Below are 229,342 nucleotides of genomic sequence, written 5' to 3'. Positions count from 1 at the left end.
CTCTTTATGAAAAGTTTCACCTGTGGCCATGACATGACACTTAATGCTTCTTCCCAAACCAGTGTGCCATTTCAAAGGTTCAAAAGGGGAGAAATTAAAGAATGACCAAGTAGATGAAGCTGTGGTTTCTTTTCCTAGAAGACAGACTTTTGAATTAATTCCTCTGTGTAAAGTATTTCACCACTATTTTGAAGAAAAGATGCTCTTTAGCTTCAGAAACTGATCTGTTTTGAGCAAATTCTTTCCAGAATTTCCAAGTGATAATTTTCCTAACAGTTGTTTTGATACGTTTGACATTTGTGGCATGAACATGTGATTTGCCAACCACAAATTATGAAACCATTCTAATGCTTCGACCTAGTAGTTAACAGATGAGGCAGGTTTGCTTTATTATGGCTTTTGATACTCTCCCTTCCTTTATAATGTTCTTTTATAAGTAAACTAAGACTCTTAAAGCAGGTGGAGGTAAAACTGCATGCAGAGTTTTAAGGGCCCTCCTAAACTGGAAAAAAAATTTGACTCAGACTCCTGCACCTGTCCTTCCTGCTTCTGCTGCTTCTCAAGTTTTCCATCAGTTTTCATCACATCGACTTAGAAGCACCCCTAAAAATAAACTAGAGAGCAGGGTCCATGTCCAAAGTGAAGCTGATAAAGAGAAGGGCTGTCTGACCTGAGCGATGCAAAAGTCAATGGGTTATGAAGTGTTGCGCATAGAAGGAAGAAATCAAATGCATTGAAATACTTGTGTATGGGGCTGGGTGGGATTTGGGCTGGCCTGAGTGAGTTGCTCTTCCTCCATGCTCCTGCAGAGGATGGAGGATTTCTGGGGGAGAACTGGCTTGGCAAAGCCAGGAAGGAAATGGATGTTTTGTCGTGCAAACCAGGCACCTTCCTTCCTGTGATCCTGGGGGCTGCTGCTTCCTTGCAGAAGCACTGAGCAGGCTCCAGTCTGTGGCACTTATGTGACTGGAGTTACCCATGTGGGGTAGAGCTGTGCTGCTTTTGGAATTCTACATTTCGGAACAAAGGAAGCCGTTTTAGTTGCAGATGTGGATCTACTGTACAATGAGTTGCTAACACCAATAGGAGAGATTAGGGATTTAGGCTGATGGTACCCAGGGAACAGTTGTGTTGCCTGTCGCTGCAATAAAGTGACTTAATTTAATAGCACAGACTTGTCATATGATGGACCATACTACAAGTACTAGAGGATGAAAATACACTGCAAAATGGCTGGTATGGTCTAGGAGCCAGCTAAATGGGAGCATGTTGGTCCCCTTGGGTGCATATGACCTTGGCAGAGTGACAGGAACGTGATGGGATATTTTATGGCTGTTGCTCTGTTGTTAAGGGATGTTAAGAGTGTGGCCACCTCCTCTGGAAACTGTGGCCCAGGACCTTGCTGCCCAAATGCTGGACCCTACCCTGGGGACCTGGGAACAGTGACGTGGCTGCCTCTTCCCCTTCGCAGGTTCAACCAGTGGCGAAGCTGCACACGTGTCCCAGAGACACACACATAGACGCGGACAGGCACAGGACACTGACACGGCCAGTCCCACACACCGTTCCCACCCCAGTGGCTAGGGGTTAAAGACCCCCACCCGCTCCAGTAGCTGGTGCTGAGACCCTACTTGTGCCAGTAGCCGGCACCAGCTTTCACTCGCACAGATCTCACCGGTAGCCAGCACGCAGTCCTTGCGGCACACGTACACATGGGATAGAGAGTGCGATCACGCAGACAACACCCTGGACCCTCAGGTTTGCATCCCTGTCAGTTGCAAAGTCCCAGTTTGCCTGCTAGCCCATCAGATACTGTGACTGACCAGCTTTGTTTCTGGTTATTGCGTTTGTTTACGCCAACTGTTCAGGTTTCAGGGCTCTGTGTGTTTGTCTCCCTCCCTTTCCTTATCCTCCTGACTGATAAAATAAGCATTCCCACACTCTACACATCCTTACCAATTAGTGCAACTAACCAGGTTTGTTCTCGTCCTGACCTCCCCCATCACGTGTCGCTCAGGTTTGTCTTCGTTCTTGTTTATGGCTCCTTTGACAAGATACTCTCAAAGGAGCGGACACTCTCCTTCCGCATACCCTTGCAAGTATGGTCAGACACGATTTATTACCTGGCTGTGCGGCTGAGGAATTAGTTGTATGGTGCCCTATCTGGAGATGATCACTGAGGTGTGGAGAAGTGGACATCCAAATGTCAGTATTGATGGCAAGCATGTGAAGAAGCAGATTTATACCCAGCAGGCTGAAAAGTTCTCTTTGAGAGCAGTTTCACAGTGCTGTTCTGTGTCTGACAAGGACTGGGTAGGCAGCTGGAAAATCCATAGAGAGGCACAGAGGTGTCCAGCCAACTGGATGTGTGTTTGGGGAGGGTATGGCCCGTAGGCAGTACTCTGATGAGTCGGCTCCCAAGACCAAGCTCCTTCCTGCCAAGGTGAAAGCTATGAGGACAGGCTGCAGGACCTCCAACCGTAGCTGAGGGTAGGCCCACACTGGCAGGATGTGTCTGAGGTCTGACAGACTTTGAGCTTTTTCCAAATGTCTCCACCTGGAGGTGTAGTAGACTAGGTTTTCTGTATTGGGAGTGGGCTATACTGGCAATTCACACAGGGATACTGGATACTGGCTTTTCTAGATGCCATGATGTGTGTAAATGAAGCTGTGGCCTGCAGCTTCATGAAGAAGTCAAGAGTGTGTGTAGTCCCTTTATCTGTAGTCAGGGCCAATCAACATCGTAAGAATTTCTTGATTAGGCAATGCTAGCAGAGAAAAGGATGTGAGGACCACAGACCAAACAATTTAGCAATGATGAGCAGTTACAAAAGGAGCAAGTATCCTTCCAGGGGAGTTTCACTGGCATGCAGAGGCAGAAAGTCCCTTTTAACCTGATAATGAATAAAGCCTTGGCTGGAGTGCTCCTCAGTGTTCCCTAAGACACAGGCATCCTCCCTGGAGAAAGTACAAAAGGAACCACATCTCTGGCAGTCTTAGAACACGGAGATGAAGGAGAGGTTGAGAAGAGTGGGAATGTCTGATGCAGAAAAGCTGGATGAAAACACCATGGTAAATCTCTCAATCTGTAAAACATTGGGGTAAAAAAGGAAATGACCAGTTGTCCACAGTTATCCAAAGCAGGTCGAGAAGAAATAGTGTCCTTACAGCAGAGGTACTTGACACCCCACCCCACCCCTCCCACTTTCTAACTTTAGATACAGTTAAGCACCAGAATGCCCAGTCTAGGCAGATCATGAATTTTGGTCAATAAGTGTTTTTTAAAATCTTGTTAGCCATCTCTTGGTGATAATCTGATGATACTTGATCTACTCTCAGTCAAGCAGCTGCCCAAAACGATTTCTTGAGTTATCTCAGCTTATTTGTTATTCCTGCAATGCTCTATTCATTATTAGCTTCTCTAAAAATGAATTTCTAGTAAGTAGAATAGACTCTGCAATGGTGCCCTGTCCATCATGTTCTAACCAAGGTGCCTTGAGACCTCTGAACTTACTATAGACAATACCCTTGAAATCTTTATCAGTTGCTATGAGTGAAGACACTGAAGCTTTTCAAGCTGCTTGCTTTTCCAGTGTGGACCTGCACTGGCTCAACAGCATCTTTTCTTTTTCAATAACAGCTTCCTTAACCAGATGCCAACTCCTCTGCATAGACAGCTCTCCCTGACCCCATCGGGGCTTGTGATCATTTAGGATAAAGACAGGCTGTCGTTCTGAGCTGCAAGAGTCCTCTAGCACCTTCCTGCAGCTCCAGCCAGAGCCATGTGTCCGCTGGGGGAATGCCACAGCTCTGGCTGAGCATGGTGTGGTGGGACGAGTTGGTGTCCTCTGCCCCAGGTGAGCCTAGCACCCCACAGCACCCCAGCGCAGCGGTGTTTGTGGTTCATGGCCTTACAGCGAGGCTGCTCACAGCTACATTAGATTGAGGCGGGTGCTGACCCTCTGTTGCCAGTGCTCAGTTTAATACAGTGGTGTGGATACGTCTGTCGGCCTGAGGAGAGAAACTAAATGGTGGAGCAATGAAGCAGCAAATGACAGTCCTTCAGGCAGCTCTGGAAGCAAGCTGTGAGTTCAGCCGTTGCATTTTCCTTTTTCAAGGACCAGGTCTGCACTAAAATGCTGGTGAAAGCCATGCAGAGGGGTTTCTCCTCCGCCTGCCCCGTGCCCTGGCTGGGCTGCGGTGCTGCTCTCTCAGAGCAGGGAAGACCCGTACACTGGATTGATAAAGTGACTCCTTCCTCACCCCCTGCCCGAAAGCTGTTGGTGGCTGTTTGTCAATGGGATCATTTCCTTCCTCTGGTTTATTAGGTGGTTGCACAACCAATTGCCCTGGCCCAGTAAGATGGAGACAGGAGAGCAAGCAGCGCTACGCCAGCCCTGCTCTTGAGTCCTTCTTATCATTCATTTTTAGTAGTGTCCTGAGACTGCAAATACCTGCCAAAATGCCTGCTCTCCTCCCGGAGGCAGGGGCCGTGTGCTGGTCACGGCTGTTTCTTTTATGGCTGCCGGGGGGAAGCCCTGCTGAGCTGGGAGCGTGCTTCCTGTCAGCAAAGAACAACCTCGTGGACAGCCGCCGCTTTGGCCGCTGGAGAACGGGATGCATGGAGGCTGGAGTCTGGCTGGTGGGGGGGAAGTGGTGGGAGCACGTGGCCGCATGCGGGGAAGGGTGAGGGGACAAGGATCTGTCATCCCTAGCAGACGGATACTCCCAGTGCTCCCCGAGAGGCAGGGAGGCCATGGACAAAGGATGCCATCAGGTAAAGCGGGTGGTGCTGGGGGAGCCCCTGCAACACAGGGCTCCCTGGGTGCCTCCAGCATTTTGAAACTGCCTCGTTTTGCTGTTTCCAATGCATTTTTTTTTCTTCTTAGTAGCTTGTGGAAGCCTTTCATCTTGATGTTGTTTGCAGACTCAATGTTTGCATCCTAGCTGGCTCCTTTGCTGGAATAACCCGGCATTGTCAGGCTAGGGGGCTGGAAGTCCAGCTTCCAGGCTTTTACTGTCAGATCAAAAATGCCACAGCCCCATGGCATGGATAAATAAATGTTGTGTAGACACATTTTACCAATTCAAACTTGCTCAAATGATTACGGTGGTGGGTAAAGTAGGTGTTATCAAGCTCAATGTAAGGTTAGTTATCGTCTGTCCTGGAGCTGGGATGAAGCTGACCCAAATTTTGTATTGTGGGCCTTGGCTACTTCAGTGGCAATGCCATAATGTGTCCAGGTAATTTGTCTTTCTCGTTTCTTATGCACAAATCCAAGTTGTTTGTTGTGACAATGGCAACTATTTTGAATGGCAGTAGTCTATTTAACCTTTTTTGCATGCTATCAGAAGACAAATATTATGTATTATATGTGTCAGGGGAGGAGAGCCCCTGGGAGTAAGAAATGTGTTTGCTATAAAGTTCTTCATAAAAGCAGGCAAGTACAACTCCAGGTGACAATTGTCTTCGCTCCAAGTGAAATCACTTTTGGCTTCATTCCCTAGGTTTGCCCCTCAGGCTCGGTTCAACAAATAGAACTGCCTGCATGCTGCAGGATGTCAATACCATTTTGATGTTTGCTTCCAAGATGGTCTTGCTTGGTCCCAGACATTGTGCAGTGGTGTTAAGATACCCATGCATAGGCATGACCAGGGGAGGAGAAGCCTGTGGGAGATTTTCAAGCTTCCTCTGTGGTTAAGGCACAGGACCGGGAGTCAGGAGATTGGAGTTCCTGCATTGTACAGAAAAGCTGTTTCAACACATAAGATGCATTGATAAAAGTGATCTCGTAGGAGTGCTACACACATTTCTTTCATGGGGTCAAGGCTTCGTTCTTGCCAGGCAGTGCACTGCAGAGAATTGGCTCATCCCACCGAGAAAAGGCTGCCATCCTGAAAAGGGGAGCAAGGACAAACAGCACAGATGCTCACCGGTCCGGTAAAACGTACGTTGCCATGCCCATGAAAGTAGCCTCCAAGTGGTGAGCGCTGAGTGGGAAGAGGAAAGAGAAGGCAAAAGGTGACTGTGCTTACTTGTGTCACACTGTGTCACAAGAGCTGGGAAGGATGTGGTCAGCATAACCACGGCCAAGAAATGCAAGTCAGATTGCCCTTACATGTTTATAAACAAATTAGTGTTGATCTAGGCATTGTTTTCCAAAGATGTAAGAGTTAGAGAATGTAGAGATGATTAATAGAAAACAGTTTGAGCAAACATTTGTTTACAGTAGGTGGCCACAGAAATGGCTCACACACTCAAAGTGGGTTTTTGGGATATCCATTTATGCAAGGCTTTGAAGGCAGAAGTGGGGAGACAAAATCCCTAGCTAGAACTTGCTTACAGGCTGTTTAGTCTGAAAGATAGCTGTACAAGCTGTTTCCCTCCATTTGGGAGTGGTACAAACTGTCTTATCACCTTCTCGTCTCTTACAGAGTGGTGACAATTGCTGCTAAGGCCTTACGGGACATGGTAAAACAACTGCCCTGTGGCACCTCTGGGAGATTCAGGTTACTTTGTGGTCTCAAAACTACTCTGAGACAGTAGTGTTTGCAGGAGTAGTCAGTGCCCCCTCTACCCAACAAAGCCTAGATCGAGCTTTCCTGCTGCTTTTAGGAAAGAGGTGAATTGCATCTACTGAGCGCTCATTTACTGATGTAGCTGGTCTTGGAGTAATTTCATGAGTTTTCAGTAACTTGTCTATTGCCTGAAGAAGACAGTAGCTCCTAATAATAACATCTTAACCATGCTACTCCTGTGTTGGGAGGGGTTGCAACGCAGAGATCTCTGATGAGATCCACCCTTCAGAGACGAGCATTTGTATGTAAGTAAGTCAGAAATGCAAGGTTGGCTGTGGTCCCTGAAGGATGCCCCTGGCGATGGGCCAGAGCTGGTTTTCTTTCGGAATGGCTTTTGGTCTGATGAAGTTACATTGGTGAATAGAGTTTTTACTAAATTTTTAATCAGTCATTATAACCCTGCAGTTTTCAGTTATAGGATACTGGACCCTTAAAGAAGTGAAAGACCCAGGTCACCCATGATGAGTTACCTCTTGAAGAGTCCTGACAAAGTCTGCGGCCAGCACAAAAAACCAATATAGCAGATAGAAGAGGAGAAGCCAAAAAAAGACAGTGGGCATTACTGGGTCTGGACCTTTTAACAGCCTTGTTGATGTTAATGTGAGACATCTCTGCCATTCCCAAAGACATGAACGCTGCTTTCCCATGGAGAGTAAAAAATCAGGAAGAAAAACTGTGAAGTGAGATGAAACAGTGTCTTGTGAAATACACCTCTCCTCCGTTCAAGTCCGATGTGGAGACAAAGGTTTATGGTAAGACGTACTTATAGGTGAGCTTACAGAAGCCAGCTATGCTTTAAAGAGCCTGGAAAGAAAATTCTTTTCACCAGTTTGGCAAATGTTGTGTTAAACCCTGCAGAGGTGGAGATTTTTCTTCTCAACCAGACTAACAGGATGGATTCTGTGAAACAGGGCTGGGACATACTAGGTAATGTGTGATAATGTTATAACTTTCCTAGCAGAATTGTAAAAAATGTATGTGTGTATTATTAATTCTCATTATGTATTATTATTAATTATACGCATTAATGGCAAAAAAATGGGAGAGGAATATGTAACTTGATGGGAAGAAAAAAACCTTGTAAACCAATATTAAACTTTACTGAAAAATCATAGCAGTCAAATACTTTCTTTTATGAAAATTCAGAAAACTTCCCAGTTTAAACAAACTACTTTCACGTCTGCTAGAGACATATTCTCTGCTCTGCCTGACACACAGAAATAAAGGCTTCATAACCTTATTTAAGACTGAGGTTTGCCTCTGCATAGACACCAGCATAACTATCCTGGAGTAATCATTTTTCTCGCTCCACTCCAGACCAGTGCAGGGTGGGGAAGAGGAGAGGGGGCATACGTGGTTACTCTGGAGTAGATGTGGAGGCTGGCATAGGTGCAGAGAGATGTAGAATTTGGAGCTACTCAGTATTTGTTTCTCTATGTAGATGAGAGATCCACACAGATAAAGATTTATCTTTATAATTGCCTCAGCTGAGTTATGATTAACCCTAAGGATATGGGATGACTTTTGAACATGAAGCTTCTCTTGTGCAATGAGTACTGTCTCATGCTTGTGTTGACGTATGTGCTCATGCATAAAAGGGTGTTCGCTCTTGTAATTGCATCTTCTTATACAGAGAGTCACGTAATGGTCCTAGTAGTCCTCTGTGTATCATTTGGATGCTGCTCTCCTGTCCTTGGGCCCCTGAAGGAGGGTATACATATCCAGCAGCTCCCTGACCTGAGAAGACAGGCAGTGTTTGGCGTGCAGGGCAGCTGCAATGGCTGGGGACTACAGTTGGGAGAAGCAGCAGTGTCGGGCAGGCAGTGAATGCCACCTTTCAGGGCCCAGTGCTGAAAGGGTACCATTGTTATCTGCATCCCTCCCCGACCGCATCCCATGACCTGTTGCATGGAGCCTTTCACAGTGGATCCAGGCACAGACAACAGGGCTGGGATGCACACCCGCCTCCTTGCCAGCAGCGTTCTGTGAGCAAGGATCGAAAGTTCATGGGAGCTCTGCTCTTCCTTGTGGGCCCCCCTGCTGCTGGTGAGGCACGCTCGGTGCTGGGCTGACCAGTGTGACGAATACTGTATCTTGATATGAAGCACTCGGAGACCTCCAACACTAGAGTCCATATAGAGTGGGGGATAGGTTTGTTTAATATCACCGGGGCCCGAATGACAGGACCACCAGTACAGTCTTAGCCTCACCCTGAAAGAAAAAGATCACAGGGCTGGCTGCCAGAGATGGATTTCCTCTGGTTTTCCTTGCTGCAGCCCCGCCTGGAGCGACTGCTTGCTCCCGTGTGCTCCAGAAGGTGAATCTTTCATTTAAGTTTGCAGGTTAATTGAGTTTGTTTTCTTCAGCTCTGGCATATATCAGCACAGGCTTCGTGGATAGTCAGTTCAAGATGGCAAATCAACATCCAACTATTAACTTGCCACTGAGTGGGCAGTGTTGCTGGAAAACTCTACTGTTCCTGATCGGTAACTGCAGAGGAAGCCAGCCAGTTGTCACACTCACCCTCTGTTTTCACCAGTTCTGCTCGCTTCCACTCTTCTCACCATCCTTCTCACCTCCAGATCTCCTCTCTATTGCAGACAGGCCCTCACAGGTGTAGGAAATAAGAGGAAGAGCCAGGAGCATACAAGTAGAAAAATGGTAACTGGAGGAGAAAGGAACAGACAAGGCAGGTCAGGAAAGAGCCCGGGCACAGCTGGACTCGGGCTTGTCTGAGCCTGGCGTGCATTTGCTTAGTGCAGCCCCAGGGAGCGCAGGGAAGCAAGGATGTAGCTACAGGGTGGTGAATGTGGACACCTGCCTTAGGGGATCAAATAATTCCCTGCTAGAAAGACCCCTTGCAAAGGCATCTCCCTCTTCCCATTCATTGTGCGGGAGACAGACATCTCGCTCCGGGGAACCACTAAACTGTATCACCTAAGGCTTCATCCCTCCTAAATCTAGGTGTCTAAGGTGAAGGCGTCCACACGTCAACTCATAGAATCATAGAATCATTTAGGTTGGATGTGCCTATTCTCCCCATTTTGGGATGTGGAGGCTTAATCAATACAGTCAATAAAGTCTGGAGAGTTTTTAATCTCATCCTGCAGTGGACACCTGACTGTGGTTGGGGTGTCCCTTTCTCACTGTGCTGACTGCATTGACTCTACATCTCCAGGGACTACAAGCGGAAGTTTAGATGTGTGGCTTTCGTGTAGACACCTCAAGCTTGCCATCACGGACCCCTCCCTACTTCAGGCTGGGATGATTTGTCCATTAGAGGTGTCTGTATCCTTCTTTGAAGCATAGGAGACCAGTTCAGCTAGACACCCAGCTTCCACACAGCGAAGGCAGTGCAGCGGGAGTGCAGAGGAGCCGCCCCTTCCACGGGTGGAGGGCACCACCGGTGGAATTCCCCACCACCCCCCTCTGCCCCCAGCCCCCGGGGTTGGGCAGGCAGGGCTCTCCCGCCTGGAAAGTTGGTCAGGAATGTGAAAGCCCTTCTCTGTTGGTCTGAGCTACATGAGTTTCACACAATGGCCGGCCTGTTTGCAGGCACATTATTCCCTGCTGAGAAATAAATCCTCCACCTCTACAGAGGGGACATGTTTAGAATACATGGGCTATGATCGTATTTATTTATCTCTATGTTTATTTATCTTAACTTCAAAACCAGAAGTACATGATGATTTTCTCCATAAAAACCTTCATAGGGGGTGTTGGAAACCCTATTTTTGCTCTGAAAAGACAGATGATGAAACCAGAACCAAGCCTGGCTTGCCACCCAGCTCTGGTCAGTTTTAATCTGTGGAAACCGAGAAGTTGCAAAACTCAGTATTGGAAAAATGATCGATTTGAGCCCAGACCCCAGTTAGCTCCTGTTTCACTGTACAGGTTTATGGATGTGAAATCCTAAATCCAACTGAGCAACACGAAAACTTTCTCTTTGCAGTCTTTTCTAGATGTGATTTCATAATTTACTAGTATATTTTGCGTATCTTTTTGTTTCCATTGCAGATTCTTCAGCAAGTGCAAGATACGATGTTCCACGTAGTACCTCAGTGGCATGTTGAATGCATTATTTTCAGAGACTTGAAGCATATGCTAAGCACTACTTTCTCTAGTGCAAATATATGACGTTACTTTGCTTTTTTCATAAATTTACTAACAGAATTACAGAAGCAAAATAATTTTTACTAGCAATATAAGCAAATCCAACAACATTGCATCCCCAGCGTTCACACTTCCTATGCGTATTCCTGGAATGAATGAGAACATCACAAATCCGCATACGAGCGTAGCAAAAGCCACAGCGTTTCACGTGCTGATAACCTGCCATTAATTTGGAGCGTTTTTGCAAACTCCATTGTCCACATGTGTGCTGGAGTGTAGTCTTCAGTGCCCTGTTCTCTCCTGACAGCCTGAGCCTCCTCCAGGCTTTCAGTGTTCATCTGGATCTTTTTGTTGACACCCTCTCGCTCTCTGCTTTCCAGTGTGAATTTGTAAGCCTGTCTGCCCCAGCTCTCCACTGGTTGTATTCTCCCCTCTGCCTCTTCCCGCAGCCATACTTTGATTGCCTTGCTAGGAGCAGACTTTTTAAACAACTGACTGGATTCACTGTACTGATTCAGCCTTTATACTCCAGCCTCTGTGTTGATACCTGCATCTCTATAACCCATAAAGCCATTCCCATACTTTGTGTTTCTGTTGTGCTACAGCTTTGGTCAAGAGCTGGTTGCTGGCTCAACAGCTCTGGGAGGTGAGCCCTGCCTGTTTTGTGCACTTTTGCTGCAGTTCCTATTGCTTTTGCTTCATGGATCTAGGAGAATAATAATAAACCCTAGATGCATTTTCCTCCCATTTCTCATCTCACTCAGACATCAGCCTCAGTTTCTCAGGAAACTCAGGGTACTGAAGTGCATCTGGTGTCTTCTCTTTCTGAACCACTGAGTCTTTCAGGTCTGCTCAGCTGCTGTTTGCACAGGATCTGCAGCTAACCTACTTCTGAAACCCCTTTCTACCATAAGGTGCTCATCTGATTCCCATTTTTGTTTTGTCCCATGCATCCTGAGTGTCTTGAGTTCGCCTTTATCTGTTTTCCCCAAGGATACCTTAGCTCCTAGTTTTGATTTTGAGAAACTTTCTTCTGCTGCTGCAGACTGGTGAGAATCAGTTATCTCTTCAGTACACTCACCTGGGTAGACTTGACTCTTCCAGGCTTTTTATAACCTGGGAGGGAAATACTGCAGCTCCTTCCAACCCACTGGTTCAGAAAGCCTGGAAGAGCACAGCGAGGCCATGACATCAGCAAGAACTTGTGGCTTCTGTGTGCACAGTGGCCTCCAAATTATCACAAATTCATATGCAGATTTTAGGTTATTTCTACATTTACTGGGAAATGCTCTCACTTCTATGGCTAAAGGTTTATAGGAAACAGATGCAAAAGCATGACTTTAATTCCCATTTCACTAGAGTGCATGAATTTGCTTATTTAACATCTAAACTTCACAGGAAACATTTCTTTTGAGTTCTCGGGATTTCTGCCTAGCCTTCCCAGTGATGTAGCACAAATCTTAATGGCAGTGTAGGTTAAATGAGGACATGGATGTTTGATGAACTCTTATGGCAAACAGAATAGCCTGCATCCCTTTGATGTGTTCCCCCTTGAAATACTACAATTACTATGCAGATCAGTGATGTCTTACTTGCTCCTTATCCTGTTTGCTGTCTTCTGTGTTGTACATCATCTGTCTAGAGGGAAACTTCACCTTTTTCTGTGTTTTCACAGCATCTCCTGCTTTGGGGTCCTCAGCCATGGCTGAATCATCTAAGCAATAGAAACACAAATAAATTATTATAAAGTTGGAGGTGAATAATTTATCTTAATAAAGGGATTCCTTTTTGTGTCAGAATAATCTTTGCAAGGAGAACTGGATTCACTTGTCTCCATAAAATTGGATGGGAGGGCATCTGTATGTTTATAATCTAACAGTAAATTAATATTTTCATGGAAATTATGTTTTCTGCTATTAAAAAGGCCTGTCTCATGCTGGCAGGTCTATTGTCACACGAGAGCAGTCAGGGGGTAGCTGTCCTGTGGTACTGGGGTTAGGTATAAATAGATTTGCATTCACAAAACATAACCAGACACTTCTTGAGTTACAGAGGTGTAAATAACTTCCTAGAGCCTAAGCTATTGTCACCTTGGTGTTTGCAGACAATCAGATTAAACTGGAACCTATTTTACAATAAAAGAACATCCATTACATGTGCTCTACAACCTTAAAAAAACCTGCAAACCAACATTGAAAAACACACTTTTGGACAATTAAGTACAGCAGCAGCACAAACAGAACATTTTAATATAAACTGCACGATGGTCGCCCTTACTGCATTTCCTCACCAGACTCGTGTACTAAGCACCTCTCCACAGCAGCAAGAGAGAAGAGGCAGGCCATGGATGTACATCCATGATGCACGTCAAATGAGAACATTGGAGATAACTATTGCTGACCTTATGCATAATCCTGAGGGAGCTGAAAGTGTTCATCTCTGCCTTGAATCTTAGAAGATCAGAAATACTTGCTCATCTTCCAAGAATAATTGCTTCTTTAGGAAGGTTCAGCTAGTAAAAACTATCACTACTACTTAATAACATGCAGTTCTTGAAGGTACAATGTCAATAGCATAATTCTCTTTGTGAATAATTACTTTTATATTATTTTTGTTTGTGTTATTCTTCTAGTAGCTATCATATTAATGTAGCATCTGTTTCTCCAGTTGGCATATACTATATAGGAACTTTAGATTATATTATCTTTATCAGTTTCTGTCTGATACAGGCAAAAAGAGTTTGGCTGGTGTGGTGCTTAATTAACATTGCATTGAGTCCTGCAGTGTAATTTTTTACACTTTTTTTTTTTTTGACAAAGCGTAAATCTTTGAAATTCCAGTATAAAGAATGAGAATTTGTCAGGATAATCTTTTTAGTACTTTCTGATGGCAGAGAAAATGAATTTATTTTTTTCCCCCCTTTCAAATACGATCAGTTTTTCATAGTGAGAACTGTTAAATCTGCTCTTTTATAACTTCCGTGGCAGTTTAACAATGGTACTTTTGCTCTGTTCTCTTCCTGCCCAAACTCATAGCAGTGTGTGAAGTGCCTGCTCAGTGAAGCTAATCGTGATCTATGTGTTCTTTCTCTCTTTGCCACTTGTTACAACCATCTCAGGCTTTGGAAGAGCTGTGTTTGGGCTGAGAGTAACGGCTGCTGGGAGTAAGTCGAGTGCTAGTTCCTCACTGAAATCACATGATGGCAAATCTGGGAATTCCTGCTTCATTTATGAGTGTGCACAGGATGCAATGTCACTCTCTCCTCATCCAGAGATGCTTACTACAAAGAACTGAGCTGAATTCCACAGCAAGAAAGTAATTTACCCAAATAAACTCTCTATTCCGAAAACACCAGGCATCTTGCAACTCCCTCAGCTGAACCAAGTCTTTTATTTTTAACATCTGTGCACCTTTTTTTTTTTCATTTTGGAGGTTTTTATTTTCAAACAAAAGAACCGCTTCAAGAATTCTTCAAAAAAGCAGGTAAAATGATATCTTTCTACAAGAAATGTTTTCTAGAATAGTTTAATGCAGTTCTGTTATTTTGAGAGGAGGACTTTTAATATGTGCCATAAAATAATATGTGTTAAAAGTTAGTCAAACTTTGCAAATAGTGCAGGATCTCTGGACAACATTTATATGCACCTGAGCATTCAGCATTTTAAAACATCAGTGAGACACATCGAGTATATGTTATCATATTCAATGGTTACTTTAGTTACATTTCCTTTTACCTTTACATCTCCTCAAACATTAACCTTTCCCAGAATATTAACTATTTGAAAGATTGTTTTAACTTACTTTAGATTGTAGATTCTTTAGGGACTCAAGCTTACCGTGATTTTTAATGTCTACTTTTTTGTCCCTCCTATTGTATTTATGTACAAGGGAAGCAGTTCAGGCTTACTTTTTGTGCTAGATGTTCTGCAAAACATGAATCTTTATGTTTAAAAGGTATGTTTAGGTCTGCATCTTGAGATAACATTGACGTTGCAGAGTGAATACATCTCTAAAGTAAAACGAGTTAACAAAAAAATGAACGAAGCAGGTATATACTCCCATTACTTTTCTGAAGCATTCCTTTTCATGGATTTTACTCATGTTAGCTGTATTTGTAACAAGCTGTTGTGATTTTTCCAGTCATCTTGCTGGAGTAGTCTGGCAACAAGAGAGCGGTCCGCAGACCAACAATGGGCTGGTCTGTTCTGCTCAGCACTGCTTTTGCTGCAGGAGGAAGAGGGTGAAACTGTCTCACTTCCCGAGAGCTTGGGATTTTACAAATTAGCAGTGAATATTTGGTTTTCAATGAAACTTAAGGCAAGAGGTCAGGGGGTTAGTCACATAAATGTAGCTATGTATTTTTTATGGGGAATATTAATATAATTTTTTTTTTGAGAATAAAATCTATTACTCATATAAAACAAGTGTTGAAGAGCTGCAACTTGCAAGAAATGTTGTCCAGCTGATGTGTAGGAATCTTTTTGTATTTCTTAATATGGTCATAGATGGAAAACAGACACTGACTTGCTACCTGAACTCTCACAAAAGCTGTTGGTCTTCTCACATGCTACCATCAGAATTGCTGGTAGCTTCATGAGGGCAGCTCCTGAATTGCTGCCGAAAGCTTAGCTTTCAATGCAGACTTTGATCTATTGGTAGGAAGCTGATTTGGACCTCATCAGTTCTCTCTTGAAGTGTCCATATGCTTTCTTCTGAGTTAAGCAGGTCAGCATGAGTTAGGCTTAAACATCACTGGAACAAAGAAGGGAATCCACGTATGCCAGAATTGCTGAAATTTAGGGCTGAACAGATGCTGGTGAGTTAATGAGAAGAATTGTCTGGGTTACAGGCTTTTCCTACAGCTAAAACTAGGAGGAGAAATGGTTCCTCACCGCAAGCCTTTGGGAATACTGTTTGAGTAGAAACAGAAGAAATATTTAGGCTTGTGGACATGTGAAACTGCTGTCAAGGGACAAAAAGGGAAGAGCGGCGTATTAGTCTAAAGGATTTGCCTATGATTTTCCCTTCAGAAGGTATGTTAAATAAAGCTAAAGCCTACTAGGAGTACCAAGAAATTTAAACTTTTGTCCTCTTTTTCATCAGTAGAGAAATAAATTACAAAAGGGATAAAATGTATCACTAAGAAGAGCCTTATTAGTCTGAGACAATGCAACAATGATTTCTATAATGTTTCCCAATAACAATAGCTGCAGAAAGACTGAGGAAAAAACCCACAGTCTAATGATTTTTATTTTTTTTTCTGTGACTGGGTGCTTTTGCCAGCTCACATTTTCCCCTGAGGATTAACTTTGAACTGCCAATTAAAAGTTATTGCTAAATCCTGTTACAGCAGAAAGCCTTCAGGTTCTTACTGTTAAGATTTGGCCATTGTCTCTCTCACAGAATAGATTAAACTGTGGGGGTGTTGGCAAATTACTTTTGCAGAATAGCCACACAGCCAGTATGTTTTTTAGGGGAAGGGTAGTGACTGTATTCAGTTCAGGTTATTTCAATCAATTAAAAACAACGGCAAAAAAAAATCTGAAATTGAGAGGAGAGCAAGTATTACCACATTGTGTTAACAGTGCAACAAAGTTTGCCTATGATACAGTGATGACTTGGTTTCTTCTTCAAGAGCTTTACAAAACCCTGTCAGCCTGTCTTACTTGCAAAAGAAAATTACTGAAATCTGAGTACCAAAGGTTGGATAACCTGTCCTACAATTTTTGGGCAAAGGAGCTAGAATACTGCAATAATCCTACTATTTTCCGCCAGGCACACGCTGTGTGTGCCACTGCTCTGAGCAGGGACAAATGGAGCATTATCTCAGAAACCGCCATGTGGTAAGGGTTGGCAGATGTTTGCTTTTTTAATGTGGTCACTGTAGGATCATCATCTGCTCTAAAATCTGTGTGTCCAGCTAGGAACAGATCAAACAGGAAAGAGGAATGAACCCACTGATATTTTAATTTGCCTGAGAGAAGAAAGAAAACATTCTGCGTTCATTAGAAGAGCTACATAGTGCTGCCAAACCCATCCATTCACTCTAAGATGTGTGGAACATAAACACAGTATTCAGCCATAAATCAACATTTGAACTTTCATGTTCCTCACATTTCCATGCTTTAGCCCTGATCCTAGACCTGTGATCTTGTTGGAAATATTGAAATTCTCTGTCTCTGCAGGGATATAACTGCATCCAGCACTTTCCTATCAAAAAGAGCAGAAAAAGGGGTGTCTCTTTAGAGAAAATAAGATAGCCTAGAATGAAATAAAAATTGCATTCCTATTCAGCAAATGAATGGATGAACCTGCTTCTATGCAGGGTACAACATCTTCTGGTTGATTGATGACTTTTTCTTGCATGCGTTACCTTGTTTTGAGGCCGTCTTCATGACACCTATTGAGAGGAGACAGGCTCGCAGAAATCCTTCTGCAGCATTCAATGGGTTTAGGTACCAGGTCTGCAGTATTTCAGGAGCCTATAAAAAAGAGTAGCCTATAAAAAGAGTAAAAGAAGTACCAAAGAGGGCACTTTGATAATTGGTAGCATCAGCCACAGTGGGGATTTCTGGGGCTCTGGACTTCTCTCTCAGAGAAGCTGGCTTTTAAGATGGAGCCTCAGTAAGTGCAAAAGATCCAGGGGCTGTTGAAGTCTCATAAAAGACTCTCATTAGCTACATGGCACAGGACAAGGGTGTGGAGGCATCTGTCCTCCACAGGTTTTTTAGTCTGCTTGCCATTTGCCAGCCTCCCCCCACATCGACAGCAGATACCCTTATCTTCTTCCACGGTCATATGTCATGCCAGAGGCTTGCAGTGTCAGCTGGCTCAACCCTGTACAGGTCTCATTTGGTGCTCATTGCCTTTTACTAGTTTGGATAAACACGACTTCTTTTACTCTCTAGGGAGGGCTAATTATTGTTGCATTTATTTGATCTATGAAACTACCAGCACACCCTGTGGATGCTACGCTTCAGGTCTCCTCTACCCATTTCTCTTCTCTGACACGAACAGCTTGTAGCAGAGAACGTCACCTCTTTTACATGTATCATTACGATTATTAGTTTAATTTAACGTAGAAAATCGATCTGCTACATTTCTGTTTTAATTAAATAAAACATCTTGTCATGATGAGACTTTTAACTTGTAGTTTCAAAATTGACAACAGCATCGATTATTCTTTTTCAGTAGACTGGGCTATGATCTCTCTGGTTGCTTCACACAAAGGGACAGCAGGGTTTTTTCATTTGTTACTTTTTTTTTCCACTACTTCCCAGCTATTGAATTCTGCTCAGCCCCAGCAAAACTCTTTTCTGCTAATATTGCTGCGGTGTTGCAGCTTGCAGCCACCAGAGGTTTGGATTTGGGGAATGAGGTAGTGCCTCATTCAGCTACTGCCACAGGTGGGCTGCAGTTCTTAGCAGCATCCCAGAGATTGCCTACACGGAGCTCTTCTCCAGCAGGATTAGAGTTGGTGCCATCGCTTTTCCGTGACTGAAATAGTGACCCTTGAGAGATGTTTAGTCAAATATAATGGAGAGAGACTGGCTCATGCCGGGGTGCTCCCGACCTGCCCCAAAGCCAAAGGCTTGCTCTGGTCTTGGGCCTTGCATTGGACTGTGTAGTATTTTCTTTTCCATTGTTCACGCGATCATTTGTTAAAATCTATTTTTTTTACCTGTCATCAGACCAGGAGGACTGATATACATAAATTTTCCTCCCAGTCTAGTGACAGAAAGCCAATATGGTTACATGACTTCTTTCGGATTTGTGGATTTGTGATTAGCATGGATTTGTTAATTGCAGCACAGGGAAGCGGCTGTCCCACGAGGCACAAGGCACAGCTGGGGTGTATTTTGTGCTCTGCGAGGAGCAGCACAAAGTGGCACTTCCAGCTGCCCGGTGCGGGAGCTGCTTCACTGGGGGTGCTGGGAAGTTTGCTGGAAGGGAGTTTGTTTGAAACTAAATCAAAGCAGAAGTGTAAGTGTGACATTTGGCACCAGTCCCTGTTCCTTGAACACCCCCAAAGGGTGTTTATGGGTGATTTTCCCTCTGAAAGAGGTTCTCTTTCAGACAATTAATGAAACACAGCACGTACTTAGTAATTGCTTGTCATAGAAATACATCTTTGTTACAGCTTTGTAGGTTTACAAGTTTGTTGTTTGTTTTTTGAGCAGAACGACTGGGTTGGTTAAAATGCTTTGTGAAAACTATATTTAAGTCATAGCACAAGCACCATAAATAAATAAGATTTTTTCCATTATCTTGGGAACAGGGCAGTGTTCAAGGTGAAAAATGCCAAAAGATACACTAACTACAAATTGCATAAATGTTGCAACTCTTCAGGATCTAGCACTACAAACTACTCTCCAACTACTACTGCTCTTAAACTACAGTCCCTCCTATGTCAGACATTAATCATAACATATAGACATATGCATAGTTGAGGCAGTATCTCTTCATCTGTAGAGACATCATCCAATAATTGTATGATTATGATGGAGCCATTTCAGTGTTTGCGCATCTATCCCTAGTGATTGATCTTTACAAAGTGTCTGTTAATTTTGGTTGTTGTGGCTCTTTGCAAGGACACTTAATTTTAGTTCCTACTAGAATTCATGCTATAGAAGCCACTGCAAATTTCACAACACTGTGGAGATCTCATAATAGATGGGTAATTTAGAAATTTGTGTTAATCAAGCTAACCAGAGTTTTCTAGGCAGAAATACTTGTCAAAGCCATATCATTTGTCATCAGTAATGTTCATACCATGAGGCACTTCTGAATATTTGCCATTTGTATTTAGGATGTATGCAGGAAGATTTCTGGTTAAGGGGGCTGTTTAAAGCAAGAATATTTTCTACCTGTTTGGTAGCTCTGCCAATATGTTTTCTTTTACCTTTTCAAAGACACAATGCAACTTCATAAATCTCTGTTAATTATCTTCTAATTTCCTGATTCGGTAATTAAACTTTCTTGCTCTGTCTCACCAGTAGCAGGGAGAATTTTACCTGGCAGTTGTGAAGGGCAGTGAGCTAATTACAGGGCCTTGAATACAAATATTGCTGGAAAAATTGGAAAAAACCCCAAAGTAAGCCTTGGGATGTATGTGGATGAGACAGCTGTGCGCCTCAAAGCTAAAGCTCCTGAAAATTGGAGGAGGGAGAGGAAAAGACACTTCAGCAGCACTTCTGTAGGAAATGAGGCAGTTGAATGCACTCACTGACTAATAGGCAGAAGAAAACCTATCAGGAGAGCCTTAAATACCTCAAACATGGCTCAAGCTTCAGTCAAGGACCTGACTTTTTCAACAGTAAACTCAATCTGTTACAATCAGTTGAAAGCAAGAACACCTTAGTTTTTTGTGATGGTGTTTTATGCTTGCTTTTATAACTGCTAATACATTTTTTCAAAATTGACAGTCTTGTGCTTGTATGCCCTTGCTTGATTTACTTTAAAATTTCATAGAGCATCAGATGGGGCTAATTTAATTTATAAACTGGCATTTCACCCTGCAGATACAATTTCCTATTGAAATTATTTTACCTGGTGCATGACACTGAGAAGCTCAGAATCACAGGAGAAAAAGTGCTTGACTATGGCCGGTAGTGGACAGCTATCTTTCATCTGAGCTGGAGCTCGACAAACTTGCTGCCCATGGATGACCCTTCCTGCGACAGCTCAAGGGAGGCTGTGGCAGAGCAGGGAATCAGGGTGGGTTGCTGTAAGCGTGCAGGGAAATGTAGGCTCTGTTCATAAATCCCTGCCTCCTCCCGCAGTGGGTTTCGTGTCCAGCTGCTCCTCAGACTATCTGTGTCTAACCGGGAATGCCTCACCGCCGTCTGAGGAATTTTACATAATGGTCAGGCTGGTCAGCTGAGAGGCGAGCGTCAGCCAAACGCTCTCGCTGCTGTCATGTGCGCCGGGGTCTGGCCCTCGTCTGGTACGGGTTGCTCCTGGCGTCACCGACTTGTTTGAAGCAAAAATCCTTCTGAGCGGGCTGGGGCCCAGCCTGTGGTGTAGTTTCAGGTGGTGGTTTGTGGGGATGGGGTGGAGGATGAACTTTTCAGAAATGCCTTGGTAAAATAAGTATCTATATTAGCTTTGAAAGCTGACCTTATGGTTTGATAGGAAGATACCCAGTTCTGCCTAAACACTTCCAGACAGGTAATTAGGCTTCTGTTCCTCAGAAACTATGACACTTCAAAACATTTACCATTGGTGTTTAGATGAAATAAAGAATTTGGGAATAAAAGGCAGATGAAGAGTCCCCACAGGACAGCCCAGTGGATGTGCTGACGAGCTTGGCTGTGGGAGACACGAACTCTATGCTTGTGTCTCCCAGGAGCCATAAGTACCGGCTACTGGGAGCCCATTCCCTTCTTACATTGGGTTCACGTACTCAGGGAGTGCCTGGCCCAAACGCTGGGCTGCTTTGGGTACCCCAACTGCTAGTACCTTGGTCTATTATCTGCCTTACCTAGCTTTGAAGCCAGGCCTGGTTTGAGCAGGAGCTGGACTAGGCGATCTCCAGAGGTCCCTCCCAACCTTGACTGTTCTTGATTCTGTGTGCCTTTTTGCAGTGGGTCTTTGGGTGGCTTCAGATCTTCCAGAGAAGAAAGAAACGTCAAGCTTCGTCTTACCCACAGGAAATGAATGCCCTGACCACAGGCTGCCAAGTCTCCTTTTCCCTGACCCAAGAGTTATGCAGAAACTGGTATAGTCGACCAGTTTGAGAAACTGATATAGCTCCAACAGCTTGTACTAGTAGATATCAGCAGCAGAATACCCAAAGTCAGGTCAAATGCTGGGCTGGTGAGACATTCAGATGCAAATCTAGTTTTGGACCAGAGGTTACAATCCAGCTCCCCTGTATTCCAAATGAGCCCTTGGTTTTTTTGATGCTTTAGAGTCTCTCTTTCAGTCTGGTTTTAACCAGAATGTCTGCAGTTGTCCAGGAAAAACCTTCTTCTAATAAAATATCACTTGCAATGCAGTATCACAGGCCAGGAGCTCCTTGCAACAGGAATTTGTGAATACTTGACATTTTCATGGGTTCAAAAGGTGGCTGGACAAGTTCATGCCATGGAAGTCCAGCAAGGGTTGTGGAGAACAAAGCTGCCATCACCTGCTCAGGAGCTGCAAATCCTTGGAGACTGGGGAAGGCAGGACATGGGACTCAGGGTGAGGGAGTGTAGCTCTGAGCTACCCTGGGATGGCTGGCCTGTAAGCACAGCCTTGGCTGTCTACGAACAGATTCACTGAGCTGTGCCTTAACCTTAACCTTGCTGCATTTCAGCAGCAGCACTTAGGTTCTTCCTCCACAGACCACATCCTAACATGATCATGTATCCTAATGACAGTCTTACAACCTAATGTACATGTTTTGCAGAAGAAATGTTTTTGCAAACACTTCTTCTATGTCCCTGACTTCAACCGAGGATGGGAATGAAAGGAGAGTTTCTTGTGTCATTGTGTATTTACTGTTCTCTTAGGCTGCAGACTTTTAATTTCCTGTGTAAGTTTGGGCAGCAGCTAGTGCACTGTGCTTGTGCCTGCCTCTGAGCAATTTTCCTAGCTGAGTAAAACTGAAAATCAGGAAACGAAAGGAGTTTCAAACAAGGAAATGTGCATTTAGGCTGAAAGAAGCATCTTCTTTGAAAAGCAGATATAACAGGCACACACACACATAACCACTTACAATTAGAACTTTTATTTGCTTTAAGAATTTAAGGGCTGTTGCTCCATGTTTGTATCCTCGGTGTCCCCTGATGCGTTAGCCTTTCATAGAGAGGGACTGTCAGGCTTGTTAGGGAACATTCCTTCCCTCCTGAGCATTGTACAATGCTGTAACATTTTTCTTCTGAAGAGGGAAGCTGAGTAATTTCAGTGAACAATATGGTCTTTGATATCAATGAATAAACTAATGGAGGTTTTTTTTTTAGGCACCATGTGGCAATTCTTTTTCTCCTTGACATTTTCTGTGCATCATCCTTGTTAGCTCCCAAGACCCACTAAGCAGTGAACTTTTTCACGCCATCCATGACAGTTTTATCTGGATCTGCCCTGGTGGAGAGGATGCCTTGCCTCAGTCCATCCTTGAAGACAGTTGTTCAGGTGGTCTTAAGAAATGGTGGTTACAGCTGTAAGTTTGTCTTTGTGGTTTTTCTCTTTGGGATGTGGGTGCTAATTTTTGCACACATTTTCCTTTCCTCCATTTTATGTAACTACCTGTAGATGCCCGTTCCAGTCTTACTGGGGGGATCTTAATGTGGATCAGAAGTGCATGTCTGAACCGCATCTCCCCACCACCTCCCTGTGCTGTGTGGTTCATGTGGTGGAGTAGTCTCAGAGTGCACAAACTGGATTACTTTCGGATGAAATTAAACCAAGAGATGCGCTCTCACCGCTTATGGGCATTCAGTCTGCAGGACCAGACTGGGGCTAGTCCACACTAAAACTTCCCGGGAAGTGTACAGTGTGGACTTTAGGTCCTCAGCACCAAACCTTTGCCCTACAGATTGATTCCTATTGTGCCACACTACTTACTAACACAGATGTAGCCACAGACAGCTTGGGGAGTACTTTTGTCTTCTTTTATTACTACTTGGGACAATAGAGTCAGTGTAGGGTGATATATGAGATATCGTAATGTGCCTCTGTTCCTGCCTTCTCCTGGCATTTTTCCAGCCCAGGACAAATGTTGTACTTCTCTCTTTATTAGGTCAGTTCTCTAATATCTCTCTCTGGCCATGTTGAAAGCTGCTTTTGCTTCCCTTGTAGACTGGCTGTGTGTGATGCACTCAAATGCAGTTGATGCTTCAACTCCTAATAGAGAAACAAGGTCTCTGAAACTCCTCACCAGGCAAACTATGCTTTGCAGGAGCACTGGATGCTTTAGCTAGAGGACAGAAAATCTCTTTCTCAATAATCTAAATTGTAACTGGCCATCAAAAAACTAGAGTAGCTTTACAAATAATCACAGCTAACTTGGTCTGGGGTTGAGCAGGGACCTGATGTATCAGGAGACACTCCACATACACTTCTTTTTCTGTTTTCAAGGAATTTCTCAGCAGGCAATTACTAATTCATGCAGTGTGTCACTTGTCACTTGTCTTTGGCCAGCATGGGACATCTTTGATGTTGTGTCTACACGCTCTAGCACCCATATGTGCCAAATATATGAAGGTTATAAATTCAGAGTGAGTATCTTTACAAAGACTGTGTGGTCATAATGTCTCCAGAATACCACTTTCTGCTAAAATTTTCTGTGCATTAGATTTCATTACATGCCCCTTTTCTTGTCTTGGACATACAGGCTGTTCGAGTGCTAGAGCCCAGTGTATTTCGGTAAGGAAGGAAATCATCCTAGGCAGCATGTCCAAGATCCTGATGAAACTCCTTCATGTACTGAAGATTTTATGACTGAGGATGTCAGCAGTAACTGTCTTTTGTCCATTCCCTCTTACTGTTCCTCATAGCACTTTTTTGCACCTCCCTCTTATCTTATTGTTTATGGCTTAAGTCCCAACTCTGTCACAACATACATGCTTCAGCTTCACTAACTTAAATGCTCCAAATTAAATAATAGTAAACCAGTTCATTTGCACGCATATAGGAACCACAATGAAGCTGTCATTGCAACCTGGCTGAACCTATGAAGCCACAGACAGCTTCATTTTGATTTCAAAAGTGTATATTTTCTGTTTTGCCAGAGGTACAAAGAAGGAAATATTCGCCACTGACTTCAAAAAGGACAAATTTCTTCTCATTTCAAGGAAACCAAGGTTTCATCCAAAGCATTTTTATAAAGCAGCTTTAGGATATGAATATCCAAAGTAGTTATCGGAGGAAGAGCTACCATGTGACGCTGAATGTGTCTGGTGCTTGGCAGTAGGTGCCACCTCCAGGTCTGACACAGAGGTCCCAGTGAGGATGGTCAGAGGGGTAGCGCTGGGGGCTTCGCCAGCGAACTGTGACCACTGTCCCAGCTTTTCAGTGATAACTGCCTTGTATGTTCCCATCTGAAGACTGTCATCACACAGCTCGAGATTTCTCTTTTGCTAGCTTCAGATGCTAGTTGGTCAGGAGGCAGCCTTTACCTGGGTAGCTGGTGTGATGGTGGTGATTTTGTGCTCCAATTCTTAGGCAAAATTTTCTGGAGATGCTTCATTTCTCATGGATAACAGCACAGGGAGTCTGATATTGCCACCAGTAAGCCATTTTCCTGTAGCTTTCTGATCAGCTGCAAAAAAAGATCTGAGTCCTACAAAACCTTCTGATAGCACGAAGCCGTTTACCGTGTACAAAATACCTTGGGCTTAGAGCTGGCAGGAACAGGGCTGCTGCTGGACTTGCAGTCCAGTTTCTCTGCCTTACATGCTTGGTGCAAACATGAGTAAGCGTTCTTGGGATGCCTTATCCATTTACAACAGGATATTTTTTTCTTTTCCTGGCTGACTGCAGACAGCATTGCTACTGATGGACTTGCAATACTGCTGCATCTGAAGACCATTTTAGTCTCAAATGACTGCAAATTTCAAATATCTGATGCGATAAAGTTTATTGATGCAATGTTTAGACGTAGGAAATCTGAGACAGAGATTTTAAAAGGTTTTCTTGGGGCTGCCCAAGATGTTAGTGGCACTGACCAGAGCTGGTAGGGCTCCATTTTAACCACCTGCCCTTGCATCCATCATGCATAACCATCTGCATCCTCAGGCTGCAGATGCCAGTCGACGCTCACTTCTCACACAGGTATCAGGGATACGAAATGTGTAATGTGCAGCCTTTGAGTTTATGGTCTCTGTCTCTCCCAAGAGAGCCTGGCAAAGAGAAAGCTTTGAGGGGATCTTATTGTTGTCTTCAACAATCAAAGGCAGTTATAGAGGAGACGGAGCAGGGCTCTTCTCAGAGGTGCATGGTAAAAGGCAAGAGGTGACAGACGCAAGCTACAATAAGAAAAATGCTGCTTGATTGTGGGGAATTTTTTCTCATGCTGAGAATGGGTTAGCACTGCAACAGGCAGAGGGAGGCTGAGGAATGTCCATCCTGGGAAATATTCAAGACCTGCCTGGACAAGACCCTGAGCAACCTGGATTCAGTTTGGCATTAGCCTTGATTTGGGCAGGGTTGGGACTAGAAGATGTCCACAGGTCCCTTACGACATGAATTATTCTACGGTACATATCAGATAGTAATGTGAGAAAGCAGTCTGCTCTGAGCTTTTTACCTGTATTCTGAGTTCATTTTCCAGAATTCCTTATTATGCCACGCAGTGAATTAAAACAACAGCATCATCCACAAGGCTGTTGGACAGTCCCTGCTTGTGCTGCAGGAGAGCATGTGTGCATGCACGGGCGCTGAGGGACAGGACCCCGCCTGGACAAGCGAGGCTGCCTTCCCGGCGCTGCAGCTGCCCACGGCTAGTGGCTGTGGGTCCCACTGACCCCACTGAGCATCCCTTGGGTGCAAGGGTCCATTTTAGCAGCTTCCCAAGGAGAAGAAGCAGGGGCCAAGGTATTTCAGGTTTGAAACAAGAGTGGGGCTGACGAGAGGAGCACTTAACTAAGCACCTCTCTGGCATGGCCTATTGGAAGGCATTTCTGCAGCTTCAGCAGCTCAGGTCTGGGAAGGCACCAGCACCCGTCGTTGGCAGCTTCCTCCTCTACAGGGTGGGTGAGAGAGCTGCTCCACTGGGGCTGGAGTCACAAGGAGCAAAGACCTGGAGATGTCCCGTTGGCTAAAGAGACTCACAGGGAAAGAGCAGAGTCACTCCTTCTCTTCCCTCGGAGGGTTCGTTTGAGAGTCTTCTGCTCTTATTGCTGGAAAATCCAATTAAAATACAATGTCTGGCTAAACTTGTTATCTTCACCGCAAAAGCGTAATGAGCTCTTTGCATTTTGTGTGTCTCTCAGCTAATGAGTTCTCCCCTTTTATAAGGAAGCTCTGAAGACAGATTTTTATTATCTTTTTTATTATTATTAAGAAAGGAAAAGAAGATAGTCTGAATACAGTACCTCTCAGACATCCTGCCCATGTCAAGGGCTGCCAAAGCATGTAGAGTGTGATTATGGCTTCCTATTTCATTGCTGAAGTGGCTCTATAAATAACAATGTTCAAAGAAAATTGCTGGCAGAAGCATTGATTTTTAAGCATGAAAATGTACCAAAAAATCTCAATAACTAGATGTGGTTTTTTTCCCTAAGCCTCCTAAAGGTTTTATAGGTCCAAAAGGAGCAGATTACTCTAAGGATTTTTGAAACCACTTTTTCTACTGTGATAACCATTTCCATTTCCCCTGGTTGTTATCAAAGATCTGCAAAGCCAAGGTCTAAAAACCAGCTTTCAGTTGATACTGACACTGATTTATTTCCTGAGCTGGAAAATTAACCCTAAATGGTTTTGAGATCATGGACTGAAAGGAAATTTTTACAGCCAGACTTTCATAGCATTTGGGGCTTGAGGGGGACTCTCGACTCCAATTCTCACACTTCTATCACACGTTTGCACATCTCAGCCAGTTTTGCAAGTGTTGGACTGAGTGGTGTGCCTTGTCTAAGCAGATGTCCCAGTGATAACTCTAGTGGAGAAGACATTGCCAGGCTGCTGTCCTCAGTAGTTTGTTTCAGTGACTGCTTAAAAAAAAAAGTCATAAAAATTGTGCTATATTTCCTGTTTGATTTTATCTGGCTTCAGCTTCCAGCCATCACTTTGTGTCATGCATTGTCTACGAGGTTGAAGAGCCTTTTAGTATCAGCTATTTTCTCTTTGTGAAAGTGGCTGAGTAACTGAGTCATTGCTCCATCTTTGTTTTTGAAAAATGGGACAGATCGAATACCTGTGGTCTCTCTTGTGGCAAGGCATTTCTCCAGCCCTTGAATTATTTTAATTGACTTTTTTTTCTGTACTGCCTCGCTTCTTCGAAATTTCTTTCCAAAAGGGGAACCCCAGCACCGTACCCAGGACTTGGTGGGTAACAAATTCTTACACAGAAGGAAAACAATCTCAATTCCTACACACTATTTGGCCTTACACCTTCAAGGATTACATTTGTCCTTTTTTGCTATATGGTGCAGGAGACTGTAGGCTTTCTTTGTCTGTTAAATGCTGGAGCATTTTGCAGGGCCACTGCTCCTTGCTATGTAGCTTCATTTTCTGTAAATAGGCTGCATTCCTGGTTCCTAGACCTGTTATTTGAATAGGTCTGTATGCAGAGATTCTTGCTCTGAATGGGCCCAGATGACTGCCTTAAAAACAGTTCATAATTGTAAAAAATTAGAATGGCAATGCCGTCCATTAAGCAAAGGGTGTCTCATTAATTTTGGAGCCTATAACCCTGAGCTAAAGATGTCTGTATTTTCAAAGGGAAACTTCTCATACCAGTTCCAGCCAATGCAACACTTGGGCTAAGCAGCTCTTACTGTTTTTCCTTACATTTTCAAAGGAACAAACTTATGCATTCTTTTACAAATGCTTTAAACATGTTTATCAGTCATTCACAGATTATAGACACCTTTTCCCCCCTTTGTGTGAATTTGCTTTCTCTAGCCGCTTATTCTCTGCTCTAGAAATCAACCCGGAGGTCCAATTTTTTGGCTTTAATGAAACAGAGGAGAAACTAATTTTTTTTTTGGCAAAAAGGTTATTCTGCATCTACCCACAGACTGCTTTAAAGTCCCATAAATCAGAAAATGTGTTTAACATATTGACTGCAACACATTTCATGAACACTTTCAAAAAAGTTGAATGGAATAAATGTAACCCTTTTTGGACTTTACTAAGCAATAAATCAGTTGAGCTACAACTCTGAGCACCAGAGAGACTTGATTTACTTTCAAATAACTGATATCTAGATTTAAAATACAGACTAAATGGATGTCAGAGAAAGTTAATAATTTAGAATTTTTTGTTGCTCTGTTAACTTAGAACTATTTCTACTGTGAGGTAACTTTTGTGAACTTTGATAAATGAAGACTATTATATCTAACAATTATCCATAATCTAGCAATTATCTTGTATGAAGCAAAAGAAACAAATGTCTGCAGTTTGATGTGAAATTCATACATATCTTTGAATAATATGTCTCCTGAAGTACGATCCATGATTAAAATGAAGACTCTGGGATGCACGGAATTATCTAGTCATTGTCTTCCACTTTCTTATGACTGCTAGAGTGAGATTTCCAAATTGTATTGGGGTAAAGAAAATTCTGTATTCCAGCGAAATTGCTGCGAAGTTTAGATAGGTCAGATATTCTCTTTGAAGATAATAGTCCTTATTCCCACCAACCCTAACATTAATTTACACTGCTTTGACTGGGAAAAAAGGATTTAGAGTAAGTGTGAATGTATCTTGCTCTAGCTTTATGGTAGGGAGAAGAGTCCTTAGTGTGAATGTCAGGCCCAATAGTTTTGTCTCCTTTCCCCTTCCTATTTGTACCTGTGTCCCACAGTGGGAATAGGGTGTCATGTCCGAAATTTAAGGATAGGGACCAAGAGCATAGTGGAGCCAATTGTCACACAACAAGGTGATAGTTTCTTCCAGCCCTCTGTTCAGATCTACGACCTGCAAATTATATTTTTCAGGGGCTATTTTTCAATAGGGATTTTTAAAGGGATAGTATGATGATGGAGGGCTAGAGCTAGAGGTGAAACAAACTCATTCAAACTTTTCAAAAGCTCAGAGCTGGCTGTGCCCATGAGTCTGCCTGACAGAAGGTGGTCACGGTGCTCACGCATGCTCAGGGCAACTCGCTGGCAGCCAGCATGCTGCCCTGCACGACAGCCAGAGTCACTGTGGGACGTTTTCACTTCCATCTGAGCTGTGAGAGTCTAAAAAACTTTGAAGGAGAATAAAGAAAGAAAGGGAAAGGTGGGTGCCTGTCTCCCTCCCCACTCTGTTTAACCGTCACGATGTCACATTGCTCTGTTGGTCAATGGTGAGTTTTTGATTGTATAAGGCTGTCATGTCACATTGGACTTAGCGTTTGAAAGCCAAAAATACTCGAAGGACTGGAGGATCATGTGGCTATTCTTCCAGCCAAGTTTTCCTCAGATCTTTAAGCGGCTGCTTCAGAAATGCATTCTTGCTGCAGACCTTCTGGAGACTTGGAGGGATTCACAGAAGGACTCGCTAATGGCTTGTCTGTGCAGTGAACTTTCTGCCCAGGAACGCACTGTCTTCCCTGAGTGCCAACAAATGCAATCACTTGTTGGGGGCAGTTTGCTTAAGATAATCTGAACAGAGAGGCCACCCCTGTTCCCCCTTCAGGGAAACACACTCAGGTGTACTCTCACACATAGGCCAAACATTTTGATGAGCAGAGGCAGTTACTGTTACTACTATAAGGTACTTCCTCAAAATATCAAAATAATTTACAGCTTTGCTGAATGAAACCTACTGGACAAATGTTATTTAGCAGACAAGGCACACCTTAGCCCTGAGACAAGCTTAAACGCATAGTAAAGCAGGGAACAGAAAATCCCCTCGCTTGTCTTTAGTTCTGTGGCAGCTGCTAGGCTGTGGCTTCACCCTCTCCTCTTAAATGCCTAAAGCAGTCCCCGGTTGCCGGAACATTTAAATTGCCTGATCACTTCAGAGATTTTCTTGTTCTTCCTTTTTATTGTGGTAGGAAAGCTCTGTTTCTGTGCTATATGTGAAATATCTTCTTCCCAGGCATATCTAAATAAAATCATTCATAACCACATTCCCACCAACATGAAAAGAGTGTCTGCCATGGGTGAGGGAGAAGGAAACACTGTAGTCTGCAGGGAGCAGTGCCAGAAATGGAAACACACAAGCCGCAGCATTGCTATTCATAGACCTCCTCTTCTGTTGTGCATCAGGGCTGGCCGGGTATCCTTCCCTTCCTACCTTTTCTCTGCCCATGCCCATGTGGTCGACTTGCCAACACGATGGGTGCAGTCTCTGTGTGATTTTGACCTTCTGGCCCTGAGGTTGCATAGTTCAGCCTTCCCCTTGGAGTCACGGATTTGGACAACTTCTATTTGTAACCAAATATCTCACACAAGCTAAGCATTTCAAGCCTGTTTTACATCTTTGAAGGGTTTGATCTAAAGCCGAGTGAAGACAGTGGAAGGGCTCTCACTAGCCTCTGTGCATTTTGGATAAAGCCCCGAGACGAGACTCACATTCCATACATTTTAGCTTGGATTTGGATTTTCATAAGCTTTAACACTCCAGAAAGCTGCCAGTTTCACAGGTCTACCTCCCATAGCGTGTGCTTTCAGCCTCTTGGTTTTGTAAGAATGCTTTAAAGCTGAGAGAGAAGTTAATGAATTTGTCAGGACTATAACATGAACCAGTGCCATCAACAGCAGGGAAACACCAGTTTTCATTGAAGATGCTGTGTTTCCTTCTCGTGCATGATTGTTTGCATCTAAAAAATATGAATGTATGATGTGAAAGCAGGCTCATTTGCAACATGAGGCAGCTAAAAAGCTAGGTACAGCAGTAGGGTGCTAAAGGAGTGCCCAAATCCAGAAAAGAAAGTTCTAAATATGTCTGTTTTAATTTTCACCCTTGCTTACTCAGTATAGGCTCTCTCAATTTTTAATTCATACCAGAGCATGTTATTAGCATAGCACTGAAATTTCTAATCCAAGCTGAGACTTATTAGCTCAATCAGGTCTGGCCCTGTCCCAGCTAAAATCAAAGCAAAACTTTGATAGGAACAGAACCAAGTGCCTTCGGCTGTCTGGAAAGATGAAGTACTAACAATGCCTGAAATCAGTACAGCTACGTCCATTTACAGGGTCACTGTCCGGCTCTTGGAATGCTTTGCTGTTTGCCATGACTGTCTCAGAAGAGTACTATTTTAGCATTCATTGCTTTGTAAAACAGGAAATAGTCTTTTCCTGTGTTGATGATTAATTTTTGAATATAGCCATGAAAATATTTAGTATAGGAAGCAAACATTTTTTTAAATAAATAAAAATAATTTTTAAAAAGTAAACAAAACCTCCAACTTTTTTGAGCATTGAGTATGGAAATGGATCTATACAAAATACTTAATTAGCTCCCTTAATGTCTCCTCTTTGGTTTAATTGTCTTGAAAGTATTGTGGCCAGTGTCAACAAATCACGTAGCTGTTATTTTTACCTGCAGTGAAGTAAAAACTCCAGCAGTATTAGCAGTCTATGAAAAATTTACATTCTTTTTTAAAAGTATAATCATATGTAGTATGCTGCTTTGTTTGCCGGTTGAAATAATTGCTGCACCAAAGGGCATTTCACAAACCAAGCTCCACTCTGATAATACTAGGACAAAGAGACCAGCTAAAAACTGTTAAGCCTATCTCACTGCTACGTCCATTTGCACTTGGGTTCTGTAGGAAAAAGATGTGTTATATTCTGCTTTGCTGCATGTTTGGAATAAAGGAGAAACCAGCAATACCATGAACTCTGCTTTTCTGCACCTGTTGGTATTATCTTTTTCCATGGTACAGCTGCCAAGGCAAATGGAGGCTCTAATTTCTTTGTGCAAAGAGACTCCTTATCATCATCTTTTCTATGAAGCAAATTCAGGCTAACAGTGGACAGGAGAAATGTGACATGAACACTTATTGCGTATCAGTATTCTAGCTGCTGCAGCAATTTCAAGCACCTGCAGTTTATCAAGTCAGACATAAGAACGATTGACACTGTGGGAATAACAATAATCTAGACAAGTCATTTGGGGGGCAAAACCACATTTCTTCTGCACTTTGTTTTAGGGGGCTTGGTGTTCAGCTTGAAAGTCTGTAGAATAATTTGTTAAGATCTTGTAACATTTATTAGTAGACTATGGGCATAAAACTAATAAAAAACCAACCTCTGACATCGGTGTTCCTTTTCCACTTGGCAGCCTGAATCTTCTTTTTTTCTGAAGCAGAGCTGAAAATAGCCAGGCTTATTTTGATGATTTCAAAATGTAATGTCAATTAATCAACCCCTTCCCACTGTCTTGCTTGTTACTAAAAAAGGAAGATATAAAGATCTTCATACGCACCGAGTAACAGAATAGACCAGTGCTATATACTTAGCCTGATGTGTCTGAAGGATGAAGAACCCAAAGTAAAAATAACAACACCAGCAATCTGTAATAATCAATAAAAACTCATTGGAAGACATGTAAGATTTCAGAATACTCTTTCCTAACAGCCTTTCCTGCCTGGGTTGCTGTCACCCTGTGCTGCCTTTGCTTGCAGCAGCTGGGAACACCCAAGGCAGGACCGGGCGTTTCTTGCCCGTCTCTACCTCGAGACCTCAGCAGTTACTCAAAGAAGCTCTTCAACATGATCTGAGAACGTGAAATCTCATTGTTTTCCCGTGACCATGTGATGATGGGTTTTGAAAGTGCAGAAGAGAAGTACCAAGCTCTCAAAGGTCCTCTAGCAAGGAAATAGTGCTGGAGTTTTACTCATCAGTGTGAACCATTTCACGTTCTTGTAGAGAGGTGCAATGAAAGGCCTTGGGCATCTCAGAAGGCTATTTAGCTTTCTTGAGAAACGGTGTTTGCTGTTGATCTCATTTTTAAGAGTGTGCAGAAACATTAACTTTATGGCACAAAAAGCAACTTGCATAGCTTAAGGAGAGAAGAAAACCTCTCTGGTTTCCACTTGGGTGATGACAGGAAGGAGACTGTTTTTCTTTTCAAACCTGCCTGGTTTCTCAGCATCTCTTAATCAGAGCAAGCTGCATGTGCTGAATGGCCTCCAGCTATATTTTGCAAGTCTCTTCTAGGGTCTCCTTATTTTTTTCCTGAAGTAAGACCTAAATCCAAAAAAGTCTATTTCAACGTTACACCTTTTTCCTTGTGATACAGCCTACTTCTAACACAGCCTCCTGAATCTCTGAGCTCATAAACGTAGATAGTATTTAGCCGCTTAGTACTTAGCTGCTTTTCTCTCCCATTCATCTAAGATGTGGGCACCATTTTGGTTCCAGCGAGGGTGCCTTGCTGGCCCTGTGCACCGACGATCCAACTGTCATGCTTGAGTATGTTGGCTGAAGAAGTTGTTCAGTGGCTTGTTGTGTTAATATTGATGTTCACCCGCCCTTCCCCTTTACTTGTGAAGCTTACCAGCAAGAAATCTACTTCAGTGTATGCACTGGTTCAGTGATGTGACAGTATTAAGTCAGTCTTCAAATGGCCAAGCCCCAGAGTTGGTCCCAGTAACTGTACAGCATTACTTGGTGCTACAGGTTTCATGTTCACTGTGACTCCAGTCCCAGACGCAAAGCTACTGACATTTGCTGGAAATTAGCTCACTGAAGCTGAGATGTCTTTACAACATACACCTCCCTCAGCCCCAGGTCCCTTGGTAGTCAGGGGGAGGTACGGGCACTTCCAGAGCATGGTGCATTGACCCTGTCTCAGGCATCCGCTGTAGCATGAGCTGGGTGGGGGCCTGGCAGTCAGTGTCTGTCTCTCTCCATGGGCTCTGCGAGGACCTAGGATGTAAAAGGGGTGTGTGTGTGTGTGTGTGTGCTAACCTTATAATGTATTGCAGCTTAGTTATCTGTATCTGATATTAGACACTTTAAAAGTCTGCCTATTCATTTGAATGGGGTTTGGATTGACCTCTTTGACAGAAGCAATAAGAAAGGAAAAAAGAAATTACAGTTTTATCTGGATTTTTTTTTTTTTTCTGGTAGCTGGCCTGTTTGATTATCATTATGCCTGCAGTGCTCCCTGCTCCTAACGGCTGATTGATAGCTCTTCACTTACATTCTTGCTTCAGCAAAGGCTCCTTCTAAAAGGCTCCCCAAACTAACTCTTTAGGCTAAACTGAGCAAGAGCAGGGCATTGGCACGCAGACAGTCAGGGGCAGAGTGTTTTCTTTAACAAAAAGTCCTTATTTATGGGGATCTTTTGTATAGGGTAATGCTTACAGCAGGACCTGAATCTCTCAAATAGGGTGATCACTTACTGCCTGGATAGTGATGGAACTCTTTTGTCAATGACATCTTCGGTTGAACCAGACGAGACTCCCTAAACTGTTTCTGGTAAATTCTTAAAATCCAGCTGGCCTGACTGCTGTAGCGTGTGCATGACCCACTGCTATTGATGACCTTAAGATACATACAAACCACCTCCTACCGCAACTGCTCACGGAGGACTGCCCTATCAGACCATTCCCGCGTCCGCAGAAACAGTTTCTGCTGACCGGTTACAGATATTTTATCCACATACAGTTAGGTGAACGCTGCAGCAGGAACTGCCGGGGAAGACCCGGCGATGGGCAGCTCCTCCTCCCCGCAGCTCACCGGCGCGCCTGGACCGCAGAGTGCAGGCCCTTGGGCTGTGCGCGGCTGGGGCGGCCTGGGGTCGCGGACCCGCCCGTGACACCCAGCCTTAAAAACGGGCTCTCCTCTGCGGGCTTTTTTCCGGGGAAAACCCGTTTCTGGCCGGCGGTCGGGCTGCCAGCAGGGGTCAGCCTGTGCCCGCGTATGCGCCGGGCTGCCGCGGCGGCGGGGGCCGGGGCCGGGGCCGGGGCCGGGGCCGGGGCCGGGGCCGGGGCCGGGGTTGGGGCCGGGGCCGGGGCCGGGGCCGGGGCCGATGAGCAGAGGCTGCGGCCGTTTTGAGTGAACGCCCGAGGCTGACGGCGGCACTGAAACTCTTCCGCTGATGTTCAGCGCTGCCCCGAAGGCGTCCCCGGGAAGGCGGAGTGCTGCTGTCACAGCTCTGCGCCCCTGAGCATCACGCGTGAAGCCTCTCCTGCCGGACACAGGCACTGAGACGCGACGCAGGCAAGACACGCTCTTCCTTCCATGTTTTGCTGGCAGGACGGTTTTCTTTCTGTTACATCTGCTCCGGCATGCTTATTTGCCATGCTCACTTTTCAGCTCCTTTTCTTTCTCAGTGCAGCCTGATGGTTTTGTGCTCTCTTGGGATGCAGTTAAAGAGTACTTTTTCTTTCCGCAAGGAGGTCCCACCTCGGCCACTTGCTTTTGCTCCTGTGCTATGGTTTGCTGCCCAGAGAGTTGCATTGATGCAACTGTCTGTGGGGCTGCACTTTAAAAAGGAAAATAACACAAAGGGTTTTTTTCTTTTGTCCACTGGCCTGCAAGTGGTTTCTCCACAACGTTACTTTTCTTTTGCCTTGTGGCCCTCAAATGGTCTCCCCTCTTCAGCTGTTTAAATCATGCCTGTACAATAAGCCTGTCCCCATGGCAGCCCTCTCCATCATAACAGGAGAGATGGGAGGATTTCTGAGATGTAGTGCTGAAGCCCTGCTCCGTTTCTCCAGGCCACAGGCTAAGAATAACGACTATCTTCCCTGCTGATGAGACCATTTTAAGGTGTCTTTGCCACAGGAGGCCAGTACAGCATCACCTGTCTGACTTGTGGGGAAGCTGTCGGGAGATGCATAGCTGGAGGGAGATGCATATGTGGAAAGGTGCCTTGGTGGCACATCTGCCTTGGCATACTCTGTCAGTGCGAGGCTGCGGGAGGTTCCTCGCAGCAGCTCGTACCCGTGGCCTCTGCAGTGCTCCTGGCATGGGGGCACACTGATAGAGGAGCCGGAACAGGAGACAAGTTTATTTAGTCTCAGATGCTATAGAGATACTTCCCAGGCAGGCGAGATTTGGCTTGGAATTTCCTTTGGAGAGAGGCTCCCTGGCAGATGCAAGCTCTGGGGGCTGAGTGAGTGCTGCTTCAAAAGCCATGTTCTTCTTCCCTCAGCAGCACCTCACCCTCCCTCTTCACCTAGTTATTTTTTACAATTTGGGTTTCTGCCTGATCACAGGAAGGTGACTTAGTGCAGAGGTAATGTTTTTTCCAGTCTTGGTGGGAGAAAGGCTTTGATGGATAATAAGATGCACAAGACAGGAAACGTTATTTATGTGTACTACCTGGAGCAGATGTGATATTTTGTAGCCTCATGGCCTCTAAGATTAAATTCTGCTTCATTTTTGATTGCAAAAATTGTATGCTGTGCTTATTGATACTCAGGAAAATAATGTTTTAAATGATGATGTATTACCAGCTACATCATTTGCCTCCAGCATTTTGTTTTGCAATCAAAAAGCAAGCTACACAAAACCTTTTAAATAAAATAGCTTAGTCTGTTGATCTTATTAGCACCTGAAAAGTTGAAGAAAAAATGAATTCTGTACTAGTACTTTAAAAGTGGATGTTCAACTGCTTGGACTGGGATTGAAAGGGATGAAAAGGGATAACAAACATGGCTTAAATACTGTATTAGCTCTTTTATAGTCAAACTCCAGATGGGTGGTTGCTGGATCAATTTCTATCTGTAGCTAAAAAACCCTTGCTGGTGCATGGCACCAGAGAAATGAACCCAAAATGAACTTTCCTTGGCTAAAATCTCTCCTCACCTTCACATGATAACATCTCACCTATGTCTCATTGCTGATGAAGGCATTGCAAGATAAGAAAAAGGAATAAGAAATAAAAGCAAAGAGAAGTTCTGTAACTACAGAGAAATTTGATCTTTTGAGAATTTTTTCAATGGGAAATGCACCGATGTCTTAGAAGCTTAGATACCATGGTGATAGTTGCCTTAGCGATGTTTTAGCTACGTAGGTAATCGCAATCAAACCTGTCTCTTGTGGCAAAATGATGCTGTATTATTTTACTTTTTTGCAAAGCTTTTGTGAATGTGCAATAATATCGTTGATGGTTTTGTATCTAGGCATCAGGTTTTCTCTCAAGCTTCTTGTCCTTGGCATTCTTTTATTTTTTCACTGACGTTTATTCTGAAAATAAATGTCTTTCATGCTAAGGCTTTGTACATATGAAAGTCTGACTATTTAGTCCTTGCTCACCTCAAGATAAAAAATTCCCACTTCTGGGGTGAGACAGGGTCAATTTTAGAGGTCATGTTCAGGTTCTCATCTTTTAAAAACTAGTACAGCCTGAGTTGCTGTAGGTTTACTGCTCATGTTTCCACAGCCTGACATAATTTAAAAATCTCTGTATTTTCACAGCAGGCGCTCAGACAAACCAAATGTTATGAAAAATGGAGTAAGTTAGCAGATATCTCAATTATGATTTACAGAGTGTCTTACTAAAACCAATGTGTAAACATATAAAATGAGATTGAAGACGAGCAATTATCTTTTCCATTTGGAGTTGGAAGTATTTGCATTTCAAAGTTATCTATTAGGAGGGAAGGCAGGTTGGGATTTTAGCACAGGCAACACTGGCTGCCTGGTAGGGCAGCAGGCTATCAGAGGTGACAAGAAGGTGTTGGTGGGGCAGTGGTGGCCCTGGCGTGGTGTGTGTTGGCCCACCCAACACCTCCAGCCTCAGAACCCATGGTGCAGGAGCGGCAAGCCTGGCTTTCAGGACTGTCACTCAGGATTTTGTCTTGGATCACCAAAATTCAGGGCTTTCCAGGCTATGGAGAAGCCCTGGACCAGTTCAGTGACAGTGTGTTCGGTATTACATCAGCCATGCTTATGCTCCTTACACCGCGTGACAACAGGGCTTGTCCCTTTAGGAAAATATCTGGGGAAGAAGTATTATCCATTGCAAACTGAAGTATCTTCACTGTTTCTTGATGTATGCCAGCCATGTTCAAAAATGGGAGCCCTGTGAAGCCACAGCTGCCAACTTCTTTGAGTAATTCACCACGCTCTCCCTACCTTACTTTTCTTTTTTCTCCCTTTCAAGAAAACCAGGAAAGAACATGTAAACAAAGGCTTATTTATGCTGATGTTTTCCAGGCTGCTAATCATAGACCCATAGAGCAGCTCAGGTTGGAAGGGACCTCGAAAGACCATCTGGTCTAACCTTTCATGGGAAAGGGAGACTAAATGAGATTATCTATCACCCTGTTCAGTCACGTCTTGAAAACCTCCAGTGATGGGCACTCTACCACGTTCCTGAGGAGGTTGTTCCAGTGAATAATTCTTCTCACTGTAAAAAATTCCTTTCTTACATCGAGATGAAACCTATCCTGGTGCAACTTGTACCCATTGCCCCTTGTCTTCTCCATGTGGCTCCCTGTGAAAAGAGAGGCTCCATCCTCTTTGTAGGCCCCCTTTAAGTACTGGGATACTGTGATGAGGTCATCCCTGAGCCTTCTCTTTTCCAGGGAGAAAAGACCTAACTCCTTCAGTCTTTTCTCAGAGGGCAGGTTCTCCAGCCCTTTGATCATCTTCGTGGTCCTCCTTTGGACTCCCTCCAGTCTGTCCGCATCTCTTTTGAATTGTGGGGACCAGGACCAGACACAGTACTCCAACTACTGTGTAATGATGGGAAGAGTCAAATTAGTCATTCTACTTGTAAGGACAGGTGAAGATGATGAGGATATGAGAACTAATGGCACTGGGAATAGAAAGAAAAATAAATGCAGGACTGGAGAAGAAAATGCCACCTGGGGAAATTCTGATTTAGATTTGTCTAACAAGCCTGCATTTGCTTGGAGCCAAGATCTGCATTTGTGGTGACTTGTATGTTCAGTCTTTTCTTTCAGGAGCCTCCGTTCCCTTCTAGCCTGCAAGGCCACGAGAGCTCAAAGCTGCACAAAATCATCATTAGCTTTTTGTTATTTCTGTTTCTAGTGATTTCTCCTGCTGGGACCGAAGCAGAGCCTATTTCCTATTACTGTGCTATTTTTGCCCCACAGCCCTGCAGGTCTACCAGCATGTCTTGTGCTGCGGTCTCTGCAGGGAGGAGCAGGTATGTGCTCCAAAAAGGCAGCTCTCTGCTGCGGGGATGTCGGAGGCTGACAGGCCCTTTTCCCGAGCTTGTGCTGTCCTCTGCAGTGGCTTCGGCACTTTACGCTGAAATATTCCCTTGATTAGACTCCACAGTGCGTTTAAGACAGGCTAATCTTCACCTCAGTCTTCGTGTCTGATTTGTGCACTTTGTGGGATTCTGAAGTGTTTTTTTATAACTTTTCATGCTGAATTTTAATGATGAGAGTATAATAAAAGCTTTTTGACTGTTATGCACTGATTTTTATTCTAATCACCATTAATAATCATATAATAGAACCTAATTTTCATCAAGGTTTGATTCACATCTCATAAATGCTGCTGGCAACTTCTGAAATGGCACATTGTCTTCATAAAACTCAAGTACCTGTTCTGCTTAATGAGGGGCCATCAGCTGTTGGAGAGCTTTGGGGCGACCGCAGCTTTCCAAGGGAGCCCAGGGGCTGGGAGGAGAGCGGTGGCTTTGGTGGGGCTGCTGCCACCACAGCCGCTAGAGAAAAGCCATGTCATGGTGGTGAAACAGTGCTGTTAAAAGCCGGGAAGGTGTTCTGCACCAATGGTTCTTGTGCCTCCGATCCGGAGATGATTTTGGCTTATTCTGTGGGACAGGTCAGTGCAAGTTTCTGGGAGATTTATGGGAGAAAATCATGGTAGACGTGGAAAAAGTACAAAAGCCATCTCTTTATGTATTTCAGTGGTTTTTATAATGGTTAATTTTGAAGTTGCAGAGAGGTTTAAAACATTGGAATTATTCCTAGTGGAAATAAACCAACAAGAGAAATATCCAAAGGCACACAAAAAATCTTCTGCTTGGCATTTTTAAGACTCTTGTACCAAAGTAAACATTGAGTCAATTCAATTTAGTCCTAATATATTTGTTTTCACTTTCTTTAGGAGAACACCCCCCAGGGACAGATGTACTTGGATAACAAAGATGACAGTACAATTTCTAGACAAGAGATGGAGCTGAATCAGACATCTTTACATCAAACCAGTTTATCTGCAAAGGTGACAGCCAGACCGGTGACCAGAAATTGCAATGAGCTGCGGCCAGTAAAAGAGTATCATGGCATGGTAGCGAGTCTTGGAGAGCCACAGACCCCGTGTGAAAAACCAGCAATAGGGGAGGATGGCTGCGTGGCTCTTGGGAAGGATTTCACTTCTGTCCCCATGCAGGGAAGGTAAAGAATAAAGATAAACAGAATATTATTTCTCCTAATCCAAATTAGTTTTTATTTCCTTGCAGAGCAGATACATATGTTCATTAAGTGAATGCTGTTTCTCCCACATAGAGAACAGGAAGCTTAATGGGACATCAGAGCAGCCTTAATTGTTATGGGGGGTCGTGGATCACCAGAACTCTGAACTACTCTCAGCTTTAATAGCAGCCATGGGCCAATTTTGCTGTGCTTTCAAGATCAGGCACATGGCTTTTCTTCCCTACTCGGTGTCACAAAACACACAGAGATAAAGCAGTTTTCATGTCCCATCCCTCACGTCTTTCAGAAAAATGCATCGTAAGGCTGTAAACTGAATCACTACGGCTAAGACTGCGAACACTAAAATGGCACTAATAACGCAACTATGACAGTTGACACACCACATATCAAGTGTACAAGGAGTGTGTGCTCCTTGTGTATCCTCTCCTGCATCAGGAAAGGTCCAGGTTTGGGGGTAGAGGTGCTAGTCTTTCCTGTGGCGACAGATACAGCATCTGCAATTCTATTTGTAAGTGTTTAGAAATATTTTATAGACCCCAAAATATTGCAGGTGGCTTTTTAAGCCTTTCTTGCTCACACTTGCACTTTATTAAGCCCCTTTGGTAACAGGATGGAGCAAGGTTTGCACCAGCAGCAACCACAGTGCATGGAAGGCAGCCAGGGTGGACTGTCAACCTTTTTGGGTAGTTTTGAGAATTTGTAGAGGTGACTTGACAGAGCCTAAAGTGAGAGCAACACTGTACCTAATCCGAGCTCCTGCAGAGCAGAGGCCTTGAAATGCTGCCTGGGGGTGTGCATCAAGCAAGATGGCTTACATGGCAGTGGTGAAGTAGAGTGCCAGCACAATTTCCAGAACCTGATGGGGGAGACCCTTGTTGCCTGGCTACAAATCAGGAAAAAACAGGGCAGGTTTCAAAGCAGTTTAATGTTTAAATCAGATATTTCTTAACTAATTAAAATTAAATAAACATAAAAGTGCAATTTATTTAATTATGTACTTGAAGTGGATCAGAAGTGTAATGCACATCAGAATCCTGGGTCTTACCTGTAGTCAGCTAGACTTTTCATTCAAAGAACACAATTTTCTTTTTATTTCTCTCTTTCCTTCCCTCCCTCCTCATCATGTGGTTCTCCGCAGCTGTTCATGTCAGGTGGGAGGTGTAGTCCTGGGGGTTCCCCACAGTTCTGGGCATGCTGGTCACATCCCTGCATTGCTGAGCAGGGCTGAAGTCTGCCCTGTGCCTCTGCATCTCAGTTAGAAGGAAATCTGCGTATACTGGGAGGAAAGGAAGTTTGGGTCATTTTGGTAAGTTCCTTGATCTGGGCAAGGGGGAGCCAGGCTAGCTGGATGAGCTTTGCTGCGCCCCTTACTTACCTACAGTGTAAGTGTGTCCTATAAGTCTACAGAAAACAAAGTGAAGATTTTACATGCATCTGAAAGTGTTTCCATCAGAGTGAGAATTGGAAATCATTATAGCTATGATTTCCAAATATTAAAAAAATAATCAAATTGACAACTTGACCACAAAAGCCATCTAAATCCTTTAGAAATGATTGCTGGAGTATTTGAGGATTTTTTGTGTTGACTAAAAGTTTTACCAACAGAATCAAATCTTGTAAAAGTCCTTCAGTTCAGCATGTGGCAGGGGTGAATTAATGTCATCTTGTTTTGAAAGAGCACAGTAAGTACAACGTATATGTGAGGATGGGAAGCAGGTAGGAGAAGGGAAGGGCTGAGTGCATCTGGAGAAAAGGTTTTTCTTTTGCGAATTCACATATATGTCTTGCTACAGGTGTGGTTACCAGTGCTGTTTACCGTCCTGTTAACTATCTTGGTATGGAAACAAAAAACATGATTGTGTTCTTATGGAGCAGCTCTCACCCTTCTGACTAAACATCTTCTTGTTATTTTCCAGTGGGTGATAGGAATTTGTGTACTGGCGATACACAACTTACTGTGAACTTACGAACGACAGTTTGGAAATCATGGTCACGGGTGCCAGAGATGAAAAATACTTACTAAATCATGGGGGAGCCCTCCTTCCTGCAAGTGCAGTCAGTAGCTCCAGGTCTTTTGATAACACTGTTTTCCGGTTGACTAAAGTGTAGCTACTGTGCGTGATTTAGGAATAGATGTACAGTTAAAGAGTCAACCCCATGCTCCCTTACAGACAAATATATATCTAATCTCCTGGAATTTCTCCTTGTTGATCTTTACCTCTCTTGCTCCTCCAGTATTGATTTTTTTTTTTTGCATGGAGATAAATCTTACCTGGCCCTTCTTAGCATGATTTTTAGCCAACGTATATTAGGTGCAGTAAAAATACTGATGTGATCTGTGTGACCCCTCTAGTACGAGTAACTACCCTTAAATCATTGGGACTACTCATCAGAATGCAACTGAAAACATGGATAAACCTTTGCAGACTCACAAGTTGTTTGATTAGTTTCATTAGAATGAGAATTAGCTTTTAATGTAAATTGTTCTTTTGCTTGCAAAGAAAAATACCAATGATTAAAAAAGAGGAGACCAAATCCTTTTTTTCTGTAAAGAGGTTCACTAAATTGGCATGTCTGTATGGTTTGTTTTAATGCATCTACTTAACTTAAATTGCTGAAATGTCTTTCAGGGATAAGATTCCCCAGTTCTTTAAATTGTTCAAATGTACACTGAGACAAGACTTTCCAAATAATCTATTTAACAGAACAATTTAACAGAACAGAGGATTCATCTCGGTCGCTAAAATTACCTTTAAGAAAATGTTCTTGAGTTAAGCGGGGCCCTTTCCTCAGGGAGACAGGTATCTACCCCGTCCTGGACTGAACATTTCCATCTGACTGCAGTGCAATCCTGCAGGTATTTTGTGGTTGGCGTGGGTATTGTCTCAGGCTGCCTGCCTGTCAAAATGCCTTCTCATTTACCTCGTGTATTGAAGAACAGTACCTTCTGACTCCAGCTTTTACTGCATTGCCTTAGGCTCCCTGGGCTCTGTGTGAGGAGGTCTGGACCTTCCACAGTGGTCACTCCAATGACTTTGTCTTCCCAGAGCATCCTTCCCCCTGAAATAAGCCTGCCAGCCTTCTCGTGAGCAACATACTTCCTTCAGTCCTGCTTGCTGTGGGAAATACAGACGTGTGTCTCTGAAGTGGACTATGAATGAGCTCCAGTGGCATTTAGTGGGAGTGGACCTGGTCTAGGTGAATGTTTACACTGAACTGTGGTGTAGTTTGGTCTATTGGAAATACAGGTTTTAAAGTAGTGCAAAACGGCAATGAAGTCTGGATTTTTATTTTGCACTTCTCTTGTTCTCTTCAGCCTTTAAACAATGGATTGATCAGGCTCTTTTTCATTACAGTTACATGAAAGTGGCTTTTGTGGTTGATAGACATTGGTCCAAGCCACCTTCCCGAGCCCCTTACCTTGCAGGAAGATTTCACGCTGCTCTGTGGCTGCATGGGCAAGGCTCCTCAGGTCAGCCCTGACTTCTCCAAAAGCACAGGCTACTTCCTTCCATCATGTCTCTGCATGTTCAAGATGTGGTGACAAAGAAGGCTGCTTGGTTGCCTTGGCCTCATCAGCACCAGTGCTACTTCCATGGGAAAAGCCTAACGTCATGGCTTTATATCAACCAGCTCAGAAATCCTCCATTGTGATCCACAGGAAGGGGGTGAAGTCAGCTGTTTTTGGCTTAGGAGTTAGTGAGCCTCAAAGGCCATCTATAGAAATGCGATGAATAGTAATTCTTAATCCCATGTAACCAATATTTAAAACTATGTTACTGAAAAAAGAAAGGCATTCATTGGAATATAAAAGTGGTGGAAGGTGGTGGAAGAGGGTGGTAATAGGGTAAGTAGACCCTGTGGCACTCATTTCACATTGCCCTTTTGGTCCCTTTCTTTATTTGATGTAATAGCTGGCTGTATCTCCTTTCGGTGGTCAGATAATAACGTTATCTTCTTAGGAAAAAAAAAAAAAAAGGTTGGCAGTTGTGCATTCATTATGTCGTGAGCTTTTCATGAGAAATTAGACTGTGAAAGGAAGGTGATGAAACCAAGCCCTCCCGTTACTCCACTGAAGTTATATTTGGAGGAGTTTGGTCCTGGAATTTGCTGGTCATTTAATATCATAGTCCATGAAAGTTTTTCTTTAATCTTCATGCCTCGTTAAGAAGATTCATCTCTGGGATGACAAAAAATAATCTCTTTTTTGGAATCTGCTTGAATTTGTGTTTCATCAGGCAAAACTATTTCTCTCAGCATTTCTCCTGTCTCTCAGTTTCACTTACGTAATGCCCACTTATGTAAGAAAAAGTAAAAACAATCAACCAAATCCAACTCTTCCTTTTCCCTGAATCTGTGGTGCCAGGACCAGTAGGGAGATTGGTTTGCAACGAGAAGGTCAGTGAGTTTAAAATGTCTATTGATTTTTCAGTTTGCAGCAATACAACGGAAAGATTGCAATTGTATTTCCTGTTAGTTGGAGAAGCTGGGAGAGGATAAGCTATTGTATAGTGAAAAGTCAATATGAAAGTGAAGGTATGCCTTTAGCAGTGAGGGATTATAAATCTCAATTCTGATTTTTAATTATGTTGATGTATTGCTACTTTTAAAGGACATTTATGAGACTTAGAATCAGATGGCAAGAAGACATGGTTACTGTCTAAATAAGCAAAATTTATGTGACAATTTAAAAGCTTCTTCCAACAAGGGAAAAAGACTGAGGAAAAAATAGCTCAAAAACATTCAAAACACATCTTTTGTGTGTCCTAAGACTAATTTTGATCTTTGGCTATTAGAATAAAATGGGATGATCTTCTGTTCAACAGTCAAACAGGGAAAGCAGTCATTTTCACATCATAATTGCATGTTTGTGTAGGAACCATTCTGATTTTTCATGTCAATCACACAAACATTAGAGAAGAGTCCAGGACAGATAGATGACTTCACAGCAAACTGCCACATTCATCATTCTCGTGTGGCTTCTGGTGATCTTGCTTGCTGCCTGAATGGTGACACTTCTGGCTTTCTTTCCATTTCTTATCTGTAGTGAATGTTTCTGAATTTTGATTACCCATGAGGATCTTTAAATGCTATGACACTGCAGTGAACAAATAATATTAAAAAAGTTTTAAAGTCATGACTTTACTAACTGATTTGATTTTGTTAATTTGGTTTTGAATATACTCTCTTAAGCATTTGCTGCTGACGTGGAGGCATGTGGCCACAGCTTGTCATGAGCAAACTGTGTAGGGGTATGGGACTGCTGAGACTCTCTTAGCTCAGATTACAGCTCCCTGCTGTTGCCCCCACCACATCACAAAATACCATTCAAAACCTGAAAAACTCAAAAGAAGCAATAAGCAGCTCTAGCAAACCTTTAGCTTGAATGGTAGGGGGTATAACAGAAAGACAACATTATGCACAGTAGGCGAATAACTAAGTTACTGGGAAGTTCTGCTGCCCCCTTCTAACTCGCTGTTCCCCCATTTCCTGGAAAAAAGCATCTTGGAGTGGTAACGAAAGGAAAACAGAAATATGGTTGTGGGGCGTAACTTAAGGAGAGTGTTTGGCTTCATTTGAGCAAAAGATGTGTGTTCAGCAGAAGACTGATTTTAACTTAGTTTTTGCTGTTAAACATACAGACACAGACCTCAGCCATGATAAGTTTCCCTGTGTTCACAGTTACTTAATTTCTCTGTTGCTGTGTACTACTCATCATCTCAGTGCTTATTTCTTATAATTATTCACAATATCTCAGATTGGTTATGTACTCCGATTTCTGTTCTGTCGTCAGCAGAATAAAACCATAGCACTCCCATGTAGCCCCTCAAATGCTTTTTGATTCTTGCAGGACATTTTGGTAAACAAAAATCCACCACTATTAATTTTTCTTTCTGAAACTGCTCTGTTGAAAGAATTAAGGGGTACTAATTAACTGCTTCACACTTTTCCCACTGTCAGGCTAAAAATTGAACTCAGCACTCAGTGGAAAATTTGCAGTGTACCAACCTCCAAAGATCAAATGTTTCAACTGAGTCACTGTGACATTGCACAAAACTGTTGAATTTTGCAAGCAGCTGCTCTCTTCCTAATGGTTAATAGTATGGTTATGTGGGGTTCGTCTTTGTTAGACCTCTTAGGCCACTTGTGGAAAGATGCCAGTAACATACAAGCTCCAATCCTCTTTGGGGTTGGACAGCTGTTTCCTCATGTAAACCTCTGTTTAAACGAGGGAAGGCTTTTAATGTCAGCAATGATTTTTTACATTATAAGGTTGAAGGGTTAAGCCAACCAGACAGCCAGACTTTGAAAAGAAATGTGTTGCACAGAGGCAGTCACAGTTGAGCAGGAGGGCATGCATGGGGCTTAAACAGCTGACCTGAGGAGTAGCTATCAATGTAAGATGAAGCAAATAACTCAGTCACTCAGTATCCCTCAGTGAAGGTTTTTCTTTGAAAAACTGTTCTGTGTGCTTCGCTCCTGGCCGATGTGCCTATGTGCGGGTTGCAGCTCTGACATGCTAAACCATTTGTGGGAATCAGAACTTTGCACTAGCAGGTGGTCAAGTATTAATTAATATGAATTCAGAGAAGGATGAATGGAAACCCTTCCATGCAGCTCCAGGGGGACACTGGGTGAAACTGAAATACAGCGTGAAATACAGACTGAGAGCAAGGTGTAGTGAGCTATGGAGTGGATTAGATAAAAGCAAGTTAATGACATGGTTGTAAGCCAGACTCTGATACAATCAGTCCTCAGTTATGATAAAAAATCCTAACTCCACCCAAAGCTGCAGTTAACAAAAGACTATGAAACTGTCAGTCCCAAACCTTGAAGCGAGCCAGCTGAGTTAGTGGCACTCCTTGCTTACCCTGAACGCCTTGCACTAGTGAGTACTTACAGCTTGATCTTCCAAACAAAAATAAAACATGTTAATGAGATAAAAACATAGAAGGCCATGATCCCTCAAAAAACAAAACAATCCCATCCTGCAAGTGGTACAAAAAGAAACCTTTCCTTCCTTTTTTTGGTTTTTTTTCATAGCTTACTGTTAGGAGCAGATGTTTTAGAGCGTATTTCTGCTTGGTGATAGAGATGTGTTTCAGTCTGCCCAACACTTTAAATGTCTCTCCCATTAGAATTAATTAACATCAGGGTGGTTTGTCCTCTTGTGTTAGAAGCAATGGAAATCATTCCTCAGTCACAGCAAAAATTTCCGGGATAGTGGTGGTCATACATTTAAGAACTGAAGTTCATGTTAAATTGAATGTAGTCGATGGAAAAATAGATTAATGCAGATGGAAGAAATTAGCCAGTGAATTAAAAAAAAAATAGGGTCACACTCTGTAGTCTGGCAAATCGTATGGCTTTTTTAAAAACCTGCTATTCCTAAGTAGCTCAAGTGATTTACTCTCTGAAATACAGCAAAAGCTGATAAATGAGTCACCAAAATGCTTACAGACAGTGACCAAGCAAGCAATTCTCCGCTTGATAGGTACTAATGGGACTGCAGGGGCAACCTGCAATAATTGTGCTAATGGACCAGCAGAAGTCAGAGACCACGCAGAGCTCTGTCCACAGTAGGTCGGAGCTGAATCAAGGACAGCACAGTGAGTTGGAGCCAGGTCTGTCAGAACTGGGTAGGTTCAGAATGAATGCACTTGGCTTTCTTTTTTTTTTCTTATTTTCCTTTGCACATGTGTTATGTGATTACTTTTGGGCAGGGTGAGACAGAAAACAGACTGGCAGTTACAGCAACTCACAGTTTTCAGAAGTGCAGCAGAAGATACTAACTCAGTACTGTCTGTGAATTACTGTCATTCAGAAGCAGCTGTGAAAGGCTGAAGGTTTTGCTCACACTTTCAGAAGTACTCCCTTTTCCATGCTCGTTGGTAAGGACAGTAGAGACAGTCCATCTGCCGTTCACTCCCTGGTATCCTTGAGCAGAGTTTTCGTAAGGACTCCCTTGCCTGAAGTGAGCTCTGGCAATGGCGGAGTATGAAAGCATTTCTCTCGGATGGCCATGCTGGCAGTTATATTGAACTCATACGTCTGGCAGGGCATTGCACTTGCTGTTTGAGGAGGAAGCACTATGCTGTTGATGAATTTATTGTAATAAGTCTAATCCTGGATTAATATAATACCTCCTTGAATAGGGTAGGTAAATATTTCGCAGTGACTTCTCCACCCACTCTTGTGGTCTTATGTAATTTATTTTCTCTGCTGCTTAGAAAATACAAAAGCAAAAGCAGCTTCAAATATTCTTTTGTTTCTAATGTTTCTATGAGTGATAGGGGCAAGTCTACCTCCTCAGCCACATCAATGACGTGTGAGCTGCAGTCCTCTTTAAGAGTCTATTGACAGCTGGTTCATCATGTAAACCTCTTAGACTGAAAAGCATGAACCTGCATTTAGTGAATCTGTCTGATAAAAGGAATGGTAAACCCAGAATGGAGGGTAACAAGGAAGGCACTTCTATATTCTTTGATGTGTCTTTAATTGTGTAAGCTACAACAGCAGGGCTATGTCATAGTATTATATAAATACAGCGTTTTGTTGCATCCATTGGCAGCACGTGGCTTCTTTGCCCAAGACACTGTGTACTGTATGGAGTGCCTCCCAGTGCTTCCCAGTGCAGAGCAACAAGAGCAAATGCTCTACACAGGAGTAGCACAATGGAATTTGTGCATTTTATACAATGTTTTTGGCTCACATCTACTTGGTCTACTGTAGTCTGTACGGTAAGGAGTAGTGATGTTTCAGGGTAAAAATTTTGAATATCAGCATGTGGAAAACTGTTGTTTTGAACCACAAATAAAATGGCAACAAGCACTCATTACAACTCTGTTCATAGTTGTGTAACAGTATTGAAGAAGATTATATGGCCAGAAATATTCCTACTAGCCTATTTTGACAGAAGACAGACTATCTTTGGCAAAAAAAAGAATGATAGACTGTTATAAGGATTTGTATGTACGGGTATTGTGCCAATCACAATTTTGAACCTATAGGTCTGTCAACAAAAGTTGAAAGAGCTCCATTGTTGTCATCAGACCTGTAATGCTTTCCTTCAGCTGCGAATCTGATGTTTGTGAGGCAGGACACACAGGAACTCCACTTCAAAAGCAGTTAACAAATGTACCAATTTATTTACAATTTAGAATACGACTGATCATTTAATTTTCTTGGTATGTCAATCCAACAAATGTTTTAGGCTCAAGCAGATAGGGTGGAGAAAAGAGAATTCCGGCTTTTCGTACTTATTAAACACTATGAATCTGGGGAGATTTAGGACATACATATAATGCTTTGAGATCATCAAAATTAAGTATTGACACCAGCTTCCTTATATGTAATGGAATTCAATTACTTGTATGCAGGATTAATCTTCAGGACCCTACCCGTGCTGCATATGTATCTCTTCAGGGATGAGGTCTTCACGGTATCATGGTCTACATTGCATTTAGTTTTCCTTAACAAGAAAGTTGCAAGTAGGAGCATACCTTGTCCTACTGAGGTTACAGCGTTTGGTTATTGACCAAAATAAATTAATATATAAACTGCAATAACACTGCAGAGCTGGGACTCTAACCATATCTCTTGCAATGAAGAACAAATATTGATGGAGTCTATCCTTCATTTCTAAATCAATGTCCTTTTAAAAATGTAATATGTCTATATGCGTTTGTCTTAAGTTAAAATCTGTTCTTTTAGCTCTGCCATGTGTCATGATATTTTTTCTCTCCAGCCTACACTTTTTCCTAATGCTTCTGGAGGAGATAATTCCTGTAGCTTTAGTTTTTCCACTATTCTGGTTAACTTTCACATTGCATAACCTTACAAAGGTACAACATTATTTTTTTCTCTGTGACAATGTGCTATGGACTTACGCTTCTCATAGACATTTTGTTTGTTTGTTTTTAAAACATTTCTGTGCAATTGTAACCTACTTTTAAGTGCCATGACTCAAATGTGATTCCATTTTTTGGGCTTTAAAGATACTATCTTTGTGTAGAGGAACAACCATTACTCTGTGTTGATCCTTGAGGTGCAGAAGAGCTACCTATACATTAACTTTTAAGAACAATGTCTGGTTATGGTCATTTTAGTGTCTCTCTCTCTTTTTTTCTCTTTTTTCTTACTTGGTTTGTTGCTCCACTGCCTAGAGTATCGACTTACCATTCTTTTTCCTTTGTGTTTCCATATTGTCAGGGTATCCTTCAGTTTTTCTGCTGTGTCAAACCCTACTGATAATTTCTTTTTGCAAACTGCCTGTGCAGACTGTATTAAAAAGACATTTGTTAATGCAGTGGCTGTTTATCTTGGCAACAGTTTCTGGAGTTGTTTTATTCAAAAGATATATGTGAGAAGCTGTGTTTTGTTAGTACTATACTTTATCCAGCTTTCAGGCATCTGATGTGTGTTTCAGGTTTCTTTTATTTGGAGGTGCTGTTGATTCAAGAGCATTAAACCTTTTTGATCCTTTTGAGTTTATAATCAAATAGCTGCGTAACTGTCTGGTCCAACACATAGCAAAGGACAAGCTTTGCTTTTTTTTGATGAAAAGCCTGTTTTTTCCTACTTTTTAAAAGGCTAACTAGTGTTTCTGATTGAAAATTAATAGATTATTCAGGCACTATATCTGCCTGAAGAAAAAAAAAACACTTGTAAACTTTCTTCTGTCTTTAACTATCTAAATTAGCTGTGCTCCACAGTACCTCTGCCAGGGTGGGACCAGTAACAGAGAACCCTCGTGTCAATTCTTCTGCTTTTGGAGACAATCATATCTGTCTTGCTTCTTTAATGGGGCTCATTTGTAAGAACCTGCTGGGTTTTTTTTTCATCTGTCTCTTTGTCTGTTAGCTTGGAGCCTTCTGGCTTAATGAGGGGAAGAAGACAGAAAGAAGCTGATGACAATGGGCAGCTATGTCAGTAGGGGGTTTTCCCTTTTCTGCAGATAAAGTCTTGCTGAAGAATGTTTTTTTTTGAAGTCAGCAGCACTGACACTTTTCCTTTTCTCTTTTCTTTTGCTTTGGGAACACAGAATGAGGTTTTATTTATGTAACCTCATGTCTGGATGGCCAGGAATTTTCATGTGTATGCGAAGACTTATTATCCATATGGCTACTGCACAGAATCCTATCTTTTTTTTTGGTGATCAATGTCCAGGATTTAGCTTTGGAACGCCACTGATTTTTAGAACATGCATAGCAAATGTTATGGCATTTCTCACCAAGAACATGTTATGACAGGAACAAGACAGAAGGAAATCACCTCTGTGAGACTATGGAGTAACCAAAGTGTCACTATTTATAGGGCCAAAGAGAATGCAGTGTCTGAGAGAAGAGAGTCTGGCATCTCTGTGACTCATAGGGAAGATGTGCATCATTGCTATCAAGAAATATGATGTATCGTTAAAGGGAGTTGCTGGAACAAAACCATCTGCCATGTAGGAAAAGGAATTTCCCTCTGAACCCTGAGAGGCATGATTTTGTTTTGTTGACTTTTCAGTGCACAGGAGTATGTTCTTACCTGGAGAAGGATTACAGCTTATATCAGGAGGAAGGGAAGCTCAATTGGCATCATTATTCTTTGCTTTTGTGATTAATTTCCCCACTTTCGGGGAGACTTGCTGAATATAATTTGCATGCTACTCTGCATGAGACAAAGAAATCCTCAGTTTCTTTGGAATGCATTATTTATAATCTTTGGGATTTTTTTTTTTCTTCCTTTTTTTTTCTTTGAGAATCTAAGTTGAATGTGTTTATGGACTCAGATCTTGTGTTTCAAATTCATCTCTCATTGGCACTGAATCAAAAATCTGTGTTTTAAAGCTGCTTGTTAACATAAATTAGATATAGCTCCTTCTCTGACATTGTAGCCTTGAGGTACCTATAGATATCCAAGGCCCTTCAAGGCAGAAAAAAGATGTCTAGTAGCAAAACCAAACCCAACACTGTGGAATGAGTTTCCTGAGGCTTGGAAACTGCATGTATTAACATGTTACAGTGATCTTAGCGAAGGGTTGTTGCAGGGAAGAGCATCATCTTTGTGAGATAATACTACATTTATTCTTGAATGGTTTAACTGAATATTCTCCAAGTGTTGAGAGTAAATAATGCATTATTATCAAATACCTTTTTATTATGTTTGGGTTTTTTAATTTGTTCCTCTGGGATTTTCAGTGCTTTAAAAAATTTTTGTCTCTGATATAAGTCGAGGCAGAATGCAATGACCAGTGATGTGGATTTACTCTGTATTGGAAGTTACGTGTTAGGAAGTTATGAGGAAATCATGTTTGGAAGGACTTGTTCATAGTTCTTCGTGTTCCTTATCAACACTGAATAACTTTTTTGGTGAAAAATCTTCTGTACCAAAATGAGATTTCATCTAAGAGCAAATAAAAAGTACATGAAAAAAGTATTTTTTGGTACTCTGTAATATAGACATTGTTTGTGTGAGGCTTGAACATTATTTAGCAAAGAAGTCTTTCTGTTATCTCAAAGTTAATTCTCCATGTTCCTTGTATAGTCAATATGGGAGATGGGGAGGATGAAAATAATTTGAAGAGGTCTCTCCCCTGCCAGTGACTGTAACTATCCTAGAACAGACTTTTAGATGGTGAAAATTACATGAATAACTTCAGTGTCTTATGCTCAGCCAGAAGCTGAAAAGGAAATTGTAGTACCTCCATTATAACTAAAATAATGAAAAAATTAAATATAATGGAAGGACTTCTATTATAGTGAAAAAATACCCATTATTTTATCAACTTAATAGTGTTAATTCATGATAGCTATATCCCCCCTACAAATTATTTTTTAATCTTAAAATTTTACTGCTGTTTCTTCTCTGCCTACTCTGAGCACTGTGTCTTACGCCCTAGCCTTGGGGTGAATTTTAGCATTTTTGCTGGGTCCAGTCCACTGAGAGCAGGACCTATATTGTAATACCCTATGAGAACCCAACTGTTTACCAGATATGAGGATTCTTGAACTTGCTTTGTTTCATTTTATTGTGATGAAAGGACGAAATACAAGACCCAGCAAGCATACAATAGTTGGGATCCATCATGTGTTTTTTTAAGACAAAGCTTAATTTGATAACAACTTGAATTTTTTAAGCTGTGCAGTGGCCTGCTGCTTGCCTTCACCTCCTCTCTCTAACACACACCTCTCCAGACACAGAAGTCAGTCACATTTTTTCATGTTGTTAACAAGCTTTTTTGTACATCTTGTTGGCTTTTTTTTTTAAACTCTAAGCAATGGAGACACTTTGTTTTTAGTGACAAAGTTACTTTTTTTCTCTAAAAGTTGCAGGTATGAATAATGTTATTTCCAAATTCTTGGAATGAAACATCTGGAGCTATAATTTTTAAACAAATGTTTAAAAAAGAAGAAAAATAGCTTCTTCATGATTTCATCTTTAAGTATAGCTCTCTAATTCCTCTTTTCAATCTCCAAAACTGGGGTGAGTGGCATAAGAGTATATTATAAGACTATACAAGGCCAGAAGCATAATTACGTGTGACAGCTTGTCAGTACATCACTTGGATTAAGGAAAATTGTATCGAAATAATCCTGTCTCACCATTTTGTAGGAAAGTGTTCCCTTATCTGGGAAGTGGTCAATGGTCTTTTAATAGTGCTTCCTTTTCTTGTATCATCTTTAAATTCAGCTAGTCTGAAAGTGAATCTTCATACTTCAACATATATTCCCCCAAATCTTTGTGACTACAACATCATATCACTGCAATGCTTGAAGAATAACCTTCTCTAGAGGTGGTCACATCATCCATATGTTTCTCAGACCCATCCTTCTGTTTGTGTTTCCATTATCCAAATGCCCCATATTGCATCTTTAAGAGAGTCTGGTCAGATATAAAGTTAAAACATTAAGTTGTGACGACTTCCTTAACTTTTGAGATTCTTGGAATTGCCTCACAGACTACAAAAAAAGTGTGAACCCCGCTTTATTTGTCATAAATTCAGTTAGCATCAGAGCTGGTTAAGCTAAAAGGCCATCATGAATGCCAAAGAGAAATGCTGGCATTTAAAAGCCACGCTTGCAGAATATGCTAAAGTATTACAAGTGCAGCCATGCTTAAAGTGTTGCTGATAAATTTCTTCCCTGTAGCAGATTCATTTTTCAGTATGCCCCGCAGCATTCGAGAATAATACCTCTTAACAAGTTATCTGTGTAATCCATAGAGAAATGGGAGTTTTGGAATTTGGACCACTACCAATACCGGCTACGGCTGCCTATTTCAAATTTGCAACTTGCTGGCAGTCGCCAACAGCTAAACTGTTTTGGCAGCACCTGCTCCTAAAATGTATTTTCTTCTTCAGACTGTCTGCAGTTTTTGCATGCTCTCTCCTGTAGCTTTCCAATTTTCTTTGCTGAAGCAGAAAATAGAGAGGAGGAAAGAGCAGCCATGCTTTTGTAGTGCAACTTCTCAGTCCTTCAAAGGGTAGGCTTTTTGGACCTGCCCCATCACTGTGGGCCTGCTGGGTAGTCATGAAGCTCTGGGCTGGCCTGGGTCCCCGTCCCCATCCTGTCCCTGCTCCCTTGCTGGATGCTGTGGAATGGGCCCTGGTTGGGGAGGGCACAGCCCTTGCAGACCTACAGCCACCCTCTGCTCCTGGCTCCCTGCCTCAAATGGCAGCCAGCTCTTTTCGCGCTCTGACACGGGAGTGGAAGATGTGTGAACAGCTTAGTCCTCTTAGGGAGAGTCAGAGGAGCATCAGGGCAGCTTAAGGATTAAGTACTTTCCTTTAGGTTTACCCACTGCAATGAGGTCCTGGTATCTCTAAGTTATTAACCACATCCCGATGTCTTCTGGATGGAGACTTCCCCTGACAGAGGCAGGCAAAGACCCTTGAGGAAAAGGAGCTACCAAGTCCTGGAGGTATCTGAAAATTCCATTTTTCAGGGAAGTACAATAACCCTACAAAGCCTGATTTGATTTTAAAAAAGGAAATACAGGAAACGCTCTATTTTCCAAGCTATTTCTTAACTTAAAATTGCCCTACTTCTTAAAATAGCAGAATATTGCACAAATGAAGGAGGAGAGACCTCTACCACATGCTCTTGCAGAACATGTTCACTCTCTAAATCCAGCAGAAGTGAATGAAACAAGCACATTGTGTATGTCCTTCTAAGGAACCATTTCCATCTTGGAAAAGCTTGGCACACATTTCACTACGTCTTTCTTAAGCATGTTTTTTAGTTGCCTGGGGTCTTGGCATGGCAGACACTTCTCAATATGAGACCTGCCAGTTGGCTGTGCCTCTTGCAGTGTCTTGCTGTCAGGTGGTGCCAGTGCCACAGTCCTCCAGGGAATCCTGTACTGCCCTGTCTAATAGAAAATTAGGAAAGTCAAAGAGAAAATGAGTCTGTATTAAGTAATGCTTTCATTCCTAAATTTTTCTGACATCTTAATGGTGCATGCTTTTAAAGGGTCTAGAGGTTATTTGATTTAGTTGAAGCTACATAAAGCAGTCATCAGAAAATGTCTGGAGCCTGTTTAGAGATGTGAGCTCTGGAGTCTTTGATCCTTCCCTTGACTCTTATTGTATCAGTTGACCATACTTCATTTGCTATGGGTAGTCATAACAGTTCCCCCATGACTTGCTACCACCATGGAGAAAATATGATGGCGGGTTGTGTCTCTGTGTCGGCACATACATATCATGATGTTGACAGATGTGTGTATACAGCTGCTTGGTACACAGTAAATATTTAAAAGCTGAATGCTATGATGTTGGTCAGCACAGTTTGTGCCATGTAACTGTTGTCCAAACGTGGACTTTATCAGAACTGACAAATACCAAATCTGGTGTAGGAATGTGTTTCAAGTGTGGTCAAAATCTGGTGTGGGGTTTTTCCCCAAACCTCTCTGTTTTTCAGTTTATTTCTGCACTGTGCTTGTTTACAGTTATGATAAGAATAAGTAGTTTGGTACATATGATTTGTATAAATGTTCTCTATTCAGGGAAGATGGTGCTTCTGAAATTAGGCTTTAGCATGTGAGAATGTAGAAATGATAAATTAAAGTCTTACAGTTGTTACTAGTCTCCGGCATGATTAATTACCTCTCATATTCTTACTCAGGCCTTCTTCTCCACTAGGAAAATTTGCTTAAATGTTTATTGTATTTGTTATAATCTCTTGGCTCAGTAGTATTCCTGGACTTTTGTTTAAGAGGCAACCTCACACTTATAAAGGTTTTAGTGATTACTAATTCAGGGAAGCATGCTAACTTTTCTTTTTCCTGAAGCGATTCTGCTTTGAACGTTTTACATAGTGAAATTTACAGTAAGTTATGTTGAAAACTGCTGATGTTCTTGCACAGTACCTATGCTTCCATATTCACCTCTTCTTCAATTTTGACAAAATCTTTTCCATAGAAGTGAGAATTATTGCTTTCTGTTGTCATAGAAATACCTCTCTTACTGATAGTTGCGTGCACGACTTCGCATATGGCAGATGAAGCATTATATTAGCTGATGTTTAAAATGTATGCTTTTTATTATAGGGAGTGAAAACATAATGTGTTGTATGGCATGATCAATCTTTTCAATATAAGGCTAAATAATAGGTTCCAGCCAAACCTAGTGATTATTTTAAGTGTTTGCCAGCTAACCAGGATGAGTATGGACTTTTTCTTCCCCAGGTTCCTGTAGGATGCTTGTTTCTTTTGGTGTCCTCTGCTGTAGTGTATTTGGAATTGAAAGGTTGCTTATTGCTGAACAGCAGTTCCTACCACAAAGTCTTGCTTTTCCTTTTGTTTAAAGTGGCATGTGTAAACACATTAGGAAATGCCTGAAAATGTGAGCAGGGGGCAGGTCTAGTGCTCAACGGCAGGAATTGAGTTCTCTCTTTGGACTTCATCCAAAGTCCCCTGAAGACTTTGGAAGTTATCACCTGCAGGTAATGGAAGATAGGGTTGTGTTGTAGGTGGAACCTGCAGCAGTCTTCAGCCACTGACTCCGAATAACATCTGAGGAGTCACCAGCCCATCAGTGGGGAGCAACTAGAGTCTCCCACATCTCTTCCTTTCCTCTTCTGCTCTCCCTGTACCTCTCCACATGGCCAGGAGGGAAGGAGAAGCCTGATTCTCCTTAAACTCAAATGAGTGTAGGAGATTGAAGGTCATACCTCTGCTGCACAGCTGTAGAGAAGTACAAATCACCACCAAAAGAGTGTGAACCTTGCTCATGCGTGGGAGCAGTGGCACAGCTACAGATTGTGGGGGCTTCTGCAATAGATGCCCAGGGCTTGCATTTGGACCCTTGTGTTTTTTAATGCTGTGGGTGAGATCCTTCTCCAGCTGCTGTCAGGCAGCTGGAGCTTCATCTATGGACACCTCCATGACTTGGCAGAACCTGCTGTATCATCTGGGGTGTGGACAGCCCTCCTGCAATTCTGATTCCTCTTCTGGGTTACTATGGAGAAATTGTAATTGCTTGAAATATTAGTGATGGGAAAGTATGACTTTGTCTGCCAGTACCCAGCTCAGAAAACACATCTTTCCTCAGAACAAACCTATACTCCTGTAGAGAGCACTAAAAACTGTATATAAGACTGTCACAGCAGTAGCTAAGTGGTTAAGAACGCAATCTTCTGTTTGAAAGATTTCTCTTCATTAAAAAAACCATGCCCAGTTGTAGCAAATATGAGAATGAATGTGGCCACAGCTGTGGTTGTACAGGAGGCAGGACATGCTCTTCTTTTTCTGATATCAGTTCTACATGGATCTTTCCATATGAGTGATGCTTTGTAAGTCTTTGAAGAAGTCCTTGTCAAATACTTCTTTCCATAGCTTTTGGGTTTAATTTTTCCCATCACTTTTGAATGAAAGGGAAATGAGAATGTTAATTTCTTGTGTGAAGATCTATGTGCATATCTACGTATAAATGTATGCATATGTAAAGGTAGTTATTTCATGTCTTTTCTCATACTTCATGTATACAATGGTAATGATTTTTGAATCTGAATCATGAGAGAACACTGGGTACAACTGGTGTCTGGCTTACCAGCTCCTCAGGTAGTATAAATTCAGACCAGTTTTTCTGATCCTATGAATGGGTCTATCCACAATGGGCTAATGAGATGACCTGGTGATTAGCTCCTTGGTAATGTTGCTGAATTTCTCATCAGAGATAGATTGCACTCCATTCTAGCATGTAGATATAACCAAAGTTTCTAGCTCTTTTGATTGTGAAGAAACATTCAAAGTGTAAAGTGATCCTAGGTTTTGAAATGTGTCACACTGATATCTTTCCCTTATTTATATGGTGTCATAATTGCCAGCCACTCGCAGGGCTGAGGAGCACCAAGAATGCTGCTGAGAGGGGTTTTGAGCACTGCAGACTTGCTCCTCTAATAGCAGGGAGTCTTTGGGCCTTCCTAGGTTTTGCTTGCAGATGATCTCTGTTATCTTTTGATGAAGTAGATGACCAAATTGCACCAATAGTGTCTTTGCAGAAATATGAGAGGCACAGAGGGGCTTGCATTAGGCTCTCCATTCAGGGATGCCTTTCATTTTTACAGCTATTTTTTCATGATGTTTTTTCAACTTTTCTTTCTAGTGCTTTCAGACTTCAAGATTCTTTTATGCCCTAATTAGCTTTATTGTTTATATTACTCTCATTCTCTAATTAGGGTAATCACATCATGGGGGAGTTGAGGCTCTTCTGCTTTTTCTCTAATTATTTTTGTTTTGTCAAGCCTGGCTGTTTCCTGCTGCTTATTCTTGTCCATGTGTTTTTACTCGCTGCAAATTGATGTTGTCATGTATTAATTGTTTTCACTTTATCTGAAGACCTTTTCCATTTTTACTGTCTCAGTCATTCTTGGCAATCTGCGAAGCTCTGCAACTCCATTTAAAAGTGGCAAGACCTATACCAGCAAGCGAGGATAACAAATGTTCAAAAAGAAAGTGAAGTTGATGTCTTTAACTAGCCATCTGGATCCTTCACCTCAGATTCTGTCATTTAAACCACCTTCCACCAAACCTTTATCGTCTTTTTCTGGTTGCCATTGCTGCAGTTGCTTTGCCCTTCAGCACTCTTTGCATACTGGCCACTCACTTACAGTAGTGGTGAAGACCTGCTGAGGTGCGGATTGTCAGCAGATATATGTATGCCTGTGTAACACACAGCAGTGTTGGTATCAACCTCTAAAAATTAGAAGAAAATGGTAGTTTTTGTAGAAAGCTTTCTGGTTACTAATCTCAGATTTTGCACGTCGTAGGAGGAAAAGAAGAAAAGTAAGTGTGGAAAGATTAAGGGTGTGTGCAATATGAGGTTAGATCAGAACAGTATATAGTATATATTATTTGGAGCCTTTTTTTTGTGGAACAAGTGGCATCATTTTGTTTAACAGCAGAAACAGCTAATCAGTCTTTGCATGAGTTAAATTTCTGAATGTACAAGTTCAAGGTCCACCATCAAAATTTATATTAAAATTGCCACCTTTGGATGCAAATGAATGCAGTGGGATGCTGGGATTAGCCAGGAGCATATCAGTGATGCTCGGTGAGCACACATTTAAAATCCTGATAGTGTTTTTGCTATTCTTACGGATTCCATTTTGTAAAAGCTCTAGGTTATCTTTTACATCTAAGGCTATGATAAGATTAGAAAAGCACTTGCTTCAAAATATCGGAATTTCTCCACTTAAACTGTTTGTGTGAATGATATTCTCCTATTTAAAAAAGGAAGCACTTCAATACCTTCAGAGTGTGCAATCATCTCTTCACAGATGAAGTGTCACTGCAATGCAGCACCTGAATTTTAATCTGCCCAGCATTTGACCCAAGGTACAGGATAATTCAGTCTCTCTGACTCATTAATTCTCTTCTGTTGAGACTGCAAATACAATGCTTACAGCAGAGTTTGAATGAGCATTGTGCCCAGTCAAAGCTGAAATAACCATATCCCGTTGGTCCACACCTAACATGGCTTCTGAATGATAACACTGCTAAACAAACAAGTTGAAGAATTAACTGGAGGTTTTAATTTTACGAAATCTGAGTTCATGCATACCTCTACAAATTCCAAGAAATTCCACTATCTTACATTGTATTATAAAGTCAAACACACAGATGCTTCTTTTTGAACTGGCCTTATATGTAGAAGATTGAATTACCAGTCACCTTTGAATACTTATTTGTTTGTCTATGATTTTGTAATTTCTTTCCCCTCACAGTCCAGCAATAGCAGAAGATATTTTAGGTTTCCTTTGAGTGTCTCTGGGGGTAATGAGATCTGCATATGGACTGTATGTCTAGCAGATTTCTTCAGGACTTTCTGGTAGTGGTTGGCTGCAATTTTGAATGGAATAAATCTGAGTGTGTCTGAATAATGGTGGTTTTGATGGAAAATGTCTCTGGAAGAACGAGGTCTTGGAGAGTGCTCTAAAATGGCTTAATTATTTAATCTCTCCCAGAAGCCTGCCCCAAAGCTAGACCCCTGTGATTGTACTTGATTCTCTTCATCTGTTTCTTAAATTTTGGGATTTATATTTTAGCAAAAGGCTTCTTAAAGATGCTAAGCTGCAATATGGCAAGAAGTAGCTTACTCTCTGTCAATGATCTGCCGCACCAGGACTAAGACTTGACAGAAACTCTTTGGAAGGGATTGTGCTGCAGGGATGAAGTACTTGTACTTCAGATAGAGCTTTCTTCCCTAATACGAAGGGCGCTGAGGTTGTTGTAGAGATTAATAGATTTCTGGTGATCCATGTCTCAAATAACATTTGTGGGACAGAAATTATCCCATTAGTTTATGTTTTGTGAAGTATATTAATATGAACTTACATGAATATATGTAATTATTTACCTTAAGAATTTTGCCTCACTAATATTACAGTGCAGTTGTTCCACTGTAAATTTAGGTGCCTAAAATATAAGCATGTGAGTGTGAGTTAGTTGTCTATTGCTCTTCTGGCATTCAGGGGGAATTTAATTGACTATTTTAGATGCCGGTTTTAGGATAAGGTTAATTTCTCCTATTTTATGCAGTAAAGTCTTCCATGACTATAAGGAGATAACTACCATGACTAGTTCAAACTTAATGAAAACCTTAGTTTAGGTGAACACCATTCTTCAAGAATATTTAACTAGTTAGATGCATTTGTAGCAAAATATTCTGTAGAACTGTAGTGAATCACTGTACTACAGACTTACTGTTCTGTGTTTTTTTTTTCTCTCCAAAGATATCACTTCAATTTTTCCAAATTATTCAGCTCAAGGTCAAAAAACACTGGCTTTACAGAGAAGACACCACTACTGAAGGTTTTCTCAGAGGAAAATGGGTGAGTTTTACTTTCATCTTACTCAAAATATTTTTTTTCTAAGCTCTCTTCTATTTAATCGTGCATGGTTCTTTCTTATATCCTGACACCAAACCTCCTGGGAAATAAAGTGAATGGCAGGGGTTGTGAGCAGAGAATTACTCTGGAGGACCTTGAGTGGAAAGAAGGGGCTGTAAATGGGGAAGGGAAGCATGTAAGTTCTGAGGTCAGGGTGATTAGAGAGCCCTAGGGATAGGCAACTGCAGGTCGTGTGCTCTTACTTCCTCCAAGTGGAAAACACAGCAGAGCTATAGAAAGGGTCGGTATAGGAGGTTTACATGCCAAATCCTGAGGTACACCTGCCTGGTGCATCAGAGATCTGTTTCTCCCAGGTGCACCTAAACATCATGGGATCATTGCTCCTCAGTCTACCCAGTTGTGTCACCAAGGGAAGCTCAGTCTGTACTGAATAAATCTCTTTCTATGAATTTTTCCATTAAAACCTCTCCTAATGAACCTAAAGATATGCAAGGTCAGTTGCATCTACTACCTATTGAAATAAACCCCTGTTTTGTTTTATTGTGCTTACCGACATATCTGTGACAGGTTGCAGTGCATGGCTCTTCATAATCCAGATTTTACCACAGATGATGATTCATGGGACAACAGCTCTGCAGAATTTGAGCAAAGGTTTCAACTGGGAAGTGAAATGACAAGTTTGTCTAGATCTGCTTCTTCTGAGAAATATGAAATCTTGGACAACCTTCATGTCAAGTTCAATTTATCAAAGATGAGGTCTGAATTCAAACGTTCATTTATTTCTTTTTCCATTCTTTCTTTTTTTTTATTTCTGCAGGGATTAGTTTTTAAGTATAGTTGTCTGGAAAATGATTTATTTTCTGCAAAAGAATAAAATAAAACTCCATATTTAGGCCCTATCTTGCCATTGGTAGTTTATAAATAAATCCTGGTGAAATTGATTACAGCCTCTACCTAATGATCCATAGCCCCTTGTTCTTACAAGCATCAATCATAGCACCTCTTCTAAATTTGTAATTCAATACCTTCTATATTGTTTTTAATATTTCTTTGAAACCATTTCATAAAAGCCCCTTGGTTGATTCCACAGCTTTATTCTTCAGTGTTTTGTTGCTTTTATGAAATACTTCCCTTTAATTAAAATATGTATCTAACACAGTCTTTCTATAGTCATTGTAGTAGCTTTTCACATATACACAATGCAAAATCTAACTGAGCATTTTTCTATCTTTAAGTACATTAATGTATTTCACTCTTTACATCAAAGTAGTCTTTTACCTCATTTAGGCACGGGGGAAATTGAATCTGTTAATATATTAAAATATACCAACATGATAAGAGCTTAGGTTCACATTTTCTCAGGGTATTTTTGCCTGGGATTTAGCTAGCAAACACTTTAATCTTGGATACTAATTCTCTCTGCCCCTTCCAGAGTTTCAACACTTTTTACTAGTTTGGTTTGGCCCCTGCAAATAGCTCTGGATTTGCATGTCTGCATCTCCGTGTTGATCTGCGGTGCCTTTCCAATGAGATGTCCGTGCATCTTTTCCCAATCTGTACATTGTCTTAACTCATCACTTTACAGCTGTTTTCCTCCTTTCATTGTGCATACGGTATTGTGTGGAGTGCCACTCTCCTGCACTGCTGCTGAACAAAGGGAGCAGGAGAATTTCAATAGCTGCAATTAGTGCAATATGAGCAGATGTGAAGAAGTTTGGCAGGCGTCTTTCTTCGCGCTTGTGGTAACTTTCCCTGATATTTAACGGAACAAAGGCATCGAGCGGACTGTAGAACCCATTGTTTCCAGTACAGCATAGGTTTATAATCTAGGGAGTAGCACATTTCTCTGGCAGAACTTCCCGTGAAATATTTTCGTTGCTATAGTGCTGGTTGTATATATGGGGACAGCTCCTTGGCTGTCGTAAATCAGCATAACTCCGCTGAGATAATAAATGGAGCTAAAATGCCTAACACCACATGCAGATCAGACTAAAAATCATTTGGTTTAGAACAGGGGATGAAATCCTTCATAGATTTATATTTCATGCATTTCCAACTGAAGTCAAATAGGATTGTGCCAGAGGCATATATCAGCGCAGGATTTTGCACAGGGTTTGTACTTGCATCGCTGTGCCAGATTAGTGCTGTAGGAAGAAACAGATTGCAAACCACGGGCGAGTCAAACGCTGATCACTTCTCAACTGTAAGCTGTTAAAAGCACTGCTTCCCTAATACAAAATGCCATAAAACCAAACAGACGGGAGAAAAAGAGCCTTCTAAATTCTATATTTAATAAAATAATTATTTCCAAAACCTTTTTTATTATATCTTGCCAGCTCCTTTAGATGAGTTTCTGTTATTTACAGACAAGTGGTTATGAATTTATGAAGGCTTAATTAATGCTTTTTGATTTATCTTATGTCTTAAAATCAAGTTATTGCTGTTTCTTGTTTCAATAATAATTTGAATTATTATTAAAAATGATAATTTGGAAGTGCAAACAGAAAATATCAAGTACATTAAAACTAAACCAATCTGGACTGGGCTTTAGTAATTCATAACATAATAAATTCTCAAAAAGACTAAAACAGAACTGTAATGTAGAAATGGGGAGAATAGACAAGCAGGGTAGAGGATGCATGAGTAAGCTGGCACTAGGTATTTTCCATAAATCACAGAAAACCAAAAGAAGTTACCGGTCATGAGGTGCTGATAATGGCTTTTGTTGTCATTCCTCTCTTTTCAAGCCTTTATTGTCCTCTTTCCCCTCTCTGCCAACAGAGAGTAAGAAGCCACCTAACTGGCTTCTCCTCTTCCTCTGCCTTCTCTAGATTTTTATACTGTGCAAAGTTTGCGTAAAGTCACTACCACATGTATTTCATTGGGTATTGTAGCCCCTTTGTACCAGTTTGTCTGTGGCAACACATTTTTATTTGCTGCTGGTTTTTTTCATGCCTGGTTGGAGAATTCTAAAGAGGAAGGGATCTTTAGAAATTTTATCTTTTAGATCTTTTTTATGTTTTTCAAAAATGGGTCTCCAGTCACTCCTGTTGCTTTCAGTCAATGAACTTGATTTAGGAACTTACTTGCACTGTGATTAAAAATTATTTCTGACTCTCTTCAGACTCCTGTCCTTTAATATTTTGTTCTATAGATCTGTCAATGCAGCTATTTATTGCACTTTTCCCCTCTCAACTAATTATCCTAGTAATTTGAAATGTTTTCCTTCTTGCTTGCCATCAGACTTAAATCAAACCTTACATTTGTCATTCTGTCGGAAAAGCAATGTTTGAATATTTACTTTTGAAATAATGGGATGAGAACATCAATGCCTTCAATTAATGAAAAGATGTAATAAGGGCAAATCACCAAAAAGAGTTCTGTAAATTAAGACAACTGTGTAACATACTGATGGGCAGCAAGAAAATAATTAGTTAAGAGTTGTGTTTTATGGTAAGATAAAAAAAATTGTAATCTGAAAGTGCTAAATCTTAAGATTTCTTACTCGAGAGCATGCATTTTCAACATCCATATTTTAATTTAGAGTTATTCTTGCTTAACCTACTCAGTAGTAAGCTCTGACACGTCAGAAAATTTGATGGCATCAAATCTCCAGAACTGGGCATTCCTTCAAAGGGCACAGATGTGCTATGGAAAAAATATCTAGTTTTGCTAGTTGGTTTATCTAGAGATGCTCATGAAGTGTATTTGGTTTAAAGCGATTATATTAAAACCAGGAGATTCTTAAAGCTTGTTCTCGTCTTAGAATCATAGATCGTAGGATCGTTTAGGTTGGAAAAGACCGTTAAGATCATCAAACTGTCTTTTCCCAACACCTTTCAGGATGCATATGGGAAGTCTAGTTTTGAGGAAGTCCTTCGTGACACCACCCCTCTACGCAACAAGCTGTTCTTTCTGCTCAGCCACGCCACCTCCCTATGGTGGCAATGCTCCTTTGCCTCCCTGGGAGAGGCCAGGGCAAGCTGATGGGGCTCTGGGTCTGTCTGGGGCCGGCAATAACAGCAGAGAAGTGGCTCCAGGTACCAGCACCAGCTCATGCTGCAGCCTGAGGTGTAAAACCTCCTTCCTGTGCAATGAGACCCGGCTTGGAGCAGACATGGGGCAGGAGGCCCTTATAGTCACCGAGGCTTCCCAAGCCCCTGCTGACCCCGCAGGGTGTTATACTCTGAAGTAGTGTGTTATCACCCGTAAGTGCTTACCATGATGCTTCTGAAATGTCAGAGCTATTAAGAGAACAGAAAACATTTGTTTTAAACTAGCCATATAGTAAATACATGTTTCTTACGTTTCAGATGCTGTCTAAAATTCCTAAAAATTTCAGGACTTTTTATCTTTGTAGTTGTCTGCTCTGTAAGTATTGAATTTGCAACATTTCCCTCCCCCCCACCCCCACCCCCCCAAATTCCTTAGAGTTAGGTCAAAATGAGGTGTGATACTTGGTCTTAGCTAATAAATAAATGTCTCAAGGGTGGGGGCAAGATGGCAAAAAATGAAAATACTGTTCAGGACCTTGTGCCTAATCAGACCACTGTTTGGAGCACCAGCCACCAACCTGGAAAATGTGGTATGGTAGGCAGCTGAGTTTGAGGAGGCAGCTTAAACTCAAATTTTTATGTCCTTTACGGTTGCTTGTTGAATTTAGGATGAGTCTTTAGGTACTGGCTAACACATGATTAACGTTCATAGGAAAAACCGTGCTGGGGAGGGTGCACCAGTAATCGCAGCGTTCCATGGTGTGAAAGGCAGAAGGCCATGGGGAGGTAGGCAGCTTCCTACCAGGGCTGCCCAAGTGCTGCCCTCCCCTACCAATATCTTCGACTGCAAGACTTGAGAAACATTTCAAAAAGTTGGAGTTTATGCTTTTAGCTGTTGTGAGGAACCCTTTTTTTTGGCTAGCAGGGCTTCTGTATCAGGGACAAAATAGATGACACTCTATTTCCGTAGATGTAGGTGTTGCTTTCCAGATAGATCCTTAAGATTACAACTTTGTCATAAAAGACACTTGGACAAAATAGATCGAATATGTGACTTTGGCAGTAAGTTTATGGAAGGAATATTACTCGTCCCTGTTAAGTATCCAAGGGCTGCTTTTCAGCTGTGGTGGAAACATACCTGAAAATACTGAAAGCAATCTTACAATTTAATTTACAGTTTGAAAGAGCTTTATTTAAGTATTTGAGATAGGCTTAGCAGGTATTTTTCAGTTTTTGTGTTATTAACACATGTTTGGTTTTTATCCTTGCCCTAGATTTTATTTGGCATTTATCCAGATCAAGGTGTGTCCTGGCAGATGTTGGCTGTATCACCTCTGGAAAGCTTCTGTATCCTTCTTTCATTGAAAAAAACCTGAAACCGAAGTTTCATTGATAAACTGATTGAATGGGTTCGTGTTTTCTGTCTTATACCCTGAGAGGATTGTGTGTCCTCAGAGTCTGGGCTGCATGCAGACGTGTCCTTTGATGCAGGCCACAGTCATGCTCCCTAGCCAAGTCATACTGAATGGCACCTGTCTGGGGCGCTTTCTGGTGTCCATCCAGTCCTTGTGTCCGGTATCTGCACGAAGCCGAGTGTGGAAGTGCGTTGCAGAGCCAGTGGGATCAAGGCCCAGTGAATAACTGGGATCATGGCTACAACATGCACCTAGATGTAGCAACTGCACCCCAGGCCAGTTGTATACTGTCGTCTATAACATATCTGTAGTGTATACTTGGACCATGATGCTACTCAATGAACTCCTTCAAAAGCAGGAAATGACATGATTCACAGATATGTTTCCAGAACAGCTTAGCCCAGCCATATATATGGATTCGTTCAGAAGAAGCCATAGAATAACCCAAAATAAAAATGATTCATTGCAGGTGAATGCAGACCTGAATGTGAAAAGTCTTTGAGGGATGAGCATTCAGTTAGTAAACAAACAAAAACTTTTGCAAATAAATTACATTTCTTGTTCCCACTATATTTCTAGTTTAATCAGTCTTGTCTGCAATCTGCTTGGCTCTTGTTTCACTAGTGTTAGAAGATGATTCACATACAGACATATTTCACAAGGTCCTGGGAGGTGTCTTCTTTGGAAAAGGTGCGGTAGGATTTAATTTTTGACATGCTGTTTTTTTCTATTTAACTGGGCAGTTCTATGGTTTTGAGCAAGGAGAGCCCATTTTAAATAGATTTGACTACTACCATTCTCACTTGCCAATAACGACACCATACAACGCAATAATTAGTAGAGCAAATGAGGAAGAAAAGGTTAGTGCTTCAGGGCCATTTATAATTAAAAGTTGAGATGGCTTTTTGGAGGAAAGCAAGTGAACATTTAGTAGGACCAGCAACAATTTCAACTGTAAACTCCCATCAGTATCCTGTTCACATCAGTATTTTTGTCCTCCTTGAAACTGTTGTTGAAAGCTCCTATATATGTGTGGTGTTGAACAGCACCAGGGCTTTCATGGCCCAGTCTGCCAAAGGAGGGTGTATTGCCACCCTCCTGCCAAAGCAGGTCTTTGAGTTCAAGTTTTAGTCAACTGTCATAACATAACTTGAGGATTTGCTCTCTCTCTACAAATTTTGGGTGGGAACAATAGCTGTTGCATTGTACACATTGACTCTGCAACCAGTTATTCCTTTTGCTTGTTTCAGGGAAGTGCTGGTGGGATTGGGATTTGACTACAAACAAGTGTTCCCATATTTCACATTTTACCTATCATGTCAGGATGCTTTGAGGCAAATAGCTGTCAGAATATAGCATTCCCCTTTCTTACTTGACAAATCTGGAGCTGAAGCTTCTTAGTTTGTGTCACATGTGTTGAAAACTGGACGTTCTGTCCCTCCGTTCCTACCTGAGGTCACTGAGCTGGGGAAAAATACGTGAGAGGCAAGCAATCCTGCAAAGCCATGATTCATTTTCAAGGTGACGTGGTAATTCAGGCAGAAGGGTCAAGGAGAAAGACTGCATTTCTAAATGAGGTTTGGAAAAGGCACAAACAATTCTGAATGTCATCTCACTGTTGCTGCCGGTCTTCATTTGCACAGAAGTAAGCTCACATGGTTGTCCTCCACTTGGTTAAATAGTGAAGAAAGTATTCACCTATTGGGCTAGAAATGGATAATGTGAACCATTGACACGGCAGTGTTGAAGATGTGATTTATGCTGACTGGCAGACTGTGGCATTCCCAGTGGATATTAGCCTCTACTCTGAATGTCTACAAGAATTTCATGGTAGGCTGGCAGGTGTGCTGCAGTAGTCCTTGTCACAAAACCCTTAGAGGTTATTATATGAGACTGCTTTGGGTTGAAAATAAGTCTTTTAGCTCATCTGATGCCAAATTATGCAAATGAACACTCTTTACCTCTTGCTTATGCCTCAAAAGCTGTTAAGAAGTGTTGAATGGGTACTAACCACTATAGACCTTTTTTTTTTTTTTAATTTCTTCCTCTAATTTCTATTTCTTTCCAGAAATGCCCATGCACATGGATATGTGCGTTATGGATGTGTGCTCATGCATACAATGTGTCTGCATACACTAGAAAAATCAAAACAAAGTTTGAAATATTTTTAAAAACCAAATTGAGTGATCCCCTTTGGACTTCATATCCTTCGTCATCCTGGTGTCACTTAGACATTTGTGTTTTTTCTGTCATGCCATTGGAACTCAGGCTTGCTCAGAGGCAGGACTTTCTGTCTTGCTGTTGGGAGAGACCTGCATCTCCTGGCGTGGGGGTGACCTGCTTTTCGTATGACATCTCTTTAGCACTTTTCCACTTGCTTTAGTTCCTGTTTGTTTACATTTCTATACCTTTATCTCTCACCTGGATTTGCTCTAGCTGTTTTTCTTCCCATTAATTTCTTTTTTATTAGCCCACTTGTATCTCCCTTTGCTTTGCCCATCCCCATGGATACAAACCTGGCATGTAGCACTGAGATGTGTTGGCTGCAGTTTCTGAAAAAACATCTTGCCTCTTGTGAATTAATAGAACCTTTCCGATCTGTAAGGTGGTTTTTTTTTTTAAGTACTGATTTCCCTATTGGCACCAGATACAAATTCAGTGTATTTAGTATAGTTTTTCAAAATAGTGGTAATATTGTTCCTTTTTGACAGCATTTGGGATTTATTGGCTTATAAATTCTAATAGTCAGCTCTCTAATACCAGAAAGAGGTAAGCTTATACTGAAGCCTGGCTAGAGGACCCTTTTCTGCAGGAAGCAAGATTCAGTACCGCTGTTGATGTAAATGTGTGAAGCATTTTCAGATCTTTTGCTCAAAGGCTGTATGTTAAGTGGGAAACATCAATAATTAATAAGAAGATGTGCCTTTGGAAAGCGGGTTATAAAAATAGAAGAGATATAAAGTCTAAATACATTCCAGTATTTCTTAGTTTAGTTACATGTACCTATTCTAAGACATGAACATTTTTATTTTCTGTAACTGTTTGGCCATTCAAACCTTCAGGTAGCTTCTCTCCATTAACTGGTTGACCAAAGAGTGAATGAGAAATATTCTTGTTCTTTTCCACAGCCTACATATGTTTTCAGACTTGAAGAATCTTCTGAAATGTTAAGTATACTCCGTGTTCATTCCTTTGTTTCTAATAACTTCTGTCCTGATCTAAGCAAAATTTAAAATTTTTCTCCAGCAATGGGGAACAGACAGCTGGAGCAGAACTGTGCACTAACTTTTTGAATTGAACTAGGCTTTATGCAATTAAGAAGTAATGGGGATTTGTGGATGCTGTTAAGGAATTACGCAATCAAACTGTATGCTACCTCACTGTCATTTAAAGAAGTGTCTGTCTCCCTGATACAGTGACTCCTTTTCTTTCACTGTACCTGGTACAATTATTGCTATTTCTACACTTCTTAATAGTAGAAATATTTTCTTTTTACAAGAAAAGGTAAATCTTCTTCCAGCCAATTTCTGTGCAATGGGTCTCACACCTACCTTGTTGAGCTGTGAATTTCCATCTTTACTCTGTCCCTGACAAGTGTTTCAGTAATAATCTTGTTTGCTTCCTTCTCAACCTCTGTACTTGTGCCTGTTTCTGTTATAGCTGAGAGAAAGTTAGATCAGCCTAGGTGAAGCAATTTCATTTTCCTTTTTCAGGCTGATTGTCAGAACTTCCTTCTCTTGGACCTGAAACCTGATAATAACTGGGCAGTGGATTATGAATTCTTTCTCAGTCTGGCCAAGGATCTTTCATTTTTATAAATATATTTTGAAGATTTTCAGTCCTGATCTGATTGTTTGCTTTAAATGTTAGCTGTCTCCTCAGTAAAATTCTTGGAGCAAGGGCTGACATTTTGCAAGGTATATATTTGCACAGCACCCAGGTGAAGGGTCCCTTACTCACTTGCTCTTTACATACAAAACAAAACTGAATGAAAATATATCATCTCAAGTCATGGCTGAACGGGTCTTCAGTCAGTCCAAACCAGACAAAACCAGAGATATCAAATTCACTAGTCAGTGACCATTTTCATTGACTTACCTCCCTCCTCAGTAGCTCTGAGACATTTCATCACATCCAGTCCAGGATTAAGATCTCAAATTCAGAAAGCAGAAGATGAGATACATCTGAGCAGACATAAAATGGGTAAATGTGCTGACCTTATTATCAAATTCCTTGCTGAAGTTGCATGAGTTTGAATGATTGGTGCAACTGTGTTAATCATGGAGCAAGAAAAGGTCACTAGGAAAACTTGTAATCATGCTGTGACCATTAGTGACACTGCAAATCATCTTTCCCACTCCGTGAACCAGAGTTATGTATAGAAAGAAAGATTGTGAGGCAAAGAATATAGTCAGATTTTAGCAGACTTTTCAGCTTCCTTGGAGGTCCTAAAAATGGGTTCTTCTCCCAGGGAGCATAAATTAACTTAATGAATGAAGCAACCTCTCTAATACCTTTAGTTCTTTTTCCCCTTTGAATTTTTTTTTTATTTTATAACTCTAGTTCTCTACTGTCAGACACTCCTCTGCCATTTTTTCTTGCAGAACACATTCAAAAATCATTTATGTTTGTTGATGCTGTTGGAAACATACTAAGCATTTTGGTTTGCAGGCAATGTTCAAGCTGCTAAGTAGATGGATGAAGACCAGGAGCACATGCAGAGGCAGGTAAAGAGACAGAATCTCAAGTCATCACTGAGAAAATGCTGTAGAAAAGAGAGTTTATTAAGGACTTGCAAAACTTCTAGAACTGATGGAGCACAGAGAGAAAAGATGGATCCAATGTAGACAGAAATGGAAGCAGATAGCTGACACTCCAAAAGTTATGGAGCATTCTTCAGATGGGGAAATCAATAGGTATAGGAAAGCATGTGGCTCAACTTGGTATATTGTGAAGGGATGATGTAAAAACGCTCTCATAAGCTACAAAGAGGGATAGGACATCAAAAGAGAAAACTGGAGAGAGTGATGCAGAAATAACCCCAGTTAATGACAACATGTAAAAATAGATGCTAAGACCCAGGCAAAATGCCTTCTTTAGAATGGTAATTTCCTAGAGAAACTAGCATGAGTGATCTGGTCGTAAATCAGGATCAATAGTATATAAGCACCTCAGAAACTTGGTGAAAAAAAATCAATAGACATAGTATTCTCAAGGTCTGTTTTACAGTAGGGAGAGCAGGTGATACAAGTAGATGTTAAAGAAAGCATAAAGTCAGACATCTGCATGCAAACATAACAATCTCTGTCAATCATGGCTTTTCAGCTGGCTGAATTAACAGCATGATGGAGGATAGAGTAGGGACTCAGTATTCAGGGAGTGACTCATCTCAGTTACACCTGAGTTAGTCATCTTAGGCTCTCTTTATAGTTAACAGGGAGAAATGATGCTTCTCATGAGCGATTCCTTCATCTTTGTGTGGTGGTCTAAAATGAAGCAATGAATTCCATCTCAAAAGCACCCTCTTTTCACTGATTTTAAGGGAGTAACCAACTCAGATGCAGATGTCCACAGTACAGAAGTATAAACTGTGGTGTATGAATACCAACTTAAACGTTTAGCCACTGCATCCCATTCCATCATGTTGTCTACATAAGCTACAAAAAAGTAAAGTGTCATGAGGTGACTCTCGCACACCCTTTAATACCTTCCAGGAGCGGCTAGTCAGAAAACCGAGATCAGAAAAAACAGGTCTTGGTTTAGCTCTGAGCAGTGGACCCAGTCTGGTGGCAGATGTAAATACAGACAGCCACTGTGTAATGGTGCACAAAGCATACACAAACCCAAGTCCCTTGACAGGATAATTCACAGCGGTAATATAATTTCAATGGAACTACATAAAAATGAGGCAGCTTAGCTGAAGTGAAATAAAAAATAACAGCTCTGGCTGTAAATCTTGTTAGGGAGACTTTTTTCTTTAAAGCCACACACTGGAGGCTACCTTACAAAAAACGTTCAGAAAAGACAAAAAGTCACAGCCTGGTTAACTTGCAGAATAAAAGGTGATTTTAGAAGTAAAAAGATAGTTTTTCCAAAAGTTAGTCACATCTGAATGAGTAAAATATAGAGGAAATCACATTCTGGCAATTTAAGGGAAATATAAAACCAAGATAAGGCAGAACAAAAATATTCTTAAGAGCAGCTTGATAAAAAAAAATGCATTTTGATTCATATAAGCGTGGCCAAAGCTTTCTCCTGGTTTATTTTGATTCCACCTTTCATAAAGGCTGTGATCTGCTGCAGTCTAACAATGGAATTATGACAGTCTCTAAATATTGTTTGGAGAAAGATAACTCTGATGGGATTTCAGAACCTCAATGCAGACTGTTGAATGATGTTCAGTTCCACTTGCAATCAAAGGAGAACCTGTTTTGCTAGGGCTATTTCTGATGGTTTTATAAATGCACAGAAAGGAATGGAAAAACTTCTTAAGTATCCTCATCTTTAAAGGAAAAGAAGGAAGGAACCACTGTTCTTGAAAATAAGGTTTAATTTTTCCCCCCTTTAATTTTAAGCATGCTTTATAATAGCTCCTGAATGTGTCATCTAGGTAATTACAGGATTTATTTTAACAGTATTGCTTAAAAGGAAGCTGCCATAATTATATGCACCTGAAGCTTTTCAAGACATAAATTACTGGCTACACTCCTAATAAAAGGCAGACTGTCAAGAGGTGTCCCAAATCACCCGGTTAATGACTTCAGGTCAGCAGGCCTTTTAGAAGGTATAATTAATGTCTCTAGTTAAAGGTATAGCTGTAGTTCTAGTTGGGACTAATATTACTTATTAATTAGGACACAGAAAATCTGTGATGCCAAATCACACTTAAAGCCTTCAGAACCAGACGAGAACTGTTATAATTTGTATTTACGCTTGCTAAGGGCTGTGTGTGTAAATTCTCCTGGCTTGAGTTGGTCTCATGGTTTGTGGCATCTGAGGTTATGTTTTTATCCTTTCCTGTGTGATTCCTTTAAGCAAATAGATGCTTGGGAGGTTGATTCTTAATGAATAGCATGTGAGTGACACTGGTGGTGATTGCTCTGCTTGCTGTGCTAAGCAGGGTGACATTTAAATTGCTTTGCAGTGCATTGGCTGCTCGACTGCCACTAGATCTGCTAGGGTCCTTTTTGGGTTAGCGTGAGAGACATCTCTTTTCTAGATCCAGTTGTCCTGTTGTGAATGTGGACAGATGCAATAACTCTTTTAACAATGAAGGACCCCTGCATACTATCACAAAGCTTTCCCCACTAGAGACACGTCTACCATGGATGACCTTACTGGCCCTCACTGGGAAGCAGGGCACAGCACTACCCTGGGTCCCCGCTAACTGTACTGTGTTTTTTCTTCTCCTGTTAAAATCTCTGAGTTCTGTGGGCCACAAAACATCTTTCTGGGAAAATCCGTCTGGTAGGTATATGACCTTGTACATTTTTTTGCAACAGATTCACTCGTTGTAGTATGCTCAATTAAATGTCAGCTGTTAAAACCGTTAAGATACTCAAGCATGTGATTTAAGTCGCATGATTTCAGCAGAACATATATGTGTAAAATCAAGTATCTTTTTTTCCCTTTTTAGGATTTTTTTTTTTTTTGTGGTGATGTCTTAGCTTTCTATCTGGTTACAGGTAGGAGCAAAACAATTACAATATTGCTCTATTATAGTAACAAATGGACTGTGAAGGGTTTAAAATCTCAGGCTTTCCCTCTTCCCCAAACCCACAGGGATGTTTCTTTCTCAACCATGCCAGAAGTGGACTATCACAATACCAAATTTAAATAGTCCTAGATGTATTGGGACTAATAGAGCCACACTTCCAATGGATTTGTGGATCGTGGTTGGCTGATTTCTGAATTATATTAGACTAGGAATGTAGTTTGACCACACTTCATGCTACGTATCCAAGAGAGAAAGAAAGAAAAAGTAGATGAGGGAGCTGGAGGAGAAAGAATCTGTGAGTATTCCAACTGAGAGGAGCTTGAAAATATGTCTTTCAGATGTTTGAAAAATTGTGAATAAAATTTTGACCAAAAAGCAAATCCTCTGGCATGAATAGGACATTGATTCTAGTTTAGTTTTCCTCATGGTTGGAGCTTCCACAGTGTTTTCCCCAGTACAAATTCTGTGATGTTTAAATTGCTGAGCTAATGATGTAGCCTTTTCTCTAGTGCAAGCACTTGAAGAGCCTTACTTCTCTGTCTCTCTGTGTATTTCCGTATGCTATTTTGGAGCTTTGGTACACGTACAGTGTCAGTTGAAAGCACTGGTGATCTCAAAAGTCATGAGGAAAGAACAGATGAATTTGTTCTGAACCCGTAACTCCTGTTTCCTTAGGAAACCTGGCCAAAACAGTGCTACTTGGTGAGGAAGTAGACATCTATTTTGTTCTTTTCATAGTTTCTTAAGAATTTTAGCTGAAGAATGTGTTTTTCAGTATTAGTTGACTAATCTATATTTTTTTCATGGAATTTGTATGGCCTATACTATTTTTCACTGGAAATTTACACCTTAACGTCTTTATTAACAGCTATGAATCTGACCGATTTTCGTGATTCTGCTCTGTTGAAGTTAGACATAGGAGGCCCATTTGTAGCAGATGTAGTTGATCAGCAAACAGAGGAATACATTGTAGTACAAATCAGCCAGACTGAAGATGCTGGATCAAGGAGGAGACGCCAGCAGCAGGTGATGGTCTTAAAATTTTCTTTCATTTTTTCTGAGATATGTTTTATCATTTATATTTCCATCACCATTGTGTAGATTAAGTTGTCGTGGTTTTCCCTGCTGTTAAGTGTGTCAACATCAGCATTAGAAAACTTATTCTAATAAGAGTAAAGTCACATTTTCTTTTGTCATTATAAGACTTCCTTTAGCTTCCTATATTAAAATTTTGTAAAACTTATGCCCCTTGACTGACACTTAGAATGGAAGTTCTTGTATTTAAAATTGGCAACGTTTCAAAAGTTGTCTTAGAAGGAAGAAACAAGTGCAAAGTGCCTTTTTGCACTCACTGAAATACATTTTCACATTTTGATGCAAACTATTTTCTCAAAGATGTGTCACATTTATTGGCTTTATTTCTTTTAAGGCTTTCTCATTGGTGATGTTGTTTGTAACAAGTTCCTGCTGCTCTCTCCCAGAGAACTCAGTGAAGGAGGATCTTTTACAGCCTGTCACTGTATATCACTGAAAAATAAAATTAAGCTTCATCATTTAATAAATAGCATTGACATACAAACAACTGCCTCTCATTCTGTATAAGTGACAGGATGGTCTGCCAGTGACAGGACAGCTGAACAATGCCGTCAACATTCCTGCTTCCACCCAGTCTCACAGTCTACAGCAAAAGATTAATCCCACTATCTCAGCATGGTGAACAATACCATAATGGCAATTACTCTCTGAAACCACCCACCCCCATGATGAGGAGGTTGCTGTAACCTGTGCCTGTTGCTGTAACCAGTGATCCCCAAGCAGCCTTCGCACTGCTGTGGGGCAGCCAGTGCACAGTTGGCTGCATCAGCCCACCTCTGCTGGCATACCAGTGGTGGTCCTGACATGACCAAAGGAGTAGGTAGCCAAAATAACCTTCCCTGCCTGCCTGCTCCTCAGGCATTTCTCTGTGTCAGATGTTCCAAGCTGGCTCATTAAGCTGTTTTTTTCCCTGCACTTTGTAGCATACAGGGTCAGGACAGGCTTAGGATTTAAGCTACAACTAACCAAATTTGAAGTTTTTTTAAGTTCCTCTGCTTTAAAAAAGAGAATATCTGTATCTACATTTAAAGAGCATATTTGGCTAAACTTGCATGAATATCAGTGTATAGTAACGGGCAAAGTTTCAGAAGGTGTTTATTTTCTGAAGATTTTTTTGTTTCTTTTTGCTAGAAGATCAGCAAACAGGAATTTTGTTTACTGAAATTCTACATGTCCTCTTCATAATGTCTGGGGGTGTGATGTTGCACCTGGGCCTTTCATCACCTGAACCTCATGTATGCTTGTTTTCTTGCCAGGCAGTCTTTGGGAGTGAACCACATTGTCTCTGAGCCTAGCTGCCCTAGATGCTCCTTATAGTCAATATGAAGTGTGATTTGGCATTCCCTCTCTGGAGCACCTCCTGGAAGTGTGTCTCGCTTCATTGATTGTGTGAGGGAATGAGGATGAGTTTGCTCCAACCTGAGCACCTGTAACATATCTAATCAGGTGGAATTAATTTAGGCTGGTGTGTGTTATGCCCTGTCCACAAAAGAGTCTCCTAAATGGACAGGAGAGAGAACAAAGAGGAATAAAACCCTAGATCAGAGGCGTATCACTTTCACTGACTTTTATTAATATTGCCAAATGCGACTGTCTTGCAGGTGGTATACAACTGGTCTCTACCCTTAAGTTCAAGAAGAAATGAGCAAATCATCACAACTAGAACCTTTCAGATACCAAACAGGTTGGCTAAAAGACTGAGAATGATCCATTGAAGTAGTAGTTTACATAGACTTGACTATGAAGGAATAGATAATGTTTTAAAAATAGTCTATCACTGCCTGTTTCAGAGGGGCAGGAAAGGATGACTTCGTGTTGTTTTTTAAATGCATTTACAAGGCTGGTTTGTACTTGAGTTACTTTCCGAACAATGCTATTTAGAGGGATAGAGTGAAAACGTTTGAAAAGTTGCTTGCAATTGTAAAGATATCACACATGTACATATATTTATAGGTACTCAATATAAAATTAATGTATATATAAAACTAATGGTATTTCGTTCCAGAAATAAACAAAACTTCTCTTTCTTTCACCAGAGGCACCATCTTCATAAACATTCAAGCTTTCCTACAGGAGCTTGGAAGTGTTCCTCTCTCCATGAAGCATCAATACCTTCATGCAAATATAGAGGCACAAGTAACAATTGCATCCATCATCTTAGTAGGTGTCTACGTGCTGATCATACTGGAAGTAAGCCAGTCTTGTACTTTGATATTATTTTTCCACCACGTTCTAAATGGAGCACAAGGAAGGGTTTAATTCTTGGGCTTTAATATACTTTTAAAATGTGTATATGAATCCTTGCTGTACCATCAGTGTTGCTAATGGCATGAATAAGATATGTATGAGGAAATTGTTCTGAATTGTAATTGATTTTGGCAAGTTATATTATGGTTACAGTGATCTTGTGTATTTTTCTATTAGGACCTGTTCGTGTTTTAATATTTTAACATGATAATAGTTTGGCTGTGAGAGTGAAAGTAAGTCTGGGTTATGAAAGGTACAGAAAATCTGTTTTTAAGTTAATTATTTTTTAAAATAAGGTAAAAGAAAAAAAAGCTTTGGTTAGTCCCTTCTCTAAGGCACCTCAAACTATGAATTTAGTGTACTTTTAAAAGGTTAAACTGAGGACATATTTAATGAGTGACATTTAGAACTTATTTTACTGTATTATTTAAAGAGGAAATGGAGTCTGAGTTAACATGAAGTCAAGGGACAGGGAACTTTAAACATATATTGTAACATCATTCCAAAGTCTTGAGGTACTAAACCCAATGAAAATGCATTGCATCAGCACTAGGGATGGAAAACATGTCGGAAACAGTACAGGGCTCCAACTGACTTCTTTGAACTGAGAACAATTACTGTTTGATTGTCTTGAAATAAAGAACAGATACGGGGGGGAACTTTTTTTTATTATTATTCATGTGAACATCCACCCTGTCAATGAATTCTCCAAGTTGAATCACACCTGATTTACACTAGTATGAAACAGAGAAGTGAATCAAATTGGGTCTACAAGGTGCTCCGTAGTAAATATGTCCAGCATGATCATTTTTCTTCCACATCCCTTGCGTATTTTAAGCTTTTCATTCTGTTACCCGTTGAAATGGTAAGATACTTGAACACCTTCTAATCAACTATCAATAATGGGTGTGCACAACATGACAGATGATTTAGACATCTAGATTATGTCTTTCAGCAATGGTGATTTATTTATGAAGCTAAAAATGCCTCTATGTACTTGACAAATGAGCAAAGAGGTATAATATTAAGTGTGAAGGGGGATTGGACATATTTTACTATAAATATATGTAGGCATGCAGCACAGCACCAAAATAATCTTAATACTTCTAAATGCAGCTTTTATTTTCAAAAACCTCCAACTATGCAACCCTTTAACAATTGCAAAAACATCAGGTTTTTAATGTATGTAAAGAATGTTTTGTGTTTGCATCCTAGAAAGCTGCTTTGGAACAATTCATGTATAAAAGGAAATAAAGGCTTGAAACTGAAAAGCAAAGCCAAGGAAAGCATGCATTTTCCTGTTGTTTCTAAGAAAAAGCTTTAGAACAACTCATTAGCTTATTGTTTCTGTGAAAAGATCAAGGAAAAATTTCTGTTGTTGGCAGAAAAGTTATTTCAGCAAATTCAAAGGTAGAAATAGATACATATAAGTAAACTTTTTTGAATTTTAAAATGTGGAAAGTCACCTATTGCATCATGATTTTAGCTGTTTTCTCTATAACATTTGTAGGAATGACAAATGCTACAACCAGAGTAAATTTATAACTATAAATATATAAGCTGGAAATAACGATCATAGAAACAAAACTTAACTGTTGTTTGGTTCCCTCATGGATCTCTTGCAAAAGATGGATGTTAATATCGTTAGAATACGTAATAGCGGCTTACCTTATACTCAGTATTTATGACTTTAGTGCCTGAAGTCCTGCTTTCTCAACACATTGCACTCTCTATTCCATTAGCAGTTATCACTGTTACAGAAATCAATGGGTGTTGCTGCAGGAGCGATCTCTCATGGATTTTAATTTTCAGTGTTGCCGCTCCCCATCTTTTATCAGTCTTCATTAGTTTCCCGTGTTTTATTCATTATCATTGTCAATACAGGTTGAACTTCAGACAGTGTGGATACCCAAACAAGTTTTAGAGCTATATTTTCACATATTTTCTTACAACAATGAAGAAAGAGGAAGCATTTTATCTGTTACAACTCACAAGAGCCACTTGAAGGGGTGTCTCTTGCTCCTCTTGCACAGCCCTTTCCCCCAAACATGAACTGTAGATCTTGTGCCCACAACCTCCTCAGTCCCACTGTCCTCATTTTAATCCTTCCTTCCCCTTCTCCCCTTGCTTTTTGCTACCTTAGTCACCAGGGAGTGTGCAGGAGAACAGGCTCCAAGAGCTTCTGCCTCCTGTAGATACAGATGATGGGAAAAGCTGGTGAAGTAAGAGGTTCCAGTTGGAAAATGAAGTGCATTTGCTGTAAAGTGTCATCTTCTCCAAACTTGCACCACCGTAAAGACACGGGATAAATTCTACTTTGAAGCAGCTGTTTGCCTTTATGTTGGCATCAAATTTCTAGGAGGTCAATGTATGTCAAGTACCAGTCCTTGTCAGTGGAGAAGTCTTACTGTCTCAGGATGTGCTGTTATTCAGAAAACAAGTTAAGCTGTTGAACTTTGTTTCTTCAGGCATTTATTTTAAGTGTTGTTTCTTTTGAAACTGATTACGTGTTACGTGTTCATAAAATACAAATATGTTTCTGGTAAAAGCAGATGCATCTTTTTCCTTTTTAATTTCTAATGATTTCTTTTTTATGCTTACCACAAATATGAATATTTTCTTACTTCACAATCCTACTCTGCCCCTTGATGTTTTGGTATATTGCTTTTAACTTTCTTTAGATGGACATCTTTGAGTTACATTTTCTGTTTGAAATCTGTGGATTTTTTTCTTTTTTTCCCCCTATGTAATCACCCTTTCCTTCAGTAACTAGACATTCATTCTCTTGGAATTGATTTTTCTTCATATATCGTTCAGTTCCCTCTTCGCATTTCAGTCTTCTGTTCCCTCCCCCTCTCCCAGAGAAGAAAGGAGAAAAAAAGTCCTGCTTCTTGTGGTATTTTTAAATTAATCTGATCTATACTATTTTATAGACTTGTTGAAAACAATGAAGTGTTTAATTTTGTTCTTGGAAGCCTACACTGCACAGGAAGTTAAAATGAGTGTATGTTTAAAAAAAAAAAGAAAAAAACAAGAGTGTGTTAGGTTTACCTTTGTTAATCTTTGTTAATCAGCTCTACCATCTGACCCCTCAGGATTACTGAGGAACATAGGTAAGATGGGCTACAAGTATGATTTCATGTTGGTCTACAGGAACATCTGGTGTAAAGTGCAGATGTCCAGAGTTCTATGCTGATGTTGTTGTGCTAAATTAGTTCACAATGTATTTCAAGATAGACTCTTTCTAGTTTTAGATCCTCAAAATGTGTAGCCTGTTTTGATTGAGAACTTGAAAAAAAAATCAGGCAAAAAGAATTTTAGGAAATTTAATTTTTACACTTTTCCGCTCCAAACACCTTTGTTCTTTCAGCTAAGACTGCTTTTTGTCTTTTGCCTTCTTTGATTTCCATTCTTTTTCCAGCAAAACCTTTTTCTGCTTATGTAACTGAAATGACTATTTACACCCCATTCACTCAGATTCCATAAGCAGCGGTGTATGGTTGTTTCTGGTGGTACAGCATAGTCAAGTAAAAGTAGTGTGGATAAAATCTCATTGTTTCCTCTTTGTGATACAGTAAGATATCTTTGATTTCTCCCCTTTTGGTCATATTTGTATACAGAGAGAATGGGGTAATACACTGGTTACCCTGAAAAGAGATCCGTCTGCCTATCTATATCTTAAAATATCTGTTAATATTATAAAGTTTTATTGGTATTTAGAAAACTTTATTGAATTGATAAAGCTCTTATTAGTAATTATTAACTGCATATTTGCAGCTATGTTGGAGCTGCATTAATTAGAAATATGTAAGGAGGAATGTTAAACATTTATTATTAAAGGACAGAGCTCATTAATTTGAACAAATTATTGTGTGCACTTGTCCAATATTTTCCTTTAATAATATATGTTTTGTGTTGTGGGTTAAAATGGAGTGTTAGCTGTTTATGATACTTAAATGAGCCACCAGAAACAAATATGAAGGTAATGGCTTTTTTAAAGATACTTTATAAAACATTTAATTTAGTCAGGAGAAAAGACAGAATAACATTCATTTTATTAAATTAAAAAAAAAAAAGGAGGAAGAGATACCAATAGCACATTAAATGGCAGAAAAGTGGTACCAGAAAATATCAGAAATTCTGTGAGAGCCTCCATAAGACTTGTTTTTTCATAGAAGCTGTCATTTGGTTTCATATCCTGTCTTGCAGGTAGCCTTAAGAAAGATTTTGCCAGGATCTTTCAAAAGGCATTTTAATTATCTGACATCTTGAGTAACACTTACATGTCTGTATTTCTCCTTAAAACACAAATACTTGAAAGTGCAAGATCTGGCCTTAAAATCTCTAGCTTCTTACTAGCATGAAGCATGGGCTTGTAATCACAATTTTTATTACTTTAATGGAAACGGAGAGCATCAATTTCTCTCCATATTACTTTTCTATTATTAACTAGCTTAAATTATGAATAAACATCCCTTAAGATTAATTTCTTTAACTCAAAGAAGGGTGATTTTTAATAGCATCTAACCAGCAGAATTGAGCTGCAGACAGCAAAACTTTTATGTGGTTCACTCTGACCATTTTTCTAGCATTGTGGGCTGGTTGCAGCAGTGTTTCCTCCCAGGAAGCATTTTTACAAATTAAATAAGATGTTTGTTATTACTACTGTCTATGCTCACACAGTCCAGTTTTTGCTTATTTCCCGTAATAAGGCTATTTATTTGCACATGGAAAATTATGCTTCAGAGAGGGAATAGGAAAACAGAAGAAATATTCACTGGTACATGAAACATAATACTAATTGATGGGAATTAACTAATCTTAAGGGAGAATTTTTCCAATGAGGAAAGTCACAGAAACCTGTGATCAGCTTACTCAGCACGGTTTCTCACGTCCCATCCATTCTTGTATTGATCTGTCTTTAAATACAGACAGAGAAGAGTGTGGATTAGAGTGTTCCCACCTCCACATATATACTACCAAAAGATCGGTACCAAAGGGACAGAAGAAAATCCATAGCCTTTATTGGAAATGATGGTGTAAAAAAAGAAATTGTAGCTGCTGCTCTACCCGGTGTTTGTGGGAGAAAATATATTCCTGCTGATATTATTTCCAGTCATGCAAAGATGGAAAAATTGTGAAGAGAAATTAAAACTCTACTGTAGGAGTTGGGAGAAAATTAGGGTCAGATTATCAGAACAAACCATCTATCCTCTTTGCTGAAGAGTCCAAGCCATATGTCATGGGGCAAGAATAAAAGTTTGCCTTCATTTGCCCTCCTGTCTGGGGGTGGGAGGGAGCAAAAGAGCTCAAGACCGGGGCAGAGTGGGAAAGCTGGTGCCCCTGGGTGTGCTGGCCAGCTTACAACAGAGCAAGGATGCTCTCTTACGCACTTTTCCTTCCCTGAGAGACTACTGGTCATGACTGGGGGAGAGAGAAGGCTGCCTTGATACTGTCTTGATTATCTGCAGTGTTTTACAGTGAGGTAGAAATGGAACCAAGAGGTAGGGCCTGGAGAGCAAACTTCCCAGCCCGAGACAGAAATCATAAATGTTGTGACACTGGGAGTTGCACAGAACCTGAATCCAGCATAGTGAAACATAAGCCATAAAATCCAGTAGAAAAACTTAGCTTGAAGAAAAATCTAGCTCCCTCTGAGGCAGGGTAGCTGCATTCTTCTTGGGTGGCATGTGGTTGTGAGTCTGGCTTGGAGTCCCCATAACCCTAAAGCACCATTATCATTCAGAAGTCTACTCTTTTTTTCTCTTCTTTTTTATTTCCCAGCTGAAAATGTGCAATATAATGAGGGCAATCTGCAGTCCTCATGAATAATTCTTTTAGGACATTAACTGAGAGTGTGCATCGGGAATGATATCAAGGCATATGGAGCAGATGGAGGCAGCAAAGTCTGCTGAGATAGGTGCTGGAGGACTGGATTGAACAAGGGGATCAAGACATGGGGTGGATCCATCCATCCTGTCCCCCAGAGTGAAATATTCACCAAACAGTACCCTAAATGTTGTCCCAGAGAGAATGACCTGTGACTGAGCTAACAGTTCATCAGTATGGACTATCAAGGCTTATGGTCATTCCCTGCCTTTCTCTGTTTTAGGAGGAGGGTGTGACCTCTGTGCATTTTGAGAGGCTCAAAATTATTTTAAAGCAGCTGTGCAGGAGCTTTAAAGGTTGTTTCTTATGAGGAGCAGTGGATCAGTACCCCAGAGGTGCCAGGATTTCTAGTGCTTGGGTAGAGCAGAGCCACTGCCACCAATAAGGAGGCTCCAACAGGTCAGAGCTAGTACCAGTTAGATAAACTACAGTCGTTTTTACCTGCTATACCTACAATAAAGGAAGTGTAAAGGAAGCAGAGTGCTCTAAGACAAGGACAGGATAAGTTTAAATTAAAACAAAAATACAGTATAAGAGCTAGCAAAATCCTCAGCTGGATCCCAGCTTGACATGTTATAACAATGGTTTTGTATTATTAATCCAATATGAATATTGATTTTACACCAACTATTGCCTGTCTAATTGTTAGATCTATCTTGGTAGAAGTCTGGCTATGCTCTGTATATGTGTGTTTTAAGGAAAAATATCTTCTTCTGGGTGCTATGGTACTTCAGTGGTATGTAAATTGGCCTTAATTAAGAACTTAATAGGAAAAAATTGCCACTGGATGGTGCTGCTTGCTATTCTAAGGACTCGATAGGATTGTCTGCTTTAAAAGATGCTGTCACCCAGGCTCCACTTTTTGCAGAACGCTATTTTTTGAAATAACAGGAGTCATATTTTCAACACTAAGTGTAAAAACTAATTTCCAAATGTCCATTTTCTATTTTGTATTGCCTTTAAAAACTAATTTTGAACTGTATTTTGTTCAATTTGTGAAAGACTGTCAAGCACAAATGTGTTGCCCTGCCTTGCATACAATGTATGTTACGAGTTGATTTTTTTTTCCCTTTCTGTTTGAGACAGGCGCTAGAACATTAAATTAGCTTAATTGAATGCTACTGTTCAGCTTCTACCCTGCCTATGGCAACCAGCGGGGTAGAGAGCCATGAAGTCTTAAAATTTTAACAAGGTGTTAGAACACACATACACTTCTAATGCACACAAACAGGGATGAGAATCGCTCAGCTTCTTTTGGAGTCTCAAATGATGTCTTCCTTCAGCAAGGAATGAACAAACATGAGAGAGTGTAGGGGGCAGGCTTGGAGGAAGATGTGATGGCATGATCTAAAGAAGAAAAGAAATCCAGAGAAAAAACTAGAGTGAGAAAGAGAGGAGATGTCAGGAGTGAAAGACTCTCCAGAGGATCTGCTGGCTAGAGCAGATAGCTCCCTGTGAAGGTAATGTGAGTGTTGCAGTTTGCCGTACTGTTGTTCATAGAGCATGGCTGTAATTCTGTATGGTCATATTACCCTACTGTTAAAAGAAGGCTGACAAAGATTCACACAGGGAAAGTAAAATAGGTTTGCCCCTCACTTTTGTGATTTGCTCCATGTAATTTCTTTACTAGAAATTCACAGCCTCATTAGTCTTGAGGATGCTGAGATAACTGGGGAAATACAGATGGTGGCATCTTCTTCAGTTTCAGAAAACATTCTGAAACTGCAAATATAATGGGGGGGGGGTGGTGGTGGTGGTGGTGTCCTGCAGTCCTCACGAACAATGCTTTTAGGACATAAAAATCAGGGTGTGCACTGAGAATGGTTTTAAGGCACATGGAGTGGATGGAGTCAGCAAAGCCTGCTGTGTTAGGTGCTGGAGGACTGGACTGACCCTTGCAAAAGGGTTTTGCAAGACTGAAAGCTTGCGGCCAGGCCAGCCTGTTGATAATACAATGGCTTTGGTCATGTCAGCCCACAGTAGCGATTTGGTTTATCATCTAGGCAGCAACATTAGTCCTTTATTGGCTCGTGATCAGCTCTCTCTACTTTATTCATACAGCAAATGTTTTTTGTAGCTAAAATATTACAGGACTGAGATGCCCTGGCACAGAAAAATGACCACCATCCTGTCTTTCCACAGGGCTCCACTTTCTATTAATTTGACCTGACTCAAGGCCCTGATTTACAGCACATCATAGAATCACTGAGGTTGGAAAAGACCTGTAAGATCATCAAGTCCAACCACCAACCCAACTCCACCATGCTCACTAAACCATGTCCTGTAATGCCACTTCCACATGTTCCTTGAAAGCCTCCATGAGCCATCAGCTCATTTATCTCCATGTGCCTCTGTCCAATTTCATGTTAAGACAAAAACCCCAAACTCATAGCAAATAAAAAGAATCACTTTTAAAACTTTACTCTGAGGAGCTCTCAAACTGTCAGATGTTACTGGTTTTTCCCTTTCCGGTGTTTTCTGGAGGTGTATAAAAGTAATTTTCTTACATCAGAGCCATCCCAACAGGTAGGGGCTGGAAAACATCCACCTATGGCTTTAATGACATAGATATGACAGACTCCTCTTTTTTGTATGAATCCGATAAAAATATTTACTAGGTATGATGCAATACCTTTTTATCTCTAGTTCTCATTAGCAATATTCTGAGCTGGAAGGTTATTACAAAACCAGACTCAACTTAGAAGTCAAGCAGTTATTTCAACCCTCATCATATAGGAATAAACCCTTTTCTGGATCCCCTGGCCAACACCTGTACAAATGCTGTTTCCCTCCTTCCTTCCCGACTCTACTCTTTTCTCCAGTTTTGCTTTTCCCCTGAGCTTCTGAGGCACGAAAATACAAGGGTTTCAGTAGTCTTGCTCATCTCACACAGTAAGGATATATTTATCCTTGCATCATTCAAGGGCTACTTTGAACCAGTTAATGCAAAGTCACATATCAGCACGAAGCTTTAGCCCATTCAGTTTTCTCTACAAACAGCAAGCAATGATGTCACTCAGGAAGAAAGCTCATAGACAGTGAAAAGATTGCAAATTATGCACACTGTTCATTCTTTGATAGAGCTATGGAGTAACAAATACTTTTGCAGAATCTAGAATCAGCTTACAGATTTTCTATACAGAACAGGGGAATGAATTAATCAGATAATTTATTCACAGAAAATAATTTGATCTCCTTAAGTATCTCTCTCTCTCCTTTTATGCATTGTGTTTTACATATAGAAAGGATTGATGTCAGCTGGTGAAAATTGATGTAGTTACTTAATGATAGAATTTCAGGGCTGTCTTTCCTAGAAAAAACTCCCAAGATATCCCTACCTTTTATTTCTTAGCCTGTTCAGTCAACATACCACAGGAGTAAAAGTGAACTAACACAGGCGTTAACTTGTCTTGGATACCATATAGTATTACTTTTAATCACCTTCTATTTAAGACAATCATTTTGTGTACTGTCATCTTATATTTTGAGACATTGCATTAGGAAGTGGGAAATTGCTGCCTTCTATGCCTTTCCCTAAGGCAGGGTTGTTTATAGCATGACTTTCTCCACTGACATTGAATCAGAACAAGTAATTTGGCACACTATGTGAGTGAAAATGGGTATTATAGCAGAATGTCATAGATGGGTGCTTTCATACCTTGGGGTTGTGTAGATGTTCTTCAGGAGTTACGCAGTTTGCTATAGAATCTAATGTTTCTATTTTAAAAAAACAAGTCCTCAAGGGTTGGGAATTTGTCAGTAAAAAGAGCTTGTTGAATGTATATTGTAGATGTTATTTTCACAGAGTTACAGGGATCAGCCGTTTATTGTGTGATTAATAAGAATGCATGTTAATACTAAAATATGCAGTCTGTGTTCTTAACTGATCTTGGGCACATATTTAATGCATATTGTAGTACTATTACACTGAATCACCACTGAATTGTAAAAATGAGTAAGCTGTTGGTCCAGGGTTTTTGGTTTTTTTCCAAGCATACTTATGTACAGTGATGCGGTTTTGACATGTTTTGACTTACAAAAATGAGCTTAGTAATAAGATTTTACAGAAATTTAACCTAAAGTCTTATTTTATTATTTGCATGGCTGCATGTATAGAATACATATAGACAGTGTTCTAATCTGTAGACAAAGATATAAATAGCTGTTCTTGCTTTCACTGATTTTTGTGATGCTTGTAGTTACTTCGGGATCATCTTTCAGCAGCTGTACCCTACGTGCTTGCCTGAAGAGTTACTTTAGTCTCTCCCTGAATACTGCATCAGTATAAGGCATACTTTCTAAACTATGTCAAGCAACTCCCTTTTGCTTCATTAAAATCCCTACAGAATTTACTTGCTATTGCTTAAGTAAGTAATTCTAAGGCAATTAATTTTCCGTTATTATTAATTTTGCACTAGCTGTGGAGACACATCCCCTGTAAGGGGCTCCCATGTGCTGGGAAGAGTGCCCTGCAGCTGAAGAAGCTGCAGAACTGCTTCTGCAGAGCTCACGTAGGGAGCAAACCAAGGGGAGGAAGGCGAGGAGGTAAAGCATTAGCATCACCAGATGAAGGGGGGGTACGCCTTCACTAACTGGTACTGGTTAGATGGTCCCTTTAATACAGGCGAGCATGAAGAAAATCGAGTAAATATGGCTGGCTCCATTGACCGTCCTTTTCTGCTGCTCTGATCTCGTCTGTGTGTGACTGTATCCTGTATTTCTAGTCTATTGGTTTATATTCTGTGCAGATTATGCATTTTGCCAGAAGTAAAGTAAATTCTCATGAACTGAGCATTTGATGCCATTCATCTTTGAAGTGGATCTACTACAGGGCAGAATTCAAAGTATTGCAAGGCTTTTTTTGACCCTTGTTGTTTTATAACATAAGCCCAAATTTTCATTTCTGTTGCTTAACAGAGTTAGGAAAAATTACGTAAATTAGTTAGCTAAGTTACCACTGTTTTTCTGCAAATTTCGGTTTTGATTTCAGCTTCTGATGCCAGTTTCAGGCTTTGGTGTTAATTTTCCAAAGCATAAGTGGATCATATATGTGTAACGTGAAAGACTGAAGTTTTCTCTGTATCCTGCTAAAACAGCTGGAATAGTCCAGGGCAATGCAGACCACCAAAATTTATAAAGTACATGACAGCAAATGATAAGATAATCTCCATTAAGGGATCTGACTGAGAAACACATTTCCAGAGGCAGTCAGGCTAATACTGTCTTGATTATCTTTAGGAAAAACAAACTCTTTGTCTTTGAAAAAAAGCCTCTTCCACTGCTGAGGATATCTTCTTTTAACCCAATAAACCCTTATTAAAACATAAAAAGGAATAGATATAAAACATAAAGTCAGAAAAAAAGCTACCCTAGAGCAAATTTTACTCCCCTTCTCTCCTTCCCTGTCCCCTGAGAATAAAGAATTGAACTAGAGACTTTATAGAATCTAAGAGGGATTTAGCTGTTGATTTTATAGGGAAGGTCTCAGCTACTCTGGAGGCAGGTGGAAAATGCATAAAACCCATATGTGGATATAGGCTTGGGAATAACTGCCTCCTGTTGAAAAGCAGCAATGCTGCCACTCTATCAAATGAAAATTAATTTCTCAGTAAAAGAAGTAGTTTAACGCAACAGGCTTCACTGGAGAAAGAATGGGTAAGAAATGAATTGAGGCTGCATTTGAAGCTTTACATTAAAGTCACCGACACTCATCTTTCAACTGCCATTTATCACTTATAAAGAAGGACTTGTGGAAATAAAATATTTGGTATGATGTATCATTTATCAAGTATCTTCAGAAGCACATTTTGGAAATATGCATGCCCTGGATTTGAGCTGGGAAATGTATGCTCTGAAATAGCATACAGGTCACCATTCAATTGGCTTCTAAATAATTTCCTTTTACTGGACAAGATAAAGTGTTTGGAATTTTGAATAATTTTTATAAGGATGCTGTTGCAGTCTACCAAAAGATTTGATGAACTCTGTGCAAACACTCCAAAGCATTTTCAAATAGATAAAGAAATTTAAATCTGGAGAAGACCTAGGTTGTCTAAATCCAGTTTGCATTATAGCTCTGGAAATGTATGTTTTTAATTAATATCAAGCACAAAGACCTGTGGGGTAAATTATTTGGGTTGCTTTCATTTCTTGCCTTAATTTTAACAACTCAATTAAGAGTATGGAAACTATCAGAACCAGCATTCAGCACATTGTGTTTAACACACAGCAGGGAATCATGAGGAGCTTTCTACAGATAATTATGAAACAAAATTGCTGTAGAAGTTTTTCCTAATCTTTGCCCCTTCTCAATTGACACTACAGGGACTCAGGAAAAAAAGGAGAGTTTATCACCTTTGGAAGAAGGGGCAGGCAACTGAAGAAGAGTACAAGGATCTCGTTAGGTCATGCAGAGGGGGAATTAGAAAGGCAAAAGCCCAGCTAGAGCTCAGTCTGACCAGGGTCATAAGGGATAACAAAAAATGCTTCTAGAAATACATTAACAACAAAAAGAGAGCCAAGGAGAATCTCCATCCTTTACTGGATGCAGGAGGGAACATTGTCACCAAGGATGAGGAAAAGGCTGAGGTACTTAAGGCCTTTGTTTTAGCCAGACCAAGTATCCTCAGGCTATTCAGCTCCCTGAGCTGGAAGACAAGGATGGAGTGCAAAATAAACTCCCCGTGATCCAGGAGGAAGCAGTTAACGACCTGCTATGCCTCCTGGACACTCACAAGTCTATGGGGCCTGATGGCATCCACCCAAGGGTACTGAGGGAGCTGGCGGAGAAGCTTGCCAAGCCACTCGCCATCATGTATCAACAGTCCTGGTTAACAGGGGAGGACCCGGACGACTGGAGGCTTGCCGACATGACGCCCATCTACAAAAAGTTCCGGAAGGAGGATCCGGGGAACTGTCCTGTCAGCCCGACCTCGGTGCAGGGAAAGATTATGGAGAGGCTCATCTTGAGGGCGCTCACGGGGCACGTGCAGGATAACCAAGGGATCAGGCCCAGCCAGCACGGGTTCATGAAGGGCAGGTCCTGCTTGACCAACCTGATCTCCTTCTATGACCAGGTGACCCACCTAGTAGATGAGGGGAAGGCTGTTGACACTGTCTACCTGGACTTCAGTAAAGCTTTTGACACTGTCCTCCACAGTATTCTCCTGGAGAAGCTGGTGACTCGTGGCTTAGACAGGTGCACTCTTCTCTGGGTTAAAAACTGGCTGGACGGCCGAGCCCAGAGGGTCGTGATGAATGGAGCGAAATCCAGTTGGCGGCCGGTCACAAGTGGTGTCCCCCAGGGCTCAGTTTTGGGACCGGTCTTGTTTAATATATTTTATCGATGATCTGGATGAGGGGATTGAGTGCACCCTCAGCAAGTTTGCAGATGACGCTAAGTTGGGCGGGAGTGTTGATCTGCTCAAGGGTAGGAAGGCTCTGCAGAGGGATCTGGACAGGCTGGATCGATGGGCCCAGGCCAATTTTATGTGGTTCAACAAGGCCAAGTGCCGGGTCCTGCACTTGGGTCACAACAACCCCAGGCAACCCCAGGCAACAGGCTTCGGGATGAGTGTCTGGAAGGCTGCCCGTCGGAAAAGGACCTGGGGGTGTTGATCGACAGCCGGCTGAATATGAGCCAGCAGTGTGCCCAGGTGGCCAAGAAGGCCAACGGCATCCTGGCTTGTATCAGACACAGTGTGGCCAGCAGGAGTAGGGAGGTGATTGTGCCCCTGTACTCGGTGCCCCTGCACCTCGAATACTATGTTCAGCTTGGGGTCCATCACTACAAGAAGGACATTGAGGTGCTGGGGCATGACCAGAGAAAGGCGATGAAGCTGGTGAGGAGTCTGGAGCACAAGTCTTATGAGGAGTGGCTGAGGGAACTGGTGTTGTTCAGTCTGAAGAAGAGGAGGCTGAGGGAGACCTCATCGCTCTCTACAATTACCTTGAAGAGGTGGGTGTCGGTCTCTTCTCCCAAGTGACGAGTGACAGGACAAGAGGAAATGGCCTCAAGTTGTGCCAGGGGAGGTTTAGACTGGATATTAGGAGAGATTTCTTTACTGAGAGAGTGGTGAAGCATTGGAACAGGCTGTCCAGGGAAGTGGTGGAGTCACCCTCCCTGGAGGTGTTCAAGGAAAGTGTAGATGAGGCATTGTGGGACATGGTTTAATGGGCATGGTGGTGTTGGGTTGATGGACTTGATGATTTTACAGGTCTTTTCCAACCTTAGTGATTCTGTGATTCAGCATGATGCTGTGATGTTGCTATCACCACACCTACACTATTGATGTTGTTTTTAATATCCTCCATTGTTGCAGCTTTGGGTGTTTTCATTACTTATATAAAATTCTGTAAATATCCATTCCCTTTTTTGAAATCTTTTCAGCTCTCAGCCTAGTGATACTCAGTATCAGTGAGCTCTATTACAGAGTCGTGCATTGTAAAGAGTGAAATCTGGGCTGCATTATTTTCAGTAGCAGTTTGTATTGAGATAACTGTCCCTTTGTAAAAGGCAAGCACCATCCTTTGCTGTTTCATTAAGTCAGCACTGCTAGGCATTCTTCAGACAAAAATAAAGATGATGTTGATAGTGAAGATGCCCCTTTTGTGAAGAGATTATAAGGGTTGTAGTTGGGTTGGGAGGCAGGGAGTTCTAGCATGCAAACTGATAGACTAAAACCTTTATATGTTCCTCATCTGTTCTGCCTTTTTTGTCTCAATGGCCATCGCTTGTTTTTTTTAAGGAATCTTTCCAGGAAATGAGGCAAGGAACTTTTATAATAAGTGTATCTTGCAGAGTGTGCTAAAACTGACTGAATCATTCAAATGTGGGGATCCAATTGTGGGATGGAAGAAATGAGTGAAAAGAAAATAAGAGGTCACTTTGGCATGTGGCTTTGACAGAATGAGAAGGGCCAGAGAGGATGGGAGCTTGTGAGGAGGTATTTATGTACAAGAGAGTGGAAATGGAAATAAATCTCTGAGTTGCTTCAGGAGGCCATAACCAGGTATCTCTGACACCAGAAGTCTACTTACAGTGGCTGGATTGACCAGCGCTTAGGACTGTAGCCTTGGACTTACTACCTGAGTTTGGTCACCCATGCTACTGAAGTAACATTTGGCCCATCATTTCCCTCTGCTTCCATTCCTAGCTTGTAAAATGAAAACTCTACCCAGTCAGGCTAATACAGCCAACCCAAATTTATGATCTCATAGGCAATTCATATTTGAAAGAGAAACTCGTTATTAATTGGAGTTCTTTCGTTGTAATCGTCTTTGCTTACTAGAGAATGCACAAAGGTATGCACCTTCTCGAGCACAAGAAGGATCAGATGAGTACACATAATTTCTCACTTCATCTTTCATAATGTCTTTAGAGTCAAAAGTCCACCAAATCTCTCAGCTTTCCTGGGGTTTAATCTCTGTGTTAATTTATTTCTGAGCTCTTTTCATACTGTACCCGAGCTTTTGTTTATGGATGCACTCTGAGATTCATCCTGAAACGATTTTCATCCACCTTCCAGACTGTGAAAGGTTTTGGATCAGGTCTGTACTATTTTCCCAAAGAATAATAACAGAATTTTAGTTAATATAATGCTCTCCAAATGTGCATTAGATGGAACTGTGGTTCAAAGAGTGTCACAGCTTATAACCTGTATCTCTCTATTTCTCCATTTGTAAGTTTTTGAAAATGCCTTTACAAATATATTATTTGTTTGGGGTTTGCTTTATGTGAAAAGAAAATTAGAGTAATCCATTCTTTCCTAAACCTCCCCAAAGCTCAACTTTTGAATATTTACATGATTTGGAGTTTACATAAGTGTGCTTTCTAGGCTTTATGTTACTGTATAACTTCCATTTGTTAGTTTGCTGGACTGAAGAGTTGTACATTTGACAAGTTTTTTGTAATAGAGCGTTGCACCTGAATAGTCTCTGTTCCTTCTTCAGGATATACTTTTGTATATCCTTCTCGAAAAATCACCAAGATGAAGGAACTGACAGATGACTCAATTCGTATAGCAATTTTTCCCATCTTTCTGCAGAATTTAAAGTAAATTTCACCCATAGGTGACAGCAAACTCCCGGAAAATGAAAATGCAGTCAACCCAATGTATGCAATTAAATATACAATGGTGACAGCAAAAATGTTTATGTGGATATATGCAAAAAATATAAAGCCAATCAAATCTCAAAAAACCCATGATATCTTTCTGAAAACTGCAAAAGAGCTGTCTAACGTGGGTGGTGATTAGATGAGGACAAAGCCTCCAGCCTGAGGATGGCTGAGGATTCCCCAGTAGCTTACCCTTGAACTTACTTTGCCCTAGTAAGAAGCTGATCTCCTTCCCTAACTGACATCTCTGCTTCATGTCTTTTATTGGAGAGAACTGTAAGGTCTAATTGCTGCACCCCGTTGCCAGCCGCAAGAACTCTTGAATGTTATCGAATGCTCCCACCTTTGCAGAATCAGAAGGGCCATATACATGTGTGCTCATATCGATGCTTTGAAACTGGAAATCAAAGATGAGACATTGACTCATCACACACATTTCTGTGGGAGCTGGTGGGAGCTGTAATCTGTGCTATGTACTTTTAGGGCATTAGGACATACAGAATCACAGAATCACAGAATCAGTACGGTTGGAAAAGACCTGTAAGATCATCGAGTCCAACCTGGGGGGGGGGGGGGGGGGAAAACCTTGGTCTGATCTCCTGCTTATCACTATCAATAGGTTATTCTCCAGTGCATTTTGAAGAAAAATATAGGAGAATGAGACAGATTTTTCTTTTGACCCCTAAATTAGTCTTTTATATATTTATTTTTCTAGTAATTTGGTAAATAACTTAGTTGTTTACCATTACTGTTAAAAAATTATGTTCAAGGAGAAAAAACAAAGCCAAATCTTTCCTTTTTTCTTTTCCTTTACAAGCAGGCCAGAGGGCTTTAAGATGTCCACATCCTATTGTTTCTTATCAGCAAAATATTTCTTATGAAATTAGCAGCAAATGAAATATTTCTAGACTGCCTTATTTCTTTCTCAGAAATAATTCTGACTTGTGTCTGAATAATATTTAAACACATTAATTAGTAAATGCTGTTAATTAGATTTGGTCTTTTGTAGTGTGATTTTCATTAATTACATTCTCACTTTTACTGAGTTATTTTACATAATCTGTGATCTTCCAGACATGGTGGATTAAATAACTACAAACGAGCACTTGGAGGAAAAAGCACATTTTCAGGGCATGCTTGCTTTTTTACTTTCTCTTTAAGAATTTTAAGTGCAATTTATTCATTAGATACATAGATGTGGACAAATGTCCATGTAGTATATAAATTGTTGTGGTATTAAATGTATGTCTGTGTTGTGGTCAGAGGTTTGGATGCTATTTTCAGATGAGTTTCTTGTATGCTAGAGAAACATTAGAGATAGAGGAGAAGCACCGTTCAAGGTTAAGTTAGGTATATACATTGGTGAAAGCAGCTTTTGAGGAACTGAGAAGACTGTGGCAGAGGTGTCCAGCAGATTTTAGCTGAAGCGTATGGCTTTTTTTTAAGCCAAAACACTTTGTAGAAAAAATGCTGATGTAAAAAACCACTTTATGAAGGAAGAAAACTCTGTGTGTGTGAGACAGAAAGCAGGTGCACAGGCTTGACAGATCTGTCTGTGTCCCAGACCATAAACTGGACCTGGAAACTCGAAGTCTAGTATGTCTATGTATGTGTAGGATGCATCTGCCCCAGGTCTGAGCTATTTGCTTGGGAATTGCTTTGTAGACATTGGAGATGAACAAGCACCTACAAAGAATGAGGTGGATCACCTCCTGGGCATGCATCTTCTTCCCATGGGCTGTGAAGGCAAGCCAACAGGACTAGGCTTTTTGATCCTTAAGTTAGGGAAGATTAATTGTTTTTCTTCTTGGGTCACCCGTTGGCAAATATAAGAAACTGGTGCTGAAGTCCCTTCTCTGCCTTGAGATCAGAGCTGAGACTTCCTAGCAGGGTTTCACAGAGGCATGCCTTTTTTTTTTTTTTTTTTTAAATGACATCCTATAGTCAGGCAATGTAATCAGCTATTCTCTAGTCAGGTCTTTCTGAAGGGGGATGGGGAAAAAAAAAAACCCAGACAAACCAAGAAAAGTATTAACTACAAGAATTCTTACCCTTTCGCCTTCTCCTCTTTAATAGTAAGGAGATGTTTAGAGGAGTTTCTGGTCAATTCTTCCCCTTTGTTGCAGATTGTTCACAGGACCCTTGCAGCCATGCTGGGCTCTTTGGCAGCTTTAGCTGCCTTAGCTACTGTTGGGGAGGTAAGTTATCATACTATAAGTGCTCACTTTGTTTCTGGGTATGATATCATAAATTTCCGTGTTTGCCCTGTTCTGACTGGGCACATGGCAGAGTGGTGATTTTTAAGAGAGAGATATGGTAGGGCAGATATTGGGACGTGGAAGCATCTTGGGGAAAACAAGTCAGCCTATGGGATAGACAAGAAGGGTAGAAAAAAGTCAGTTGATGCTATTTTGTTCTGATATTAGGAAGCTGAGTACAACCATTTTCAGCTTAATTCAGAGTTACTTTAACACTGTTATTTTCAGTAATGTTAGGTTACCAAGCAAATCTAAATGGAAATACATTGCTTTGTACTACCCTAAATAATGACACCTCATGCTTACATCTTCCAATCCTTTTGTTTCCCCCCTGCTTAGTCTTAGTTGATATTTAGTTAAAACTCTGATTGATTTTCTCTGTTTTTCTTGTAACTGGTCACCACATCATTGCTATGTTCCCTTAAAATCCCTCCAGTTTGTTCACAGGTGAAGTGGTATGCTTTTGTTCTCTTGCCAAAAAGGAAACTGGGGTGTAACATATAATTTGGTTATGTTTTATTTCTATAGCGTTACATAAGGAAAAACTAGATAAACCAATAGCCTAATGTAGGCTTTTGACAATGACCCATTTAGGATGCCAGCAGTACTTTGAATTAGTAATAGTAGTAGTAGTAATAGTGGTAATAATAAAGAGTCCTTTTTGTGTACCTTGTAGGAACACTTACTGATTTCCATCATAGCATATTTAAATGGTTCATCAATTAAATGGAGTTTATATTTCATAGCTAATCACAAGTTAGGTGTTTCATGGCATTCACTGGTAATTGTATTTTTTGATTGCAGAGGCCAAGTATGGTCAAAGTGGTGGAATGGATTGATTATGAGACACTGGCACTGCTGTTTGGAATGGTAACTAAAAAGTATCTTTTGCTCTAAATGTGCTGAAACAACCACATTCAATATAGAGATGTTTCCTGTTTAAACATTTTGTTGTACTTTACTGAGGCATGTTATGATGAAAATTTGGGCTGTAAGGGATTTATCAAAAAGGAGGATGATCAGACCTCTGAAGCAGCCTTTTGAAAACATTGATTCTTTTCCATTTTTTTTTTAAATCTGTAAAATCATGTTGATAAGATACTAAAATCATCCTTGAGATCTATAAACGGAAAGACCTGTTTAAGTGCCAATTATTGCCACTCTCATTTATCTTATTAATTTTGTTTACTCAAAACCTGCCTCAAAACACTCTGCTGGAAAAGTGGTTTTCTTTGTCTTAGTACTATGTTTGGAGGCAAAAAAGCAAACCAGAAATGGAGGAGAAATATGTGATTAGATTATAATCATATATTATTTTAATCACTTTTCCCAGAGATATTTATGGTAAAAAGTGCTATTAAGATCTAACACAAAATATACAATATACAGAGACAAAATTACAATTATCTGTTGCTGTTCCGAGCTTTTCTTGTTTCCTGACACTGCTTCCTGCTCCCCGCCTTCCCCACAGAGAAAGAAAGCAAAAAAAAATCTGTTGGGAACAAAGATGGAAGGACAGGAAACCTCCCAGAAATGTGCAAAAATGCAAGTAATTTTTGGAGCCTCTATCTTCTGCACTCTGTAGAGCATTACTACAGAAAGCAAACACACTTACTGGCTTTTCTTGATTAATGACATAAGGGAGATACATTGGGTACTTAATGTATGATGCCCACTTAGTCACTACAAATAAAATTCAACCAGACTAGTATGACATTTACAGACTGACTATGTTGAGAACTAAATTTCACCATATGATGCATTAACAAGAGTTATCTGGCAGCTGTAGTGGATATCCTAATATGAAGGTGATCAGATTCTCAGAGCTGTGTCAGATAGGAAGGACTTCTGTCATGATCACAAACTACATTGCTTTGTTTTTGTGTAATAATTCAGTTGTAAGCTGTTCTCTTTTTCGTATTATTTTGGTAGATGGTTTTGGTGGCCATATTTTCGGAGACTGGATTCTTTGACTACTGTGCAGTAAAGGTAGGCTTGTTTCGGTAGTTTTAATTATTCCTGGATTAATCAAGTTAGTATTTAATCAGATCTGTTACACCAAGCACTATCTTTGAAGAACATTTCTTAGGACAGTGTATGCTTACCACATTAGAAATGACAGTGGTCCACTAGTAATTTTGAAAAATCTCTTTGGGATGAAAGGAAGCCCTTAAAGCAATTCTGTTTCTACAAGACAAACGTAAAGGCCCCCAGTAGGGTACACAAGCATATGGACAATATAAAGCTGAGTTATTCCAGTGACTTCCCCAGGACTGCAGTTCTGTTGTAACTGAAATCTTTATTTATGCCTGACAGTAGGAGAGAGGAAATATGGGAACTACCATTAGCTTTACAATCACACGTGAAGAATGGCCACAGACCTTTGCACAGCAGCAGAACCAAAGATTACATGAAAAGAGTAATTTTGATGGATTGGTTGTAAAGCAAGTATTACGCATGGTGAGGGAGTCCTTCAGCTGCTGCAAGCTTAATTTTCTTGAGAAGGGTGCAAAGAAAGAAAACCAAAGTGGCAAGGAGGACCGTGTGGAGCACAGAACCCCTAAACAAAACATGCGTGGATGCAACCCCTGCCTACACAGATGCCCAGATTGTGTAGCCCCAGCAGTGTTGCTCTGAGGATGGGGAAGGTGTCCCACCGTGTGGAGGGGGTGGGAGGTCTGAACCGCATTAGTCCACCCAGGCATGCGGGCAGAAGATGGGGGCTCAGCCCTGCTCCTGCCACAGACCCCTTTCATGCCTGATGGCGCATGGTGTCTTCAGACTTGTTTCTTTCTCTGCATGATGGAAATGTTTGCCCACTTGGAGACGTTTTCTTGCTAAATTAATTAATATTGGAGAGGGTGCTGTTGGAGGTGCACGGAGTAGTAAATGCTCTGAGCTCACTGTTGCCTCATCTTTGGTGAAGTTGTTTTAACTATCATTTTTTGAAAACTAAGCTGGAGTGATCTAGCCCCTTAATTTTGTTTCTATTTATTTGTTTTTATTAGGCTTATCGATTCTCTAGAGGCAAGGTGTGGGCCATGATTACGCTTCTTTGCCTCATTGCTGCAATTCTGTCTGCATTTTTGGACAACGTTACCACTATGCTGCTCTTTACTCCAGTAACCATAAGGTACTTTATTGTTATGGTTTTGGACTCGGTCTTTTATAGCCAGCAATCAGTAGTAGACGTGTGCAAAATGCTCGTTTGGACTTTCTTTGATCATCTAAATGGAAATCAAAACTTCAAATACTAGGGTAAAGAGCTAACATTTTCAAAGGGATTGGTTGCCTTTTCCCTTTGTGTTAATAGTGAGCACATATCTGAAGCCTGTTATACTGCCTTGGCAGCAAACTATTCTGGTTTGTGTCCATATCTGAACTGCAATAGCGTATTGCACCAAATGCTCCCTAGTAGATGAATTTTTTTTCCTGTAAGCACGGAGAATTTTTTAATTAAAGCTGCCTTGTCCTATACTATCTAATATCTATATGTGATTTTAAATAGTAATTTATGTTTTAGTGAAGTTGTTATCCATTCTAATACTAGTGACAAATAAATTAAAAAAGTCTCCAGATTTCAACTAAAATTTTTGTTTCAGAATATGAGACTCTGAATTTTCTTCCTGCTGGCGATCATGACATTTGTACAGCCACTTGTTAATTCCACAATTTGAGATTAGATACTTGGAACTTTTAATAGAGAACAGTTAATTTAATTACTTCAGATTTCTGTAAATTAATAACACGTGATTTGCAACTACATTTAATCTATGTGTGGTTATAAATTACTGTTTAACCTGAATTTTACCTGTGTCTGGCCAGGCAAATCTGGTTAATCCAGTTCAGTTTTGGAAAGATCTAGTGTGTTTTTAAAATGATCCTGAGTGATGTAATGCTTGCAGTCATTATCACATTAAAGTACACAAAATGCTATTAATATATGCTCCCACTTTAAAATGTAGTGTAAAGCAGTAAAAACCAATTTTCCAAGTGGAATTTATTCTAGATTGGGAAACAGCTGGTGAGTGAAAGCTCCATTTGTCTTCTGTCTGATTATACTTTAAAGAGATCACTTTGCCTTACTCCAATCAATAATTTCACCTCTAGCAGTAAGCAACACTGGAACTATTAAACAGCAAGTTTCCTTTAGCTGTGTTGCAGAATATTTTGAATTAACTATAACTTGGAATAGATTGAAACCCAGACATCGATGCATCATGAACTACTGTTCACAGACAGAGCTACTGTAGCATTTATTCCGTTTTCAAAGAATCATAGAATAGCCCAGGTTGGAAGGGACCGTGAAAGACCATCTGGTCTAACATTTCATGGGAAAGAGTGACTAGATGAGATTATCTAGCACCCTGTTCAGTCACAACTTGAGAACCCCCAGTGATGAGGACTCTACCACATCTCTGGGGAGGTTGTTCCAGTAGTTAATTGTTCTCATTTTTCTTACACAAAATGTCTCCCAGTGCAACTTGTACTCATTGCCCCTTGTCTTCTCCATGTGACTCCTTGTGAAGAGAGAGCATCTGCCTTTGTAGCCACCCTTTAAGTACTAGAGTTTTATACTAAATGTATACTAAATACTTTAGTTTTATACTAAATGAGTTTGTAAGACTGAAGAAGGGGAAACTCAGTATGCAGGAAACATTTGTATTTGAATCACTATCAAAGCTAAAATAAAATTTTATCTCACCTAGTAAAATCAAATTGCCTATTTCAAAAAGCTTCATGCTGGGGGTCATTTTTTGTTTTTATCTTACTGCCATTGTCTTCAGCCCTTGTCTATGCCTTCACTATGTTCCACTGCGCTGTCATTTCCATGGAGATAAAACTTGCAGAAAGTCTCCTACTGACTCTATGAATATAAGGATTTATATTTCAATTAATAAGGCATAAACCATACTTATTTCTCTCTGCATTTTGTAGTAAGCTGATAAAAAAATTAGTAACTACCCCTTTTTAGCTATAGTTTATTTTCAAGATACTTTGTTACTGAGAACTGGAAAAGGCTAACGGTTGTTCACATGGGAAATTATATAACTAGGGTAAGTAAACTGAAGAAGTTTGATCCTACCGTATAGCTAACACATTCTGATAGTTTTATACTTTGGGCTTGGCCTTTCTTGGTGTACATCAGAGGTTCTTTCTTCAAGCTATGAGTAGGCCCATCAAAAAGAAAGCATCACTAAAGAAAATTTAAGTTTGTATTTTGAAACATTTGGAAATCAAGGAGTGATGAAGTTAAAATTACAAGTACAGTTGTGGTCTTGTACCACAATTGGTACAACTGGGCCAGATGAACTACAAAGTACCCTTTAACTGCATAATTTTATGCTGTTGGGGAAATAGCGTATTTTTGCACAGTTCTTTTGTTCTGGAGTTTTTATATGCTGACATATGTGTCATCTGACTGTTTTTTCTGAGTTTTAAATTGACGCTCTTGGTGACAGTGTAAGTCTATAAAGTTAGGCTTTTGTGCAATACACTCTTTTCTCTTTGAAATATAGGTTTTAATAATACAGACTTAGACTCAACAGTAAAGCTCAACTCTTCCTTCAGGGAAACGTGTGATAGCACTACACTAAAAGCAATCCTGAGAAAGCATTCTTGCTGCCCACTCTTCCCCACATCCTGTATTAGGTAGAGGGGGCAATGATTTAAGTGCGGACTCCATCTTTACACACTGGAGCCATGAACAGAAAAGCAGTTGTTCCTTATTCCAAAGTGCTTAGGTGTGACCTTAACTTTCAGCCTTTAATACCGCAGCCCAAGTTTAAAGTCAAATGTGTGCTTCAGAAATGAGCAGATTGTGCAGATCTGTGCGTAAATGTAATTTGTGCAAGTTGTAGTAATCTGTGTGAAGATTACTGTGTGTAAGTGGGCTCTGAGTTGAAATGGATCATGAGGTTATTGAGTCAATCCCACTATCTGCCAGAGCACTTTAAGATGCTTCTTATTAAAGAAGCATTTTACTTTTTCTTATTAAAGAAGCATTTTACTAAAGAAGCATTAAATATTTTTGAACTGCTAAAAATGTTTTGAGATTCATTTAATAATAAGCAATGTGTATTTTCTGCTCTTGTTGCATTACAAATAGAAATACTCATGATCAAGCTTTAGAGGAGGGGAAAAATAGGAGTAGAATAAACTGGATAAACCTAGGCTGAAAGCTGAGGTCTCTAATAGATGATTCATGGCTAATAGGTTGCCTGTGCAATCCTCTACCACTGCTTCCCGCAAGAAAGTTAATAACTGATGCTAAGTGCAGAGCCTGTGGCTGCCCAGAATAGTTTTCCATAGGCCAGTATAGCCTGGGGACCATGGTTTAAAAAATTTTATGATGCCAAAAATTTGAAATGCTATTTTCTGTATAGTCCAACTTCTGTAACAGTTAAACTGCATCATCAACTGCATCAACTTTGTTACCATTAACTATTAACTACCATTAACTATTGCATTATAAATGTAAAAAAAATCTTTTTTGCATGTGTATTGCTATAATTACTGTAGCATATATAAAATTAAAACTTCAACAATACACATACAAATATTATGTTTAAAATCCTACAATCTTTCAGTGGAATGACTGTATTTTGTAAATTTTACAAATTTTAAGATTTAAGGTAATTCAGTCATAGGGTAAGAGGTTAATTTAATTCTCTTTATATCACAGGCTCTGTGAAGTACTTAATCTCGATCCTAGGCACGTCCTGATTGCAGAAGTAATCTTCACAAATATTGGGGGGGCTGCCACAGCTGTTGGGGATCCTCCAAATGTGATTATTGTTTCAAAGCAGGAGCTGAGGAAGAAGGTATGTATTGCAAGCTGGCTACTAAAATTAAGTACTGATGTTGACTTACTCAGTGTTGAACTTTCTTTTCCCCCAGACAGCCATATAAACAGAACAGAATCTGCTCTTTGTGCCATGCTATTTCTTTCTTAGTAGGATGATCAGACAGAACAGAGTGATCTTTTGGGGACAAAATGGTGATGAAGAATAGACTTTTTGATATGGACTGAAAATATCGGTTTCCTTTTTTTTTTTTGGTGTGAGGGGGTGGGTTTCCTTGTCGATGGCAAAGTGAAGAAGGAAGCAAAACAATGGAGGGCTGTAAAGAGAGGGCAGCAAGTTGAGAAAAAAAAATAATGTGAAACTGAAGATGAAAAACTAAACCTTTTTTTCATAATAGGCTTTCTCTCAAAAGTTAAATATACTGAGATAATCCGATTCCTTTTCAGAAATTTCAAACCAGAAATAATTGTCCATACGCAAAAAAGGCTGCATTGTGCCCATAGACCCGCATCATAGATGACTCCACTGCAGGCAGAGACTTTGTCCTTCAGCCACCGGCCAAGGGGATGTGGGGGGTGAGAGGAGAGCGGGGGCTTCTCCCATGCAGCATGGGCCGCAGCTGGCTCCCACCTCCTGCCAACATTTTGGTATCCCCAGGCAGCAATGATGGATTTTAACTTCCAGTACTGCGCTCTTCTGTTTATGGGTAAAACGGTCTCATTTTGCTGGGTGACTGGTGCCAAAGGGAAGGCTATGGTGGCTGGTGCTGGGTGGGACTGCAGGACTCCAGACACCTGCCAGTGGGACCATCCTGGCCCCACCATCTCCTCCCACCCACATGGCACCCTCTGCCCTGTGGATGGGCAGAGCCACTGCTGGCAGGTGTTCATGTCTGCAGCCTTCAGCTTCTGCATGGAGCTGGCGTTTCCATGAGTTTTCCATGCTTTCCTTGCCACCCCTGAACAGGAAGGCACCAAGTCCCACTTCTGCCTCTGGCACTGCGGTCCCTGGTATCCCTTGGTGCGTCACCCGTCTCTGGTGTTCTGAGGGCAGCAGGGAGGCAATCTGCTCACGATGCAAGGGGCAGCCCCTCCCAGGACAGGGCAGCTCTGCTCTCCTTTTGCCCCTGCACCACCACCACCAAGCAGCATGGTGGAAGGAGCAGTAACGTAACAGGCAAGTCTGTAGGGACATCAGGCATGTTTCTTCTGTTTTGGCCAGGTGTCACAAATCCCCAAAAGAAATACATTTAAAGGAATTCAATGTAGTGTATGGGCTAGTGTGAAAGTGCCTGTGCAAGTGGGATGAGGGAATTGTAGTATAAAATCCTAGATTTTTTTATTTGGAGTCAATTAGGAGTCAGTTTGGAAAAGATAGAACGACAGGAAATGGCCTCAAGTTGCGCCAGGGGAGGTTTAGACTGGATATTAGGAAAACTTTCTTTACTGAAGGAGTGGTCAAACATTGGAACAGGCTGCCCAGGGAAGTGGTGGAGTCACCATCACTGGAGGTGTTCAAAAAACATGTAGATGTGTCACTGCGGGACATGGTTTAATGGGCATGGCAGTGTTGGGTTGATGGTTGAACTTGACGGTCTTAAAGGTCTTTTCCAACCGTAATGATTCTGTGATTATGTTTCTATTGCTATACCAAAAAAGGATGTCTTCTAATTAACTGAACACACTCAAATTAATTAAGTACTGTCCAGGTTGGAAAATGTCTTTGGAAGTTCATAGTACTTAATAAATTGAATATGTATCTTTAAAATATTTGAAATGTTCTTCAATTAGTTTGTTTGGATGATGACTTTGGAGACCCTGTAATATTCCTGGCTGAGAATTTGATAGCTAAATTTTACATTTTTACATATGAAATCTGCACAACTATTTAAACCTTCTTTTCTAAAAAAGAATAATTAGTACCTGCCATGCAGGTCACTTTCCTAAATACTCAGAAACTCATCATCTCTGTAGAACCTTTAGAACTGGCTGTAAACATGGGAAGCAATTAAGCAGTCACATTGAAAGGAAACAATTTTACATTTCTCTTGAATGAGATATTTTCAGGAGGACACAGATGTATAAATACCATAGGAAATGTAACATTACATGTTTCAAATCATTCTGTCTGAAACAAGCACAAAAACTTTCCAAATGTTTTCACTCTTGGTTGTTTTGAGTTCTTTTGTTGCATTGCAGAAATAAGGACATAATAAAATAAATCAGATTCAACACAGGACCATGGGACTTGTGCTGCTTCTCTCCTGTGCTGTCATCTGTTATATATCTATATATATATATAAATAAAAGAGGGTCAAAGACCTATCCTTGGCTCTGAGGCTGAGTGGAATGGACTGGCTTATGTCCTCACTGCTTAGGGCTCACCCCGTCTAACGGAGATTTGCCTTGGAGAATGCTGCCAGGAGTAACTGGATAAAGCCAAGTGGTGAGGGCAAGGAGGGATCTGGACCATCTGGCCTCTTACAGTCTGCGTTGTTGAACTAATAGCATGATTCTTCATTTTGCCTGCCTGCTCCAACATACTCCCTTTTATTCAGAAGAAGAAAAATAGACCTTGTTGTCTTGTTTCTGAAATTACTTCTAGGAAAGGCTGCTGCGAGGAAGGATTATATGATCAACCCCAAGGATTATATGATCAACCCCAAATCTGCCTTTAAAATGCATGGGATGCCTGCTATATTTGTACTATGTAAAATTTATTATTTTCTTTTTTTACCTCTTCAAGAGGTAAAAGGTCTTGAATGCAATAATGGCATTTTGGAAACAGGACTTCTTGTAGTATTTTTATAGTGTCTGTTATGATGTTTTCTACTGAAAATATCTGGGCTTTACTTCTTTTTAGTACTATGGCCATGTTTTTGCCATTCTAGGAAATTTTTCTCATTGATATTGTCATTGAAATTCCCCTTTTCATCCTCTTGCACTTCTTTTTCAGTGTTATTTTTGCATAGTAAGTACAGGAGTACTTGGACAAATGCCCCTGTAGGAGGCTGAATAGTGTATTGCACTATGTAGATGATTGCATTATGTAGAGGATTGTTTTTTCTATTTTATTAGGTGCCATCAGGAGGAGAATTTTACCAGTCTTCCTAAACTTTCGCTGTTGTACATCAACATCTAAAATCAGCCTAGTGAGATATTATGCAAGTTTACACTTTCTTAGGAAACCTTGGATTTTAAATCATTACAAAATGAAGTGCAGCCTTTGGGTGCTGTTATTGGGTTATAGCATTAGAAAAGTTTTACTCTCTGTTTACTGTAGTGCTGGAGACATTTTTCTCCCTAGGTTCTGGGAAAACTCATGTCATATTAAGAATATTTTATTTAAAGTATGTTCGAATAAATAAGCTTTTTGTTACAGTTTTCTCATTAAAATGTAGGGATAAGTCTCTTTATTTGTCTTGAGATGCAAATGGATAACAAAAGGATTTTTTCTTTGTAGCAGTGGTTAATTTATAATACTGACATTTTCCCTACCATCATGCCTGGAATCAGTGGAACATTTGCATAATAGAGGAGGAAGATTTCTTGTACTCTTGCTTGTTCTTAGTTGGAGTTGGAAGAAATCTCACAAAATAGCATTTCTGTTGTGATATTAGGCAAAGAAAATAAGAGTTTTCATTTAGAGCAATGGAAAACTCATTCAGTGAATACAAAATCTTTTTTTAATCTTTTATTACCTTCAGAGTACTGCTACTGAGTGGCCATTGTTAGCAAAATTATATTTTTATGAGATATGTGCTTCGGACATCGGGAACTCAATTTTTATATGCACAATAGGGCATGAACCAGTTCGAAATGGTCATTGCTTTCAGAAATGTTGAACGTTAAGTCCTCTATATTTGGGAACTTCACAAGTATCCACAGTCACGCCTCTGAAATCAGAAGTTGCTTGTGATTACAAGATCTTTAGAGAACGGATGGTGACTAGGTCTCCAGAGCAAAATGATGGCGTGAACATAGTGTGCATAAGTGTATCTAGCTTTAATCTGTCTAAAAGAGGTAATGATAAAAGCAAAGGCAGTTTTAGCATGTGCTAGCCACTGGATTATATACTCTTATTTACTGTCTTTGTTAGTATGTGATAAAGCTTGTACCGTTAATCTGATGTTTGCTGAGGATTTTGGGTTTTCAGCATCCCATTCAGAGTTATTCCTGCCATTTAAAAGAAATCCCCTGGAAAATGGACAGCCATCAGGTTCTCCTGTTCTGTCTTTCAGAGACTTTCAGCCTTCATGCTGAAATTTAGCATGATGTGATATTAGCTGGTTATATTTCACGAAAAAAATGTGTTATCAAAAATTTATGAATAGAAGTAGATAATTCTGAAAAATGGAAGAGAGAAAATCCTATATACGAATCCATAAAGGTAATTCAAGCACTGGCAGATTGTGAAATGGATTCCCGTTGTTTACTGGGCTATTTTTGTTGAGTTTGCTGGATACAAGCTTGTTAAAACTTTTAATCAGTTTGTAAAACTCCTACTCTTTCCATCGATGTTTTATTGATTCCTTTTCTCAAGAAAACGTGAAATGCTAGGTAAGGTATATGAGAAAAAATTATGGGTTTATGGCTGATTTCAGATTTTTTACCATCTCTGCATGTAATAATCATTAAAGAGTATAGTGCAAGACAAAAAAGGAGGTTCATCAGTGTCTCAGATAAGCATTATCTTCATGTAACTGTGTTAGACCTTCAGTGACTTCTGGCTCAGCAAGGTCATTAGTAGTTCCTCCTGAGACAACATAGATCTCAGTCACTCAGCTGGAAGGGATGTTTAAACCAGTGTAGAAATAGTAAATTACTCTTGCTCTTCCTCATTTTATTAGTTTTAAAATATTAAGTAAAGGGCATTCTGGCTAGAAGCACAGTATTTGCGGCTCCCTGAATTGCTGCACCTAGCTGTAATTTTTGCTTTCTTTTGCTCTAAAATAGCAGATTTCTTCTGGAAGGGTCTGAATTACTATAAGTTACACCTCCAAAAGCAATTAAAAAATAATAATCAGGATGATAGAAATTTAGTATGTCAGGAAAACAGTATGATACTTCCTCCTAACATAAAATTGATAGATTTTACTTTGCATTTAAAACTATAAACCAAGGAAAGATACCCACTCTGTTTCAGCTCTGAATCTGTAGGCAGTGGAACCTTTAGACTGTTGTCTTGCTAAAACAAAATCATAGATTTTCTGTTGACTGGGGATGGGAGAAATTTAACACAATCAGCATAGCCTCAAGTAAAGGATATTTGAAGCATGTATTGTATTTATCTGATGGATTGAAATCTCCTGGAAGAAAAGTATTTTTTGCCTATTGTTCATGTCAATTCTATTTCAGTCTATCATGCAGGAAAAAAAAATCTTTATGAAAATGAAATTTTGTTGTATGCAGCAGGCATGTGGAGCACTTGAATGTGTTTTTACAATGCTGAATCCTGGCCCCAGCAGTGCAGAGGACTCAGGAGGTATAAAATGTGTTATCCACAGCCACACAGGGTATGGATATAGGCTTTGTGGAGTTGTTGCCTGCCCTCTTTCTAGGGTGTGGGAAAGGGAGCAGGAGCACCTGATGAAGTAACTGTGCCACCACCTTGGTATCCTCTGCATCGTTCGTATCTGTGGTATAATGTAAACCCTTTACTCTCTTAAAGTTCTCCAGAGGCTGCAAGTTGACTACTAGCTACCTGAAAATGTCTGGTGTGAAATCTGCCTTCTCCCCTGAAAGCGTATTCTGTGTGCTGCCGAGAGGCTGGTGCTAAGCAGCCAGCCCAAAGCATCAGAGTGGGCAGTGGTCTGTTTTTCATCATGAGCCCTTCTGATACCAGCCATACAAAGGAGTGCACTTGGTAGTCCTCAGCTTCCTCATGGCTGCAGGGTTCAGGTTGTCCTAGGCTAGTAGTGACTGGCAGGATTCTGTTTCACTCACTGGCTGTTGTGGATCAATGCAAGGAGCAAATGGGGAGGAGAGCCAGGAGCAAGGGATGGGAAGAGAATTGACTCCAGCCTTGCACTATCACAAGCAATACCATCATGCACGCTGTTACCTGAAATAAGCATGCTCCATGCTAGAAAATGATTTCTTTCAGCTGAATTGGAAAGCTGTTCTGCAGTCTCAGCAAAGCAGCATGTTTTCTTTTTCCCCAGCGATCTCAGAGATAAGAAAGATCAATGGGGTGATATTATGAAGTTTAACAAAATCCTGAATCTCAGCCCAGCTACTCACTTTGAAAATTTTGGGTAAACTCCTGGATAGGATGCTAAAGAATCTAGTAGAAAATTTTTTTCTCTTGTGATGGAGTCTCCAAATCACTTTTAAGGCTTATCTGTGTCAGCTCTTATGTCATGAAGCTGTGTTAATCCTGATTTTTTTTTAAGAGTTTTGTGATCTCCATCTCATTTAAATTCCTTTCAACTATCAGTCAGACCTGAGACCTCGTCTTAACTTCAGCATTCTAATTTGCCTTCTAGGTTGATGTGGTTTTTCTTTTCATAGAGAAATTACTTCTGTGGGTTTCAAGTGGCACATTTCTTGTGATGTTTTTTTTTTGTTTGAGAAGCTTCTGCATTGTGGCATTTCAGCACAATGTTTTGCTCTGAAATTAGTGTGATATTCACTAGAAGTCGCTAAAAGCAAGTGACTTTGTGAATCTTTGCCCTTGTTTGCAATAAGCCACTTCCTTAAATTCAAATTCCATTAACGTATGATGGAGACATCTCATATTTAAAGTTGAGAGTTTCCAAGGATTCTTCGGGTTCCTGTTTCTCTTCATTTCCTGCATTAGCTTTATGCCTGAGTATCCCTGCAGAGAATTTCTGCTGGTATACTCTTCCTGGTAGCTGGCATCCTTCTTCATGATGTGGGCACATTGCTGCCAGCGTAAGAAATGCCTCATGTCCACTGCTCTTTTTAAGACTAGGTTGAATGCAAAAGTAATTTTCCTGGTTCTGGTAATTCGGGGTTGAGTATGTTCTGACCACCTCTAATTACTTTATTGCTCATCAACTAGCTGTTTCCCAGTAATTTCATTTTTCAGAGGATAAAATTTTCTCCAGTCAGATTTAGGCATTGCTATTTTAGCTGGTGTAGCTTCAGTGTTTTTACAGCTTGATTTCTTTCAGCTTCCTACCTCTCCTTAGGACATTTTAGAGCCCATACAAAACTGAATACTTATTTTCCAGACTTCCCGAACTGTTTAATGGCACATTGTCAATACTTGAGCAATTTCCAAACCAAGGCCAGTTCACAGTGCTTTTAAGGATTCTGATTTTTCTGGCCAAAATTTTCTGATTTTTCTTTTTGGTTGTAATCTCAGAGGCAACCCATATATAAATTAGGTTTATTGTCAATTTTAAATGGAGAGAAATATACATGGAGGATATGGACTTTATATACTTTGGGGGCAGGTCTTACAAACATTGAGCCTTTGCAGAATTGAAATTATTTTTTTTTCCTCATTGCTATTTGTAAATTTCCTAGACTTATGAATGTTGATTTCATCATTGTAGAAATGTTTCCTGTGGCTCTGAATCTTGACTTGATGCCCAGAGGCCAATCTTTCTGAGTATTCCTAAAAATTGACTTGTAAAGTCTGTCTTGCAGAGATGTCAGACATTTGACTGGCTGACCTATTATGTAGGCAAACTGAATGAAAGTATATTATTTTCCTTTGTGGTATAATGTTTTTCTGTTTGATTCCTAAAATAATCTTATTCCAATTCCTGAAGAGTCTTTTTTCTACTTTCATAAAAGAAATGGCAGTAGCTGATTTAGAATGAAAGGCCAGCGAATGAACAGGTATACACTTTCACGTTTTAGTGGCTGGAGAGTAGAAGAGGTAAGGAATCTACTATTAAATAGCAACTAAGGATGATTTTCTTTAGCTCATGAAGCTGAAACCTGTATTTTTCATAGGATCAAATTCTAATCCCTGGTCTGCATACTTACGTTTGAGATTTATTTAACTGTCTGCAAACTATGGATTTTTTGCAAAAAAGCACTAATCTCTATTTGGCTATGGAAGTTCTTTATGACTTTAATCAGTTTCTTGTGTCGTGTATTTTTTATTATTCCCTGTTGTGCAATGGAAAAACATTTTTTTTCTTTTTTGAACCAGAGGCATTTCATCTGGGACATTTCCACAAGAATTCTTTCAGTAGGAGGCAATATAGCTGTTTTTAATTTGTCTTGGCATTACAGAAGAGTTTATAGGTAGCACACAGTTATTTGGTAAAAGGCAAGTCACTATCATCCCTGTAGAGACGTAGAGATGTGGCACAGGGAGATCCCATGACTTTCTAGAGTCTCTGGGAAATCAAGGGATGCTCTAAAAAGTCAGTTGGGGCAACCTGAGCTACCTAGGGCTTGGACCATGCTTTTTTTCTAAGTGTCATGGAGCTGTTCTGCTGGGATGACCAGTTCAGACAACCTCTGCTCTGTTAATATAAGACAGTTCCTTGCTACCAGAGTACTTGGATATGATCCCCCTTGGAGCCTCAAGGACAACTTCTTTTGGACAGGCTAGTCATGACTACTTCAGAAAATCCCACCCAAAGGCTAATCCTGATCCACTACAGCGTGTGTAATATGGAATCATGGATTAATTCAGTTGAAAGGGACCCTGGAGGTCATCTAGTCCAATGTCCTACTCAAAGCATGTCTAACTTCAAAGTTTTAGGGCAGGTTGTCACTATTCATTCTTATTGCTCAAAACAGTAGCTTTTTAATATATTCTGCCTAACCTTTTTGAGAACCTCTTCATTAAAGGGTTGCATTATGCAAAATGTAAAGAAATGTGTCCATTTATTAAGCAGGTAAAAAAATAAACAGAATATTGACATGTAGTATTTTTATTGTAGAAGAATATTTGTGAATTTAGATGAAATCTGGTTCAGATAGAATTATTGTAGAAATCCATGTTGTTATCAGTTTAAACAAAAGCTGGTCATTAAAATTTAACTATTTCTGAGATTCAGTGTGATTTAAAATGAATTTTACAGTGATTCAAGTGATGAAAGTGAAAGTTAATGATTCAGTTTGGTTTTTTTTTCTGTTTGTGTCAGAAACACTAAATATATTTCAGAATAACTTGTAATGCTATTTTTTAGTTCTCTGAATTAAATTGGAATGTGGCTCATCTCCTTGAAGCAGAGGAAGTACAGCATATTCTGTACTTGGAACTTACTTTATTGCTTTATATTTATTATTGATTGGTAAAGTACATATAGTTGAATACTTTTCCCTGTAGGTAATACAGGAAAATAACTGATTTTTAATTTAGGTTTTAATTTTTCTTTCTAGGGATTGGATTTTGCAGCCTTCACAGGCCATATGTTTGTTGGCATCTGCCTTGTTGTTCTGGTCTCCTTTCCTTTTCTCAGACTTCTTTACTGGAACAAAAAGCTTTACAATAAGGAGCCAAGTGAAATTGTTGGTAAGTGTGAGCATGAAAACATTTTTATTATCACGACATTGAATACGTGCTAAATAGAAACTGAATAATGCCTACTACAATGTTGTCCTCAGACGGAAGTGCCCACTCTCCTTCAGTCTCTGAACATTAATTTTTTAACTAACAATTTAGATTTTATTTTTAGTCATGATATTTTCTGTATTTTAGAAATGGATGTTTTCTGATGCTAAGGTTGAGGTGTTGACATGAATTATTAAATATCTTTCAAAATTTATAGGGATATTTTCCATCATTTATAGACATAGGCTTGAATCCAGGGTGTTCTGTATTGCAACAGATAACATCTGCTCAAGGTGCTGAATTCACAACCTATTTTCAGAATTATCCCAGGTTTCCGTTAGGACAGGCATAGTGCACTGATGCATTCCCTCACTGCTGGTTTTCTTCCACTGGATTTTTTCAGCAATCTTTTCCTGGTCTGTGGTCGGTGAAGGACATTTCATCAAGAGTAGAAGAACTTTCCAAGTTCTTTCCAGCTTGCCTCTGTGACACTTCCAACCCTATATTTCCCTGGTGTATAATTTCTATAATTCCATAGGACTAAATCAGTGTCTTTTTTAGGTTGCTCATCTCAGTATTCTCCAGAAGTCTTGGTAAAGCCATTTCAATGGCTGTTGAGTATGTCAGTCCCTTTTTGTCGTCATACTTTTATGCCGTTCTATTCAGTCATTTTGAAGTTTTCATCATTGTTCTCAGGCTTCTGTATGAGTGGTGAAACTTAATAATATCCCCCAAATGTTCACAATTTCTTTAGGAGGTAAGAAATAATTCACTCAGTATAACTTCTTAGAAAGCTTTGTGCAAAGATAGTTGAATATAACAGTTTCTTCCCTGGAACTGATGTTTTTTTTCACTTTTGGCTGCAGAAGACTTAGGATCCAGGCTCACGTCAGTTTACACTATGTCAGCTTCCATTCAAATAGCTAGAATTTTATTTTGGGTGCGAGGAATGCCTTTAGAGAAGGTAAGTCACTGAAAATAGGCAGTGCTAACATGCAGAAAGGGATGGTCTCCTAGCCATAGATGTGTATTAAATTTGACAATTTTAAATAATTAATGTTGAGTTTTGTCTTGTGGAAAGGCATCACTACTTAAAATAAATATCCATAAAAAACTTAATAATAAGCATTGTGAACTGTGTATCATGAGTGAGTAATCTTCCTACTTGTCTGGTCAAAGTTAGTACTTTGAAGAGAGGCAAAAAAGCTATGAGATAACTCCCGAGTTGTCCCCAATAGACTACTGAAATGCATAATCTGAACAGGTGGGGAGTTGGGTCATGTTCCTGTTGCTCCTTCTCTTTGTATGAGTGTATGAAAGATGGACATGAGCCAGCAATGTGCGCTCACAGCCCAGAATGCCAACTGTATCTTGGGCTGCATCAGAAACATGGCCAGCAGGTCGGGGGAGGTGATTCTCCTCCTCTACCCGACTCTGGTGAGACCCCACCTGGAGTACTGCGTCCAGCTCTGGAGTCCTCAGCACAGGAAAGACATGGACCTGTTGGAGTGGGTCCAGAGGAGGGCCATGAAAATGATCAGAGGGCTGGAACACCTCCCCTGTGAGGACAGGCTGAGAGAGTTGGGGTTGTTCAGCCTGGAGAAGAGAAGGCTCTGGGGAGACCTTATTGCGGCCTCTCAGTACTTAAAGGGGAGGGGCGGACAAAATTTTTAGCAGAGCCTGTTGTGATAGGGCAAGGGGTAATGATTTTAAACTAAAAGAAGGTAGATTTAGACTAGTTATAAGGAAGAATCTTTTTAAGATAAGGGTGGTGAAACACTGGAACAGGTTGCCCAGAGAGGTGGTAGATGTCCCATCCCTGGAAACATTCAAGGTCAGGTTGGACAGAGCTCTGATCAATCTGATCCAGTTGAAGATGTCCCTGGTCATTGCAGGGGATTGGACTAGATGATCTTTAAAGGTCCCTTCCAACCCAAACCATTCTATGATACTATGATTCTGTATCAAAATGCTAAATATAGAGCAAGTTCCTACCTGTTCTACACAGGGCTCAAGAATGAGAATCCTTTGTGGAAGAGATCATCTGTGGGAAAGCAATTACCTTTTTGTTGGGGAGGAAAGGAACCCTTGCAACCTCCCAGATAAAACACTTTGTAATTATGCATCATTATAAAAAATTCTTACTTTTCTTTGTTGCCTGGAAATATATTATTAAATCTTCGGTATTCAGCATTTTTTTTTAACTTCCTAACTTTCTTATTTAAAAAGAATTAATTTGCTTTTATTAATTTCTTATTTTGTAATAAAAGTCATAGCTTCATGGACATTTCCATGAATAATTAGAGTTATTATATACTTAAATTATCTTTAAAAGTGCCAGCTTGCAAGGTGTCTTGAGATAAGTAATATCTAAACAGAAAATACATTCTGCCAGCTGTGAGCAATTTTGATCTTGACATAGTAGCATTATTTTGTGAATATACATTTTAGAAAATAGAATTGTTATTTTTTTCTTTCACCTATAAACTTTTAAAGCATATGTTTTGGATTTTTAAGAAATCAAGTATGCATAACAATTCTTTGATTAATTTGAATAGTACACTTTATTCACTGACATAATATTTTTGCTATTGAAATACTGTACACTTTTAAGAGGCTAGCATATTTCCTTTAATTAATCTCTCAGTAATCTTTGTTACTTGCAGCTTAGTATGTTCAGATATAGCAGTCTCCCAATCAGTATACCATGTGTTCTTATAATCAGCTATTCCTCCATTGCTCTGAAGCTAATCAGTAGCTGTTCAATTAGAGCAAATGCTGAAGAGCTACTTTTTCTATTGAAATTTTCTGTGAAAGGGGAAGAGAAAGCGACAAACACAGCTCCATTAGGAGGCAGCCCTTGTGATCTGGATTTGCAGAATGTGTTCGAAAGTGCTTTCTGGGGTCCCTCCATCTCAGGTTGCAATGATTCTGTGATAACTTCAAACAGCTTGTTTGAAGCAACTGTTTTAATCAACTAAATACCAGCCTTCCCTCAGCCTGCCCACAATTAGCAATTAAACAAGATATGTGAGACTTAATTGGTATATTATTCTCCCCAGAATTTTTTCACTGTGTGCCATGTGCTTTAAGCTTTTTTCTATTACTTTGGGCTACACAGATTATTGAGAATTGATAAGCACTAATTTTAAGAACAGACAATGCTGTTATTCTGCTGATACATTGGCAGATTAATTCCAATGCTGTGTGTTACCAGTGTCTTTAAATTGTCGGCTTTCTGACTGAGCTGTAGCACCTGTGAAGCAGAAAAGCCACATATTCCTTCCCCAGGAGCCACTATCTACCTGCAGTAGCTTGAAGTGGGGCATATTATGAAAGAAAAAAGAATATGAAGAACTCAGCTGTGAAAGAGAAAATCAAATTCTTTTTAAGAACGAGGGGATATTTTGAGGACTTTTTTCAGTGCAACTTTCAGCTGATAAACTTGTGCCTTGCTCTGTGTGATGCAGAAAAAGATGGTAGGATTAGGGTAGTAAGCTGAGAAGGTTTAAGAAGTGTGTATATATACTTTCCAAAAAGAATATGTAAGGGGAAATAATAATATATCTGTTTTAGAGGAATTAAACTTACAGTTCTTCCCCCCCACCCCGAAACTTGAAACAGAAGTTTTTACTTTCCTTAAGGGTTAACAATACATTATTTAGTCCCTGGAAAGAATGACAATATACTGTTATGTCTCAGCTGTCAAGCTGTGGAGATGTGGACCTCAGTGTTTGGGAAGATTGCTACCCCCAGGACAGTGGGTGGCATGTGGTGACAAGTATTATTATTGCCATTTTTGCCAAAGAGGAAGAGCTTTCTCTTAGCATGACAACTGATTTGGCACCAGCTCCCCACTTTTCCTGTGTTGCTTGCTCCAGTTTCTGATTGTTTCACTGGCGGAGAAACCCACTGTTGAAGCACAAGTGGTGATGCCAGGAGAGGAGGGAGCACGTTATTCCCTCTGGTGTAGCTCAATGTCTGCAGCATCTGGGAAAATACTGCTATGGTAGTATGATAGTCAGTATTGTAAAGCCTCCAGCTGAAGGAATTTTCTGATTAATCATAGTCATGTGTAAAGTGCTTAATGTGTGAAAAACACGGTGCTGTTTCCCACAACGTGAAATGTGGTAACCAGATGAGTGAGCAAATCTGTTTCTTTCTTCCATGTGGAGCTTTACAGCTGCTTCTCTAAGAGAAAAAGTGGGAGAGGAGGAGGGGAAAAAGAGGTACAAAACTGGCAGTGAAAAGACAGAAAGTCTAGAAGAGGAAACAAGTAGGGGAGCCATAACTGAGGGTTGTCAAACATGTGCAACAGATAGGACTGTGCTGGTTGCAGACCCAAGATGTCCAGGCATTGATCCTGGACTTACAGTATGTATTGCTCACATCAGGCCTCATTTTGCGTGAAAATGTCCAAAGGATGACACAGATAAGTGAAGGTCAAGAGAGAAAACAAGGTAAAACTGAAAAACTTGTTTAGCACTTAATGTGTGGTGAGTTTCCCCCTCTGTGTCCCATAGTGACTACAAATGTCTGCTATAGTACTTTGTGCTGCACGCAGTCGACCAAGCACAGGCATCGCCAACTGTAATTGTAGCTGAACACAAGGTATAGCTCAGTGCTGTCGTTATTGTTTTGTCTCTGAGACGCCTGCCTGGGGGAATGCTCCCTGGTGCAGGTGGCCCTGGTTAAAGGGTTAACAGCTTTGTTGTTTTCTCAGGGCATGGGATGTCCAGGGGGCCTCTGCATCCTCGAACAGTGGTGCGTGCCCTCACGCCATGCCCTGCAGTGTGACGTACAACCTTTCGGTTTAATACTGGGGAAGAACCACTGTGACGGCTTGCAAGACAAGCCCAATGCTGCTTCAGACACTTTGAATTGAAAAAAGCCCACATAAAATAATAATAATAATGTCCAGGGCCACAAGGACACCTCAGGGGCGCAGGGGGGACGGCGGGTAAGGTGTTATGTAGCATCAGCACAGCTACGTGTGCTGCTTGGGGTCAGAGAACAGTCTTTAGTCCTATTTTAGTTAGTAACATATTTGTAACCATAGGAACCATTTCTTGCTAGAATCAGTGAGAGGTACATCAAGTACCTAGCTGGATCAAGTACATCGATAAATCTCAGTCCTGAGGTGTGTCTATATGTAGGTACTTCATGAACTGCCAGTAAAGCACTATTGGCATTTTAATGTAACTGTTGAAAGTAGTGGGCTGTCCTCATTTGAAAATTGGTTCCAGTGAGAAAACCAGCAGGCAGATTATGCAGAGAATAATGTCCAAAGGAAGGGATATTTCAAGATATTTTCAAGCATTCAACTCCAAGCTCAATCTGGATGGCAGTTTTGCAATATGCATTGCACTCTACTGTCGTCACCCAAGATGCTGAATTAAAGGGAGTATATGGGAAGCATTTTTAAATCCTGAAGAACAGTGTGGAACAGGAAAACATTTTTGGGGTTTTTTGGTTTTTTTTTTTTTTTTTTTCTCTGCAATCCAGTTGTATATTTTAACAATGAATAGTGAACATTTTAACTCTCCTACTGTGGACGATAGCATGCTAAACTAAAAGATGCAGCTTTCTTACGAATCATCTTGGGATCTAAGATCGTATCTTTCTGGTACATAGTGTGTCTTTTATTTTGAAGAACTGTAAGACTTTCAGTCTCAAAGGAACTAGGTAGTCTTGTGGTCCCTGCAGACTTTGTGTATACTCCTTTTTGGATAATATATCAGGATCCACGAGGGTCACGCTTTTATGTTTGAAAATATAAAAAAAATCTGTCTTTTATTATTTGCGCCTTCAATAGCTCTTCTAATGATCAGGGATGAAAATAAGTGTACTTATTTACTTTACACAGATTCAAGATTTTTATGTTCTTTAAAATTTTAGATAATTTTATGTTTAAAATCCTGTATATGTACTTTGTACTGCTTTAGAGTTGATGGAGTATTCCCCTTGGAAAGAGGAAAATGTTGATCTGTCTTTTCTTGTTTTCAGATGATAAAAATTATATTCTGACATTGCAGAATAAGGGAAATATGACAATCTCATATTATTTGCTTAGTGCATTGATAACGTAGCCATCACAAGAAGGCAGCTGTAATATTACTTTACCTGCCTTATGCAGAAAGAAAGTATATTACGGTGGCATTTTGAATCAAATAGAGCAGCACTTCACAGTTTTATTATACACATTTTTCATGGAAGGAATCAGTACAAAAAATCACTGATGGGAGGTAAAAACTTAGGAAGTGATACCTCCTGTTTCTTTTGCAGCACTTGTCCCCCTGGATTTTTGGATGCATACCACAACTGTGGAATGATTACACACATATACATTGGTTGGCAAAACCTGGCCTCATCATTAACAGTGTTTTCGTGAAGCTATGACAAAATTTTTCACTTTACTCTGATGGCTCTGGAGCTTGTAGGATCTTCCTGATGTACAGAGCTTAAAGGAACAATTTAGGTTAATTTAACACGTGCTCAGTATCTGATTGCTGCAGAGAGCTTTCACTGTGGTGATGTTTCAAATAAAAGTGCAACCTTGACAGATTTTTAAATTATTCCTGCCATTTTTATTTATCAAAATGAGCCAAAATTATTAGTTACCATTTTTACATTTAAAACAGTTGCTAAAAGATATGGGGAGTCTGAAGTGTGCTTCATTATTTTGCCCTTCATTTTGCCCTATTAAAAGCATTAGATGAGGCACTATCTTTTAGATTATGGGAGTTGTCCTCTTGAGGCTGTATCTTTTCATGATTTTTTTTTCCTTAATAGGACTTTGGGAATACCATCTTTAAGTGGCTGCTTTTTGCCTTTTTCCCTCCTCCCCACCCCCAGTATTGAAAGGACGTCAGCAGTAGTTATATTTGGTGCAAAATGTTTTATGACTGGAATGTATCTATTCACTTTTGAGCAGAGGATAGTGAACTCAACAGAGAATTTTTTAATTGAGAGACTTGTACTTTAATGGAAAACATTGGCTAAATTGGTTTTCATTGGTAAGTCTGGCAATCTGAGTCAAAACTTTTTAATAGTGAGTAAACCAGAACAATTTTTCTAGATTTCAAACCTGATGAAAATTTTCTGAAACAAACTACCCTAGAATTTTAGGTAAATGAATGCTCAAAATACTTGACTCTCTAATTCCCATGGCCCTGTGCCATTCTCAGTGTTACAGAACAGAGTATTGTGATCACATTAGGCAAGCGCTAATGAGCGCACGTGAAACCTAACTATACTCAGATTTCTGCTTTTAAAAGATGGGGAACTGCAGTAGAGGAAACTAAAGGGCAAAACCACAAGGACTGAAATAACTTTGTGGCTCTAAGTCTGACTTACCCAGAGATGAGAACAGAGCCCATATCACCTGAGAGAGATCCCATCCCTTGTTCAGGGACAAACCAACTGGAGAGTAATGTATGTCTTTATCAACCATTCTGAAATGTTATGAAAGGTCTAACCCTCTTTAATATCTGCAGATTACTCCAAGTGTTATGTGACCATCACAGCGGTATTACATTGACTATTTCCTTATAAAATGCAGGGGTAGTCTTGCAGTGTTGTAGATTCTTTCAGCAGCTAAAATTACAGGGGGAAACCCAAGGCACAGTGAGGAAAAATTCCAGTTACCTTTTGAAGGAGAAGAAAACTTACTGTTTTGCAGCTTTCTGAACAGCCTAAGTCCTGGGGCTTCTGCAGCCCGCCCCAGCTTGCCCAGAAGAAAACTCCTGGGAGGTGACCTACGTGTGTAGCACCATCTGCGCTTTGCAGTTTTCTGCCCAGGCTCCAGCTGCTTTGCTGCAGGAATGATGATGTCCTGTAAGTCCTGTGCCCTGGATGCAATCCCATGCTGGGCATCCGAGCTGGCATTAGGTGACCAAATGGGGCCCCAGCTGTCGAACTTTGAGTTGAAAAGCTTATATAAATGGTCCTTATTGCTTTATGTAGCATTGTGCAGATTTCTTGCACTCCTTGGCAAGTATTTAGCTGAATAAGGTGTAGTGTGTTTTGTTGCAGTTTTGAAGACCCTGCAACATTTATGCCCCTGCTTACCTTTAGCTATGACTGATAAACTGGAGTACTCAAAGAAATAAAGACAAGGACATTTCAGGCATTTTTTTTCAGAATTAGAGACTTATGCTTGTCTCCTAGGAGAGAGGCATAAGTTGATGAGCTGGAATATCGCTCGAGGTGAATTCTCTCTACTCTTGGGTTTCACCTTTCTGACTTACTTTCTGTGCTTTTTAAATAGAGATGACACTTACTTACTGCCTAATAATGCTTAGAGGATTAATTATATAATATCAGGGATTAAAAAAATTACTAAAAGTTACAGCTATTGCTATTACTAGATTAAGCTATAATTCATGGTACTTAATTTGCTTTTCAGTGAACATTTAAACAGAATTATTCTTGTTCTGAGAAGTTAGCTAAGAAAAATAATTGCTTTACTGCAAAAAGTTAAGCTACAATAGCATGTGGAGAAAGAAAAAAACATCTTCAGAGGACCGTGCTTTGCATGTCATTAGTCACAGCCCAGCAGTGCAAGCTTGTGTCGCTTGCAAAAAGGTAGTTAATGCATTTAGTGCACTTGCAAGTTGAAAATTGCCATTTTATGATAATTCTTATCATCTCATCAAGGTTGGTCATGCTCTTCTGAGTATCTTCAATTAACAAGACTGGCTTATTCAAATTCTGAGGCTGGGACTTAATTACACTCAGTTTTTGAGGATGTCTTCTTTGTTATTGGCAGTTGGGTGGGAGGGAATGTATGATTACTCTAAGTGAAAAATCAGTCTAACTATTAATTGTCAGATTGCAGAAAGAATATGCATTTTTAAATGAAACTTAATGTTTTCTAAAATGCAGAAAATGTTTTCTAAAATGTCACAGCTCAGGTCAGTAGCTGAAACTCCATTAAATTCAATAAGTCCAGGACATCTTATCTGTGGTCTCCGTGGTAAAAATATGATAAGTGACAAAACCAGAGCAGATTAGCAGCATAGGATTTACATGTTTGCTGATCCTTTATTTTATCCTAGAACTAAGCCAAAAATTGTTCTTTTCTTGTTGGAAATGGACTTTCTCAGAAAAATAAAGAAAGGAAGAGAAAAAGAGAAAATTTTTGTGAAATAATAATGCTAGTTATATTGCTGTCGTTCCTTGTGGGCTTTATGAATCTACCATGTTCACAAAGATTTTAGTATCATAATGGGCTGAATTCCCTGACTGAGCTGCAGCTCTCCTGTCTTCTTTTGCTCCAGATCACTGCATACTAAACTTTGCCTTGCTTATATCACTTCAACTACTGCTACTACGCTTGCAGTTAAATTTTAATTTACCTGCTTTAATGATAAACTTCCATGAAAGGTACATGCCACACACACCATTTCATTTATTAGCAACAGACCTAGCAATGGTAGGATAAATCGGTTAGTAGGCTGATCCACCATAAAGCTAACTCTGCAGAAACCCTGCAGATCGGGTTTTGTTAGATGAGTGAGTGCAGTGAGCTTGCCCTGGTGTAACATAACCATTAGATCCCCTCTGAGGAGGCGACAGGAACTTATGGACACAGGGAAACGGGGTGTAAGACCTTCCTATTCAGGGGCAACCAAATGCTGTGTTTATGCTGCCTTAGCCATAATCTCAAAGTGATTGGTGAGACCCCGCAGGTACATTAAGCCCTTGTCCATAATTTGTAACATTGTCATAAAATACCAGATGTTTCCAAACTCTAGGGATTGCTGCCTAAATGGGTTTGCAGACCTGAAATGGGAGAAGAGTAGAAAGGCCCCAAAGGTTTCTGACCGGGTTCAGTGTTTTCACTGACCTCAAGGGTCCTGCATTATATTTCCTTCAAAACAAAAAGTACTGCTAATACATATGTGTCACCTGATGCCATAATGGGCTATTACAATAAGCATGTGCATGAAAGAGAAATAGGAGAAACATTCTGTGGGATGACCTAGAAAACCTCTTCACAAATTATTACTGCAACAGGAGTCACAGTATAAAAGATGTATCGACTGCTCTAATTTTCAAAGGACATTTTTCTCCGAAGTAAATTCCACAGCAGGTTGAATGTTAACATCACTGGGTTGTTTAGAAAATTAACGACTGAACAGTCAAGCATGCGCTTGCTGTATGTAAAGGCAAGATCAAAACCATGTGAAAACACATGTATATTTTTTAACATAGAACAGAAAGCACCTTGCTGAACCTGGAGATTAGCCCCACAGCACTTCAGACGTGGAACAGGAATGTGCAACACAAATCGTAGTGTCCTCTGCTCTGTGGGTTTGTTTGTGGCACAGATACAGTGATGCTAGTGGCCCCTTTCTGAAGGGGAGAAGATAAAGATTCTTTGTATAAAAATATCTGCTGGGGATCTGCATCTCAGTTGGTTGATGAATGATTCAACTTTCGTCCATCAGTAAAACCCCTGGTGAAATTTCACTTGGAAAGAAGGAGGGGAAATGCTATGGCAGGATGAACAGGCATGATCAGAAAAGGTGTTGCAGCAAAGACAAGCTATCAGAAATCAGGATGATGAACTGGATAATCATGTTTCATGAGCGTTTGCCAGAGAAAAAGACAAAACCATGCTCTTTTCCTTGGACTTATTGTGAGAGACAGTTTCAAAGACACAGTCCTGTAGTCTGACTTGAAAAAGCAGTACAGAGAGGACCGTTCACCTACTGAGGGGATTATCACCCTTCACCAGCTTATATTAAATACAAAAGTTTCTACCTCATTCAGGCTAGGGCAGCATGTAGGATCATAGAAATATTTCTTTCACCCCAAAAGGCTCAGGAAACCCTTTCAAAGAAAAAAATTTTGCCTGGGAAGTTGCACAGGAGAGTGTGCAAGAAAGCCGTGTTCCAAATTTTCTCCATCTAGTCTTGGTCATCTTTATGGGAAGGAACAACTTCCCAGCTCACAATTTCAGACCAGTTTCAAGGTAGATGTTATGAGGTGGAAGTTGCCAACTGGAATAGCTTGTTGCCCCACTGACCAGCAACTGTGGAGCTGAAGCAGACCCCAAACATATGGTCACTAGCTTCTTTCAGAAATTACTATTTACAGTGCTTACAAATTCAGAGACTTAAAATTTAATCTTGCTATCTTATTAAAGAAAAAATGCACAGCTCCCATCCACTCTAATCCTCAAAAAGAATGGTATTTTTTTCTGTTGTGAGCAGAAGATCAGCTGAGGCCTAAAGCTCTGTCACTTTCTTCTTTGTGTTCTGGAAGAGCATGGAAAAATCACTGCTGATACAGTTATGAGTGTCACAAATGTTGATGAAAAAGTAAATGACGGCCAGGACAGGGTCCCCACACAAAGTTACATGAAGTTTTTGATAATCAGGACCTATCCGTGTTTTAATACAATTTAGTGTTAAATTTTGCTCCTGGCAAGAATGACCAAATATATTACAAAGAAAAATGTTAGATTCTGCACCTCTTTGATATCTGTGGTTCAGGTATGAATCCCTTCCTGGAAGAAAAGCTTTAGCTGAGCACTAGTTGTTTAATAACCTGGGATAGTCCTTGGGCTTTAGATAGTGTGAATTTACATTTCTGGTCTTGCATTGTAAAGCTCAGGCAAAGATTACCATTTTGATGGATGTGTGCTCATCTATAGACATGAACCATACAAAATATGAGTCCATTGCTGTTCAGACCACTTTTTTTATGTCAGCTCTGCAGGCTCTGGACATGTTTACTTTTGCTCTTAAATGTTTGAGTTCTGTCAAGTCTAATTCCCTCTTATGGTCAATCTTCACGATTCACTCTGATTATCATTATAAATACTTGGTCACAGAGGAACGGGGGGAATTAAACACGTTTAGTGCTCTTTTTGATAGTAGATACTATGAACCACCAGGGATTTGCAGCAGCAAATGTTAATATCACTGCCTACATCCAAATGTGTTTAAATATTTCTTATGTTATTACATCACATATTTTTTTATAAATAATGCATATAGTTTGTATACACAGTGCAAGGACTTCCACACCCATTTCTTAGGGTAAGAACAATTTGCTGATTGAACAGGGATCTTAAGATATAAAGCTGTGAATTCTTGACACATTGTCTTCAATGACATGAAATTTGAGGGGAACAGAAATGGAGGGTGAGGAAACATCCCGTTCCTTCATCAGGAAGCATTTGTGCAGATAGTTTCTGAATGAATATTCTGCTTTTATTTCTGTAGTGATTTCCTGGAAAATCCAGGCCTTTTTTTTGCATGCCCAGTCTAAGGTCCTTCCTGAACAGGAACACATGCTTTTTGGTCATTCTCCAAGGCCTTGACAATACTGGGGAAAAAAAAAATCAAAACGTGTAGAAAATCCTGATAAGATTTTGGAGACTGATTTCAAATGTTAATCAGTCTGTCTGAACTTACACAGGATCAGATATCATTCAGGTCTGCAAGCAGGTGATGGTAGCTATATTTATGGATATTTTCAGTGCCTAGGACTTATGTCCCCTTAGGAAACCTTCAAAATGTTGTTAAACACTTTTCCATAAGACGATGCTAAATTTCAGGTTTGCCTTACATTGATAACATTGCTTGTATGAACACAGAGTGAATGGAAACATGTTGTCCATTCTGAATATAGTGAAGGAGAATTTGCTTTAATTCCTAACTACAAAGTGACTAGTATCTTGTTAGCAGTATAATAATATATATTGGCAGTTTATTTTCTGATGAAAAATGAATATCATACGATTTTAGCACTAAAGCTTGTGAAAGGCATTTGCAAGTGATTGAAGACAGTACTTATTTTTCTTTGGAAAAGGACTTTGAGATTAATTTATTTAAAATTTTGAAATGTTTCTATATATTTTTTATTCCCTTCAGCTCTGCAAAATGAATGGTAAAAGCAACTTCCTAAGTGGAAGAATATTGGGAAACAATTCCCATCATTTTAACAGCTTTGAGTCCAGGGCACGTTACACATATTTTGTGCATCTCTGCTTTCATATGCATTGTACCTGCTAAGCGTTTTTTCTTCTTTTTAGAGCTGAAACATGAGATCTATGTTTGGAGACTGACTGCACAACGCATTAACCCAGCCAGCAGAGAGGAGACTGCTGTGAAATGCCTCTTGATGCAGAAGGTGCTGACTCTGGAGATGCTCCTGAGGAAGAAGCTGAGGACGTTTCACAGGTGAGTGGGGACCAGTGTGTCCCACCTCTGCTGCTCCGACCCACAGTGGGGACAAGCTGGAGTTTGTTGGACTGACAGGGAGCTCCTGCTCATCTCAGTTCACAGCCAGGTATGACAGTGTTGCTTTGTTAACGTCAGGGGTAGTATTTTGGTTTCGTCAACGAGCCAAGGGCTCACCTCTAGTAATTTTAGGTGGAGCTGAAAGTGAAGGTTTTCAGGGATCTTCTCTGGGATAAGACCTACATTCTTAGTTGTCTCTTGATCAGATGGATGTTGGGGCAGACATGAAGAGCCACCCTCAGCCTCAGTAAAACACAAAGTATTTTAAGACAAAAACGAAGTGTAAAGCCTGGAAAATATATGTCAATATGACCCAAATGTAAAGGCCTAGAAATTTCAGGTAGTTTTTGGTTTAAAAAGATCACAAGTATGCCATTAGACTTTTCCTTGCAATAGTGGCTTCAGCATAGTAAAATGCTGTAATTTCTTTTTTTACTGAAAAATTCAAGTGTTCTTCAATGAACTGTTGAGTTTGAAAAATATAACACCAGTGAATTGCTATATTTTAAAATCATTTCATAATCAAATCTTCCATGTGAACCTGACTGTAGGCATAATTAACTGTTTAAATATAGAAAAGGAGAAGTTTTTATAAACTAGAACTAACAAAAATGCTAACCTTATTTTGTTTATGTTGCGGCAAAAACAACTGTTATGCTATGGAATTTGATGACTGAGAATAGCAGTGATAAATACTCTGAAAGTGAATTGACTAAACTAAAGTGAAACTGAAATAATTATTTTTTATTAATAAACATGTTAAATAGGCAATATGGACAAGGACATGTAAATATATGATTTCTTAAACTATTCTAGTAATAAGATGATTTTTGTTTATATAATTTTTGCTGACATTGTGCACTTTGAATGGAGTGACGGTATTACTACTTAAAGACAAAAAAGGCCATTAAAATCACCTCCTTTCTAAAAGATTATAGTAGACTATTAGACTTTAAGACACTTTAAAGGAGACACTTCTGAAGTATAAATAAAAATTGTATATTTAATCTTAAAAATCAGGATTCCTCCAGCACAGTACATTTACAGCAATGTAAAAAATCATTAACATTAAAACCAGTGCTCCTGAACTGCAAACCCCAAGGCTTTTTGCTGAAGGGCTGACTATGCTGATAACATGATGAAGTTATTCGGATCTTAAAAACTTCATTATAAAATGCAAATGTTAAATACATGTGTTCTGACTTGCTGATGTTAGCACAGAACCCTCGTTTTATCACAGCAGGGCATACATCAACTCCTGAAACTGTTAAGGGGACTACATATTGCATATAGCCAGCTCCTGGGCTTCATACTCTGGAGGCTAGCTCCTTCCAAGCCTGTGGCATGCTTCATGAACGAAAGGGTTTGTGTATTAGTGGAGCGTGTTACAAAAGTGGAGTCTTAAGTGAACGCTCATGGGAATTTCACTGCTGGCCATAAGAAGGTCATGACTCCTTTGTGGTATGAGTTACTCTGTATGGGGGAAAGGGTGATCTATTTGTGATGAGGGGCATTTATTCCAACACTCTTTGCAGAGCTCTAATTTCACTCTGGAAAAAAGCAGGTGTCATTTTCTTTCAGGCAAATTTCACAAGAAGATAAAAACTGGGAAACAAACATTCAGGAACTCCAGAAAAAAGTAAGTAGACGGCAGTTTTTCTCAGTATCCGTGTGAGCGGACCTACACCTTTGTATGGAGAGAGTGCTTTGAATCTAATGCAAATTTAATAACTCTCATGATAGCAGAAAAGCTGGCAGGCATGCAGGCTGGCTGGCTTCTCAGTAGGATGGGGTTACTGAACCACGTTGTGAGTTTTTGTTAGGTTTTACACTTTTGTTCCTTAGAAAAATACCGTTTAAAGGATCAATAAATGATTCAGCAGAGTTTTCTTAAATTTTTAATCCATGGCCAGAAAGACTCAGAAGGTGTCAGTAGGTTGTTTATAACTGTGATGGATGACAATAGAGTACACTCCTGCTGATGTACCGAATACTGGCTCTAATTTACTACACTGTCTGTGACATGCCTGCTTTATTATTCAAGTAGGGATAAACCACTTGGACAAATCCTGTTCTCTTCGCTATGCACACATTAACACCATCTAAGTCTTTATGCTGAAGCTGGGTCTGATGAGACGTAAACTCTGTAGTGGGATTAATTTCACCTAAATTTAATTGTCTAAATGTCATATCCTCTCCACCTCACTGGCATCACTAATGAATCCAGGCCTGTGTTTGGGAGCTCAAGTCCTTGACTGAGACTGACGTCACTGTCCTATGTGTCACACTGAGACAGAACAAAACCAACAGGATTTCTTATTAGGTTTTATACACTTTTTGAGGCATTGCATAAAGGCAATCTTTTTAAAGAACAGACACTTACTTGTACTTTTGTAGGGTTTTAAACTATGTGAAATGAGAGAGGGACTCGGGCTGGGAGCAGGTGATTCCCTCAGTTGGTGGCGAAAGTGAGATCAGAGAAGAGAAGCAGAGTCACGACAGAAAGCACTGGGCCTGAGGGTGAGAGCATGAGGAGATCGGCACAGGGATGCAGGAGCTGGACACGGGGGTGTAGAAGCTGCACAGGCATTATGGGCTTGGAACGTCCCTGAGAACTGTACAGGAGGCATGAAAGATCTGACCTCTAGGCTAAGTTATAGGTTTTCAAAGCACACATGTGACAAAGGGTGATTTTGTCCAGAGTCATGAAATCACAGAGTGCCTGGAGTGCCATCTGTAGTAGGAATTGCATTTCAACCTTGCTTGTCCTACTGAAATGAAGTTGTGATGGGGGTAGCTGAACAGAGCTGAACGTATGCAGCAGGTGCTAGCTATTGTATCTCTTAGATCACATTGGGCCACATATTCATGATTTTTATAGGTATGCATGAAATGCTTCAATTTATATATTTCTGCCTTTTATGCTGAAGATGAATATACAATACAGGAACAGAAGCTTGCGCTTCCCACATCCTTTTGTGAACTCTATGCATAATAGATAGCTCCTTCTATAATACAGCTATTAATTTTTTTCTCCTTGTCTACAGCACAGAATAACAGACAAAATTCTTCTCATCAAGTGCCTGACTGTGCTGGGATGTGTTATTCTTATGTTTTTTCTCAACTCATTTGTTCCAGGCATCTACCTAGATCTTGGTAAGTTTCATAGTTTTGTTCTATCTAAGTAAATAAACACCCCTCCTCAGAAAACCCCGTAATATTTTTCAGAGTCTGGATCTTTTCAGAAAGCTCTTTCCCATATGTCTGTGACCTCACAATTCCACCAGATTAATCAGAACAGCAGTTTCTCAGAACAGGTTTTCAAAATGCAGTCACGTCCCAGTCACCCCAGGAGGAATAGCAGAGTGCCCATGACTTCATTTTTCTGACTTCCCAATACTAATGAGCTGGCTAAACATTACAGAATGAACAAATTTGACCTTGGCATCATTGCACTGTAGGTTTGAGTGAATGACCAAGATGCATTATAGAGATCAGAAAATAATCACTCCATGGAAGCACAAAGAAGTAGTCTGGCATTATTTCTCAAGTATAGATAACTCTTTGTATAACTTGCAGTCTCCATTACTTTATCACCAGAATAAATAATTTCCCAAAATAAAATCAGGAAGACACTGTATATGTGTGAAATGAAAATAGCTGTATGCATACTTTCTATGTATAGACCTGTATGTGCAGGTTTTTATACAGCTAGCTGTGTACCTGTACGAGGACAGGCTCTGCATATCCTGACAACAGAACCAAATTAAAGCTCACATGTAACTGAAGGACAGTCATAAAACCTACCTGTGCATTGCTCTATAAAAAGTTAAAAATATTTTTTTGGCTGCTGAGCACTTGAAAGTTACAGAATTTCAGATTTGTGTTTTTTCATGCAGTCTGAATTCCCCCACTGTGTACATCCATCCCAGTGGCTGAAACATGCAACAATCTTGAAGAGGAATAGCTCATAATCAATAAATCGTTGATTGAATCATCATATACACAGACACTACATTGAAATCCAGTTTTGTTATGCACAACAGAGAGCTAGTTATAGCTGTACAACAGTGATCAAGTTGTAAACAAGACCTTCCATAGCTGCTGCTGACACTTCTGGTGTATTGACTGGCTTAGAAAGGTACCAGTGGCAGAAGGTTGTTCTCTCTGCTGGGACCTAGGGAAACACCAGTGTAGTGTATTGCCAGCACTGGTGGGAGGATATGGGCTACTGTGTCCAGAGCAACGTGTTTTTATAGGTATAGCTTTGTTGCTAAATGCATTTCTTCCAGGGAGTGATCCCCAGCCCGCAGGCCTTAGCAGTGCAGGATGGCTTGTGTCCACACTGCTCAGACCTGGTCCCTTCAGAGCAGACTGGCTGTATCTCCACAGCACGGCAACTGGCCCTGTGTTTCCTCTTGATATTGTATGTATGGTTAATTCATTTTTAGGTTCACAGTGAGGGCAGTTTTGTAGCCTAGCAGAGCTGTGTTTTAAGATTATGAGGCTGAGGGCATATGTTGCATTTTCTGGCACACGCAAGAGAGTTTGAGTGCATAAAGCCAATCGAGATAATGTTGGAGTGACTGTACTGAGCAGAGACCCAAACCTGATCCAGACTCACCCATGCTGCTGTTTGGGTGTGATGCCTGAAATGAATTGTCTCCAGAACTGCGCCTTGGTTTATTTTTATGTTAGATGAAACAAGCTGGGTCACTGCAAATGAGTCTGAGAGCAAAGCAACACTTACACGAGGGGGACTCTGGGGGACCAAGACCTTGCTGTGGAGCTGGGCTAAGCAGTTATCTGACAGTGTCGATACACTCAGCAAGACCTTGTTGGGATACAGCGGAAGTCCTGGTGCCCTGGAGCAGTATGAGGTTAGGAAAGGGGCCATGTCAGCCAGGCTTTCTTCCCCATTTCAGCCAGTGCCACAGCTGCTGTGGCAGCTTCCCTGTTGCAGAGTATTTCCCATGGAAATGGGCGATTTCAGACCATAAAGATTATTGGCTGTTAAGAAGTTAAAAGGTATACTGATGTATTGTAAAAGCAAAAGTGCTATATTACTAAGGTGTAGGCAGATGCAGAAATTGAAGACATTTGAAGGCATTTGAAGTCACCGTGGCTAAGAACATAAGGAAGGCGTTCACATCGGCAATTTAAGAAATCAATTTTCACGCTTAATTTTCTGTCTCAGATAAGTGGGCACTGAACCATGTAGGATTTCTTGAATGAACCCAACATGTATAAGTGTTTTTCAAAAGCCATAGACAGTCAGTAAAGACCACATAGCACTGGTTGCATATGATCCTGGTAAGATATTCTTGCAAAACTGCAAAACAGTTGGAGTCAATACTAGAAGAAACTTAATAACTGATGATTGTTTTTTGTCCTACTTTATGTCAGTAAAATAAATTAAAACAAATGGCATGGTTGGCAGTGCAGGTTTCTATTATTCACTGGCTGATCTTCAACTGCAACCTTGAAAGTAAATAGGGGCTATATGTGTTCTGTATAATTTCTTCCTGTTCTGTATTCATGGCAAACCTGTCAGATTAATGAATAAATGCATACACATAATTTCTATTAGCAATTAATCGAACCTGCAAACTTCTACTTAGTTCTCACTGGTGATTCCTGAATTCCACTATCTTGATGATATCTGTCACTTATTTATCATTACTGAAATAGTGCCACTGTGAGTCTCTATGGATTTTTAGTCCTCCAGTGCATGGAAATGAATTTCCTAAAATACAGTACATCTTGTACTCTGATAGTTTGGCTAAATTTGTTCAATATGTTTTTCTCATAAAAATGGAAGTAGATTGTAGTTCAGTGTTTAATTTTCTACCAGAATAATGTTTTATACAGAGGCTGAAGTGTTAGAAATCTAATAACTTTTAATTGCATTTGGTAGAGTGAATTAGAAAGATTATAGAATTCTTTATCACTCCCCAGCCTTGATACAATTTTTCCATTATGAACTTAGAATCATTAATATAATTTGAGGGAACTGACATTTTAATTTAAATAATAAAATTTGCATAGTTAGCTGCCTTTTAAAATGCAGAACACTTTCTTATTCAGTTTTCTTGTACCTGCTCATCAATTTATTTAGTCTGATTCCATGAAATATCTATGTTCATGAAAGATTAGTACTGAGACTTTAGATAAACAGATGTGGTAAACTTTAAGACTTCTACAGTGCTTTCATTTGGCCCCATGGGATTTTACTTTATTGATAAAGCATTGATAAAGCATCTGAGAAAAGATGACAAAAGATGAAAGTAAAGCCCCTTTGAGGATTGTACCTGGCTCCTATTTTGACTTTAGCTTTTAGGCAGGCATGTCTAGAGCTTTGGCCTATAATGAGATCCTCCAAAAGAGACAAAAGATTTTAAAAATAAAAGAAAGCAAGATTTTGCTGAAATTTAAAATAGATCTCTTTTTTTTTAAAAAATAGAGGATGCTCAAAGTGACTGGGTCAGAAAGAATACACAAAATCAGTTTATAACCTAGTTTCTTCTGCTTCTGTGGGGCAGGTCCTTCATCTTTGGTTTGCTTTCAGTCAGTTTAATGAGTTGCTGAGCTGCTGTGAACTCTGTGCAGTTCCTTCTGGCATCCATGAAGAGGCACACATCACCTCTCTGGCCCTGCTTTTGTCTGCCCCTCTCAGTGGTCTCTGCATGCAATGCAGGCATCCCGGTCCTTGCAGAGCCCCTTGCTTTTGCTGCCTTCCACCTCTGGACACCTCTTTCCCAGGGTCAGGCTGAATAGTTTCTGAGGCAGGGGAAGGTGCTCTCCTCCTTTTAGAGGGTTGCAACAGACTCTGCTGCTCTCATCTTCAAGAACCAAGGTGCAAACTCAAGAGCAACCAAAAGAGATGCTGCCTGTTTCAGAGAAGAGATACGGTTTCTGTTTTGGCTGCAGACTGCTGGAAGCTGGGAAGGTATGCCAGGAGAAATGCAATTGTATGTTTGCCTTGTTTGTATATTTATTCTCACATTATTGCGACTATTTTCCCTGTCAGAGACAGGAGTCTTGCGTAGGTGAACCTTTGGCATTACCACATACAGCTGTAACCATGTTCCTTTGAAGAACTAATTATTTATGTAATTATTTATGTAATTAATTATTTATGTAAGGGGACAGGCAGAGATTTTTGGACTCACTGAATTCTTCCATAATTTAAGGACTGCTATTTGCTCCAGCCCCAGCAGAAGACAGAGCTTCAAATCAAAAGCCTCGAGGGAGCTATCTTGGCTTTTTTTGCTTCTGCAGAGGGGTTATATCTTCACACTATTGCCTGAGCCTATTCTGGTATCTTTGATGCCATGGATGCCTGTAATCCTTCAGGCATCAATGTTTAAGCTGATTACCTTCAGCTGCCCATAAAATAATCTTTGGAGGAGGTCAATAATCAGTGAAAGTGATCAACAGCTGTGATTCACCTGACCTACTTTAAAGGTCTAATTCATGAAATTCTAATTCATGAAACTCTTCAGTCTGCAGAAGAGGAGGCTGAGGGGAGACCTCATCGCTCTCTACAACTACTTGAAAGGGGGTTGCAGAGAGGTGGGTGTTGGCCTGTTCTCCCAAGTGACTAGTGACAGGACAAGAGGAAATGGCCTCAAGTTGCGCCAGGGGAGGTTTAGGCTGGATATTAGGAAAAATTTCTTTATTGAGAGAGTGGTGAAACACTGGAACAGGCTGCCCAGGGAAGTGGTGGAGTCACCCTCCCTGGAGGTGTTCAAGGAACATGTGGACGTGGCATTGTGGGACATGGTTTAGTGTGCATGGTGGTGTTGGGTTGATGGTTGGACTTGATGATCTTACAGGTCTTTTCCAACCTTAGTGATTCTGTGATTCTGTGAAATGATTCACCTTACCCTATGTCACTTCATTCTTTACATGCTAGAGGGCATCTTCTCAAGCTATATCAAGTTTTAGTCATAGATACTTAAAAACCAAAACCACAACAGATAGATTATTTGATTTGATAATTGATTATTTGGGGGTTTCACTTCTAACTAAAATCAGCTTTGGTATTATTAACCAAAGCAGTGTTAGCAAAAAACCCAAAATTACAAACTTCTAAAAAAATTACAGTTTTATTTTTTTAAGTAACTAACGTGATCACTATGACCTTTCTAGGTAGTAGGACAAATTCTATAAATCAGCACTCCATGTCACTTCTGTCAAGCAAGCATCCTAGGTCTAAATTTTCCCCGTTGTCCTTTTTCTAAAGCTAAAAATCCCTCAATATTTACAGACAATATTTATCTTGTTTGATGAGACCTCATTTATGTAGTTAAATCTAGTTTCACTTGGAAAACTCTCTCTAGTCTTCTTATATTCACTGTGGTTCAAGTTCTGACTGTGGGCTTGGTCTGTAAATTCTAATGAAGATACTTTTGAGGATCTGAAACTCTCTTTTTGCAATTTAACTAGTTGTATCTTGCATCATTGAAACATTTTAAAACTGTGACTGAAATTGTGGAAAAGTTGGGAAATAATTGTTGTCATTTAATTTAAACTGAATTCTGTTTGTTTGAGAGGCGATGTTGTGCAGAGCCTCTTTTTATTTTATTGCCAGAGCACTGAAGGAGAGATGTGTTCGGCTGCTGTAGATACAAAAGACTCCTGTTGTATTGTCACTCCTTTGGATACCAGTTGTCATATTTTCTGACTCATTTCCATAATTTACAGAAAAATTGCTGAAATTCACATAAGAAATTAAATACCTTAATTGGAAAGGGCTTCAGCAGAACAAAACCCCCCAAATTATGTCTACAGAGAATGTTATGCAAATTATAGCAAAAACTTTGTCTTAACCTGCAGAGAGGAGTGACACCTGAAATTCAGGAAAGTGGACTGGATCTGAAGTTTGTCCCATGTAATTTTTCTTGATTTTCGTTCTGCTTTTGTTTAAGTGGACATGCACAATTTTCGGTTTACATTGTATTTTACATAAGTGAACCAATAATTATAATAGAGTTGGAACTGTGTGGGACTTGTCTGGTAGCTTGCTTAGTGATGAAGAAAGGGCTGCACTGCCCTATAGAGCTTCACAAACTTGCTTTAATTTGCTGTTGAACCACAGGATGTTGGAAGTTCCATATCAATATTTACTTGGCTTAGAAGCACTGAAGCTAGTTCTCCATTACTACAGCCTAGTAAGATTTTAACAACTAACTTCATCCATTTTCTTTTCTGCAACATTTTCAATGAGGAACTCACTGCAGCAATGATTCTTCCCTAACAACTTTGAGATGGATCGTCAGGGTTGGTGTGTGTAAAAGCTTGTGTGAGAGGTAGCAGTGCTGTAACCAATGACAGAAACCTTAAACTTAGAGATAGTTCACTAGATTATTTAATGCTATAAGCTAAAAAAGAACTAATATTGCACTAGTGAAATAAATGTAGTCTGTGTGGTTTTGTTCTGAATGTGCAGCTTAGAAAGCTGCCTCAGAAGAACTCTAATAAGCTTTTTCCCCAGCTTTTATCTGGGTCCTGGCTCAGAGTATGTATGTGCATTTGAACTTGTGCTAATAAGTTTCTTCAGAATGGTGAAAATCTTTTTAAGCTTGAACCACTCCCTCATAGCTCTGTGAGAAAGATCCTGCTTCACAGTGTGCAGAAGAACTTCTCAGGTCCAAAAGATTCATAAATGGTGATGGAGAAGGAGCACGGGGCTGAGAACGGTGTGGACAGGTCCCATTGGTCTGAAAGGGGTGTTAATGTTGAAGCATCCAGAAGGCTTTCATTTTTACACTTTAAAATGTTATTCTGGAACTTTTTTCTCATCTGCTATAAGTGATAAATAGATTAAACAATGTTATGCTACTATCCTTTATGATGGTGGAGTTGTATAGATCTGGCACTGTTCACAAACAATAAAATTGTATGTGCAGAAACAAAAAAACTCGACTCTAAAACTTTAAGTGTTTGTACCCATAAAGAGTGAGAAAAAGAGAAAGTATTCATATTTTGGAAATGTTTGGTTTCAGGTTAATTTGTGCAATAGTTAAAATGAAAGCTTCATTATAGAGCTACTCAGTGTTACTGAGGAGTTATTTTATAAAATGTTTGAAAAAACAGATCAATTTAATAAGCTGGTGTATAATTGTTTAGTGCTTAAGAAAATAGAAACTCCTGGTGAGACAGACAGATATTAAGCTATAAAAACTGGTGAATGACATAGAATTAAGACAGCATAGACTTAATGCCAAAAGCCACATTGTTGAGTTTAGCACATCTTATATTTCACATCTTATATCACTATATCCTCATTGTAAAAAGTGCACATTTGCTCTTTAATTTGTCACTAAATCTAACATTTATCTCCAGATTATCTAGGGTCTGTGATATTAATCAGTTTTAGCTGAGGAGAGCTTGTAGGTATTGACTCCTAAATAATGGCTCAAATGATACTGAATTATCAAGTGCATTTAAAGCTGTCACAGCCAATCTTTTCTTTTCCTTGTCTTTTTCTTTCTCCTTGTATTTTTATTTTATTTTATTATTTTGTAAAGCTTTCCAATATGGCCTGATAAATTAAGGAACCAGATGCAAAGCCTGGGAAGCAACATTTACAGACCTTTTCTATATAGCTAAAAATATCAGCTTGAATAATCTGCGGTTGCCTGGAAACTCCTTCAGACATTTCAGTAAAGTAGATGATTTTGGTCCCCAAAACATTTGGATTAGGGATGCCTTCTCTGTATATGGCAGTAAATTCCCACTTTCAAAGTATCAGTGGTGATGTTATGTTATGCTTGAGATATTGTGGGCAAAAAAGGAAACATTCCTTATACTTGGAGCTAAGAATTTACTGTTAGTGTAATTAAAAGTCGTATCAGTGTAAACAAAATACAACAGAGAGTTATTATTAGTCTTCTTACAATAATACTATCACTTACAGTCCAAATTATCTAATTCATAGAAATCAAAACTCATTAACAATATAAAGTTAGAACTGTTGTAAGAAAAACCAACAAAAAAACCAAAAAATCCCCAAAATACTCCCAGTATCTCTCCCTTATATTCTGATGTTAGGGTCACCCTTTGATGCTCTGCAGGGTGCTAAGGTTCACAGATTTAAGCTGGGAGGAGTCACAATAAAGTGTCGATATCTTCGGATCTTTGCTGGGATGAGTGTGATAGGGGTATCTTCCTCCTCTTTACCAGGAGGTGAATAATGTTCATGTTGATGGTTTCTTCCTCCCTGGGCTTGGGTCCACTTGAGCCCATTTTTATATATTTTCTAAAGCTTTTTCAAATTTGCTCTTCAACTCTGCATTATACCCAATTTTATCGTATGTGGTGTGTTGTATGTATGTTACATCTTTCTTGTGCTTTTTGTTACCCCTAAAATGTGTTTTGACCATCTCCTAAGTTTGCTCCATCATCTATAACTAAACACTGTTGAGTTGCTAATAAACGTGGGGCCTTTGGTATCATCCTAGGCACCCCTTTTAGCTGCAATTACTCATCCTGTGCACTCTTGTCTGTGGCAACTTCTTTCTTCTTTTACTGTTTTCCATTAACACTCCACCTACATGAAGCTGTGACACTGCTTTCCGTGACTAAAGTGGTTTCTTTAGTTCCTGACCAGATAATGGTAAACAGAGCAACAAATTTTAGCATCTGACAGGAGTGTCCAGCCTAATGTAGTAAGATATAGTAAGATTACAGCCATGCTTTCAGGCACTCCTCTTTGAAAGTCCTCAACCCCTCCTGGAGACCCTTCCAGGTCCTTGCAGTTGTGCTTGCAGGGGCTGATCTGCAGCCCTTTTTCCCAGGTGGTGTCAGCTACAAATATCAGTGGAGTTTGGCATGTTTGTCCTCATTTAGTGGTCTTCGCCTCCCTGCTCTTGCTTAATTTGTCTAGTATTTTATCTGTTCTGGCATGCAGTAGTGGTAGTTAAAGTTGCCTAGTACTTTTACATCGAGGTCAAGAAAAGCACTGCATGGGACTGACCTGCTGGCCTCTCAGTATGTGGTATGGAGATTTGATTGCACTGTGAAGATGCGAGCTGTTCTTTTAAAATGAGAATGCACATAACTGTATTTAAGAGACTTAGGACATCTTTGATTCATAACGATGTTGAAAAAATTCCTGCTACGGTGTATATGATTAGGAGTTAAAAATAAATTTGACAATTATTTTGCAATAATGAGAATGTTGGAATGGAGCTAAACTGATGCAATCAGCATTGACTTGGACTCAGAAAGTCTTGTCCAGATCTTAGTTATTCCTCCTCCTCAGCATAACACTTTGCTCCTGAAAACAAGAGAAATGTGCTTTCCATGATCCTTGCAGTCTTAATTTCTTTTAGGGTAGTTTTCAGAAAATTCTGCCCTTGAAATTGCACAGTCGTCTTTACAAACATGTAATTAAGCATGGAAAATATCCTCTGTCCTTGCAGCTGCCCATACACTTGACGAGAAAAAAAACAAGAACCAGTAACAGTTGTATCTGCTAGTTAAGCTTTTGTGCTTTATTACTTCTAGAAAAGTTGACCTTTCCTGTATCTTGATATTTGCATCTTCTCAAATTCTTTTTTGGTTCACAAGAGTCATTGAGGTTATGGCAATAGAGTGTGTTTGTTTGCAGTGACCTTTACTGAGATAACTCTGTGGATTTTTTAGACTTATGCATTGGTGCAATATACACAGCTCTGTATCTGTCAACACATCTTCCCTGTAGATTCAGTGCCTAGCTATAGCAATCTCTAACCAGTGTTTCTTTCTTACAGTGTTCTATCTTGAATGCCATCCTATCGCATATATGAAATTGAGTTTGGAGACTTAACGAAGTTAGGTGTTAACATTGAAATACAACGGAAGATGTGATTTCTGCATTCTGACCTCATGGTATTAGACCTATGCAACAAAGTCCAGCCCATCCTTTCCTAATGCACATGTGCTGATCTGTGATTATAGAGCAGCTAGTCCTCTGCCTCCTTGTTTTATGCTACCCTTCTGGTTTTTAACATTGCAATTACCTTCTATCAGCATAGGTTTCTGTTTCTTTTGCCTTGTGTAGGGTTATCATTTCCACCAAAATTTTTCATGTTTTTTCAATCCTCTTGTATTGTACCAAGCATTTTTTGTCGTGGTCCTGGACTGTCACCATCACAGTTCTGTCCCCAAGGAGTAGTCTTAAACGGTGGTTCTACAAATAGCATAGAAAAACTGAAAATGCTTTCTATGAAGATAAGCCTATGAAAAGAGACTGCTCAAAAGACCAGGAAGTTGCTTTGTAAAAGGGCAACTTTATAAAAAAAGAAAAAAGAATATTAAAGATAAAACAGTGCTTATCGGTTGTCAGCAAGTATTACTTACAAACATTTAGCATGATTTCAGAATGTATATTTTCAGGGATGCCTGATAAAATAAAACAAAAAATTACAGAAACTGAAATACAGGACATTTTTTTTCACATTCAGAGCTACTGATGAAACATATTCCACGAGCTGAGCAAGCACTCCTGGAAATACGTCTTTGATTTAACTTTTTCACCCCAATATTTCTATATGCTTTTATAAAAGTGTAATTGAGTTTATGCTTTACGTAACATCCTTAGGCTAAATTTTGAGGGGTTGTGGAGTTAATCAGACTTCTGATTAAGATATTGGAACACAGTGATGGACTTGACTTCCTCATATATTTCATAACATGCTGTGTAAACAGTTATGCAAAGATAAGTGCTGGATATATTTTAGCTGGTAAGCCTGCAAGGGACATTGTGAGCTAAAAGGGTTTCTGCGGTTCACAAAAATTTTCTGTGGCCATTTTGAAAAACAGAGAATTGTTAAGATCACAGAAAAATAATATCATACTTTGCTCAGTGACAAATGTCTAAAAAATCAGTGTGTCCATCCCATTGTCCGCAGATAGGAGTATTATATTTTCATCTGGCAGAAGCTAGTCTAGCTGATTTTTAAAAAAACTCTACCTATTTTGCAACCAATATAGATATGTGACCCTGAATATTGTATAGCCTGAATCTTCCTCACTGCTATTACACCTCCTCCTCACTCCCTTTTGTCCTACCCACTACTGCCATAGCAAACAGGTTGCTCTCTGCCCTCTGGAGCAGCCCGATACATACCCAAATACTTGCCAGGGCCCCTTTAATATTTTTATCTTTGAGCTAAATATCCTGGATTCTTTAAATTTTTCCTCAAAAGTCAGCTTTTCGGACTGTTGATTGTGCTTACTTCTCTGCCTTGGATTTCCTAAAGGTTACGTGTCTTACCTAAAGTATATCTTCTCAGAGTTTACCAGAGATGAAGAGAGCAGAGATTGCTTCACAGGATTTACCATTTATAGTCCTGGTTCTATATTTCAGTGGGCCATTATGTTCAGTTGTGATCCACTGTATTTCTTAAGTCTTTTCTGCAGGACTGTTAGGCATCCAGTTGCTTCCCACCCTGGATTTGTGCAGTTTTAACTCTTCCTACCTACATATAGTACCCTGTGCCTGTCTTTCTTGAGCAGCACACTGTTTTGCCCAGGCCAGCACTGAGATCGTGCAATGTTACCCTGGCTTTGGTTTTCAGTGGAAATGTCTCAAGTGCCATTTCAGTTTCCACAAAAGTGAAATTTCTGTGTACCCTCAGTATTCATAAATACATTATTTCAAATTCTGTGCACATAAAGTGAATGTACAGTGTCTACATGTTCACATTGTTAGGAGGAAGCTTATTATGCTTTTCAGCTGGTAGTGGGTCAGACAAAATTACTTTTACTAAGGAATACAATTTTTTCTTAATGAGCATTTGAAAGGCCTACAGATTACACAGTAATTTTTTCCTTTCATTTCTTTCTCTTTCACCTATCTTCCTCCCACATATTCTAGACTTCTATTTGATTCTATGAGATTGTTTTCTATTTTCAAGTTCTTCTGTTTGATTATTTCAAAATAAGGTTTTTTTGAGTAGGATTGCAATTGTATTCTGCTCATCATGAGCTATTTATTGTTCCAAAGGTGGTTTTCCCTACTGCGTAAACAGTATGAGAAAAGCAAAGCACTCAAGTTTTTTCTACTGTACCTTTTTTCCTGGTCCCAAGCAGAAGACATAGGAATCTTTTCTATGAAGAATGCATTATAAATTTGCAAGCTGCATTTTATAATACAATTTCATTTTATTTTTCCTAAAATAAATGAAAACTGTCACTGTCTTCAACAGGTACCATATCAGTGCAGAAATGGAATTTAGATTCAGTTTCTCTCCATGTTATATTTCCAGAATGTCAGTTGTTATGAAACAGAGGTACTAAAAGGCAGTAAGGGAAGTGGTCTGTGGAACTATAAATGGGCTTTGCTTTCACTATAGTAATGAGAAGTTATTTTTTGAAATTATTTCTATTTATCTTCCTCCTGGCTATCTGGTGGCTCAGTAAGCTAGAAAATAAATGAACAGAGAAGCCAGTCTTTAATGTATCCTAGTACTTTCAATTCTTCAAAAAGGAAGGAATAGCTTCAAATTGAATCCAGGGCAAATGCAAAGCTACTCAAATATATAAAACACTGATATAGTATGTTCATTGTCATAAACGTACTCAGGAAGGCCTTGGAAAAGCCTTAGAAAACCTACCCACTTAGAAGGGCAGGCTGCCACGTGTTCCTTAACTTTGTAGATAACTTTGACAAACAGTTAAGCAGACAGCAGTCAGTCAAGCAGTTATGGCACACACTAACTACAGTAGCCTTCAGGCTTCAGAAGACATTACTCTCATCCAGCTGCAGGGTGCTTGAAGTCAAACTGTGGTACTAAAAGGCATCATGAACGGAGATCTTGCATGAAGTCCCCCAAATTCCTTGAGAGACTTCCTCCTTCCTCTCCCTTCTCTGAGCTCCCATCCTGTGGCCTTCCTCTGAGAGATGGGTAACTGTATCTCCTCTTTTCAGGCATAGCAAGAAAAGCAAATATACTCTGAATAGACTCTGCGTGTAGACTAAAATAAACTCTGTGCAGCCAGAACTGGCAGCTGACATGTTTGAGCTTCCAGAGCGCTGTACTTGCTGGAGCACTGCAGGAGGACACATCCCTTGCCCGTCCATATTCCCAGGGAACAATATTGTAAGGCAGGGCACCGTTCTCTCATGCAAAGCTGCATGCGTGGAGCTAATGCATGCTGATAACACTCATGGTGCTAGAAAATGCCTGGCAATTCAAGTATATTTCATTAGCTTTAGCGAATAATTGTTATCTCCATATAACATGTTCAAGTTGATTTGTTTTCGTTGGAGGCAGGAGGGTAGAAATAATATCAAGATATTACCACCGATTGTTCCAGAACTATTGAGAAATTGCTGTTCTTTAATTCTTCACTTCGTTGTACTTACATACAAAACATATGTGATAAAATGTAATGTTGTCACTTACATTTGTACAATATAGCAGTAAAATTCTGCTACTAAGCTCCTGACCTGCACACATCTACGTGCCCTTGCAGTATTCCTCCAACAGGTATTGTCATCATCTTTATTTATTTAAGGTGGAGTTGGGCTCATTGTTCTTCACTGGAATTCAGAGAACAGCCAAGAGGTCAGGAGAAAATTAGGCAGTACATTTCCATGACCCCTTTCGTTGTGTTCAGAGAAAATAACTATTTAATTTGCATGGACAGATTCACTTTGTTTTTGGAAAGACAGTAAACGAACTATGCTAGCAAAAAGGCATGCTAGACAGGAACTGACAGTTCTCTCTCTCCTTCTTTTCCTACTTTGGCTACTCTGGGAACGTTCCTGTCCCTGTGGTATGTAACTGGTTTTGCAAAGTCTCTAACATACCCAAAGTCTAGTGTACAAAAATAATTCATATGTTTTCAGTTTATGCCAGAATCCAGCATTCATCCTGAGCAGCATAGAGTATTACTACTCTTAGATCAGTCCTGGAGTCTCCTTCCAGTGGGTGGTAAAAATGTCATTCTTCACAAGAAAATTTGGGACCAGCTATTCCCACCCTGCTCTCTTTTGTGGTTGTTTTTGCTCTCCTCCTCCTCTGCAGTATAATTCTCACGCGTAAGTTATTCTTGACCATGCACTCTGATTAGATCACTGTGACCAAAGCAGGGAACAGACTTGCTCAGCTTTCAGCACGGCAACATTTCTGTCTTTGGAGGTGAGCAGAGCTGGCTGTGAGACATGGTTTTTGGATCCAGTGAGGCATGCGGATCAGATTTTAATCAAAATCTGTATTGGGAATAATGAAGGTGCTGAAGCTATGAAATTTGGGATACAAAATTCCTTCAGTTTTCAGCTCTCTGCAAATTCCTTCAGTTTTCAGCTGTCTGCTTAGCTTTGGCTTTGTTTCCACCTGTATGGTGGTATTTCTGCTGACAAACCATTAAATTTCCTAGTCCTTCATACCTGTTTCCTTACAAGGATTTCCCTGCATCTCCCCGTAGATTAGGTTTGCACCAGGCTAAAGAAAAAGTCTTGTGAGAGCTGCTTATCAAGGAACGGGCAAGACCGGAGTGATCAGCCATATCAGAGCTTTTCAAGAAGAAGGATCATGGGGAGAGGCCTTGTGAAGGGACAAGTCATTTGTAGTGCTGGAAAATGTGGTTTCAGCCAAGCGGAGAGGACAGAAGCCAGGTTAGGGGCATCAAGAATAGAGCTGAATTGGAGAGATAGCACTTGGAAATGCTTGACAGGAAAGAAATAGGTCATTGACTGAAGAGCTAGTGTCACAGAGAGCGTTTTGTTTTGGGAGGCAAAAAATGCAAGAAGTATGATTTCACTGCTGCGCAAATACGACAGCAGAAAATAAAACCACCTCAAAGCATGAAAGCCGGAACTAGTGTCAAGCCAGATGGTTTAGCTCTCCTTACCAAACAGACCAACCAGAGTAACTCCTGAGCTGCTGCTTTTGGCTTTCAGGCAGATCTGGTTGCCCCACTGCAATATTTTCAGCAGTTGTTTCTTACTGATCACAGTTGACCTGAAATTCTCATTTAAAGAGTACAGTACGTCCCTGAAAGCTCCTCAAATGTACTTGAGAGACCAAAATGCATTCTTCGATTAGGGAGTACTTACGTAAGACTGTATAGGGTTTTTTTTAAAAAAATAGTTAGTGTTTACAGCTTCATGAACGGGGACAGCCTTTGGTCTCTTTATTTCTTTTATATTTAAATAGGATTTAAATGGGATATAGCTTGATTTTAAACTGTTGGATGTTTTTGGATCTCTTTCTTCTTTTAACCTACCAGAAAAACACTTACATACAAGCTGTAAACTGAATGGCCTAAACTTTGATGAATCAGTCTTCTATCTTTGAATTTTCTTGTAACTGCAGTTCTTGCAGACTTTTGGAGAGGGCTCACTTTATTTGTCTATCTGCTTTGTAGCAGGGGCCTATTCTCCCTAAGTTACATTTGTTATTTGATTATAAGTTTGTGACTTAAAGTTGTTTGCCAGCAAAGATTCTTATTCTTCTTTCTTCCTCACTTTTTCTGCAATTTCTTGAATCCATCACTTTCCGACTGTGAATATATGAAATAGCGTAAGTTGTATGAAATAGTCACAGCAAAGAGAGAAATAACTTGAAGAGCTGGGAGGCTTTATTTCCATGCCATTAAAAACCACCTTAAATTATATATCTTAGTTTTTTGTATTAAAAAAATAATCATCTGCTATTTAGGAAAAAAAGAGAGAAGACAGACAGAAAGAGGAGCATCATTCTGAGGAAAAAACCACCCAAACCCCTTTTGTTTCATGTCTGAAATCCCATTCCATTGTTTAAGATAAATGTGTCGGAGGAATCAAACAGCTCCAGAAAGCATTTGAACTGCGCAGAGAGGAAGTGAGCCTTGCTCCGACAGATTGCTGACTGCGTTCTCTGGCTGATTGTGCATTTGACTTGCATTTTCTCTCAGTTACCAAAATATGTGTCTTAAAACACTTCAGGATGTACAGAGGGATCCTGTCTGGAAAGAGCCTGTTTTGCTCTTTAAAGTCAGTCCCTCTTCTGTTTTAAAGAGCTTTTCCTTTCTTTGTTTATCTTCCAGAGCATATAGCCAGTGAGTCTTTAAGGCCCTGAAAAATGCAATACCGTAACTTTTACGTTGGTGGCACATAACAAGTCTGTGAAGTGTAAAGTGTTGTTCTCTCTTTTTCTGATGCAGGCTGGATTGCCATCTTGGGAGCCATTTGGCTGCTAGTGCTAGCAGACATCCATGATTTTGAGATGATACTGAACAGAGTTGAGTGGGCAACCCTCCTTTTCTTTGCAGCATTGTTTGTTCTCATGGAGGTAAGATTCTCTGATTTCTAAAGCCTGAAGAGTTACAACTGACTTAAAATGTGAATTATGTTCCTGGGCAGAGGCCTCCTGCAGATTCAGTTCTGCTGGAATATTGAAGATCAAGTGTAGTCATGGTAGTACAGAGAGAAATTGCAGAGTAGTGGAAGTTGGCTGGACCTCTTCGAGATTTAATTTTTCACTGTAAGCTTGGTCTCACTCTCTCTCCTTCTGCTGCATTTGCTGAATGTATCTGACACAATCATTTTCATGTAAGTAGAATTTTAGTTTCCAGGTTTGTTGGTGGTCTATGTGTGCAGATAGATAGTTTACATGTATTTATGTGTTTGTTTTGCAATTATTTAGACAAGTGATAGGAAAAATAAAAGAAGAAGAATAAACCAGAGTTGAAAAATGCTCCTAATGCTGTCTGCTACATGCTGGCTACCAAATGGCCTAAGAGATTTCATGGGAGTATGGTTTGAGAGGATAATATCACTGAATTTCAGTTTGCAATTGTAATTTAAAAAGATATTCAGTACTTGAAAAGCCTGGATATCTTGCTGTGTAGTTTCTTTGTGTTTGTCTGCTTGACTATTAGAAACAGTTCAGCCATGTTTGTATCCCATTTTATTTACTGTTTGATGCTTTTGTATAGCCTGAGAGGATTTATTTTTACCCCAAATGTTTGGATAATTCTTTGTATGAATACTCACATTTGCTTGTCAATTAGGCTTCTGTGCGTTCCCTAGAATGCTCTGTATTTTTCAGTTGTTATTTGTTGGGTTTAAATGATGTAATTATGTTGTAGAAACATGACTGAAAAAACCCAAGTGACCACTGGCACTGCCATGGCGAGTGAACTGTCTGAGTGAGCAGCCTAGGAAAACCCTGTAATAACAAATTTGCTCACATAGTCTCCTTCCTCCACCCTCCCCCCCCATAACTACAAAAAGCCCAAGAATTTCTAAATTGGGATCTATTAAAAAAAATCACCAACAGTAAAAGGGACAAAATTTGAAGCAAATACAAACAGTGAATAATTCAACTAACTCTAATGCCAAAATGGAAGTAAAAATCTGGTAACCTCTGAGAAGATGAATGGAAAGTCTGATTATCATTAGGAGGCTTGTTTGAGAGCTAGTAGGTCTAAAATTCATCAGAAAATTTTGATTTATTGTACACCCATTAGTGCAGGCCATTTTTAGTTCTCTATGTTACCAGGCTCGAAGTATCCTTGCATTTTTTAGCTCTTATAGGGAATCCATATTGAAGGCATGCATATTTTGTCTGTTGCTGCTGTAATAGTTTATTAGTTGCATTCCCTGATGTATTTATTGTTTTAGCTTGGATTGAATGGTTTTGATTTGAGTGCTGTGTGACTGCACAATAACATAGTAAAACACGTAGGGAGTTATTTGCCGTTTACTGCCAGTCTTCGGATATGACTGTCGTAATTCTCTGAATTTAATTTTAATGGTTTCTCAGGTCACCAGTGAATAGTTTGCTAATGAAAGAATATTTTTTCTGGCTCTGTAGAATAACAGCAGTCTAAGGTCATGAAAGAAACTTGTACACAATAATCAAGGAAAAAAGTGAGAGACACTAAATTCTTCCCCATAAATGAGAAAAATGTTCTAAGCACCATCACTGCTAATTTTGATCTGAATCTATTACCCTTTGGACTAGAAGGAGATGACAGTCCTTGCCAAGGCATTTTTCTTTCCTTTAGGTTAACAATGTCAAGAAGAAACAAGTCAAAACAAAGATATGCATTGAAGTATAAGAAATCTTTCCATGAGCTAGGCACTCAGCAATTGTCAGCTCATGTTGTTGTGGATCACCCTTGGTGATCCTTCATCTTAGAGGGTTCCCAGTCAGAAGCTATTTCCTACTGCTATAAACGTTCCCTTTCCTATTACAAGGCACATTTAAAAACCTGTGTGGGACTTAGGCTGCAAGTAATTTCAGAAAATGTGAATTTTCTGTGCACTTTATACCCAGGGGAGGCCAGTGGCAGGGTGCTAATTGCTGACTTTCACTTAGGTGCTTGCAGGCGATTGGCCTGGATATTGTAGAGACATCCTAAAGTTCATTACGTGATTAGTACTGTCATCATCTCTAACATGATGGGCTATCTGCAGACTGACTCTCTTGCAGGAGCAACGTGCATGTCCTTCTCTCCCTTCTCTCTTTCCCGAATATCTCTTTTGTAGTACCATGTCTGGATTCCAGAACAAATTTCGAGTGTTAATGAAAAGTAATATGTTGTGTTAATAGAGAATGAAGTAATAAAGTAGCAATGTTAACTGAATGTAACTCTGAGCTCTGGTTGCTGACAGCTAGGTGTTAAAAAGTTTATTTTAAAGTGTGAATGCAAAGCAATTGCAGAAACAATATTACGGTTCATTAAAAATACTGCTTTCACATACATTTTAAAAGTCACTTTCATAACCTTTGAGTTGACAAGGTGATGCAGATAGCTTAGAATTAAAATGGTAACTTAAAATTACCAACAAGAGTGAATTTCTTAGGAAACTTTCTACTGGGAAGTTAAAGTCATGAAAAAATGTCCATTTTTTTTTAATGTAAGGGGTATGTATATATATTTAAGTCTTATTACTTGCTTTCTGTGTGCTGCATCTTTCCATGTAGATATACCTTTTCTTGTGCAATGCATTGTTAAAAGGAAATATAATTTCTGGGCCAAATTTAATATGTGGTGATACCCAAACCACTAGCTTTCAGCTGCCACCTCAACGAGCTGCAGGTACAGGAATTGTTGGTCTGAATGACAGCCTCTTTGTCACTCTGACATTACCATGTCTTATGCCACACCACTCAGTGCCTATTAGGATATTTGTCCATCTCTGTCATGGAATTTGACAGCATGCAAGTTGAATGTTTTTTTTCCACTGATATCTCTGCAGGGCTCTGTCTGACTGCCAGGTGTGTGGGTTTTACGGAGTTGTGTCGTGTGAATACTTACTTCTGTGGCTCTGTGTGGGAATGGAGTCAGTAAGTGAGGCATTACAGCTGACTGATTCTTTGTCACGGTAGAAAAAAAGTGAAAGCAAGCCAACCAGCTTGGTCCAGGCTGAACCAAAAATGGTGATTTTCTCCCCAGGAAACAGAAAAGTCATAAAATAGATACACCCCCTTCTACCTGGAAATAGTGCTTCATTCTGGACACTTTTAAGAAAAGAAAACAAAATCAAAGTGAATTAAAGGGTAGCTCTCATTAGTTAAAATTCCCCTTTTACCTTGTAGTTTGAGGGAATAGACCATTCTCCTGGCGTGTGACTACTCCGTTTATATTCTTGTGTCTGCCCAAGGAGAGGTCAGAGCCATCAGCACTAGGCTCAAGTCTTGCTATGTCTTTTCGTCCGTGGTAGTAACCATGGTTGTATGGGATGTTATCTGAGTATCCTGTACAAATAGGAATGGCTCTCACAGGGAGGACAGAGCACTCTGGTCCAGGCTGTCCTGGGCCCAATGCTTACAGGGCTTCCCTCCTCAGTTCAGGTGCCTGACAAGGGGACTGGAGAGCTAGTTTTCCCGCCTGTCAGGTGCTGCTGCCTCTGTGCCAATTTCTGTTCACCCCAGATCTCTGGCCTGGTTTTAGCAGATGGGTACTGTTGTTTTTTTTTATGGGTCTGAGAAAGCTGTTTAACAGAAACATGTATTTTGCTTTCTCTTTTCTTTATATGAGACTGAACACAAGATGCCTGATTTCATCTGACCTTCTAAACACATGATATACTCCTATCTATATTGTGGTTTTGGGGAAGTTGGTTGAAAATTAGTTGTGTTCAGGTATTCAGAAAACATATAACCACTGAAGAATGTCATCTTTAAATTTCAGCCATTCTCTCATGCCTGTGTCCCACACTCTTAAGTAATCCCCCCCATCATTCCAGCACAACAAACCCACTTCTGCAAATATAGCTACCAATTCCTACTGTGTCTTTTCTTTCTACCAATTGCAAAGTTGCCGTAGAAGCTACATGAGAAGAATATAAGTATCTTGTGAATAGGAAGGAATTGTTGTATTTGCTTACATCTACTGAAAAAAATGTAACTGCATCAGGTACCTCACGAGTTGATATCAATGTCTTTTTTTTTTTTTTAGGCTTTGGCTCATCTGCACTTAATAGACTATATAGGAGAGCAGACAGCTTTGTTAATAAAGGTATGTTTAAAATATTTACAGTTTTTTAACAGGTAAGGAAAATAGTTTTAGTCCAACAGAATAATAAATAATACTTTCGTTTTGAATTTAAAGTTAATGATTGTGTTCCTGTATCAGCAATATCAAGAAAGCATGTTATACTTTGGTGTGGGTGATATTTAATATACATACATCTGTCCACAGCCAGAATAAACATAGCCATAACTGCAAAAGGGAAGCCTTTTCTGTAGTCTAAACAAGCCAAGAAAATACAAAGAGTAAAAGGGGAAAATTTAGAGTTGCACAGTTTATTTCTTGTGTGAAATGTAAATAAGACTATTAGAAATATCAGTCTTTGTATTTCCATTTGTTCAAATTTTCTTGGAAAAAGAACAATGTTGTGTTACTAAATGTTGGGCTGTTTTCTTTAAGATGCTTTTACTATCTCAGAGCCTGAAGGAATAGTAAGTGTTGAAAAATTAAAACTGTGGAGAATGTGCACTTATGCCATTGGGGGACAGAGCAACACTCATCTCACCAAAGTTGTAATTTGACCTATCTCAATTCCAGGTGGTTCCTGAGGACCAGCGCTTGGCAGTGGCCATCATTTTAGTGCTCTGGGTGTCTGCTTTGGCCTCCTCCGTGATCGACAATATCCCCTTCACAGCTACAATGGTAGGGGTCTGGGCAGCACTTGCACATCCTCCTCCTGGTGCTGGCAAGGGAGCTGAGCTTGCTGATTATCATTTGCTTTTTTTTTTTTTTTTTTTTTTTTTTAACCTCTGCTGTGTTGTAGTTTACTTTATCCCCTAAGGTTGAGTCATTATTACAAGCTTATTCATACCGTTTAGGCATCTAGCTGGCCATTGCTGCCTGCAGTCACAGTTTGTTGTGAAACTAGATCCACTGTTTTACCTGTTTTTTTGCACTTTCCCTGTTATATCCACATCTGTAGCTGAAAAGTAAAATTGTCTTTTTGATGGAAACTGTCACTAACCACCTGCTGCTATCAATATTTTCCCTCTATGCACTGTGTGGTTATGCTAATGCTTTTTTTAACACCTGAACATTTTATTGCTACCTTACTTATGTAATTAGTTTAAAAACCAGCAAATAACATTAATCATAAAAAATGCTTACCAGCAGCTGAGTTTTAATATCAGAAAAGTATAAAATTATAACAAATTAGGGCATGATCAGATAGGTTTATTCAATCAAGTTCTCTGTTTAAAGTGCAATAATTCCTTCATTATATCATAGGAATGATGCATTATTACAGCTTGTTCTCAGCTGTATATTTTTTTCTTCCATTGTTATTGGATGGTCATGTCCACCCTTAACCCCTGTGTCAGGGTTTAAGACACTTCTTATAGGGCATATGATAGATTGGACAGATTTGCAACTGCTCTATAATTATATGTTAGTATGGTATTTTGGTTTGATTACTGTCATGTTTCCTGTGGAATTATATTGATTTGACAACAACAGACTGCAAGCAATAGGCATGAAGGGAAAGATTGGTTCAGGATGAGTCACTTCCCAGCAAACACTCGAGGACTATTAAGCAATAATGCAGAAACCTTAGCTTCAAAGGTTTTGCCTCACATCCAGCTAGTCTATGAAAATTGGTTTGGAACAATACCAAAAGACACCTGCATGCACATCGACCAAAGGGTCTTTTACAGGTTTTGAAAGGAACCATCTTTTAAAGGAGTATGCTTTGGGGAATGGGATTGAAACACAGGAATTTTTTGGGATGCCTGAAGACCACTTCTTTTGTGTCTTTGAGGGAGTGAAATACAGATGGACAGGAAAGGATTCCTACCAAGATTTTAGACTTTTCAAATGTATATGTTTTTCATCCTGTTCTGGGCTGAACTTAAGAAACTGCTACAATTTTTTTTCTTTAAAAATAGGTGGAGAGAGGAGGAAGGAAGAAAGAAAAATGCAGGCATATTCTCACCTGTGCAAGAGCAGTCATTAGCTGAGGTGTTAAGACATTAAAGTGTTATATAGCAGACTAAAGTCAAGACCTAGCATCATTGAGCTCAATGAATGGGCTTGGACTTTGGTCTTTGGCATTCTACATTAGAAAATACTTGTATAAAATTCCTAAGTAACTAAGTCCCAAGTTCTATGTAAGACTGTATAAACTTTCATTTAAAATTCTTTCTGTTTCTTTGGCACAAGCAATATTTGGTTTTGGAAAGCTATTTATCACTATATATTTCAAAGTTCTGAACTCCTGTTGAGGAATATTACATATATTGAACCCAGCTCTTTTGTAGAACAGCTTTTCACTAATCGGGGACTGAGTGTGCATGTGTCTAATAAACACACAGTGTAACAGGTAGTTCTTAGATCTCTGTTTGTTTATTTATTGACTTGCTATTTATAGAATCAAGCTGTAATTATTAGTAGCAGAAAACCATCCACACAGCAAGTTCACTTATTCAGCCACATAGTTCACTCACACATTCACACAGTTACCCAGCTGACATGCTTCTATATACGAGTTTGGTTCCATATGCTTTAGTGATATTGGAGTATAGGGCACCTGCTATGGTGTAGTCATGAATGATCCTGTCCTTTCTTGGCAAAAGGTGCCAGCTTCACAGCTGAGCCTGTGCTCATAATTATGGAAGATGCAGACGTACTGACTCCCTCTGGTGAAGCCCTCCAAGAGGTTCATAAATCTTCAGTGGTGAACAAATGTTTGTATGATAATGGGGCAATAGGTCTTGTGATTTTTGCAGTCATAGTCTTGATGGACCAAGTACTGGGTAGGGATATGGGCCCATCAAGTTCCTCCCATTTTTTGAACCTACAGATACAAAAAATCTGGGTGGTTTCATAGATATCAGCTGTATGTTCTGATAGAGCAAAGAGTGTTTGGAGGATGGCATCAGAGACTTCTGCCAGTAATGGATTTGCTTACCCCAAGGTGGTGAGCCACTGACCAGTAGGAGTTAAGGGAAACCAGGTTCGCAGGATGACAGTCTATTTGACTTGTACATGGATAGGGATGTCTGAAACATCATGCAAAGATGGAGAAAGGCATGGTGGCAGCTCACAGCCAAGGGCACCAATGGAGTCTCTTCTGCATTAGAAAGGTGAGTACCCAATGCTTTTTGTCCCATATTCCAGGGATGAGACAGTCCTGACAGTCTCAACTCTTCTGGTTTTGTCTCTGGTTTTAAGACTGTGGGCAAAACTACTGTGATGGCAAGGGTGCCTAGAAAGTCATATTGCTCTATTCCTTCAGGGGTGGGAAGGTGCAAGAAGACAGGTATCAGTTCATTCATGGGATGTCCCCAACATTGCCTCTGTGTTGTTGGATAAGGTCTTCCATTCATCCCTTACATCAGCGTGCAGTGCATGTTGTCCAGACTCGGAGCAAAGAGATGGGTTGGGCTACAAACACTCAGTGTAGTAACTCAGAAATGGCATGAGAATGGACAGAAATAAGGGTCTCCAATGTAAGGTGACTGATCCCCCCCTGGACTGAAGGCACCGTAAATAAGAAGAGACAGCTCCAACTCTTTCAGTCTCCTATTACACCACTTTACTTGCTAATGTAGAAGTAGTCCATACAATTGTTATGTAGAGTATTTTGACCCAGGACCTGCCTGAGAAATGGAAGAAATATGGAATTTCACTACAGCATGTAAGAAGGCCTGAGGCTTGACTTATGAGGTGCATAGCTAGAGGCAAGAAAAAGAGAAAAACCTGCAGAGCGCTCTGTAACTGTGATACCATGTTTCCTTTAAAAAAAATCAAGATGTAGATCAATATTTTAAAAAGATAATTAGAATATGAGTATATCTGAGCCAGCATTACAAAGAATTCTAGGAAACATACTGTTTTATTAATTGAAGTAATGAAAACAGATAAGGAAAATGGTTTCCTAGAAGAAAATCTAAGCATTTTCAAGAATTGCTAAGTATCTACATAGACAAGATAGGCTTCTTGCTTATCCTAAAACATAAACACAGCACATTAACTGCAGTCTTAAGAACAAAACCTAAATATTTTCAGTTATTTTAAGATCGAAATGATTTAAGGTGCAAAATATTCATGTTTAAACATTATCAACACATTGATGCTTTTCAGCAGCCTTCAGCACCAGCATCGTGGAGAAGAATTCTCCCTTACTAAAAAATTCTGAAATTACAAAAATCAGATTAGTTTAGTATTTAAAGCATTTTACCCTGAAAATACCTTTTCAGTGCAACACTGTTGTTGGTCAAATTCTTCTTTGCTCTAGACAAGAGTAAATCTGCTATAACCCCACCATTAAAAACGTCATTACCATATGGAATTTGTCTGCCTGGACTTTAGTAAAGCCTTCAACACTGTCCCCCACAGTATTCTCCTGGAGAAACTGGCGGCTCTTGGCTTAGACAGGTGCACTCTTTGCTGGGTAAAAAACTGGCTGTATGGCCAAGCCCAGAGAGTTGTGGTGAATGGACTGAAATCCAGTTGGTGGCCGGTCACAAGCGGAGTCCCCCAGGGCTCAGTTTTGGGGCTGGTCTTGTTTCATTGTTTAATATATTTATCGATGATCTGGACAAGGGGATTGAATGCTACCTCAGCACGTTTGCAGACGACACCAAGTTGAGCAGGAGTGTTGATCTGCTCGAGGGTCGGAAGGCTCTGCAGAGGGATCTGGACAGGCTGGATCGATGGGCCCAGGCCAATTGTATGAGGTTCAACAAGGCCAAGTGCCAGGTCCTGCACTTGGGTCACAACAACCCCATGCAATGCTACAGGCTTGGGGACGAGTGGCTGGAAAGTTGCCCTGCAGAAAAGGATCTGGGGGTGTTGGTTGACAGCCGGCTGATGATGAGCCAGCAGTGTGCCCAGGTGGCCAAGAAGGCCAACGGCATCCTGGCCTGTATCAGAAATAGTGTGGCCAGCAGGAGCAGGGAGATGATCATGCCTCTGTACTTGGCTCTGGTGAGGCCGCACCTCGAATCCTGTGTTCAGTTTTGGGCCCCTCACTACAAGAAGGACATTGAGGTGCTGGAGCGTGTCCAGAGAAGGGCGACGAAGCTGGTGAGGGGTCTGGAACACAAGTCTTATGAGCAGCGGCTGAGGGAGCTGGGGTTGTTCAGTCTGGAGAAGAGGAGGCTGACGGGAGACCTCATCGCTCTCTACAATTACCTGAAAGGGGGTTGCAGAGAGGTGGGTGTTGGTCTCTTCTCCCAAGTGACTAGTGACAGGACAAGAGGAAGCTGCCTCAAGTTGCGCCAGGGGAGGTTCAGGCTGGATATTAGGAAAAATTTCTTTACTGAGAGAGTGGTGAAACACTGGAACAGGCTGCCCAGGGAAGTGGTGGAGTCACCCTCCCTGGAGGTGTTCAAGGAGCATGTGGACATGGCATTATGAGACATAGTTTAGGGTGCATGGTGGTGTTGGGTTGATGGTTGGACTTGATGATCTTACAGGTCTTTTCCAACCTTAGTGATTCTGTGATTCTGAATTCATGTACAAATTCGCTAAACTGAAATCTCTGCAAAGAGCTCAGAACAGAGCAAGTATTTTATGCTACAGAGGGTGCTGTAGGAAGATAGTTGCGTAAATGGAACAGTGGAATGAGTTTCTGAGGGCACTTAGCTCATCATAGGTTGATTACTTTTACTGTTTCTGTCTTGGTGAAATTCTGTTTGTGTTGAACTAAAAGAAAGTATTGGAGCTGCACAAAGACAAAACAGTCTTCAAAGTATTTTCCAATTGCTTGCTTCATGTAATTTGTCCTGAATGCAAAGATCATGAACTGCCCCAAAACAAGATTGAAACTTGCTTGATGAAATGTAGTTCCAAGACTTTTCCCTTCTCTTTAAGCATTGGAGAGTGAAGATCCAGGTCCCTCATTAAGTAGGTTTTTATATGAGTGAGTGTATATTGCACTTCACTGCATAAGCATGCCTGGCGATTGTGATAGGAAAATCAATCATTTTTTTGCCAATAAGTAAAAAATGTATAATAGCGAAATATTTTTAATTAAATATATATACTCTGTGGGAACCTCCATGAACTCTGACTGTATGCAAAAGACTCTGTTGCCAGCAGTAAATCTAATATGTATAGATATATCTGGGAGTTGCTTAAAAAGCACCCACAAAATGTTCTATGCATAAAAAATTAATAAACCAGGAGCTTAGTTATTAAGTCTCACACATTTTAATTCTTGAATGGCAATGGTTTTTTTCATGTTGGATATCCAGCTTTCTTTGCCTGAAGAATAAATGTGGTGAATCATGCAGTGATGCTCTATGTGTCATTCTTTTAATCCTCTGATATTTTTCTTTCTTTTTCAACAGGCTAAACTCACAATGACATTCCTTGACAGGTAGACCTACTTGTTTTTAAGGCCTGCATTTTCCTAGTATTGTCATTTAAATAGCCATGGATTTCTGCCCTTAGAATGTTAGGTGACATGATTTTATTACCAGTATGCTCTTTAGTTTAATTGACATGTTTTATCAGCCACATATGCTGGAGCCATCTGTTTATATTTTTCATTTATTACCAGAACTAAAACTAGAGCCATAGTAAATCCTCATTTTAGCTGAGTTTAAATACTATTTCCTCAATATAGAGTAACAAACAATTTCCATTAACCACCTGGCTGACAAGGAGACTTAGTCTCTGACAGGTCTTTGTTAGAAACCAGATAATTTTTGGCCCACTATTTATTGCCTCTAAAACTATCAGAGGCTTTTCATTTGCAAAACTGAATATTTTGTATTTATCTCATGTTCTTAGTGCCAGTTTTATTTTTGGATCTTCTTTGCCTTCTGCCCTACCAGAGTTTTCTATGCCCTGCATTTCAGTGCTTGATAAATGTGTAAGACTGGGCCGTAGCTTTCTGCAGAGACAGACCAATCATCAACAGTTTGGGAAACTACAAACAGTTTTTTTCTATTAATGCGTATTCTCTGCACTTTTCACAAAGGACATTTCTACCACATGGAGTTCTTAGCAAAGTGTGTGCCATGAAATCCCATGGTGTAGAGCACCAATGAATCCCTAAAATAGAGACGTAAATTGCTGTTTCATTGTAATTTTGCACAAATAGACAGAATGGGCAATATGACCTGATGCCTTCTACCGCACTGCATAGGTATAGGATAAACTTGTCTAAGTTACCCTTCTTGTACAATGGGGGTGTGTGGTTACTTGTACAAGTGTTACCTTGAGGAAGCAGAAGTAGCTGAGAGGGCTTCACTCTGCTGTTTCTTATGAGTCCTCCTGCCAACCCAGGAGGTGACGCTCACTGATATAGCAGGACCAGTGCCCCTCCTCTTTGGTCTCCTCTCCACATATCCAGGGTCCAGCTAGTAAAGCTAAACCATCATTTCTGCTTGCATTTCAGAAGGAAGTCTTCATAGTTTCATAAGAGGTCTTCCTTCTTTATCTCCTTGACTGGCGGAATGCTATGCTCATGAGAAGGTTTTGTTGTAGAAATAGGTGAAAAGGATAAAGGTCTTGATTCAACTTGTGTTGGGTAGTTTGGAGTCTTGGAAAAGAGGCTGTGACAGCAAGGTATGATCTTTTCATGATCAAAAGAATTAGAATCTAGTGACTTTTGGAGACTCTGTGGCATGCAGTTGCCAGAGGACAGCCCATAACGTTTGCAAAAAATTTGGTGTACTTTATGGATCAACTATATATTTCTATCTGAAACACTAGAAATTTAACTGAATGTTTTGCATTCATCTTTCATGTAGTTATACAAAACTGATACTTATGGTGCAACATTCCTTGTTAGAAATACCCCTTCTTTACAAGGGATATAAGCATGTTAAATCTAACTTCAAGCATGTGTCAGAGGTCCATAGGACTTCCATTCCCTTTCTGGCTTATAACCGTTATTGTTTGGAAGAGATTAATTCCTTTAAATAAGGAAAACACCCAAATTTAAGTGTACACAAATATGTATTGCTAAGGCATGTTTCAATGTTTGTCCCTTGCTCCAAAACCAGGTATTTATGGGAGGACAGATTCCTGATCTAGACATACTGCCTGTTAATGCACTTAGGAGCATGACATCACTGATGATAATTTTAACATAGATAGTTAATTATTATGAATCCTTTTAAAAAGAATTCACAGTATTTCTAAGTGGAAGAAAAGCAATGTTACATCAAGGAGATAACAATAACACCAGTGGGGTCAAGTGCGTATTTGGGCTCCTAAAATACTTTGTTGGGTTTAAAAAATTAAGAAATAGAGATTCAAGCATATCACACAATTGTACCTTCTCTTGATACATTACAATGTATCTTTGTGTTTAAAAGAAGACACAGTGAGTTGAAACCTTTTTTCAGCGACTTTCTTCTGGGGGGTTTCTGTGTCTTCAGTTAATAGAGATTTACAGGATACTGAGAGCTCCTGACACTGAGCTCCTTCACTAAATAGAGAATGAAATGGTCTGATGGGAGCATTATGTGTATGTGGCTGCAAATACCTAGCAGAGAGTTACCTCATGGACTTTCTGTCTGGGATCTCTGTTTTGCTTCTCGCTTCCCCTGTCATTTACAGTGCCATAATTAGGGAGGGCTATAGGGCTCTGCTTTCCGCACGGTTCCCACCACTGGGGTGTGAAAATGGCATTACTTGCTCTGCACTTGGGAGCTGGCTGGCAACAGCTTTAGGACTGACCTCAAGAGCAAGAAAATGGGATAATATTGCTCTATGCTCTACCTACGCACATTCTCTGTGCTGGGCAGGGCATGCACAAGAAGGAGTGTAATTTAAAAAGGTGTTGCTAGTCTGCATGGTTCAGGATTGTGTCCTGCAACAAGTGAGTTACTGTAGTACATCAGGAAACTTGCAAATAATTCTGAGGAACAACATAATTGGTTTTGGTTCTCCAGTCAAAATTATATAGTAGGAAAAAATGCTTTATTTAGATTGAGCAAGATGGCTTATCCTGTGATTTCAGTATTTGTGTTTAGATTTTATTTAATGTGGAAATACAATATTGTTTTGAAATAAATATAACTGCAGTTTGAATTGCATATCATGTTCTAGCAGTGATGGTTTGAGAGAAACAAAGTTTGTAGGGAGAAATGAAATCTTTCGTGACTGTTTTATGGAAAAAAACAGACAAGATGTTGAGCATGCTGACCCTCCTTTAGGCCTTAAAATAGAAATAGACATTTTCAGGCAATGTACAATTCAAGAATAATTGTTTAGACATTAACTTATCTAGGTTAATCAGTTATAGGATTTAAGAGGGATGATTAGCACTACTGGCAGGAGGGATGGGGAAAGGCTTGTAATTCTTCATAAAGCCTATATATTGCTCCATACCAAAAGAACACACACAGTCAGTAAAGATGAGCATCATTCAGCTATCAAAGTGAATGCATTTTTCAGGAAGTAGCTGTTCCATCTCTGAGATCATACCCCTTGAGGGGGACCTGTGAAATACATACAAATGACAAATTGGAGGATTAAAAATCATAACTCTATTCACTACTGAAAATCCTGGACTCTGAGAAAGCATTAATTTTAAGGCATATCACAGTTATTTCCACAAATCCCTTCCTGCTTGATCTCTTGCTGTTTCACGTTTGCTTATTCTTTCTCTCTCCCTTTTGGTCCCATAAACCTCTGGACATGTTAAAAACAGCTTAATAACAGTATCACCTCTCCCCTTGCTAGTGACCTTCTCTCTACAGGTACTGATTACACCTTTCTTTCAAACCAAGTGGTTACACAATTAAGTTGAACTCAGACCAGTTTTTCCCAACTAAGGTGGAAGTTGTTTAGCTTTGAAGCTTTGAAGCTGGTGTTACTGACTGAGATTTGGTGCTACTAGAAAACCTGCCTGCTGTATTTCTGGGCTCTATACCAATTGCCTAATGAAGTCTATTATGTCTCCCTACAAACCTCATTTGACTTTTCTGGGGCTTTATTTTATTTTATTTTATTTGCTACAGTGATTAAATGAAATTCCTAAAACTTGCAAATATTTCCCAGTGACCTAAATCTACATTCTCTGGTAAATATAATGTTAGAATAAAAAGTAAAATAACTCAGCTCTTCTTATGAATTCAGAAGTCTGTCACATTGATCTTTCTCAATTTTTCCTTAACAGATCAGACACTTTTGATTATAACAAGGATTCAGGAATTTTTTAGTTACTGACACATGATCTACAGACATCTTGATTGTGAAGGTCTGAGCATCTCTTACAGCTGTCTCCAGCAAGAAGAAGGGATACAGCTCTGTCCTTTAGGTTTCAAGAAATGGAAGGGGAATTGGTTTATAGTCACTGTCAGTTTCCTGTTGAACTAGAAGAATCTAATGGGAGGCACTCATAACCTTAAGAGAGCCTCAGTTTTGTTAGCAGTACCTGTGTCAGGCTTGGCCTAACATTGCTGATACCTTCTCTTTGGCTTGTGGGACTAGCACAGTCAATGGGGAAAAGTGAGCACAGATCAAGAATATGATGCAAAGATACTAATTAAAAAAAAAACACCCCCCCCCAAACCCCCCCTGCAAGTTATTCTTTGTACTTGCTGGTGGCTTAAGTTGTTTACTTAAATGACTTTTATTTATATTGTGCTGATGGTTGGATAATGTCTCCTGAATCTCTTTCTCTTTTATTCTTAAACCACAGATTCCTGTGCTTCTCAACCTGAGTAAAGATCCTGACGTTAACTTGCCTATGAAACCATTAATCTTCTCGCTGGCCATGGGTGCGTGCCTTGGAGGTAAGAGTTTATGTGAGAAAGCTGGCACAGGGTAATAGTTATGCAATTATGGCATATATAAACTGGCACAATAGGTTCAGTGATTTTATTATGCAAGCATAGGGAGGGCCTGATGCAGCTCCTTTTGACTTCAGAGAACTCCTGGATAAGGATCTCCATCACTGTCTGCTGCTACAATAGGAGTTTTGCAGTCTGTGTTTGAAGACCATATCTGCATAAAGTACAGACACACAAAGAAGCAGTCCAGATGGTGCTTATAGGGTTCTGATCTTTTGTGAGAGAAACTACAAAGATACATTTAGCTTTCAGAACAGAGACACATCACTGCTCATTGAAAAGATGCAGAAAATGTATAATAGTTGAGATCTGAAAGCTTGATTCAAAGTCTACTGAAGTCACCGGGAGATTTTCTGGCTGGCTCACAGAAATGGTTTGAGTATCCGTTTGTTGACCTATTTAGCACTCCTCACTGTAAGGAAAGTCTTTTTGAAGTCTTTGGGAAATGTACCTCTAATCATGAAAGCTCATAGCCATTCTCCTAGTGCCCATCTTGGTGTTAACTGGGATTTCTTGTATTGTCAGTGCATTAGCACAAAACAAGCAGATGGTTAAATAAAGTTAAAATTGATAGAATGGTGTCCTGCCGTGGATCTACCCCTTCTCCCCCTTCCATGCCCCTCCAAAGAGTTTCCTTGACTTTACAGAGCTTAAAACTAAAACCAGTTTTGTGTGTAATCCAACTTTATTTAGCTAAGTGATTGCTAGTACAAGTGACCTTAATACCTAACAAAGATTATAATGATGTAATTTATAGATTGAATTTTAAGAGCATGTGGCAAAGGCAGGACAATTTATACCAACCAACAGTTATTCATTTGATAAACATCTTTTTGTACTCATCATTACTCATCATTATGTTATGAGTTTAATCTGTTCCTCTTTGAAACCAGTGATTTGAATAATCAGCATACCTTTATATATATGTTTGCCGTAAAAATATCATCTTTCTTCACAATTTGCTAATCACCAAACATATTCTGATATCATTAAACTATCAGATTAAAAAAAAAAAAGGCATAAGGAATATAAAGTTGGCCAGATTACGCTGAGTGAGAGGCACTTCACCAGCCTCGGAGTCTTTGTAAGTCTCAGCTGATTTTCCTAAGGTATCGGTTATCATCTTAACCCAAATTCCTTTAATTTGATTTGTTGAAGGGCTGCCGGGATTTTAAAAGAGACTTCCATGTGTATGAAACAAAAGTAAAAATATAAACAGTACCATGGGAATTATTTGAATTAAAGGCACTAGAGTTCCATAGGAGGTATTCAGATAGGCTCCATACAAATATTTGGATAAAAAGTTAGATCATTATCATTATTAGCAAAAGCTTAAACTCTCCAGACTGCGTTCTATTAGGATAAAGCTGAGCCTATGCTGAGTTATAGTAGCAAAAGTCTCATAGGAGTGTTAGCCTGAAAATTAATATGCTTCTGACTTTCCCATGTCAAAAAAAAAAAAAAAAAAAGCTAATGGACAGCATCCTATTGTTAGGGAATGAAATGTGGAAAAGGTTTTGCTTTAAAAGATCTCGTAGCCCCCAAAAATGGAGGGAAAGGGGCTTTTCTTTTTTTTAAAAAAGAAAGTGTTGATGGCCTTTAAAAATTATTTCCAAAAGAGAAGTCTTATCAGCACTGAAGTGGTGTGAAGGAATCCTCAGGGTAGGTTAATCCCATTGTGGAAGGGGTAGATGACAATTATATCATTACTGCCTGGTGCTTAAGGCAAAAGATTGGATCTTAGCACTGCTTATGCAACCAAAGGAACTTGGCAAACAAGACATTTTGTCAAAGAGTCTGATGAAATAATACATTATAACTACATATTTTAGGGTTAGTTGTTCACTACATAATGCAGAGGTTCAATTCTGGTGATTTGATAGCATTTCTGGGGTTCAGGGTAAACACTGCTGTATGCTTATGTGTCCGTGAAGTGAGTGTCAGCATTTGTGCCTGTCTTGGAAAATGCTGTGCAACATTTTGTCCTGAAAAATTTCTGGTGGGTGCAATTACTTTTCTCTATTGTCAGGAAGCGGACAGGCAGCTATGGGCTTGGAAGATGATAGGATGAGAAAAGACAGTAATTTTCCTTCATTGCTGTGGCTGTTGTCCTGGAAATGAAAGAAGGATTGAGTAAATCTCAAGCAAGATGAAGAGACCTTTGCCAGTATAACTGCCACATTGTTGTCATCTTCAGCAGTGTTTCCCAAGAGAGAGCTGCTGCTGCTGGCACTGGGCTCAGACATAAGGAGCAACTGAGTATCGCATAGATGCTCCTTGGTCTGTATAATGTGTCTCTGAATGTGAGAAGGGATGAAAAGTCTTGTCCATTAATTGAGGAAGCCAAGGACAGTGATGGCCGTGGGCAGTTCCTGGTGAGATGGTCACAATTCTGAAATCTTTGGGTCTTCCTTGGAGTTTGCCAGTTCTTTCCTGGCAGAAGTTTTCTTGCTCAGAATCACATGGTTAAGAAATAAACATGGTAATTTTTCAGGGGATCTGGTTCTGGAAATTTAGGTTTATATTTTTCCCAGCTATCTTTAAGAACTTATTTTAGGTTGTAAATTAGGAGTCTGGCGGCCCCAGGCTCCCTGTTTGGTGATGGGGATACCAGCATGTCTGGGAGGCAGATGTTTATTCATCCACTGAAATTGCCAGACCTTCTCTCCAGAGCACATCAGAGCCCCTCACGCACAGAACTTTAGTAGCTGAGAGGGGTGCCCAAAGACAGGTCAAATGAATTTGGGCCTTTGAGCCTTTTGGTTTGTCAATTCTGAATGCTGAACAACCCTATTAGTTCACATGTCTGGGCATTAATGGTCAGGCTGACTAAGTAGCTGGAAAAATTGTATTGCTCATGGGTTTTTTTATGTACTATCTGTCAGTATTTCAATTATGTTTTGACCGTGAAGGGAAAGAAAACAGGACATTTAAAAGGAACTGAATGAAACAAACAAGGAAGTAACTTCACTGGTTTTCTGTGGCTTTCTGACAAATCTGCATCTATATTTCTTTTGCACAAGAGGACATTGAATAAGGTTTTATTCATTAGTGCTTCCTATTCTAGTACATGATGGAATTATGGTACCTCTTGAGACTGAGTTGTATGTAGACCTTCCAATAGTGTCTAGGGAATGCTGCCCTGAAATTTTGGAGGACAAATGAAGATCGCTAGCTACAACAATTTCAGAACAAGAGGAGCTTTAATTCCACTGCTTCTATTGGCTTATGAGTTTTAAAATAACATGAAATATGGATTCAACTCAATTTAAGTAAGTGCACAGTCAGAAATCCAGTGTTAAGACTGTTCAGTTGTGTAGAACTAGACTCTTTACTGAGCTGAAAATGTTGTAGCTAAGACATTATTTGAAGGGGGTTTGTACATTTGACATTTAAAGAGCTGGCACTTATTTGTCTTTTTATCTCTTTCTTTTATTAATGATTTATTAGACGTATGGTGTTGAAAAAAGAAGGAAAAAAAAAGAAGTGGAAAATAAAAATTAATTCATATTTGAAAGTCCCTACCTCCTGAGTTCTCAGTTGCTAGTGTAGAAAAGCGCAAAAAATATTTCTCTGCTGTAGTGACTATTGCTGTGGTCCGAAGGGGATATTTCTACAGTGTATAGTTTTGCACTATTTTTCTTCTCTGTATATTTTCCTGGAGGTCAACACCTGAAAGTCAGCATTGTCACAATTCTGCAGAAAGAGGCAATCTCTAGGATGCATACAGCTGTGTTATTCTGGCCACACAAGCTCGGTTGTAGGCTCTACTTCAAGAAAGGAGGTAGGAGGAGGGGGCTGCCGGCACTTTTCTTCTAACCTTACAGGGTCAAAACCCAGGTGTGAATAAAATCCATTACCCACAGGACATTATGCTAATTACAGCTATTAAAGGAGTGCAACCCGCAGTATAGCTAAACAGGGGGATTTCTCTCAGCGGTCCAGTGCTGTTGCTGTTCTGTCTCTTAGCACCCCTCCTTTGGTCCCAGATGCAGGTGGGGCCTTGCACAGTGGAGTATCGCTGATTTATTATTTCTGCTGATTCTGCTCAATAAAATCCTAAACTAGTTTTAAAGCTTCAGACACATTGAAGGTATAAACCTAGAAATATTGTTTATATTCCTAAACCAACCCTACTTCTTTGCAATATGAGTGAAAAGTGATAGCCTTCACTAAAACATAAAATGTATTAAAATATATAATTAAAAATACCCACAACTATAGATCCTTTGATGTTCTTTTACAGTTACAATAGATCAAATTTGTAAAACATTTTTCAATTTGAAAGATTCAAAAAGCCTATCAAGAATCGAATGTATGGCATAAAAATATAGCAGTTATTTAAGAGGAGCACTATTCAGCTTTGTTTTTGAACTTAATTGTTGTGTACAATGTGTAATTGAAACTGTAGAAAATTCTTTTAGTGGACAGAATACACCTACCTGAGCTTGATTTTAACCAGGACACTGATATTGAAAGTTCCTATTGTTTCTAAAGGAGTCTTTTAATGGTGAGAAATCCTGGGGCTCAGTTTTATGTCTTGTCGGTAAGACAGCCCTGATTTAGGTACATATTTTGTCTATGGATATAAAACTCATAATCCAAATCAAAGGGTGGTATTGTAGGGAATGAGAGTGACTTGAGATCTTTCAAAAGAAGGATGTTGCTGCTCTTGACTTTGAAAGGCAGGCAAAACAAATAAGGAAATTTAGGAAATGCCTCACAGTTTTTCTTTAAAGACTTCAGTGCAGTCTTTAGCAGTATTATTATGCCTCTAAATTGTACAGATCTAGAAGCAAAATACAGCAGGTATTTTGTATGTCTTACACTAATATCTAATTTACTTTCTGAGTATACTTTGCATTGTTTCTATGATGTTTGCAATGATGGAAATGAGTAACATGGACTTAAACTGTGATTGCTGTCCATTAAATGGCAGTCTACTCGCTTGTTCTTAATGAAGAACTCATTCAGTTGTTAACTGAAAGTTTTGGGTTTTGTTGTAGCACAAAGAACAGCATCATCGGATATAAGCACAAGGAATCTTTTCTCTATATTGATATTGAGTGCTGTCGTGGTTTAAGCCCAGCTGGCAACTAAGCACCACACAGCCGCTCGCTCACTCCCCCCAGGTGGGATGGGGGAGAGAATCGGAAGAGTAAAAGTGAGAAAGCTCGTGGGTTGAGATAAAGACAGTTTAATAGGTAAAGCAAAAGCCGCACACGCAAGCAAAGCAAAAGAAGGAATTCATTCACCACTTCCCATCGGCAGGCAGGTGTTCAGCCATCTCCAGGAAAGCAGGGCTCCATCACGCGTAACGGTTACTTGGGAAGACAAACGCCATTACTCCAAATGTCCCCCCCTTCCTTCTTCTTCCCCCAGCTTTATATGCTGAGCATGATGTCATATGGTATGGAATATCCCTTTGGTCAGTTGGGGTCAGCTGTCCCGGCTGTGTCCCCTCCCAACTTCTTGTGCACCCCCAGCCTACTCGCTGGTGGTGAGAAGCAGAAAAGGCTTTGACTCTGTGTAAGCACTGCTCAGCAGTAACTAAAACATCCCTGCTTTATCAACACTGTTTCCAGCACAAATCCAAAACACAGCCCCATACTAGCTGCTATGAAGAAAGTTAACTCTACCCCAGCCAAAACCAGCACATTCTCCACCCCTTATTCCATACCATTTACGTCATGCTCAGGTCTCACACTATTCAATACATTCTCATTAACCATCACCCCCCTTCCCATCCTTTGATAGAATACACATATTCCATTCCCTTAGTCTATGGACCACCCCTGAAAAATGTCCATAAATATCTGCAAATGTCCACAAAATGTCCATTGAGTTAATTTGGTCCATGACTTTGGGCTCCATCTGTTATGGTGGTCACTCAGGACAAGTGTTGTATTGCATGGACTTTTTGGGCACCACAGCCAGCTCAGGTGGGGTCACTGCTGCACTTGCACTGCTTCTTGTAAGGCTTGTCCTCCAGTGGTTCAGGTGGTTCCTGCTACAGTAATTCCTGTAACATGCAACTCAAATCATGGGTTACAACAATTTAAAGGTATTTCCATTACAATCTCTACCCCAGTCCCTTTGGACCAGACCACAGGGTTTAGCACTGCAATGAACTCCTCCCCTTGCTCCTAGCCTGGCTAGCAACAAGGGGTTCTTGCTATAATAATTCCCATAACATGCAACTCAAATCCTGGGTTACAACAATTTAAAGGTGTTTCCATTACAACCTCCACCCCTGGTCCCTTTGGACCAGACCATAGGGTTTAATATTGCAATGAACTCCTCCCCTTGCCCCTGCTCTGGCTTGGACTTATCCACAGACTGCAGTTCCTTAGGATTGTACCTGCTCCAAGTGGAGCCTTATCTGTGTGCCACAGTCTCTTCAGGGGTATACCTGCTGCAGCAGAGAGCTATCCACAGCCACAGTCACTTCGAGGTGCACCTGTTCCAGCGTGGCCTTATCCATGGGTCACAATGCCTTCAGAGATATACCTGCTCCAGCGTGGCCTTACCCACAGCCACAGTCCCTTCAAAAGTAAACCTGCTCCAACATGGCCTTTCCCATGGCTGCAGTCTCTCCAGGGGTGTACCTGCTCTCTTGTGGGCTTATCCATGGCCTCACACTTTGAGGTGCTCCAGCATGACCTCATGCACAGCCGCTGATGCTTCCAGGTGTACCTGCTGCAGCATGGACGTATCCACAACCACAGATGCTTCGAGGTGTACCTTCTCCTGCGTGGGCTTACCCTTGGACCACAATCCCTTCAGAGTTACACCTGCTGTGGCACAGACATAACCACGGCCACAGACGCTTCGAGATGTACCTGCTCTGATGTGGGTTTATCCATGGCCACAGACACTTCGGGGTGTCCTGCTCCCACATGGACTCATCCACAGGTCACAGTCCCTTTGACTCGAGTTCACACTGGAGTTCCAGCCTGTCCAGTACAGCAGCACAGAAAGAGCAGCGATGCCCTGGCCATCTGCCAGCCCAGGCGCATGGCCATTGCTGTTATCAAAATGTTCCCAGGCATAGCAGAGTAAGATGATAAGCAGTATGGCAGTACAGCAAGCAGCGAAAGCAAAAAGCAGCCACTAACGAGCACTAGACTCTAATAGACAGTAAGGCAAGCAAACCCCATGGCAAGCACAGGAGCCTGCCGATTAATAGCTAAACAGCAATAACAGCTATAAATTTGATCTAGCACATTCCAATCAAACCTGTCGTTATCTTGAACCCTTCGAGCCCCACGTTGGGCGCCAAAAAGGACTGTCGTGGTTTAAGCCCAGCTGGTAACCAAGCACCACACAGCCGCTCGCTCACTCCCCCCAGGTGGGATGGGGGAGAGAATCGGAAGAGTAAAAGTGAGAAAGCTCGTGGGTTGAGATAAAGACAGTTTAATAGGTAAAGCAAAAGCCGCACACGCAAGCAAAGCAAAAGAAGGAATTCATTCACCACTTCCCATCAGCAGGCAGGTGTTCAGCCATCTCCAGGAAAGCAGGGCTCCATCACGCGTAACGGTTACTTGGGAAGACAAACGCCATTACTCCAAATGTCCCCCCCTTCCTTCTTCTTCCCCCAGCTTTATATGCTGAGCATGACGTCATATGGTATGGAATATCCCTTTGGTCAGTTGGGGTCAGCTGTCCCGGCTGTGTCCCCTCCCAACTTCTTGTGCACCCCCAGCCTACTCGCTGGTGGTGAGAAGCAGAAAAGGCCTTGACTCTGTGTAAGCACTGCTCAGCAGTAACTAAAACATCCCTGCTTTATCAACACTGTTTCCAGCACAAATCCAAAACACAGCCCCATACTAGCTGCTATGAAGAAAGTTAACTCTACCCCAGCCAAAACCAGCACAAGTGCCCAAACTGTCCTCTTGCTCTTTTCCGGAACAGCCAGAAACTGTATCCTCCTATAAAAATCCAGCTGCTGTTTTCCTTAGCTCTTTCATGACATTCAAAGTCTGGGCCATCTTCAAACTTTTTCAGTATGAAGTTCTTAAAGCCCAGCAGTGCTGTAAAGTCTTTGGTGTGAGAGCTAGGCTCATTACCAGAGTCCCCACAGTTAAAGAAGATTCTCTGATCTTTAAGATTACTGCAGATAATCCTCTGTGGCATGGAAGATATACAGAAGAAAGTTGTGAATGTAAAATGTAAAAACAGCTAAAACTGAGGGTGTACATTTGACAGACGTACCTTCGTCTGTATTAAGGCAATATCAGAGGCCTGCTTGGCTTTAAGACACTGAGTTAATATGTAAAAGCAACACCATATAGGAATTAGGGCTTCTCCCCCTCATAAAGGTGGCAGGATCAATAGCCTGACTAAAGTGGATCTATACCAATGCACACAGCATGGGCACCAAAAAGGAGGAGCTGGAAGCCATTGTCCAGCAGGAAAACTATGATATAGTCACACAACTGGAGTGCTGGATGGCTACAAGGTCTTCAGAAGGGACAGGCAAGGAAGGAGAGGCAGTGGGGTAGCCCTGTATGTCCAGGAGTGTTTCGATTGTCTAGAGGTTAATGATGGTGACAACAGGGTTGAGTGTCTGTGGCTAAGAATCAGTGGGAAGGCCAACAAGGCAGATATCATAGTGGGAGTCTGTTATAGACCACCCAACCAGGACAGGGAGACAGACAAAATATTCTATAAGCAGCTGGGAGAAGTTTCGCAGTCCCTAGCCCTTGTTCTTGTGGGGAAATTTAACTTACCAGATGTCTGCTGGAAACACAATACAGCAGAGAGGAAACAGTCCAGGAGATTCCTGGAATGTGTGGAAGATAACATCCTGACACAGCTGGTGAGTGAGCCAAGTGTGGAAGGCACTCTGCAGGACTTGTTTGTGAACAGAGAAGGACTTGTGGGAGACGTGACAGTTGGAGGCTGTCTTGGGCACAGTGGTCATGAAATGATAGAGTTTTTGATTCTCAGAGAAGTAAGGAGGGGGGTCAGCAGAACTGTTACCCTGGACTTTCAAAGGGCTGACTTTGGCCTGTTTAGGAGCCTCATTGATAGAGTCCCTTGGGAGGCAGTCCTGAAGGGCAAAGGAGCCCAGGAAGGCTGGACACTCTTCAAGAATGAAGCCTTAAAGACACAGAGGCAGGCCATTCCCACGTGCCGGAAGATGAGCTGACAGGGAATAAGACCCTCCTGGCTGAACAGAGAGCTTTTGCTGGGACTCAGGAAAAAAAGGAGAGTTTATGACCTCTGGAAGAAGGGGCAGGCAACTCAGGAGGACTACAAGGATGTTGTGAGGTTTTGCAGGGAGGAAATCAGAAGGGCCAAAGCCCAACTAGAACTTAACCTGGCGATGGCTGTAAAAGACACCAAAAAATGATTCTATAAATATATTAGTGACAAAAGGAGGGCTAAGGAGAATCTTCATCCCTTACTGAATGTGGGGGGTAACATAGTGGCAAAGGATGAGGAAAAGACTGAGGTACCTAATGCCTTCTTTGCCTCAGTCATTAATGGTAAGACCAGTTGTTCTCAGGGTACCCAGCCCCCTGAGCTGGAAGATAGGGACGGGGAGCAGAATGAAGCCCCCACAATCCAAGGGGAAATGGTTAGTGACCTGTTACACCACTTAGACACCTACAAGTCTATGGGACTGGATGGGATCTACCCAAGGGTACCGAGAGAACTGGTGGAAGTGCTCACCAACCCACTTTCCATCATCTACCAGCAGTCCTGGCTAACTGGGGAGGTCCCAGTGGACTGAGGTTAGCAAATGTGACACCTGTCTTCAAGAAGGGCTGGAAGGAGGATCGGGGGAACCACAGGCCTGTCAGTTTGACTTCGGTGCCAGGGAAGATTATGGAGAGGTTCATCTTGAGTGCCACCATGCAGCATGTACAGAACAACCAGGCGATCAGGGTCAGTCAGCATGGGTTTATGAAAGGCAGGTCCTGTCTGACTAACCTGATCTTCTCTGACCAGGTGACACGCCTAGCGGATGAGGGAAAGGCTGTGGATGCAGTCTACCTAGACTTTAGTAAAGCCTTTGACACCGTTTCCCACAGTATTCTCCTAGAGAAACTGGCGGCTCTTGGCTCAGACAGGTGCACTCTTTGCTGGGTAAAAAACTGGCTGGATGGCCGAGCCCAGAGAGACGTGGTGAATGGAGTTAAATCCAGTTGGTGGCTGGTCACAAGTGGTGTCCCCCAGGGCTCAGTTTTGGGGCCAGTTTTGTTTAATATCTTTATCAATGATCTGGATGAGGGGATTGAGTGCTCCCTCAGCAAGTTTGCAGATGACATAAAGCTGGGCAGGAGTGTTGATCTGCTCGAGGGTAGAAAGGCTCTGCAGAGGGATCTGGACAGGCTGGATCGATGGGCCCAGGCCAATTGTATGAGGTTCAACAAGGCCAAGTGCCGGGTCCTGCACTTTGGTCACAACAACCCCATGCAATGCTACAGGCTTGGGGACGAGTGGCTGGAAAGCTGCCCTGCAGAAAAGGATCTGAGGGTGTTGATTGACAGCTGGCTGATGATGAGCCAGCAGTGTTCCCAGGTGGCCAAAAAGGCCAACGGCATCCTGGCCTGTATCAGAAATAGTGTGGCCAGCAGGAGTAGGGAAGTGATCGTGCCCCTGTACTCGGCGCTGGTGAGGCCGCACCTCGAATCCTGTGTTCAGTTTTGGGCCCCTCACTACAAGAAGGACATTGAGGTGCTGGAGCGTGTCCACGAGAAGGGCGACGAAGCTGGTGAGGGGTCTGGAGCACAAGTCTTATGAGGAGTGGCTGAGGGAGCTGGGGTTGTTCAGTCTGGAGAAGAGGAGGCTCAGGGGAGACCTTATCACTCTCTACAATTACCTGAAAGGAGGTTGCAGAGAGGTGGGTGTTGGTCTCTTCTCCCAAGTGACAAGTGATAGGACAAGAGGAAATGGCCTCAAGTTGCCCCAGGGGAGGTTTAGACTGGATATTAGGAAAAATGTCTTCACTGGAAGGGTTGTCAGGCATTGGAACGGGCTGCCCAGGGAGGTGGTTGAGTCCCCATCCCTGGAAGTATTTAAAAGACGAGTGGATGACGCGCTTAGGGACATGGTTTAGTGGTGGACTTAGCAGGGTTAGGTTAATGGCTGGACTTGATGATCTGAAGGCCTTTTCCAAACTAAACAATTCTATGGTTCTATGATTCTATGGTATTGAACCTTTTCTCAGCAAGGACATTTTTCCAAGCTTGAAAAGAGTTACCTTGGCAGAGGTGCATATATAGATGTAAGTATGTTATTAAGGGTGAAGTATGAAGTATATGTGGTAGAGGACGTCATTTCAGCTGTGCTGATGAGGATTTATAGTTTGGATGGTAAACCTTAGATTTTAAAATGGAAAGGAAGAGAGCTATGTATAATATGCAGAATTTTATTCTATATTACATTGATTTAGAAAAACAATTTAAACCAAATATCACGATGACTTGATTATAATGCTGATGAATTTGAAATGCTTGTATTAATGATTTTCAATCTGTGTAAAATAACCCTATGCTATGAAGTTCTGCAAATTAGAGATATGATAATGATCAGACATGACATTGGAGACTCCTATAAAGCATATGTGGAGTTTTATTTAATTTTATTTACTTGCTTTGTGCATTTGTTTGTCATAAATTACAGAAGGTTCTTTCTAGAAGCCTTGGCCACTTCTGTTTTCAGAATTATATAGACTATACAAACTCATTATGTTGTATTGGTGAGTTGCTGCAATACAAGAATACAGACTCTGCAAAGCTGTCAGCCGAAGAGGTATGTGCAGTTGGAAGGTAGCACTCGGACTATCAGATAGAACATGACAAGGAAGCTATAGCAAGCTTCAAGTGCAGAAGATAATACTGGACTATATACTTTTCTTCCTCTGCAGAAACTTTCCAGACAATGCTCCCTTTTCTGCACCTTGAGTGGTGCAGCAGAGAGGAGAAAAAAAAATCTTAGTCTGCAATATACATATTGATTTATATTGATGAATCAGGCACTCAGTATGACACTAAAGAAAGTTATAATCATGCCCTGGGTATTATTTATACATATATTAATAAATATCTCAGCACAGTTGTGGTTAGCACACCTAAACCGAAGAGGGGCACTAGCTGGAGTTGTGAAACTTTTTTAAACAAGGCACTTGAACTATAGCAAAACATAACAGGTAGGCTCCAATCAAAAGTCAATTTGATTAAAGTCAGAATCTGAATTTAAAGCAGCTGGATATTCTAAAATCACTTAATGGAGGGACACCTTTTTTTGTTTTTAGTAATGTGATCTTGGTCTGCTCAGCTTCAACGTAACTTATGATAAAGTTGAATAATACACTTTTATGCCAGGTGTCTATATATGGAACTATTTTTCAATATTTGGTCTCTAACAGTGCCATGTGTGGAGAAGCTGTGAAATGGAGCTGACATAGTTTTAGCCTCTGATCTAAAAATCAGAGATAAAAAAATGTGCAAACTGGGGCTTGTGTGCAGCATTAAAGGCTTTAAATGTAACCTACGTGAATATGTGTTTCAGGGCATGAGAGAATGGTGTGTCAGAGTATACTGCTGACCCTTGTTATAGCAGTTTATTTTACCCTTGTACTGGATAAGTTGACTTCAAGAAGAGAGGTGATTTTAGTGATCACCTCAGGTTCTATATCTTTTTTACAGATGTCTGGATTTGAAAGAAGATTATGGATTTCTTTATGTCATTGAAGTAACAAGTGCAGGATGTTCAGCAACCTGCCTTATTTATTTCACAATTCTGGTAGAAAAGTGACAAATTTAGATTTCCCCTTTTCCTCTCGTAGCAAAAAGGTAGCAATGAGCATTGAATAGTGCAATACTTACAGTAACTGTCCTGCTGGTGGTATAGTAGTGGTGATAAAAAATGGTAAAGTTCAGCTGATTAAAAGTGTGGGATTGAGTGCAGTTCAATGAACTTTTTGGATAAGTTAACTCAAAACTTTGAGTCACATTCTTTTCTTTTTTAATTTTTTAAAATTTTCCTATAAAGTCAATGTGTATGCATTTGTGCACAAACATCCCATTCAAAATGTTCCCAAATCAGTAAAATTAAAAAATGTTGATATCATAAGACTGAAATCTATAACATATAATAATGTTGAATGAGATCATCCATGCTTTCTCCCCTTTACTGCCTACGACTTAAGGTTCCTTGTTATTTTAGGGACTGTTAATGGTTTAATTGGCCTTGATTCTGTAGCTCTTTATTGACTGCAAAGTTTGATTATTCAGGGCTTGTTAATTTTTACACATAAAAAATATTCAAGAATTGTACATTATTAAAAGATATTCAGGACTTGTAGACATTTAATGACTTTGTTTAATGAGGCAAATCTGGTTTAGTTTTGTGTGAAACAGAACATTTCTGAAAGCTATGAAGGCTGTCCCCTGTAAGGCTAATCAAAACCATAACTGTTTAGTGTTCGCTTCTGCAGCCAGATTTGTTACATTTGCTCAGTTTGTGCTTTAAGTAGAGAGATGGAATATGCTATAGAAGGGAAGCAGTCTACCTTTATTTAACGATGTAAAGCATATGGGAGAGTGCACAGAGTTTTCTTTTGAAAATGGGTGGGAAGCTGGCTCCCTTCAATCAGTTTTGCTTTGCACTGTAATGGGATGGTTTGCTTACAGCAGAGCTGTGAATCTTCACCCTAAAATCATTCATGACTCTCTAACAAACTCCTGGTTTCAGAGTGAGAGCCCTTGCCTGGGACAAAGCAGAGCAGACAGCTGTGCCTGTGTAAAACTGGGCCTGTCACAGATGTTTGTCCAAGGCCAGGGAAAAGCTGTTCTCGGGGCTTGTGTTGACATGAAAACAGGGTAGTCTTTTTGCTTTTGCATTAGCTAGCCAGATATGCAGGGAAGAGAAAATGCAGAAAGACTACCAGTTAAGCACAGGCATAGCTTGTTATCCACCGTCAGTGCACGTGGAGAGGAAGTGGTCTGTAATGCTCGTAACAAAGCGAGACTTTTCTGTAAGCAATCCACTTTTAAGCTTCTGTCGCACAAGGTGCTATCTCCTTTATATTTGACAAAGTTACTGTTTATGAAGGCTGTTCATGCAAGGCCAAATAGCTTTATTAGTGATAATCCCTTCCCTTTGTTTTCTCAGTGCTTTGAGTAGTAAACACTAATCCTGCTGGGCACTTTGAGGTCATTCTCCAGGCAAACATATTAATGCAGCAAACCCAAGGATCAGGCTTGCTCTTGAAGGGGCAATACCACAGGGACTCCTGAGAACTAATGGTATTTAGATGTAATAGATGTGCTGCTGACAAGTAGAAATCAACAGCTGAGAATGAGACTTACAGTGAGAGGAAACATGTTATTGATGCAAACTCTCTCCCTTTTGTTGTTATGATTCTACCCTGATTTCCCAGCCCCTTCCTTTAGTAAGCTTAATCAGTTCTCCCAGCGTTGATTTTCAGTGCATTGCAGATTATAGTCACCTGGGCAAATTCTGTTTACCAAGGGAAAGGCTGCCTGTGCCCAAGGGAAGTGCATTACGTGTGGTGCGTAGGTTCTGGGTTTGAATTTGGCAGTATCTGAAGGAGCGATGTAGCAGAGGGTAAATAGCTGAACACTGGGTTGAGAAGAAGTAGCTACAAATGGAAGCAGAAGGCTGGAAGAAGCAGGGCTGGTAGACACTTCAGGTATCAAATCAGGCTTACGAAACCTTGTCAACACCTTCCTGGTTGTACCAAGTTAGCTGGACATGCAAAGGCATGTTTTAATGTGTGGGTTTTGGTTTTGGATCTTTCTTTATAGATTTATTCTTAACTAAAACTGTTGAATACTTTTATGTAATTGGAGTTGATTTCACATTCCCTAAAGATATTCAAAGTAATTTGCCTTGAGAAATACCAGAAAGATACTTTTATATCACCTTTTCTGGACAGAAACAGTAGAAGACCTTCTACTGTGCTTCTGCAACGACTGTGCAAAGCTAGGGCAGGTCCATGGAAAGATAACATGATCCGTGAGGATTCCTCTGTCATTTTCTTCTCTGTAGCCTTGGCAGCAGCAGCTCTTTAAGTGACATATCTGTATCTTTCTATGATCACACTTTAAAATGAGAAATTCTTTTGCATTAAGAAAAAGGTCTTGATTTCATGCTTATGAATTATTAAGCTTAATTAGTATTGACAATAATGCATGCAGTCTATCACGAATAAAAGGCAGAATAGATATGGAGGAGAAATGTATGGCTTACCTCATACATATTATATACTATTGATATCAGAAATATAATATTTATTGTAACGAATCCAGTTTCTTAATAACCATCTGCCTTGTGATAAAGGATGAGTTACAGTAGGAGTCATCAAAAAAAGTTTTAATAGGAGTCGTCAAAACAGATTGGTTATTACAATGTTATTCTTTGATACAGTTCACCCACGTGTTACTACATTTTAAGCATACAAACAAGCAAGCAAGAGTCTGTGCTATGCTTTTTAAGCTTAATTATTCTTAAGATTGGTGATGATGTGAAGATAAAGTCAAGATTGTGTGAAGTCCTAGAAAATGCGTATTCTTCATTTACATCAATTGGGATGAATTTAACGTGTGTAGGTTTCCATGTACATTAACCTGGTCTTGGTTATCTGAATCTTTCCATGATTCAGAGGTCACAGTGTTCCTTTTTCACTACTGAGTTAAACATCTGCTGTGGAGACAGATGTTCCTGGGAGGAGAAATGAAGTTTGCCTCAGTTGTTAATTTCAGTGTAGTTCTTTGAAGCCTGCTGAGCCAATACCTAATTAGACTGCACACATGCTGCGAACAAATGAAAAAGAAATGCTGCTCCTTTCAGATAACATTTAAGGTGACGATTTTTTCTCAAGTGAAATCTACTTGGGGAAATCAATTCACTGCTGAAGCAGAAACTCTTTCCATAATACTTCATTATGTGAAGGCATTACTATAGCCCATGTACAGTATAGGAGAGCAGATGCTGTTTGGAGATCTTGACTGTATGTAGTCACAGCCATGGGACAAGTGCAGTTTCAGTCTTGTTTCTTTAATTTGAAGCCAGAGCTATATTCCTTGTCTACAGTAATATTATTTTGATGGCGTTGTCTGATTGTGCTACACATAGAGTAGAAACCTCTTGCGAAATTTTTGGAGTCTGTAGACTACTGATTAGTTTTGGAATTGCAAATTCCTTAAGTGGTCCTGCCTGACTCCTCTAATAACATCACCTGTATTCATTTGTTCTGTTTTTGCATTAAAGACTTTGTGTCATTAAAGACTTTGTGTCTTGGATTTCTCATGTCAGAGCCTACCAGGAACGCTGATGTTCCAAGTTCAATTTCATATCTTTAAACGTGCATTAAAGTAACTAAAATATGCTTTGAGACAAAGAGAGGGCAAGGGAAATGAACTGTGCAGTTCCTAATGTTCAGTGCTAGACACTGTTTTTTAAAGGTTTCTGGTCTTCTAGTAAAGTTAGTCATCTTTTCTCTCCACACCTGAAGCATGTCTGGGTGGGTGAGTGATTCACTGTGTATGATAAGAAGCCTAGGTCACAAATAGCCCTTGATGTCTCACGAGAATGCTCCACAATGCTTTTATGATCTGTAGGGATATACCCTGCTACTGATGTGCAGTTCCACTAACATCAGCAGAGCTCCTCATAGACAGAGAAGACCTCTGCACCCAGCTCCAGCTCCTTTGCAACATCAAAGCCTTAAAAACAGAGCAAGTAGGAAGCAGCTCACCTAGCATAGCTCCTGGGAGAGCAGAAAAAAATAAGAATTAAAAAAATAAAGGGACGATTAAATATATGAAATAAAATGTCTATTTGGGATTGCAGGGAGTGGGGGGGAATGCTTTTCTCATCTTGCATTGTCTGTAAGATTTCAGTTTTTTTCTTGTTCCTTCGAGGGATCAGCTCAAGAGCTGTTTGAGGCTGCTGATGAGAAATCAAAACCAGTCTCCTGTTCTTAATAGGTGTTGTTTAGGTCACTCACCTGAGACAACAGATATCCATGTTCAGATCTCTACTTCAGGTTGAAAATCTCAGTTTGCTGCCTATTTTGTGTTGATAGTAATTGCTCATCCTGGACTAAGTAAGAATCATGTTTTCTCTTTGGACTCAATTGGAAAAATCTTGGCCACACAGGGGCTTTTTTCTTGGAAAGCGTTGGCTTTCATAAAATCAACTTAAAAAAAAAGAAGTCCTGAGCGACTTTTTGGGGTTTAGTTCTTTCTCAAAGTTGTTGCTCTGTCCCTAGAATGACCAGTCAAAAACCTATATCTTAGTATCCACTGACACTGGTATGGCTTTGAATCCAAACTGGGATTAAAATTATTGCAATCAAGCTCTTTCTCCTACCCTTTTTCTTAAGAGAAGAGGAAGATCTTCCTTCCTCCAAAGTTCCTTCCACATCACATCTTTTCTCTCCTCTTCCTTACTTCTGAACTCTATCACTTCATTTTATTTGAATTTGAGAGTGTTCTATTATTTATTAAGAATATTTTTAGAAGTCTGATTTTGTGTGCATTTTCAGGTGCAGAAGGCCATATGGGTACCATGTGTGAAAAGTTAGGGGAATAATCCTTCTGCCTTTATTCTGACCTATTCTTTGGTAAACTGATCGCCAGGTGACCTGAAATATTTACTAAGTCAAAACAATTAACTGGAGCATTAATTGCCTTCTGACCTGTTTCTCTCAAAGTCAGACCAGAAGAGTTTCTACTGAGCAGTATTGTTTAACAGGTCCAAAATGAGAAGACTAACTATATGCCAATAGAAGCAAAGGAAGACTTGTGCTTAGAATAATGGATTGTTAATGTAGTGATGTATGGCAAAAGAGATGACTTGCCATAGTATAAAAAAATTTTCTCCTAGATTGGTACCTCTTTTGTTCAAAATTTCAGTTAAGGAACAGAATGTAGGAGTCACTGTCACTTCCTGAGTCGTGCCTTAGATCAGAAACATTTGCTGAAGACATCTGCTTTGTCGAAGTCTGGTACACAGCATTTCTTAAATCTGAGGTATGACTCATGGGAAAGCTATAGAAAATGGGTCGGTCTTTCTGAGCTCTGAATACCTGACTTCTCTACATTGCCAGATTGTTGAAATTTTAGAGAAAACACAGGAATAAATTAGTTACTGGAAAGGGCTTAGGAGAAGAGAAGCATGTAGCTCTTCCAAGAGGATAGATGTGCCTCATAAACATGGCATATTATTTTCCTTTGGTGTGTTCCTCTCCTAAGGGGACTTGTATAATGTAATTTGATGAAGTTCATTGAATAAAGTTATGTTCCTTTATGTATTAAAGAAGCATTGTGGTTTGGTAAGCAAACTATGTCTATGGTGATCTTTTTGCCTTAGCAGAGAGATGTGAAACAGATCCATTCTCCTCCATTGTCCCACTTATTTTCTTTAAAATTTCTGTTAAAAAAAAAATAAAATCTTTGCAATTAGTTACCCTCTCTATAAAAAAGACACTAATTTGGCAATGTCAAGTTTGTGTAAGGAAAAAAGGCATTCATTTTTCTTAGTATACTCAAACTATTTCATCCTTTGTTTTCAGCTCATCTGATGGCACCTTCCTGTATGTAAAACCAAAAATCAGCAGGTTTATCTGAATGCAAGTCTCTGGTGTCATTTTGACAACTGTTCCTTTCCTATTTTTCTGGCTTATGTAGAGTCAGAGAATAATACCAGACTTATCTTTCAATGTGTGAAGCTATTTATAGGATGTGGAGATACTGTCTGTATGTTTCTTTTCAAGTCTATACAACAGAAATTGATTCTTTTTTTTCTAACTAGTACATCTTAGGACTTTAGCACAGAATAAACAGAGGAAGGGTAAGAAACAGAGCACAACTATAAACTGGTATTTGTTTTCTGAACTGCAGGTAACGGAACATTGATTGGAGCATCCGCGAACGTTGTTTGTGCAGGAATTGCTGAACAGCATGGTTATGGCTTCTCTTTCATGGAGTTTTTCAGGTACAGTTTTTTTAACTTCTCACCTTAAATCTGTAATTTTTTTTTCTCTAGGCAAACAATGGATCGTCCAAGGAGAAAATCTGGAGAAAAGGTCTATAAAATAGACCTGTGTTCCTAATTTGTTTTTGGCAACCGAAATGCGAGTGGAGGGCAGATCACTTTATTTTTGTGTACTGTGGATAGAATGCATAAAGGTGATGGGAGCACAGTGGAAACCCACGAGAAACAAAACCTCAGAAATGCCTTCTTTGATCACCCTCAATCTTATCTTCAGCTCTGTAGCAATACTAAATTGTTACTTGGTTGTTAAATACAGTTTAAACGTAGTTTCTCATCTGCACGTTTTCATGGATCTTTCATCACCAGGAGAAAGTGGAATGTCCCAGTTTAGACTGAGTAGAACTTTACTCCGTGATCCCATGAGTAAACATATTTATCTAAAAGCAATTACTTCTTCTGACCAGCTGCTTAGCAGCTATGAGTGAAAGTGCGATGAGCAGCTAGTAACAGCTCAAGCTGTTGTTTAATAGTTGTTTAATCAATAATTGTTGTTTAATAATGAAAGTTCCTCTGCAGGTCATTCATCAGCAGGTTTTTATGGGTCAAGGTGTAGTTAATGCATACAACAGTTTAATATTTTTGCAAACACCTCCAGTTTTTGAGACTGGTTGAAAGGTGTAACTGGAAACTGGCAAATAGAGGACTAGACATGAAGTTAAAGTTTAAAGTGCAGTTCATTTAACTAAAACATAATTCCTTGCTTATTTTTCTGCATATTTAGGGCAAAGGACGCTGTTAAGTTCACACCAAGTTATTTTTCTCTTTTTTCTTTACATTGTTTATCTTAGTTTCTCAGCTCTATCAGCTTTCCTTTATATTGTTTACCTCAAAGCCTTCAAACCTAAGTAATTAATATGATTAATCATACTGGAGTGTCTGGAGCAGAGCCAATGATAACCCTACAAACAAAGATGATATGTTTTAGAAAGACAGAATGCCTATCAAATCAAAGTCTTGGTTGTCAGGACCTTTGAGACTGCAGTTCAATCTTACATAGTATATAGTGATAGCTAACAGACTTTTTGGAAGTCAAACCCTTGTACAAAAAAGATGGTGATACAGCAATAATGGTCATATGGATTGTTCTGTTCGTGTTTCACAGATGTTCAGCTTGTCATTTGGGGATTTAACTTGTATTTAGCATTAACAATGTGTCTTCTATGTAGATTATGTAATGAAATGTTCTTAAAGCTTCCATGACACTGACTGAGTATCTAAGCAGAAACAAGGATGTAAAGCCTGACTAGTCTCTTCAGCAGTGTTCACTGGAATGTATTCTTTGAGAAGATTGAAGACAATACACAGATGTTCTGAAATTACCTTCTATACATATGCTTTTAGTGGAAACGATTACTGGGGATGTCTGTAGCCATTGTGAGCAAAATGTGAGAACTGAATCCAGAGTGGTCACAGGATGATAGCAATAGATATTAATTAGCAGAAAGAACATAAAAGCCCACTTTTGCTGGCCTCTTAATCACCAAGCAGGCAGATCATGAGCTCCTCTATAATTTGTCTTAGGAAAATATTTGTTTCTGTTGAATGTGCCCCAATTCAATATTTTCTGAGGCTTCTCCTGGCATTAAGAGGTATTATATGTATCCCTTGAGGATTTTGATCTTGCTTACTTTTATTTATGAAGGTTGTCTCAAAGCATGAAGTGATTTTTCTGCATTTCTTCCCTGTTTGCTCAGGATCACTTGTTAGGTTTCACATCCCTATTCAGGGTCCTCTGTGGTGCTTCTACCAGTATAGACACAGATTGTTACTCTCTCATCTTGCAAACCCTTGTGAGTCACCGGGTAAAAATCATAGATACCATGTCTGTGGAGATGATGGCCCTCTTCTGCCTGACTTTTGCTAAGGTGTCTTCAGTGCAACCTGGGCTGGTATTGTTTTGTCCTCCTCAAGTGTCTCTGTGCAGGAAACCCATGACATGACTGCCCTGGGTGGTGTCTGGGGTCATAGAGCACAGTATGCTACTTCCCATACCCTTCCTGCCTACCTGCATCCTAAGCCAAAATTAGGCAATTAAGTTTAAGGACAGCTTTGCTAGAAGCAGCTTTTTTGCAAACCATGTTTTGACACTGTGGTCTGAGGAGGCACTCTGGGCAGGGTTGCTAAGCATGTCTGGTGAGTACACCTTGACAGAACAGGGGTGGAGAGGCTGTAGGTGCCTAGTGGCAAGAGGCATCATGATGACTCTCTGTTTAGGGAGAGAAAAGAAGAGGCAAGAACCAGGCTCTGTGTCCTATAAGAGGGCTGACGGGCTCATGACCTTTGTGCAGCGGCACTTGGTGCAGTTCGAGGTTCCTCTTCACTTTTTTAAGAGGGGAGCAGTGGCAGCCCAGCTGGTGCATTGCACAATAATAGCATCCTCTGCTGCCCAGCCAGGGCCAGAGGTGGCCAGGTGTGATAACTGGCCTTGAATGCTGTGGTCTGACCATCTTGATATGCTTCTATCTGGAGTGCCTTCAGCGGAAGAAATCCCGTGCCAGCAGGGTGCATGCCCGAATGACCATGAATGCTATAGTCTGTCAGAAATCTAGCATACTAGGGAAGGTCCCCCTTCAGAGCCACATCTAATTGCTTTCTTCCCTGGATTAAGAGTCCTACCTCCCCAAAGACCTGGGGGCACTCAATCTACTTCCATACTGCTGAACGTGGCTGGATGTAAAGGGGAAGACAGCCAGCCCTGGTGTCCCATCCTCACCGTCCAAGCAACTGAGGCCCATGTGCTGGAAGTGCTGTGCCTGTAAGGAGGTCCCAGTAGGATGGCATTTAGGTGGGAAAAATTATACTGAGAAAGGCATAGATCCTCCCTCCCTGTGTTGAAGCACCTTAAAGCAGCCTGGTGTCCAGAGTACTCTGCTGGTTGAGGAGATACCAGGTCCCAACTATACATGCCTGGCTGCAAGTGTGCTGGTTGGTGTCACCAAGTATCTTACCCAGAACGCATTCAGGTCTTGTTCCCTTCTCCCACATTTCCTGTCAACACATGTAGAAACCAGTTCTGTCAGATGGTTCTCATAAGGGGAAGAGCAAGATTGCCTGTGAGAAAAGATCCCTTGGTTGCGATGAACTCAAGTTGCTGTTTCTGGCCCTTAAAGTAATAAACTTACTTTACCACCATGAAAATATTTTTACCTTTGAATCTGTTACACATGGTAGTAGGGCAACAAAAAGGGACTCCCACTGGTATATCAGCAGCAAAATGAAGACTAGGGCACATGTGAGCCTGCCACTGAATGGGGACATGACCTGCTGACAAAGGACGTGGAGAAGGCAGAGGTTCTCAGCACTGTAATCAGCAGCACAAAGTCCAGCTGGAGGCCAGTGTCTAGTGGTGCTCCCCAGGGTGCTTGTGATCCTCAGTGGTGCCTTCCAAGCTCAGCAATTCTGTGATTCAGCTTTTAACCAACCCCAGAAATCTGAAGGCAAATAATGAATAACTGCCACTGGATGATTCCAAGGAAGCAATGTTAAGACGAAAAGAAAATTGAAAGTCCTAGGAAGATCAAGTTCAGAAGTAGCAATTTGCTTAAAGATGCTTTTGCATTTTTGGACTCAGTCCAGCCAAATTACACTCCTTTTCCACCTTGGAAACTGCCTCATCAAACTATATCTATGTGTTTTTAATTCTTCATCCTGAAAAAATCTTATAGGTACCCTAATTTTTCATTATCTTTCTAGTAATTTGAAAGGCAGGTCTGAACACGATATTCCAGGCACAGTCCTCTTATTTTTTCCCCATTGAGTATATTCCCCATGTGAGTATATGTTTCCCCCTGCTCCAAGTTCTTATACTTTTCCTACATTTTGTTTCTAATTAACTTATGATCAATGGGCAGAGATAAAAAGGAATTGGTGTGTTGTGTGATCTAGTAAGTGAATTAGAGGATGGGCACAAAGATAAATATTTAAGTGGTAAAAATAGAAGTAATTGTGAGTCAGTGGGGGTTGGAAAAGGAGATAGAGAGCAGTGGGACATTTGCGGTACATGGTCAAGGGTAAACATCAGAGCAAACAAATGAGCATTATGCCTCTGGAGAGAAGAACAATTTTTTTGGTAGTCTTGACCCTGTAGAAAATACCAGATAATATGAAGGTAATTGCTCAATGACAGCATATACGAGTAAGCAGAAGGCAGGGAAAGATAATATGCATATTATGATTTTTAGTCTAGTTATCAGAGAAACATTAAATCAAAAATAAGAGCATATCATAAAGGAAAACCCCAAATGTAGGACAGTACTATATCTCTTGGTAAATGGTTAGATAAGGACAGTATAGCCTTGTTGCCTGAATGATTTCGGGAGGTTAACATAGTGATTTTATGTCAATTAAGTCTGTAGAATAGTCAAGAGAGCTTTGTTTTTCTTGAGGAATAAGATAAAAGAAATAGTATTGCAGATGTCTCTTCTAATCTAGATGCTTCCTTTCATGTTAGTTTTTTAGATTTTACTAATACATCTCTGAATTTGTTTGTTGCAGTGTAGCATTTCACTAGGTCAGCCCACCCTATGGAACATTAAAATGAGCCACAGAAATCCTTTTGTTACCAATGAAAAATTTGTTTCCAACTTCATAGCATAAGAAGTGCTCACTGCTGTAGGGGCTTTAATTATCTGTTTCCGCGTGCTAATAAAATTGCCAGCTTGATTTTAATTTTCTCTTTAAGAGAGGCATTTATAACCTTATAAAGCTTACATAGTATTTCAAACATAAAATAAATCATGTTCCTTCACCCTATTGTAATTTAATACCAATCACCCCTGTGCATCTGTGATGTATGATGTGATAAAAAAAGGAATCACAGATAAATGCTGAACCTATTTGATGCAAAAAGAAAGTGGGTATTATGGGAAATACTCTAATTTTATTTCAAGCAAATCTTGTCTGACTGGGAATATATCATCGTGCGGGATATATAGGCAAGAGAAGAATGGATTGGCTAACTCTATGTAATGGGATAAGAATATGGGAGAGATGATTTGATACACGAGGAAATCAGTCTGCCCAGAGGAACAGGGTATGAACCTAAGGGTCTAATTTAGATTACAGTGGTAAGATTAGTGGGGCATGATCCTGAAAGCATTGTGTGTATTTTCAGGTTTTGCATTTTTCTGTCATTGCTCTCCTTTTACATGTCATCTGAAAAGCTGAATTAATATTCTCTGTCTTTGCTGGGAGTAACAGTAATTTGGAAGTGTAAAAAAATATTGGTTTATGATAAAAGCTTAGGAAAGAATTTTTTTTCATCATAGGATTTGTCTTTGGAGATATTCACAGAAAAAATATTTACAGTAGGATATCCCATTCACCTCTGCTTGAGAGCACTCACCGTAAAGACTGTGAAACAGTGCTTCCTGTGAAAACTGTCATTCATGCATGTCAGAGGACAAATGTGATGCTCTTTGCTACCCCCTGTGTATCCTATTTACACAATTTAATGAAAATATCTGTTTTAAAAAAACAGTGGGCTCTGTAAAGCCATATAAAAGTCTCTACTTGATTATGTGTTAGACATCTGAGGTCCTGTTCATTTAGTGTCATTTTTCCCTATTTTCTTGCTATTAACACTGCTCTATGCCAAACACGGTTGCTGTTTTAAGGCTGATTCTGATCAGAATAAAACCAGTCCTACTGGTTTGGGTGTGAATTTTGGTGATGGAGACTTCAGTTGAGCAATGTGGTATCCAAGCACCTGAACACAATTCACCTGTGGGCTTTCTGATCAACCATGCAGCTCTAGAAGATAGAAAATTGAGATGTTCAAAGTATCTAGCGAAGATTCAATGGACTGTTGAGTAAAGGTTTAATGATTATGATACACAAATTAACTCAATCTCATTTCTCACTACTCTTCTGATCAGTAAGGAAGAGTAATTGGTCATGGGTTAAATGTTGATATTTGACACGGTAACAGATTTCTTCTGTTCAAATAAGTGCAAATGCAACACTTGAGCAAAGCCCTCTCAACAAACACATGTTAATGTACAATTCCAATTTGGGCAAGTTTTAAATTTTCACAACTTTTGCTACAATAAATTTCTATCTTCAAAAATCTGGATCTTTTAGGTTTATGACATCAGCTTGTTTTCATCTTTATCTTGATTTCTTTACATGTGTAGGGAAAATATTAGAAGTTTGGGGTTTTTTTAAGTAACTCATTTTAATCATAAATTTCAAATCCAATTACATATGAAACTGTCTATTTATTATCAGACTTAGGGAACCGAGTTTAACAAATGTAATTTAGATTATAACACCCTATTCTCTATTATGCTAGGAAGCACAAAGCTATAGACAATCTTAATATTCAGCTGATCACTCAATGAAGTAGAAAGGTAGTTCAGCGTGTAGTCATCTTTCAATACTAGGTTCTAGGCTGTGTTTATTAAGAGTTTTCTTTCAGCTATCCAAGAACAATGATGGCAAGATTTTATATTGTCAGTGTTGATCTAATGACTGCTCTCAAACAAACATTACATTGACATCTGTGGCAGTTGAATAAAGTGAAATGTTGCTTATTTTAAACAATTGCATAGCTTGTGTCAAACCCCATGAAAGTAAGTATTCCTGCAATAGTGTGGTGAAAACTATTTTAATAATAATTCCTGATTTATGGGTGGGGGTTTTTTTTGAATGTTTCTTTTGATTTTAGATAAGGTCAAGAAACACTGTAAGTGAAAATGTAAACAAATGCAGTTTTAGCTTGTTTACTTTTAGGAAAAAGGGAGGAAAATAGTATTTTGAGCCCTTAAATATGAGGATATTTCCTTTTCCAACTTGAAATAGGATTTGTCTATATCATGTGAAGTTTTTCACGGAGCTTAAAATGCTCCTATGTCTTATAAGTAGAGCCAATATCTTTGAATTGTTTGGCCTGTGGACATACAAATATTGCTTTTTTCTTATTGCCATGAAGTCTTTCGGATTAGCAAATTAGTTTCCAGTAAAGGTAGATGGGATTTAAATACTTATCATCTTACTCAGCTTAAAATAAGGTTATGTGATTCAGGTATTAAAGTTTTATTATGGTTTTATCTTTTAAAGACTATGAATTGTGTGTGTTTCATCCTCTAAGTTTTTGAAAAAGGACATTTAAAATGCAATTGCAATCGTCCAGTGCTTCACTGGGCTCCATAGGAAGCACCAATCCCCCAGACACATACACATCACTTTAATATTATGGGGTAAGCTCATAGAAGTAGTATCTAATCTGAGGATCATAGAAAAATCACAGAAAAATTCAGCTTGGAAGAGACCTTAGAAGGTCTCTTATTCAGCCTTGGGCTTAAAGCAGGGTCAGCTATGGGCTGCACAGAAACAGCACAACCTCTTAGGGGAACCTGCTCCACTGCCTGGCTGTCTCTATGGGGAAAATGTTTCTGCTCTCGTTTCAGTCTGTGCCAGTTTTCTCTCACTGTCCTGCCGCACACCACCGTAAGGAGCAGAGCTCCAGCTTCTTGGTCACCCCTTGTAGGTGCTGGGCGTGCTGCCAGTGCCCCTGAAGCTGTGTCTTCTCCAGGCTGCCCCAGCCCAGCTCCCCCAGCCTCTCCTCAAGGGGCAAATGCTGCAACCCTACTGCCTTGGGGACCCTCTGTGACATCCCTCCAGTTTGTCCATGTCTTTCCTGTGTTGGAGGACCCAAAACTGAACACAGTGTCTAGAAGCACTATGTAGAAGGGAACAATCCCTTCCCTAGATCTAAGGTCCATTCCCCTGTTCATACAGCCAATGAGGCTGTTGGCTGCCTTTGCTGCTGGGGTTCCCGCAGGCTCATGTGCAGATCACTACTCCAGGGCCTTTCTGGCAGAGCTGCTCCCCAGTCATTCTGCCACTGGATGGTGTTGTCGCAGGGGCTTTTCTGTCCCCCTGGACAGGACTTGGCATTTGCCCTTGTTGAATTTTATAAGGTTCTGGTCTTCCCATTCCTCCAGTTTGTCCAAGTCCTGCAGGATGGTGGCTCTGCCTTCCACCTTTCAACCAATGTAAGATTATAATCTAGTATTTCCAGTGCAACTTTGCACAACTGTTGTGGTATGCAATGATATCTGATATCAGTATTCAAAATGGTGCCAGTAGAAGAAGCTGTTTGCAAATATCTGTTTGTGTTGAAATGGGAATTTTGATTCAGCCTCACATGTAATTCTTTTTATATGATCTTCTATTTGATCTTCCGAATAATTTAAAAAAAAAAAAAAACAACCACCCTAAATATGCCCCAAATAAATAGTTTTCAAATAATAGATCTGGCTACAAAGTATTGACATCAGTTAATTAGGTGAGGTTTTCAAGCAAGGAAACAAATAATAGTAAAATGTGATATATGCAACAAATTTATATAGCTTAAGGTATGAATTATAAAACTGTGCAATGTTCAATTTGTATAATAATTCTAATTAAAAACATTATTAATTGAAGAATGTCTCATAAAATCCTAAGTTTCAAGACTTTCATGCTGAAGATTATCAGAATGGCTTAAAAGTGATTATAAATTGTATACTCCGTGCATATATGTATACATGAAACACACAAAGAAATTGAATTAAATTTTTATTGACATAAATTTTGAGTGTGAGTCAGTAATGGCCAAGCATGAATGCTAGTACCTCAAGTGAGTAAAATCATTGTAACCCCATATCGTCAAGACACTTGACTGTGGAATGAATACGATATACAAAAATTCGTTTTTTAGAGGGGGAAAAAAAAAAGGCAAGCTGAATAATAAACCCAAACCATATCAAGATAAGAGCCAGATCAACTTTTTTCATGCTCAAAAACATTATTGTTTTAAATTCTGAAGTGTTGTACACCTTCTAGGAGGTCTGATATATAATCTCTGGATTGCCTCATAGGACTTCAGGATATCTTTCCCTTTCACCAGTGTAAAGCTACTGTTTCTAGCTTCATATGACTACAGCACATTAGCCATGAAATCCAGACTATCTCCTGATATAAATGGTTATGAAAAAATAAAGAGAAAAGTCCAAGCCACTCCTTGCATTCCAAAGTCTACTATTTTGCATGCATATCGACTCTCCAAAACCCGTGTATTGAACTTTGATGTGCGGGTTTCAGTAAGGTGTAAATTGGGGAGAAGTCTGCACCAAATGGGACAGTAACAGTCTGTGGAGAAGGTTGCGTTTTTTGCGAATCAGTGGTTCTTTGGAAGTCAGAATCCTTGAGGTCTTCAGAAAGTCATAAATTTGAAAGGTTAAATTCAGGATGATTATGGGACAAGGTCTAAAGAATATTGGTGTGTCATGCAAATGAGTAATGAATGTAATTGTAAAAGCTCTTCCCTAAATTTTGCATAGATGCAAACTCCTCACATTTGTGGTGTGTTTGCCAGTATACCTTTTTTCCTCTTGTGCAATATTATGTGTATACATAGTATGCATAAAGTTATTCATCCAGTTCTTGGAGATATTTTTAATTTACTGACATTTCCTTACTTACTTTAGTGATATGTAAATAAACACATATAAAAATAGAGCATAGAGAGAAAGACTGTTTTGGATCACAGTAAAACCAGCTGAGAATTTAATTTTCATTGTTAGCTGAAATGCAGGATACTGATCGTGGTTTATTCTGAAAAACATAGTAGTTGCATCCAGTATGGTTGGAAGAATTAGGTTTGTTACTAGAGAATTTATGATCACGCTAGTGCTTCTACTAGATGTACAGGTTATAGGAGTGATCATGTTTATAGAGTATTCTGTTAGAAATTGCATGCAATGGATGTCGTAAATCACAAACAGTATAAAGTAATTTAACACTTTAAAAACAATCAATGAACAATGAGGAGAGTTGTAAATGTAATATATCTCTATATTTTTGTAACATTGACCATAACCCATTCTTGGACACCTTTTCTAAATACAGGCTACCAACTGAATCAATACCTAGTAACTTCCCAGCAGAACTTGGAATGAAAATAATTTTAAGAGTAATGATTTCTAGATATTTTTGGCAGTGTCAGAAAGCAGATATCCTGCTGGGTTTGTACAGTTCTACTCCTATACAAACTATTTTATGCAAAGGTTTTGAAGATATCTCAGATTGTGTCTTCCTTCATGGAAGAAAAGACATAAAATTCTCCCCCAATGCATCTGTACTAATTATGTCATTAGGCTGATACAACTTGTTGGGATAGGAGTCATCTTTCAAGACTTTATATTAATCTATAGTATTCTACAGTGTTAACCTACATTAAACAAATTTGCCTAAGCACAGCTGGAGAGCATTACATTCCAAGTTTTGTATTTAAAATACATGGGATGGATTTTTCTCTGTGTACATACTTACAGCTCTATTGAGTACAGAGGGACACTGGAACTCCTACATAGATAAAGTCTGGGAAGATGAACCCCTTTCTTGTCTATTCCAACCAACATTTTCTAATTTTACTTCATGTTCAGTAGAGATGGTAAGGGGAAGCTAGAGAGTAGGAAGGGAAAAGCTAGATTAAAGAAACTGAGATCTATGCTGAGGCATTCTGGAAACACGAAGGGACAGCTTTCATACAGTCCAGCATGAAAATACTAGTCCTTTTTTCCTGAGAGTGGAAAAGGCAAGGACTTAGCAGCTATGTTTTTTCACTTCTAGTAACAGACACTTTTCTAAAGTATTTTAAAGAGATGAAGAAATTTGTAATAATAGAACAATATATTCAGCTGCTTAGCCAACCTCTGGCCAATATCACCAACTTTTAAACATGTATAGGCTTTCTTTAACTTCCAACACAGTTAATGACTACTTTCATCTTGTTATCTCTTCTGCACTACTCTGTGGTACTCCTGTTATCAGAACCCGTCACCAGGATCCATGCAAATAGAAAAAGATGTGTTCCTATTGTGAACTTTGGCTTGTGTCTGCTTATAGCAAACAAAAATGTTAAACTGAGTTCATAGAAAACTTCATACTTGCCTGGTTCATATTTTAAAATGATAGGCCAGCTGCAAAACTAGGAAGAAGAACAAAATTGTAATTTTTTGAGTTCTAGAGAAAAACTTGACTTTACTTGAAGTGACTTAAAGGTGCATGGTGCAGATGTGAGGTAGCATGGTCCATCACCCCTGAGTCCTTCTCTCTGAATCTTCCAGTTTGAGAAATGGGTTGGAATGTGCTGCATTTCTAATCTGTCATTCCTATTTGCATTTTCTTCCTATAGAAACTGGTGGGGAGGAATGGGGTAGGGGGAGAAGAGGTGAAGAGAGAGAAGGAAGGATTAGAGAGGCCGTTGTGCACCCAGGTCTCATTTCAGGTTGGAGCTGGCACATGGCTAGAACATAGCCTGTTTAGAGACTCACACTGCTCATGTTCTTGGGGCAAGTTTTGTTGTACTGCTATTAACACCTAGCTTCTTATTCTTCACCTGTATGTGTCTCGGCCATCTTCTCTACTGCCTCTGTGTTGAATTGTTAAATTTAATGAGTTTTGACATACAGATGAATATTGAAACACATGAACTAAATCAGATGTGCGTCAGGATGGAATGATTCCTGTAGCTAACCCACAGTTAGCTTGCCCTATGTGTTTGTATGTTAACTTATACACAAGAAATGACATTTATTGTCTTTCTATTAGAGCAGTCCTGAATCAAAAATCTTCTAAAATGGGGATTTAAACAGTATGTGTGAAGGAGAAGTTCATTCTTGCCTTGGCTTGGCATTTGTGAAAGATTTAAAATCTTGTCTTTCTTTAGACTTTAGTCTAATGCTGTTGTTTCCATAGCTGACTTTTTGCATATGACAAGGCAAATTAATTCCTCTTTCAAGTTACAGAGATATGATGGTTGTTACATAGGTGAATATTGCAGTAAGAAAGATATTATTTATTTCTGGACTTTTTTGTTTAGACTACTCAAATATCTTTGCATTTCTTTTTCTAATAATCTGTAGAGGAAACTGAAGAGAAGAAGTCTTACTACATTTAGATGGGTGAGATAGAAAGGTTTTGGGAAGTGCTTTGTGAAACTTTCACACCATAATTTTTTTTTTAAATGAACAGAATCATATTTTTATGAAAAGATTCTTCAAGGATCTCCAAAGCCCAGGATTTTAGTAGCAGATTATGACTTGTGTTGAAAAGTGGATGTGAAAACCAGAATGTCTGCTCCAAAGAACAGTGTAGTGCTTTTTCAATGTCTCTTTAAATAGTAGTCATGTAAAAACTTAAAAAACTTAAAAAATTAATTACTAGAAAACTCTGCAGGGAACAATTTTTCACTGGTAGGTAATGAAGTTTAAATAAAAACTCTTTCTTTGCTGACATATCTGGCCATGAAGATTCATATTTTACCACTACTAATATGGGCTGAAATCAGCTGAGAATATTCACCTTTCTAGCAAGCTTTTAAAAGGCTAGTAAATGACCTAATTTTTCATTTCACTAGTTTGATTTCCACTATATCCTCTAAAACTAGTTTGAGTGGTACTGTATCTACATGTACAGAATTTCATGGTGAGATATAAAATATAATTAAAATAGGTGTTATCCAGTTTTAGGGGCATCTGGAGTGAAAATAGGAAGGCTCTGCAGTTGATTAAACTTCTACAGAGTCAAGGCAGGAGTTAATTTGGAGACTTTCTGCTTTTGCATTGAGGTAAATATGCTTTTGTTAAATGCTAAAAGAAGGTCATATGTACTATTATGCTGTTAGGCTTGTCACGATTGTGATTTAAGAATTTAAAAAAAAATGGAGCCTATTAAATCAGAGAGATTTTCTGTAGTTAAAAGAGGTCAGTGCATTATTTTCCTAGATAATTCATCAATGTCAGTAGTGCTAATGAGAATGTGGGCCATGTGTCAAGAGTTAGTGTGTCCGTGTCTCTGCTGCTGTTGTGATCTAGAACTTGTGTTTTATTGCAGATCATGAAATGAAAGGTTTGCTAGTGTCTTACAAGCTGTGAATAGGTCCGTGTGAGAAGAGAGGGGAGAGCATCTACAGTCTCTTTTGAGTGACTCCACTCACTGATGATCATGCCCACCTTGTATTGCCAGCTTGTTTTGCTAGCTAAGATTAGAGGCATATTTCTGGCAAGAAGAGAAGTAGGACTGAAATAGTCTTTTGCTGCCTTCCCCCACCATGTCTTGCTAACAACTGGGTTGAATTTCCTCTTGTTACCATTTCAGCTCTGGTAGTGCATGGTAAAGGAAAGGGTCTGCTTTTGATAGATGTGGTGCCCAACTGACCTGTGTGCTGTGTAGCGGTAAAAGAGCTGTATGGTATACAAGGGGAAAAAATCTAATAATGCAAAATCTTAATCTTCGTTAATTTGGTTTAGAAAATATTTATAAAAAGGAGATGTTTGCCACAAGCATGGGAAGCCTTTGGTGTATTTTAAACTACAGTGGTAAAATACAAGTAATGGAACAGAAAGCTTACAAAAAGAGCAAGTCCATGATGTTACAAGAATAGTTTTCTGAAATGTGCAGATTACTTCTGAAATCACATCAGCTATTGTGCCCCCTCCCCCTCTTTCTGTGTCCATCAGGGTTCAACTTGTCCAGACTGGTTTTATTTTTTACTCCTATTCTCTCTTTAGGCAGGAGATAATCTTGTTACTCCCTTAATTAGGGTACAAATTGTTTTCCTTCCATGGTATTTGTTATTCTAGGAGTCATCCATTTCCTGTGCTTGATGCAACAGTAAACAAGTGCTTCAGTGAGGTACAAAGCCTTTTCCTCTCCCTCTGACTTTCTGGGAGAGAACCCATCTTTGTCAGGGCCTTATAGTCAATACTATCCTGTACATTGAAACATATGTTCACAGATAACTGAACAATTTGACTGTTTGTGGCTTGTTACTTGCTCTGGAGTGACACCTGGTCCAAAAGTAGTTAATCATATTGAGGTTAGCTTTGGAGTTGGCACAGCTGAACCCAAGGCTCTTTCTCTTATGCAAAGCGTAAGAGCCGTCTTTTCTGTCATTCAGGTAGTCAGATCAGATCCTGCCTTTGGGCAGCTGCTTGTTATGGCCATTCAGGCCAGTGCAAATAGCCCACCCATAAAGAAAAAATGAGCTAATTATAATCCTGCTAAATATTCCAAGTTCTCTGTGTATAGACTTGTGTATGGAACAAGACTTGCTGGAAGCTTTTTTGTCTTTTTACACTGGTTTCACAGCCATGTGTATTTCAAGACTTTTGTATGTTCATCCCTTTTCCAATTGCTCTGTCAGAAACAGAGTGGCTACTGCACATGCTTCTCTTGATCTTACCATTTTTGTTTTATTCCTGCAGTGTCTTCTGGGGAGGTTCTAAATTGCTGCCTTTTGCCTAAATTCTTGCCTTTTGAAAAGCAAATGCAGAAGCTGTACTGAAACACTGTTATTTAGTTTGTTAAATAACTGTGAATATTTGCCTTACCCAGGTGCTGGCCAGACTGTTTGTAAAGATTAATTTGATTGCTGCACAGATGCTGTCCCCACTATTCATGGGAACCTTGTTTACTGATTTGTTTCATTGTGACTGTGACTTCATGTGTCTTGACAGGGATTCACTTTGGAATAGACTGAATTACATTTTTACTTCTCCCAGTGTAATGAGGAGCTTTTTAAGTCTGAAAAGTGTGCTCTTCTCAGCAAGAGCAGGAGGTCTGTCTGTAGTGAGTGATAAATGAAATGTTAAAAGAAAGAAGGTGAGCAGTATAGCTATGAATAATCAAAACCAGGGAGAGGGAGAACAAAATTAAGACCATTCCAAAACAGCAAAAGCCAAACCCCAGCAAAATTAAAAAAGAAAATCTGTTCTATTTCTTAAATATAACATATTGATGTAGACTGTTTATAGTAAAGGGTATTTGCAGTGACTGGGAGAACAGTCAAATATAGGTTTATTGCTTATGGAGTCCTCTGCTTTTGCTGCTTCAGTGAGAACTCATTGTAATCAGTGATTTCTTTTATTTAAATTCAGAAGACTTTGGATTGTTGTTGATAATGATATTTCCATGCACTATTTCCATTGACTATTGCAACCAGCAGTCGGTCATTAGTATATTCATATAATATAATATTTTCTATATTACAGTTAAATAAACTGTATGAGAATAAAGGCAGCTTAGATTATGCCTCATTTTTAGACCTATCACTATATGGATTATTTGGCCTAGTGGCTAATATGATGAGAAACATGGCAGTATTCCTGTATAGTACATAGTCTGCCACATTTTATTATTAAATGTAGTATTTTAATAAGAAAAAATTTGCTCTTATCTGTCATGGACATGGGAGAAAAGTAGGGTCTTTGGGATCTCTGGGCTTTAATTTTGAAGTTAAAGCCTGCCACCTAAAATTGTTCTTGTTTGACAAGAAAGTTTTTCTTATTGAAGGTTTTACAGGAATATCTTTTTGACAGATTAATTGTGTAAGTTTTTGTGTTGCTCTCATAACTCCTCTTTAATGGGAGAACTTTAATTGATGTCAGACTCAAAAGTTCAGCGACAGACTATGTGCCTTCTCTTAGTTCAGAGGTTAAAAATAATTTACATTTTTGTATGCACAGAATAAACTGCCATAAAAAGATTAATTTCTATGACTATTCAGATAGGAAGAGGTAGAACCAAATTCAAAATAAGTGGTCAGCTTTTCCATAAGTTTTGAAACAGCAAATATGACTCTATTAATAAATACAATCAACAACCATTACTGAAGTAATTAAGAAAAGCATGATAAGCCAGGGCTTGTTGTAATTACTGTTGCAGATGGACTAGAATTACAGGTTTGGAAATGTTTAAGTTTTCTAATTATGTAGAAATTTAAAAAATACTTTTCAGAAAAGCAGCTAATTTCTGAACTATAGTAGTATAGAAAAAATATTAAATTTCTTTTTTAATGCAGATGACTATTAAAAAAAATCTACCATTTGCTAAAACACACTGCTCTCTCATGTATAACATGGTTTTCTGATGTTAAGAACATCTGGGTGGAGGAGCCCCAGAGCAGGGTGAAAGGGGGTTCTGGGCCATGAGCTGTGGAGGAGCTCCAGGGAGGCTGCGCAGGGACAGTGTGGTCTGTGGGTGTTCTCGGGGCCATGGCAGCTTTGCAGTGCAAATGAAAAACAGAAGATTTACCAACATGAGCAGTCTCTGCAGGGTGTTCTGGCTGGTGTATACTGAGTAGTAAGACACAGCACAAAAACCTGCATACCTAAACTCATGAGTATGAATTATGTGATATTATCTTAAAAGAAGTTCAGCCTGCTTAGTGACTTTTGGGTAAACCTTCACCTCACAGAAGTTACAGATTTTCCCTATGGTTGAGTTACTCCAGAATTTTTTGCATTTTCCTTGTCAACAACAAGAAAACTGTTAGAAGGAGGATACTTGACTTGAAATGTGACTCATCACACCTGAGTTCATCCATCTAATTCAGCCCATTCATTTATATTCCTTCTGCAGTCAGTGGAGAGGAAAAGGGAAGACTTGTCCTGACGTCTTAAAGGGATATCCTGAGATAGGAAGAATTACCTTCTGGAAGTTTCCTTCTTTCAGCTGACTAAAAATAACCCTATACTGTTGTGTCTTAAAGCTAAATAATACACATCGTACCTTAGGTAAACTATATATATAGTTACTTTTTATCAGCTCTTAGATTAAGGCTGCACTACAGCACATGTACTAAAGAAATACTGATATATAACATTACTTTTAGTACTTCCTGATTCATGAGAGCTAAAGGGTAAAACTATTAATTTATCTTGACAATTTTTAGTAGAATTTGTGCATGAATGTGGGTATGTCTATGAAAGGCATAGTAACTGAGAGTAATTCTACGTTAATATAGTGTCTTTAATTAAAAGTTAATGTTTCAGATTTTTAATTAACACTTCAATTGAAAAACAAGTAGGTCAAACCCCCATCAATTCTGAAGTAATTTAGTCTTCAAACCCTTCCAATGCAATCTTCAAATTTTATTGACCAATGCAAGCACTAAATTTTCTGGGCTATTTTTATTCCAAAAAAGTGTAGAACAAAAAAGTGAATGAATGCACTATTTTAATACCATTTTTATACTGGCTAATCTTCATGTAACAGAAGGATCTTGATTCTCGGTATAATTGTTCACCTGAACATGGGGTTTAGCTTCAGTTAAAATACCTGATGTGATATGAGCTAATCGTCTAAGCTCCCACTGGAGCTCCCAGTGGGGATGCAAGACTTTATTCACTTGCCTAAACGCACATATTTATCTAGTCCTGTATCCATGATATCTTCATGGGTCTGACAGACATTACATAAAATACATGGACCCTTGCCATCCTCAAGTGGCAGATGGCAGCTAGGTAGGAAAGTCTTCACCTCTCCAACAACACTGCATGCCTTCACTTAAACAACTGATTTGAGCATCTCACAATAGACTCAATGGAATCTAGCATGTGATTTGTCTCATCCTGCAGTAGGCACATCTATTCTAAGCACTGCTTACTGTGTTGACTAGATTTTCCACTGTTACAGTGGGAACTTAGACAAAAAACTCTTCACATATAGTTCACATCTGCAAGTGCTTGAATCTGGAGCTGAATCCCAGCATGTTTCTCATCATGCACACACTGAGATTGTGCAAAAATTCTTCAAATGAAAATGCAAAACTGAAAATAAGCAATAGCCAAGATAGAAACATATTAATGTAGAAACTGTGTGCACTGAAAAAATATATACACACAAAAACTCAATTTAAGGTACTGCAACACATTCATCTATGTTTATTTTGCTCTCTACTTGCTACTCTTTCTTCTTGTCCCTTACTGTCCCTCTATTCATATCTCTTCCCTTGTTATTTTCTGCCCAGTAGCAGGTAGTATTTTCATCTCCCATGGAGATATGTGAGAATAAAGAGAATGGCAGAGATAAAGACCTAGTGCTTCCCAAGCTCCTGAGTGGCTATTAGGCCAATGGTCAGGACTTTTCAGCAGGATCTGGCTAAAGTGGGTTCAAATCTATATTTCATCTGGCTAAATAAATGAAAGGGACTTTAAATGGTAACCTCGTTCTTTAGCCAACTACCTGCTGTTTCGGGGCTGATGATGGTCTGGTTATGACCTTTGCATGTAAGACGCTGGCTCGCTGGGCCGGGTTTGCTGGAGAGCAGAGGACAGGAGGGGAGGCGCTGTCCTTGGTGCTGCAGAGTGAGGCCGGGACAGGACCGCGGCTTCAGCAGGACTGGGAGGCTCTCCTTCCCTTGTATTACTTTCTCTCCATGTACACTTTCCCCCCAAATACTGGAATGACCATAAAATGGCAGTTCATAGGGGAATGCAACCATATGCTGACCAAGGTCTGATTCCTTGGGAATAAGGGGATTTGAAAGGGATTCTCCTACTGTGCCTTATTGGTGCAGTCTTGGTGAAGATTGTGCATGGATGCTTAGGTAGCCAGTCACAGTTGTTGCATTTCACTTTACACAAAAAATATATGTGCAGCAAGCAGGCATCATTTGTCCAGTGTATTTAGGAGGTAAAAATGGAAGGATGCTGACTTGTTTTTGCATTCCCGAATGTAAAGTATATTTAGTTAACAACCTACAATTCTTTACCAGTCAGCCATTTAGTCTGCTGGAAATAACCCTTTTGCTATCTTAGTGTCACCTTAAAATTCTCATCCCAGGGAAAATTTTGAATAAATTTTCATGCTTCTGTTGTCATGTAACGTATTTTTATTTAAGTTCTGCATTTATCAGATTTAGACCAGAATATATTAAAATAAAAAATTATGATGCATACCTACTGCAAATTTCAAACTTAATGAGAATAACTTCTGTAAGAATCATGCATTGTTGATAGACATAATCTGTATAATATTCAAGTCTGATCATGCATAAAATGGGAACCTTAACATTTTATTGGCTAGTGGGAATTTTTGCAGCACAAAAATGCAAGATTAGATGTTTATGTTTATAGCTCATGGAGACACCTGTGGTCCCAGAAGAATTCTTCTCCATGAGACTCATAATAATCTTACATTTTTTACCCTGACTTTCCTTTTTAATGGTTCTGTCCCAGGCTTCCTACATCCCTTGTTAAATTCCTTTGCTTAGATGAGGAACATCTAATCAGTTAAAGCCCAGCTATGAACCTAATATTTGCAGATTTCACCAATAAATATGACTATTCATGTACAACTTCTTATTTCATTGAAAGCAGCTGAAATTTGTCTGTTATCAGAAATAAATTCCTGTTGAAAATGATACAGTATTTTGAAATGAAAGTATTCTCATTGCTATATATGTGCTGATACTTGTCATAAATCACAGAATTCATAGAAGCATGATGTTTGTTAGAAGGGAACATATTCTGTCTTTATACACATACAGATATGTATTCCAATGGCAAAACTGTTAGGGATTTAATTGATATTTAACATAAGAATTATTAAAAACTTCCTGGTGCAAGAACAGTAAAACAAATACTGTCTGGTTATTTCCCAGTATCTTAATGACATAAACTGTGATCTTTCCTCACTTTTACCATTGCCAAGGCTTGTTACAGATAGTTCAGGATCACAAGAGCCATTCTAGGTTGTGACTGCAATGAAGATTGCTTTTATTAAACCCAGGATAACTAGAAATATTTCCATAAGATTTTCAAAATTGATGAAAACAATGACTGAAACACAAATTAGGAGAATTTGAAATTAACAGCAAGTCCACTCAACACAAGCTCTGCTGAAAGCCAAAGGTAAATCTGAAATTAACCTTCTCCTCTGTTCTTATAAGTTTAGTCATATAGATTGCATGACATCATTTGTCTTCATAACTCAAATTCATATTGATGCACAAAAATAATCAAAGTTCCAGATCGTATGATTGCCCACTAATATGCCTAAATTTAAGCATGGGAATAGTCCATTAAAATCAAAAAGATACAAGTGGTTTAAGTACTTTGCTAGACTGGGGCCAAAAATATGAATTAGGAAATAAATGAGATTTAAAAAATGTTATTTTCTACATGATGTGATATCCACATCAGTGAAATATTTTGTTTGGTAGGTTTTGCATAAAAATTGTCTAATGATTCCTTCAGTAATATTTTAGCTTTGCAGCCTCCTCAGATAGCCTCCCAAAATGCTACACAAGAACAAGGAAATTGTTAGTCAATAAAAGGAGAATTTTTTTCCTTCATGCAGTAGTTTCCTTCTATATTATTGTTGCACTTGCTAGTGCTGACTCATAACAAAGTAAATCTTGAATTTGCAGTTTAGCATGCAAAATTTTTTATATTTACCTGTTCAGCCAGTTTTGTTTTTTAAAAACTTCCTTAAAATTTGCTTCAGCTGGGAAGCTTTCCACATTGTAATTTCCACAAAATATGTTTTGCCAGCTAGGTGCTTTGCCATTTTGAGTTATAAAAATGGTAATCTGAAATGAAAACATCTACTCTTTCTAGAATCTCTAACAATAAACTCTGTTTACCTGACCAGCTTTGAAGGAGAATGTATCCTTAGAGACTCTAATGGAGACATTAATGTATCAACTTTGTTTTGTTATTTCAATTTGGCACCTCATTTCTTAAAACATTTTATCTAATTAAAAGCAAAATCTGGTGGACATGTTTATAGTTCATTAACTAGAAATAAAACAGGACTATTTTGCTAGTAAGCAATTAATACATATTTATAAATATTTCTAGTAGTATGGATCAGGATATATCCAAAAAAGTACTTCATTTTTATTTTCCATGAACATTTGATGCAGGAAATGTAATGCCAAAGTGGTTAAGATTTGAACTAGCTTTCCATTTAACAGCTGATTTTTATAACTGTGCTAAAATACTTACTTGAATTGGCCTAGAATCTGCTACTTTATATGAAGCTACAATTAATTTAGCAGCCCAGGGAAAATTTGCTAGAAAATCTTTGGTCTTCGTGCAATTCAAGTGCCACATATCTATATCACAGAAGATCAGGAAGTATGCAGTTCACAGTAAACACAAGAAAATCTCTGATATGTAGAGTTATAAAATGAAGACATCCTTGCTTTAAAAGGAGCCCAAATATCCAAGTTTATAAGGGTTAAAAGGGTTGTTTACTACTCTAGAGATGAGTGATGAATGGGATTGCTTTGCAAGTAAGTCTTAGATAACAGTGGGAGCACTTGGATGTGGTGAGAGTGTGAGAAAATACACTGGTCTGTCTTATCTTTTAATTTCGTTGCCATAAAAGGTGGCTTTTTACAAAGAGATAGCCTGTGCTTTATGCATCTTTATGCAAACTCATGGTGGAAGGAGGGCATGATTTAACTATAGAAAAATAGGGAAAGTTGACATAAATACCTCGAGTTTAACTTTGTCGGTCTACTTAAACAATTAAAAAAAAAAAATCTCTTTCTCCTCAGGAGTTTTTTTGCTATCCCTAAAAAGCTCCTTATGTTACCAAATACAGGTATCAGAGCAGGATGAGATAGACACCTCTGCAGTTTCTATTTGCTGTATTGGCTGGGTCTCAACTGACTGCAGTGAGAACTTAGCCACATCCAATATAGATGTCTACGTAGTAGGCACCTGAGTTTAGGTGGATGAATCTGGAGCTGAATCCCACAGTCCAGGACATGTCATGTGACTTCAGTGTAATGCAGATGTTCCTGACCTTGATCAGCTGTAGCAGTGTAGTCACAATTACATAGCTAATGAAGCGGAATGCTCTGAGCTCCATGATGCTGAGACTAGACTGCTGCTGGTACCTTTGCTTGCAGGCATAATCCTAGCTCAGCCCTGTCCATACTGTCACCATTGCACTATGAACTTTGGTGTAACTGCAGTGACATACACCCTAAGAAGGCTATCTTGCTGTAAAAAAAAAATAATCCTGCCTTTAATGGCAGCCATGGCAGCATGTGGAAAAACAGCAAGCCTGTGTTTTCTTGCCAAAGGAATTATTTGATTCATTTTAGATTAGGGCATTTGTGTCAACTGGTGGATATGCAGGGATGAGCACCCTGGAGCCAAACACCAGAAAACCCAAACTGGCAGTGTGTCCACACCCCGGAAGCACCTTCAGAGACAACAGGACAAATCCTCAGACTGGCAGAATACCTGGTTTTTCAGGAGCCCTCAGTGTGGGAGATGGCTGAGTTTAGTATTTTAAGGCAACAGCTGTTGCCACTGTCCAGTAAGGCTCAGGCTTTAAGTATGCTGATGAATGACAGGGACAAGGGTCCATGAGCTGGACTGGCTGAAGCACAGAGGAGATGGAACATGTGCTCTGGATGAGGCAGCTCCATTTCATTCATTGTGCTGAGGTCCATGTCACACACCATTACTCTTAACATTGTTTCTGAGATAGATGGGAATATCAGAGGCTGAACTGGTTTTCTTTTGCTGTTGTTCTTGCAAAGGCTGATCCTATCTCGTTTTTAAAAACAAAACAATGAGGACTGTGACTGCTGCAAAATATACGTTGGTGGTCTAATATGTCTCAGTTGAAGCTAATACGCATTCTTCTGAGAGTTTGGAGGAGGACAGAACTAGGCCAGACCATGCACTTTTGTTAAACTCAGCTGTTGCTCATGCCTTTTTAAAGGTTAGGCATTTATGGAGCGAATATGAGTCCTGCTGATGATAGCATTGAACAAGAAAAAAATATTTTTCTTGCAGTTTAATGATATTTCCAGAATCTCTTGTACATTTGTTTTATCTATTCCTGTGAAAGGACACTTTTTTTCCTAATGCAGATATTTAGACTCTGTGCTGTCACTGTAGGCACTGTTGTATTACATACAGAGCTTATGAGATGGTTCAGCAATGTGGCATAAAACAGGAGGCGATACAAGAAATCTAATGCAAGAAATCGTCTTCTGCCAGATGGAGCGGTACCTTGCTGATAGGTGATTACAAGGCTGCTTGTAAAACAGCAAATGGCTCTTGGGACATTTGTCTAGCTTTGGGACCAAAATGACCTGGTTAATATAGCAATATCTGTATCTGTTGGTTGCTGATAACACCTTTCTTTATTTCAGTGCTTCTTTAATTTAAACGTAATTCACAAAAACATACATTACCAAATAAGATGCAGGTATATAAATTCATGTAACAGAAGTTCACTTCCCCAAACTGTAGGAGTTATCTATCAGTTCCAGAGGCTAGCATAATCACACACAGAATCATTAAGGTTGGAAAAGACCTGTAAGAACATCAAGTCCAACCATCAACCCAACACCACCATGCACACTAAACCATGTCCCACAATGCCGCATCCCCATGTCCCTTGAACACCTCCAGTGAGGGTGACTCCACCACTTCCCTGGGCAGCCTGTTCCAGTGTTTCACTACTCTCTCAGTAAAGAAATTTTTCCTAATATCCAGTCTAAACCTCCCCTGGTGCAACTTGAGGCCATTTTGTCTTGTCCTGTCACTCGTCACTTGGGAGAAGAGACCAGCACCCACCTCTCTGCAACCCCCTTTCAGGTAATTGTAGAGAGCGATGAGGTCTCCCCTCAGCCTCCTCTTCTCCAGACTGAACAACCCCAGCTCCCTCAGCCGCTCCTCATAAGACTTGTGCTCCAGACCCCTCACCAGCTTCGTCGCCCTTCTCTGGACACGCTCCAGCACCTCAGTGTCCTTCTTGTAGTGAGGGGCCCAAAGCTTTTGATACCAACTCAGTTTGTGGAGACCACTGTGTTTCTTCTGGTAAGCACTTCTTTTGACTTCCTTTAGAAACATATTGTGCTTCTGATTTATGCTGTGCTAGTAAAGGTGGGATTATTGTGCAGGTAGTTTCATGAGGATGGCATTAATGCGCATGGTCTCAACCCAGAGCTGCCTACTTCACCCGGGTTTGTTGTGCTGATTTGTGCAGTTGCTGTTACCAAAGAGCCAAGTTCTTGCCAAGCCCTAGCACAATAAAAAGGCAAGGCACTGTAAAAGCGCTGATCAAAAACATGGTACCTGTCCAGCCAACTTGTAATCTGAGTATAAGACTGTTCAACAGTAATGAATACAAAGAGTAGGCTAATTCAGTATACTAAAGTGAGGTGTTTAACCTACCCTGTACATCCTGTGTGGTCAATATAAACAGAAGATTATCATAGATATCATATTGTATCTGCATGGATGTTATCTTAACACTAAAATATCAGTAACTGTATCAAATTTGAAGGTTGGAACAGAAAACACATCTCCTTAGAATTGTAATTTATTTAGCCCAGTTACATAGTAGAAGATAATATGCTACGAATGATTATGGAGATGTGGCAGCAGAACTTTGTGAATGGCAAACAGAAGAACAGATCTCTTTCTCCACCAAAGGTGAGGAAGGAGCTGCTACAGATAAGTAGTGGCATTGATCAGATGTGGGGGATCCCATGCTTGAGGAATTTTCTTTCTGCTCTTCATTTTTTATCATTTGTATTGGAGCTGTAGCTCTTTTTATAACTTCTTCTTAACTCCTTTGCATTTTAACTATACATATGGTGTTTTACATACACTGGACACATCTTCTTTGCTCTCTTTATTATGCCCTAAAACCAGTTCTGCCTGGCCCTGAAGGTGGCTTTCCTTCAGTCATAAATAATTGACCTTTTGTGATTTGTGTTTATATGTGTGGGACCTCCGTTGGCATCCTGTGTCTCCTGTGGGAGACATTGCTACATGTTTTGGGGACATAGCAAGCACAAGGTCTGTAGAAAGAAGTAACCTCTTTTATCAGACTTACTATGTATAATGGGAAAAAATGTGCAAGTTGATCTGCAGTAGGATAGGCATCTCAGTGCTCATGTATGCATAAAAGTGCCTATCTCTTTCTGATAACTGCACAGACTGCTGCCTAGTTCAGAGTGCCTCAGTTTTGGACACGCCGTGTTAGGTGATGTTAGTCCAACTGAGAGAGAAACACAAAGAAATGTAATACTGAGACTGCAATGAAGACGACTGTGTACTGCCAGTCGTGCCATGGCAAAATGGAATGGAGGGATACTCACAAGATGACTTTACAGGCAGTTGTAGGGGATCCCTACCAGTGCTGGAAAGCATCATGGGAGTAAGGTACTAACATGAAATATGAACAATGGTGATGAAGGCTGACACCAGGATGCAGCTGGAAACATTGCACTGTGAATAAACAGATAATTAATGAGGTGCTAGTCTACGAAAGTTGACAAAGCTTCTGCTTTCGTCAAAAGAGAACTAGTGGAGGGATGCAAAGAGAGTCCTGCAATGACTGAACTTTGGAGCTGGAGAATAATCCTTGGTATTTCCTGAGGGCAAAGAAAAGGACGTTGAGAAACTGAGATGAGATAGCCCTAGGTTAACATTTTAGTTATGTGAATAAGCAGGAAAGAACAATTACACAGAGCTAATCTGCTGGAGCTTTAGATGCAGGTTGGATGTGAACAGAGATGTGAATCCAAACTGACTAAAATGATGTGTGAGGGTAAGGAGTACAATGATAGTGCTGTGAAGAAAGGAAATAAATGGAAAGTTTTGCAGGGGGAAAAATGAGAACACTGCTGGCTGTCATGGAGAGTAAACCGATAGCTAGGCATCAGTAAAGACCTGGCAGAGGAGTGCACTGAACTTTGATTTGAAGGGAGTGAGGTTAGCTTAGTTGGAGGGAATGAGATCAGTGAATTGTCAGCACAGGGGACATTGCTGAATTGTATGTAGTTTGTGGTGAAATTACCCAGAGATGGAGGCAGGGGAAGAGGGAGAAGAAGATCAAGGAGAGCATCTGTTCAGCAAGAGGACACAGTGACACAAGTATGAAGAGATATCAGAGGAGAGCTGGAAGGTGAAGTGGCCTCCAAAGCCAAGAATAGTACAGGCAGCCATGTGAAAACCAGTGACTCTGCTGGGAGGACGAGGAAGGTTTCATTTAAAAGGTCAGTGGAGTGGACTTCAGTGAGAGTGATTTCGCTGGCAATAAAATGAAATGCTCTGCTATTATAAAGTATTTTTTAAGTTTCTGTCACTGACTGAAGAAAAAATAAAGAAATAGGTTGAGGGCCAAGCTGAGGCCTGAAATGAAATCTGTGCTTGACTGTAGTAGTTTACATTACAGCTTAGTTGACAAAAATCCTATTTTTTCATACATATATATATACTAACATGGAGGAGAACTACATGACCCGCATTAGAGTGTAGAGCTGACCCCACCAGGTGCTGTGAATATTGCACAAGATTTATGCTCTTTATGAGGAGAAATAGGCAGAAGGTAACGTATATCTTTCTCTTTGCTCCTGCAGGGCTTTTTGACATACAGCGTAAAGCAATTTCCTTTCCCTGCTATAAATGCATGTACATGAATACCACAGAAAAGAAGCTTTGTGTCTGGTACACTGACATTAAAAAAGCCATTGGTTAAATCTACAGTCGCTTCATATGTTTAAATGGACTTTGATGTTCTGTCATTGTACTAGTCAGACTGCAGAATAAGTATCTCCTGACTTAAATGGTTACTAAGATTATCCCATGTTTTGAATATTGTACAGAAAATCTAGTGAGTACATTCTTCTGACACAAAGTATATTTAGTCAGTGTATATTCTGAAGTGCTAGCAATTAGTATGTCAATGCACAGAAGAATCTGAAATACTAAATATGTGCTGAAGCTTATCATTAAATAAATTACTTCAGTGACACTTGTGCAAGTTGTTTATTTCCATTGTAACTACCAGAGTACTGTATATTTGGTGCAAACTAATGATGTAGTTGCATTTAGAAAAAAACCTTCAAATACATTTTTCATGTTTAATAATTTCAACAGAGACATACAAGCAGCTTACTTGTTCTTTGTATTTTGGCAGATATTATTCTTCATCATAAGTATAATCGGACTTTTCAGTTATGAGGTACACTGCTGGAATATTAATTTTTGGCTTTGTGATATTTCTGAACAGTATTCAGAATATGTAACTGTTCAGAATAAAAACTGCATGGAGAAGTATTATCACTTTGAGCAATAATGATAAATTATTCCCTACTTCAGCAATCTTTTCATGTTCAGTAGGTATACATCTGAGTAGTAAACTGGTTAAAATGCTCCTTTTATTTGAACTTTGTTAAAGGTCATTCATTAAGTCATACAGCTGTTTTAAAACATTTTGGTAAATGGAACTTAATTTTTCTGTTTCTTATTAAAATCTGAGACATATACTGTGGGAGTGTCAGCAGCAGCACACTAGTTAAGATAGCCTTGAAATTTACAATTGATTTGTAAGAATAATTTTTCTTTTTTATAACTTAATAACTGATTTTTAGTTTTTCTATTTACGTTGACAATTCCTTAGGGATTACATGAAATTTCAAATCAAAAAGTATACTAATTCATGCCAACTTTTAACTTCGCATTTCTTGCTCTTCCCTGTTACCTTCCCACGCATATAAACATTCTGACAATAAGTTGGAGACTAGAACTATATAATGTAAGCACATGCAAAGCTAGATCCCTTTCTCTAGTTATTCTTGAGTTATATGAAGGTAAGCCTTTGGCACACTTCAAGATCAGTTAGCTACTTGTAACAGGTAAGTTTCAGAAAAAAAGAATGCTTTTGAAAAGATTTTTGTTCCTCTCTTTCCATCAAAGCCTAACTTTTGATCTGGTTTCCAGTGCAATCATACTGCTGTGAATGTGTCTCTGTGTTTCCCACCTAGTAACTTCTGAATGTGCTTATCAACTTCAAACACTTTTGACAGGGGAGAGGATGGAGGGGAAAGGTGGCTTGATTTCTCAAAAATAATTAATGTCCCTGAAATTTCATCAAAGTCAGTGGCTGGGAAGAGGAAAAGAAACCCTATTAGCATTCCCACTGAGGGGAAAGTGCAGTCTGAGCCCACACTTTACACACTGAAAAAATCCATGCAGGTGAGCGTCATTAGAAGTTATGGAAGAAAGCTTCAGTTGGAGCTTTCTACTTAGGCAGAAAGTCAATCAAAATTAAGACACAAATTGGTAGGAAATAAGGTTTCATTATTTTCCACTGTTCGTAGAGCTGCTTGTCAGTAAAGGAAAGATTCCTCTCACCTCACTTTTCCATTCTACAGTGTTGATATCTTTACTTCCACACCCGAATCTGATTGCAGTCAATGGAGAGAAACAACTTTTAGAAGGTGATACATTTCAGAGTATAAGCTGTATGCCCAGGAATGGGGTTTGAGCTCATAAACAGCTGGGTGGAAGATAGCCCTGTTCTGACAAACTGTGTGTCGTAAGCTGGGGATAAAAGAGTTGGTGGGAGAAGGGAGGAAGGGGAGTTTGAGAAGGGAACAAGTTCAGCCAGGTAGAGATGATTGTAAGAAGAGAAGTATTAGTGAAGTACTTGCTCATTTCCATGCTTTTTGTAATTTGACTTGGAGAGATAAAAAGCCAAACTGCCTTAACCCAGTTTCTGTTTTTATTCCACCTGGGAGATGATATAAAATTCATATACAGTTGCTTGTATTGAGCAAGACATATCTGAATTCACACATGTGTAATGTCATATGTGCTGGTATAAATTGTTTTTGTTATCCAAAAAAAAATCCTACTTTTTGCAGCTTCATATAGCTATTACATCAAGTGCCAAATTTCCAGTTAATTACAACATGCTCAATTTGATTAGTCACTATAGTTGCTGAACAAGAGTCTTATTCAAACATTGTTGAAATTAGAAAGTGATTTTCTAATTAAATAGGGTACTTTGGCAATTACCAGAATTAGTCAGAAAGTGCTGGATTGAGAATATTTGCTTGGAGAAATTCTGTATCTCTAAACATTGTTTTGAAAAAGAATTTGCAAGAGATCCAAATGCAAAGGTAACTTAAATGGCAGGAAGAGACATGAAGTCTGGGAAACTCAGAGAACACTGTCAGTGTAAAGCTTATATACATTTGCCATATGAACCCTGACTAATAAGCTTTCTTAAGAGAACATATCAATTCTCCTCAGCTTGAGCTTGCTTTATCCCATGCTTCATGTTTGCTTGCCAAAGCATCATACAGACATTTGGTATTACACCAGAATTACAGTTTTAAATGGCATTTCATTTTTTCAAATAATTTGATATTTTTAATAGAACTAGCAAAGTGATTTTCCCTGTTACTAAATAATGTGTCAAAGAGACTATCCTGGTGTCTCCCAACATGATCAGAAGAAAGGAGGATTTAATGTTTATGTTATTTTCATTTCAATGCATTTGAAATTAGAACTGCTCAAAGGAAGTAGTGCATTTCATGGACTACTAAATAGATGTTTATTTTCTTGTGTAAACTAGATGTTATTTGTCACACAAAAGATGTGGTAGTATTTACTATATTATTTTCTTTTTCATTGCTTGAACTTAGCAGTGATTTTTGATAACTTTAAAAAACTTATTATCTTCCTGATTATATTGACACTCGGGGGTATTGCATTAATTTAAACAGCACTAATAAACCACTTGGTCAACACTTGCAGTAGTTCAGCTTCAGTGCGGGTTACTTAAACAGGGGTAGTCTAAAGTTTTAAGCAGATATATAGCAATTCAATAGGCTAAAATGGTAATGGTTATGTAATGACATTAGTTTTAAACTGATAGTGACTAAGAGCTGCTTTTTTGGGTGAAGGTACAAAACATATTCCTGAAAAATAGATAAGGATTTGAAGGTTTTTGATTGTATTTTTTATTTGGTTAGGTAACAATTTTATTCTACTTGCCTTCAAAAAGTCTAATAAAGAAAAAGGGAAGTATTAATCCTAGGAAAGTTTGAAAAGGAGTTCTGTTGGTTTTTTTTTTTTTTTTTCTTTGTAGTATTGTGTAACATATATTACTAAATAGTTTTAAAATTATTTGTGCATTTTTTTTCTGGGTTCATTTGTTATTAAGCCTTTTCTTTACTACTTGCTGATAATGAAGGCTGAACAAAACCAGTTAGAGGCTCAAAACTAAGTGGCATCCATACAGATAAATTGTTTTCCTAGTACTATGGAAATTATCTAAAGAATAGACTTTCTAAAGGTAAAGGAAAAAAAAAAACCCTAAATTACCCCAAACAGTCAAGAAATATTCATATTACATCTCTGGCACTGTGAGGATATAAATGCCAAGCTTTTGCTTAAGATTTTGTTTCATAATGCTACAGCTAAAATGCATCAGAATGCATCACTGTACCTTCTGTTTCTAAGACAGGAAATTCAAAAGTCTATTGTACTTAGCTGAAAAGGCCAAATTCAGAGAAATAGAGGCCACATCTGGAGTACCGTGTCCAGTTCTGGGCTCCCCAGTTAAAGAAGGACAGGGAACTGCCGGAGAGAGTACAGCAAAGGGCTACGAAGATGATTAGGGGACTGGAACACCTTTCTTATGAGGAAAGGCTGAGGGACTTGGGCCTTTTCAGTCTGGAGAAGAGAAGAGTGAGGGGGGATCTTATTAGTGCTTATAAATACTTAAGGGGTGGGTGCCAGGAGGCTGGGGCCAGTCTTTTTTCAGTGGTGCCCAGTGACAGGACAAGAGGTAACGGGCGCAAACTTGGTCATAGGAAGTTCCATCTAAACATGAGGAGGAACTTCTTTACTTTGAGGGTGGCAGAGCACTGGAACAGGCTGCCCAGAGAGGTTTTGGAGTCTCCTCTGGAGATATTCAAAACTCACCTGGACGCATTCCTGTGCAACCTGCTCTAGGTGAACTTGCTCTGATGGGGGGGCTGGACTAGATGGTCTCCAGAGGTCCCTTCCAACCCCTGTCATTCTGTGATTCTGTGATACCTGAAACAATGATCCTGATATTTTAGAAAGTTAATAATGTGATTCTGTGGTGGCACTTAGGAATGGTTCAGAATTACTTGATGGCACTTAAATCAACCATTTGATTGTCCAAGCTGTTCAAAAGAAAATTCAACAACTAAAACAATAAAGGAGGAAGACTGAGGTGCATGTAGCCTTGGTGTAAATGGTTGGCCCAGAGCATCTGCTCTCCTGCATAACTCACTTGCTGGGGAAATTCCATGATGCTCCTGTGTCATGTTATGAGCTAAGTGTAGGCCCATGAAGAAATGCCCAGGTGGGTTGCTGGTGCATGCTTGCATTCCCGGAGCAGCAATCCATCCCTTCCCCTGTAGAGGTGGAGATGGGAGGAGGGAGGCAGAAGTTAGTGAAGCAACTAGCTTAGTTTTCATCCACTTGTTGAAAATATGAAGATAGTAAAATGTCTTTATAATGAAAAAAAAATATCTAATTATTTTATTCCTGTCTTTCCCTCATTTCAGTCACTCTGTAATCCTTACTCCCAGTGCAAGCCTGAGTAACACTCATGATGGTGTGGGTTAGATGACAACACTGGGACTAATGTGGTCTTTCTCAAAGAAACTTCTGAAAATGTAGTGCATTTTTAGGAGTTGAGAACCAGAGTTTCTCAAGCTCTAACCTTTCAATTTGGAGCACCTTAAGGGTTATCTGTCATCTATAACAATTAGTGAACTCCTTTTGATGCTTCTGATTGACTTGCAACACCTGTGAATTGATCATGTAGCTAGCCCATGTTAAAACATCCTACTAGTGGTACTTATCTGCCTCTCCATACTATACTTCTATTTTGTCCATCTGTTAGGTCTCCTGTTTCATCTCGTAACAAATGTTGGTATATATCTGTGACAATCTGGAGGGATATATTTGTATATTATTTATTTTTCTAATACTTTGTAAGCTTTAACATGCTGAGGAACTGATGCACTTAGAACAGGATTCACTTTATTTAACCTTAGTTTGCTAGTGCACTTAAAATGAGACGTGTGGTTAATAAAAGCTTTCCTTGTAGTGAGCGCATAAGAGCTCAGATCTGTGGCTTCTCTGGAGTAGGAAGACCTAGACACTGCAGTGCACCATGATGGCAGAGAGGGCTTGGGAGGTTCCAGCTGCCCCCTTATTTGCCTTTGATTGGCATTTCATGGTGAACTGGAGAGAAGCCTCCAAGTGCAGCCTGCTGGACTGAAAATATCCACTCTCTGATCTTCTCTTAGACTGGGTGGCCTAAAGCATAGGGTTTGTGGTGGAAAGTTTACTGGCCTTACAACATCAACAACCTTTTATCAGGAGGCATCTGCTGAGTTTACAATGAAAAATAATCATTAGTGCACATGAAGCATCCTTCTAGTTTTTAATTCAAAATGAAATTACATTGCTCCTTTGTCCTGATAAACTGCTGTACATAAGTTCTCTCTCATCACATTATATGGCACATGAATGAAAGTCTCAAAGTTGGGAGAAAAAGGATAGGGGAATGGGTTGGAACATATGCTTTCTTACATAGCGTCTGGCTTTTTAGCAATGTCCAGAGCTTTAAAAATAGTTGAGAGTGCTCTGTTGGAACTACTAAAGACTCGTCTGATTAATCTCTACTGTAAAATGTAACTTTCCTTTTATCTTGTGCTTTAATCAAAATAAAAGAGCACATTGAAAACAAAAAAAAAAGAAACAAAGAAAAGTGCCCTAAGGTACCATTTGCGAGGGTAGGGATTAAGGACATTCATAGAAATAACATTCAGGCAACTTCCATGCCTGAATCCTCACTAAGAAAAAGCAAGATAATGCAGAGTAAGTAAAGGTTATTTAATTTGAAACATTTTGGAACTGAAATAAATCAGTTAATTTCTGCCATATCTGCTATCTTGGTTTGCTTAGACCATGTAGAAAAATAATGTAGTCTAAAAATTTTTGTAGCTGGTTTGTTTCAAAAATAGACAAAACAATTTGTTTTGTGATAAATTTCTATAGCAGAGAGGTTTGAACTATAAAAATATATTTTAACAAAAATGTGGCTGGAAAGCTCCCCCACAGAAAAGGACCTGGGGGTGTTGGTCGACAGCCGGCTGAAGATGCGCCAGCAGTGTGCCCAGGTGGCCAAGAAGGCCAACAGCATCCTGGCCTGTATCAGAAATAGTGTGGCCAGCAGGAGCAGGGAGGTGATCGTGCCCCTGTACTCGGCGCTGGTGAGGCCGCACCTCGAATCCTGTGTTCAGTTTTGGGCCCCTCACTACAAGAAGGACATTGAGGTGCTGGAGCGTGTCCAGAGAAGGGCGATGAAGCTGGTGAGGTGTCTGGAGCACAAGCCTTATGAGGAGTGGCTGAGGGAGCTGGGGTTGTTCAGTCTGGAGAAGAGGAGGCTGAGGGGAGACCTCATCGCTCTCTCCAATTACCTGAAAGGGGGTTGCAGAGAGGTGGGTGTTGGTCTCTTCTCCCAAGTGACGAGTGACAGGACAAGAGGAAATGGCCTCAAGTTGCGCCAGGGGACGTTTAGATTGGATATTAGGAAAAATTTCTTTACTGAGAGAGTGGTAACACACTGGAATAGACCTCCCAGGGAAGTGGTGGAGTCACCCTCCCTGGAGGTATTCAAGGAGCGTGTGGATGTGGCATTGTGGGATGTGGCTTGATGGGCATGGTGCTGTGTGGTGTGTTTTTTTGTTTGTGGGTTTGGGTTTTTTTGTTAATGGTTGGACTTGATGATCTTACAGGTCTTTTCCAACCTTAGTGATTCTGTGATTCTCTGACTGTGGCTAAGCCTCAAATTTTCTTTTTGCAAATATAATAATCAAAAATGAGTTTGTAATATGTTAAGTTTAATAAAATACAGAAACACTAACTGTAAACATTGCAAAACCTATTTCAACAGTCCTAATGCATTCATTTTTTCACAGTAAATCTCACTATTTTTGTATAAATCTATCTCATCAGTAGAGTATTTGTATCAGAACCGTTCAAACAATTAATGAGAACAATTCGCTACCAGGAATACTGAGGTTTATACTCACAATCAGTGCATGAGTCTCTTAAAGTACTGTCAGAGAAGACATACTTCATTAATTCTCTCTTCTAGTCATCCATGATGATTTTAATCTTCTTAAGCTCAGACACACAACTATACCTCATTACACAGATGTGTGGGAGAGGAATAAGTATGGCTTTCCCAAGAACCTGAATCAATTTAATATATTTGCATTTCCTAGATTTTAGAATGGTGTGAAGCTTTCATAACAAAACCAGAAGCAACAAATTGAAGACTAAACTTGTTTTGGGGTCTGCCTGGAGGATGTGGAAAGCAAATATATTGCTGATATATAACGACAGATCCATGAGTGACATGAAGTTGTGATAAACTCAGGAAATCACTAGCAGATCATCTTGAATTTTTATGTCACACTTTATCATGGCATGTCCTACTTCTTCAGCAGGCAGGAAGGAAACTCACCTGCCTATGTAGAACATGTTCCCCTAATAATGAATGGAAAATCTACTCTGCCTCTAGGATTTTCATATTAATGCACCAAGTAATTGTTAGGGACTATCTGGGGACTCAAATAGTCTTGGCAATAAAAAAAACTTAATTTTGTCATTAATGGACCAGAAACTCATGTGAACTGAAACTATTTAAACTAAATTTACCAGTAGAATTTGCTAGAAGGTGTACAAATTTAAGTTTGCAGTATTTATCTCAGCTCTGGTAAATGTAGTGGCAAACAATTTGTCTAGCTGGACATTGGGACTAACAATAAACACGGTGTTTGCAATGCTTTGGTCTCTTTGGAGCACAAATGTTAGAAACAAAATCAAGTATATTACATTGCAAAACTGAGAAAATTCACCTGACTAAAGACAGCTAAAATTCAGTCTGTGCCATATTCCTTTTTGCCAACATACATCATATAAGATCACTTGTTTTCAAATAGTCATAACAACACTGTCTGGCAAAGAATGGAATTACTGCTTTGATGATAAACTTCTATAGTTTTGACAGCTCGCTTTGGAGCTTTAACATTGTATACTGTATGTTTCTTGGGAGTATCTGTTGATGGAAAAGAGAGATAATACAATCTTTTAAATGGACTATACAGAGCAGAGCTTCCTCTGCTCTCTGTTTTCCTGGCTCTCACCTTGGTTGGTGCAAGCCTTCTTGGGAAAAGGATGCACTTGACATGTTCAAACATGGTTGGTTCGCTCTAGATATTGGTGGTCAGGTAGAAAGCAAGCGGTGTTAACTTCGGGCAACCTTGTGAGTTGCCTGGGGTAATTGTATCAATCATGTCAAGAGTAACTACATTTTTATCTGAAGCTGCAACTTGTCTGTTGGAGACTCTGACAGGTGTTTCATGGCATAGGGCAGATAGATGGAGAAAAGCCAAAACTTCTATGGATGAAGCAAAGACGGGTACACAGGGGAATCATACTGTCTTATCACTATATTGGCTTTCCTGCCTTTGGATATCTTCCAAAAGAGACTATGGATGAGATATCTGGGGTCACTTGATTTGTCTGTTTGACTCCTGAGGCAGCAAAACACTTAAATGCATTTTCTAAGTTAGGATGCAATTATTCCCATGCTTAAACAAGTGATTTAAGTTTAAGATATTTTTCAGGCCATTGGCTTGTGCATGTCTCTCTCTATAATAATATCACACCAAGGCCGAAATTATAGAGCCCCGTAATCTGGATTTGAGCATGCTATATAAATTTAATAAAACGCATCCCAACATGTGCAAAGGTCTGAATCTAGCTTCTCTAACATCGAGTGACAGCAATGAGCTTGACTAAAGTAATTCTCTTTCTCATTTAAATGTGGGGTATTCATGTTGGCCATGGGGTCCTTAAAGCTAAATGTGGAAAGTTAATGGTTTTTCCCCCTTTGTCACCTAGATACAAGGTTTTGAACACCTTTTGCACGTTGCCAAATTATTAATACAAATTTGTTCATTTAAAAGGATATTAGAATCACAAGGATAGTGGGAAAAATAACTTCCACAAATTTTTCAGTGTTATGTTGCTCTTCCCCAGTAAAATGTCACCATTAGTTCTATCTGTGTTTTCAGGTTTGCTTCTGTACTTGAGCTCTATTCTTTCCTGGCTGTCTGCAGGATTTCGCCATTTCCTATTGGAGCTGTATGTTTAGTTCTAAAAAAAAGGTTAGATGCTGTTGTCATCTAATAACTAGCGTCTTGCTGATTTTTTAAATAACCAATTACCGTATTTTTTTAATAAAATTGAATTGTTTTTAAATTTTTTTTCGTGGTGTTTCATACAGGTTGCTAGCTTACCAGGTATGAATAGGTTTTGGATAGTTATCAGAGTCACTTGTTCTGACAGTCCTGTATTTCATCTCAGTTGTACCACAGAGACCTAGACAGATATTGCAACAAACACTCTATCAATAGCCAGGTGGAGCTGGCAGACCAACTATTGTCTTACAATGAAAGTTTGCACTTTTTTCTTTAGATAATCAGAATTTTGGAAGGCCAAGGAAAGGCATATTGCTTGTTCCACACATAAAAGTGTTGAGGTTACAGCAAAACATCCTTAGAAGGATGTTCTAGACTATGGGAGGCAAAACCTAACACCTTTACATTTTCTCACTCAGTATCTGATTTTCCCTATCTCAGGCTCACTCCTGGCAGTGACTCTGTGGGAAATCTTGGCATAGACTCAAAACAGATAGAATATAATGAGAAATTATTATAATTTTAGCAATCAGAAGAAAATAGGATTATAGGTTTTGTTCTGTGATTTAAATTACACAGTAACTACTGTGTATGGTAACTAGTAGGTAACCACACTGTAATTTTTATGTAATTCCAGACTATATGAATTTCACAGCAATTTAATGCTGAATTAATGATCACTTGCCGTTTTAGCCACCTGTTTTCTGAGCTACAACAGGTGTCTGGATTTGAAGGGGTCATGGGCATGTGATAAACATTTTGAATCTGTTTTCTTTAAGCTGTTAGTAAAGTCCATACTCTCCTTTCAGGTAAACTGAATCAGTATGTCTAAAACTTGGAATGATGAAAAAGTTGACACAACGAAAATGACAGGAGACTCATAAGGTAGTCTGCACTGAAAGAAAGGGAGAGAAGAAATAGGATGATAGCAAAGTGACCACAGATATAATAAGAACAGAGAAATTGACCAGAGTTAAATTCCTAGTGGCTTTGTGAGTAAGGCAGACAACAAATTAAAAATCTTTCCTTTCAGTTTCCATTCCTTCCCAAAGCCAAAGAAAAAAGGTAGAGAATTAATCAATAAAGCTAATAAAAATAGATTATTTTGTTCCAAGGAATTCTGAGGTTTTCTTTTTTTAACAATTGGGATGAAAATTCAAAATAAACTTTTGAGAAAATCTCTCCATAGGAGAATTTGGCAGCAAATAATCACAATTAAAATGAACTATATGTCTAAGAACGTTATTACAAATAATTTATATATTGTTTGGGATAAATCTGAAAAAGTATGGAGAACTTCAGAAACTATAATATTCACAATCAAGTCTTACATTTATAAAGGTAATTTTGTCCTCTCCCCTTTTTCCCCCAAAAAAGGATTTCACGCTGCTATCTAATCCTAGCTGAGGTACAGAAGAACTTGATCATAGAGCTGTACTGCATGAGACTATAGCTTACGTAGACCTATATAGTTTTTGTTAACTAGCTGAGTTTTGTTCTTCATCAAGGTAAAATTGTCCTATTATCCATTTAAAAAAGCCACACTCCTCGAGATCAGTTCATGAGTTCTTTTCATTAAGATCCATGAATATTGTGGATATACCCTTTTGTTGAAAAGAAAGATAAGAATTACTTTGCAAATCGAATTATCAAACTTCATTAAAAGATGTAACTTTCCTTGAATTCAGAAATAACCTCATGTATCTTCTAAGTATACCCATACCTGAATCTCTTTTTTGAGGCTGCTTTCGTAGACATTTAGATGTTCTTTTAAAAATGAGTCTGTGATCATCAAACTTCCAGAGCAAAGCATTGCGTATGATGAGACACTGTCCAAGAATGAGAAGAATTATCTGTCATCTGTCATTTCTTAAATATTTTCTGATGACATGACATTCTTCAGGTGTGCAGATCATGCTTTCTCAACCTGTGTTGAATAACAGATGAACAAGTAGGTGGGTGAGAATCACAGAATGGTTGAGACTGGAAGGGACCTGTGGCGGTCCCCTTCAAGCAGGGTGACCTAGAGCCTGTTGCCCAGGACTGTGTCCAGATGGCTTTTGAATATCTGCAAGGATGGAGGCTCCACAATCTCCCTGGGCAACCTGTGCCAATGCTCGGTCACCATCACAGTAAAAAAGTGTTTCCTGATGTTCAGAGGGAACCCCCTGTGTTTCAGTTTGTGCCCATTGCCTCTGGTCCTGTTACTGGACACCATTGGGAAGGGCCTGGCTCTGTCTTCTTTACAACATCCCTTGGGAGGTTTCTGCTGTTGCTTTTCCACTGAGGAACCACTGAAGGTTCCCCATTTCCTCAGAGGCATGGTTCTTCCACAGATCCCCCCGAGGATGCACATCGTGAGCTGCCAAGGAAGGCAGTGCCTGCAGGTGTGATTTTTATGGGTCAGAACATTTCATATGTCCCAAATCAGGCAGAACAGGGCACTGAACCTGAGTCTTATACATCCCAGGTCCTGCTGGCTCTTAAAGCATCACAAAATGGACTTCCGGAGGGCAGACTTCAGCCTGTTCAGGATGCTGGTTGAGAGGGTCCCTTGGGAGATAGTCCTGAAGGGCAAAGGGGTCCAGGAAGGCTGGATGTTCTTCATGAAGGAAATCTTGAAGGCACAGGAGCAGGCAGTCCTGGTGTGCTGTAAGAAGAGCCAGCGGGGAAGATGACCGGCCTGGCTGAACAAGGAGGTTTTGCTGAGGCTCAGGGAAAAAAGGAGAATTTATCACCTTTGGAAGAAGGGGCAGGCAGCTGAAGAAGAGTACAAGGACCTTGTTAGGTTATGCAGGGAGGGAATTAGAAAGGCAAAAGCCCAGCTAGAGCTCAATCTGGCTACAGTTCTAAGGGATAACAAAAAATGCTTCTGTAAATATATGAACAACAAAAAGAGAGCCAAGGAGAATCTCCAACCTTTACTGGATGCAGGGGGGAACGTCATCATGAAGGATGAGGAGAAGGCTGAGGTACTTAATGCCTTCTTTGCCTCAGTCTTTAACAGCCACACCAGGTATCCTCAGGGTATTCAACTCCCTGAGCTGGAAGACAAGGATGGAGAGCAAAATAAACTCCCCGTAATCCAGGAGGAAGCAGTTAACAACCTGCTATGCCACCTGGACACCCACAAGTCTGTGGGGCCTGATGGCATCCACCCAAGGGATGCTGAGGCAGCTGGCGGAGGAGCTTGCCAAGCCACTCTCCATCATGTATCAACAGTCCTGGTTAACAGGGGAGGTCCCGGACGACTGGAGGCTTGCCAATGTGACGCCCATCTGCAAGAAGGGCCGGAAGGAGGATCCGGGGAACTACAGGCCTGACAGCCTGACCTCGGTGCCGGGGAAGATTATGGAGATGTTCATCTTGAGGGTGCTCATGGGGCACATGCAGGACAGCCAAGGGATCAGGCCCAGCCAGCATGGGTTCATGAAAGGCAGGTCCTGCTTGACCAACCTGATCTCCTTCTATGACCAGGTGACCCGCCCAGTGGATGAGGGAAAGGCTGTTGACGTTGTCTACCTGGACTTTAGTAAAGCCTTCGACACTGTCCCCCACAGTATTGTCCTGGAGAAACTGACTGCTCATGGCTTAGACAGGTGCACTTTTCGCTGGGTTAAAAACTGGCTGGACGGCCGAGCCCAGAGGGTCGTGATGAATGGAGCGAAATCCAGTTGGTGGCCGGTCACAAGTGGTGTCCCCCAGGGCTCAGTTTTGGGACAGGTCTTGTTTAATATATTTTATCGATGATCTGGATGAGGGGATTGAGTGCACCCTCAGCAATTTTGCAGATGACGCCAAGTTGGGCGGGAGTGTTGATCTGCTCAAGGGTAGGAATGCTCTGCAGAGGGATCTGGACAGGCTGGATCGATGGGCCCAGGCCAATTGGATGAGGTTCAACAAGGCCAAGTGCCGGGTCCTGCACTTGGGTCACAACAACCCCATGCAACGCTACAGGCTTGGGGACGAGTGGCTGGAAAGCTGCCCTGCAGAAAAGGACCTGGGGGTGTTGGTCGACAGCCGGCTGAATATGAGCCAGCAGTGTGCCCAGGTGGCCAAGAAGGCCGACAGCATCCTGGCCTGTATCAGAAATAGCGTGGCCAGCAGGAGCAGGGAAGTGATTGTCCCCCTGTACTCGGTGCTGGTGAGGCCACAACTCGACTACTGTGTTCAGTTTTGGGCCCCTCCCTACAAGAAGGACATTGAGGTGCTGGAGCGTGTCCAGAGAAGGGCGATGAAGCTGTTGAGGGGTCTGGAGCACAAGTCTGATGAGGAACGGCTGAGGGAAGTGGGGTTGTTCAGTCTGGAGAAGAGGAGGCTGAGGGGAGACCTTATCGCTCTCTCCAATTACCTGAAAGGGGGTTGCAGAGAGGTGGGTGTTGGCCTCTTCTCCCAAGTGACAGGACAAGAGGAAATGGCCTCAAGTTGCCCCAGGGGAGGTTTAGACTGGATATTAGGAAAAATTTCTTTACTGAAAGAGTAGTGAGACACTAGAATAAACCTCCCAGGGAAGTGGTGGAGTCACCATCCCTGGAGGTGTTCAAGGAACATGTGGACGAGGCATTGTGGGACATGGTTTAATGGTGATGGTGGTGTTTGTTGGTTGATGGTTGGACTTGATGATCTTACAGGTCTTTTCCAACCTTAAAGATTCTCTGATTCTGTGAAAATAGAGCTGCAAGGTGTTGTAGGAGATCAGTTTGTCCAGGAAAATGCAATTCTGACCCCAAAGGCTTTGCTATTATTGTTTAGCAAATAATATTGGATAAACTTATAACCTAAGAAAACTGTAATATTCACATCCGTAGGTACTGATTAAAAATAGGATTTATTCCCAGAATAAACATACACCAGCTTCTTTTTCTTCTAAATAACTACAGGGCCAGAAATCTTGCAGCGAGGCAGGATCAGAAATAACTAGGTCATTATCAGTGAAAAGCTTCACTTTCCTTGCAGTTTTTGTGCCTGCGTTTGACTTCTAATACATGCTTCACACTTACCTTCACAGAGTCTTATCTTGTTAATTTGAAATTCTCATTTTAATTTGTTAAGAACATGCTGAATTCTGTTCTCCACAGAGTCTTGCATCTCTCCCGTGCTGGGGCAATTTTCAAGCTTTTCACTACTGGATCGCTGAAGTTATTAATAAGTAAAACTTTGTCCAATACAAATCCCTGGGGCTCTCACTTGAAATGCTATCACTGTCTTGCATGAAACTAACATCTGCTTGTTGTGTATATTTAAGCTGTGCGAATTCATTTAGATCACAGTTTTATGTGTAAGCTTCTAGTACGAAGAGGAGGAGGGATGAGTGGGGTGAATGCCAGATCCTGTCATCCATCCTTTCCTTGTGTCTGACCCTGCTTCATCTTTGCAGTGGTGAAAACTCCCTGAGCTGGCTGTGGACAGCTGGGATGAACCCTTTGTGCCATGCAGTATGTGTGTGTATCCCTGTCTGCAGAGAGGGAGAGGGAAAAAAAGGCTGCCCAGTGCAGGATCCATCTGCCCTGTTCCCTTAGTTTGTGTATAAAAATGTCACATCAGATGCTGTTACAAGATCATGTGAAAACGTATTTTTATGCCAAAGACGCTAATTAGTGTTTCTTACAAATCTGAAGTTTTAGCGCAAGAAAGGTTTTTATGACTTCTAAACTCTGCTGATCCTTTTTCCCGGGCAGAAGCAACTGAATGACATGCTGCTTTTTGACTCCAAGGAATACACTGAAAATGAATGTTGCTGGAAGTAGTTTTTACATTATTTAAAATGCATTCTTAGATTTCATATAACTAAAGAAAACATAGGTACCTAAACATTGTGTTGTGTGTGGCCTGGGGTAGAAGCTATATCTTCCTTTGGGGGAGAGCAATGGGTAGTGTAACAGCATAATAGGGCACTGAACTAACTCAAGTAATCGATTAACTCTGCAGTAACTAATACTTACTGACTGAGCTTTATCTCCTCTCTCTCTGGTACACAAATTCCACATTGAATTTGATTCAATTACATTAGTGCTCAGGCCAGCGGGCCTGAAATTCAGGCCTCAAGTTGAAGGGTAATCGTCCATGCAATGAGAATAATGGCTTCATAGTTATGCCCTATGCAAGCATCCACACTACATGAAATGAGGTTCCTCCTCCAGACTGGCTGTGTCTGGCTCCAGCTACACATTTGGCTGGCACTGTGTTAATGGGGGTATGAATACAATTCCTGCATGTTTATATGTGGCCCTGTATAATTAATCCATTTTCTTGCACAGACCTCCTCCAAGCTGGAGCTAGCTTTTCTGTTCTCTTTTCAATAGTTGAGTAGCCATTGAATCTTTTTGGATCCTTCCATCCCCTTGCCAGTCTTCACACAGGCGTTATATTGCCATTCACTGCTGAGCTGCTGCGTGTTCTCCAGGGAGGTTTGTTAGGCTGCTTTAGTACAGATTAAGATCTGTGCTGCCCTCATTCCTCCCGGTACCAGCTCATTGTTTGCTAACTGCAAGGTCAATAAAACTCTGTTTTCTGTCAAACAACACCCGGTTTTCTTATGAAAGTTGTAGCAATCTCCAGTTCACCAGCCTGTCATGTGGATACAGCTGCAGGGAGCATTCATTAGATATACAGGAGGGTGTATGAGGATTTTTTAGTCATGCTATTTTATTCCTACAGCCATTGCTGGTTTTGCTTTTTTGTCCTATCTGGACACTTTTATCTAAGTGAGATTAGGAAGGGCCAGAAATCAGATTTGCTGAGAGAAGGCAGGAAAGGGTCTGAGAAGCAGTTGGCTAGCCATCAAATTAATGAAATTTTTTTTCTAAAATAATTCCAAGACATGCTTTAGCTCTGCTATTTTACAATAATATCAGCTTCATCATAGTTGTGTTGGGTCTGGCTGAGATGGAGTTGATTTTCCCCATAGCAGCCCTCATAGTGCTGTGCTTCGTATTGGTAGCTAGAAAGGGGTTGATAACACTCCAGTGTTTTGGCTGCTGCTGAGCAGTGCTCACACAGCACCAAGGCTGTCTCTCCAACATTCCCCCCTCACCAGTAGGCAGGGGGTGGGCAAGATCTTGGGAGGGGACATAGCCAGGACAGCTGATGCAAACTGACCAAGGGGATATTCCGTACCATGTGACATCTGCTCAGCAATAAAATCTAAGAGAAAGGAGGACGAAGGGGGGTTCTTTCATTATTTATGACGTATGTCTTCCGGAGCAACTGCTACTAGTACTGAAGCCCTGCTTCCCGGGAAGTTGCTGGACATCAGCTTCTGATGGGAAGTAGAGAATAATTTTTTTGTTTTCCTCTGCTTCTGCACATGGCCTTTGCTTTTGCTGTATTAAACTGCCTTTATCTTGACCCAAGAGGTTTTTTCCATCTTATTTTCTCCCCCCTACACTGTCCTGCTGAGGAGGGGAGTGATAGAGCAGCTTGGTGGCACCTGGCATCTAGCCAAGGTCAACCCACAGCAATAGTTTAATGACTAAAAAATTATTCAGCTCTTTGAAATAACGAGTCATTCAAAAGCAAGGATCTGACCAGTCTGTATGGAAAAGAAATAACACCTATCTGCAGTATACTTATGCCTGTTCATATGAACAAAATAAGAAAAATAAATCTTCCAAATACACTTCAGACTTTTCAGGAAATGTTTGAAAGCTGTGACAATCCTATGAGCCTTTCTAACAATTCTTCATACCTTTTACCACTTGGACACACCCAGTCCTTCTCTCTCCTCCTCTCCTTTCTCCTTTCTCAATTCCAAATACCAGCTGAACATTAATGCCTTTAAAGCCAGAACAGTGACAATAATGCCTGTTACCAGAATGGCAGAAGAGGCCAGCACATGAGGTCCTAAAACCTGGAAAGATGGAGGCGAAAGTCTGTGGAACCAGGCATGGGAACTGTCCTTCTGGGGCAGTTCTCACAGGCAGTATTTGGTCATGGACACAGGAACACGCCAGCTTCTTCAGGGGGATGTTAAGGAGGCAGAAACGAGATGATCTGCCAGCCCTGAGAGTCTTGCCCTTTGTACATTTCCAGCCTTGCAAAGGTTTCGTTTTGTTCTTGGTTTGCCTCTATTTCTATTGGTATGTGAGATGGTACTCACTTTGGTACTTGGTACACTTTGGTAATGGATCAAGATCAGCCACAAAGCAGGCACTATGGACAAGCTTGTTCTTCACTAAATAGTTCCATCATTTTCTTTAGAGTGTTTGGGTTTTATTGGTTTCCTAATTATTCTGTAAACTTTATAGGTCAGGGCTGTTTACTTTTGCATGTTTGCAGTGACCCTCGTTGCTGCTAGAATTCCCTTGTCAGTAACTTGAACCAATGGCTGTTAAGCTGAAAGCACCTCTGTTTTGCTGGTCACACCTATGCCTCGCTCAGTCAGCTTTTCAACAAAACAGCAATGAAAGAAACATGACTCATGAGGATCTCAAGGTTTAGAGTAATGTGGCAGCTGTAGGTAGAAAGAGCAGACTGCAGTGAGCCATTGAGAAATTTAATTTTCATTTTATGCAAGTGGTTTCATACCCTGAGGAAGTGGGGGCCAGACTTAATGCCCCAAGAGGTTCCTTCTAGCTGTAGCTTCCTAAAGAAAGGAGCTATTCATCCACCCAAGCTCAGAGAATGGTGTCCTCCTGTCACCTACTAAATGGACATCTTTTCATCAGTGGTGGCAGAGGGGAACAGGCTCGAGGAACCTTCCTGAGGGCTCCTAACAATCACAGCAAAAAGGCACAACCAATAAACCCACATGTAATAAGCAGGTCTCACTTCAAGGAAGAGAATAAATGAAATGCTGTCCTTCAGAGAACATCGCCATGCTTTGATGAGGTTTATGGAAATTGTTGGCTGAACTTGACAAAAGAAAGTACATCAGGAGGGTCATTTGTGGCATGATCATTTCTCAGTTCTCCTTCTGGTTTTAGCAACATAAAACAAATGAGTGTGATCACAGCAGTGGTTCTTCACAGTCCCTCAGTATCATATAATAATGCTTTTAAGTTTCAGAGAACTGCCTTCTCTTCCCACATATGGAAGACCTACAAATCTATCAGAGCAGGACTCGGCCAACTCCACAACATCCTTTCCAGTTGTCTCTCTGCTACCTGTTTGTCAGTCTAAAGAAAGCTATAAAATCTGGATGTTGTGTGAAAAGCTTAATCTGTGGTGAAAAACAAATAATGGTTTTGATAGAACAGCAAAGTTTTAGCACTTTTACAGTTGCCTGGGGTTTATTTCCAACAGTCCATTCAAGTCTGTTAAACCTGGTGAGAGGTATGGAAGAGGAATACAAGCTGTATGTGACTACAGATCAACAGCGAAACAATTTAATGAATTTTAGCTATAGATTAAGTTATAAAGTGCCATACCAGGATTACACACCTAATCTGAAACGATACACATTAGATAATTTATTCTAATGCTGCATAATTTTGTAAGAATTGCTATTTTACCTATATAATTACATATTGTCTGGGGGAAAAAAACCCAACAAAACAACAAGTCATGCCAGATTATGAGACAGAGTAAATTGGAAGAGATGCCCTGAAACTAATGAAATCATGCTAATTTTGACCACCTATCTCTTAAATAGGCCAGAAGTAGAAAAGTGAGCTTGAACATTAGACTCCTATACATTGCCATACTTGTAGTACATCCACGCTTTTGGCACTGCTATAAACATATTCAAGGCTTGTATGTGTAGCATAACTTTAATTTCCTTTTCATAAATTGCTTGGTGAACAAACTATTGTATCCTTATTGATCTTTCCTTTATTTTATTGTTGTTTCAGGTTAGGTTTCCCCATGATGATTGTGTCCTGTACCATCGGGATGTGCTATCTTCTTGTTGCTCATGTCGTAGTAGGTTGGAACTCATAGTAATTTATATTTTCAAGACTCAGAGAAGCTTTCTGTTTCATTTAGTTTATATATCAGAACACTAAGAACACATATAAAAGGAAAAAGATGTGTAAAATCCCAAAATATGGTATCAATCAAAATGATTGTCAGCATCAGCATCAGGTTTGGTCATTCTTAACCTTCTGTTTTGTGAACAATTTGCAGAACTAGACAATCAAAATTAAAAGAATCCATATATTTAATTACGAATACAATTATTGTGCACATGAAAAGGCACCACCATGAGGGAATATGTTGTGCCTGAAAGTTTGTATTGACACAATCTGAGTATAGTCACAGATGAAAAACTCATTCACAGAAGCAGATGTTCAGTAATTTCTTTTTAGGGCTTCATTTGTCTTTGTCAATGTATTTAGCTATTTGTATTAAAGTAACTAATATTGAAGTTGTAATAATAGACAGTTAAGCAGAAAGTCTGTACACTATGAAGGATGTATCATTATCTACATTTAAAAATAAACACATCTCCTGAAAATGTGCTGTGGAAGGAATTATTATTTTGGAAGCGGGATTGCATTCTATGGAGGCTTTGTTTTTCATTTTAAAGCTCCTAATCAGCATTAAGCTCCTTTTCCTTCTTACCAAACTACAGGCATAAAATGTGATAAAGCACCAGACATCTTCCATTTAATTATTAATTCACTTCTGTGATGGAGTACTCTAAATCCTTTAATAGGTTAATACACTGTATGGAAGAATGAGATCATACTTTGGCTTTGATTTCCTTCTCTCTCATAATAATGTGTTAAACCACATATATTGTTTTGTATAACTGGCAGCCAGAACAGGTCAAACTTTCATTATGAATATTAAGTCCTGTGAGGCATTCAAGGTCTCAGTCCCCATCTTCCAATACCTTTGTGGGATTGGTCTGAATTACTGGCAGGTCCATTTTATCTTGAGTCAGAAAAATTGGCAACCTGGTGAGTGTAACCCAAGTGAACAAGGCTGAATTACAGGGAGCCCGTAGAGATGATCAAACATGGCTTTTACCTGTGCTTAGTCCTTGAGATAACCTGGTAAGTGAGAAAGAAGCAGTATCTCTCCCACAGAGGGTGTGAGATTAATCATACATCCCATTTTACTCATATGCAGGTTATATCCCTCATCTAGATGGTTTTTTTAAGTCTGAAATATGGTGTTACGAGGCTAATGGAAATGAGTCACAGCACCCACTCAAAGCAAGGCTGGTTCCCACCCCTCTTGGTAGATTTAGTGGTAGCAGAGGAAGCGTGTGGAGAGGGAGGAGAAGAGCTCTCTCCATTGCCCCAAAACCTCCCACCAAGACTTCCAGCCCCATCCATGCTCACACCCCCTGGATTGGTGAAGTCTTCTACATCAGGGCTGAGTTTTGCAGCACTGCTGAGAAACCTCAAGGCTGCTCTAACAGTGACTTGCTGTAGATCACAAGATCTTCTCCCAAGAACCAGCATAACCTCCACTTCCTTTTCTATTAAAAAAATCCTCCAAAACCCTGCAAAAGGTCTGGATCAAAACAAAACAAAAAACAGATGAGGCTGCAAGTCACACTGGCAGACAATTTGTCTGAAATTGAATTTGGCTTGTCTCACTCTCAATGCGGGCACTTGTTCTTTGCAAGAGCAGTTTGCTCTGTAATAACTGGAATTCTGTTCCAGTAAAGAAACATTTATGCTAATCAGCTTAATAGTGACCCTGGTTAAAAATATCTCAAAGTATTTTATAGCCCTCAACATTACTGACACTGGAGCAATCTTGGGGCAGTTACTGGTTGTGCAAGAACTGTCGTATTAAGCCCTAGAGAATGCAAAATCTCTCTGCTAAAACACATTTGGTTTTGTCTGGTTTTGGGGTTTGTTTTTTTTTTATTTCTTTTTTTTTTTCACTTACATGATTTAAGGTTTTATTTTCTTTTTATTTCATTAAAACACTGTTGTCATTTAGGAGTACTAAAATGAGACTATGGCCCCACAACACAACTTACTAATTTTTTTTTATTGTTCTTTTTAAGGGGTAAAAAACCTAAACAAAACCGAATCCTGCTCCTGGGACTTTGAAACCCTCCTGCCAACCCTAAGCAAACTCATGCTAACAATGCGATCACATTAGCTGACATGAAAGTGCATGTCTGCATTTACAGTTTGCTGGAAGGAGGAAGATAGAAGTGCAGCAATTCATTTCCACTCACTCATCTTAGCAAATACCTTGGAACGCTTTGGTGAGAGAGAGATCTCGCTGACTTCAGAAGTGATACATCAACAGGACTCAGATGAGATTTTCTTTCTTTTATGTTACTTGTCCTGTCAAAAGAAAGCAAGTAGTGCACAGGGAGTACAAAATCCCATTGATCACGCTTTTAGGCAACCAAACTTAAGGTTAATTCATTCTGCTTCTAGGAAATTTCTTTATGATATACAGTTTTTCTGAGGATTTCCTTCAAATAAACTGGCTTTCCTTCCTTAAGCAACCTTGTTGCTTCATTTGCACAGCCAAGAAGAGCTCAGTGAGAGCTCATATGACAAAGCAAATTGTAAAAGGAAGATAAAGTTGTTTGTTTGCACAGGGCTTTACGTGAGTGTAATCTAATGCTCAATAACCAGAGAAATAACGGTGACAAACATGTTTTTCCAGCCTCTTGCTGTTGTTTCTCACATTAGCAGACAATCTGCTAAAATGAAAATTACCCAGGTACTTCAGATAATTTCAAGGTAATGAAGTATATTTTTCATTGACTTCCATTATAGTTATCAATGTAATCTGCACATCAGAAGGGTGCAAAACATCCTTGACAAAACTAGTGTATAGGATCTCATAAAAATGGAGTGAATTTGAAGAGTGGGTGGAATTTATTTTTGCAGTGAAATTCTCTCTAAAAGGCTGAACAAAATACTAGTTAAGTAACAAATTATGTAAAAGTGTATCATCTTAAGTATGCTTGCGGCTGATCTCAGAGGATGGGATTCTCATTTTCATTGACATCCCTTTAGGCTATTCGGTGACATTTGTTTTAAGCCATAGAGCAAATATAAATATACGGCTACTCTGAGTTCCATTTATCCTTTCTGAATGGTGTAAAATGCAGTAAGACAGCAACATATGAATCATAGCACTGCAGGGCAATGTAAGCAAAGCCCATTAAAAGAAACCATCTCCAGTAGATAAGCAGGGCAATTACTGAAAACAAGGAAAGAAACAGGGACATACTAGAACTTCACCAAATACTGAGCTATTTAGCAAAGAATAGCATTGAGAGTGGCCAAGGATCTGTCCAGCCCAGCATCTTTCTCTGATAATGGGGCATAATGGGTGCCTGTGAAGAACACAAGAGTATGACAAACATAAAATGATGTTCTCCCAGAATATTGTCCCAATATTCTGTGACCCAGAGACTTCTTGAATGAGAAACGGCATCTTTATATTGGATTGCACCTGATGGATTGTTCTGCCACAACTTAGACAGCTCCATGCTGAGCCTGTGTAAATTCAACATCTGTCTCAAGGAGTTTCACAGACAAACTATACACTGTGGGAAAAATACTCCAGTTTGTTTTGAACTTGCCCTTTGCTAATTTAATTTCTATGACACATTTCCCCCAACATCTTTCCAAAAATCTTTTGTTTGGAAAGGGATAATGAATAGCCATACTTTTTCTAAATCATAATTTTATAGACCTATTTCAGTCTGGAGATCACAGTCTATTTCATCATTTGTTATATGAAAATGCTCATATCATCCCTTTTTTCACCTTCTGAAGTTTCACCATAGCCTTTTTGAGTTGAAAGGATGAGAAGTATAAACACTAGCTAAGCCACAAATACACCATGGATTTACACAGCAGCCTGCTGATTTCTTCTGCTTTTCCATTTTATTCCTAATAATTTTTAAGATCTAATTAGGTCTTGGACTGTTATTGACAAATAAGCTGAGGAATATATTTATATAGAAGAACATCTTACAATAACAAGCTACATTTCCTGAGTGATAATTATTAGCTCACATTATTTAGTGTGTAAAGTTAAGGTTATTTTTGCTCTTCTATCTACATCACTTTACAAGTGTCCACAGTGA

The 229,342-nt window shown here is 40.0% G+C and overlaps 1 protein-coding gene across 1 annotated transcript; it reads left to right on the top strand.

Annotated features, from left to right (window-relative positions):
- Positions 1 to 40,307: 40,307 nt before the first annotated feature.
- OCA2 (OCA2 melanosomal transmembrane protein) lies at positions 40,308 to 225,252 on the top strand. Its single transcript, XM_059822678.1, has 23 exons — positions 40,308 to 40,573; positions 61,834 to 61,932; positions 62,518 to 62,706; positions 66,264 to 66,321; positions 67,220 to 67,292; positions 75,946 to 76,103; positions 77,774 to 77,856; positions 78,209 to 78,362; positions 96,552 to 96,623; positions 97,488 to 97,553; positions 98,616 to 98,672; positions 99,692 to 99,816; positions 103,369 to 103,507; positions 112,807 to 112,939; positions 126,030 to 126,177; positions 127,819 to 127,876; positions 129,285 to 129,393; positions 145,381 to 145,508; positions 149,629 to 149,688; positions 150,238 to 150,342; positions 160,307 to 160,400; positions 179,345 to 179,438; positions 225,165 to 225,252. Exons 1-23 carry the CDS (start codon positions 40,308 to 40,310, stop codon positions 225,250 to 225,252), a joined length of 2,556 nt encoding a protein of 851 aa, XP_059678661.1.
- The last annotated feature ends 4,090 nt before the right edge of the window (positions 225,253 to 229,342 follow it).

This window comes from Gavia stellata, chromosome 1 (genome assembly GCF_030936135.1).
Source record: "Gavia stellata isolate bGavSte3 chromosome 1, bGavSte3.hap2, whole genome shotgun sequence".
NCBI lineage: Eukaryota > Metazoa > Chordata > Aves > Gaviiformes > Gaviidae > Gavia > Gavia stellata.
This window is presented reverse-complemented; position numbering and strand designations above follow the sequence as displayed.

Coding starts and splice junctions, on each gene's coding strand:
- OCA2 (XM_059822678.1), top strand. CDS start 40,308: ATGTACTTGGATAACAAAGATGACAGTACAATTTCTAGACAAGAGATG. Junction 78,363..96,551: donor ACGTGCTGATCATACTGGAA/GTAAGCCAGTCT, acceptor CCTTTGTTGCAG/ATTGTTCACAGGACCCTTGC. Junction 179,439..225,164: donor TCTTTCATGGAGTTTTTCAG/GTACAGTTTTTT, acceptor TTGTTGTTTCAG/GTTAGGTTTCCCCATGATGA.